A 288,358-nucleotide genomic window follows, 5' to 3' on the forward strand; every position below is an offset into this window, starting at 1 on the left:
GCTACGGCTTATGGCTACGGCTTATGGCTACGGCTTATGGCTACGGCTTATGGCTAGTGCTAATGGCTACGGCTTATGGCTACGGCTTGTGGCTACGGCTTGTGGCTAGGGCTTGTGGCTACGGCTTATGGCTACGGCTTATGGCTACGGCTTATGGCTACGGCTTATGGCTACGGCTTGTGGCTACGGCTTATGGCTACGGCTTATGGCTACGGCTAATGGCTGTGGCTTATGGCTACGGCTTATGGCTACAACTTATGACTACGGCTTATGGCTACAGCTTATGGCTACAGCTTATTGCTACTGCTTATTGCTGATTGGAGAACAATGCGAAGCGAAGTCCTTGATTAGCATGATTTTTGACCCCGTGAGGGCGTGCTCAAACATGTACCATTTCCAGACCCAAAAAGAACCTATTATCACCACATACATCATATCCATCACGGTCAATAAGACCTTTAAAGGAGCCGTTAAAATCCACCTCTAAAGCTTTTTTTCTTCTTTCATTATTACCTCGCAACTTTGACGACCAATTGAGCTCAAATTTTCACATGTTTGTCATTTTGTGCATATGTTAAGATACACAAAGTGAAAAGACTAGTCTTTGACAATTACCAATAGTGTCCAGTGTCTTTAACAAGCAAACTGCTTGTTTACATAATGATGCAACTGCTTGGTTACTGTGTGTCTGTGTAAAAAAGGAAATAGCTTTCTTAAATTTGTTTAAAACTAAAAAGGAAAGGTTTACCAATTTTGTTAAAAACAAACAATGTAGAATTTGAATACACTGGTTTGATTTCATCCAAAATGGTTTAAGTTGAACTTTCCGGTGGTCACATTTTTAAATGTGACATTTTGATTAATCAACAGTGGGCTTCCAGACAGGCGTTTTAACCAAAATACGCTGCTTTATTTGTTTGGTTATATTTATTTATGTTGTTCTTTTGTTAAAACTGGTAGGTTTAAACTTGGATTTGAAACATTGAATGGTGGGATTAACAGAGCTGAGCAGGGCCCTATTTCATAGTGTTGCTTTAAGGCCAGTTTATAGTTGGTCGCGCAGTGGACATTTTGAAGCATGACACAGTTTATAGTCATCACTGAGGCCTAAAAGCTGAGGCCTAAATGATTTCTATTGCCCGACCATCGCACCACCGACTATAAACCGGCCTTAAGCAGAAGGTACCAGTCACAAATTGTACAAGTGACATGGTAATTTGGCTGGTAACCTTGTTACAATAATTTAGTTTTGCTGCTTAAGCAGCTCTAAGCAATTGGGTCGTGAAGTCTGATATAGCTGTTAATATAACAGGGCCCAATTTCATAGAGCTGCTCAGCACAAAAATTTGCTTAGCATGAAATGTCTTTTTGATAAAAACAGGATTACCAACCAAGTTTCATATTGTTGCATATTGCTTGTTACATGTATTCAGCTGTTGTTTGCTTATCCTGAAAATCACGTGGAAATTTGGTTGGTAATCCTGTTGTTATCAAGGCAAAAAATGTCATGCTTAGCAAATTTTTTTGCTTAGCAGCTCTATAAAATTGGGCCCAGGAAATGATGCTTACGGTTTTCTCCTGCGAAGCAAAAACTTGCATGAAATTTTATCAAATCATGCCATTTTGATGGCATTTTGAGGTATATAGCAAAATCTTATTTTATGATATAAAATTGTAAAACTGGTTGGCACCAAATTCTTCATGTAAAACTTTCTGTTAAGCAAAATAATCAGGGAGCATGTAACCAACAAAAGTAATACTGTGTGTAAGGTTTATGTGGTAATCTACTTTTTGCTAATAGTTTTCTTTGTCAAAGTTGAGTGCTAAACGGACCTTTCACTTAGCTATTGGCACATATAATACTGATGGAATAATACTGACACAACTTTGTGCCAAAAGCTTTTTAAGTAACTAATGGAAGCATGGGCCAGTTATATCATTTGTCTGAAGTGTTTCTACAAATTCCTGTTAAAATATATTGTGATGGACTAATTAATTAATTAATTGACAAATGTTAACTTTTATTCAAGCAAAGTTTCTTGTTGAGTTTGGAAGAGAACAAATTATTCACAAACAAAAGATTAACTTATTCAAATCTTGCCAATTTTCTTGTTGACATAATTTAATAACTATGTTGAGATCTAGTTAAATTCATGTTGATCTATTGCACCAAACATCAATTGTTTTGTTTGTAAGTTATTTGCATGAATCAAAGAAAGGGTTACTTCTTCTAAAAATGTGTCCCTTCTTTCGAACTGACACATCCCCCAGTGCCCCCCCCCCACACCTTGACCCCCCCCCCCACCCTTTCCCCTCATTTGGGATTGATTTGTGCACAACCTCAATGGTTTGGTACACCCTCCATCTACAGCGGGCTTTTTCATAGAACAAATCATACAGGAGTTTTTCTCATAGAACGAATTCGTTTCATACAGGAGTTGAGTGAACTTTCAGCCTCCTTTTTACGGCTCACCCTCCACTGTTTGAGCTTGTACCCTCCCCGTTTTAAACAGTGGAGCAGTCCAATTTTGTCTTCGGCAACATGTTTATCGTGGACAGACAACAATAACCATGCATTTTCTTCCAATTTTGTTGCACATTGTTTTGGTGTGATACCTTGGCATCAAAGTGACAGTAAAATTACCAATGTTGTCTCGCTCAGCCCTAAGTACATAGTAAGGATTTTGAAACTTTTTTATTGTTTCTTGTATGAATATTTAACTAATTTTCATAACAAAAAATACTCTTTTTGATGGTATTTTAATAGTGTCCTCTAGGGCTAGCTTTATTCAGATGATTATTTATGTTATTGGACCAATTTCCAATGTGCCGTATGTCTCAGCTCAGCCCCTGTCCCAACCATTTCCACTTTGTGATGACAATACCATGATGGGAGGAAGGAAAACCCGTATGGTAATTCTTGCTGAAACCATCGTCCAAGCCATACAGCAAGGACAAGACTCTTTGTCCAAAATGGTCCAAACCATGGAGGTAGAAATAATTTTTATACCAAACCAAGCAATGTACTTTGAAGGATAGAAAAGAATAAGCAATTCCATGGAGGCACAAAGTGTTTACAATTCTCAAACTTTTGTTGAACCATGGTTGGGTGTTTTATTCCATGAACTGGGTGTGAAGTCTGTTGAACGCCGGTTTCAATGATGTGCGATTACAAAGTGAATACTATCGCGGCTAAAAGATAAAATAATAGCTTCAGAAATTGATGTGAACAACAACAACACACACACCAAGATCGCCGAGTAAATTAATAATCTGAACGCGCTGGATACATAGCGCCCTCTCTTGTTACTCACTTTTTACTCTCTCACACTTATTCCAACATGGCGTCGACTTTCAAGCAAGATATGCCGCCGAAAGGCGGCTATCCTCCCTTAGATTACAAGCGAGCTCTTCCCAAAAGAGGCATTTCAGGTAAGTGTTTATATAGCTTACAATATGTATAAGCTTTTTTGTTATTATTTTGACGTATTGTGGGTTTTTGGACCCGATACATACTAAACAATTTAGATCAATTCTGTGCGTTAAATAAAAAAAAAGGCAGTGGACACTCTTTTTTGGTAATTTTCAAAACTCAGAGACGTATAGGCCGTGTCCGAAACGACGACTTCGGCTACGGCTACGGCTAGATAAGCGCGTCTTCCAGTGTTGAAGAATAGGCAGACGCGGGCGATCTAGCCGTAGCTGTAGCCAAAGTCGCCGCTTCGGACACCGGCCATATAGACTAGCCTTCACAGTTGGTGTATCTCTGGGTCCTACCATGGAGGTCTAATTCTATCTCCATGGTCCTACCTACTTGCGGTCAACTCACTTGCGCAGTCAACTCGCCGTCAACTCCTCCAATACACATTTAAAATCCACAAAAGAAGCATAGAACTGTAAAGTATCAGCTCAAAGAGCATTCGCGTAAGTTTTAGGTCATATTTCGGAATAAATATTGAGTTTTTTCTCTTGAAAAAAAATTCTCGAAGCCGAAAAACTGTCGGCTGCCATCTTGCTTTTTCACAATGATTAGTCTTAATCTTAGTCTTAGCCCAAGATGTCAATGATTGGTACTTTTTTTTTATCAACATAAAGTCGTTTTTGTGAATGAATTTGTACCGAAAACCATGAGAAATATGTAGTATAGCCCAGACTTAACACTTCCGTGCCCCCTTTTTATAGATTTTTCATGTAAATTTAATGAGTTGACGGCACGAAAATGAGTTGACGGCGAGTTGACGGCAAGTCGGCGAGTTGACGGCAAGTATTAGGACCGGTATCTCTCACTCAACATATGACTTAAGAAAGAGTCCCTGCCTGTAAGAATGTACCAAGTGGTGATTCATGGGTTCTCAAATCTTCTTCTAAAAAATTAGAGTGATACATTATCATACCAAACGAATAAATCCAAAATTTTAGTTTGCTGACGCTTTCGGTTTGGGAGTTATCACTTATCAAAGTTTCAGCCTAAAATGCCTTTGTGAAACGAATAGTACATTCCCTGTAAACACAAAAATGTGCGCCAAGGTCATCCCAACACAAGTAAAACATTTTTTGGGCTTATAACAAAAGTATAAAAAAAAGTTTGGGATCTCGTTGGCGTGTCATGTTTACGCGCACCTGAACCTTTGACGAACAGTGCCCTCGTGCTATTTTCAACGCCTCATAACTCAACGCGCCTATACGATCCCATGAATTAAACAAGTTTACATGAAAGAGCTTGCATCCCTAAAACAAATTGAAGTGCAAAGTGCGTGGGATCTCATTGGCGCAGAGAACTAATAGAGGCCAAAGTTCAAATTTAACCAACAAATTGCGTTTTCGCACCTCTGCAACCTTGCGCGCCAACAGCAAAAAGTTGTTTTTATGCCAACCGGCTGTTGGAACAGTTTTCATCTAATGACAAATGAAAAAAGAATCTTGGGATCTCTGCAACTTGCATGTCAAAAGATTTTTTGAAAATTTTCTAAAGTATTGCCATTCCACACATTTTGGCCTAAATTGGCACAACATTCACTTTTTTCATCACTGTAAGTATCTGTGCCAACAAGATCCCATCAATGTTTTATTGTATTAGTTAAGTTGAGTGTTCCTAAACAGATTTCAATTGAAAAATAATTGGGATCATGTTGGCCCACCATTATAACAAAGGTCAAAGGTCATATGAAACTACACTACTGCCTGTTTCGGACGATTTTTGCGTCGTCTAGAAATCCACGCGCCAATATGATCCCATTTAATTGTCTGCGTTTTATGATTATATAGATTCTCAGCAACACATAAAAAGCAAAAACCGAATGGGATTTGAGTGGCGCTAACAAATATTACAGACCAAAGGTCACAGTACGTGCCTGCAGGTCATTGCATTGCTGTGGCAACCGAAAGTGAGAAATATCCCACAATTTCAAAATGTTGGCAAACCATGAAGGGGATCTAGGTCTCCAAAACAAATTTTGGTCCAGATATAGATTGGACTTGTTTTTATAAATGGTGTTAGTTTAATGTTGGTTGGTAACTGTTGCCAAGGTCAAAGGTTACAAAGAATATGGGTGTTTTTTATATTTTCTGTCAAGAACCAACTTCAGAGCCTTTTCAAGATTTTATTTAAAGAACAAGGGCTCTATCCTTTCAGTTTGGGACAGCCACTTATAATATCTAGGCACATATGGTTGTCCCAAATTAATTATAGAGCCCTCGTTCATTTGATAAAATGTTGACAGGGCTTCGAAGTTGGTTCTTGACAGAAAATGTATTTCAAAACACCAATATTTGTTCACACCCCCACCCCCTAATTTGGTACATTCTTACAGGCAGGGACTCTTAAATAACAAACCTGTGAAAATTTGAGCTCAAGCGGTCATCAAACTTGCGAGATAATAATAAAAGAGAAAAACACCCTTGGTCGTTGGACGAAGTTGTGTGCGTTTAGGGTTAGAGCCTAAAAAAAAAAGTCAGAGGAGTACTTCTGTGAAAAACCCTGGAAGTTATTTGTAAATCTGTGAACTTAAAAAAAGAATTATGTTCCGAAAGTGTCCAATGGCTTTAACTTTGTCTTTTTCCATGTGTTGGTGTGTGTGTTTTTAAAACTAGTCGCGCCTCCTATCGGTACGGATGGGTCTCGTCGTAGGATCCTGGTACGCAGAAAGTTAGTTTGTTTTGTTTTCAATACGTACGTTATCCTCTATGGTTTATAGACGGCTTTCATACGGTGGTTTGATAGCCAAGAATCATTTGCCGATCAGATTCAGAGCCCAATTTTATAAAACTGTATTAATTAAAAAATTAAGCTGAGTGAAAACGTGGAAAATTCCTTTGCTAAAAACAAGAACACCTGTCACAACATGGAGGTAGTACATGTAGACGTCACAACAATGTAAATTTAATGATAATGTAATTTTTGCTGGTTACCCATTTCTATTAATGTAAAGCAATATTTTGTGTGTGCTGTGCAAGTTTTTGTGCTTACAAAAATACAGGCTTTATGAAACTGAAAAAGATAAGGAACAAAGATAACATCTGAAATGTGTAGGAATTTTAATAATTTTAATTGTTTAAAAAACTCCACTCATGTTAATAATTTATACTTTTATTGTTAGTATTTTTCCGACTGGACAAATTTTCGCTGACCATTTATGTGTCAAAAGTATCATAATATTTTATAAAATTTTTACTTTTTTTTTTAACCATAGAGAAAGGACAACTTTCTCTATGCTTTAACAAAGTGTTGTTCTGTGCAACGGAACCAAGCGTTAGTCATGCCAGTAGTCGGTACCAATGTTTTAAGTTGGGTTTGGAAACTAAGTTTTGTCTTTGTATGGTTCCCTCACCAATTAACTTTACATTCATTGATACAATCATTAGCACACCACACTCTTGCTCAAAATACCTGGCTGTCAGACAAACATTCCACTACTTACACATGTACTGTAGCAATCACGCCATTATCAACATGCTAAAAATGACATTCTTGTAGTAGTACGCGATATAAACATAAAACTTGGACAAGTACGCGCACATATTATTCATAAAAATACCTAAGACAGTTTATCCATTCTGATTGGTCGAGCGGGCATCACGAGGTGTTGTTTGAACGGATGATATAACACCAGTACAAAGTGTTATAACATGGGCGTGACAGGCGCGCTTGCACCTGTGCATAATAAGACAGTTTCTTCATTCCTATTGGTCGAGAGCAATGGCTGAAACAGTTGTGCCACATCACGCGATACGCGCGATGTGCACAGCATCTCCTTATAAGGAGTTGTTTAGTAAAATTATCAAGTCCAGGCCTCGGCGCGGGTTTAAACCACTAGTTGAAAACCTCTTCACCACACATTGATTCCCTTGTTTATTAGTGAGATTTTGTACGTTTGTCTGAGATCTGGGTACTCAGCTTCTGTCTTAGTATTATTTTGTGTTGAATGCTATTGCTATCGGTTGGTATCACGGGTCTCATGGTATTATGCACAGTCTACATCATGTAACTTTTGTTATCGTATATACCATGTAGGTTATCTGATGTTTGCTGCATGTGGAGCCAGCATGTTAATTGGAACAGCAATCTTTAGCAGAGGCAACCAAAGAAGAAGGTAAGAAGGATAGTCTGCCCAAGTCAAACGGTTTACGGTTGTCAATCTTTTACACCTTGCTTGTTTGTTCTTGAACAACGTTCAACAAACCTCACAGAGTGACATAAATATACTTACAAAATCCTATTAGACATCGTTTTGGCCTTCACCTTAACCAACACATTATGCTTTTTTAAATTTTATTATCCGATCTTGCCAAAATTAGACTGTATTTGTTCTTTGTACTTTCCCATCGTACTCACGTTGAGCGAGTCCAGAAAATCCACTCCCAAATCAATTTGCAAGTATCAATAAATCTTCACTGTTTTCCCAGAATTCTCGACTTTCATTTACAATTATGGCTGCTTCGATTGGTAATCAATGCCAACATTTCCTGTCTGTTTACATGTGTTGACGAACTTTATGGGTGGTTTCAGGTACCTTTAAAGAATACTACCTTTGTAAAAAAAAAAAAGATGACTAGTGTGATGCATGCAAATTGGTCCCCTTTAAAATATATTTTATTACATATTTCTTCTTTATACTGATTAAGTTGTTTAAAATACTTAAATCTTATGATTTTCTTTCTGTGTAAACTTTGAAGGAGGCAGGCCAGGGAACAGCAAGAGTGCTTTTATGGAATTACTCCTCTCTTGAAAGCAGAGGATGACAGAAGGTAAGATTTTGCTGATTAAAAAAAAACAAAAAACAGACAAACAAATGACCACTTACCATTACCACAAATTTGACGTTCGTGGCGCATAAAGCATTATTGCCCTGGTCACTGGGCCATGTATCATTCCTAAAACCATCTGGGCTCCCTGGGGATTACGCAGCCTGTCCTTTTAGTTTTACGCTTTCTGATGCAAGCATTGTCTTTTATAATTGCTTATATAGCACTACAATGACGTATCAATACTTTGGTGCCCTGGTCTTGGGCCAATAACATTCCTTTAATCCTTTAATCTTTCTCAGCTATCTGGCCGCTGTGTTGATTCGAAGGCTTTTAGATACACAATATTTTAAAACTTCCACCTCACAGGTATCATATAAGGCATAAAAAACACACCTGTAGAATGGTGCAATGTACAGCCTTGAGGCATATTCAAACATGTATAACTTTCGCCGATTCATGAGGGCGTGTGCGTTTTGGGGCAAAGTTCATTGATAAATAATTGTTCTATGCGTTGTTACCGATCGTTGAATCCCGATGATTTTATTGCAAACAAAGATCTTAAACGCCTGAACCGCATCACTAATTCATGAAAATGGTTTTATTGGAAAAAGTATTATTTAGGGCCAACATTTGGGGATAAGATTGTCCAAAAATGTGTAGATTTTTTTGTTCTCCTCTGACATAGGCCCTATTGACAGGGATTCAAACCCACTCTCTGATGTCTTAATTACCAGAACTTGATCTTGACTACTCGGCCATGTCTAGGCCTGGGCGACTAGTGAAACTTACTACTCTTCTAGTCGCACCTCAATTAGTCGCAACTACGACACCATTCGTAACTTATTTTTAATATAGTAAATTCAAGCTGAAAAGATTGAAGGATTGTGTCACTGATGTTTGATTGTGTTTTGTAAGAAAATCTTGTGGTCGCGAATAGTTGTGATTTTTGTGAGCGACACAATTGTAGTTGTGGTGGCACTATAATTGGGTAGCTGAAAAAGCAATAGTTGCCGCTACGACACTAGACGCACTTGTCGCCCAGGCCTAGACATGACACTCCTTTATCTTTTCCCGAATCCTCTAGAGTGTTAAAACTTCTCAAGACCAACCATGAGCAAGAGGCAATCATCATGAAGGACGTGCCCGACTGGAAGGCCGGAGAGAGCATCTACGACACCAAACGATGGATCGACCCCATGGTCCTTGACCTTTACTACCTCCATCCCAGGAAGGTCAGGGACAAAGAAATGTTTGGCTTCAGCACCTACGTATGAGGTTGTTGTTGCTATAGTTACATGGGTCATTTTAATAATGTCTTGCAGTGGAATGCGTCAGGTTTATCAAAAAGAGAATTTAGAGATTTTAAAAGCTGGAATGATTTTGATTTACTTGAGGTGGGGTGGTACTACACTGGTTTTTGGACAAAACGTGAACTATTATCTCAATGGAATCTACTTTGTAACATACAGGATAGAATGAACAGCACTGTTCTGGCTGCATTTCCAAGCCTGTGAACAAGACTTAGACAAAACGATAAACCATTAACAATTCAAGTTTGGGAAATGACTGGTCAACTTACTTTCTTGGCCACAGGTCAAAGAGTGTATCCAGTTTGTAATCACTGTGTAATACGAGTGTTGTACCCTCCCCGTAAAGTTAGGATTTTGAAATGTTTTATGCAGGTAAAGCATTTTATTTATCTACCACCTTCCATGCCCAATTTTTCTCATGGAAAGGGTACAAAGGATTTTGTTGTTCTTTTATTTGTTTAAAACCTTACAAAGGAGTTTCTATAAAAAAATATATATAATCGGGAGAATGTTCAGGGTGCCCAATTTCATAAAGCTGTTAAGCAGAAAATTTCTAAGCAAAAATTAAGTAGGGCACCAGTCGCTGTAGTGCAAATTTAACCTTAATAATTTTGGTTGGTCACCTGTTTCTGCTATTAAGCAATAATGTTTTGTGCTTAGCAAGTTTTTGTGCTTACAGGCTTTATGAAACCGGGCCCATGTAGGTCATTGTCTGCCGTGCATGCTTTCTGTATGGTTGGCTGTGGGTGAAGAGACAACGAAAGATACAGGTATGGCGTATTTTTATGGATCGACCATGGCCTGTGATTTCATGGAGCTGCTTAAGCAGGCAAAGTGCTTAGATATATTCTGCTGTGTTTGCTTAGCCTGCTTGGGCAGGCAAAGTGCTTAGATATTTTCTGCTGTGTTTGCTTAGCCTAAGCAAAAATAAGCATAAGCAGGGAACAAGTCTTAAGCACTCCATTCTAACATATTTTGGCTTGTAACTTTTGTTCTGGTAAGCATAGTTGTTTTGTGTTGTACTAATGTTTTGCGCTTAATCAACTCTATGGTTTACACTCAGGCTTTTGTGAACTTGCTAAGCTGACAATTTGCTGAACAATTTGATATGCAATAATCCTAGTAGTTCTTTAGAATTGTTCAATTTCATATCAACAGTTTAGTTGGTGGGTAAAAAAAAATGCTAGATTTCATTTTGTTTGATTGGTTCATTCATTAAAATTTTGTTGCTGTTTTTTTTAGTAATTGACAAGAAAATTTCCCAGACAGTATTGTAAATAAACATATCAGTTGAAAACAATTTAACTTCAAGGCTGCTTGAATGTGTTTTATTGAAAAGTCTATGGTTATCATGTAAAGCATATTTTTGATATTAGAATGGTAACTGTTTTGTTCAGGCAGTGCTCCAAGTGTCGCATCTTTGGTACATTTACAACAGTCTGAACTTTACACAAAGCAATATGTGAAGGCTGCAGGGACCAATTTTTCATGAGCCTGCTTGCCCTGGAATTATTCGCTTTAAGCCCTGTTCATACTTCCTGCGAATGTGATACGAATGCTGACGTCACAAATTCGCAACGAATAATTCGTAGCAGTTCAACTTTGCTCAACTCACTTGCGAATATCGGTGCGAAAGGAGGGTTGTGACGTCAAATTCACGTCAAAGTCGCTTTGTATTCACATGAAGTATGATCTGGGTTTAAGTCTCCGTTTAAAAAGCAAGAAGCTTTACTTACCTGGTCTGCATTTATGGTCCTTTTTAAAACTATAGTCATTGCCATATCGGATTCAGACTTTTCCTATGCACACTTTACTAGTTCCTTTTCAGGGAGTGGCTATTACAGAGATTATGCAGGCAGCCTGTTGGAAAAATCCCCCAACCTTCACACACACACATCGTGCTACTTGCAAGATGTCCTACAATCAGACTGCTACACAGGCTGACAAGTCCTGCATTCAGCGTCCAGATCAACATCGTACTGGTATGTCTGAACAGCTCCTGTTTTCACTGTTTTGCTTCTGTTACTTGAAGGCTTGTTGACAGTATTGTTTGTTGTAAGAATTTGTGATCATGTAAGTGGTGTAAAACGGTCAACAGGAACTTCATTCTCTAAAACAAAAGGGGAGCCAACTTCTTGATTAAAATATCATAGGAATGGTGTATGGATCCTACATGACAGTTTACCTAGCTGGGCTTTCATACCAGTGCCCGCCCTTTCCCCATTCTCCCTCACCTTGCCGACCTCGACCCCAGCCAAACGAAGAGGGGCCAATATTTGGCTTAGACATGAATCTTGGTGATTGTTAATGAGCAAGGTGTTGATAAGCTTTCATAGTGAAAGTATAGAGACAGTTTTATTCCTGTTTTCTCAACAAGTAGACACTATTCAGCTGAAACTTTCACATGTTACTTTAATTTTTTACTTTTATAGTAACTTTCCATATAACTTTGCCAATGAATCAGCATTACATTGATAGAAACCAACCTATGACCCTATCTTTAAGTAATGCCATTGAACTTTTCCCAGGTTGAAAATAGTGGTTGGTGTTAAATGCACCTCAACTATTTGTGTAGGGTCTATGCTTGTGTTTCAGTTTAAAACCACAGCACTATACAACGAGACCTATGGCATTTGGGTAATAAATTATGAGTCATGGGAGCAAAAACATTTCTGTGAAAAGCTATTTACAGTGTACAATGCCACAAATTAAAAGTGAGAAAATAATCATATACAAAATGAATTCAGTACTATTTTGAACAGTACATGTAAGATTATTGGAAGCGTGTAGTCATAATTTAATAAAAGAAATATTTCATTTTTAATATAATACAGATAAATTTGGTCTCCTCATATCGTCATGGTACCAAGCGGGACGGAGCTTCGTTGCAGTTTACCGCTGTCGTACTGGTACCTGTTCACCTTCTTGGCAGTGTAGGAAGATAGGTGAGTGGTGGTGAATTCACGGTTACCATGGAGGGGAGGAGTGATGTTGGAGCTCCGAAGCTGTGGGGGATTAATTTACGAAATTAACATCTGGAAAATGATTTTTGAATATTGGAAAAGGATAGCAATATTTTGTTTTTTTAGCACAATACCTGACCTTCATGATCATGGTGTAAGGTTTGATAGACAAATAAAAGTTTTCTGAGTTTTTTTCCCATGGGCATAACAATACAAAATCAGACTTAAGAAGGAAAAACATCATGCTTGAAGTAGGGCTTAAGATCATTGTGACTTAAGTCGTTAAATGTTCAGAGGTTTCGCTTTATTGCTACACTGCCTTGAAGGCTATGAGGCCTTGAAGGCTACGGGGCCTTGAAGGACTTGACAAAAGACTAATTCCTGGATGGATAATGTGTGTCTTACCTTGGCTAGGGCCTCCTTGCTCACTGTGTGTCTTGGGAATTCCTCCCAAGATGGAAAGTTATCCTTTGTCGTTGAGGTGTTCACCTCTTGTCCTATGGAGGAAATCGAAATGACCAATAAGGAAATACTTTTTATTCTATAGCAAGAACTATTGCAACTTTTGAAAGTCAGGTCGATTGATATAAAAAAATATGAAAAACTGCAATTGCTGACAGTTGATCCTGTTTATAATCACTTTATTATTCAAAATAATTATGAAGTTGCATATTGTTTGGTATGCAGAGCTTTTTCGAATCAATCAATCAATCATCATCCAAGAGATTCAAGTATGGGCCTAAAGCCTGGTTCATACTTCCTGTGAATGAGAATGCTTTACAAATTTGTATGTCACAATTGCACAACGAATAATTTGGAAGAGTAGAAATTTGCTCAACTACTGCGAAACATGCCCAGCGAAAACAGCCCTGGGATGTCAAAATTCGCTTGGCATTTTGCATTTGCAGGAAGTACGAACCAGGCTTTATCCTCGAGATGAAACAAAACCTAGGAAAACTACCACACACAATCAATAAAGTCTTTTGAAGAGTGTTTCCGAGGGGGTTCAAGGTCAAATTATTGTTTGTGATGCCTGAATCTAAACACTTGTGTTGCCTGATTGTACTTGTTGATCAAATTGTGCTACAACTATTATAGTTCCAAAGAGAGGTGTGCGGTAACATTTGGTGAATATCCCTTTTGAGTAGTCTTATTTCTGAAAAGAAGTGGAGGTTAAAGAACCAAAGATTCGATCATTATATTGAAGTCGTCTTGCTCTGATTGTCGTCATCTCTCCTAAAGACGATCATAGCATTATGATTGAAACTTTGGGTCGTTTACCATTGGTTCTTTTCAGAAGTATTAGAACCAACACCACTCATAAGGGACATTCACATTGTGTTACAGCAAACATCTCAGAGTTATACTTCCACCATGCAAAGTTTGAAATTTTACTTATTTTTGGGTCTTACCTGTCCCATAGAAGTCCAGAGGTACTTTGCTTTTCTGATGACCAGCGACTCGCTCTACAGGTACGCTGAATGCTGGGTAGGTATCGGTTACTGTCGTGGAGTAATACGCAGAGTTCTGGCTCGGTACGCCAAAAGTTACCCGACTGGAGGTGAGTTTGTTGGCTCCTGATATGATGTCGTTGTGGAAACTGCCAGGGGGCTGTTTTTTGTGGTTGAGAAAATACACAATTTTTATGTTAAATTAAAAAGACAAAGTATGGAAACTAAAAATCAAATCAAGGCACTTTGCATCATTATTATACCTGTTCGTCGGGCATACCCATCCTCAAACATTCTCAACTCCCAGGGGAGCATAACAGCCCTAATCTGCTTTATTAGCTGAAGTGTAAGGGGTTAATCCAACACAATACTGCACAAGCCCTCCTAGGTTCCCATTTGTAACCCTGGGTTAAGAGGAGCAATTATGGCTAAAAGTGACTTTCTCAAGGAGCCAAGTGTCATGACTGAGAAACGAACCCACACTCTGATGACTCGACCTTCCGAACTTGATTCCAGTCCACTACTGGACCACTTGGTCATAAACGACATGACACAAATATCAACTCGCCCCTATCTACATCCGGGACATGCTACAACTTTGTAATGTCAGACCTGGTCTACGGTCATCGGCTCTAACACTCCATGTACCCATATCCCGCCTCGCTAGCTATGGAGACAGAGCTTTCTACAGCATTGCACCACGTCTTTGGAACTCACTGCCGCTTGCCCTCAGAACACAAAGTAATCCCCAATCTTCAAACGGCAGCTCAAAACACACCTCTTCAAACAATTATCTTAATCATGGACTCTTGACTTTCGGAAACGGCGCCCATGAATGGCATTTTCTTTGTCAGATTCTGTGCGCTTTATAAGTGCTGTACATTATTATTATTATTATTATTATTATTATTATTATTATTATTATTATTATTATTATTATTATTATTATTATCGTTATTATTATTATTATTATTATTATTATTATTTTATTATTATTATTATTATTATTATTATTATTATTATTATTATTATTATTATTATTATTATTATTATTATTATTATTATTATTATTATTATGTTTGATTATAACTAAGCTCACCTTTTTGTGGTAGAACGTGTAGTTTGTGGTAGACACTCTGTTCTTCACTCTCTCTGGGTTACGATCCCCCTCAGGAAAACTACTGGCATTGCTGTCATATGAGACAATCTGTGTTGGCTCTGTGAAAGGAAAAATAGAAAATACAATTCTGTTGAAGACACTGGACACTATTGGTAATTGTCAAAGACCAGTCTTCTCACTTGGTGTATCTCAACATATGCATAAAATAACAAACCTGTGAAAATTTGAGCTTACTTGGTCGTCGAAGTTGCAAGATAATAATTAAAGAAAAAACACCCTTGTCACACGGAAGTTGTGTGCTTTCAGATGTTTGATTTCGAGACCTCAAAATCTAATTGTGAGGTCTCAAAATCAAATTTGTGGAAAATTACTTCTTTTTCGAAAACTAAGTTTCTCACAATGTTTTGTACTATCAACCTCTCCCCATTACTCATTACCATGTAAATTTTTATGGTAATAATTATTTGAGTAATTACCAATAGTGTCCAGTGCCTTTAAACAAATTTAAATCAGCAGTTAACTGTAGGCCTACAGTCCATACTTAAGTTTTGTGGTCTGGAATAGTGTGGAAGAGAATGAGGGAGGCGATATTTTTCATTTCAAAAGGAGGTTTTGCAATGATAGGGGGCTTGTTATGTTCAAGTAACAAGTAAATAAGAGGATTGTCTTTTTCATACCTGGCATTTGATCCAACTGGAAGGACTGTGCGGCTGTCGTTTCAAACTTGTCATACTTCTTAGCGTGTCCCACTTTGTAGTTGGTGTCCCCAAGCCTTGTCAGGGCGTTGTCTCTTCTGTAAACACGGTAGTTGGCGCTGCCTGGTTTGGGGTATGACACGACCTGGGTGGTCTCTTTGTGAACCAACTTCTCCTGGTCGCCTTTTGGAATGTTAGAACCAAGGAGCTGTTTCGGAGAAGGGTAGAAATTTAAAACATTTAACATTGTGTAATCTGAATGATAAGATTTAATAATTATTTGCATTTTTGCACAGAACTTAATTTGGCATAAAGATGGTCATGGTTCATTACTTATATCTTGTATTTTTCACAGGTATTTTAAGAAGGCACTTCATCTTCATTATTAAATGTCATTTCAGAAAGCATGGTTATGATAAACTGGTTTACAAAATTGTTTTTTTTTAATTTTGAAAAACCTGTACTCAATTTCATGATTGTTTTTAACTGCCAACCTATCTTTTTTGAAAGCAAAGTGTATTGTCACTTACGGTGATACTGACAACTCATTTTGAATATTGTGTGATTTGTAGAGCTGTGGTTTCTTACTGAAAAGCATACAACAATGTAGGATACAACTGTTTAGTTCTGTGTTGATCATTAATTCCCTCTACTTACGTCTGGTTTGACTGCAACGTAGGGTAAATATCTGCCTGGAAACTGCTCCTCCGTTGATGTGGCAAACTGGGTGTGGGTCCTGTCCTCGCCTCGGATTGTACTCTGGCCTCCTGTAAGAATATACCCCAATTTAATTGATTAATTGATTGACCTTTGAGGTATACGACCATGGGAGAGTTGTGGTATAATACAGCAATGTGAGAAACGGGTTTCTCTGAAGTAACTTTGGTTTTTGTAATTTCTCACTCGAATATTGAGAGATTTCAGGCCTGAAGCCTTTTTTAGGAATCTGAATGTACACTGATTTTGGCAACAAGCCTTTTTTTATTAGTTGTTTAAACCATTCTCTTGCAACTTCGATGACCAATTGAGTCAAATTTAAGTGTGATTTGAAACTTTGCGGTAACACCATGTAATGACTACAGTATCTCTAAATGAGTTGGGTTGGTTCTGAGTCAAATTTGTTACAGACTTGTTATTTGATGCATACTGTTGGGAAACACCAAGCGAGAATACTTGACTTTGACAATTACCAAACGTGTCAATAGTACTTCGGTCACCGATCATCGGTAACCGAAGTCCAGAAGGAATCTTGTCAGTACTTACCGTCATGCATGCATGGCGCCTTTTTCACCTTGAAGACATTGGTATCATGGCCGAGAAAGTTATCTCTGTAGTTAGACATCGGCATCTTCTCCTTCTCTATATCTCCTTGAGGAACATAGCTCTTCATGGCGTTATCCAACGGGAAACTCCTACTCAACGGCTTCGGATAGTAGTGGCTGGCATGTGTGGTGTGGAAGGAGTCCACTCTCTCATCCGCGTCCATCTTGAAGTTGGTCTTGTTCAGTTTGAGACACATGGACACCTTTGGGAGGGTGGTGCCAGTGAAGGAAACATTGGATTCGGTTGCGTTCTGGCTGACCTGGTTGGGATCGCGGTGCATCACCTCGGCAGGAGCTGGTGGATCGGAAGCTGCTGCTCGCCCGTAGTGGTCGTGCACCACGTAGTCCTTGGTGAAGGTGCTGCGCTTTAGGGCACTGCGGGATAGGCGACGGTCATTCCCGATGCGGAAAGTTGAGGAGCAGAGAAAGTCTTTGCCTTGGAGCTGGACGGGAATACGAGGGATGGCAGGCAGGACGATAGATTCGGAAGACATCTTGGCAGAGTGTTAAATGTAGGCTCCAAAGGAGAAAGAGTCTTCAGAGTTCAGATTGTGTGCTTTTTACTTGAGTGAAAACATCCAGCCTGGCGTTAAGCTTATACTCGGTGATGAGACAGATGCTGCTGAGAAAACAAGTTGTATGTCAATTTCCCGGGTAATCAAATGAAGAACCGTACCGGTAAAGACGTTTGGATCCAATAACTGACTTTGTGAAGATTTGTTTCTTGATAAGCTCTGCTCATGGCAGAGGTTAAAATTTTGTCCTTCTTTCTTTCATCTGGTTTTTTTTTTTGTTCTTGTCCCTTTTCTTTTCATGATTTTTTTTATTTTATAAAGGTTGCATTTTTGGGGCACTTTTATTAAACTGTAGTTTTGAATGTCGTCGTTCGTATGCATTAGTCGTCCGTAAAAATATGGGTCTATCTTTTGTTCTCTTTAAAAAATACCCTCCCCATACCATACCATTTGACAATTTGATTTAACCGTCCGCGTGAAACTTGGCGCACGTGCTGATAGTCCCGTTTGCCTTCAACATAAACAACCGCACTATTTGAAAAAAATATGGTCACGTGTAAACAATAAAATCCCAAACAAACTAAGCGTCGGTTTATGTGTTGTTGTCGTTGGTTTTGTTGTTGTTTTTGTTTTGTTATTTTACACGTGAGACATCTAGCTTTTCAAATATTATGTGTTGTCATCCCAAGACTGAACTTTGACAGCAATAAAAAAGCGAGCTCGGTGTTGTCGCCATCAACGCATGTCACGATCTGTCAATACAGTCGTTGCATTTCACTTTTCCATTTGCGTATAGCATCTACAGTAAAAAGGTGAATTTACTGACCCACATGAAACTGGATTTCATGTGTTTTTTTGTGGCAATTAGCATAGGCGGAAAGCGGTTACAATTGTATCATAGTTGGAATCTCAAATAACTTTTATTGTTTGGTATATTTGGTGTTGCTTTTATTTGATTGTCGCCACGATACTAAATGTAGAACGGGGGTAGACGAGTACATGTATCAACTGTATATATATTAAAGGCAGTGGACACTATTGGTAATTACTCAAAATAATTATTAGCACAAAACCTTACTTGGAAACTAGTAATGGGGAGAGATTGGTAGTATAAAACATTGTGAGAAACAGCTTTCCTCTGAAGTGGAGTAGTTTTCAAAAAAAGAAGTACTTTTCCACGAATTTGATTTCGAGACCTCAGGTTTAGAATTTGAAGCCTCGAAATCAAGCATCTGAAAGCACACCTTCGTGTGACAAGGGTGTTTTTTTTTCTTTCATTATTATCTCGCAATTTTGATGACCGATTGAGATCAAATTTTCACAGGTTTGTTATTTTATGCATAAGTTAAGATACAGCAAGCGAGTAGACTGGTCTTTGACAATTACCAATAGTGTCCAGTGTCTTTAAACAATAAGTAATATGAATGTAAAGCTATCCATTGGTAACAATAGGCCATGTGTAAACCTACGTGCACAACTATCGCTTGACATCAACGATCTTTCATTGCTGGAAACACCAGAATAACATCAACAGTTGTAAAGTCAACAAAATGAGTCTTGTATTTCCAGGAGAGGAATAACTGTTTGCAAACCACGCAGATCGTTTTGTTGATTCTTCGGACTATAGTGCCTACTTGTGACGCGGAATACATATAGCTCGGGACGCCAATTGGGTCCTTGGCGCAACAATTGCACCAAACAAGTTCAAGTTCATCGTATACAAATTACAAACCAATGGAAAGGGAGAGTATGATGTTTGTCGTCCACAGTCTTTAACATGACAGTTAAAGTCTCATTATACGGTGACGCATGATTCGTATGTCGGGAAGGGTAGTCTGAGGATTATTTTCAAGAAGTTGTTATCGGAACATTGTCAAGAGAAATATGTTTGTCTAAAAACTGTCTGCAAGGAAATTTTCCCTCAAATCTAAGAAAATGTCTATAATGGACAAAATTTAACTTAAGATCCTCGACAGTGACCTGTTTTTGAAAAATAAAATCACTGAAAGGTGAATTCGAAGGAAAAAATATTAGTTGAATGGTTGCGATTGCCGAAAGTATGTTATCAGCGAATACTCGTAATGAGGCCTATAAAAATTCTGCTATTTGCCCTTGTGTAGACATAGGGGTACCAAATAACTTCTGATTCTCCGGTAAACAAAAAAAAATTATATATTTGTTCACAGCGTGTTGGGCGAAGTCTTCGTTAAGAAGGGACCATAATATTGGTCAACACGCTAAAGTGCACAGGCAACAATAATGGGTCCGAAGGCCTATACATTGTTGTCCCTTGCTGAAGGTGCTTTTCGGCGTCCAGCTTTATCTCCGAAATATTTGCCCTGAACTTTTAGATACTTGAACCATGCTTGAACCGCGGGGACAACATCGACAAAGTCTAGATCGTTGTGTGCCTTAATTAGATAGGCCGAGTCCACAATAAGAATCGACAATTCTGCGTGTGTAATAATAATTTACAGGTAAAATCGAAACGTTCACCCGGTGAAGTAAACACAGGTGTGATAGAGGACTATGTCCCATGTGTGTCCCTTATACGGTAATTAAATTTCAACAAAAAATTGATGGCCTTAAGTTCGACCCTTATATAGCAGAGTATTACCGAATGCTGAATGACACGTTGATACAATTGACCGTATTGGGGGGGGGGGGGGGGGGTACCACAGGATCTGCTGACACACCGGCCAAGCTCAGGTAAATGCTCCACCGGGGATACAGACGCAAATAGCCCAGGGTAGGCCATGGTGAAAGTGCGTCCGTCTCTTGGAGCTATACATGTACATCCAATTGCTAACCATGCTTACTGCCAGTTACACACTGTTTCTACCTCCATGGTTACACTGGCACCGACCCCCCCTTATAACTATGAACATTTCGTCCAGTCTTTTCTAGTTGTCTCGAACGGAACCAATTGCTGTCATTTATTCATCATCCAGTAGGCCTTACCCGTTGATTCGATTTTGCGGTCGCTTTTTGCACCGTTATAAACCATCCAACTTGGACCAAACTTCTGAAGACCGATTTCCAACTTTAATAAACAGCACTGGTGGCCACATAACGGCGTCATTTTTGAAGTATAAACAAGTTGTCAAGAATCCAATATCCTCTGCGCAGTTCATCCGTTTGTTTAGCGGGCCAGTTAGTTTACATACCTCTCGAGTGAGGTGCAACGGTTACACGAGGTTTATCGCTTGCGCACACAGACTGCTCTTGGGAAAGTAAACATCGACTCGTGTGCGCGATTACATTCAGATCGTCATGAATAACATTTACATGGACATGTTGCTATGCCGCGCAAATAATGTTGCTGATAAAAATGACAAGATAAAAGTTGAAGAACTAAAGATGCCCTACAAAGTGTTGTACTTCAACTAAAACCCAAAATGTCGCTCTACCACACCCTATTTAAAACTACATTATTTTTCACAGTGTCTCAGGATGGTTAATTGGTGTTTTGTTTTTTTAAGTAAACTATAGAGTTCAGCTGTCGAACTGTTGCTCATTGTTTGTCGAAGCCATTATTTGGTTGAAAGTCAATGTTTAAAAATAACTACTTTCTCAAGATGTTTCCCCTGATGTACATTTTTTCTTTCCCAATTGGGAATCCATTTATTCAACAACAGGGTGGTAAATTAATGAACTTCCCATCTCACTTCCCGCAGAACGGTAAGCTTTTACAAAAGTGCCACAGTCATTTGTCGTCAGCAGGTGAATTTTGTCCACATAATATAGATGAAAATCATAAATAATTTGTAAAAAAAGACGAACGTTTATGTTTAAGTTCGGCAAACTGAATGATGATGTGTTCTTTTTCATCACCTAAAGTAAAAACCACCTGTATTGACCATGGAATGATTGACTGTATATTTTATTATACAGACGTTCAATCTCGTCGACACTGGCAGGTGTTTAGAGATTCTCCTTTCTTTACTTGGAATTTCTCTCGTAAATTTTTATTTTATTTGAATTATTTTGTTTGTGTTGGCTCATAACGGACGTCTCAATTCCTTGTGGTTTGAAAAGAAATGAGCTGGCTATTTTAGTGTGTTGCCTGTGTAATGAGAAGAAACTTAATAATTTGATATACGTACAAATTGGTGAATTTTTAGCCTGGGGTACTAAATATTCATTAATAAAGAACACCCTGACACTTTCCTTGACTAAATCGTCGTTCCAATCACTACTAGCTATGGGGGGAAATGGGGAAAGAAGGCCTATATAGGATTACTAGTTTGACTAATTTTTACTTCGGTGCTTGAAGAAAAGTAATGTTATTATATAGGCCTATTATTAGCGGACCGAGTGCTCAGTTTATTTTGGGACAGAATTCTGTTGGTACATGTGCTGTTTTAAAAAATGCGGATATCTATGGGAAACGCGAAGTATACCGTGTGGAACTTGACAACTAATTATATATAGAAAATTTACAAAGTATTTGGGGCTATACGGTTTTTTAAAAGGAAGTAACAGGCCTCAGTTGACCCTTGTTGAAGACACGTTAATGTTTAGGGGGCGAATTCTACGTTATCTTGGAAAATTGTCTGCTGTATATACAATAGAGATTCGGATTTTATCTGTCACGTTGGAAGTGTGGAGGAAAATACGAAATATTCCGTTGAAAAATTGACCAATTCTCAATAACAGGTGCGTGTGGGAGAAACTAGGCCTACTACTCGATCTTAAAACTTTGGCCCGTACGACATGTCGATTTATATTTGGGTGGGTTATAAATTCAATTTGACGGCCTTGTGCCGGCATTTTAAGACTCATCTCAGATCACTCGGATATAAAAAATGCAGTAGGGAGGCGATACAGGATCGGATCCCACAATTAATCATATTCACAAGGATAGAAAAGGCGTAGGCCCGATATTCAACAACGAAACAAAATTCACAGTCACACATAACACTTACCTCCTTGACGAACAGTCTTGGTGGTTTTTTTTCCTGAATAATATAATGTTTTAAAGACGTCCCAAAACCCACCTACCCATATTTTGGGTGAATGTTTTGTCCGATGCAAGACAAGTTGAGTCTCGTGTGTTATTACATGCAAGGTGTAGTAGCTTCATGCTCGATACAAGGTCCCGTGTGTTACTGCGTGTACCCCCAAATTGGCGTTACTATAGTGACGCCCCGCTCCCCCGGGCGGGTGTGTGTGACGGGACAATGAAATGCGGGGTAGGCGCGCATTCATAAACCAGTTTACAGTGTGACATACAACGTGTGTTGTGGTTGTGTTGTGTTGTTGTGTTGTTCAACTGGCAGTGCTGTGACCCCATTATTTATGAGGGCCCAATTTCATAAAACTTGTTAGCGGCCGATTTTGTGCTTACTGTGCAATTTACATTTCATATCGCCTCTATGCACGAAAAGGCGTGCTATCCTCCCTTGTTTATTGCACGAATTTCGAAAATAGTGCCGTTCTAGGCTACTACAAGATGACGTGAAGAGTGCTGCCGCATCTATTTTGGTGAATTTGTCATCGAATCGGCCCCTTCGAGAGGCTTAGGCCTAGGCCTATACTTCAACTCAAATTGAAAAAAACAAAGCGAGCTGTCTTTCGTAAAAATGTTTGCGCTCTGAATTATTGCGCCACGAAACATCGAGATTGCTTCGCGTAAAGCCTGGTGATAGTATACGCGCCCTTTGATTTCATAGGAACCGAAATGTGCTCTTGAGTTGGTGAGAAGAAGTAATAAAAGTGGATAATGAAATTTACCTGCAAGGAAGGAGGGGCCATACGGCTGATTCAGAAAGACACTGTGCGCGGCCGGCTCCACAGTCAGTACACCACGTTGTAAACGTAAGAGGCACCACCCGAGCCAGCAAGATGGAGCACTGTTATACCAGAAGAGCCGTTCCATTACATCTGTTCTCTCTTTTTTATCACCTCGGATTTTGTTCAATTCCTTCATCAAAATACAAAACGCTTGTCTTGTACATTGAAGTATATCCTATAAAAGCCTAACGTTAAAATTTTAGAACAAGCATCCATCCCCGTAATACACATTTGAGTTTTTTTTTTTTAAGGATCCAAAAAAGGATTCTCTGTTGACTGATCCTATTATTCAATCAGGCTTTCTCTGAGACTGTCGAGATCAGTAAAAATGTAGTTAATCGAAACACCCACAAGTAGGTCTCCGTTCGCCAAAGTCACTGCGGCCGATTTCACGAAACGCTAGGATTAATCCTAACTCGAGTTAGGACGGGTAACCCGTCCTAACTTAGGATGGGTTCAATGCGTCCTACGTATTTGGATACGGAACTGAACCCGTCCTAAGTCCTAAGATTAATCCTAAGTTAGGAAGAGTTTGGTGAAATCGACGGCTGGACACTTGTCAAAGGGCCAGTCTTCTCTTGGTGTATCTCTTCTGCATAAAATAAAAAAACCTGTACACTTCGACTCAAAGTTGACATGTGACAGAGAATAATGGAAGAAAAACAATTGAACACTTGTTGCTGAACTTGTGTGCTTCATCAGTGAATTCGAGACCTCAGCTGAGGTCTCTTTAAAAATTAAATTCAAATTTTAGTGGGAAACTACTCTTTCTCAAAAACTACGTAAGGCCTACTTTAAAGGGAGCCGGCGTTTCTCAAAATGTTTTGTATTACAGCGGCTCTTGCTCCCAATAAACGAAGAGTGAGCTGAGATAACGGATCAAGATAGTAAGCCGAGAAAAACCCCGGTGCGTGTGCATGCTGACTAAACTAGGTTTCACGGGTTCTTTCGGTATTTCCCTCCGTCCTTCATGGTTCAATGAGGAATAATATTTTCCTATAATTTATGTATAATCTGTTTCCTTTCTTTCGCCTAACTTGATTGCTTCAAAACTATCGGACCCCATCACACACCTGGTCATTTTTGGAAGCTCCTAGCTGGATGAGGCAAAACTTACGGTATGCTGTTCATTTCGATATAGCGCCCTCAATAAACGAAAGCAAATTCCCGCGATTCTCAAAAAAAGAATGGCCGCTGCTCCAAACGAAACATCAATGGACAAGTCGTCCGCCGGGCCCGGCTCGGCATCAAATGAAAGTTCACTTGCATATTCACGTTTAGAAGAAACAAGACAATGTGACGAAGGTTCTCATATGATAAGGTTGCGGGACGCTCTACAAAAAACAGTGAAAAAATGCCTAGAAGCCGGAAGGTAAGACTCGAGCAAAGTTTCACAGTTCAGTTCATTACATGATGATTAAAGGTTCAAGTTTTGTTCATAAAACGGAGTCGTTGTTCCTGTATTTCCGACACTATTCAATTCAATTTATTTCCAAATCCAAACAAATAAACAACAATTTTTTTTAGGAGTGAATAAAGAATTATGTTATACAAGCAAATGGAAGTAATGCTATAATAATACAACATTTACAAGCAAAGGCAAAATATAAATTACGGAAAATAAAACCAAAACCAAAACAGAGCTTAGCCGTAAAAACAGTATAAGAAGGTGATGGAGTTGGATGAAGGGGGCCATTGAAAAGGAAAGCTTGTCGAGTGTGGACCCCCCCCCCCCTTCCCTTATGAAAGCAATGAAGCAAAACTAATGCTAATAGGTGGAGAGAGCGAGTAAAATGTAGTGGCATAACAAATCAGTTTACAAAAAGAAACAAACACAATACACTTTCTTGTGCCGACGATCAGTCAGACAGTCAGGACAGTGGGCATGCACTGACATGACTGCAGTGCTGTCTAGTGTCATAATACCTGAGGTTATTGATGTTTTTCCACTCACTCAAAATGGTCTCTTCCCTACATTGTACAGGTACAGCACCTTCGCACGTAGCTACTCATTTGCCCATGAGAAAAGACCAGCAGCTTTAAGAAGCATCAGGGAACAGTTCTTGGAAAATCTTGAATCATCTGTTCAGGTGTGGATTGATTTTGGAATCACTTTCCGTATTTTGCCACCACGATTATTTTAACTTATTTGGATAACTTTATGTCACTCGTTTTTACAACAAGGGATATCTCATTGAGTTTTTTGAGGTATAAATTAGATTATTTCATATCGAATGAAAAAGTGGTGGCACCTTACAAAAACTTTTCCACTTATTTTTCCAAAAAAGAATATCGGTATCTATGGGGATCCAATTTATTTATTAGTAGGTTAGTTAGGTAATTAAAATCCTATTTTATTTTATAAATAATTAAATGTAGCTACATGTACCTAGTCCCAATTGCTCCAATAATGCAACTGGCAAAGTGAAAGATTCAGAAGGACTGATGGGCTCTGATGCCTGAGTTTCTTACATCACTGCACTCGTTCAGGCAATCAAATAATTATCTAATTGTTAGTCCAATCAATTTGATGAGGTGTAGTGTAAAGCAAGAGGAAACTCTGATGCGATGCGGGTATCCGTTTTTATCGGAGTATAATATATCCAGATCCAGAAATGGAGGATTTGGTCCACACCCCATCCATCCACACAAGTCCACAGTGCCCGGTGTAGTAACTTTAAGGGTTATTAATTATGTTAATCAATAACAATGATTGCCTGAACAGTTTCCATCCGATTGCCACTTTTTTTTCAGGGGATATTAACAATTTGGTTTCTGGATATTGGACTTAATTTCTATCAGCTTCGCATTAAATAATTTAAATGTATGGTTCAGTACATCAGTTAAAATATTATAGCCTACCCAATTATTCATTTCCCCCCAAGTTCACCTCTAAATAAATAAGAAAATGCCCAATTTTGTCACCGCTTACTCTGTTCTACGATGTTTCTCATTTCTATTTGTATTTAAGTTAACTATATTTCCTAACCTTTGCTTTACAGAAAGAACTTGAGCTGATGATCGAAGAAGAAGGTCTCGTCAGGTTATTCAATGAGTTAGATCAACACATACATGAGGCCCCCACACAGCTCTCGCAGCCAGCCTGGTAAGACAGGAATAACTAATTTGGAGATCTATGCAGCATTTGTTTACTTATTAAAACCATTACCCAATTAAGCTCTGATCAAAGACCCACCACTCTAAAATGAGGTATTTAATTTCCATGGTGTCCTCACAAAGCTTACTAGAATTGAAATTTAGCATGTTTAACTTGTGCCCATTCCTTTTATTTATTTTTGAATAAATATGGGTTTAAAAGGAACAGGCATACTTTTTCAAATTAGTTCTTTTATTCTTATATAAATTTGCATTGTCTGCATCCTTGTTGTGGCCCGGTGTATCAGGCCTGTATGCTTTATTTTTGAAAGGGCAAGGGCACTCAAAAGGCACTTTTTTCTTTATAAAAGGGCACCCTATGAGGAAACTGTAAATTACTACAGGAGCATCTCAAGGGCACCAAGGCAATGACCAGGGGGCATGGAGGCGCTACATATATACTGTTCATTATCATATTATCATATTATCATTATTATTGTTGTTATTCACAGGAGACCCTCAGGTGACCCCGTTGAGGATGTCCGAAGCCACCTCATCCAGCCCAAACTACGAGAGAAGGAGAGATTAGAGCACCTGCTCGAACAGGTGCAGCAGGAGAATAAGAGGTTATACCAAGCACTGGTCCCCCGTAAGCAACACCTGCTGGACACTAAGCAAAAGATCAACGAGGGACTGAAACCATTTGATAAGGTTTGTGGGTTTTAGGGGCGGTGGTCCAGTTGGTAAGGCACTGCTCTAGAATTGCAAGGATCGTAGGTTCGAATCCAACCAGAGTAATATACCTGTTTTTTTTTTTTTTTAATACACATCGGTGTATTGTATGGGTAAAACCAGAAGCAATAAAATTTCTTTATCCCCAATGCCAATTTCAATCTATTAAATATACAAATAGTTCCATGCTTCTTCTCATTGAACCCAAGTCTCAACACTCATGGGGTGACAGGGCTTTTTCTTCAGCTGCGCCACACAATCTGGAACTCTCCGCCACTTAATCTTAGATCTTGTCTTTGTACCACAACTTTCAAATCTCTTCTAAAAACTCTATTTTATGCATATGTTGAGATACACAAACTGTGAAGGCTAGACAATTACCAATAGTGTCCACTGGCTTTAAATAATGAGCGATTTGATTCACCTGCAGGGGTGTGATAAAGCACTGTACGACCCTCTATCCTGAATCAATCATTTCAGATAAACAGGGCGTTTTAATTCAAGACGAAAGCTCAGTTAGTAAAAAATAAATAAATAAATATTCAAATGTTTTTTCCATGATATTGAACTGTGAGTGAATAATTTGCATCTTGTATTTGGTTTCTCCACCCAGGCTGCAGCAGCATGCAAAAAAGTTCCAACAGCAGATATGGAAAAAATGAGTGAGACCCTGTCTGGCGCCCCCTAGATGGGAAACTCGGTCAATGACACGAGTTAATGTTTTTGGCATTCCATAGAGGGCCAACTTTGCATTATTGACCAAGCCCTTCAGTGCTCCTCCCCTACCCACTGAGAGTGGAAGTGATGAAACTGTTTTCCTTCAATCTCGCGAGACGGAAAGATCCATGAGAGGGTCGTCGACCAATGGCAAGGATCCAGAAATCCCAGGAGGTATGACTTATTTTTTAACAGATTTATGTCGATGTCTGTACTGTGCTACATTTGTGCCAGTTTAGCTACTAAGGGCAGTGAGGATGTTTTTGCTAAAGAAACTGAAATTAGTGCAGAAAGGATACTGGCTGGAAAAAAAATGGAATACCGAGATGATCGATGCAACACCCTGGAATAAATGTCTAATGGCTTTCGTAAAAACTTCCTATGGAATTATAAGAATTTAGCGCTGCATCTAGCTCAAAGATGCATTGCCCTTTGTTTAGATGTAGGGATAAAATATTAAAAATATTTCCCAAGCAAACAAGTTTAGAAAGGCTAATATTTGTGAGCAACACAAAATATAAACTGTTTATTAAAAACGAAAAATAATATTAACAAAAATAAAAATGATATTTCCAAAGCAAACTAGCTTAGAAAGGCTAAATATTTTTGTGCGACAAAAAAATAAATTGTTGATACGAGCGCTTTTGTTTTAAATTGGGGCTCGATCTGATTTCCTGACCAGTGGCCAATTAGTAGAGGAATAGCAAGTAAACGAGTACAGTATTATCTTTCTGGTGTTAACAGGTCACATCGGCCAGCGCCGCCGTGACAGGTACATGCAGGATGCAGTACACATTCCCCACACGCTTTGTTTGTTTGCCGTTCACGATCTTGTACATTGCTTAGATGTGGGCATTTGAAATTTACCAAGTCAGGTTTCCCGTTCAGTTTATTAATTGAAACAGATATAGGCATACACATGCTTTAGAAAGTGTTAACAGGATTAGGCATACACTTGAAAAGTAATATTTGCAAACACTCTTTTACAAAGAATTTGTATTTTATTACAAATAATCCAGACATTTACATGAGTTATTAACAAAAATCTAGTTTTGAAAAGTATTAATTTTGTTATACAAACTGTAGGAATTACAATCAAGAAGTGTTTAGAGATTAATAATCTTGTACCGGGGCATCAGCGAGCATTCAACTAACTCGTGCACGATTGTGTTTAACTTAGTGGTGTAATGTAGCATTTCCTTGTGACGTAGCATTTACTGACGACATACCAGCTGTCATCTGCAAAGCACCCTGAGTAGGGCTGATGGGCCTTACCTGAATTGTTGGCCTATAGATGTTTTGATTCTTAACTTTGTTTTTAAAGGCGTCAGTTATTTAGGATTTACTGTACCTAGATTCAAATATCTCGGTCTCTAATACATAGGCCTACAAGTTACTTTAAACAGAAAATAATAATATTTGATAGTACTTGTCTGAAACAGGCATGATCCAAAGATCCAAAGACGGCGGTGTGATGTTGGATTGAATAATTGATTTATTAGCAAGTGTCTGTACATAGTTTTGTCTAAAAGGCCTTATAATACTTTTCTTTATTTTAAAATATTTTAGTTTTATATTATTGGTTTTGTATTGACAATTTGGTTTCTGCCGTTATTGTTTGTCAGATTAAATCCTCTTTTGAATTAAGTTGATTTGCTGTGTCCCAATTGTCAGTCTAACATGATGACTCGTGATAGTCACATGCATTGATCCCTTGAGGTCACTTGCGATTGTCTGCTTTTGATCTGCCATTCTTGGGGTCAAATTGCAAACATACATGCGTTGTGATTTGTCAAGGGCTGCCAACTCTCCCTGATTCTGCAGAAAGTTTTCTAAATATATAACCCATCTTCCCATGCTCCTATGAAGTGTATAATGAGTAATTGAAAATATCCCCGGTCACGGAATTTGTTCCCCTATATTATTTTAAATGTAATATCTTCCTGATTGTTGTACAAAGTCTCACTTATCGCAAGATGATAATAAAGAAGGCAGCTCTGATGAGGGCCTTTGTTGCCTCCATAATGTACCAGGCGGTTTGTGGATTATATTGTAATTAGGACTTCAAAACGTGGAACTCTGCCCTTTGCTTATCAAGCCAGTGCGCCATCATAAATGCATGTTTTACACGGTGGAGTTAGTCTCTTGTTTGACTTCTTGTTGTGTATTTGCAGTTGATATGGATAACAACTTTTTTCCAATCACAAAATATGGCAGTATCTTCATCAATGCGCCTTATTTTTGACCGCGCGAGGGCGCTATAAATAGTACTTTTATCACTTCCGGGGGTATACGCGATTCGCCCTGCACAGATTAATGGGCGTTCTGTCACTAGTGTTGCGCCGTAGTTTCAATTTGTTTTAGAGGTGGATTATAACGGCTCCTTTAAAAGTCTTATTGTCCGTGATGGATTAGATGTCTGTGGTGGTAATGTGTTCCAATCTTTAATAACTGTTTTGGGTATGAATGAATATACCCCCGGAAGTGATTGAGAGCGCCCTCACGCGGTCAAAAATATGGCCAATTGCTGCATTGTGTAGAACAACTCTCTGGGACCTTTCTAGGAATTCTTCTCTGGAACTTTGATGACAACCTAGGGAGGAAAAAATGTAATAGTAAGATCAACACGTCAGAGGCTGCGAAGGTACAATTCCACCACTGGCTGTTAGCAGTGCATTGGTAATTATAGTAAATACAACATTGGCGATGATGATGAGTTGTTGTGGATGGTTGCTGTGTTTTGCAACATCAAGACACTCTCTTACAAGGAAACTTGGTCAACACTGATTAAAGTCCCTTTTGTCTAAGCAGCCGTCGTGGGTTTTATCCCAAGGAAGCCCACAACTTCTCCTTGGACACAGACACAGGCATGACGTTTCAGTGTTTGTTGGAACACCCTAAGGTTTTAGATAAACTCGGTTGATCATTGATTCTCGAAAAACACAGGACTCTCCAGATGTCTGTTCACTATGGTAATACTGACAACTCATCTTCAAACGAATCTTAGTGCTTTGTGAAATGGGCCCAAGGGCACATCAGTGCAATGCTGGCCACGGTCACGACAGTCGTATCTTGAATCTGAACATGTGTGTCCTCGTGTGTCTCAGACTTTCTGTCCACCCCAAGCTACCAAGGTGCACCTCCACCACTGGCTGTTAGCAGTGCATTGTTAATATTATAGTAATCATTGGCATTGATTAATTGTTGTGGATGCGTTGCTGTGTTTTGCAACACCAAGACACTCTCTAACAAGACAACTTGGGCAACGCTAGACCCTTTCGTCTATGCAGCCAACGTGGGTCTACATCCCAGGCAAGCCCACAACTTCAGATTTAGAATTTGAGGTCCCAAAATCAAGCATCTGAAAGCACACAACTTTGTGTGACAAGGGTATTTTGTTCTGTCGTTATTATCTCGCAACATCAACGACAGATTGAGCTCAAATTTTCACAGTTTTGTTATTTTATGTTGAGATACAGCAAGTGAGAAGACTGGTCTTTGACAATTACCAATAGTGTCCATTGTCAGATAGTCTTTACTTAAAAAGGTACATTCATCCATGTCAGGTGATCCCTCTGCTGGCACTGCTTCCAAGGTTGTATCGTAAACATGGGTGTGATCCCTGGCTGTGCGTTCGATTAGCTTCCCTGGGTCCACCCCAGTCTGCCCCGGTACGTTCGAATAGCTTTGACAACATTCCAGGGGCTCACCCGGGTCAGCCTTAAGTGCCCTGCTTGTGGAACGAGTCACTTTGGGCTGGCCCAAGGTGCATGACGTCACCATGAGAGATTATTTGATTAGCTCTTGTCCGGGGCTCACCCGAATGAGCACGGTGGGGTCTACCCGGGGAAGCTAATCAAGTGCACCCATTGTCACTGTACCCACTATTGTGCAAAAGTAAACCACTTTTTAAGCATAGTGCTTGTTGCGGTTGAGCGAAATGGAACGGAATGAAAACAATCTAGAATGTGTACGCAAAGGTTACAACATTGATTCCCCTCCGTCCGAAGGTTTCAAACTCAGGTACAATACAAAATGAGTGTGGAATAAAAATGTGGAAACTTTAAGCCTGACGGCTTGAAATGATAAAACAAAATGCCCCCCCTCTCCCCCGGCCTGTCACTGAAGAATTTGGGGCAAACCCAGCAAATGCTGCCCTGAAATTGAATGGCAGAAGAAAGCTTACCTGGGTGTACTTAATTTCTGGTATGGCCATATGAACAAGCTGTCGACTGCAAGGGTTGTAGCTGGTTCTCTTTACTTACTGATGGCCTTTTGTCTGCAAATCAACAGTAAGTGCTTAAAGAGGCAACAATTTTGTGAGGATTTTATCTTACCACACCCCCTTGTTTCCCCCTTTTATCTATTGCCCCTTAAAATAAGATCAAGATGTACAAATGATTGGGCTAAAACATTACGAGTCAAAACCCTACCCGGGTTTGCTCATCTGGAGGTTGCTTTGCAAAAAGGTTGACCCGAACCATTAACTGACATAGCAACTGTTTCTATAGTCTGAGAAATTCGAAGTGGTACATTGTGACTGAGCAAGTCATTGTACCAGATGATATTCAAATCTAACTCGCAACTGGCTTATAAAGCTTACCTTTCTAACTCTAGCTGCCCGTGTAGAGCTCAGGTGGTGGTGTAGGACTTCAGTGTCAGTGTATACAGCCCAAATTGATGCAACTAGTAACGCCTTAATAATGGCTACCAAAATAGTAATTTTGTGATACGTGTAAGCACAATCGTGCCCTCGTTTCAATTCATGAATCCAACGTGACCTTGTTTCAGCCTTCAAGCAGAATACTAGGAAGAGGTGTGTTATAAGATTGGATAATCCTTTAATACCACAAGGTCATGTGACAATGAGATCAGGTGTTTGTGAGATTATTGGCATTCCTTAATGCACATTGTAAGCTTAATTTCTGTTTTTATTGTTCCCCACACTTCCACCCTCCCAGCCACACAAACCCTTTTCAATGCCCCACCCTATCTAATGGCTTTATTTTGAAATCCAAAACAATCATGTGATGGTCCTTTACTAAAATGTTAAGCCAACTCGTTCCTTCCGTTCATAACAATATAACCAAACCAAGGCTGACAGGGCAGAAATGCGGAACCCCTTTTTGTTCCATTTAGCACCGATTTAAGATCTAACCAGGGCTGAAAGGACAAAACAACCTCTTTTGGTAAATTTCGCATCAATACTCTTTCCTAACTGATCCAAAGGTGTTCCGGCCATTCAGTCCTTTCAGCCTTGCTTTGGTTGTATTGTTAAAAACGGAAGTTAGACGATATGGCTTCATTATTTTGGGTAAAGGAAATGTCCGAAAAAACAACCAACTAAAGTAAACAGCTATCAGACACTCTTAAACAGTTTGCATATTTATTTCAAAAAATCCAAAAATTTACATGAATAAACCAAAATATAATTTGAAAAGTATTAATTTATTATACCTTGATATCGTACAAACTATTGAAGTTACAATAGAGAATCGATGTAGAATTTCATAATCTTTTTCGTGTGACAAACATATTATGCCCCCCCCAATTAACTTGTGGTTTGCATTGCCATAAAAATTGCCCTCCAGAATGACACACATTAATTCTGACTCCCAAGTGGCAACCAAGATTTATCAGCTGATGACATTAGGTGTTGGATCGAATTTGTACACAATGTGACCAGATATAAATGATCACAATATAGCTACATGTATGCGGTCCAATATTCAATCCATTGAGTGTACCGAGGCAGTGCCGAAATTGTGTGCAGGCCTGATATTTTGTTCAGAAGCATGGCAAGAGAATTAAGGGCAAGGCAGGTTTTGCGTAGTAAAGGGCACCTCAATGAGGGAAATGTACCTTGTACTGGAACATTCCAGGGGGCATTAAGGCAGCAGAGCTGCAAACTCTCCCTGATTCTGCAGAAAGTTTCCTCAAAATAAACTAATCTGTCCTCGAATAGTTTTGAAAATCTCTGTAATCATGGAAACATGTTCCCTTGTATTATGTTTGAGTGTATTCTAAATATCTTCCTGATTGCAAGATGTAAATGTTGGCAGCTTTGATGAATAGGATTTTAAACTTTGCATGGTGGAAATACAATATAGAAAGGTTTGCGGTAACACCATGTAATGACTATCTCTAATGAGTTGGGGTGGTTCTGAAAAGAACCGTTGATTTCAACGACGTTTCGATCAGTATGCTCTGATGAAGCTTTGATGAAGGCCTTTGTTGCCTCCATTAATGTATCAGACTGATTGTGGATTATATTGTAACTTGGACATGCGAGTCTCTGCCCTTTGTCCATCAAGTCACTGTTACCATCACAAACACGTAAATGTTGGTTAGCCCTATATAGGACTCTTCCTCTGTGCTGTACACAGCAGTCCTAATTAATAGGGCGCATTTCTGGGGCGGAAGTTTTTTAAAGCTTCATGACTCAAATCTTACCTGCAAGAAGCCAACTAATTGAAAGAGATTCACATTCCGACCATGGCAGCATACATTTTTCTGCGCTGGGTTTTGGTCGTCAAATATTCCTCACAAATCTGTAACTTGTAATCTGTAACCCACCACAGAAAAATGTATGCTGCCATAGGATGTGAATCTGTGGAAATTTGTGGCTTCTTGCAGGGGAGATTTGATTTATGAAGCTTTTCAAATTTTCCGCCCCAAAAATGGACCCTGTCATCAAGTACGTCACTGTAGTATAATATAAAAGTGTAAGGCAGCCAGGGCTAAAATGTGGGTATACATACATGTACATATTATGTGGTGTAACATTGGTAGTCTCTTGTTTGACTCCTTGTAAGGTATTTGAAGTTGTGGATGATCTGGGGCTCTGCTTAATGGATAAAAAACTATCCGTTCAAGAAATATGAATTTCATAATTGAAAAGAAAAGAATATAGTACTACATAAAATTTAATTATTGCCGTCATTTATTGGTAAATTTGGGACATGACTGATTGCCCATGTACTCTGACATAAAGACAGGATCTTCATCAATTGCTGCATTGTGTAGAACAACTCTCTAGGATCTTTCTAGGAATTCTTCTCGGGAACTTTGATGACAACCTAGAAAGAAAAACATGTAAAAGTAAGATAAAAACAGATTATTTACAACCAAACTTGGTTAAAATATTCCCACTTGATAATAGAAAGTTAGCCATCTTTATGGGCAAATGATGCATGCAAGTCATTGCTTGAATGCACAACCATGCTTTTTGCATTAAAAAAAAAACACATGCGGCATGCTGTAGTTCTATCCTTGCATGGTTGGTCAGTGAATTTGGCTGCGTTGAAAAGCTAGTAAAACTTGATGTCCATCTCAAAGGAAGGCCAGACATGGGTCACTTTTCATTGAAGTTCATGGTAGGAGCTTTCAAGGCAAAATGCTGTTGGACTATAAGTTGAGGATTTTAATATATTGTTAATCATCGTCTGCTACTCACCGTTTTTATCTCACAGAATTCACTGAGTGATTCTTCACCCCTGTAAGAGAAAGAAAGAAAAACTCATTGTCAACCACTCATTCACAAATCGCCGGCAATCCAGAGGGATTATGTGTTTGCAGGAAGAAATATTCGTAAATGGAATACACATTATGAGAAATGTTTCTGACAGTAACATTTCTTAAATTCAAATTTGCATCTTTTTTCGTAACCACATTACTTTGAATTGAATAGGAGACTTTCCAACGCTAGGTGGCAGCAGACATACCGGGTAAATTTCCATTGTTTACGTAGTTCTGAACATGCGCATAATTCTGAGAACAATGGATTTACCCGGTAAGTCTGCTGCCCTCTATCGTCCCAGAAAGTCTCCCATTGGTTCTCAAACTGCTATTGAAAGCTGCTGTATGCCTTCTTCTAACCACGGAAGTTTGTATTGCCATTAAGGAGTGTACTCTGTAACACCCTTTTGATCATTACAGAGTCCTGTATGCTTCGTTTTTGAAAGGGCAAGAGCACCAATGCCTTTTCTCCTTGTTAACGAGCACCCTATGAGGAAAATGTATTTGTACTGGAGCCTTTAAGGGCACCAAGGCAATGACCAGGGCACAGAGGCAATTGCCTTCGTAGCCTCCAACAAGTATCAGGGCTGGGATGAAGTTGCAACTATGGACCCTTAAAGATATCACTGAGCCGATGATTCCAAACTTACCCTTCCCGTCCAACACCAGACATGTTGTAGCCTCCAAACGGAGCATGATGGTCGACCACTCCATACGTGTTGACCCTGTCGGACAATGACAGAAAATATGACCCAAACCCTGTCTACATAATCCAAACAGTTCACCCAGACTATATGTTTTGATGAATTTTTGACTAATTTTTTTTTTTTTTTTTTAATACTGCGAAATAATTTGATTTTGGGTTGAGCAGAAACAAATTGACTTGTAATTGAACTTGCGGCTTCAAGATTAACGTGCTGGCGGTGTCTCTGCTTTATTATTTGGGGGTGCCATTCAGAAGCCATTCAACCAGTAGCTACCCAGCAGCTTGTGCCCAGGGATCACACCCAAGTTTATGACACAACCTGGGAAGCGGCAGCAGAGGGATCACCTAAGTGGATGCAAGTTTTTGTTTCAAATATCAAGTAATATTGACTGGGTTAATTTTGAATGATTTTGAGTTTGGGATTTAAACCCGTGACTAACCATCTTTAAGGAGTGTGAGTGCAATTGGGTGTTTTAATTCATATTTGTTGATTCATGTGTGTAGTTTGATTCTCAATTGTTTGAAAATAATACAACCAAGAATTGACAACTTACCAAACGACTCCGGCCCGAACGCTGTTGGCGATTGCAAGAGCTTTATCAATGTCTTTGGTGATGACGGCAGCGGCGAGACCGAACTCTGTATCGTTAGCTCGATCAATAACCTCCTCTAGAGTTTTAAACTTGATGATCTGCTGAACGGGACCAAAGATCTGGAGGAAATATAAACATGAATGTAGATTGGAAGTCTAACTTGCAGTTTCCATAATGAATAGAAAAATTCTAAAAATATCAGCGAAAGAACATTCAGAAATTCTGATGTGATTGGTCTGGTTGGCATGGTGGTATCTTTCCAGCTGGACGACCCTGGTCTAATCCTGTCGGGGTACTTTGTGGATTGGGTTTTCAGTCCCTAATTGACTGCAAGGGTTTTCCCTGGAATTCTCTGGGGTTTTCCTGCCACATCTAAAACTTAAACTTCCATACTTGCCTTCCCTCTATTGGGTGCTTGGCTAAAGGTGATTAAGTTTGCTTTTCTGAGAGTTAATGGCATCACTACCAGAATAAATAAAAAGAAATGTTTTACCATTTTGTTTTGTTTGTAAGTATTAAGGGTATTTATTGACAGCTATAACAGTGTGAGGACCTTGTCTTTACTGGATGTTAATGACCTTGGCTGGTGGCTACCCACTAAATTAAAGGACCTCGGCCACTAACCAGATTACTACCATCAACTGAAACCTGGCTCCTTCCGCTTTAATTGCCTAATTAAAAACTGACCTCTTCTCTGGCAATTTTCATATCATCAGTCACTTCTGAGAAGACGGTCGACTCGATGAAGTTACCCTTCCCTTCGATGCGCTTTCCTCCACACTGCAGCTTAGCTCCCTCGTTCTTGCCACTTTCAATTAGCTCCATTATTTTGCTAACCTGGTCTGTGTCAATCTGTATAAAAGGCAAATCAAGCTTGTATTCAAAACAGAATCAGATTTTGAGATCAATTATAATTTATAATGTATTAAAAAAAATATTTAAAAAGATTAACCAGATGTTTACTTTCTCTTTATGACTTGAAATATTAAAGTTGCATCCCCTTAAGGTGATCTGCTGCCGCTTTCCAGGTTGTCCACGAACTTGGGTGTGATGATGGGTTATTTGAAATTCTACTGACAAGGGCACCAATGCAATGGTCAGGGGGGACATGCCAGTTGCCCCTTTGCCTCTGTCCAACACTTACAATAGGTCCAGACTCTGTCTTCTCATCATAAGGGTTTCCAGTGATTCTCTTCTGTGCACGCTCAGCACTCTTCTTAACAAACTCATCATAGATGCCCTCCTGGACGTAGGTCCTAGTTCCTGCACAGCAGACTTGCCCCGAGTGGCAGAACAGTGCACCGTGGCTCACCTCTACAGCATAGTCCACTGAGAAAGTAGAAGACATTGTTCATACATTGAAACAGAAAAAGCGTTTGAACAAATTGGTTGTTCTTATTAATATGATTATGTCCATTCTAAAAATGGCCAGGATTAACAAAAGTGGTTTGGCAAGAATTTCTTACAAATTCTGCTCTACCCAGGTTCCTAGTAGATGATACCAATGCCTACAGCCTTATGGACTTTGAAGGGGGTAACCCTGTTTCACCCCAGGAGTGGGTGCTAATGTACCCCTGTGTGTGGCAGTCGATTTGAGTCAATAGCCCAAATCAGTTAAGTCTGGCCCTCACCTTGAAATGGCCTTTCGGTCTTGTAATAGTGGGCGACCTCGCTTTAAACAAATTTAAAAATATGTAAAAATAATATGTGACCTCGCAGATAAAAACTAAAAACCCCCCACCAACAAGAACTAATTTTGTACCCTGCCTGTAAAAATGTACAATAACTGATCTGAAACACTTACAATCTGCATCAGCAAAGACCACGTTAGGGCTCTTCCCTCCGAGCTCAAGGGCTACATGTTTCAGATTACTCCGACCTGATGCTTGCTGAATCAACTTGCCAACCTGAACAAATAACCAAAAACATTCAAATAAATTACCCTAACTTTAAAGATTTTTTTTAAACGGATTGGTTTGTGTTTTACACATGGACAGTGTTGAGTACTGTATACTCGATACTTTTCCTGAGTGCTGTGAACAAGTCTTTGGGCTTAATACTTGGATGGGATTTGATGGGAATCTATTGAGCAGACATTTTACCACTAGACCACTAAGCTTACCCAGTAGCTAGTAGGCAATTCTTTATTTTAGCAGGGGAACTGCAATAACTTGGACAGATGTTAAAAACAAGTTTGCATCATGGATAAATAATGCTGTTTGTACATACAGGATTTGAGGCACGATTGTGAGGTATCGCCGTTGGTTTGTGGTGACATCATGTTTGTATCTACTTACTTGCTACATTGGTACATGTAGATAGATTATGTTCTTTCTACAACTTGTATCGCTTTGCATTCTACTATGGTGGAGTAGATTTTTACAGAATTCAGGAGACTTCTCATTTTGCTTTTGTATTTACTTCACATCTCTATTAACTTTTACTTCTCTTTTGTTCTCATCTCAAAGCGCATAGGGACTTCTCTGTGATTGTGATATGCGCTCTACAAAAATGGTTCATTATTATTATTATTCTCAGTTCTGAAAAGAACTGTCCTGCTTTTGTGTTTGCTAAATGTATTTGGTGATTTGTGTCAAACAAAGCTCTGTGTCAAATAATGATTACTATGATAAGCCTATCGAGCGCAGATTTATAAAGTGCACTATTAAGAACTGTGTAGTAATAATTTTTATTTGATAGCAAGCTTACCTGTACGGAGCCAGTGAATGTAACCATATCAACATTCATGTGTTCTGAGAGGGAGGCACCAGCCGTTGGTCCATACCCAGGGACAACGTTGAAAACACCAGCTGGGAAACCTGCCTAAAATAAATAATCAAACGGGAGGTACTCTTTATTGTATGACTCCGTCGGGTAGATGGCCTTAATTAGCTTTTGATCCAAACCGGACCTTTTCGGAAGGCATAATGCAATTTATTGTTATTGTTATAATATTCTTGTAATAAAACCATAGGGCTCTCAAAAGCAAACTAGCTGTGACCTAGGCCCAAACTTCATGGAGCTTCTGAAGCTTTAAGCAAAACAACACAATAGTTGGTCGTCACCTCCCTCATCCTTTTTTTAAGGCCGCATCTTTTTGTTTATTATTTTTTATTTTACTCTATTGATTTTCTTCAAAAAGACATTTTCTGTGTTATTTCTCATTGAATTTACCGTACTAATCTTTTAAGAACTTGTAACTACATAAAGTAGGTGGTGACTTTAAACTGAAGAATTGATGGCCAGTTTGCAATGAAATGCTTGGCGGCCACCTTTGAAAGAAAAAAAAGGACCCTCACCCTCCTCTTTTTGGAAAAACCCGGATGATCAACTGGTATATTTTTTTTTACTTGGCCTTGCTTTTCACTGGTATCTCAATACAGCTTGAGAATTCAATTTTCAATTAATTATTATTTCAATGCATCAACAGACTTTGATGAACAAAAATTTAAGTCCCAAAACGATTGTATCTATGAAAAGAAAGAAAAAAAAAATCTACGTAACAAAATTCCTCCTTCCTTTTTTTGAAAGAAGGCAAGACATCAAACATGTTTTTATATTATTTTGCCTTATCAACAGAACAATGTCTTGACAATATTCTGCCATTGCCATTCCTGTCATGATATAATCATTATGAGCATTGTTGATAAAAGAGACTAACCTGAAGATAAGAGTGTGTGATTAGATCACTTGAGCAGAATACACAAACCTTGTACAGACCATGCTAAATAGACCATGCTAAATACATGTATACCTTATCATACTTTGTTGCTCTGTGCTGCATTAAGCAGGGTTTATTTAAATCCCATACCATCTCATAAGATTTTTCAAATAAGTTCATATCTTTAACAAACTATCAAAGGTAAAGGCAGTGGACACTATTGGTAATTACTCAAAATACTTATTATCATAAAACCTTACGCTGTGACGAGTAATGGGGAGAGCTGGTAGTATAAAACATTGTGAGAAACGGCTCCTTCTGAGGTGACATAGTTTTCGAGAAAGAAGTAATTTTCCACGAATTTGATTTCGAGACCTCAGATTAAGAATTTGAGGTCTCGAAATCAACCATCTAAAAGCACACAACCAGACAACTACGTGTGACAAGGGTGTTTTTTTCTTTCCTTTTTCTCTTGCAACTTCGACGACCAATTCAGCTCAAATTATCACAGGTTTGTTATGTTATGCATATGTTGAGATAGGACTACACCAAGTGAGAAGACTGGTCTTTGACAATTACCAATAGTGTTCAGTGTGTTTAAGTCCAAGTGTTTTAAATAAACTAAACAAATACAAGTACATGTAGGGCCTTACCTCTTTGACCAGAGAAGCGATGTATAAAGCTGTGAGTGGTGTCTGTTCTGCAGGCTTGACCACGATGGTGTTACCGCAGGCAAGGGCTGTCGCCACCTTGCGCATCATAACTGCTATTGGAAAATTCCAGGGCGTGATGGCACCAATTACGCCCTTGGGCTCATAGCGTGTGTAGCAGAAGAGTTTACCATCTAAATAGATGAATAAATGATAACACCTTTGGTAATTGTTAAAGACCAATCTTCTCACTTGGTGTAGCTCAACATATTATATGCACAAAATAACAAACCTGTGATTTTTTTTACTCAATTGATCCTTGAAGTCGCGAGATAATAATGGAAGAAAAAACACCTTGTCACACGATATTGTGTGTTTTCAGATGCTTGATTTTGGGACCTAAAAATCTAATTCTGAGGTCTCGATATCACATTCTTTCTCGAAAACTCTGTTACTTCAGAGGGAGCCGTTTCTCACAATGTTTTATACTATCATATCAACAGCTCTCCAAATTGCTTGTTTAAAGCCATTGGACCCTTTTGGTAAACAGTATTGTCCAAGGCCCACACTTCGTGTATCACAACTGCTATATAAAATAACAAACCTGTGGGAATTTAGGCTCAATCGGTCATCGGAGTCGGGAGAAAATAACGGGAAAACCCACCCTTGTATCCGCACGTTTCGCCGTGTCATGACATGTGTTTAAAATAAATCAGTAATTCTCAATATTGAGAATTGATATTGTTTTACTGTTTTCTCAAAAAAGTAAAGCATTTCACGGAATAATAGTTCAAGAGAAGTCTTTCACCACTACCTTATGTAAACCCTGTTAGTTATTAGTAAATCTGTGAACTTTTTTAATGGTTTGGTACAGAAAGGGTCCAATGGCTTTAATACCAAGTAAGTTTTTATGCTGACAATTATTTTGAGTTATTACCAAAAGTGTCCTCTGCCTTTAAAGGGGTACTTTAAATTATGAACTCTAACTCAGTTTACTGCACAGTGCACACGCCTGCTGGCCATATCAGATCTATGGCCAGAGCAAGCAAGTGGCAGTAACTTTATTAATCTGTGAACTTTTTTTATGTTTTGGTACCGAAAGGGTCCAATGGCTTTAATACCAAGTAAGTTTTTATGCTGACAATTATTTTGAGTTATTACCAAAAGTGTCCTCTGCCTTTAAAGGGGTACTTTAAATTATGAACTCTAACTCAGTTTACTGCACACGCCTGCTGGCCATATCAGATCTATGGCCAGTGCAAGCAAGTGGCAGTAACCTGGTTTAATTAAACATGTTTTCTCATTCCGATACGCGCAACAATTCCCTCCAGTCTATAATCCACACACAATAGCTTTAGACTATTAAGGGTTATGGATTTTATTAGGAAAACACATTAGTGGTGACAGGGCATAGTTGTGTACATGTATGTATTCATTTTTAATGTGGCGATTAAGCCGCAGCTGATAGTGATAATTTGGGCACTGCCTTGTGGTGAATCTTATTATCATTGTGGCGACTTGTGGCCAAGCAGTTAAGAGCACCGGACTCAAGCTCTGGCGTTTCTGTTCAGCAGAGTGTGGGTTCAAACAAATCCTGGTCATGACACTTGTGTCCTTGAGCAAGATACTTTACCAATTACAGTTATTTCGCTTTGTCCTTCGGATTGGACATTAAGCTGTAGGTCCCATGTTCTAGGATGTGCAAATATAAAATAATCCAGAATAATTATCGTGGAAGAGTAGGGGTTAACCCTGGTGTGTTTTAGTTCACATAGCAAGCACCTTCGTTGCAAGCTGCAGTGATTAAATGAGGCATCCTTGGATTCATTACCAGAGATTGTGAAAGTGTCCTGGCCGAGCGGTTAAGACCACCGAATTCAAACTCTGGTGTTTCCGATCAGCAGAGTGTGGGTTCAAATCCCCAGCCGTGACACTTCGTGCCCTTAAGCAAGACACTTTTAACCATTGCTTCGTCCTTCGAATGGGACGTAAAGCCGTTGGTCCCATGTGTTGTGTAACGCATATAAAAGAACCCAATGAACTTATCAAAAAGAGAAGGGGTTCGCCCCAGCGCTCCTGGCTGTGGCTGCTGTATGCGCCGTAGCACCTTGTGAACCCTTATAAGGTGCTATATAATGGGGTCTCAGAATTCATCACTGCAATAACCTATCTTTCTAAAAGTTTGTATATTACTCAGCGCCTTGAGTACCTTGTTTGAGAGATACATGTATGTGCGCTTTATAAGACTTTGATATTATATAATTACTTACCAAGGGGAATGGTCTTCCCGTGTATCTTGTCAGCCCATCCAGCATAGTAGCGAATCATCCCAACAGCTCGATTCACACTGCCTCTACTCATTGTAATGATCATACCATTGTCCACTGTCTCCAAAGACTACAAAGACATGTTGAAAGTTGTGTATTAATGTTTTGTTTTTGAAATCAAATGAAAGATATTGTCATAGAATTTACACACAGGGGTTGTTCATAAAGATCAACAAGTGAAGTGAATTTTTTACAAATAATATATCCTCCCCCAAAAACTTATTTTCAAACTTACAGGTTTTTTTTTATAGTAAAATACAATTCCTAAAATATAAGTGTTTTACTTACTGCCAGATATTCCACGTCTCTCTGAAGTAAGTCGGCCAACTTCAAGAGATATTCTGCTCTCTTTGAGGCATCCATAGTTCTCCATGGTGACCCACGTTTGAAAGCCTCCTTTGCAGCTTTGACCGCCAAATCAATGTCTGCCTGTTAAAATGATACAACAAAATAATTCAGTATATGTTTGGTTTGCTGTAACCCATGGGCCATGTATGTATATCTAATTGCTGGGTAGCCTTTAGTCAAGGCGCATGTGGCACACCGGATGGCACGCACAGCCCCAAAAATGTAACGCACGAAAAAAGACTATCACCGCGAGCGGCGAAGCCGTGAAGCACCTTTACCAACTCGTTTTGGGGGCCTTATGTTTTTCTTTTTGCCAATGATTTTGGTGGGAGAAAATGTAACGAATTTGCATCGAACGTTCTGGTGACGTCATGCAAGTAATTGTGGCTTTTTATTGGCCAGCAACTCACCACGCTAATGCATTATGCATTACGCTTTCTCCCACCCAAATTGTTGCCAAATGTACAGAAAAACATAAGGCCCCAAAACGAGTTGGTAAAGGCGCTTCGCCGCTCGCGGTGATAGTCTTTTTTCGTGCGTTACATTTTTGGGGTTGTGCGTGCCATCCGGTGTGCCGCGTGCGCCTTGACTATTGCTGGGCAGATTATGTTCTTTTGGGAACTTGTCTTGCTTTAAATATATTCTACTACTGCGGAGTAGATTTTTCAGAATTAGGGAGACTGCTCAGTTCTGAAAAGAACTGTCCTGCTTTTAAACTACTACTTCGGCCGAATGTAGAAAATTGGCTGGGACAATAGCTTTAGTGGAACAAGAGGGGAATTCTCGTTATAAACTTCATTATACTGCAGAGTGAGTTCTTTTAAGAACTCATGATCTCAACGTTTTGACTACTATGTAGCTTGCTGTAGTTGATGGCTAGTTATAGGCCAATACCTTCAGTTGTCATTTCAGGTTGTGTGGCAGCAGACCAGGCCTGTAACTTGGGATAGCGCCAACATAGAGCTCAATAGCTCAGTTGGTTTTATAGGGGCGAGAGGTGTCGATATGGCACACTGCCCTTGGTTTTAGCGAGGTTGGCCCAGCCCTTGCTCCATCCCTCCCATGAAGAGTACTGTTTCTCCATTGTAAACAGGGCCCTGTTTCTTGGTAGTGCTAAATTTATACCACTGCTCATCACGGCACCCTTGAAGGTGCATGATTAAATATGCTGTAAGTCCCGAATCGCAGAAAGTAGACTCTTGAAATTAGATTCTTGAAATAGAGCCCTGGAAAATGACAAGTATGCCATAATGATGAACAGGGCAGGTGTATGTTGCAGGACATTTCTAAAGAGTTATAAAATCATACCTTATCCCCTTCTTGGATGTCGCAGATTTTCTCTCCCGTCGTTGGGTTGATGGTGGGGAATGTCTTCCCACTCACAGAGTTCACAAACTCATTGTTGATAAACAACTGCATAGAACAAGAAGAAGAGATAACAGTGTAGTGACTTGAAATTAAGATGCAGGAGACAATACTTAAAGACAGTGGACACTATTGGTAATTGTCAAAGACCAGTCTTCTCACTGTATCTCAACATACATAATATGTATAAAATAACAAAAATGTGAAAATTTGAGCTTGATTGGTCGTCGGAGTTGCGAGATAACTATGAAAGAAAAAAAACACCCCAACCACACGATGTTGTGTGCTTTCAGATGCTTGATTTCATTACCTCAAATTCTAAACTTGAGGTCTCTAAATCAAATTCGTGGAAAATTACTTCTTTCTCGAAAACTACGTCACTTCAGAGGGAGCTCTTTCTCACAATGTACTATATTATCAACCTCTCCCAATTACTCATTACCACTGCCTTTAATTCTAGTCGTTGTGAAATCAGCAGTTACATGTACAATGTACCTTGGGGGATTCGAACCCACAATCTTGTAATTGCAAGTCCTGTTTTCCCCCTTGTTTTATAGGTTTCCCAAGGTTTCAGAGCTAAAATGGTTAAGTTCACTTATAAGGCGTCCTTGGTTTGATTACCAGAGATAAAAAAAATAAGAAGAAGTAGAATAAATTAATAAGATCAATATAAATGACAGAAGAGAGCTATAATTACCTGTGAGTACTTTACTTCTGGTACGGCCATGTTACCAAGCTAATGACTGCAAGGGATGTAGGGGTGCAACTGGTTCTCTTATACTGACCTTTTGCCTGCAAAGCAACAGTAAGCACTTACACCAATTAACAAAAATACACCAGTTGATCGTCCTGATTTTTCAAAAAAGAGGAGGATGAGGGCCTTTTTATTTTTTATTTTTTTATTTTTGTCAAGATGGCCGCTGAGTAATATTTCAAATCAAACAGGCCACCAATACTTCAGGTTGAACCCATCGCACACTTAGTTTATATACCTATTTGTTGCATGAGGACCTGTGTTAACACTATGAACAGGGTCGGTTTACACTAAAAAGATTTGCTCATGGCTTTATGATGATGGTCACATGCGTTCGGGAGCGTCACATTAAATTCAGAAAAAGCTCCCAGGCCAGTCCTTTTGAAAAGATGGATTAATTTTGTTTATGTTTTTTTTACAAAAATCTCAAAATAATAAATAGTAAAAAAAAAAAAAGGATGCGGGCCTTATACAAATAGGCAGAAATAAGATCAAATAAAATGCACAAAATGAATAGTTTAATGCATGTAAAAAGCGGCCCAACCCTCTTTTTTCATCCTACCCCCTGCCAGTACAGTGACATATAGCCAGACATTCCACTTTATATAGGGGGGGGGGGGTGTCAAAACAATAAATGAACCCCCATCCCCATTAAAAATGTTTGTGCATGGAGGCATAGGTTGTATCTAGAATGGTCTTTGCAACCTGCTCCCCCCCCCCCACCCCAATGAAAATTTCTGATTTAGAAAGTTTGCCCACCTCAAAAAGGAATTGTCTTTGAGTTTACACCACCCATTGTATACGGCCTACTACCCAGCCCTGGTAGGACGTCGAAGCCCTAGGGGCCACTTTTGAATTTACACCATGCCTAACCATTGACTAAATTGTCTTTGAATTTACACCAGGGCATTTCCAAGCCAATGTGGACATGACTCAAAAAAAATCAAATTGTGCCTACATGTTTCTTCACACTTTCTTATTATTCCAAACACATGCCAGGATCAACTTCAACACTTTTTTTAGGATTTGCTGCACAGTTTGATTATTTAAAAAAATCATTTGTTCGGAAAGTGTATTTTTTCAGTGGGAAAACTTAAAAAACTTTGACTTTTTTCAAATGGGTCCAATGTTTTCAGCAATAAGCAGTTTTCAATAAAAGTCATTACATTTTATATCCATGAAATATGGTGTACAAGAAATATTCATCCAATTTTAACCATCACCCTCCACTTTTCCTTTCATCGCTTACCTTCAGATACTTTAGATATAGTGTAGCACGAGTTACCGAAACATACATTTTTTAATTTTACTACAAAACAGTGACACTTTAATTGATGCCAATTAATATCTATCTTCTACCATTGCGTGGTGCCTCATGTATTTATAAGAAATTGAACTGTCAAGCATTATCTACTACATTTTAATGATCCGTTAAAAGCTGTAGCACGAGTTACCGGTAGCACGAGTTACCGATATAGCACGAGTTACCGCAACTCACTCTCCCCTAAACCAGCAGGAGGATTCAGTTAGTTTTACCAAGTATTACTTGACAACAACTGAGAGCTCTCTTCTGCATATAATGATATATGCATAAATGCAATAGTAAAGCCTGGGGTATATGGTAGGCAGTGGCAGGCAAACTACTAAGGACCTAAACACTGAGATTTGTGACGGTCGATGGTTTGTAAATATTGTGGTTGAATATGAAGCCTTATAAAGGAGACCACTTTCCCGGTGAAATTGTGCAAATTGGGCAAAATTATTTTACAAGTTGCTGAGGAATGCTATTTAAGAAACTTTGACATTTTGTGAAATAATAGTAAGTTGTTAATGGCCGGACAAGCTGTAGCACGAGTTACCGTAGCACGAGTTACCCTGTTTTTTTGCATGTCAATGTGAAATTAAGAAGAGCACATACTTTCTAAGGTATACCATAATAAACTTTGGCATAGTAGTTACTCATCATATAATTAATTAGACTTGATTGGTTTTTGTTTTAGGACACGATCAAAATAAAAATGGGTAATTTTTTAGCATGTCCTCTGCTTGTAGCACGAGTTACCGATATTCAGAGCAGTCCCATGCATACAACAATTAATTTTTTTCTAGTCAAATTACTATGAGGATCTAGCCTTGGATGTTGGCTTTCAAAATACAAAACATTAAGATTCAAATCAAATATGTTTAATAACTGGAGCCCGGAGTATGAAAAAGGACACCATAAGCTGTAGCATGAGTTACCGTGGAATTGCTCACCAGCACCATTGGTATGATACACACTACACCGACTCTACACATACGCCCCTTTACAGACAGTGGTGGTGTCAAATCAATGGGTAGGCTTCATGACAAAATGTACCCCAATAATTTTACCTCTATTCTCTGCCTGTGTAAAGCTCCTGCCTGCAGTGTGTACAGTGTGTGTGGGCCCACAGTGGTCAGTGTATAAAACCCATGCAATCGTTATATAATGATGTTCATGCGGTCATGTGTCCACAGCATGCATTAGCATGGATCACAAAGCACAGAGAGCAAGACTACTGGTAATGATATCATAGGCTGGCTATGTTATAAAATCCAGATAACAGTTAACCAGTATCAGATACAAAGCAAGGCCATTCTGTGGGCATGGATCGTGCACAATCAAGCTTGAGAGCAAGACTACTGGTAATGATATCATAGGCTGGCTATGTTATAAAATCCAGATAACAGTTAACCAGTATCAGATACAAAGCAAGGCCATTCTGTGGGCATGGATCGTGCACAATCAAGCTTGAGAGCAAGACTACTGGTAATGATATCATAGGCTGGCTATGTTATAAAATCCAGATATCAGTTAACCAGTATCAGATACAAAGCAAGGCCATGCCCCTACTCATTCTGTGGGCATGGATCGTGCACAATCAAGCTTCAGAGCAAGACTACTGGTAATGATATCATAGGCTGCCTACAGTATTGTTATCTAGATAAAGGGTAACCAGTAACAGAAAAAAGCAAGGCCATATCCTTACTCAGTAATCTGGGCAACCTAAATGCCTTCTGTCTAGATGGCCTGTATGCACGAAGCCAGGGGTGGATTTCACAAAGGTAGTCCTAACTTAGGACTAGTCCTAGGCAGTGCTAAGAGATAGGACTGGTCCTAAGTTAGGACCAGTAACTCATCCTAACTTAGGACTGGTCCTATCTCTTAGCACTGCCTAGGACTAGTCCTAAGTTAGGACTATCTTTGTGAAATCCTCCCCAGGTATCAAAAGATCACCACATTAGGTCATGTGACAATCAGGTCATGTGACATTTAGATAAGGTGACCATCAGGGTCCAATTTCATAGAGCCGCTAAGCACAAAAAGTTGCTTAGCATGAAATTTCTTCCTGAATAAAAACTGGATTAACAACCAAAATTTCAATTTTTTTGCATATTGCTTGTTACTGGTATTCAGCTGTTGTTTGCTTATGCTGAAAATCACGTGGACATTTTGTTGGTAATCCTGTTTTTATCAATGAAGAAATTTCATGCTAGGGGCAATTCCAGCGTGACTGACATTACATTTTTTACTAATTTTGAATATCTAATCAGCTCTCGTGGTTAAACAATGTCAGCCATCTGTAGATAAAAATACCATATGAAAGCACAACAAAATTTAACACTAACTTTGTCAGATGGTGGTCAGGTTCCAAGGTATTGGCTGCATTGTTACCGATGGTGGTCAGGTTCCAAGGTATTGGCTACATTGTTACCGATGGTGGTCAGGTTCCAAGGTATTGGCTACATTGTTACCGATGGTGGTCAGGTTCCAAGGTATTGGCTACATTGTTACCGATGGTGGTCAGGTTCCAAGGTATTGGCTACATTGTTACCGATGGTGGTCAGGTTCCAAGGTATTGGCTACATTGTGACCGATGGTGGTCAGGTTCCAAGGTATTGGCTACATTGTTACCGATGGTGGTCAGGTTCCAAGGTATTGGCTGCATTGTTACCGATGGTGGTCAGGTTCCAAGGTATTGGCTACATTGTTACCAGGCCTTTAACATTGCTTTTGAAGGGGACTGCAATTTTCCTCATGTATAAGGGGCACTCTGTGACGAAATTGTAAATTTGTACTGAAACTTTGGAGAAGGGCACCAACGCAAAAGCACAGGGCATCGCGGCAATTGCTGTGGGTGGAGTGGGTATTTTGAGACCTGTGTTGTTAAATCTTGACATAATTTAAGGTTGAACTAACCATGGAGTTCCTCCATGAACCAACCAACACCACTTTGTAGAGATCAGTTCGCAAACTTTGCACACATTCAAGTACAATATTCCACAAAACAGTCTAGTCCTTCTCATCAAACCAGCACTCTGCAACCATCAAGTCGATCTAGTGTATGTAGGAGAAAGTATCCTAAGCTTTGAAGGAGATGGATCAGCTGATTGAGCTGCTCTCTGCTTCTTAAGATTATGACATATGGATACCCTCTCTCTATCTCTCTGTTCAGAATTTCTTCAAATCAGTCTTATATAGCTTGCTTGAACCATGCTTGAACTCCTCTTTTTGTCTTTTTGTTGACCAACGCTTCCTTTGTTTTCCTGCACTGGGCAGCCCATCTCTGCTGCTGTCTTTAAGTATACTCTTTACTCTCTTGTAAAACTTGTGTAGTGTGAGGCTCTTGTAATAATGTTGACCCTATTTAAAAAGAAAACAGTTGTTTTATTTTACTTCGATCAATGACAAATATTCACAATGAATAATGCGCCTTACGGATTGGAGTACAGTTCACCTTACAAATTCGTTTTTCACCTACCTGTAAAATATGGATGAATTGGACTAAAAATACAAATAAACAGATCCAATAGCATTGTTTCAGGATTATATAGCTTCATTTTAGTTGCATTGTGAGTAAAAACAAGTTATTAATCCATCCAATGTTCAAAATCTTTTTTATTAGCTTGTGTAATAACGTGACTGACATTACATTGTCGTGACTGACATTAAACGTGACTGACATTACACTTTTGTTTAACTAATAAAACAATTTAAACAACAATTATTTACCTGTTTGATAACATTGTTGCTTTACCCTGACCACCTAGTAAGAAAATAATGGAGGGCAAATTTTAGTTGCTACCATGTATACTTTTATGACAAAAATCGTCATTTTTTGTGACCGACATTACACTAAGCCTAACAAAAGCGTTCATTTGAAGACACATACCTGGTATCTAACATTAGTTTCATATTAATTAAAGTTGTTTTCCTAAAGATAGACACTTAGAGTTGTTATTTTTACCAAACAAAATAACTTGAGTGCCTTTGGATTAGAGAAAACTACAAAAATAAATAAATTTTGTGTTCTTACCTATGATTGGTGCCATTTAACGTAGAATCAACTTCAGAGTGCTGTAACTTTCAAGATATTTGGTCTGGATCATTTTTTTTTTCATTTCTAGAAACTCCAAAATATACTCTATCAATTTTGCAAAAGATGTATGAGAAAAAAACATTTTTAAATTTTGACCCTCGTGTCGCACTTAAGCAATTTTTTGTGTGCTTAGCAGCTCTATGAAATTGGGCCCAGATCATAAGCATACTTCATAATGTGCACCCACTATTTATAGCCACTGAGCAGACTAAAATGTACTGTACATTGGAGGGGTTTTGACGTTAGAAAAAAAAAAAACATAGCTGAGATAGAGGACCAGAAAGACTTCATAGATTGTGAATGTAGAGCAATGAAGGTCGAATTAGATTTTAGCTCCACGGTCATTTGACTTGGGCCAATTAGTGTGGCCCTTCGTTCGAGCTCCTGCTCTTCCTTCCTCCATGATACCATTAACCTCTCCCCATTACTCGTCACCAAGAAAGGTTTATGCTAATAATTATTTTTTAGTAATTACCAATAGTGTCCACTGCCTTTAATTCAATTTGGAAAATGTTAAAGTTTACTCAAACAAACTTGAAGGGAGCAAACAATTGCTTATATCATGGATCCTCAGGAAACCGAATAATTGTCTTTATTTCAAAAATTCCCCGCCAATCCTAATAAGTTCATAACAAGAACTGTACAAAACACAGAAATACAATTAATGTATCATTTTATTTCATTACATTTTCAAATTATATGAAAAACAATACTTTTGCATTTGCCACAAGTCAAGTAGAAAATATTATATGTATGTATTTGTAAAAGCTGATGGACGTGATTCAAAAAAGAAATTAAATATCGGACACATCATTTTTAAACAGCCCATGAAATCTACTCTTGGTCTGATAAAACTCCTTGAATTTACAGGAAACTAAATCTTCAGAGGTTTTTGCCAAAATCATTTGAGTAGAAACCTAGAAGTTTGATCAAACACAGCAGAATATGTAAGCCTCTTTCAGTAAATTTGAAGAGTCTGGAGATATATAATAAATTATTATCTTTTTGACTGTTAAATTTTTTGGTGCAACTGTGTGGCCCATTCCAAAGTAAACTAAGATTAATCTTTTTTAATATCTACTTTCGTCTTCCTTTTTTGGGAGTGTCTCTTATCACTAAATTAGAAAAAAAATAAACCTTTTTAATTTTTAAGAATTACTTTCTCATTTCAAAGTTACATAACTTTATCATTATGACACTATTTGTTTGTGCTTCGAAAGACTGTTCATACACAAATAAGGGTACTTACTGTTTACCTTCACAAAGCAAATTTTTCCATTAAAGCGTTTAAGGGAAGGTACACGTTTGGTAATTGTCAAAGACCAGTCTTCTCACGTGGTGTATCCCATCATAACCATAAAATAACAAGCCTGTGAAAATTTGGGCACAATTGGTCATCGAAGTTGTGAGAAAATGATAAAAGAAAAAACACCCTTGTTGGACAAATATGTGTGCTTTCAGATAAGATAGTGTGAAATTACCTCTTTCTCAAAAACTACGTTACTTCAGAGTGAGTGGTGTCACACAATGTTTTATATTATCAACAGCTCTTCAACGCTCGCTACCAAGTCAGCTTTTAAGTTAATTTGTTTTGAGTAATTACCAAACGTGTACCTTCCCTTTAAATGATAACAATAAAATACAAATAATAGAGTTGTCAACACACCGGTTCTTCTCTGAACCACCACTACTCAAACGAGTTTTACACATGGTGCTACCGCAAAACGACAGCTGATTCCTACTTAATAATTAATAGAGAAATGTATTACTAGTAGGTATGTAATTTTTTTCCAGTTTTTTCCCCCTGATTTCAGGTTCTTATCTAAAGAACAGGGGGGGAGAGTCATCACTAACGAAAAAGTCTGAAACTTGGAAACAAATTCAAAGGTTTGTTGAACTGATGCCATGTCCCCAGTTTGGTAACCCCTGGGGTTGTAGATTCCAAGGAGCTTTTGGAAACGGTATCACAAGCACTAGATACATGTATAGACAAATGAGCAGGATTTCTTTGATTAGGGTCGAAGTTAGTATTCTTTAACACCTAAAAAGAACTGGCCATGAAAATCTAATCTTGAAGCTGATCCTTTGTTTGGTTTAGGAATTCTTCACTGGCACTTTCACAACGACCTGCAAATAGAACAACAAACCAATCAGAAAATTTGTTTATCCTTTGATGCACAAAACAAAAACAAACAAATGAGAAGAAAAAACAAGAAGAACATAATTGATCTGTGCTGATTTAAAAAAAAAAGTAATTTGAGGAGTACAAAGAAAAGGATACAATCGCAGTTAAAACATGCGAAATGGTATTTAATCTGGTAAGCAAAATTTTGTTGCGCTTAGCTACTTGTTGTGCTTAGCTAGCAACTTGTGCTTAGCTAGCAACTTGTGCTTTTTGAAGCAGCTCCAAATGAGCAGTGCCAAAAATAAATGTGTTTACCAGGGAACTAAAGGTTACCAGCCACGATACCATTTTAAGTACCGTTTGCAACTGGTCTCCTTTTTGTTTCACTGGGCACCTTTGGTAACTGTCAAAGACCAGTATTCTCACTGGGTGTATCTCGACATATGGATAAAATAGCAAACCTGTGCAAATTTTGGGTCAATTGGTCATCGAAATTGCAAGAAAATAAATAAAGAAAACATTTGGGTGCTTTCAGATAATATTTGAGTGAGAAATTACCTCTCTCAATTTTTTTTTTACCGCAGTGAGTTTTTTTGCTATCAATTTCTTTGAGTTATTACATACCAATTCGATACATAAAATGTCATAATTTGTTTTTACAAATTGACCATTAAGGAAACTGTGCACATTGGATAGTTCTGTCCCTTCTTTTCCCTTCTCTTTTTTTTGTGGGTCTGCCAGTAATGTTTCACTGTAAATCAACATTTTCTGTTAATAACAGAAACAAATAAATTACCAAGTATGATTTTAAACTGTGCATGGTGGAAATACGATATGGAAAGGTTTGCGGTAACACCATGTAATGACTATCTCTAAATGAGTTGGGGCGGTTCTGAAAAGAACCGTTGGTTTCCACTCGAAATAAATTACGCCTCATCTGTCAAACAATGTACATAACTTATTTAAAGTTCAACTCACCGTCTTCACTTCGTAGTAACTAACCAATGCGTCTTCACCCCTGTAAAAAAAAAAGATTATCAGTCATTACTAGTTTTAAGCTTTATTTTTTCATTTATTGAAAGTAATTGTTTCCACCCCCCCCAAAAAAAAAAAAAAATCCAAATTTTCATAGCAGCTAGCATTTTAAATTCTCAGGGGTCATTTATGGTGCATGGTCAAAGAACCAACTCTGTTTTAAACAAAAACAGTGAAGAGGAATTAATTTGTGCAGAGTTAAATTTGGGCCCTGGTGTCTAAAAATAACTTACAGATCTCTGCCAATGCCTGACATCTTGTAGCCTCCAAAAGGAACATTGGCACCTCCTCCAGAGTAATTATTGACCCTTAAACGAAAAGAAAGCACCGCTATTACAAATAAATAAACATGCAAACTAACAATAAAACAAAATCGCTGGTGATTGGTGATCAAACACCCTAACATTCCGACAAACAACCCAAGTTATGGTTTGACTTGAGCAAGTCACTTTTGTTTCACTGGGCTGTTCTCAAGGGGCTTGCTCAATGGGAGACTTTCTGGGACGATAGAGGGCAGCAGACTTACCGGGTAAATCCATTGTTCTCAGAATTATGCGCATGTTCAGAACTACGTAAACAATGGAAATTTACCCGGTATGTCTGCTGCCACCTAGCGTTGGAAAGTCTCCTATTGGGCAATATTGGGTATCAACATCCTGTGTGTTCACTGTTGTAGCCATGGTGGGCGGTGCCGGCTGGGCCTGCCCAGAACTAACAAATTTTGCCCAGCACTGTGAGCAAAATACACAATGCTGCCCAGCACAGATTTCCCCTAGATTGCACATCAGCAATGATGGCACCATATATAAACATGAATAATTTTGTTGAACTGCTCGCCCTTGGTGGACTAAGTTGGGTTTAGAGACCACCACTAAAATTGGTCTAGCTACAACACTGTGTGTGTTATAACAGTGTAGTGCACATGTTCCAGCGGCCGATTTCACAAAACACTAGGATTAATCCTACACTGTATCTCAAGTTACATGTACATGTACATGTAGGATGAATAACCCGTTCTAACTTACGATGGGTTCAATGTGTCCTACGTCTTCAGACAGGGAACTTAAAGGCAGTGGACACTATTGGTAATTACTCAAAATATTTATTAGCATAAAACCTTACTTGGTAACAAGTAATGGGGAGAGGTTGGTAGTATAAAACATTGTGAGAAACGGATCCCTCTGAAGTGGAGTAGTTTTTGAGAAAGAAGTAATTTTCCACGAATTTGATTTTGAGACCTCAGATTTAGAATTTGAGGTCTTGAAATCAAGCATCTGAACGCACACATCTTTGTGTGACAAGGGTGCTTTTTCTTTCATTATTATCTCGCAACTTCGACGACCGATTGAGCTCAAATTTTCACAGGTTTGTTATATTATGCATATGTTGAGATACAGCAAGTGAGACAATTGTCTTTGACAATTACCAAAGGTGTCCAGTGTCTTTAACTCGTCATAAGTCCTAAGATTAAACCCAAGTTAGGATGAGTTTGGTGAAATTGACGGCAGGTTTCCCAAGTTTCATTATAAAGTAACCTTTGCCTGTTACACAACCACCTAGACTTACATAATACTTCCTGCGTCCAGGCTATTGGCTACAGTCAGAGCTCTGTCAAGGTCCTTGGTGAACACACCCCCTGCTAGACCATACTGGACATTGTTGGCCTTTTCCAAAACTTCCTCCTGACTCTTGAACTTAATGAGAAGCTGTACTGGACCGAAGATCTTTAAAGCACAAAATGAGAACAGGAGAACCAAAATGAGTAACTAGATAATGAAATGGCTAATTACCTTAAGCCCGGTTCATACTTCCTGCGAATGCGATACAAATTGGAGGTAATTTAACATCAAAACCCCCCTTTCACAGCGATAGTCACAAGTGAGTTGAGCAGAGTTGAACTGCTGCGAATTTGTGACGTCAACATTCGCTTCGCATTAGCAGGAAGTATGAACCAGGCTTTATAGTATAAGAAATGACCACCCATCTAGGCCTCGTGTAATGTCTCATAAGCTTGACACTGTAGTTGTATTTTTGTAGGTTGCTTGGTTTATTGTGTCTCACATGGTCTTACCAAGTCTTGGTGATATGCATAACAAAATTTTAGTTATCTTTTAAAAAGTCTGATAAGCTGTATCTGGTTCGCTGGACATTTTGGCATTATATATGTTTAACATGTGCACTGTGTTTATAATATATTTTCTTTTGTCAGCTGTGCTCATAATGAACAGGGTTTGTATGCTAATTCACATTCAAGAATCTCATAGATGTAGAATAGTGTGAAGAACAATTTTCTTTGTAAACTTTTAGGGGGGAGGGATGGCGTATTAAAAAAGTGTACGGTTTATGAACGCTTGTGAAAATGCTGACAATTGTGAACAGCCCCTAAGGGTAAACATATGACAACATTTATCCTGTCGTACCTCTTCTTGAGCAACTCTCATTTCATTGGTGACATTAGAGAAGACAGTGGACTCCATGAAATAACCGTTACAACCGAGGGCTTTTCCACCACACTCTAGTTTGGCGCCTTCCTTCTTGCCGATCTCAACATACCCCAGAATCTTATCCAGTTGGGCCTTGTCAATCTAAAATCAGTTTGTTTAAACGGGATGTTTAGTAATCACTCTTTAAATTATTGGCAATAAAACTTTATTCAGTTAGAATAATAATTATAATAATTTGGGAGGCTAATCATCCTTATTCGCAGCTAAGAGCTGAAATGCGAAGGACGCGGCGACAACGTGCTTGAGAAGCATGCATGCAAGGGCGTCTTTGGCAGCCAGCCACATTAACCAATTATGACCACTAAGCACAGCCAGAGATCGAAAGTGGCACAGCAGAGAACCAATGCACAACTCAACTCACATAATAGCCCTGGCCAGGTATCGAATCAGGGTCACCTTAGTGAGAGGCGAGCGCTTTTTTTGAACAAGCCAATAATGCATTAGAAGTACTGCAGCTTTGGATAGTAAAGCATCTTGAGAATCACAGACAAGTTCCTCAGATTGTGTAGTCCAATTACGGATTGTTCTTCCTGCGTAGGCATAACCTGATAACTGCTCCAGATTTTTGCTGATATCTAAAAAACAGAACCACCTTTACGTTTTATAGTATCTCAATTATAGGTTTAAAACAAACGAATGTTTCCAAAAGCATTTAGAACAATCATGACTGATCTAAACTGTTTAGTAATTCAGCCAATATGCTTCATTGAACAGTTTTTTTTAAAACAAAAAATCATTAAAATAATAAATTTTAAATTGTCCAACCTGTGGCCCGGACTCTGTCTTGGAATCGAACGGGTTACCAACGACGCGCCTCTTTGCTCGCTCTACGCTCCTCTTCACGAACTCATCGTAGATTTCCTCCTGTACAAAGGTACGAGACCCGGCTGAACAGCACTCCCCCATGTTAAAGAAGATTGCCTCGTGGCTCTCCTCTACAGCAGCATCCACTGCGAATAATACAACAATATATTTGTTTTAAGAGATACCACCAAACAGGCCTTGCTCTTAAAGGCAGTGGACACTATTGGTATTTACTAAAAATAATTATTGGCATAAAACCTTACTTGGTTATGAGTAACGGAGAGTTGTTCATAGTATCAACATTGTGAGAAACGGCTCCCTCTGAAGTAACGTACATGTAGTTTTCGAGAAAGAAGTAATTTTCCACGGACTTGATTTTGAGACCCCAGAATTAGATTACATGTAGTTTTCGAGAAAGAAGTAATTTTCCACGAATTTGATTTTGAGACCCCAGAATTAGATTTTGAGGTCTCGAAATCAAGCATCTGAAAGCACACAAGTGCGTGCAACAAGGGTGTTTTTTCGGTCATAGTTCAACTTCGAAGACCAAATTTTCACAGGTTTGTTATTTTGTGAAAATCACAGAGCTGCTGTACTGCTGTACTTTTGTGAAGGGATTGTTTTACTCATTTCTCATAAACTAACAGCACCTCCGCATGTAATCTTTTAAAGCCATTGGACACTTTCGGTAAACAGTATTGTCCAGGGCCCACACTTCATGTATCACAACTTCTATATCAAATAACAAACCTGCAAAAATTTAGGCTCAATCGGTCATCGGAGTCGGGAGAAAATAACGGGAAAACCCACCCTTGTATCCGCGCATTTTTCGCCGTGTCATGACATGTGCTTAAAATAAATCCGTAATTCTCGCTAACGAGAATTTATATTGTTTTACTGTTTTCTCAAAAAGTAAAGCATTTCATGGAATAATATTTAAAGAGAAGTCTTTCACCACTACCTTCTGTAAACCCTGTAAGTTATTTGTAAATCTGTGAACTTTTATTTTTTTTTTCTGTACCGAAAGGGTCCAATGGCTTTAAAGGGAGCTTTCGACCATCTTTACTTTTAAACTGTGTAAGTTTAATGTAAATATGTGGACGTATGTGTTTTGTGTCGTACAAAAAGTATTCATGAACTTCTTACAATCAGCATCAGCAAAGATGATGTTAGGACTCTTGCCACCCATCTCCAAGCTCACACGTTTCAGGTTACTTTTCCCAGATGCCTGTTGGATAAGCCTTCCAATCTGTAAATAGAGATATATAAGAAGATCATACCTGAAGCTTTCAAGAAGTATTATCCATGGTTTTTTGTCGGAAACCTACTTATGCAAAGTCAATTTTTTTGCCAATTTGACCCTGAAAATTCAAAAGTCAAAGTAAAAAGATCGACTGTTGCAGTTGTTTCAGAATGACTCTAGTCTTGGTTTCATACGCCGATCTTGACATGAGCCAAGGCAATGTAACTGTTATCTTACACTGTAAGTTCGCTTGTCTGACACCAAAATTTATATGGGTCAACCTAATGTAGAGTTGCTCCCAATCATGGAAGTGTCGTGGACAAGCGGTTTAGAGCACCGAACTGTGGTGTTTCTGATCAGCAGAGTGGTGGTGCAAATCCCCCAGTCATGACACTTGTGTCCTTGTTTAAAGCAAGACACTTAACCATTGCTTCGTCCTTTGGAAGGGACGTAAAGCCATTGGTCCCATGTGTTATGTAATGCATGTAAAAGAACCCAGTGCACTTATCGAAAAAGAGAAGGGGTTCGCCCCGGTGTTCCTGGCTGTGGTTGCCAATTGCACCGTAGCACCTTGTAAACCCTTTTAAGGTTCAGTTCATTACCAGAATTACCTAATTACGAAAGATAAAGTACCTCAGTTCATTACCAGAATTACCTAATTACGAAAGATAAAGTACCTCAGTTCATTACCAGAATTACCTAATTACGAAAGATAAAGTACCTCAGTTCATTACCAGAATTACCTAATAAAGAAAGATAAAGTACCTTCAGTTCATTACCAGGATTACCTAATAACGAAAGATAAAGTACCTCAGTTCATTACCAGAATTACCTAATAAAGAAAGATAAAGTACCTTCAGTTCATTACCAGGATTACCTAATTACGAAAGATAAAGTACCTCAGTTCATTACCAGAATTACCTAATAACAAAAGATAAAGTACCTCAGTTCATTACCAGAATTACCTAATTACAAAAGATTAAGTACCTCAGTTCATTACCAGAATTACATAATAACGAAAGATAAAGTACCTCAGTTCATTACCAGAATTACCTAATAACGAAAGATAAAGTACCTCAGTTCATTACCAGAATTACCTAATTACGAAAGATACATGTAAAGTACCTCAGTTCATTACCAGAATTACCTAATAACGAAAGATAAAGTACCTCAGTTGAGCCTGTGAAGGCGACATGGTCCACATCCATGTGCTCTGAAATGGCAGCACCCGCTGTTGGTCCAAAGCCAGGTATCAAGTTCACAACGCCAGGGGGGAAACCGGCCTACACATAAAAGGATACAAATACACAACTTCACACTTAAACTGTTAAATGCATGAGGTCAAAGTTCGATGTGTTAGCAGACAGTGTTGATGCAGAAGAGCAAAGAGGAAGGGGTGACCCCCCCCCCTCATCTGGTTGGTAAATCAAAGGGCTAAACAAATGATCAGTATTCATGTATCAGAATCAGCAGCTACCACGACTGTTGCTAAGGGCGTCATTCTACTAAGCATGAATTAGCAGGATACCAGTCACAAATCGTACATGTCAAATGTAATTTTGGCTGGTAACCATAATTTTGTTGTGCTTTGTGATTTTTTGTGCTTGAGCAGCTCTATGAAATTGGGCCCTTGGCTTATTAGCTTTCCATACGCTTGATTGGTTAATCAGATCTTTGGTTAAGCAAAGGCAGACTTGTGATTGGTTATAACATAATTGGGTGAGAACTTTATGTCATGTATGTTCCGGTGTCTGCTTGACAATTACTGCTTTTCATACTGCTAGAGTTAGGTGTGAAACGTTCCATCTGAAAGGCACTGGATTCATTCTGTAATTGTCAAAGACCAGTATACTCACTTGGTATGCCAACATTAACCAAATCTGTGAAAATTTTGACTCAATTGGTCATCGAAGTTGCAAGAGAATACTGACAGAAAACACAACCTTGTTTTGGATTGTGGATGCCTAAAAAAAGGTTTTAGGCCTGAAGTCTTTTAATATTTGAGTTAGAAATTACCTCTTTCTCAAAAAAACTTCATTACTTCAGAGGGAGCTGTTTCTAACAATGGTTTATACTTTTATCAACAGCTCTCCATTGCTCATACGGTTACCAAGTAAGTTTTTATGCCAACAATTAGCAATTACCAACGGTGCCTTTAAATGAGAAACAAATAAATGAGAAATATATAAAAGATGAGTTTTTAAATCCTCCTGACCTCTTTGATGAGTGAGCACATGTAGATAGCGCTGAGTGGCGTCTGCTCAGCCGGTTTGATCACCAGGGTGTTCCCACAGCATAGTGCGGGGCCCAGCTTCCAACCCATCATCTCATTCGGGAAGTTCCATGGGATGATTGCTCCACAAACGCCAACTGGCTCATGGCGGGTGTAGCAAAAGAAGTCACCCTCTATTACCCAAAACATTATCAAACAGAAATTAATTAATGTAACTGCTTTAAATATAAACTTTTTCATCATTGTTGATAAGATGCGTCGATTGGCATGGTCGGCCTACTGTGAGTAAAATAATGGTAAATAAAATCAATCGAGATTTGGGTAGTTTTTCAAAATGTCCACAGATCTACATTAAACTTACAGGGTTTGAAGAAAATGATAGTGGAAAGCTTCCCTTTAAATATTACTAACTAAGGTTGTGTAGTTTTTGAGAAATGAGTAAAACAGTCACAACATCATTTTAACAGATCTACATTAAACTTACAGGGTTTGAAGAAAATGATAGTGGACATTGTGTTTTTTGTTAGGAAAAAGTACATACATGTATACCCTTTAAAACAAAATTGTGACCTAATTCAACATTTTTTGTAAAGATTCATGAGCAGAAATATCTCTCATGGTTTGTGTGTAACATGATTTTGAATATTTGTTTAACATTTCTACAAATTATCTGTTTTTGATATGCATCTATGGCTTTCCATAGTTTTCCAACCTCGTTTGTCAAACATTTCTATTGCAACGCTATACTTTGCACACAGAGTGGCATAATTGTGCAATTAACAAACTTGCCCTAAAAACAGTCACAGTTATGAAGTCGTACAGATGTATCAATTGCATCAGGAGAATTGTTTGTTGTTGATGGGATTGAAGCGTTGCATGGTGTGGTACGTTAATGTTATTCCAGTTTGCCGACTTAAAGGAACAAGTTGCCTTGGATCGGTCGAGTTGGTCTTTGAAAAGCGTTCTGTAACCGTTTGTTATAAAATGCATGATTAGAAAGATATTTTAAAAGTAGAATATAATAATCCACACAAATTTTCCTTGAAATTACGTAATTTTCCTTGAAATTACGTGGTTTTCCTTTTACTTTGCGAACTAACACCTTCGACCATTTTGACTCCCATAAACAGCCGACCATGTCCCAGAGGTAAAGAGAAAACCACGCAATTTCGAGTCATACTTGTGTGGATCATTTATATTCTACTTTTTAAATATCTTTCTAATCATATGCATTTTATAACAAGCGGTTTACAAAATGCCTTTCAAAGACCAACTCGACCGATCCGAGGCAACTTGTTCCTTTAACACCAGGCATGATATTCTCCCTACTTGTACTTCAGTCTCATTTCCGATTTGTTTGCCCTTGGAAAGATCAGGTGTTTTTTAAAAATAGCCTGAAAAGCCTTTTGATCCCTACAATCTACATAATTGTATTTTTTCCAAAGACCTAACATCATGCCTGGGTAACACATGTAGGCCATCTACTTTATAATTATAGTATAGGTATAATTATAGATTTGTTCTTTGAGCACCTGTCTCTATTGATTCTATTTCCGCAGAGTAGATTTTGGAATTCAGTGGTCTGCTTATTTCTGAAAAGAACTGTCTTGCTTATTAGGTACCACTGGAGGGGGGGGGGGGGGGGGGTTAGGAAATCGACAGGGACTACTACTTTCACTTAGTGGATCAAGGGAAATTCTTGTTAATAACTTCACTGCTGCGGATTCAGTCCTTAAAGACAGTGGACACTATTGGTAGTTGTCAAAGACTAGCCTTCACAGTTGGTGTATCTTAACAATGCATAAAATAACAAACCTGTAAAAATTTGTGCTCAATCGGTCATCGAACTTGTGAGATGATGATGAAAGAAAAAAACACCCATGTCACACGAAGTTGTGTGTGTTTAGATGGTTGATTTTGAGACCTCAAGTTCTAAATCTGGGGTCTCGAAATCAATTTCGTGGAAAATTACTCCTTCTCGAAAACTATGGCACTTCAGAGGGAGCCGGCCGTTTCGCACGATGTTTTATATCATCAACCCACTCCCCATTACTTGTCACCAAGAAAGGTTTTATGCTAATAATTATTTTGAGTAATTACCAATAGTGTCTACTGCTTTTAATTGGTCCCTCCCTTTGTTGGTACCCTTTACACCGATTGTCTGATCATTGTACACTCGGTGCCTACTCAAGTAATCATGTACCTCAAAATGTTGGTTGCACTAGTGTAGTCACTGCTGCTAATCTAAAGGATTTGAATAGATGTGCTTTCACCGGCCCCACTCAGTGGTCTAGAGTGGTTAGACATCTGCTCTAGAATGGCACGCCTGATAATTCACGGTGGCAATGAAAGCGATTGCCTCCCTGAGAGGCCCCCTGGTCATTACCTCGGTGCCCTTGAAATGTCCACTAGAAAATAATAATTTCCTCATACACTAGGATGCCCTTTACAAGGAGAAAATGACTTGGTGCCCTTGCCCTTTCAATAACAAAGCATACGTTACAGGCCTAGGCGAGGGGTCGAGGGTTCGATTCTCACTCGACCGTTTTGGTTTTTTTTTTTCTTCACAGGACTCGGGGGGGGGGGGGGGTTGGGGACACAGAGCATACAGTGCTTATCACTCATTGGTTTAACAGTAACTCACACTTAAAAAAAAAACAGACAAAAGAAAGAAGTAATTTGAATTGAAGTCTGACGTCAAGGACTTACTTATTGGAATGGTCTTGCCGTGTATCTTGTCAGCCCAACCTCCAAAGTAGCGAAGAACTTCCACAACATTCAGTGCACAGCCCTTCATGGTGGAGAACAATGCCCCATTGTCCACAGTGTCAAGAGACTATAGAAGACAATGACCACCATGGCGTTTATTATTTGCAGTTCCTATCTAATTAAACTGTTTTGCAGGGAATGTTTAATAGTATTTTGGCTGGTAACCTCTTTCTGCCTGTTTTTATGCTTACAAGCTTTATGAGTGGGGCACCAGTCGCAAGAATGTAAACGTTGTCTTGGCCGGTTACCTATTTCTGCTAAGCAAGATTTGTCTGTGCATAGCCTGTTTTGTTATTGCTCAAATGGCTTATGAAATTAGGCCACCAAGTGTTAGGTTAAGTGAACAGTGGTAGAGAAATTTCACCATATTTTTGTATTGTAAATTTGTTTCTAACTGGTTCTCAGTCTGCAAATCGACATCAACCATAATATCAGCTCGCATGTCTAGTGAACAATCGACCTCTGTAACCCATCACACACGGTTATTGTCTGCGGTGCTCGCCGTGTGGGGCATGGTTTGTCATTGTTTGTCCTTGGTAATTGCAGTAGGTACGGTGGGGGGGGGGGGGGGGTGGGGGGGGGGGTGGGGTTCGATAACATTCAAACCCTCACCACCATGACACCCCTGAAAAATTGCCGAGATGGCTTATCGCTTTATCAATGGATTTCAAAGTCGACTATTCTTGGCATGAGGCCAGGCATTCAGATATCATCACAGTCTAATGTTGGGTATATTATTAATTGTTATAAATGCGTCAAGTATGTCTGAGTAGAGATGAGATAAAACTATGATTAAATGATGAATTTGGTGTCAATCATAGCCATTGTATGGCCAGGCTGTCTAGCTCCTGCAGGGACTGCTCACCAGGGTGAAACTGTAAAAACAAATGCAGTCACTGGTGACGTGGGCAGCTGTTCGGAGGGCAGCTCCACACTCACAGACTCGAGTAGCAATCAAGGCCACCGTCTAGTTCCTTTAGGGATAGGGACTTGCCAGGGCAACTGTGATAAGTTCAGTCACTGGTGATGTGGGCAGCTACATTTACTTGGGGGCAGCGCCACATTCATAGGTTGGACTTGCAATCAAGCCCATATGGAACATGTTTGCCTGGAATCGCACATGACGAGTATGGCATCTCTGTTTAATCCGGCGTTGTTGGGTAACAAAGAGATGATTGATTTAACTAAATTAGGACAGTGCTTTGTGAAGAAAAAGGTTATAATTATAACTTTTTATGTCTGGATTGTATGCAAGTTACTACTCAAAGCAATGTAATCAATGTACAGTGTTTATTAGTATTCTATGATTTGGGGGAAAAGGATATCAGAAGATAGAAAGTTGCATGGAATTAACACTGAACAACAGGCCTGAGACCTGTGATTTCAGTGTCGGACCAGTAAACTCACAATGGAACAAGCGCAGTGGTTGTGTTTTTTTTTCATTTGAATAAATTTACTGATCATTGTACATAGTATGTGTATGATCTTTGTGAGAAAATGTTGATGGTGAATGTGTTAGTTGTGGCAATTTTGACCCCTGCAGTTAATTTACTAACTCACAGCAATGTAATCTGCATCTCTCTGAATGAGATCAGCCAGTTTAAACATCAGTAATCCTCGGTCGCATGCGTCCATTCTTCGCCATGGTGAACCTCGTTTAACGGCAGCCCTGGCCGCCTTTACTGCCAAGTCAACATCGGCCTGCCAGAAAAAATATAAATAAATAAATTATGAAGTAGAGTAGTGCACCCTATAGTGAGTGACCAAAGATTACAATAAATAACAGTTGTAGTGCGGCCCTCACAATACAACATGAACAGTTTATTTTGACCATAATGCCACCCATCAACCGATCAATAAAACATATCATTCAAAACAAAAAGTTAACTTGGAAAAAGATTGCCCTTGTAATAGCAGAGCAGAATGCACAACAAAATGTATCAATTGCTACTCAAAAAGCCCAATTAGGTACTTAATATTGGCAAAAAGTGAGCACAAAATAAGTGCAGTCTAAATTTTTTTCTATGCAAGATTGCTGTCCAGACAAAATCATTTCCTGTAAAACTTATACGTGTGTATCCATTAAAAAATTAAGTATTTTACTAAAAAGAAACATCGAAAGGGCACATTTTTGTCAAGTAAACTTATGGCCTTGTCACACGAGGCAACTTTTGCAGGCAACTTGGAGGCAACCAACTACAATGCATGTTACAAGACCACTTCGGTAGCACACGAGTAATCTTTTAAACAATGCCCTACGACCCACAAGAATAATAGATGAACATTCCAATGCGAATGCCCTTTCTTCTTGGAGATTGCCTGGAACTTGTTTCCCTTAAATTGCCTCATCTGACAAAATGGTGGCCAATGTTTCTAAAACAAAAAGTATGTTCTCTGAGACGAGAATTTATCAAGCCTCTAATATATTGGTAAGCATGAATAACTGAAGGATTGGTAAAAACAGGGGAACAAAGTTATTAGTGTTAGTCTGAAACAGGCATGAGATTCTTTCTACTTAAGTCCAATTCTGATTTGTTTTACACTTTGGAAAAATCAGACAAATTCGTTGGCCTATTGTACGAGCCTGAATAGCATTGGCTGAGCGATCCAAAGTTAACTAGGTCATCAGGTTTGGGTTCAAATCTTGTGTCCTTGAGTAAAACACTTTTTATTGCTTCACAGAAACAACCAGTACTAACTTGAAAACGTGGTAGTGAACAGTGGTTGATTTAGCTTTGTGCCTACCTTATTGGTGCAACATGGCTTGAATCTAACACTTTAACGCAGGCCCCGGGCCATTGGTTTTAGCAATGGGCCAATAACATTACGACTGTACAAGTTCGGCGGTCTTATGTTTTTAACAGTAAAACTTCTGCATTTTAAATTTTTAACTTGATACAAATATCTTTACAATTCCCCTCTCTTTTTCTATAAATGGATGTATTTGTTTGTACTTGTTTTATGCCTCTGAAGAAGGTTCTGTTTGGATCGAAAGCTAAGGCCATCTACCCTACTCATTACATATAAAGACACTATGATATTAAGTGGAAGTGATTGTTCTCAAAACAGCTCAAAATTCTGCATTGTGTAGGATAGTGTTCTCCATTGTTCCATTGTGCCATAATCCATTCTGCATTTGTGTATTGTGTCTCACCGTCTCTTACATAACAATATGCAATAGACATACATGTGTAGTATCTGTTTCGATAGTATGAGGAATACTACACTGTGAGGAATTTAAGTGGTAACTTAAAGAAAGCACGTCCTTTGTGAGAATGTGAGAAAGCCCTAGCCAATTTTCGATACCTTTCGTCCCAGGTAGTAGTTAAAAAGCAGGACAGAACTAAGAAGTCTCCCGAACAATCCAATAAATCTACTCCGCTGTAGTAGAATATAATCATAGCAAGACAGTTCTCTAACATGTCTAAAGAACAAACTCTACCTGGTAACAAGTAGATACACACATGGTGTTACCGCAAACCAAATGTATTATTGATACCTCACCATGCAATGCCTCAAATCCTATAAATGTTGTTATTTACAGCTCACTGACTTTTTTATTGACTTTACGGCTCACCGGGCCATAATGCGGACCACCTGTTCCCGCTCCATTCACAAATGATTTGAAGTGCCTTTGGCAAAATAAAATTGACTCTGCCCCTTTCAAAGATGAAATCCCAGGCATTAAATACATAGTTCATACAACTACGTAGTTGGTGGTGGGGGGGGGGGGGGGGGGGGGGGGAGTAATTGAATCTACATGTAGAAGTTGTTAAAAAACATACTAACACAATCCCATATTCACTTTTTCACTTTTTCAGTGCATGTTTATTTGAGTCGTGCGTTTTGATGAACTAAAATGCATAGCTTTTTGAGTTTTCAAAATTCTGTATTATTTTAGAAAAATAGTATTATTTTTGTTTCTCCCCAAACAAAACGTTTCTTGCTGATTTGTTTTGCCTAGGTCATCCAAAAGGTCAATAGTGTTTCTCAAGTGATAATGCCCTTTGATGATAACAGTATTATGGGTTGTACGGTTTACTATTTATGACACTTTTTTAGTACCTAAAATAGATCATACTTGTTGTATGATATTTAACACATTTGGAATACATAAAGTAGATCCTTATGCATGCAGGCCTTTATGTTACGTTTTTTGAAAGGGGCGAGGGCACTGTCAAGGCATTTTCACTTTGGTAAAGGGCACCCTATGGGGGTGTAAATTATTGTAAATTTCTACTGCAAAGCATTTCAAGGGCGACAAGGCAATGACAAGGGGTATACAGCCTCGCCTTCATAGCCTCCGGGCTTCGTTGCCTCAATGTATCAGGCCTCAAAGTATAACGCCTGGCTGTGTACGTACAAGTCACTGAAAGAGTTTCAAATAAACCTTTTCTCATTGTATTCACTACACTTCACTGTTTGTATAGTAGATGGCGTGTTTATTGAAAACTTACAAGAGGATACACACGACTTACACTTCTCAAAGCCAAGGCTGCACCCTTTACGAGAGAAAAGTTGGGTGATCCATACCAAGTTGTGATTTTTTATTACCAAATACCATCGGTACAGGCTTGGAATTTCATCTATGAACATGTTGAAAGGGCAAGGATATATACGTGTATTTGGGGTGTTGTGGCCGTGTGGCCGAGTGGATAAGAGCACCGAATTCAAGCTCTGATGATTCTGTTCAGCGGAGTGTGGGTTTGAATCCCTGACCTGACACATTTCACTAAAATTGCTTCTCTCCACCCAGCCTTGATTGCGCTACATATTTGGCGGCACAGGCTGTATACCCCCTAAGGAGCTGAGATGGCTCAAGGAATGATTTAAGCTCCATGAGCGTCACTGCATGACGTACCTGAGCGCTATATCAGAAGCCACTGTTATTTGTATTATTATTTTTATTTTTGCAAAGGCAATGCAATTGTAAAAGTTCAAAGTCAATGGGAAACTTTTGAATAGCACCGAGGCCAAGACCAAGGGCAACGAAGGCCATGAGCCCATGACCTCCGTGTAATTCCAAGCCTACCGTTAGTGCTGCCAGGTGAACATGGGGCCGATTTCACTAATGCTTTTCAATCATTGCAAATGAAAAACCGATCGCCAAATCCAAAATCCATTCCTTAGTTCCTTAAATTTATTACATGCATGTGCTGGTAAGCTCAGCAAAGTTATTATGTAGGTAATGAGTGTATCATCATATAATTTATAGATTGTTTTTCATGATGACAAATCTTTAGTATTATTTAAAACGATTTATTTTCTATTTTGACAGTGTCAGATATTTACAGATGTTCAAAAAGAAAAACTCTCATTTTATAGTACGTAAATTGAACCAAAGTTTATTCTTTATCACTCCAAGTATTAAAAAATATTATATTTAAAACTAATTACATGTACAAACGAACCAAGTTGAGTTTGATTTTTTTTTAAAAGAATGCCTTTGGTCCTCTTGTAAATTGACAGATTAAAACTGCAATTTATTATACATTTATTGTATTTGAAATGTGGCAACAAAACCTTGACATGTAACAAACTAATCCACTTGGACAACTGACAATTTCGCTGGTAGGCAAATAACAAAACTATAGTATAAAAAAAAAAAGTCTATCATCGTTTTTTGTAGCATCGCAACTGAATGACTTAAGTGAAACGAAAAATCAGGGCCAATCATGGATTGGCCCTGTTTGTGGGGCTAGCAGGATACCATTCATAAATTTAAACTAGTGGCGTGTTAGTTTGGCTGGTAGCCTTATTCTAATAAGTATATTTTTGCGTGGAACATATTCGTGCGTGGTACAATGTGTTTCAAAAAAATCGTTTGCAAGTATGCAACAAATGTTACCTTCATTACAAAAATATTCGTACTGAAGAGATCATACCTTATCCCCTTCTTGGATGTCGCAGATTTTCTCTCCCGTCGTTGGGTTGATGGTGGGGAATGTCTTCCCACTCACAGAGTTTACAAACTCATTGTTGATAAACAACTGCATCGAGAGATAGAACACAAAAAAGCATAGCGGAAATAAAATAATGGCAATTTGCAGAAAATATCCAGACAAAAGTAAAGTATCCACATTAAATTACTGGTACCTAAAAACCAAACTAATAAGTATTATAACACACCTCTTGCTTGTTCTGTATTCTGGTTGGCTGAAACACGGTCACGTGGGATGAACTAATATAGCCTAGTGATCGCGCGCGCGCGTTTTACGGGGATAGTACCAGAGCGGGCACTAGTCTTTGAAAATAGTGCCCGCGGTAACAGCGCCCTATCTTGACTTGAACCGTGAACAACAACTTCAAAACTCATTTTTCTGTTCTTATTTAAAATTTAAGATCGAGTTGTGTTATAAAACACATGTTGACTGGCATAATTCGGTAACTAGCGTACGTCTATTCCCCCTCGGGCCTGTGAGTGACCAGAAGAGGGGCCTATTTCCCTCTTCGGCCTCGGGAAATAGGTCCCAAAGTCCCTCGTGGGAATAGGCGAACACTAGTTACCTCATTGCCAGTCAATATGTGTATAATAGTGTAGTAGTTAGTACATCATTATATGGAGGATTTCCTTCCTCCATGCCCATGATTACGTGTATGTAGTTTACGATCACATTTTAGATTTAGATTTTGAGGTACCGAAATCAAACACACAACACCGTGTGACCATGTGGTCTGGTCACGGTTATCGCAACTAGGTCACTCACGGTGTGACAAGGGTGTTTTTTCTTCCATTCATTATAATCTCGCAATATCGACCACCAACAATTGAGTTCAAATTTTCACAAGTGAGAAGACTGGTCTTTGAAAATTACCAAACATATCGTAGGAGGTCCTGTTTGTGAGGTGTCCCTTAAATCGTGGCAAATCTTTTACCTCTCTGTGCGCAATGTAAACAGTCCCTAGATAAAAATTGTGTGGTTTTATTTGCCAAGCAAAGAGTCTCCTCTCCCTTGACCAAAACTTAGAGACACGCAAGGCTCCACTGGTTATTTACACTTGTAAATGCAAAAAGTTTGGTATTTTAGGCAGTTCTAGAAGGAACAAAAATATGTCATAATGTTGAGGCCATATCCAAATATTTGCCCACCGAAAAAGTTTTATCAAACACTATTTCCATTCACAATTCATGATGATCAAATCATGTGACTGAATATTTTGCTGACCATTCTGGAAAAAAAAATACAGAGGCTTAAAGAAGCCATGTGCCTTATATCATTTTCTAATATATTTGGAGATTTTTATTTTTTAACCCTCATATCAATATTATTATTAATATTAAAATTTAAACATCAGTTTGTTGATTCAATTATCACTGTTTATTTATATGCTTTATTATAAATATTAAGAAAAAAAATAAATAAAAAAATAAATAAAAATCAGATTTGAAAGCCAGTAATTATTCACACTTTTTTTTTTTTATTTAATAAAAAGTATTTTGTAAAAAATGAAGCACAGAGTCTCGAAGAACACTTGTAGTCACTGCAGATGTTTCTTCCATGTATAGCTTCACCGGGAAACTATACTTTCTCGTTTGCCGTGAAAACAGGAAAAACTCAAAACAAATGGGGGCCAGTTGAAGTCATCGAAGATCGGTGTGTAGTGTGAACATTTCAATGTCCATCAAGTTTAAATGTATGTTTTGCATACTTCATATTAACCAAAAAATGAAGATAATTAGGGCATCGGTTGATATGTGGCATCATTATTTTTTTCCCAATTCAGGGAAAAGGGCATAAAATAGCGTGAAAACTCGTAAGTAAGAGGAGGATATCCGAAACGTTAAACTTTATAATTTTAATAAAAGGGATAACTTTCCGTATGGCGCCACCACTTTTTCACTCATTTTTACAAAAAGGGATATATCAATCAGGTAAATAAGTTCCTATACTATATATCGAATGAAAAAGTGGTGGCGCCATACGGAAACTTTTCCAATAAAAGTTCAAACTTATTACAAATGAGAAAGTATGTTACCTCATACCTGTGTGAACTTCACTTGAGGAGACTCCATACATAAGCTACATAAACAATAACAATGCCCACATTCGTTAGTTGGTCGTGATTGAAAATGCGACAAAACCCCGCTTGCCTCCCTGTCTGTCGCTGCTGCTCAGTATGCTGGCTGCTGGGTGTGTGTGACCTGTGCGTGTGTGGTGTGATGATGTGAAGGGTATGAAACAATATCGAGCCACCCATGCATGAAGATGCATCGCACAACAACAGCTGCAGCGCGAAGTCCAAACTTTGACCTCTGGGTCCTCTCCATGAGGCTGGGTCCCCAGATGTCAAACGCAGCCACCAAATAAATCTCGATTTGCGACGTTTGTAATTTTTTTTTTTTTAGAACGATAGTATGGGCGGCCAAAAGGGCCAAAAGCTAAATAAAATAAAAACTAACTATATTTTTTAAAACTAACATAAAAAACGAAAATTAAAGAACAATTACAATTAATTAAAGATAAACAATAATACCAATAATAAACAAACGAAATTTATGTGTAAATCGTAAATACAGAGCACAAAAAGTTTAAAATGAACAAAATAATAATAAAATAAAAAACAGCATATTGTTAATTTAGATTATAAAGGGAAAAGATGAACAACTTGAAATAATATGAAAAAATATTAATCCACTCGAAAAAAATATTACACTAAATATAAAAAAAGGTTATAATAAAAACATGTTTGTCCCTTTAAAAATAAATACACGAAATGTTTTTAAATTAACAGTAAAAGAAAACTATCAAAAAAAAATGCATTAGAAAAAAAAAGACACTAAATTAAAAAAAATCACTAATAATAAAAGAAATGTTTGTCCCTTAAAATTAATTACACGAAATGTTTTTAAATTAACAAGAAAAAAAAAACTATCCAAAAAAATCATCCTTAAGAAAAAAAATTCACTAAATAAAAAATAAAGTTAATTATAAAAATTGTTTGCCCTGAAAAATAATTATACGAAATGTTTTTAAATAAAAAATTTAAAAATTATCCTTAAAAAAAATTACACCTCATATATTTTTTTAATTCTTACCTAAAATCCACCAAGGTAAACTAAAATTGCACAAGCTACGTTAAAAAAACCGAAACAAACATTGAGGGCGTCAAACTAAAGACAAATTGTGTAAAGGACAAATTTTGTAAAGGACAAATTTTGTAAAGGACAAATTTTGTAAAGGACAAAATATTTCGGAATCAACGAACAAAAGTTTTGACGAACTGACCATAAATGAACATAGAGGGCGCGGATGATGGCGAGTCGCGAATTTTTCTCTTTTATTTTAGTGGGTTTTTTTATAGGCCAAGATTTTCCCATTCGCTGCAAAAAGCGAATTTTTCATCATACATCTGGTCTCAGATGCTGGCCATGCATTTGCAAGACGACTTAAAACTAAAAAGTTAAAAACTATTGGTGTACGTGTATAAGACCATATTGAGCATTGCCATAAGCAGCTGAAAGCTGGCCTACTGCGACTGGTGGCTTACGATCAGGGATAACATGAAAATAAAATAAAGTCAGTGATACAATTTGCTCTGAAAACCAAATGAAGAGAAATTGTGGACTTATGACTGGTGCCCGACTAAATTTGTTGATAGTGAAGAAATTTTGTTAGCAGTATTTTGCTAACAAATGAAGGTGGGCCCTGTTAGTATTCACAGTAAAAGATTTTTTAATCTTGGGGGAAGGGAATCTTGAGGGATTCAAAAGTGTCCATAGACCTTTTTTAGATCGTTTTTTGAAACGTAAGTGATGCTGCAAACCTTGAATCGTGAGCCTATCGACTCGGATTGAAAGCGTACCTGTTGATATTGTAGCGTAACTTGGAACCTAAATGTGTCTTGGAATGTAAAGCGTAGCTGCGTGCTTGGAACGTAACCATATCTTTTGGAACGTAAGCATATCTTGGAACGTAAGCGTAGCTGTCTTGGAAAGTAAACATAGCTGCATATGGAATGTAAGCGTAGCTTGACTCGGGCTATGTACACCGTTTTTATATTATAGCGTAACTTGAAGGAAAGTAAGCGTATCTTGAAACCTAAGCGTATCTGAGTAGCTGCGTAGCTTGGAACAACCATTGTTATAAGGTTGGAGACTTTTTGTTAAGTTGAAACACATGAGCAACTGTAGATCTGGGCCCACTTTCATGGCTCTGCTTACCGCCGAATTCTGCACTTACGATCTCGATTCCCCGCTTACTTGCAAGCTCCGAATTTCTGCGCTAGCCTTGTAAGCATAGAATGCCTAGTATCGTGGAGTACGCATGCGTAGAAGCAAAAATTCGCCGCTAACCTGTGAAATAGGCTTGCCGTAAGCACAGAATTCCCTGCTTCCGCAAGCGCCGATTCTGTGCTTACAGAAAGCAGAGCCATGAAATTGGGTCCTGGTTGTGTGACATACAATGGGCTTACTTAAGCATAATATTAAAAGCATGAGTGTAGACTTGTACAAGTCCTTCGTAAGTATTATCACAACACCATAGGAACGTAGTCGTAACCATATCTTTTTGAACAACTCATGGGAAATTGCGGATTTTGATTGCTTAGTCGAGTCGCGCCTTCTGCTTTTCAACCCACTTGGTTTATAGTGCGACTAAAGCTACGTACTATGAAAGTGTCGCGATGAAATTCCCCTTGGTTAACTCATGGTTATAACCACTTCTGTCGCTCATGATTACAAGACTACAAAACACAAGAGATCAGTGACACAATTTCTTTCAATCCTTTCAGCACGAGTTTTACTTAATTGCACCTTCATAGACCCTAAATGCTCAACGTGAAGTGCACATGGGCACAAACCAAAAGCCCCGCTAACCTGTGAAAATGCTTGACAAAAGCAAATAATTTCGTATTTTCCAAAGCGTTGATTCTTTGCTTACGGTGAGCAGCTGCTAACGCGTAGAGTACGAATGCGCACGTGCCGAAATTCCCCACTATCTTGTTAACATGCTTGAATGACATAAGCGCAGAAGAGACCCTTCCCATGAAATATGTAAACTGCACGTAGCGCGTGCGCACTAACGTTTTGATTGGCAAAATGAGGGGAACATCGCGCTGTTTTGTACACGGTTAATGGGTGCGTGACGGAGACGCGATTGCGCATCTGCTTATAGTGCACAACTCTATGGCGTTTGCCAACCAACAGGGTCTGTACGCATGCGTGAATGTAATTAGCATATTTCATGGGAAGGGTCCATCATAGATATAGAATTAAAATAACTAGATCGGCCGCGCGTACATACACGCCATTGCCTGTGTAGAAAAAGTTTTTGTTCGCTATGGACGCGGTAAAAATTTCACGTTCGAAAGGCGACGCGCAAAAATTAACACGGGAGATAGGCCTTGACGCGCTAAATGTCACGTGCTGACGGCAAAAAGTCACGTGCTGACGGCAACGCACAGAAAATGTACACGGGAGATGGCAATGGCGGCCCCCATGCCAGAACCCGCGTATGTACGCGCGGCCGATCTAGTTATTCTATTCTATATCTATGGGGTCCAATCCCTGCTTCCACAAGCGTCGATACGCACAGTAAACAGAGCCATGAAATTGGGGGCTCCAGTGCAGGCTGGGCTGTGTGTACTTTAAGAAAAAAAACATTCCTGGGGAATTCCCGAATTTACAAGAGCTTTTCTCACACACATGATCAGCCTTGAAAGCACAGGTTTTTATCAATGATCGTACGATCTTTGGTTTTTATTGCACCACCATACATGGACTGTACATGAATATGTACACCTACCCATGTAAAATAAAAGTTTTTATTTTATTTTAATTATGGCTCCATGAAATCACATGTTTCAACCCATAGAGCTATTCTAATAACATGATAAAAGCTTTAATAATAGGGGAACACTGGCCCGGCGAGTACGATGAATGATGCTGTCTTGCAGCCAATGGGAAAATCTTGGACAAAGTCATTGGGAAAAGAAATTCGCGACTTGCCACAATGTGCGCCCTCTATGTTCATTAATGGTCAGTTCATAAAAATTTTTGTTCGTTGATTCTGAAATTTGTCCTTTACAAAATTTGTCCTTTACAAAAAATTTGTCCTTTACACAATTTGTCTTTAGTTTGACGCCCTCAATGTTTGTTTCGTTTTTTTTACGTTGGTGGTTTTTAGGTAAGAATTAAAAAAATATATAAAGAGTAGTTTTTTTAAGGATAATTAATTTTGTATTTTTTATTTAAAAACATTTCGTGTAATTATTTTTCAGGGCAAACAATTTTTATAATTAACTTTTTTTTTATTTAGTGAATTTTTTTTCTTATTGATTATTTTTTTGGATAGGTTTTTTTCTTGTTAATTTAAAAACATTTCGTGTAATTATTTTTAAGGGACAAACATTTCTTTTATGATTAATGATTTTTTGTAATTTAGTGTCATTTTTTTCTAATGGATTATTTTTTTTGATAGTTTTCTTTTACTGTTAATTTAAAAACATTTCGTGTATTTATTTTTAAAGGGACAAACATGTTTTTATTATAACTTTTTTTTATATTTAGTGTAATATTTTTTTCTAGTGGATTAATAGTTTTTCATTTTATTTCAAGTTTTGACTAATTGCTCATCTTTTCCCTTTAATCTAAATTAACAATATAATGCTGTTTTTTATTTTATTTTTATTTTATTCATTTTAAACTTTTGGTGCTCTGTATTTACGATCAACACATAAATTTCGTTTGTTTATTATTGGTATTATTGGTATTATTGTTTATCTTTAATTAACTGTAATTGTTCTGTAATTTTCGTTTTTTATGTTAGTTTTAAAAAATATAGTAAGTTTTTATTTTATTTAGCTTTTGGCCCTTTTGGCCGCCCATACGATAGGGGGCCTTTATTGGGTGCGTTCGTTTAGCTTCTCTGGGCCGGTCATCCCCGGTCTGCCCCCCCGGTGCGTTCGAATAGCTTTTGACGTCATTCCAGGGGCTCACCCAGGTCAGTGCCCTGCTTGTGGAGTGGGTCACTTGGGGGCTGGCCCCAGGTTAGCCTTTAGTCAAGGCGCACGCGACACAACGCACAAAAAAAGACTATCACCGCGAGCGGCGAAGCCGCGAAGCGCCTTTTACCAACTCATTTTGGGGCCTTATGTTTTTCTTTACATTGGCCAACGGTTTTGGTGGGAGAAAATGTAATGCATAATGCATTAGCGTGGTGATTTGCTGGCCAATTAGAAGTCACAATTCGTTACATTTTCTCCCACCAAAATCGTAGGCAAATGTAAAAAAAAACCATAAGGCCCACCAAAACGAGTTGGTAATATTAAAGGCGCTTCGCGGCTTCCTAAGGTCGCGGTGATAGTCTTTTTTCGTGCGTTACATTTTTGGGGCTGTGCGTGCTATCCGGTGTGCCGCGTGCGCCTTGACTAAAGGCTAGCCCCAGGTAAACGACGTCACTACGAGAGTAGAGAGCGATGAGTGGTCGTTCGTTTAGCTCTTGTCAGAGGCTCACCCTAGTGAGCACCGCGGGGTAGACCCAGGGAAGGTACACGAACGCACCCACATTTCCAGGGTTTAGTATAGTGCGCCCTCTGTTTTGTATAATCATGGAGGAAGATCTATTTTCTTCCTCCATGGTATAATAGGGTCCCTTTATTTAGTGTTTTCTCTTAGAGACGCTGGACACTTATTGGTAATAAAAAAAAATCAACGACTCGTCTTCTCACTTGCTGTATCTCAACATAATATGCATAAAATAACAAACCTGTGAAAATTTCAGCTCAATCGGTCATCGAAGTTGTGAGATAATAATGAAAGGAAAAAACCTTGTCACACAAAGTTGTGTGCTTGTTGTGTGCTTTCAGATACTTGATTTCGAAACCTCAAATTCTGAATCTGCAGGTCTCGAAATCAAATTCGTGGAAAATTACTTCTTTCTCGAAGGTACTCCACTTCAGAGGGACTAGCCGTTTCTCACAACGTGTTATACTACCAACCTCTCCCCATTACTTGTTACCAAGTAAGGTTTGATGCTAATAATTGTTTTGATTAATTATCAACAGTGTTCACTGCCTTTAACGAATTTCGCTAGATGAATCTATTGAAGTTAAATAGTATTTGGACGAATTATACACAATTCTGGTGGAAATGCGTTTTCTGACCTGTAGGCCCCCTAATATGGGCAACAAAAGAACTCAAACAAAATGTCCCTTGGTGGCAAGTTGTGAACGTCATCCATCATGCTTGTGAAATAACTGTGACAAGTTTAATAACCCGGCACGTTAATCCGGAGGTCGTTGGTTCGAATCCCACTCTAGTCAATTCTTTGTTCAACCCCAAAAATCATTTACGAATTTACCCAGTCAGTTTCCCTTGTGGTTTATATTGATAAGTTTAATAACCGGTTAAATAATTGGGAAAAACTACCAGGGGTACCATTTTTATTATGTTCCCCCTGAATTTATAACCAAAAGACACATTACATTTATTACGAAATCATTGTAGCAAATTACAATTTTAAAGTTTTACTAAATTAATTCTCTCTCCCCGAAACTATAGTGTATCCTTAAGATGTTTAATTATTTCTCGTGTATTAAACCACTTCATGTTTTTACAGGCATGCTTTTTACAAGCAGAATTAACCTTTATCACAAGCTTGAATGATGATACAACAAAATACCCCCCCCCCCCCCCCCCCAAAAAAAAAAAGGGAAAAAAAGGTAACAATAAATAAATTAGTTGTATCGTTACCCGGGTGTGATCCCTGGCTACACGGCAGTTTGCGGTTTAATGGCTTCTGACAGGCACCCCCCGAACAAAGATATTGACAAAATTGGGAGACCACCAACATAGGGCTAGATAGCTCAGTTGGTAGAGCGCCGGCACGTTAAACCGGAGGTCGTTGGTTCAAATCCCGCTCTAGTCAATTTTTCTTTGTTCAATCCAAAATCATTTAAAAATGTACCCAGTCAGTTTCCCTTTTGGTTTATTATTTGATATCTGATATAAAAAGTCGCATCCCCTTAAGGTGATCCCCTGTCTGCCGCTTCCCAGGTTGTATATATCGTTACCCGGGTGTGATCCCTGGCTACACGGCAGTTTGCGGTTTAATGGCTTCTGACAGGCACCCCCCGAACAAAGATATTCCCTTGTGGTTTATTATTTGATATATATATATTATATATATATATATATATAGATCAATTAAAAAAAAAATTAAAAAAGAAATCAACAAATAAATAACATTATTAAAAACTAATAAATAAAATCAAATAATGTAAAATAATAATAATAGTAATTTGTGTGCTGAAGGGTTCAGCGTTGTAATGCCGTTAGTTAATATTGTGTAATATTTATTGCAACTGAATTGACCCCATATTTAAATTAAAAAAATCACTTAAAGGGTCTATGTAACTTTTACAGGACAAAAAACACAGATTTACACGAAACTTACACAGTTTGAAGATAATGATATATAGTAGAAAGCTTCCCTGAAAATATTACGTGCTGAGGTGTTGTAGTTTTTGGGAAATGAGTAAAACAATGTCATGAAAATAATTTTCGGCTCATGAGACGAAAATTATTTTAATCATTTAAAATGCTTATTTAATGGACAAGTTAATTTGAATAAATATTTTGTTCCTTTATCGGTGCTACTAAAAGTGTTGGAGCAAAATGTCACGAGCCAATATGGCTTATCATGCCGGTTTTTTATTATCCGGTTTCGTTGGCATTAAAGACACTAGACACCTTTGGTAATTGTCAAAGACCAGCTTCTAACCTGGTGTATCTCAACATATGCACACAATAACAAACATGTGCAAATTTGAACTCAAATGGTCGTCGAACTTGCGAGATAATAACGGAAGAAAAAAAAACCCTTGTCACACGAAGTGGTGTGCTTCCAGATGCAATTTCGCTTCCTCGAAATCAATTAAAATATTTTACAGACAATTTTCATCTTTCTCAAAAACTACGTTACTTCAGAGAGAGCCGTCTCTCACAATGTTTTATACCATCAACAGCTCTCCATTGCTCATTACCAAGTAAGTTTTTTATGCTAACAATTCTTTTGAGTAATTACCGATAGTGTCCGTACAATGCCCTATACGACAGAGACATCACTGTTACGTCCATAACTATAGGTCATAATAACTCTCTGGGCACGGTGGGAGCGGCGCTACCGTTTCGCCTATCGTAAAGGCGTCCCCGAACGTGCCCTCTGCGTTCAGTGTCGCCCAGCCAATAAACACAATGTAGAAGAGGAGAGACACAATTCCGATCTTCATGTCCAGTTTCCAGCCGTTGTGATGGATAGCGACCACTATGAGAAACATGATCACTATGAGCACGATGGTGGTGGCTGCCAGGCCGTTGATGCTGATCGTGATCGGGGTGACTGGGGTGGCGGTCACACTCTTCAAGAACCAGACGAACCCGAGACAGATGAAGATCTCGAAGACGTTACTGCCGATGATGTTTGCGACGGCCATGTCACCAAAGCCTTTAGATTGCACACAGAAAAAGATAGAGTGAACCATTAATGTTTAATGCCATTCTGTAACGTGTGACATTATTTGTTTTTTTGGAAATGAGTTAATATAGACCTTTATCGTTCTACCACCATCTTGGTCATGTTCCCTGTAACCACCGGTAGTAATGGAGGCTATACATATTGTACAACGAGAACCAGACTATTTTTCCCTTCCAGCTTCGGTTTGGTTACATGGATTTGAATGGAAAGGTGAATAGAGATGGCTACGCATGATAAAACTCCAAACCATTGTCTGTACTCTCATACAAAATTCCGGTTGTGAACTGACCCGGATGCAATTTTCCCCTTGCACTTTAGAATTGTCATCCTCAAAAATGTTCCCGATTTGTTTCTTCTCAATAATTCTTTTTTTTAAATCGATTTAGAAAAACAATTTCCAGAATGCAGACAAAAATGCGACCCTGATTTTGGGTCCGTTTGGGAACTATTTCTGGGTCAGGGATTGATTATGGCTTACCGTCCCTGGCGACCAACAGAGATGCAATAGCGTCCGGTACACTCGTTCCGATGGCCAAGACGGTGTAGCCCATCACTGTATCGGGAACCCCGAGTGTGAAACCTTCGAAGGGGAAAACATAAATTTGACTATTATTGCTAAACGTGTACCTACGTGTGGAACCACCTGCTCTAAATATCCATAATAATTGTGATTTTTGTAGCCTCTTGTTTTCGGAGTTTGGGTCATAACAGTTAGACGCAGCCAATCGATGGGCTACTTTGCGATAATATTATTATAACAGCCCTCATACAAGACACAAGACAGTCGTGTCGTTTTTGTTTGTTTGTTGTTTGTTTTTCTGTTGTTGTTGTTGTTGATTTGGTGTTTCCTTTTGCCGACAAAGGCTGGACATTCAAACTGCGAAAAATTGTTGTGGGGAGGGGCGGAGGGGGGGGGGGGGGGGGGTGGTCTTGTCATATTCACTACACTCGTTGCTGTGTGCCCGGAAGATCAGAAGGATGTAACAAAATGTTTGCCGGAAAAAGTGTAAACGTTTTATCGGTTTTCTTCCATTCATCATATGACATTAAATAAAGGTCAAAACCTGCACGAGAGTGGAAAACTTTTTTTTAAATTTTTTTAATTTATTTTTTATTGGGGGGGGGGTGTTAATCTAGCAACAAAATTGAAACAGTGAACCCTATAATCCCATATTTTATTTGTAAGAAGCCATACTGCTTACGACATTTTGTTATGTGGGACAAAATGTTCCTTTTGTGCCTGGAAGAAGGGCATAACAAGTCCGGTAACACGGGCTTTTAATTGACTTAAAAACAACTCATACTCTAACTTACCAATAATAACAATCAACCAATACAGTAAATATGAAAGTCCGGCCAGCCACACGGCAGAGAGGACGAACGTCAGTGGGTAACAGCGCCTCCACGGTTCGGCTTTGCGACAGTCGGGCACCGTCAGGAACGTGCACAGAATGACCGGGAGACCGATGAACCATCCGATGAAACGGATGGTGGATTTGGGAGGGTCGAACACGGAAGGAAGTGAGTCGTTGTCAGATTCGACGTTTTCTGTGGGGAAATTTTTTAAACAAATAAAATTTTAAATAAAATATTTTGAGTGTGTTTTTTCTCTCTGAAGACTATAATATGCAATTTGTGGTGTTTTAGGCATATTCGTCCATACAAACTTATGAAAAGCACTTGAGAGCTAGCTGTTGATAATTGTAAACCATTGTTGGAAACTTTAGCCCCTTTGGAGTAATGTAGTGTTATATAGAGAAAGAGGCATTTTTCACAAACATTTGAATCTTAGGAAGGGTTCAGGCGTGAAGCCGTAGATCTCAGGCATCGTGAAGCACACAAATCTATGCAAGAAGGGTCGTGTTTGTTTTCTTTCAAAATGCTCTTGCAACTTCGATTTAAACCAGACGAGCCAAATTGTTCACAGATTTGTTATTTTATGCATGTTGGGATACACCAAGTCATGATACTTGTCTATTGCGCTGTGTAGCCATGTTTTAATGAGTATCGCTCTACTGATTGTAGTGTATTGTATATTTGGTATAGAGGATACTGGACGTTGAGAATTACCAACTGCCTAAGAAGACTTTCAGGCACGACCATAGTGACGTCACATTATACACACCTTCAGAAGAAGCAGTCCCATCCCGTCTGCGATTTAAATCTGATCCATACAGTGTCCTAGAGGAGCCATGGTCCCCACCACCCATAAGTCCTTTCTCCTGCGAGCTTACGTCATCAATAAACGCAGTCTCTTCTGACTCGTCGTCCAATGAGAAGGTCCTCATGGGACGCCCTTCCGTTTCGAAGTATTTGGATGTCCAGTTCAGGACGAAGGCCGACGTTGGCTTGTTGAAGTACATAATCGTAATATAAACGCCAAAACATACTGTCATTATTAAGCCCTCCCACCTGTAGTAAAATGAAACAATTTTAGGGTAAAGGCACTTGACACTATTGGTAAACATTGTTAGCATCACAACTATAACTTGTTAACTACCATTGGAGAGCTGTTAAACACTGATAGTATAAAACACTGTGAGAAACGGCCCCCTCTGAAGTTACTAAAATAATATTTGGCTTTGATTTCGAAACCTCAGAATCTGATTTTGAGGACTCGAAATCAAGCATCTGAAAGCACACAACATTATAAGCCTTGTGTTAATATCCCCGAGTCTGCCGAGTTCCCTTGACGGGAATCTCGCCTGAAAAAAAAGGTGAAACAATGTCAAGTTTCTGATGGTGCAATAAGACATTGATCGTTTTAAAGGATCATGTATCTTTGGTAACGCATTTCAACTCCCACCCCTTTCTGATAATATCACATAGACGATAGTACTGTTATTGGTGTTGTACCCCCACACCGATGTATGTTATAAAAAATGTCTCGTCCCCTTAAGGTGATCCCATGGCTACCGCTTCCTATTTTAAATTGTAAACTCGTGTGTCGTCCCTAGCCTGTCGGTAATTAACAGTTCCATCTGACTGACTCCCACAAACAAAGGTATTGACAAAATAGGGAGACCGCCAACACAGGGCTACATATATCAGTTGGTAGAGCGCCGGTGTCCCAGGGAATTCTGTCCTCCTGAGATTCGGTCCCCCATATAGCAAACTGTGTACAAACTTATTTTGATAGCGCCCTCTTTTGAATCCTCCTCCAGCCAGTGGGGACCTATAACCGGCGGATATAATTCAGAATGACACCGGCACGTTTCACTCTGGTCAGGTTTCCTTTGTTATAATCTCAACTTACCATTCTACAAGCGAGTCCATAGTCACTGCGATCATTATAAGGAGCGACATTAACCAGCAAATGGAGTCTCTGATGACTGGGTACCATAACAAAGGAAGACCGTCATCCTAAAAGAGATGAGTGTACTGCAATTATTTGCATGCATTTTTTTATGCCTACTGCTACAGTATGAATAATTACACTGCTGGGTATATTTTTGAACTAAAGGGAACTTTCATTTTGCCCCAAGCTCATAATGAAATTAATCCCTATTCTGCCCGGAGTCAGAAACATTTATGTTTGGGTGTATTTTTTTGAAATGTGAGGGCTGATTTGGGCTATCGACCCAAATCAACTGACATCAGGGGCATGTTGTCACTCACTCCTGGGCTGAAGCAGGGTACCCCCTTTGCAGTTCAAGAAATGATATTGTCATGCCATCTACTTGGAGCCTGGCTGGTATAGAGCAGAATTCACTACCTTCCAAACTTTGTACGAAGCAAATATTTTTTGTGCCCTATGTGTCATGTAGCCTTGTCAAAGGCTCTTTGCGCCAGCACCCTGCTCTTAATTTGGACGACGACCTGCATAGATACATCTGCCACGGTACTTCGTACTTGATATACAGTACTCGCGTGGGGTCGAAGCATGGTTTTCAATGTTTTTGAACCTTGTACAAACGAAGCCGATGTACGAGGTTGAAAAACCTCGAAAAACCATGTTTCGACCCCACGGTATCAAGTACTGTTATGTACCGTGCAGTATAGTATATGCAGTTCGTGAATTCAGAGCGGACCGGTGCTTGCGTATAGAGCCTTTGGACAAGGCTATGTGTCATGCCAAGTGGCATGACTGGGATTCAAACCCACACTATATTGCTGTTAATATAACACCTGATGTTTGGTCTGGTGAACTAGACCCGCCCAGGTGGCCTGTCCCGAAGGTTTAACCTTTAACCTTAGGTTTTTCAGTGACTATCAGGACCAGTATTACCAGTTGTGTTACCATGTTTGTCAGCCTTTTCACTAGTTCATCAAACTGTCAACTTGGATACCGTGTACTTTAAAACTGAACCATACCCAATCTGGGACCACGTATAGAGAGAATTTTTGATTGGTCCTCCGTTCTGTTGGTCAGTTTTTTAAGGGAGAAGGCAGTATGGTTGATGCATGTGACATGTGAGGGTTGATCCCTCAAAGATAATCCTTAGGATAGGACTCTTTAGAAGCTACTGAAAAGTTCCAGGAAGCAAGGACCTGATTCAAGGTATATGCCCTTTTTTCGAAACCACGTTTTTTGGATTCGGCACAGGCTAGCTTGGGCCTCGCGGTTGTTTCGACAAGTGCGCATGCTTTGCGTACGCGCTCCAGATGAGGAGATGGAGCCGAAGCCAAAGCCGAAACTGTGGCTTCGAAAAGGGTCATCGCATAGTCTTTACTCTTTGTGAAATCCACCCCTGGCCATTATGGTTAGCTTGTTGGCTAATCAATATCTTCCACAAAGATGAAAACAGTTAATAATTGGTTGGTTGTTAGGGCTCCTGTCATTGCTTTGTCTGTCGTTCACCATTGCCCAAGTTTGAATAACAAACCACCCACACCTTTCGGTTAAAAGAAAGAAAAAAAATCACAGACAGCAATGGAAGTGTTTTCTAGATACAATGATCCACCATTGCTTACCCCACCAGCAGCAAGCGAACACAGAGCGATTATGACGAACACATTAAAAGCTGACGAACCAATGATAGCACTGACGCCTGTGTTATCATGCGTTACGAAGGCACCTGCAGAAATAATAGTTAGCGAGACAGTGGTCATATGAGTGCTTTGTGAAAGAACAATTTTGAAAACACGCTCTGCATGAACACAGGCTAAGGAAGTCATGCGAAACGCCCACACGGCCAAGGTTAATAATTAGCTATCTTTGTTTGGTAAGGCCGTGTCACATAAGGTAATTTATAGGCAACCAGTCACTCAGGCAATCTCCAAGCAGAACAGACACTTTTCACAATTCAATGTTCACCTATATTTCTTGGGGATCTTAATACAATGTTCGAAAGATTACTTCTGTGCTACCTATGAGCATCCACTTTATAGTTCCCTCGGTTGCCTGTAAAAGTGTGACAAGGCCCTAGTCATCGTGTCACACACGCTCATTGAACAGTTTTCGCTACTTAAAGTATCAAAGGCACTGCACACCTTTGGTATTGTCAAAGACACATACATCACAAAACAGCACACTATGAAACATTGAAGACAGATCATCCATGGGACGTTGGTATAATAACAAGTTATCTGGCACATTGTAAACACTTTTAGAAAAATTACGAAAGTTTAGCTCAAGCAGGAATTCTACAGTAAATACTCCCAACACTAAACCTTGAAATCTAAACCCCTAAACTAGTTTTGCTCCAAATTGTCACTGGTTGATACTAACCTACAATAGCTGTAAAAAACTCGGGTGCCGAGCTACCGATTGCCATGAACGTTGCCCCAGCTACATCCTCCTGAAGCCCTAGCACTGTTTGGGTGAGACAACATTAATTTGTGATTAAAAGTGATTTAGATTACAAAAGTGCGCTGCAATGAGTTTTGTTTGTTGATAATGAGTAATGTTGTGTTGAAAACAATGCATGGTAGAAATTTAACTATAGAGAGGATTGCGGTATCACCGTCTAAATATCGGGTACTACTGGTTCTGAAATCGCGGTTCTTACAGAACCAGGACTCTCAACAGAGATATTCACATGTGTTATCATTCTTATAGTAAATACTCACTTGGTGTATCCCAACATAAATATAATTTCTTTTTATAATCTGTGAAGATTTTTGCTCGATTTGTCACTTAAGTTGCAATAAAATATTAAAAGGAGAAACATTCATGTTGCACAAATTGTGTTTGCTTTCATATATTTTAGTGAGAAAGTACGTTTTTCTCGAAAACTATACTTCAGAGAGAGCCGTTTCTCACAATGCCAAGCTCTCTTCTTTACTTATTACCAGGTAATTTTTTAGTCTAGTATATATTTTAAGTTTTAAGTAATTACCAATAGTGTCCAGTAACCGACAACCCTGTTAACATTTCGAGGCTATATTGCTTACTTTTACTGATAATTTCCAAGGATGGGACAAAATAGGCGAAGCAGACGTAACTAATGGCGCCAAAGAGATAAAATGCAGCCAGAAAGTCAATGATAATCGCGCCCTTTTCTCGTTGCTCCTCTGTAAATAACGTCCGTGGGAAGCTGGTGATGGACGGCATTGTGCAGTTCATGTCTTCCTCGATCTCTCTGAGCTTCCTGCCGATAAAACCTTTAACAAAAATAACACATGTGTTAGTGATATATTGTCTTGCTTATGCTATAACATCTGTCAAAACTAATTTGTATTTTCAGTAAAGATATTCACTTTACCGATTTCAATTATGGATGAAAAATTTATCACAAACTCACAAACGTTTCAGTGACGTTTAACCACTGCACTTGTGGCTTCATCAGACAGGCAACTGGTCAATATTTTGTACTTTGTTAATCTAGGTTTAAGTAGAATTTGTATTGTGTCTGATTTGTTTAATTTTTGTCTTGACACGGACAATTTTAAATGTATACTTCGTACTTATGTCCGAAGATGAAAAGTAAAAATAATAACGAACAGAGAGGAAATAAAAACAGTAAGCCTGTACTGTGAGCTTTTCGTTTTCAAGGGAGAGTTTTCGTTTTCAAGGAACCTTTTTTCCATTAATATATAAAATAATAAACAAAACGCTATAGACTTGTTACTTCATGATAGCCAGGACATGGATATTAATAGCTCCACCAATAACACTGACACACTCTGCAAACGGGTTGTGTACTGGATGTAATAGGATAATACCAGCATTATTGTCAACAGTTGAAATCAGTGTATATTGGATTTAAGATCTATGGTATATATTGCTCTCATAAAACACATTTGAAGCAACGTCTAGACCACACACACACCAACATAACAATAAGACATCAGTGTGTTTTAATATAACTCATGTAAAACTGAAAACAAAACTGCCTCATAATAATTTTTGTGTGAAATGCTATGTCATCTCTTTCTGGAACTTGACTTTTGATTGGATTAAGGGAAATACCAAGGCTAGTCTCGTAGTACACATTATTACTACAAGAAATTCAAATACCACAATCTGCTTTTTCACATTTATAAAATTAACAACATATCTTTTTGTAAATGTTATTAATATGTAATATTTTTCTGGAGCTTGACTTATTGGAGTAAGGGGACAACCAAGGTTTGTATAGACAACAAGTTGACGTTTTTTTGGTATTAATAAATTCAAATGCCTCATTCATCTTCTTTTACTAGCTAATTTTTACTTACTTACAAAATGCAAAATCAACAACGGGTCTTTTTTGAAAATGTTAGTATGTAATGTCTTCAAGGAACGTCCTGTGGGCTATCTCGTAGATAGACAACGATTTGACGATGTTTGGTATTACTAGTAGTATAGTAGTTAAAACAAAAATCAAGTCCATTAAAATCTTGTTCTTTTATTGGCTCATTTTTACATCTTATAAAATGGAAATAAAATACAGATGTCCTTGCATTGTAGCTTTTTTAAAAGATCAAAAGATCAATTATAATTCCCGCAATAAATCAGGGTTTGCTGAGTGGTTACTTTCCCTGCCTTTCACCTCCGTGGACCCCGGTGCGAATCACAGCAAAGTCCCAGACTTGAGCCTTGCATGTGGAATGGGTTTTCAGTCCCTACCAGGATTGCTTGGGTTTCACACTTTGGGGTTTCCTTATATAAATCTACAACTGAGCATTTTCCCCTTTTTTCCCCCTGTTCATCCTGTTATTAGTCATTTTATTAGTGCTAATGTGCTGTTAAGGGTGCTGTTAATTGCATCCCCTTCAGGTGATCCCCTGGCTGCCGCTTCCCCAAATCCCAGGTTGTACCATAAACTTGAGTGTGAACTGTGGTGCCAAGACCGTGTCCTAATTGGCAGCTACGGCTACGGCTGTTGCCAAGGGTGTTGCTAAGAACGTCATATTATACATCAACGCACAATGACTTGGAGATCCAGCTGTAGCCTATTAGCTGTATAGCCATAAATTCGGACACGGCCTATACCATCGATCTTAACTGCAAATCAATCGTAGTTGCTCACTGTGATCTTACGATTATTTTGTAGTGCTTTGTGAAATCGAACCCTGGTCTCATGGTTATTGTGGCTTCTGTCTGCTGTACACCCGAACAAAGATATCGACTAAAAAAGGATACCACAAACAAAGGGCTGGATAGCTCAGTTGGTATAGAGCACTCCCTGGGTTTTTCATTTCAATCCAGAGGTCGTTGGTTCAAGTCACGCTCGTCAGTTTGCTTTCGTTAAAGTCGAACGAAATGAATGATTAGTATTCATTCAGACAGACCTGATGTGGTGGACATTCCGTTTAAATTGGTAAATTTTTATTAGGCCTTAGGCAAACTTGCAGGCGGAAATTTAACTCTGATCTTAAGTATATATGTAAACTGCGTCAACCATGGTATTTGTGATAGTGTATAAACAGTTTTGTTTCGTAATCAGTTTCTTGAATGTGACGACCTTGATACTCTCGGTATGCCACTCAGATCGTTCTGAAAATCCCTTTGTTTCATACTTTGTCAAGTTGGTGTGGGGGTCGTCCGAGAGTGGCATGATTATCCTGTTTCTTTTTTGCGTGTTTCTTCCTTATTTTGTATTTTTGATGTAATTTTTATAAATCTTTTTATCTTCTCCATTTTTTGAGGTTTTGAGAAAATAAATAAATGAATAAATAATTAAACAGAGCAGAGCTAACAAACGCATTAGATATACATGCCTATACTTACTAATAGCTGGTTGGCGGCCATCTTGTCTCTGTTGAGGCGCAGCCTTGACTTCCAAGTCACCATTTTCTTCTGTAAATCCTCCTGCTAGAAGACTAACACGTCCTATTTTGACAAGTAGAACGCCGCACAAAAAGCACATCTTCACCATCATGAACACTTTCCAATTGCATTTTAACGCCATTGTGGCTATATATAAAACAATGTTGCGTCTTCCTTTTTGAAAAGAAAACTTGTCCTCCGGAATCCGAAATTGAAATAGAGTTTTCAGTCACCCATACAAATCACGTAGTTTCCCATTAACAAGTATTTCATCCGCATTGTTATGGTTTTCAAGAAGTAGTCCAAACACTACGTATATTACGCCATAGCTCTTCTTGTGTGATATTTAAACTGTTGTTTTTTACCATGGGACTTCAAGCATGTGGAATTTAAACTATATAGGCCTAACGCCCGTCGCTCAGCGAAAACAAAATGATTGTGTTTAGCCTACATAAAGTACAGATAGGCTTTCATTGAATAAACATGCTACCAGCATTATTTTTTACATCCAATGGCATTTTGGATGTTGGGAGCAAACTGCTTTGGTTTGCATGTGTGAGGATTAATTAGTTATTGCAGTTCACAAATCTGCAGGTATGCAGTGCATCAATTATTGTCTGTATTAACACGATGCACGTATAAGAAGATGGTTTTAACACATGGGCCAGGTTGTATATGTGAAAGTTGAATCAGATTTTGCCTGGTCACTCACCATAACTATTTATCACTTCTATGGGTAACATCCAAAATGAATATTCTAACCACATTACCCACATCCCAATTGTATACATTTGTACTCACTGTACAACCATTTTGATGTAAACTGGTAGAGTTTAAACACCCTATGTGCTATTGCCATTTTGAGAGATCTAAAAACACGAAGTTCGAATAAATCCGCAGGGCGTGGATCTAGGTTTTTCCCAACAGGCGGGGCGTGAAACACACCAAGGCAGAAAAGGCAGGTTGTGGCACTTGCTTTTGTGTACCGTAAAGATTCTTCCTGCGAATGCGAGACGAATTTTGACGTCACAACCCCCCTTGTTTTGCTGCGAACTGATGTGAATTATTCGTTGCAAAATTTGTGACGTCAAAATTCTTAGTGTATCGCATTCGCATCAATAATTGACCGGACTTCAGGCAACTGCGGGTCCGGACCCCGCCTCATGAGGACCCCGGACAAAAATTCGTTCTAGATGCTCTGTAGTGCGGTCTCAGGCATTTATGACCACTTAAACATGTTTTGTTTTTAAAATAGATCATGCTTTTCTTCCTAGTTCGCACCTTCGACGACCAAACAATATTTTCTAGTGGGGAGTCATCATGAGTTATGGAAATCAAACTGCAGGCTACAATATTATCCGATGACAAAAACAAAGTGTTTGACAGAAAAACAGTTAAAATACATTTACCCAAAAGGATCTTGCTGTCATTAGTTTTAATATACTTAAAGGCATTTGGTAATTGTTCAAAATAATTGTAAGCATAAAAACTTACTTGTTAGCTAGCAATGGCGAGATGTTGATAGTATAAAACAATATGAGGCGGCTCCCTCTTAATAAGTAACGTCGTTTTCGAGAAAGAAGTTATTTCTCATAGATGTTAAAGGAACACGTTGCCTTGGATCGGACGAGTTGGTAATAAAAAGCGTTGAAACTGTTTGTTACGAAATGCATATGGTTAGAAAGAGGTTTTAAAAGTAGAATACAATGATCCACACAATTATGCCTCGAAATTGCGTGGTTTTCATTTTACCTCGTCGACAAACACGATCGGCCATTTATGGGAGTAAAATTTTTGACTCCCATAAAAAATGGCCGACCGTGTGTTAGTTCGCAAAGTAAAACGAAACCAAGCAATTTCGAGGCAAATTTGTGTAGATCATTGTATTCTAACCATATGCATTTTATAAAAAACGGTTACAAACGCTTTTCAAAGACCAACTCGACCGATTCAAGGCAATGTGTTCCTTTAAGTTTGCATCGGGGAACAAGAATATATATATACATATAATTTTTTTTACCCATAAACACCGATGTGTGTAAGCACTGTAACTCAGTACTCACCGGAGTTCTGTGAACAAAAATCACATGTACAGGCATAGTAACAATTTTCTTGTTCCGGAATCACTTGAGTCCGTGTACACCCACTGCCGGCCCACTGGCCCGTTTGGTAATAAAAGCGAAGTTAGAATTATTCGATTCTTTGCCTTGACATTGGATAGCGGTACATGCCTATATACAGCTGCAGCTACCTGGGGAAAGTGATGGTACCACATTTAAAGGCATGGAAACCATTGGTAATTACTAAAAATAGTTGTGAGCATGAAAACATAATTGGCTAATGAGCAATGGAGAGCTGTTGATATTATTATAAACGATTGTGGGAAACGGCTCCCTCTAAAGTAACATACTTTTTGGGGAAAGAGGTAGTTTCTCACTCAAAAAGACTTCAGCTGAAGCATTTTATTATTATTACTAGGGCCTATAGGTTTCCTTGGTCAATTTCGGCAAATGAGCAGTCAATTTCATTTTCATGCGTTCGAATTAAAACTGATTTGCTCTCCAGTTGTTACTGCGTTTCAAATTCAGAATTCGGCCGTTCAATTTCGTTCTGGGTCGAGTCAAATTCCTTTAGCACTCTGTTCAATTTAGCGTACGTCATTCTTTTTCGTGACACACACGCATCAATAAGCGTCCGTGAATTTGAACGCTGCTTGGATGAATTGTTAAATTGAATGATTATTTTGTTAAATCGAATGACGTAAAAGTACATGTGACTAGTCTTAAAACGAAATCGAATGACCCTTTTCAGTAGCATTCAATTTCGTGCCAAATAGAATACGCAGGTGGTTAAATTGGCTGCTCATTTTCCGAAATTGACCGAGAAAACCTATATTATTATTTTGAAAGCACACAAAGTAGAGCAACAATGTTTTTTTCCTTTCATTGTTCTCTTCTAACTTCGATGACCTATAAATGAGCCCAAATGTTCACAGGTTTGCTATGTTTTGCATTATGTTGGGATACACCAAGTGAGAATACTGGTCTTTGATTACTAAAGGTGTCCAGTTCCTTTAAGGGGTCAAACAAATACGTAATACCCGGACGGGCAATGGAGGTGTTCAGCTTCCGGGCAAATATTATTGTAAAGCGTTGATGGAAATGGCACGTGGGTTAACACTGACAAATCTTCATGCAACAGCTGTAAAGGGATGCCGCTGGTGGGTGGGAAGTTATGGGGTGGGAAGTTCTTGGTTGATCTTATGCATCCCCCCCCCCCCCCCCCCACACACACAAAACAACAAAAGGAGCGTATCTCTGTTTCGTGTATCCCGTATGCATTTCCCCCTGTAATATAGAATTCCATCCTCAACAATTTTCCTGATTTTCTGGGTTGGAATTTGACCCGGTTCTGGATTCCAGGGGCACCCTGACCCATTTCGGAGTCAGTGTGACCCGGAATCTCTGTGTCGAAATGAACCATGAATGCATAGTTCACACCACTGATGCAGAATCTGGGCTAAATTCAACAACATTTATTTCCAAATTACTCAAGTCAATATAAATACAACGTATAGGCTTAGGCCTACACAGTGATAAAATAATTTTCGGAATTGACATCTAGCCAAGTAAGCACATCTTGTGTAGGAAGTGCCCATACAAAAACAATCAAAATTGTGTTAATACATAATTTACAAGCACAAAGCACACGACAAAAACACACACATCGTTGGTTTGGTCTAACACTCAATGTAATGCCAAAATGAAAACAAGATTACCAATTTTTTTCTCATTTTAAGAACAAGTTTTTGAGACAGCCTGACCCAGAAATTGGTCCTGATCCTAATCGGGTCAGGCCACATGGTACCAGGGAAGTGGAAGCCTACACCCAAGTGATAATCTCTCGTGTCAAATATATCGTGCTTTTTACATCTAGGGCTTCACATGTCATGTTCTGTAAAACAAAAACTACGTTTTTGTGACAGATTTCCACTACAGAGATCGTCACTTATACACTGCGTTATATTATGGAAACTCGGAGTTCAACATTACTGGGACATTATGGAATCGCTTATAACCCCAAGGTTAACTTTAGCTCCACATGATTTCCATCAAAATAACAACCCACTGACACAAAGGTGCACATTCTCTAGGTCAGATGATAAACAATTTACTTATTAAATTAAAGGCACGGGACATTATTTACTTGATAATTATTTGCATAAAAACTTAATTTTGGTAACGAGCAATGGAGAGTTGTTGATAAAAAAAAATGTTAGAAACACCCTGGTGATCAAACGGGCCGAACAAACGCCACTCAGCGCCATCTGCTCACTCACCAAAGAGAATTAAAAGCTCATCTTTTATTTATTTCTCATTAATTGTTATGAGGCACTGGACACTATTGGTTATAAAGATGTCTCAAAATAGTTGTTAGCATACAAATTTACTCGGTAACGAGCAATGGGGAGCTGTTGATGAGTGATAGTAAAAAAAAAAACATTTTAAAAACAGCTCCCTCTGGAGTAACGTAGTCTTTGAGAAAGAGGTCTGAAGCATTTGATTAGGCACTTGAAAGCACACAAAATTAATCTGTGTCACAAGTGCCAGTCTTCTCATTTGGTGTATCTCAACATGCATAAAATAACAAACCTGTGGAAATTCTTTGGCTCAATTGGTCATCGAAGCTGCAAGAGAACAATGAAAGAAAAACCACCCTTGTCACACAAGTTATGTGCTTTTGGTGACTTGAATTCGATACCTCTCGGCTGAGGTCTCAATTCCACTATTTTAGTGAGGAATTACTTCTCTCTCAAAAACTACGTTTCTCATAATTGTTTTATACTACTTAGCAGCTCTCGATTGCTCCCTACCAAGTAAGTTGTTATGCTAGCAACTATTTATAGCAATCACCAACAGATTCCACCAGTACCTTTAAATTCAACTTTTACACTCGGTATAAATAAGCATGATATAGCAGAGCCTTGTTGCTGGATGGTACCACAGTGGGTCTTCACCCCATACCTAAGGATCAAGGTCTCTCCTAAGTTCATTTCCGCATTGGGAGTTTTAAAGAAAAGAATTAAAAACACAAAGGTATCATCATACACACAGACCGTGCGTGCGAGTGTTTATTTCGAAACATGACGTAAATGAGTGCGTACAATTACTTCCAGTGAAAGTTCAAGCAGTGGAAGTGGGGCACCCGGGTATATAAAAACCATTCAAGGCTTACGGGAAGTTAGTACTTTGTGCCTGGGAACGATCTGCAGTCGGGGTGTGACCGTTAACACATCGGGGTTGCAACCATGAAGCTACTGCTAAACTCTCTCGCCTTGCTGCTGGTCCTTCTTGCGGTGGAGGCAAAGAAGAAAAAATCAGGTAAGATTTACCCGAGTAGAAACCTCCACGAAAATCTGATGCCCCCCCCTTTCACCCGCCACAAATTCTATGGAATGCATTAGACCTTTTAATACAGCACACAGATGAAAGCAGACGGGCGTAACCAAAACTCGTCCATTATTGTGTATACATTCTATTCGGCGTGCATATGTTGTGCTTGTTATGGTTTTTACTTTAAAGGAACACGATGCCTTGGATCGGACGAGTTGGTCTGTAAAAAGCGTTTGTAACCCTTTTTTTTTTTACAAAATGCACATGGTTGGAAAGATGTTTTAAAAGTAGAATACAATGATCCACACAAGTTTGCCTCGAAATTGCGTGGTTTTCCTTTTACTGTGCGAACTAACACGGTCGGCCATTAATTTTTTTATGAGAGTCAAAAATTCCCATAATGGCCGACCGTGTTGGTCGACGAGGTAAAAGGAAAACCGTGCAATTTCGAGGCATGTTTGTGTGGATCATTGTATTCTACTTTTACAACATCTTTCTACCCATATGCATTTTATAAAAAACGGTTACAAACGCTTTCTAAAGACCAACTCGACCGATCCAAGGCAACGTGTTCCTTTAACCTTACGTTGCCTAATTTCCCCCCACACGTATTAAAAGTTTAATATTTTTGGATCAACCTGGCACCATCGCCAGCTCGCTTTAGCCCTACAGCTGTATGTTTATTGAAAACTGTTAACTTTTGATTGTGCATGTTTCTATTTATAGTTCATGTTCCAATATTTATTGTGCATACGATTTGTTTTTACTATTCGTTAAATTTCTTGTTTTACAAACGAAATGTGGAAAGCCAGGTCTTGGACCACAGTCAACACTTTGCCTTCGTTTATCCGTAGCACATCTGGACGGTATTATTTGTCTTGAGACAAAATAGTTGAATTGGCTGATTAAATAATAATAATAATCCTTTTTTTTTTTTTGCTGCACTGTGGGGACTTCTTTTGTTCTTAGACGTCGAATAAATAAATCAGCCCATTTAGCATATTCTCCTCTTCAAAGAATTAGTGTACCTATGGCTATACACTGTTGAATGATACACTAATTCGACAATAAAAAAACCACAAAAATGCAGGAATAAACATGTAGTTGTATTATATTATTTTAAATTGCTCTCAATATCATCAATTTAGTTTTTAAACGACATCATCAGTCTAATCCTGGCCATGACTATGGAGCGAGCTAGTCGAAGCGTTGCATTTAACAAGTGTTTAAGGGAGGACCTCGTTTTCTAACATGCGGTAATACCTTGTTGTACCGCGGTGTAGACGAGGCATTGAGCTGAAGGTATTACTTGGCTGTAATGAGCATATTATCTTCGGGTCAATGCACACCACTGCATTTCGTCACATGCATATTCATGACCGAACCCAGGCTGGCCAGTCAAGGTAGAGGCACAAAGGGACCAATTTATATGACCATAATCCCCACTTATCTGGGGGTAATCTAACAAAAGGGTGATAACACCTCGTTTAGCAACCCCTGAGTTTGAAAATAACACCCAGTTGCAATAGATGTTGCCCATGTCCTGCCTGTAATCCCTGTTCTGAAAAAATTTCAGTCTCATAATATTATTTTCCCCGTCCTGGGTTATTTCCCCGTCCCAGGTTTATTTCCCTTAATATTTCTCCCTCCCGGGTTATTTCCCCGTCCCAGGTTTATGTCCCTTAATATTTCTCCGTCCCGGGTTGTTTCCCCGTCCCAGGTTTTCTTTAATGCAGTAATATTTCCAATATAATCCAATAAATTCAAACAATTATCATTTCTTCTCAGTATCATTACTTCTCTATAATGCCTTACAACTTTGTTTATTCTAAGCCAAGTCAGATACCAAAATATCATCACATATTCCTTGCTTTCATTAATCCAAAAACATGTATCACTTTCTGCCTCTCCAGTTTATGACGTTTATGGCTGTAAGCCAATAATCCCTTAATCCCCCTTAATCTCATATAACAATAGCGCTCGAAGGTGGACTGGTTTAAGGATTCTCTCCCCCTCAAGTCCTTTCATCAACACGTCTATTGTGACGGCGCAGCCATTTTTAATGAGCCTCACTCTCCTCCTGTTTGACCTCTTGAATACGGACTATTCATGAACCACAAGATTTCCATTCATAAAACCTTGTGATGGCAATACCTTGTTGTACCTTGTGTACACCGCGGTACAACAAGGTATTACCGCATGTTAGAATACGAGGTCCTCCCTAAATGCTTATAGAATGCTAATAACTGAAATACAGTGACTCGATTTCCTGATTGATTGAAAACATTTCAAATGAAATTCACGCAAAGATCACGACTTGCCATTTTCGCCCAAGTAGGTCTATAACAAGGGTCATCATCATGCTGAAGTGCAATCCGAGGGAGATAATGTGCTGGGTAGCAGTGTATTTTGCACCACCCACCGTGGCTAAAACACTGGGCCTATATATTTATTTCATTTAAAGATCGAGCTTGAGTTTTTTTTTTCCCTGCACGGTCAACAGGAGCGCGTTTTTGGTGACCCCAACCAATAGTGCCCAACCGAGTCAACAAGTCGGTTACCGGTTGATCTGAACAGCATCGTCACCGCGGTTCAACCGAACACGCGAAAACCCTCAACCGATAACCAATGTTTCTGGTTGGGGTCGTCAAAACGCACTCCGTCAGCAAGGAGCATCGTAACACGCAACGTTTCATACCCGTAACAATGAGCTGCGTCACTGAGAACTCTGGAATCAAGTTTTCCCAAGTAACTGACGCTTTTTGTAATAATTTCAGAGGTCCCCGGGTAACAGCTGGCGCTGCCCAAGGTTTCGCTCTCTCCGAAGTCACTTTCGATTTCTCTTGAAACTCTGTACTCGATGTAAGAACTGTCTCGCAGCGCGTTGATCACCCAGCTCCAGGGGTCTGTCGTAGTGCTCTTTAACATTCATGTCAGCAGGCGAAGAGGTTACTGACGAAGTCGGTTATATTATACGCAAACCACTATGATAGGACATTGGGGTTGAACCGACAACGGTTATGGCGACTGACAACTATTGAGAAGTAATAATTTTAGGAACGTTTGAAGATTTTCATGGTGTGTAGAGTGTGACCACAAGGATTCTGCATTTTGATTGGTTTAGAATGCGGAGCACACGTGGTTTCTTACTTGTTTAAAGCCGCACGTTTACACGTGGCAACCAACTGTACCAAACACAGAAAGGATACCCAAAGCAATACAACCATATACCCATAATAAACGAGCAGCTTCTAGGCACATTATTTGGGGTTCGACTCCTTCGTCGATCCCCTGACCGGTTTGGTTCCACAGTCGGAGTCGCCTGGGGATAGATAAAGCATGCCGAGTTGTAGATTTATTAGCATTCGAAGCAGTCAATGAATAATGGTTACAGTACACTTGCAGACGATGGAGGTAGACCTTCGTGCTTCGACGTACATCCAAAGATCGTCACGAAGAACACAAAGAAACTAACCCAGAATATGATGGGACAGTAAATAAAGCATTCCTGGCCCCAATAAACTAGACATACTACCAACAGTAAAGAAAATTTATAAGCAGTATTTTCTGCTAAACAGATGAAACTAATCAATGGGCCCTGTTCACAGTGAAAGATTTTTTTATCTCGGGGGGGGGGGGGGGGGGTGCATCTTGAGGGATTCAAAAGTGTCCTTGTGAGAATGTATTTTGAAACGTAGGCGTAGCTGCAAATCTTGAAACGTAAGCCTAGCTTGGCTCGGGATTGATTATAGCGTAACTGGAACCTATCTTGGATTATATAAGCGTAGCTGAGTAGCTGCGTAGCTTGAAACGTAACCATTTCTTTTAGAACGTAACCATATTTTTTGGAACGTAAGCATATCTTGGTACGTAAGCGTAGCAGGGTATTTTGGAACGTAAACGTAACTGCGTATGAAACGTAAGCCTAGCTTGACTCGGGATTGAAAGCGTACCTTTTGATTATAGCGTAACTGGAACCTAATTGTATCTTGGATTAAGCGTAGCTGAGAAGCTGTGTAGCTTTGAACATAACCATATCTTTTGGAACGTAACCATATTTTTTTGAATGTAAGCATATCTTGGAACGTAAGCGTAGCTGGGTATTTTGGAACGTAAACGTAGCTGCGTATGGAATGTAAGCGTAACTTGACTTAGGATTGAAAGCGTACCTTTTGTTATTATAGCGTAACTTGAAGGAACGTAACCAAAACTTGGAATGTAAGCGTAGCTGAGTATCTGCGTAGCTTGGAACAGAACCAAATAATACCTCAACAATGTCAAAAATAACACTTCATTCACAGAATTAAAAAGTATATTTTTTTGACAAAATAATGCTTTGATGAAATTTTGTTTTATCATTATTTTTGTTTCAACCTTTTACAAAATTCTTATTCATCTGTCCTTTTTTACGATCAGCCTCCGTGTTTTGTTATCTTTTTTTCTTCTTTGTAAAACATTTTTTAAGCTACTCACACAATAACACTGTCAATATAACAAAATGCGGTATTCCTACGTTTTGACATAATCAATCTTTTTTAATTCCCTGAAAACTCCTAACAAAAAGAAACTATATGAGCCATGAAACAAAACAGACTATCATAAGAAATAACGGAATCGACACGAGGTGTACCGACTGACAAACCCACGATGACAAACATGCATGTACTTTGATGTCTGGCTCCCAACCCCTCCCAAGCTAACGGCGAGACCCGCACGCGTGGAGTTCATAGCGCCTGGGACTACACCTCCAGCCCCCACGAGACACGGGTCTAGTTTATTGCTCCATGGGTATTATTATGCCCCGCTCCACGCCGTGGGGCCATATAACAAGCTTCTGTTACACGGACTCGTTGAATGCGAATCTTACGTTAGATTTTTCACCATTATTTACATTTTGTAGCGATAATTTGAATACATGATTTTTTTCGTCAATTATTCGTTAATAATTAAAAAAAAAAAAAGATTTAAATTTGGTCAAGTAAGTTACTTTTAGACGGCTGGAAGTAAAACTAGCCCGGAAGGTCACGTGATTGTTTGTACCACTTTTTGGTTAGAACAATCACGTGACCTGCGTTTTTGTCTTAAAATGCTCAAAAACGGCTAAATTTTATGATTTTTTTTAAGGACTGTTCTTCTTCATTCCTGGATAACCGTTGAAGTCATATCTTAGTCTATTTTGTAGCCCAAATAGCCCAATTCGGCCGGTGTGTCCCTCAAATAGCTCTTTAACAAAGAGTGGTGGTTATTTCACTCTTTTAGAGGGGTTCTACTCCAGGACAGAGTGAAAAAAGATGCAAACTTCAATCTTAAGAGAGGACACTCGAAAAAGAGTTGTCCCTCATAAATATGCCTGTTTTTTCACTCTTTTGAGTACCGGAAAATGTGACTTCCCCAAACCTATTGTCACTCACTCATATAGTTACATGGTTAGGTATAATTATTATATAGTTTCATCGGTAGCCCTGGCGGCCTCACACGTTCGTATACTACAGCACAGAAGAAGAGTCCTATAATTATAGGGATACCAACACGGTTAGTGCTAACGTGGTTAACACTATCTGCGCACATTTGATGAGACGTGAACTGAAGTTATGGCTTCCTTTTTTAGATTGCATGGAACTGGTTGCCTGTACGAATAGGGAGTGACGGCAAGCTAAGTACAGCTGCAAATTGCAATTTTGAATTTGCCGCCAATCACCGTCTGTTGCCGTCAATTGTCGCTGACGTATTCGCTAGCGACCGCAGACGGCCGAAACAATCAGTCACGTTCGTCGGAAAAAGTTACACAGGATGAAAATATTGCGACGGCAAACATTCGTGGTGATTCCGTTCAGATTTCGTTGGAGAACGCAACCCTCATTTCCTTGACGCCCGGCCGCAATTATCAGTCGCTTGATGTTTCCATGCCGTGCGATTCCGTTTCTAGTTTTGAGGTCGTTACAATTTCGATGGTAGTTGTTGTCTGAGTGGATGACTAAGAAAGTTCTGAAGAGTCGGAACGGCCGTTGAGTCACTTCATCGTCGCCGCAACACACCGTCAGTCGCCGTTCCTTGCCGCAAGCCAATCCGCTGAAGTTCGTTCCCTCCCGTCAGCGAATTTTGGTTCTGCCCATTTTGCTGTCGCTTTGCCGCCAACGTTTTGGGGATTTTCACGTTCGTCATCGTTCGTTTGGCCATTGCCGCTATGTGAGCAAGCCTCTTAGCATGGTGTGATTACGGCTTGATTACAGTTTTGTGGTGCTATAAACTTACAATTTATAGAGTGATAACTCTAATGAGCCATTTGCGCGTCAGAGGAACCGAAAAAGTTCTTTTCGCCGATTGTTTTCATGTTGTTTGGACGAATTTTGACACGGTGATGTTTTTTAAAAAAATAATTTTGCTAAATTTGCTAATAATGGACGTTTTGTCGTCGAGAGCCCACGACAATGCTTAATTTTGGTTTGTAATATTTAACCATACTTCTGATTATTGATTATGCAAAAAAGCCTATACCCAAAATGACAGCCAACAACTTTCTTGAGTCTAGAATAATAGTATGGCTAACTAAATGTAATTTTTTTTTTTACAACATTGGCCCACAAAGAACCCCCAAATCAGGACCTAGCATCTCAAAGTGAGAACTTCGTGAATTAGACATCTCAAAGTGAGACTTTCGTGAATTAGACTCGGACGTGACTCGTGAGTTGGGAGTGGACTCGTCACTCAGCCGGCCCCGGCCACGCGGCCCGCCCGGCCCGGATCAGTGAGTACTCAAGACTCGGACTCCCCCGTGAGGGTTGACCATTGAGACTCCGGCCACCCGCAGGAGATGTTCTTAAAGGCACTGGACACTAACTGGTAATTACTCAAAATAATTATTAGTATAAAACCTTAAGCCTACTTGGTAACGAGTGTGCTGTTGACAGTATAAAACATCGTGAGAAACGGCCCCTTCTGAAGTAGTTCTCGAGGAAGAACCAATTTTCCACGAACTTGATTTCGATACCTTGGAACAATTCTTTTGGGCTCGAAATCAAGCATCAGTCTGAAAGCACACTTCGTGTGTCATGACAAGGGTGTTTTTTCTGTCATTATATCTCGCACTTCGAAGACCAAGATAGGGCTAAAATTTTCACGGGTTCGTTATTTTATGCAGTGAGATACACCAAGTGAGAAGACTGGTCTTCGACAATTCCCAATAGTGTAAAGTGTCTTTACCGGTCCATGTTGGTTTTTCGACAATGATTTTTGTTACCCGTTATACCTATTGCCGTGCGTGGTGGATCCGGATGGAACCAAGGCCAATAATGGAGTGATCGGAACTGAAAGCTTCGAGTCGAGGTCATTTTGCGACCATGGACGGCCACTCTTCTCCAGTCCAAATTTGTAATCAAAGTACAACTCAACTCAATATTCATAGCAGGCCTTTTGAGTGTGACCCGTCCTTGTCAGTGTGCTCTTTATCGAGGGTTGGCACATCAAGGATGGAAGCGACATATCGCATAAAACAGATTGGTTTCAATGAAAGCTCAACGCGGTTCTAGTAGGATGATCGAAACATTTAAATTACCACCTTTTATGGTTGAACAAACAATACCAACATTGGCAAACAGAAACAATAACTTCCGTCTCGACACTTAAAGATCCCACATATCACCAATGTCTTCTTTTTAAAATTGACTTGCTTGTTGCAATCTCGATACACACAAACAAAAAGCCATCCATGAACTTCACTCGATTGAGACCGCGTTGGCTCAAAAGTTCGGTGTAGATGTTAGGCCGGCGAGAGAGGGCGCTATTCAAAATGACTGTCCAAAAAATGTGGTAAACTTGTTGAGAGTGTGAAGAAAGATTGTTTTTTGTGCAGCTGTTTATTTGCATCTGCAAATTCTTCCTCCATGATTGAAGCAATACCCTAGATGACCAAGAAGGTATTTACGGTGGAGAGGTTGGAATTGCAGTATAGGTATTATCTTTTGTGCCTCTACAGTCTTTACTAACTCGGAGTGTTCCTGTTGCCATGGGTTGGACATGTGTCAGAACTCTAGTCTTAGGCCGTGTCCGAAACGGCGACTTCGGCTACAGCTACGGCTAGATCGCGCGCGTCTGCTATTCTTCAACACTGGTAGACGCGCTGATCTAGACGTAGCTGTAGCCGAAGTCGTCGTTTCGGTCACGGCCTAAGTCTTACTTATTTTAAGAAACCGGCTCTCCCAAAGAAAGTGCAGTGGTGGTGCTGGCATTGGCTGGTGGTTTTACCTTTATATTTATTAAGACCTATTGAATTTTGTTCCTCCTAAAAAAGTCCTATTCATATCCTATTTTAGTTTTGACATGATGTATAAATCGGGGCACCTTGCTTGGTCCTTTGGAACCACACACACCCCTCCATGAGTCCATCATCAGATCCAAGTCATGAACTGACTGAACTCTGAAGTGGTCAGTCTGGTGTGGGGAAAGGATCAGTTCTAAAGGCTTTGTCAAGTTTTGGCATGTTTGGCCAGGCCTTTATACATTAGCCAATTAATTGTAACCCATCCATCATGTCTATCCATGGGTATTTTTTTTACTCCGTCTTTTTTAGGGAGCGTTTTTAAATCTTCTAAGTTCTAATGCAAAAATCTTTGCTTTGTTGTGAAAAAAGAATTTCACTTTTTCTTGACTCACGACTTGAGTTTAATTTCCCAGGTTGATATTTAATTTGAACCTGATTTGTTTAACGCTTTATTTTTTGGTCCCCAAGTGCTGAACCGTAGGTAGGTACCAGTCATATTGCATTGATGAACTGCCAAGTCGCGGCCTATTTTGACTAAACCATTCTGTGAAAAGGGTGTAAAGCAGTGCTTTCTCGCTATGAACGTCGGGCATTGTAAACAGACAGGCCATTGAACTTTTAAGACAAAATACTTAAAAAATCTGTTGAACTTCTACCTTGACCCGATAATGTTTTGATACTTGGATTAAATGCAACTACTTTTGATGAGTTGAATTATGAAGTCTACTTCTGCAAACTAGATGGTTCTTTCCGCTATCGACCCCGCGAACGTGGAGACAATATCACTCCCAGAACTATGAGAATCTTTGCACTATCGTCTCCATGAATATGTAGACAAATATATACTCCTGTTCTAGAACTATGAGGTTCTTTCCACTATCATCTCCACACATGCGAAGACGGTAGCGAAACGCACCTCATACTTCTCGGACTATGAGATTCTTCCTGCTGTCGTCTCCATCGAACCGTGCAGTTCTAGGAGTAGATTGTGACATCAATAATGGTTATAACCAAGCTGCATACAGTTGTTACTTTCAGTGCAGTTTTCATTTAGAATTCTAAGCTCCTTTAACTTTAAGAATTTGATACTTTTTTTCATATTAATAACAGCATTTGGTAGAGTGCCTGCATGCTAATCCGGAGGTTGCAGTTTCAAATAAGGGCATCCCAAAGCGCTTCACACTATTACCCCTGGTCACTTGGCCTTTTAAATCTTTCCTCAAATCATCTCAGCTCCCTGGGGAGTATACAGCCTTGTGCAACAAATGCGCTACTCGGCTAAATCTCTGCCCTGACAGGTACCCATTTACCCCTGGGTGGAGAGAAGCATTATGGTTAAACGTCCTGCTCAAGGACACTAGTATCACAACCAGGATCAAACACCAGAGCTTGAATCCGGCGCTCTTAACCGCTTAGCCATACAAGCCATGATGTCATAAAAATGTCTATGATGTTGAGCCACAACAAATTTATGATTTTATACATTTTCAATCAAAAGGTACCTGCGAGCCCATATCTGTGAAGACCTGCACGTCCCCTGACGTCCTCCACACGCACACCAGTCTCCCGATCACCATAAAGGCTGGCATCAGCTATTTCGATGGCGTCACCGTGTTCAAAAGTCAGAAGAAGGCCCTCCGAAAGATACGTCCCTATGTGTCCCTCCTGCGCAAGGGAAAGGATTGTAAGAAGTTCCTCAAGCCATTCGCCTGCGCGGTTTACGTACCAGCTTGTGATGACTCCGAGGAGATGAGGACTATTCCACCCTGTAGGGAGCTGTGCCACCAGGCCAACACAAACTGCATGTTGGGATTCCAAGATCTGGGCGTTTTGTGGCCGAGTGAGTTTAACTGTGAGCTCTTCCCTATGTCAACTGAAGATCCTCAGTGCGTTTCAGGTAAGGTTTAAATCTAAGTTAAGGTTTAAAGTTACAGTCTAAAAAATATTTAAAAAAAAAACTTTAAAAAACCCCAAGCTTTTCAATATTTTTTGTTTGTGTCGTGATCAAAATTAGTCGTTTGCGGACCCTGGTAATCGTTTTTGTGTTTTTGAAAACAAGTTACTAACCATTTTTAAATTTTGTATCTTTTTTGTGTTTTTGAAAACAAGTTACTATCCATTTTTAAATTTTGTATTTTTAAAGATATATTTTATAAAAACATGAAGATAAAACCATAGGGCCTATGGGATGGAATCTTTTATCTGGAAAGACTGGAACAGTTTTTTATCGCCAACACGATCGTGACCAGGGCCCAGTTTCATGGCTCTGCTTACCACAGAATTCTGCGCTTACGTAAACCCTTGTACTAAAGTTGTAGCACAAAATCCTATGATACATAAGCACTGAATTCTGTAGTAAGCAGAGCCATGAAATTGGGCCCTGCTTGCCGCTGAATTCTGCGCTTACAATCACCATTCTCTGCTTTTGTGCAAGCGCCGAATTTGTGCGCTATCTGTATAAGCACAGAAAGCTTAGTAACGAGCCAAAATTCCCTGCTAACTTCAAAAATTGATCTATCCGTATCCCATTTTAAAAGACAACAAGAAGTTACCTAGGTGTTGTCTATGTGTGTTCCTTTTCAGCTTACAGTTTTTCAGAGAAGGATGTTAACGTAGTGGATTCACAAATTAGGGTAGAGGTGTCTTGCAACTATGACGTTAAACCACAGGAGCAACCCAAGTGGATCAAGAATGAAAGGCCTGTTGAGGGTGAGGATAACAATATTTTTAAGTTTTCAATTCACTTGGATTTATTTTGATAAGACTCAAGATTACAGGTTTTCAAGTTTCAATTCAAACTTCAATTCATTTGGGTGTATAATTTTTTTCTCAAATTTACAGTGCAGCAATGAAAAAGACAGAAGTTGACACGCTCACATTGTAAAAGAAAAAAGACAAAAGTATTTAAATTTAAGAAGAAAAAAACAATCAGACCGCAACGAAGGGACACCTTTATGACGAAAAATGCACATTTTTTCAGGAAACTTGCAATCTTTTTTTTTTTTGCTCTAACAAAAATGTAGGAAACTCCGTTATTACCCCCCTCCAGCCCTAAAAAAAAAAACCATAGAATATAAAATTCATAAAAAATGAAGATAAAGAGTAGGGCTTTTAAAACCAAAGATAACGGTAAATACTGGGCTAGAGCCTATCACAATAAATTACAGAGTATACTTATAGGCTTATATGTAGGATTTGAAACTTTGCAGGGTGTACGATACAGAAAGGTTTGCCGTAACACCATGTTCTGACTATCTCTAAATGAGTTAAGGTGGTTGAAACCAACGGTTCTTTTCAGAACCACTCAATCTCATTAGAGATAGTCATTACATGGTGTTACCGCAAACCTTTCTATATATTTATATAGGTCTCTGCGCACTATAAATGTCTGTATTAATTATTATTCATGCTTGCAAGTTTTCAAGGACGCATGTTTTCTCACTTTGTGCTTAGAGTTCAGGTTTTTTTTACTCAACAGCCTATCCCATTCCTGAAACTAATATCCAGTCTTGTGTTTTGCTGCACAGAAATCAATAGGCGGTATAGAACAGAAGTGGTAAACGGTCGAACAGCCACCCTTGTCATCGAGGGCTACACGGACTCGGCTGATGCAGGCGTCTACTCTTGTTTAGTGGAGAGTGACTATTTTGGAAAGTCCATTGAATTGAAGGACATCGAACAAAGTCTTTATGAAGTGATGCCTCCTACAATGGGTTTGTGGATTTATTTATTTATTTATTTATTTATGCGTTAAATATTAATAGCAAGCTCCAGGAAAGACACTGTACACTATTGGTAATTGTCAAAGACCAGTCTTTCCACTTGGTGTATCTCAACATATGCACAAAATAACAAACCTGTGAAAATTTAAACTCAATTGGTCGTCAAAGTTGTGAGATAATAATGGAAGAAAAAAACACCCTTGTTACACGAAGTTAAAGAAAGAAAGTTTTTATTGCCATTATTGTTTTTTGTGTTCAGAACGCTAAACCCATTTCCCTTTTCTCTCTTTGGCGAGGTGTTTCTTTAGTTGTGTGCTTTCAGATACTTGATTTCGAGACCTCAAATTCCTTCCGGTCTTTAAAGTTAGTAAGTTTCAATAAAAATCAAAATTCATTTTAAAGCATCATGATTGTATCTTTCGCTTTCAGAACCACCAAGTTGTGAGGCATACCAGGTTCCGTGCCCATCTGGTGACTGTGTACCTTTCAGTGCATTGTGTGATGGAGTACAGGATTGCCCGAGCGGACTGGATGAAATGAATTGCACAGTGATAGATGAAGGTAAGTTCAGTATAATAAGTATTGCAATTAAAATTTGATCACTTCTTAAAGGCAGTGGACACTATTGGTAATTACAGTACATGTACTTAAAATAATTATTAGCATAAAACCTTACTAGGTAACAAGTAAATGGGGAGTTGTTGATAAAGTATTGTGAGAAACTGCTCCCTCTGAAGTAACATAGTTTTCGAGAAAGAAGTAATTTGATTTAGAGGTCTCGAAATCAAGTATCTACACATGTATACGTAACCACACGACTTGTGCGACCAAGGGTGTTTTTTGGTCCATTAAAGTCTCTCACAACTTCGACCACCAATTGAGCTCAAATTTTCACAGGTTTGTTATTTTATGTAGTTGAGATACACTAAGTGAGAAGACTGGTCTGCGACAACAGTACAGTGCCGTTAATGGTTACAGTTTGTAGATTAGCTTCCTCTTGTATGCCAAGCTTCCACAAGTTTGAGAACTGTCAAAATGTCTTACTGGAAATGTTCCTTTCAAAGAAAAAAGAAAACCTGAAAGTAAGACTTGACATCCATTTCTTTCCGGACACTTTTTGTAAACATTTCAGAATTTTCCCCAACTGATTTTCATGTCATCATTAAACCAAACGAATGCTTGCCCAATATGAAGCGTGATTTCCAAATATGGGCTTTTAGACAATAAGCAATTTCAAGTTATAATTTTGTTTTCAATATTAGTTTGAACAAATTATTTGTAATTTAAAAAATGGATAAAATTGTTTTGATAACAAACTAGTATGGGTAAATTGTATTTTTTTTTTTTTTTTAAGAACTTTGTGTATAATAGAATATATATTTTTTCTAAGTAAAGTTAAGTCTTTGTTTGAGTTTATTTCATATTTATTTTTTTATTTGATGAAACTTGTATGAGATATATTCCCGGGAGTTTTTTTCAGTAGAGTGCACTTTGCTTTTCTCTCATAGGTGCCACACCTACAGGAGAGTGCCCCCTGTACACCGTCGCATGCCCAATGAATCCTGACGTATGTATCTCGCCATCAGCTTTTTGCGATGGCAAAGAGGATTGCCCAAGCGGGATGGATGAAATGATGGACTGCACTGATACTGGTGAGCTACCATTTGAGTTAGGACTTGCCCAAAAGGGTTTTGGTATTTTTTGTTCGTCAAAAAACCCTCACTTACACAGTTTAATGATAATGATGGTAGAAAGCTTCCTTTAAAATAACTTACTGAGGTGCGGTATTTTTTGAGAAATGAGTAAAACAAAATCACAAAAATAGTTTTTGTCTCAGTGAGAACAAAGATGTTTTAGAATGTAAAATGGATTTGTGCGACTCTCCTAAAAAATATTGCTCTGTAATTTAATGTTTTTTTGTTAAAAAAGTTGACAACTCATGAGGCTGAAACTTTTACAGGTAAATTATATTACATACATCTTCATTCACAGCGAGAAGAGATTCATCCCATTGCCAAGAGCTTGATCTACAAAGGTATCAAAACCCTTAAACGGGATGGTTGGCACACACTTTTTGTCAAGGCTAAATTTTAATTTAATCGACAAGAGCAAAGGGCTTGTAGCTCAAAATAATTCTTTGATCAGGATCTTGGTGCTAAAGTATTGTCCAGTTCTGCTACATAACCCAGCAACTTGTTTTCAAGGGTTATATTTACTTTGCTGATTTGATTTGAACTGGTCTCTCCTAGGCTCCATACCTACTGGGGAGTGCCCACCATACACCATCGCATGCCCAATGAATCCTGACATATGTATCTCGCCATCGGATTTTTGCAATGGCAATGAGGATTGCCCAAGCGGGATGGATGAAAAGATGAACTGCACTGATACTGGTGAGATAGTATTTTGAGTTGGGACTTGCTTTAAAGGCACTGGACACTATTGGTAATTACAACAATAATTGTTAGCAAATAAAATTGCTTAGTAACGAGCAATGGAGAGCTGTTGATAGTATAAAACATTGTGAGAAACAGCTCCCTCTGAAGTAACAAAGTTTTCAAGAAAGACATGAATTTGATTTCGAGAAAAAAGAAAACCTGAAAGTAAGACTTGACATCCATTTCTTTCCGGACACTTTTTGTAAACATTTCAGAATTTTCCCCAACTGATTTTCATGTCATCATTAAACCAAACGAATGCTTGCCCAATATGAAGCGTGATTTCCAAATATGGGCTTTTAGACAATAAGCAATTTCAAGTTATAATTTTGTTTTCAATATTAGTTTGAACAAATTATTTGTAATTTAAAAAATTGATAAAATTGTTTTGATAACAAACTACTATGGGTAAATTGTATTTTTTTTTATTTTAAGAACTTTGTATATAATAGAATATATATTTTTTCTAAGTAAAGTTAAGTCTTTGTTTGAGTTTATTTCATATTTATTTTTTTATTTGATGAAACTTGTATGAGATATATTCCGGGGAGTTTTTTTCAGTACAGTGCACTTTGCTTTTCTCTCATAGGTGCCATACCTACAGGAGAGTGTCCCCTATACACTTTGTTTTGTTTTGTTGATGTTTGTCTTTTTTATGTGTTTTAATGCCGAATACATCCATAATAATGAAAATTATTATGTATTTGGCATTAAAAACCATACAAAAGACCAACATCAACAAAATGAAAGCCAGGGACGTATGCCCGGAGTTACACAAGTTTACCGGAAAACTGTAGACCGAAGGCCTTCAGCTCTAATATCTCTGACCACTTCAATAAAAATATATTAAAAAGCTATATTTATTTTACATTAAGTCTATTAAAACATTGTTAACGTTCGCCAACATTGTAAAGACAGAAAAATGTTTTAAAGGTTGTGGAAGTGTCGTGGCCGAGCCGTTAAGAGCACAGAATCAATCTATGGTGTTTCTGATCAGCAGAGTGTGGGTTCGAATTCCCAGTCGTGACACTTTTGTCCTTAAGCAAGACACTTAACCACTGCTTTGTCCTTCAGATGGGAGTTGAAGCCCCTGGTCCCATATGCTGTGTGCAAACACATCGCCCTGGTGTTCCTGGTTTGATTGGCAGCATATTGCCCCACATCACCTTGTAAACCATTACATGGTGCTTAAGGATCAGGTCTTATATCTCAAAACTTTGTCCCACTCCTTGTGGTAATAATACCTGGCGCTTTGTAGCCTTTGGCAAAAGACGCGTTATAAATACAGTTATTATTACTATTAATAATTTAAGTGCAAAATAACCCCCCAAAAGGCAAAGATTCATATCATAACCCCTGTAACTATTTTTGTTTATTAGTTTTTCACTATGCTGTTTTGAACTGGTCTCTCATAGGTTCCATACCTACTGGCGAGTGCCCACCATACACCATCGCATGCCCAATGAATCCTGACATATGTATCTCGCCATCGGATTTTTGCAATGGCAATGAGGATTGCCCAAGCGGGATGGATGAAATGATGAACTGCACTGATACTGGTGAGATAGTATTTTGAGTTGGGACTTGCTTTAAAGGCACTGGACACTATTGGTAATTACAACAATAATTGTTGGCAAATAAAATTGCTTAGTAACGAGCAATGGAGAGCTGTTGATAGTATAAAACATTGTGAGAAACAGCTCCCTCTGAAGTAACAAAGTTTTCAAGAAAGACATGAATTTGATTTCGAGACCTCAGAATTATATTTTGAGGTCCTGAAATCAAGCATATGAAAGCACACAACTTTGTGCGACAAAGGTGTTTTTTCTTGTATTATTATCTCGCAACTTCAATGACCAATTGAGCTCAAATTTTTATATTATATTAAGATACACCAAGCGAGAAGAGTGGTCTTTGACAATAACCAAAGGTGTCCAGTGTCTTTAAGACTACCTTTGAAAAGATAGTACACATTAATTTTTAAGGCTCTCAAATTTGAGGGATTTATGAGAATATGGTCAGGGCTTTTCTGTCGGGCTTAAATTTCAAAGATTTTGTGACAGTTTTTATTGCACTTTTTTTATTTATTTTTTATTTAGCCTACAAGAAAGACTCTTTTATGGTCGAAAAGTCAGGCCATAAAAATATTCACTTTGCATTTAAACCATATGAAAATTCCTCAAAATAAAAAGTAAGTAAAGTTTTCTGTGTTTCATGAATTCGTTGCCGTAATTTCTCCTTGGAGATACCTTTCCTAGTCTTTGCCCTTCATACTTCATACTTCCTGGGAATGCGATGTGAAGCGAATGTTGACGTCACAAATTCGCAACAAATAATTCGCAGCAGGCCAACTCTGCTCAACTCACTTGCGAATATAACTGTGAAAGGAGATTTGTGACGTCAAATTTACATTAATTTTGATTATTAGTCGCAGGAAGTATGAACCTTAATGGGATTAACTGGAGTCCAACATGATACTTATTGACCGGTCCATTTTGTTTACCCTGTAAAAATAATTTTTACAGAACCGATCATGTGTGAACCGATCACCGTCCCCGAATGCTCGGTCGGGCTCGACTACACCACGGCAATACCCAACTATCCGCTCGGAATGTCAAACAGCGACAAGCAATCTATGCTCAGCTCCCTGTCCGTCATTTTCGAAAGCACCTGCGGCAGGTTCTTCCGCCCCTTCATGTGCTCCGCCTTTTTGCCCCCGTGTCGGGATAGGGTTGTACCGCCGTGTCGAGAGCTGTGTTTTCTCGCAGTTAAGAAGTGCGTTGAGACGTTTGATGGGGTCCTCTCGGCAGAAGACCTGATGGCCTCTGGAGGGTCTGGCGGTAGCTGTGACATGATGCCGAGTGAAGCTGACGGCCAGTGCTACAACGGTGAGCTTTATTTTGTGTCCTTGATTTTGATTCTTGCTGACAGGCTTTTTTTCTTTCTTTTTTTTTCTCCCCTTTTCACTTTTGGGGGAGAGGGTCTTCAAATGCCTTGTTCTTTAAGGTAGAGTATACTTTTTATTTTTGGAATCGTTTGATTGTATTAATTATACAATCAAACTAACCTGTAAAAATTATAAAAGTTGGTCATGATTTTTGAGATATTGCCAAAAAATCTAGATCGGTTATGTCGACGCAGAAAGACTAAGCTGTAATTGGAAAACACAATCTGAGACACGAATCTGACAGTGAACCTTCTCAGATTCAAATTTGGGGTATAAAAACTTGTATCTTTTTTTAAACCACATTATTTCAAAGTGAAACATGTGAAATGATTTTTAAAAATTCTTTATACTATTTTTTTCTGCTGTACTTCAAACATTGTCCTTTAATTTTAAGAGTGATCACCAAACGTTTACTTTGCCTTTAAAGGTTTCAAAGTGTAGTAGTAGGTTTACGTTAAGCAGAAATGCTTTTGTGCACCAACTTAAAGCCAGACGGTGAGGCAGGTCGGTGCAGGGCAAAAAGACAAGAGTACCCAACCATAAATAAAAATCATACAATTTGAATATTTCTAACGCCCGTTTCAGACAGGCACGCCAGAGTCGCGCCGAATCAAATAGATTAGGAGCGACTCTAGGTTGACCCAAAATTTTTGCTTTTAAACAGGCCAACTTTACATAACATTTACATTGGCTCAGCTCATGATGAGATCGACATCTGAAACTAAGGTGCTCCAGAGTCGTTCCGAACGACTGCAACATCTTTCAGTCAAACACTCGAACTGTTTCAGGCGTCAAACTTTTAAAGTACCTAATTCAGAATTTGGTTTGGCGTCGACTCTGGAGCGCCCGTCTGAAACGGGTGTTGAGCAAAATATTTGTTATCTTGTCTTCAGTGGAAGTGGTTTCGATTGGCGAAGTAATTGGGAGTGGCTCCGAGGACGGGGTAGAAATAAGTGTGGAATGCACCTACAACCTGATGCCCGGTATGCAACCAGTGTGGACAGATCCCAGTGGAAACGAAATCAAAACAGGTACGTGTACAGGTGTTATTTATTCACATTAAATAGTATTATTATTCTGTATATTATTTGGTTTGGGGTAACACCATGTGTGTGTATCTACTTGCCAGGTAATGTAGATTTTGGTCTTTAGAGCTTTAAAGAACTGTAGATTTTCGGAATCCTGGAGACTTCTCAGTTCTGAAAGGAACTGTCCTGCTTTTTAACTACTACCTGGCATGCCTGGGCAGAAGTTAGGAAATCAGCCGGGACTACTACTTTTAACTTACAGGCAGATACTGGATCAGTATTATTGTCACTACCGTGGAGTGAGTTTTTAATTGGTCTCAACATTTCGACTAGCTTACTCTAGTCATCGTCAGGAGATTGACCTGCAGCCGATTTCTTTAGGCAACTGCGTTAGTCCAATTGCGCAACGTTTATGGCGCAGGTTGCTTAAAGTTTCTTGAAATCGGCTGCTGGCAAAGTAGATACACACATGGTGTTACTGCAAACCAAATATATAATAGTGATACCTCACCATGCAGTGCCTCAAATCCTATATTATTCTGGTTGATTGAAAACATTGCACTTGTAGCTACAGGCTAAATTGAGACAATGCACACACCAATAGTTTTTTGAAAAATAAATGTACAAAATATTTACAGAGGCTTACTACACAGAGGAAAGCTAATATAAAAAAAGGTTTATGAAACCACAGAATAGGTAAAACATTACAAACAGTAAGGAAGCATCGCTGTTTGGATTTTAAATGTTGACAAAATAGCAAAAGGTTGAGACCAATTTACGAAGTCGCTCTGCAGCCCCTCAAAGAATACGACTTCATTTCAGAGGGAAATATTTCACAGAGAAAAGCTGTGAGACTAAAATGAAACAATAATGTTTTGTATTCATCTGAATCCTGTGTAACCCCTTTAATTTTGAATCAAACCTTTTCATACCCTTAGGAAGTAGAAGGCGTGTGAAGACTGCCAATATAACCGAAACGGTGACTGCCTTGATGATTGACAACTTCTCAGCCAAACGTTTTGGGGGCATGTACACCTGCAGTGCGGATGGCTTCTCCGCTACAGTGGAGCTGTAAATCGTCAGACCACAAACTATTTTTTTTATTTTATTTTTTTTATTAAGATACAGTCTTTATCATGGTCTCTGTGAATTGTTTTAAAAAGCTAAGATGCAAGTAGATGCTTGCCCCCCTGGCTCAACCACTAGAACTACTGCCACATTGTACTGCATAAAGTCAGTTATAAAAATTGTAGACAAATTGTATTTGTATCAATAAGTAGTTTCATAAACATTGTAAGAGTATTTTTAACACTGTTATCTGTATAATTAATCTCACATTACAATTGTAGTTGATATTTTATAGCTGTGCTTGGTTACTTTTTGTGTATACATGTATACCCGTATACCTGTAGCTCTGTGAAATTCTGCCCCGGTTACATACTTCACTTGGTATGCGACTTTCATTGTTCAAATCTTAATATCTTCATTTGTACGTGTTGATGGGAAACTTTGAAGGGACATCACAGCCAAGACTGCCTAAGCACAAAAAGAAGCCACCCACAATAAAATGTTGCTTACCAGAAAAAGGGTACCAGCCAAACTACCATGTTACATGTTACATGTTACATGTACTGTACAATTTGTGACTGGTATGGATCCTGCTCATTTTTCGTTAAGCAGACAAGTTGTAAAGCACTATTTTCTGCCTTAAAAGCGTCTCTATGAAATTGGGCCCAGGTCTCTATGGCTACTATACACATCAAATGTTAAGACTCAAAGACTGATTTGTCAGTTCATTGTTACAAATTTTGGGTAAAAATCACAAATGATTTCTACAAAATATTTTCACATGTACTGTGCACTTTTTATGTTTGAGGTTTTAATTCAAAAAGAACAATTCAGGTTTTAAGGTCAAGAATGGTTTGTTCAAAATGCCAGCTTAAGAACGCTGTACCGGTAAATGTAGATTTTGTATTTTTAATAATTTGATGGTACACTGTAATATTACTAAATAAAATACAGCAAAGAAATATTATCAGATACTTTGTTTTGATGGTGAAGTAGTTTGTGGCTTATTGTGTTTGCCTGCAACAGCATTTGGTAAACAAGAAAACCAAATCCTCAACCGTAATTTTTATAACCATGGACTTCAAGAGCCACATTGAGATACGGTGGACACATTATCAGGCGACTTTGTCTGTAGTTTCCAAAACCAAACAATATACCTGTACAATGTCCACCACACCTCAAAAAGGCTCATTGAATTTTCAATTTCATCAATCAGTTGGTTTCATGCATAAAATAAAGGCAAAGTATAGCAACTGCTACTGCAACCCCAGCAGTCTTGTGGAATTTCCCCCTGAATTCGAACCCTAATTCACCTATAACGGTTTCAGTGTCTTTCTCAAGGACACAAGTGTCACGACCAGGACTCGAGCCTACATATGTACACTCTGCTGATCCTGAGCTCGAGTCCGCAGATCTTATCGGCTCGGCCACAACACTACATTTTCACTTAGCATTTACCTAGAAATTGCGTACAATGAAATTCCTTAGCCAAGAGTCTAATGCTTAGGAACGTCAGCGAAGCTAACGGGTTGAACTCTAACCACCTCGACAAAATCAGCTCCAAACCAGCATGTTACGTGCAACGTGTCAACAGTGAAGAAATACAATCTGTCTTGACAGCTGTTCCTTCTGTAGGTGGACCTTGGGTCAGCCTGGAGTATCTCACAGATTGCACTGGTGGCTTCTTGCTCTGATTGGAGAAACTCAAGATGATGGGGACTATCTGCAAGGTCAAAATAGAAAGGCAATTGATCAACCGGGGATTTGGGGAAGTGATTACAATGTGCTCAACTAGCCACTCTCCTGAGCCGTTCTCGGGGTGATAGCGGTCTATGGTGAGAGTACTTCCCTCTTGTGATAGTAACTGGAGCGTCTTGAACAAAGACTAGTCTCTTAGTGGATGATACCCACATGGACTGTGCAGGGGGTAACCCTGTTTCAGCCCCAGGAGTAGGTGGATATGTGCCCCTGGTGACAGTTAATTTGGGTTGACAGACTAAATCAGTTAATTGTAGCCTTCGCCTTGAAGTGGCCAGCCTCGATTATAACAAAGTAAAAACTGAAATTAAAAAAAGATCGTTGCCCCAGCACACTGTGCCATACACCACATACATTCGTTGATACCCAAATACAGATAGTTCTAGCTTGTTTGAATCTTTTAATAGGATTTGTTCCCTGCCTGAATTTAAAGTGCAGTTGTCCAAGTAGATAATGAATTGTCTGTTCAAGAAGCTAGATTAGGCAAAACCTTGTTATTGTAAAACTTAAAAGTAATACACACCAATACTAGATGTCTTGAACCGTCTCAAATCTGCTGCAGCATGCTCAGTAAACCTCACAGTCAGTTTAGTGATAGGTGGGTGCTGGATCCAATCAGCTACTGCAACCTTTGACCCAGGCAATGAATATTCATCACTCTGGCTTGGCAAGGGTGCATCTGAGCAATCACCTGCTTCACATTTTGAAGATGTTCTGTTTTCCGAATGTGTGGTGTTTTGACTGCCATCTGAGTGATTCTGAGAAATACCGGAAGTTGGCGATGTTGTCCTTAGTTGCTCCTTGCAATCTGTGTGTGCTGAGACACTGGAGTTACACACAGCGTCCACTTGTTCAGCTGTGCGTTCAATCCCTGCACTGACAATTTCTTCATTTTCGGGAGTAACCCCAGCATCACTGCCTGTATTTTGTAAATTCACAGTTTGGACGAGTTCATCACTACCGTTGCTGTCATGATGTTGGTGCAGATTTCCCTCAGCGTTTGGCATGGTGCTTGGGGTCGAAGTAGTTGCGGCAGAGTCTGTGAGGGTCTTAGAGCTGATGTTTTCCTGATCCGACATGACAGAGGAGGTTTGTCCATGCTGAATAGAGCATGGATTGTCGTAGGATGGTACGTAGGGCTTGATGTCCAGCACTGGTGTGCCCTCGATGATATCAACACCTGATAAATGGAGCGTATCGCCTTGAAGACAAAAAGTACATAGGAAAACACAATTTAAAAGGCATCAGTTTAGTTCACATAGTACAAAAGTCGTAGAATCATATTACTCTGTCACAGCAGGCTCTTTTTACACTTCTAGATCTGGTTAAATACTTTCAACGCTCTTATTAGAGCCAAACGAGAAGAGAAGATGATGAAGAAATTTCAGTTTCAGATGTGGAATAATTCTCTGTGGAGCGGATTTTCCGTTCCACAGAGAATTATTCCAGGGAAAAACCTACACAGTCAAGTACGGATTGTAAACCCATTCCACAAACATGTAGTGCCCTAGGTGGGACTTGAACCGGGGTCCCAGAGGTGGAAGGCTAGGCAAGCCACCACTACACCAAACTGACACTTCGCTCTATACCCCTCTATTCCCCCGATAAATGGGCAAACCCCTGTGGAATAGCCACCCCAGTTCTGGAGTAGACAGAGGCAAGTGGTTTTTGAACATGAGGGAATCTTGAAGTGTGCAACTGAGACCCTGTGGAATGGGGACGTAGGCAGGGACAATGTGAAAAAGCCCTGGGGGTAACCCTGGTGTAAAAAAAGCTGTGTTCCACGGTGATAAGGATACAGTGTGAAAAGGGCTTTAAGAAACTGACACTTTACAAAGAAGAGGACAGACCAGTGCTGTAGCCACAGTGGGCGGTGCTGGGTAGAACTGAAGCTGCGTAGAACTAAAGTTTTACGCCAAGCACTCTGAGAAAAATCCACTGTGCCGCGCAGCACAGATTTTCCCCAGATTGCACTTCAGCAATGATGGCCCCATAATTTAAACATGAATAATGCTGTTCATCTGCTTGCCCTTGATGGTTTAGAGCCCATCACTAAAATTGGTCAAGCTACAACACTGAGACAGACATCTGTTAGTTTTGGGTGAATAAAATACCTTGGATTCTGTCCAGTTTTGCCAGGGTCAAGCCAATGGGATTCGGCCGATGAGGACTCCTTGTTGAGAAGACTCCAACTTTAGCCCCGTCCAGGCGAGGGGGTTTCACTTTAGCCTTGGTAAATTTACCTCCACCATTCTTGTGAAATACAAACAGTATCCTGAAAACAGAAACAAAATATCTTAAAATATTGAGATAAAAAGCAGTGGTAACCCACAGGGGGATTGTCCGTCTCAGTGAGTGTGTGGATAGGCACCTCCAGACGGTTCAACCCCATGGTCTGAACATCCTAGTCATTGATTAAAGAACAGTTTGTTAGTGTCTTTGCCTTATCCTTTCCCCCTGTTTAGCCCCCTACAGTTAGGCTATCCAAACTGTAACACTATTAGAGTTGGGACCGGAACAATCATTTCTAAATAACATTTGTTTGAAGGTTGCATGAGGAAGCCTTTAACGCTTGATATGCATGTACGGCTTACCATACTCTCCCTTACAATAGAATCGAGCCATCTCCTGACAGTATGGACAAAGTATACTGTCCGAAATTTTGACCCCTCCGTCTGTAGAGCGTTTGTAACTGCTTAAGAAATGCATCTAAGGCCAAGTAAAACAAAAAACATGTTTCGCGTCCCGCCCGCTTCCTTTTTACAGGCCGCCTCCTTTTTACAGGCCGCCTCCTTTCTTATTTTATTTTTTTATTTTTTTTAAATAGGGTTATTTTAAATGATCTCAGTGAATGCCTCGACTAAATTGTTTCATTTATGTTTTGTGTATTTCAGCAGTAGCAAAAACAATGGATATTTGACATTTTAACAAAGAATGGCGACCATCTTGAAGTAAAAAATAAAAAGCCCCTTTTCCTCCTTTTTTTGAAAAACCCGGACGTGAAACATGTTTTTTTTTGTTTTACTCGGCCTAATGGTTAGAAAGATGTTTTTAAGTAGAATATAATGATCCACACAAATGCCATCAGAATTGTGTGATTTTCCTTTTACTCTGCAAACTTACTTGGTCGACCAATTTGTGAAAATTTTGATGCCACAAATTTAAGTGCTAGGTTAGTTCACAACGTATACGGAAAACCACGCAACTTTGAGGCATATTTGTGTGGATCATCTTTCATAGACCAACTTGACTGATCTAAGGCAACGTGTCTCTTGTAGAAGTCTTACCAGACATGTGAAAACTTGTCCAGCCCCTGGATGGAATGTTGCGGATTAGGGAACGCCGCCTTTAGGATCGTTAGCTTTGCCCTTGAGAAGGTGCACACTGAAGGCTGACGAGGGGTGCCATTCTTACTCTTAAAACATGACTTTATATAGCCTATGGGAGTTATGAGGGTGTTCGTAGGATGTTCATCTTCTTCTGTCTTTACTGGCGAATGAAGGGGAGGGGGTTGAGATGCTGAATGTGTTGCTTCCATCATTTTGTCCATTATGAGAGACGGGACTGAAGTACACTGAGAACGCTTTGTGGTGATGGAGAAACGGCATCTAATCAATCTGGAATTTGGACCAAAGGAGCGGAAATAATAACTTTTATGGTGTCACTGAGTGTTACTGTTTTTTTTCCTTAACAAACTTGTAATGTTAGTGAGTGGCTATTATTGGACTTGGTAAAAATAGTTTGTAGTTACCGGCCTTGTAACTTTATGTAATTCTAAGGCTTATTCTGCGTCAACAATGTTTTTTAAATTGTTACTTGATATTTTTTATACCCAAAATAATACGGTAAAATAAATAGCAATGGGAATCTGACCACTTTTTATACTTTTAAAAAAAGTTTTGATTAGTTTCAAAATATAACAAAAAATAAGTTTAATTTTGAACTTTTTAAAGGCAGTGGACACTATTCGTAATTACTCAAAGTAATTATCAGCACAAAACCTTACTTGGTAACAAGTAATGGGGAGAGGTTGGTGGTATTAAGCATTGTGAGAATCAGCTCCCTCTAAAGTGACATAGTTTTCGAGAAAGAAGTAATTTTCCACGAATTTGATTTAGAGACCTCAGGTTTAGAACTTGAGGTCTCGAAATCAACCATCTAAACGGTGTTTTCTTCTTTCATTATTATCTCGCAACTTTGATGACCGATTGAGCTCAAATTTTCACAGGTTTGTTATTTTAATGCATACGTTGAGATACACCAACTGTGTATGCTAGCCTTTGACAATTACCAATAGTGTCCATTGCCTTTTATAAAAAAATACACCTATTATTAGTAATAGTATAGTATATGCAAATTTACAAAATAGGATTTTATATTAAATTATTAATAATTAACATGTGGTGTTTCCAAAGTAATGCGAAAGTAAAACGATTTATTGTCTTACCATCCTACACCATAATTTGCATAAATTAATTCTACACCATAAATTGCATAAATTAATAAATGTTTTATTTTATAAATATTTAAATAATAAATAAGCCTAGGCCTATATCATATCATATTCATATGAACTAGGCTAGTTTTTAAGTAGAGAAATAGAAAATAACATTTCAAGAAAGAAAACAAATATTATAAATAAATTATTATATTTATACAGTAACACCTTACTTACGAGGTTAATTGAAAGCGTTGGATCATCTGTAAAACTTTTAGGAAAAGTTTCCGTATGGCGCCACCACTTTTTCATTCGATATGAATTAATATAGTATCTAGTTTACCTCAATGAGATATCCCTTTTTGTAAAAATGAGTGAAAAAGTGGTGGCGCCATACGGAAAGTTATCCAACTTTTACTAAAAGGTTGTGTGCAGATGTGTAATATAGCTCTGAAGTCTGAGGTAAAAACAAAGCACGGAAGGAACAAATCAGATACAATTTAAAGCTGCATGTGTTCAGTGGTGCGGCTCATTGCATTCATCTGCTGATGTTTTGCATGCAATTATGCCATTACGTATCCGAAGTAATAATCAACATCCAACTAGCTGCTTCCGTCCGCCGCGCGCGCCGCAAGCATAAATACATTAAACTGGCATTACCCAGTCCTCCCACTTTCCACATTTGGGGTTAAGCATGGCTCAGAGTATAACAAACACTACCGAAAATTCTTCAAATCTGCATAAATGACGAGTCTAGCTCGTTCTTGATTCTTTTTATAGAAATTCCCGGTACAAAATCACAAACTTATAAAAAAATAAAAGTCAAACTAATCTCAAATGTTTGGGCTTATCTGGAGGGACTGTGTGCAATGGATATTTACTTCGGATACCTATATTGTTGTTTAGCAATGTGTGAGCGAAGTCCACATAACACAACCAAAACGGTTGACGAAGAATTGAGATTTGCCGGTAAGTATGTAGCCTTATTTTGTACAACTTTTCTTTAAATAATATGTTAGCAGCTTTCCCTGCGAATACAGTACACAACAATTGGGGGCTTGTGGATTGCCTCATCAGCGTGATTGTTTTTCATCAGTGATTGTTTTGTTTGTGTACTCAGCTCTGACTGAGTCCATGAGTCTGAGCATGGAGGTAGAATCATAGAGTAACTTACTCTATGGTAGAATTGAGTGAGTCTGTTATGGATGATTGGTTGGGGTTGTAATTAATTTAATCTGTCAACTCAGCTCAGGTGTGACTTCGCTTAAAGCCATTGGATAACTTTCCGTATGGCGCCACCACTTTTTAACTCATTTTTAGAAGAAGGAATATCTCATTGAGGTAATTAGATACTATATTTTATTTCATTTCGAATGAAAAAGTGGTGGCGCCATATGGAAACTTTTCCGGTAAATACACTTTCGGTACAGAAACAAAAAAAAGTTCACATATTTACAAATTATTTACAGGGTTTACAGAAGATATTGGTGAAAGACTTCTCTTGAAATATTGTTCCATGAAATGCTTTACTTTTTGAGAAAACATTAAAACAGTATGTATCAATTCTCGATAGCGAGAATTACGGATTTAATTAAACCCATGTCATGACACGGCGAAACATGCGGAAACAAGAGTGGGTTTTCCTGTTATTTTCTGCCGACTCCGATGACCGATTGAGCCTAAATGTTCACAGGTTTGTTGTTTTATATAAGTTGTGATACACTAAGTGTGGGCCTTTGGTTGGACGATACTGTTTACGAAAGTGTCCATGGCTTTAATATCCTTTTTATAGCTCCATTGATGATGACATTAGTACATTGTCGCCCCTCACATTCCCAAACTCGCCCCTCTCAAGCCTCTCACTAAATCATGGATGATAACCGTTTTTGGATTACTTTCACTGACTTTCCGAAACAAAAACTAACAAAAAGGCCCGGAAGAAAAAAGTGCTTATCAAAAAAGGCCTACGTGTTTTGTTTGGATTAGACCCAGTATACTGGGGCGCTGTATTCCTTTTTTGAAATTTTGACATAATGACCGATAATGTCAAAATTTTGACCGATAATGTCAAAATTGATACTGGGTCTATCACAGATGGAGCAGTGAGGACAATCCCACCCATGGAGGGTGTTCCACATTGAGACAGTCCGGGGGGAAGAAGGAGAATTCGTAAAGCTGGGTGCAGCTTGTAATGAGTTGGAACTTGTTTGGGTGGTTTGTGAACACAACAGCTGGGAGGCATAGGTGTGAGCATGGAGCTTTTTAAAGCTCCATGGTGTGAGGTAGACTGCAGGATCGATGGCGACTATGTTATAGTGAATTTTGTAGATAAGAGTTAGGCTTGCAGTTTGTGGTCTCCATTCTGGGTTTTCTACTGTAGAGCTTGTAATATTTTTGATATACTTTCTGTTCAATGGTACTCATAGAGGACAAACCTGGCTGCACGGCGCTGGATTTTTATTACTATACGCTAGTTCAGTCTAGCGCCCTCTTGAGGTCGCTCTTGGTTCACTTCTTGTTATGACATCTCTGTATTAGTTATTCCTGACCTGTTGGCAGTATTTAAAGCCGTAGTTTCTCATGAAAACAAGTTCTATTTTGATCGTGTATGTTTGGCCATCCAACTACTACTTCCATAGTGGCGCTGGTGATGTCTTTCTTACATGTACATATGTATATAACATGTCTCAGTGTGAGGGCTCCAGACAGTACTCTGAATGAGGTGTCACGAGGCTAGTGTATGCTCTTTCTTTGATCTTTTGTGAGCAGCTCCTCAAGTTGAAAATGTAGTGGCGCCATATGGAAATTTTTCCCGTACGGGCCTAAATTTATAGTGGCATTGGGAATAAAGTAAGTAGGTGCCTGAATAGGGGCCATGAATTTGGTAAGGGAAAATTTTGTAGTTGGGACTTGTTGAGTCGACTGGCATTCAGTAGAGCGGGTCATAAGAGCGGGGGGGGGGGGGATTTCACAAAGAGTTAGGACTAGTCTTATCTCGAGTTAGGACCAGTTACTCGTCCTAACTTAGGACTATCCATGTAATTTGTATATCTCCTATGAGTATGACTAGTCCTAAGTTAGGACTGGTCCTAACCCTTTGTGAAATCGACCCCCGGTTCATGTATAAAACCCTGTTCCATTGGTGATCCTGACCAGTGTACACACACACAGCTTACCACTGACTACCCGTATTATGGCATGCATGTCAGTACACCCTTAGTTTTAGCTTAGCTTTCTCACCTCCACCCTAGCCCTATAGTGTTATCTATAGAACTCATCCTCTGGGCTGTACACACATGGGGGAAACAGACTCCTACATTGTACATTATTATTTTAGGGCCCGTTTTTGAAACAATTTCTCCTGTTTTTTTTAACACTTAGATTGAACAATGAGGACAACAAGGTCAAATACAGCGGGGAGCGTTGAGCTGCAGAGTCTGACTGCGAATCCACGGAAAAGCAGACTGAGATCTGCCACTGATTCTGCAGTCGTACATGTGAAAATGAAAGCAAAGAAACCAATGATTTCATCTGTTAATCCTCGCTCCAAATCCTCAAAACCAGGGAAGAACTCAGTAACTTCAGAGACAAAAGATAGCCAATCAGGTACTTGCATTTATAAGATATATTTCAAGAATGTTGACAAATAGGGAGACCTCTCTATTTTATGTATTCATATCTCAGTTGGTTGAGTGCCGGTGTGGCAGGAGACTTCCACCCCCCACCCCCATGAGATTCCTTGCCCTCATACGTCAAACTGTGTACACACTGCTTCTGATAGCGCTCTCTTTAAAATCCTCCAACAGCCCACTTTAATTTCCCGTATGGGGGACAGAATCTCTGGCAAGAGATTTTCCTGGACAATGACACGTTAATTCGGAGGTTTAAATCCCGCTCTTGTCAATGTTTCTTTGTTAAACCCCAAATCAAGAATGTTTAAATCCCGCTCTTGTCAATTATTCTTTGTTAAACCCCAAATCAAGAATTTTTTTTTTTTATAGCTAAATGAACCCCATCATTGTGCCAAAGTAGGGTTATAATCCCACGCAAGTGAACCCTTGCATTTGTGATTTGAATATTCTCATTGATTGTTCCCACTGAAATTTCAAGGGGGGTGATGTAGCTGGAGCTTGTTTTTTATTGAGTTGAGCTCCATATTTGTTTTTGCCTTTGTTCCGAAATATTAAAGCTTACATGTAATAGCCAAATATTCCTTCAATGTTTTTCTTTACAGGCGAAGGCATAAGAAAAGCTAAAATTCTATCATCTGATGGTCTAGTCATGAAACTGCAACCAGAAGCAATGCACAACTTAAGAAGGTAAAGGCCACGCATATTACATAATCAAGATTCTTATTAGTTGCGAGAAATGAAAGATAGACTGTTGCAGTCTGTAGGAACGGCTCTGGAGAGTTTTGGTTTCAGGCGTCGATCTTGTCATGAGCTGTCCCAATGTAAAAGTACATTAATGTAAAGTTTGCCTCTCTGAACCCCAAATTTATTTTGGTCAACATAGAGTCGCTCTTAATCTATTTTGGTTTGCAAGACTCCGGCATGCCTCAAACCAAAATTTATTTGGGTCAACCTAGTGTTGCTCCTAATCTATTTTGTTCGGTGCGACTCTGGTGCGTCTGTATAGAGGGGTTTTAGATATTCCAACCAGGAGTCTCTCCAGGATTTGTGCAAAAATTGTGGGTCATTCATGGACCCAATTGTTTGAATGTTTGGTTGAAGCTTGCTAAATTCAGGCCCCTTTTCTGTATCATAGTAGCCTTGCTTATGCCTATTCTTGTGGAAGACATTCTTTGGCACAATTTTCCTTAGAGAGGGCACTATCCTTTCATCCACGAACTGCTCTCATGACACGAGCCGCTCCACGAAGTTCTTGTTTTGAGAGCGGTTTGTGAATAAAAATGCCCTCTGTTAGGGTAAATGGTGACATATCAACACAAGAAGGTCTTCCACCACAGCTAGTTTAACATGTTTAATAGCCGAACCTTCACTAAGAGGTGGTAATATTGGCCCCAAAAAGGGCGTGAGATGGTCATTCAAGAAAGAATGGTTGGCCGACTTAAGTTTTATACATGTATGTTTGAATGGGCAGTGGAAACAGTAGACTTGGTGAGAGACTTTCCAGTATCTCTCAAGTATCGCAATTCCCTGTTCTGCGCCGCACACATTACTATCAAACAGCTGGCGCTGCTGGGAGAACTTACAGATCACCTACCACATCAACAAAATATGGGTTTGGGGTTTCCAAAGAATACTCTCTATCGGTGGAATGGTTGCGACGTGTGTAGTGTTGAGTGTATGTATACTGTAGGCCCTATGGTTTTATTGTTTTAGGGAAACTGTGCAAGATGGATGAATTTCTGCTCTAATTATTTGTAATTTATTTTGATGTTAGGTTGAACGACAGAGAAGAGGACAGCGAGTCTTCAGGAGATGAGGAATTGCCGGCCATTTTTGACCCTTCGGCTCCAGAAAGCAGAGGTAACTTTCATACCCAACAGAATTGAAAGATATCCGACTTGAAGCCAACATTCGAACGTCTTTTGTCAATATACATGTACATGTAAATTGTTTTTTACCCTTACACCAATGTGTATTAATGAAAAGGCCTTTGCATTGCTAGAGCAGATGTGTTACCATTAGACCACCAAGCTAGCCCGCTGGCTAGAGTCGATATATATGTATTAGCATTGGGTACCGAAACCAGTGGAACACTAACATCTATTTATTTGTTGCGATAATGGACAACCAGATTTTCTCAATTATGATTTACAGGGTCAAAAAGTTCATGTATATGACGCAATCCACCATGTTTCAATATTGAAAATTAGTTTTGTGGTAACACCATGTCCTCCCCCCCCAATCCACTGAAGCGCAAGTTCAAGGACCGGTAGAAGTCCCGGTCTATTTCCTACCTTCCGCCCAGGTAGTAGTTAAAAGCAAGACGGTTGTTTGCAGAACTGAAAAGTCTCCCGAATCCCTAAAAATCTACTTTAGTAGAAAACATGTATAAAGGAAAACAAGTTCTCAAAAGAACATAATCTACGCAGCAAGTAAAAGACACACACATGGTGTTACTGCAAACCTAATATTTATTGATACCTCACCATGCATTACCTCAAATCCCATATGTTTTGACATGTTGTTTCATCATTTCAAATAGTATTTCTTCCTTGTTTGATTTAGTGAAAGAGCTTGCACCGGGTACAGTGGTGTGGGCGAAGAGTAAGGGTTGGTCGCATTGGCCTGCTGTGGTAAGAATTTTAAATTGTTCCTGTTTTATTCACTTTTTGCTACTTGTATAACAGGGATGTTAAATAGGCTGTTAAAAAACTGTGAGCACAGATAGTGAAAGCTTGCAAGTGCAAAAGCTTGAGACTGCATAGCCTGCTTACATACATTTATCTTTGATTTTAAAAGCCTACTCAATCTGGGGCATCCTATGTTTTTTATCCCCATGGAAGGGATCTTATCTTAAAAACATAAACACTAAACAGTAACAACTTGTTTGATAATAGTAGCTTTAGTTTTTCTTGATCTGTTAATATGTTTTCTCCCTCGTTTTCTCAGCTGCATAAGTGTTACTGTAATAACAAGAAGGCTTGGGTGACGTACTTCGATGGCAGCAATCAAAGGTTAGTGTTTCTGGAGTCAAGAATAGCAAATCACATTTCCATTTCCATTTTGATCATTGACCTAAAGATCCTGTTAAATACAGAATGTGCATTATTCAGTTTCTGCTTGTGCGAAAGACATTCAGCAATGGATGGTGGCCAACAAACTCAAACTTGAGTTTGTATGACACTGCGCTAGAATTGCAAAGGTTGTGGGTTTGAATCCCACCCAAGTAATATGCCTGTGATTTTTTTTCCACGGAACTCGGGTAAGTACTGAGTATACAGTGCTGATAGACCACATCGGTGTATACAGTATGGGTATAAACCAATGAATATTCTTTATCCCTGATGCAAATTTAACATCTATTAAACTCAAACTTAATGCGGATGAAACTGATTTCATCATAATTTTCTCCAAAACTGCAAGTAAAGCTCTCGGTCTGTTTTCTTACTTGGTGTATCCAACCAATAATGCATACACTAACTAATCTGAAAATTTCAACTTAATTTGACATCAAAGATACATGAGAACTATGAAAGAAAAAGTGCCCTTGTTGCACAACTTTGCGTGCTTTCAGATTCCTAAAAAAAGGGCTTCAGGCCTGATGTCTTTTATCAGATTCAAATATTTGAGTGAGAAATTACCTTTTCTCAAATACTACATTACGTCAGAGGGAGTCGTTTCTCACAATGTTTTATACTATCATCAGCTCTCCCTTGCTTGTTAACAAACTTACTGTAAGTTTTATGCTAAACATTATTTTGAGTAATTAACAATAGTTTCCAGTTCCTTTACAAATATAAGCTAATTAACCTTGGGACCCGAGGCTCCCAAAAAAGGCACTTTTAATTATACATGTAGGGCAGCAATAAGTCTGTTTGGGGTCGTCAAAGAGAAAATGATCTGTCACTCTATGTTTGTAACATTTTTGTGGTGGGGACAGATGTACCCAACTTGTTGTTTAATATTAGAACAAAAACAGTATAATAAGAAAGTACTTTATTACTTGAATATTTTTTATATTGATTTTATTCCTGCTTTTCCCAGACTTCAAGTGAGCAGCAGATCGGTGGTACCCTTCTCCGGACCAAATCGGTCAAAGTATTTAGTAAGTCAATGTTTGTTTTTGGGGTGTTGTGGCTGAGCGGATAAGAGCAATGAATTCAAGCTCTGGTGATTCTAAGTATTGTCTGAAGCTTTGAAGCATGGTGTGGAGATATTAGAAGAAACTATAAATAAATAGTAAACTTGCGGGTACAACCATGTGTAAATCTCTTAGGGTGAGTGTTGGCTCTGAAAAAAACTGGTTGGTTCTCGACGTTTCGAACAGTATACTCTGCTCGTCTTCAGGAGAATAAAGACGAGCATTCTGAAGACGAGCAGAGTATACTGTTTGAAACATCGAGGCCCAACCGGTTTTTTTCTGAGCCAACACTAACCCTAAGAGATTTACACATGGTTGTACCCGCAAGTTTATTGTTATTTCTGGTGATTCTGTTCAGCAGAGTGTGGGTTCGGGAGTCGTGACAGTTGTTTCTCTGAGCAAGACACTTAACTATAGTTGCTTCTTTTCACCCAAACGTGAATGGGTACCTGTGAGGGTAGAGATGGTTCTTGTGATTGATTTAGCCTAGTAGCGCATTTGTTGCACAAGGCTGTATACTCCCCAGGGAGCTGAGATGGTTTTAAGGCCCAGTGACCCGGGGTAATAATTTGCGCTTTGGGAAATATTTGGGGCTATATAAAAACCTTATATTATTATTATTATTATTATTATTTAGAAATATTCATTCACATGCCTTGAACTAATAGGGCACTGCAGTTTTCCTCTAATTAGGGGCACTTGAAAATTTAAATGGTACTGGAAGTTAGGAACACGGGGCATACAGGGCACCACGACAATTGGTGTGGGTGCGGTGGTTTGTTGGAGGCCTGCATTCAAATTAGAGTTGTGCATTTAAATTTATTTTCCAAGTCACGTTTGATAAAAATTGTACACATGTTTATGACAGACTTACGGCAGACATTTTTCAATGTTGTGAACTTTTTCGGAATTTCTTGATTTTTTTCCTGACATTCTGACGGAGCAAGACTGAAAATAAGGATTTTTTTTTTTTTTAATTGCTTTTCCGTAAAAGGATTTGGGACGACGGCACAAACACAACACTGGATTTGAGACGGCTATAGAGAGAGCAGATGACTACTTAATCAAGAGAGGTAAGTCAGAGGGGGTCAGGTTGGCATTGAGGTTAACTTTTCTCACTTTCTATATTTAAGACTCTGGTTCGAATCACCCCAGTCCTTAGTTAGGATGAGTTACTGGTCCTAAGTTAGGACCAGTTCTATCTCTTAGCATTGCCTAGGACTAATCCTAAGTTAGGACTACCTTTGTGAAATCCACCCCCGGGGCACTATGTGGATCCCTACCTGACTGCGTTGGTTCTCCTGGGTTTTCCCACCACATTTAAAACTGAAACTGCCTTCCACGTCTTCTTTTCATTAGGTTATTGGCTAGTATGTGATTAAGTTCGCTTTTCTAAGAGACAGAGTCAGAAAAAAATAAAATAAAAGCAGACCCTTTCAAATTTGAGAATTCAAGGATGGGAAAGTTCAGACCTTTTTTTCTGGCTTATTGAAAAAAAATGCTCTTGGCTTTTTTGGTTGGCTTTTTGTATACACATATTTTTATGTTACACTGAGGATACAGTACCCATAAGCCTAAAATCTATTTACCAATGGTAGTCAGGTCAGCCATCTTTGCACTACAGTTGTAATCTGTACCTCTTTTGTTTGTTCAATATATTTATTGGTCTAAATTCAGCTTTTGTGTAATTTTTTTCCAAGGGCTAGGAAAATCATCTGACTGTAATACTTCATTCTACTCGGGTAATACTTCATTCTACTCGGGTAAGTTGAGAACAGACGTTTAATAATCTAAACTTAGTCAAACTTTATCATTATTATTATTTTATTTGTACCCTTCTGCTGATTTGCAATAATTGCTGTATACAGGATCTCAGTGCAGGGAGTCATGGCTGAGCTGTTTAGAGCATCAGACTCAAGTCCTGGACCCAATTTCATAGAGCTGCTAAGCACAAAAATTTGCTTAGCATGAAATTTCTTCCTTGATAAAAACAGGATTACCAACCAAATTTCCAGGTGAATATCTGAATAAGCAAACAACCGCTGAATACCAGTAACAAGCAATATACAACAAATGGAAATCTGGTTGGTTATCCCATTCTTATCAAGGAAGAAATTTCATGCTAAGCAAATTTTTGCACTTAGCAGCTCTATGAAATTGGGCCCAGGTAGTTAAATCATCGAGGTGTGGGTTCAATTCCGAGTCATGACACTTGTGTCCTTGACTTCACGATAATTGCTTCTCTTCTCCCTGGGGTATAAGTGGGTACATTGAATTCTGGAAACTGGGAAGGATTTTGAAGTCTTCTTCTGTGAATCAAGAGCTAAAACTCAGCATCTTCAAGACAGCCTGCCTTCCTATACTCCTATATGGCTGTGAGACATGGATCCTGACCAAGCACCTCACTGCATATCTCAATAGCTATCACACAAACTGCCTCCGAATCATACTGGGAATAAAACGTCTCGACAGGGTTACTAACACTACGTTGTACAACCTCAGCCACCAAAGTGCATTAACTCAGACCATCCAAAAACGACAACTCAGATGGGTCGGACACATCCTGCGGAAACCCACCAACAAGCCACTCAACATCTACGCTCTGTACTCCCCATCGCACGGCCGGCGCAAACAAGGTCGTCAGCGCCTGCTGTACCCTGAGTACCTTGGAAGATTAGTCTCCCCGGATTTTCTGCTCTCCCCACTTGAGATTCTGAGAATAGCACAAGACAGGAAAGAATGGGAAAAGCTAGTGTCCGCCTGCTGTGCAGTCGACCGATGACGATGATGACGATGTATCTGCGAGGGTAGAGGTTGATACTGTGTTTGAACTAGCCTTTGGAGCGCTACGGATGCCCGGGTTGTATCCCCAGGGAGCTGAGAAAGATTACAGGACTGTTATTGGCCGACTAACCAAGACACTAATGTTAAGCGCATTGATACGTTATTGTAATAAAACCATTGTGCTAAATGACCCAAGTAGCTCAATGTATTACACACCAACTTGGTGAAAAGGATGTATACTTTCCGAGGTTTTGGCCCAACCCAAAAATTCAGCAATGGAGCTTTCCATCATTTCCATTGCTGTAAATGTGCCAAAGAAGCAGTAACACTGACACATCTACTTCTTTGCTTTTTTAATCTTGTGTATCATAAGAAACTTTGGAGTTCTCTACCTGCTACCATTCTTTCTCAGACAAACCCGGATCTCTTCAAAATACATCTCAAACCCTACCTTTTTGCTTCATTTTTTAAAATCTTTTTTTGTAAAGTTAATTTATACATTACACTTGTATTTTGTTACTTTATATTGTAAAGCGCATTGAGAGTTCCCCTAGAACTGAAATGTGCTCTATAGTATAAGAACATCTTATTGTTATTATTATAACAGAACTCGACACAATGAGTTTCCAGTCACCACCGGCTTCGCCACATTCTGAAACCCAGTGTCCTATATCACCCTTTAGGATATCAGCGTCACATGATGCCATGTCATCCGACCAAACAGCATTAGTAAGTATTTAACAACTGACTACAATCTTCACTTCTGTTAAATGCACTGGGCACCTTTGGTAATTGTCAAAGACCAGTATTCTCATTTCGTGTATCACAGCATATGCATAAAATAACAAACCTGTGAAAATTTAGACTCAATTGGTCATTGAGGTTGCAAAAGAATAAAAATAATAATGACAATTTATATAGGGTCCATCCGTGTAACATGCTCCTGGGCCCTTAACATCTTTTTAAAAAAACACATTAAAATCCATCAGTTAAAATGTAGTGAAAGACAAAAGAACACCCTTGTTGAACAAGTTTTTGTGCTTTCAGATGCCTATTACAATAAAAGGCTTCAGGCCTGAAGTTTTCTAATACTTGATTGAGAATGAACAATGTTTTATACTTTCAACAGCTCCCCAGTTTTGCGAGGTATATTGTAATTCAAAAACCCTTAAGGCAGCACCTTGAGTCAAGGCACAGTTTATTTATTTCAGTGTTTTCTTCCAAAGTGTAATGCACTAGGGAGTCAAAGTTACTTAACTTAACTTAAACTTAAACGCATTTATAAAGCGCTTTAACACTGTTTCAAAGCGCTGTACAGTCAAGAAAAACATTAAAATGCAGGATTAAAAAACATGAGCAAAAATAGCAATATGGTTTTTTAAAAATACACAACAGTTAAAAAAGTAGCAAGATTTAGTAAAAACATTGCATTACAAACAATCATATTACACAGAATAAAAAATAAAAAAATAAGCGTTGGGCGGACCCAGAGTAAATCAACCCCATTTCTGATAAAAAGGAGACAAAATTGGAAAAAAAGGTAAGAACTCCTCTGCGACCGCAAAACGCACACTATAAAAATTTACATGACAAAGTTATTGATTTCCTAGATTGGACCATTCCAAATATAAGAGGGGGATGTCCTAGAGTTGTGAATTGTTTTTTTGGGAGGCTGAAAAATATTTTCACTTGTATACCTCATGCACAAAATTGTACATAACTGCAGACTTACAGATCTACCCAGATCTAACCCTCTGACAAAGTGGAGCCATCTGTTCTTTGTAGCAGGCTTCCAGGGCTCAATTTCATAGAGTTGCGTGAATTTTTTGCTAAACACAGGATTACCAACCAAATTTCCACGTGATTTTCAGGATTTAATCAAACAACAGCTGAATACCAGTAGAAAGCAATATGCAACAAATGGAAATTTGGTTGGTAATCCTGTTTTTATCAAGGAAGAAATTTCATGCAAAGCAAGTTTTTGTGTCTAGCAGCTCTATGAAATTGGGCCCAGATGTCGTGATTGTGGCCTGTGCTATATTTTGAGATTTCCAGCACCCCTCTCCTGCCAATCAACATTTTGGGGCTTACTGTGGGGGGGGGGGGCAGTGTTTAGTGGAACCTTCCTGCTTTTGTGTAACTCCTGGGGCCCTCTGCACAAAACAACTTATGATTTTGAGTTTACTTTCTCTATGTACTAGCCTGACAGCATCAGGGAGAATCTACTGTCGTCAGATGAAGAGTTGCGGGTTGGTTTTCCAATTCAGAACAGCTGCCCAAGTAAGAATGAGGAGAAACTGCAGGAGGATCCATCTGTTATTCAAAGGTATTATATCACATAAAAGGGCTTCATGCCTGAAGCCATTCTCAGATTAAAATTTTTGGGTTGAGAATTACCTCTTTCTTCAAAACTAAGCTACATCAAAGGCAGCCGTTTCTCAAAATGTTTTATACATGTACTATCAACAGCTCTTCAGTGCTCCATTACTGTCATTAAAATGTAGAGTACTTACGAGAAGTAGACTCTTCCTTTAAGAAGAAGTTTTAATTCAATCCAATTTGTGAACTGGCAGCCAGTGAGAACTTGAGACACTGATAAAATTTTGATAACATTTTGTACTAAATCATTTCAAACAACCCTTTGAATCATTCATTTCTCTTTTATTTCAGGCAAAAGAGGTGGATACGCACTCAAAACAGACTACTGAAATATATCCTGACAAAAAAAACCAAGGTAGGTGTTTAGACAGAGGTAAATCAGAGGATTGTCCTTGAGAAAAAAATGTTCCATGAGAAAATGTTACTGCAGCTGAACTGAGACACAAAACATTTAAAGGCAGTGGACACTATTGGTAATTACTCAAAATGCGTTGTAGCATCGAGACTTACTTGGTAAACAGCAAAGGAGAGCTGTTGATAGTATAGAAAAATGTGAGAAACAGCTCCCTCTGAAGTAACATAGTTTTTGAGAAAGAGGTAATATCTAACTCGAAAACTAACAGGCTTGAAGTATTTTACTACAGGGTTCGAAATTAGCGGTCGCCCGGTCGCCACATGCGAGTGAAAATAGCGGCGGGCGAGTGAAAACCCTTTCTCACTAGCCCGCCGGGCAAGTCAAGTAATTATTCCTTTTCACATCTAAATGAGGGTTCAGTGGCAAAATCCCACAGAAAACTTTTACTGAAGCTTTTAAACTAGTAAGTTTGACAATTCTAGATACTTGCTAGATTTAATTTTGCCGTGATCGGGACCGGAATTGCTGTCGTTTGTTTCAGAAAACACGTACAATCAATTGAAAACACGTACAATCAATTGAAAACACGTACAATCAATTGAAAACATGATGCACAAACCTCATGGTGACGAGTATACTAACAGTACATGTACACGGTCGCCCACTGGTACGTCCATGCAGTATGCACAGCACATACACAACACACACACACAGTCGTCCAAAGTCCGTTCTGACCAACACTCTGCACGCTGTGAGTGGCCGTTGATGGCTTTTGATAATTCCATATTCATGATGTTCTTGACTAGACTTCAATGCAGTACACGTTCACGAACGTAGTAAATAATTGTCGCACGTTGTGCATAATGCCTCCAGACTGTGCCTTTGAGGAATTCCAATAACACGGACAACTTTTGCCAACAGAGGGCGTTGCGGGGCAAAGTTCATTGAATTATTTCTCGGTGTGGGTTGTTGGCTGATCGTTGATTCTTGAAAATTGTGTTGCAAACGGAGTTCATAACATGTTCAAATCAACCGACCCCCTAACCATGAAGTCATTAAAGTTGTTGTTGATGGAAAAGGGATAGTTTTAGGTAAACATTCAGAAATAAAATCCCCCCCACAAAAAGAAATTTTAACAAGTTTAAGGGCTTCATTTTTTTTTTTTTTTTTTTTTTTTTTCTTCTGTTTTGAAAATTTTGTGTATAAATACATGCGGGCTAGTGAAAAAACCTGCTGGCGATCGAGAATTGTGGTTGACTCGCCCAGCGGGCGATTGAAAAAAAAAGTTAAGGGAAACCCCTGTATTAGGTATCTTAAAGCACACATTTGTGTGCAACAAGAGTGGTTTTTTTCTGTCAATATTCTCTTGCAACTTTGATGACAAATTTTCACAGATTTGTTAATTTATGCATATGTTGAGATACACCAAGTGAGAATACTGGTCTTTGACAATTACCAATAGTGTCCAGTGCCTTTAAAGGCTTTGAGAACACTCACTGGGATCAAAACATGAGCGTTTTGAGAAGTTTTTAAATTTTCATTTGATTTTGTTCTTGACACAGGAACACCTGCTGGCTATCTACAAGGGGCAAACGAATTCAGAGAGGCATTCATTGTTTGGATCTAAGCGAAGCATCGATCGACAGAAACTACGAGCACTGGCTGGCCTTGGACCAATCACTGGTGAAGAACAAGTAAGAATTCTGTTCTTAAACTAAAATCTTGCGAGAGAAAAAAAAGAGATTAAGGAAAATCACCATAAACCATTACTGGAAGGTTCAAATCCTGGAAACTATACATTTAACATCTCTATTAGTCAGTGAGTGTGTGTTCATTGGTATTACTTAGGCGATTAGTCAGTCAGGAGGTCCCAGGCTCAAATCTTACTTCAGTCAATTTGTATAATGTTTAGATGATCCTTCCTATGAATGGAACTCAGCAAACTCCCACAAGCTGGGAACATCCAGTGTCTTTCATACAATTAGTTGGATTGTAGTACGCGTCATTGACCGCCAACTGTGATGTAATAACAAGGTAAAATTGCACGCTTGAACACGCTGCGCGTGCTCTTTCCCTTGTTAATACATCAAAGATGGCAGTCGATGACACGCACTGCAATCCATCTACAGTGGTTTGACATTTACATGTATAATTATTAATTGCACAAATCAATAAATTGTGATTCAGTATCTAGATGACAATCCTTGATTCTAGTCATTGTGAAATCAGCGATTGGCTTTTGGATTTGAACCAACAACCTTGTTATAGGGCAAGTCCTGCAGTCTATCTACTGGACCACATTGACAAATTTTCTCACAATTTCGTTGACAGCAAAGCGACCTGACTGACTTTCTAAGTGAGCTGTACAAAAATCACTGCATGAAAAGTCAAGAGGATTTACCTAGTCTGGCCTACATCACAGAGGTCTGGTTACCAGAGGTATGTGAATGTCCAATCAACTATCAAGAACAACGGAAATCTCAAATTCTTTTCAGTGATGTTCTCGCTTCAAATAGATAAAGTCCTAATCTGGGCCCAACTTCATAAACCCTTGAAGCACTAAAACTTGCTTACATGTAATATAGCACAAAAATAGGTTACCAGCCAGAACGCTGTAAAGTTACCATTGCTGCAACTGCTACCCCTGTAATATGTTGCTCAGCCAGGAAATTTGCTAAGTAGAATTTTAACAGCTTTATGAATTTTTTTCTGAAGATGACTAGGGCAAGATTGTTGAAGCGTTGAGACCAATTAAGAACTCGCTCTGTGGTAGTGAAGTTTATAACAAGAAGTACCCTCGATCCACTAAAGTAGTAGTTCCTGCCAATTTTTGTACCTTCTGCCCCGGTTGTTGTTAATAAGCAGGACAGTTCTTTTCAGATCTGAGAAGTCTCCGAAATTCTGAAAATCTACTCAACAGTAGTAGAATATAATGCAAGTGAGTTCTCAAAAGAACATAATCTTCTCGCTAGTAGACACACAAATGGTATTACCACAAACAAAATCCATATCGATACCTCACCATGCAATGCCTTAAATCCCATATACATGTAAATCAATGTTGTTGTTGTTGTTGTTGTTTACAGGCGGTGATCTTTGCGATTCAGAAGACCAGACGCATCAACAGAGTCAAAGCAGAAGACCTCTTCTTCAGCGAAGGAGTACAGAGTCTGGTGGACCTCGGTGAAGACATACCAACACACACACAGACATTCGCTACATTATAGCAGGCAGCCAATTATCGGTCAATTCAGAAAGTTAAGTCATGAGGGGACCTACATGTAGGTGGAATCTGGGCCCAATTTGAAAGAGCTGCTTAGCGGTCGGCTTTGTGCTTACTGTGTGATTTACATTTCATAAGCGCTGCTAACCCTAAGCACAAGAACCTTCAAGCGCTTACTGTATGAAAATGAATGACGTAACAATGCAGTCTATGGTGAATGCGCAAACTGGCTGCCTAATTTTCTTGCTAATGAAACACGCAAACGCTTCAGCATAACTTGCTGCTGTAGTTATTAGGAAAATTTACTTATCGTTAAGCAGCGCTATGAAATTGGCCCCTGATCCTCCCTTGCAATTTGTTTTTGAAAACTGGTGCAAATTTTCACCAAATGTGGCCTTTTATTTTTTACTCGTTTATATGGCTCGTGTAAATATATCGTCAGCATTTTCACAAAGTGGCAGATCCGTCCCAAATGTACAAAATTGTTTGAGGAACATTCACTGCTGTTTACCTTTTCGCCAAGTTTCTGGACCTACATGTAACTTGTCATAGATATGGCGTTACACTAATCAGCATAATGGCGAATCACTAGGTTTGCCATTTTGCTATTTTAAATAAATTGCTCTGAAATATATCCTGACAAAAAATTGTAAGATGTTGGGAATTAGGTTTAGCATTTTTCACAAACTGGGTAATTAAAAAAAGGTAATGTTTGGACACAGCACTTAGCAGTCGGCAGCAATCTATTCAGAAAATGGCGAACAACTTTTGAAATTAACAACTCATTAAAAAGCAAAGTTGCAAGTAGGAAAAAAATTGACACTTCTGTATGGTTGAAGTCAAATTTGCTGTTGTAGATAAAATTTAAAGTGAAAATAGTTTAGGAGCAACTAAAACGCAGCACTCTGAATCATGGTTCAACTTTAAATGTGATTTTCTCAAACTATAAAGTTTTGACTGTTGAATGAATTTGCCACTTTGTAGAAATTGTGATGAATACAATATATTTCTATTATTTTTATTTTCTTATTTTTTACAAATAATTTTTTGATCACAGGTTTTCCCTGTATACAAAATTCAAGGAGTCAAACGTTACATTTAACAAGTTTTATTGAAATTGGCAGGGAAAACCTATGGTAATAACTATATTGTTTTAAGGCGATTGCTGTCAGTTGAAATGATGGATGATCATATGTAATTCCATCAAAAGATGCCTACACAAAATTTGCAATGTAATTGTATATTTTTTTTCACAGCAACATTGTTGATCCTATAGAAAATGAATGCAGTAATTAAGATTTAAATATAGAAAAGTTTGCGGTAACACCATGTAATAACAATCTCTCAACTCATTGAGAGATTGTTATTACATGGTGTTACCGCAAACTTTTCTATATCTTACTTCCACCATGCAAAGTTTCAAATCCTACTTAAGATTTAAATAACAACTTAAAAGTATGCCTAAAGCAGCTTGCTTAAACCGTTCAGCAGATTTAGGTTTGTGTGTGATGGGACCAATAGTAGTAAGTGGGGCATATAAGGGAAACATTTGATGGAATTGTGTGGCTTTGATGATGCATGTACAGGTATGGAATTTGGCATACAGTCGGAACATGTTATGTAAAAGATAATTGCACCGGGCGCGCAAGTGTTGAGCACTGCGTGCTGCGGTGTCTTCAACGCCTAGATTGTGCACATAAAGACAACACAGATGGTAATTTTCAATAGAGGGTGCTTCCAATTTTGTTTCGTCGGATTGGTCTATAGGGCCATCAAAGATTTGTTCTAAAAATCTGATACTACAAACTGTAGAAGAATGTACATGTAGAGTATACAGTTCATATCACACAGTTATATTTGTTACAGCTGATGTTGATGACACAACCATATCTTTTGCCAAAGTAGTAGTTATTAGGGTAGTCCTGCCATTAATTTGGATAGGCCCAATCAGATGAGGTTTTATGATAGCACCATGAGTAGATCTCTTTTGAGTAGTGTTGGTTCTGAGAAGAACCGGACATTGACAACTCAACTTTTCGATCTTCCTTAGGAGGATAAGCCCATTTTGGTCTACTATGAGTGTAGCACATTTTGCATTTCGAAAAGCAAGCAACCAAAGTAAATATTTGTTATCATCAAGTAAGAAACCATTTTTGATATGTTTAAACTCTTATGGCAAACCTTTATAGGTAGGAATGAATAGATTCCCATTGATCAATGTTTGCTACACATCTCATTTCGAGAGACAGAACTTAATTCCACCTAAAAATGCAACGTCTTCTAAAATATTCACTCGGCTGTTTAACACACAGGGACTTCCACTCCCAAAATGACTTCTGGGTCAATGTGAGACTTTTGGAGACGCTAGGTGGCAACAGTCCTTCCAGGTAAATCCATTGTTCTTGGAAATGTGCACATTCTCAGAACGACGTAAAACAATGGAAAATTACCCGGGGAAGTCTGCTGCCAGCTAGATATCGAAAGTCGCTCATTGGGTCAATAGACCATTATCACGCTGTCACCATCTTGGTCATGTTCCCTGTTTCCACAACAGCAATGAATGCTCACATTCATTGCGCAAACATGGCACCAGACTATTATTTCGTCCAGCCTCATTTTGGTAACAATGAGTTGGAATAGAGTAAAAATCAAGATGGCCACACCTTGATAAAGGTCTATGTAGGCCCCCCTTTCGTGTGACATCATAAGCCATACAGCGTTCCCTCAGGATGTCAGCCTAGTCAGGAGCTCGGTCTGTCGGGAAAAGAATATTGAATGAAATGTGTTTCTTTTTCATCCCAACATTTTTTTTTGAAAAAGCAAACACTACCATTCGCAGTTTTACCCACTCCAACTCGTGTTTAACTAACTACTCGTAAAATTTGAATTGAATTGTTTAGATAATCTGTTTATTAGTGTTCGAATTGAATGTATGAGGAATTGAATGGACTTTATGCAATAACAAAATCGTGTTGAAATTTTTAGAGGTGAAATGACAATAAAACCACGCAAAAGCAAAGATGTGTACACGTACGTGGCTCATGAGATTAGCCACTGTTGACCCCCAGCAGAAGACGCTCTACTCAAGGCAACATAGACCTTTTTGCCAACACCATTGCGCAAGCGCAAACTGTTGAATGAGGTGCATTGTTGTATAGCTATGGATCAAATTTGATCACCAGCTAGACCACAATGCACCTAGTTCCAAGCTTTTCGCGCGCGCCCGAGTATTTGCGATATATTTTTTCTAATGTGCTGAATTTGAGCTTTTGTAATCAAGCAATGCTGTAAATTGTTTTGCCTATTAATGTGATGTTCTTCTCCCATTGCAATGTTTGTATTATATTGAACCATCACATTTAAGAAGTCACCATTTTGAAAGTTAAGACTGTAAATAAGACAAATATTGTTGCCTTAATGATAGGGTCATAGATTGGTATAAATTCTAAATTTCATGACCATAAAACTCAGTGAATTAGTGAGAGGAAGCACTGCAGCTGTTGGTAGTCAAACTTTAAGAAAGGATTCTATTCGGAGTTATGGTTTGGACAATTTTTCGCCCCAAAACATTTGAATCTGATGAACAATTCATGCATGCATTTTTTCTATGAATTATGGGGCCTGGTGTCCGTTCATGAATGCTTTGGCCAGAGATGCAGTGTGTAATTGTGCCCGTTGCCACCTCACTTAATTGGCATTTAATTTGTATTAATTTGATTTTCTTTTGAAGATAGCATGACAGTTTGTTTTCTGTTTTCGCAGCATATAGACACTGCCTTTCACAGGTGACTTTTATTGTTTCTTTCTGAAACAATTTTGCCTAAAATTAAACATGACAAAAACCAAAGAATGTCTCTACCTTTAATTGCCCCCCCCCTGATTATGATACTTTGTGATTGCTGATATTATTCAGAGAGTTATTATTATGAACAAATTTGTTACTATTTCTGTTTAACAGAGAAATTTCACAAATTTAAATTGTTTCTACTTAGTCCTTTGATGATTTGCCTTCAAATTCAAAATGTTCTGAGAATTTGTTGTTATGGTTTAATGAGGTTGTGTCCAGTTTGGTTAAATTTTCAATACACACAGGCATGCAACTGTTCCTGGAATCAGCTGATTTCTTCTTTTTTATTCTCAGTTTTACCTATACAAAATAGTGAGAATTTTGTTATTTGCTTTTTTTGTTGTTGCTGAAGTTGCAATTGCATAGGCCTACCGTCATATACAATGTGGGCCATGCAACAAAATGTCTTGTCTCAGATTGTCAAAGTCCTTATCTATTCCACACTTTACACAATTTTGATCCACATTATCTGATTATGGGGAATTAAAGGTCCATTAAAGAAAGAGGCTGAAATAAAACTCCCTTTTCATCCCCAACAAGTCACACCTATTATGATGCGCAATTAATTCGCCTGGGGACAGTCAACTGGTTTGAATGATCCAATTAAGCCCACTGTTTGGAACAGGAATTACATGGAGATAACAGGTGTGAGTTGCTTGACGAAAAGGATGTTTTAACTTAGTCTCTGGTTCAGGAATGGTTGTCCATGTTTACATGGCATTGAATCCCTGAGAATATATTTTTAAATTTCTGATTGTATTGGAGGAATTGGTATGAAATATCTACCCTGTGTGTGAAAAAAAGTAAGGTTGAAATAATTTTTGTATGAGTTTTAGTACTGACATGGTTCAAATTGCAATTAAATTTGCTTTTCATTAGCAAATCAATATCGCATGTTGTGTTTTATTGTGTCACCGAACTTTTCAAAGTTATCTTAAAATTGAGGTCTTTTTGACTAAAGTGAAAGCTGCTCCACCAAAAAAATAATAGCCTTCGAGAAAGACTCAAGAAAGACTCATTTGTTAAAAAAAAGAGAAAAAAAAGTACAATCTAAATAAACAAGTAAATTAAGTACAGGGTAATCAATGAACGATGTTTTAATTGAATTCATAACATTTTAATAATCGTTGAGGGGCAATGCATAAAATAAACCATGGAGGAAGAAATAGCCCAATGCACCCATTCAAGAACTGTGTAGTGGACTAGTACAACTCTACTATTTATCACAGACGCAGCACATCACAAAGGTTGTTGTTTTCGGATTGGGAGGGTACTCATACCACGATTGTGCATGGGGGACGATCGAGATTTGACGAAAGCGCGTACTGTGTTTATCTAGCTCTGGGAACGATCGTTATTTTGACGAGAAAAGGCCGGGTCAAAACAAAGGCTTCAAGGTCATGTCATAAATACCGAGTCGAGAGAAGAGGAGAGTGCTATTCTGTTTCAGGAAAAATATATTTTTGTGACAATGTTTCTGTGGACTTCTTGTATAAAATTTCGCCACAAAATACCCTAAGATTTCTCCGAAGATGACATTCTAGCTTGACGCGTTCGATGTTTGTGATATATGAGAGACAAAGATGGTGAAATTGAAAGATTTTCACATCATTTTGGACAGTAACAAAACTGTGTATTCGGCAGGCGAGTATGTCGCTGGACATGTTGTGGTGGAGTTGCGAGGTGATATGAAGATGAGGGGCATTCGAATTTATATGCGTGGATTAGCAAAGGTATATTTATTTTGCCAGTAAATATGTTATGGTTAATTTTTACAACTACAGGCACCCAAATATATTTAGTTCCGAAAGCATTTGGGTTTGTCCACATAAATGAATATGGTTACAAACAATTTGACATTTTACTTTGTTGTTTGTTTGATGAGGAATCAGGAAATGGTCTAAAACAAGTGGACTTATAAAGAGTGAATTATTTAATTTTGTAATGTATTTTTCTCTAATATGTGTACATTCAAAAACAAGCCTGTTTCTGTTGATTTAACACTTCAAATTTTCAACCAAGTTGAAGTTGTAGAATTGTATAAATTGTTTATTATAAACAGATACAGACTTTGTTTGGTAACTAATTGTTAAAAATTAACTGATTCACCCAATTCCAACTGTTGTTCCTTTTTGGCAATGCTTCAAATCAAATCCTCAATAACAGGGCAGGGTATGAAGGGAGGAGGGTTTACGTTATCGCAACTAGGTATGAAGTGGTCAAGCTACACAATGTAGGTACATTTCTCCACCCCCCCCCCCCCATAAATATTACTTATTAAATAAACGGTGTTTTCCCTTTGGGTAAGGCACTACCATAAAGTCTATTATTATAAGAAACTTTTGAAGGAGTGCAAACAAAAGGCCATGGCCTCCTCTTGAAACTCCCGGCCTTTGGTGACAAAATATATTATTCAATGGGGCAAATTTTGGCATTAGATTTGTGGTGTAACTGCCTGTCACTCACTTGGCAGAATTGTGTATGGGTGTTCACAGTCTCTTATTTTAAACATGTAACTATAGGCCTATATAAGAGGCAAAAGCTTGCCCCAAATCATGTGACCTACATCTTCATCAGTGGGAGCCGTTTCTCACAAAGTTGTATATTATCAACAGCTCTCCATTGCTCATTACCAAGTAAGTTTTGATGCTATAAATTATTCAGAGTAATTAAAATCTTACTGTCTTGATAGTCTGAGGAATTAACAGTTTAAGTGGTACATGTATTAACTTGTGCTCTAAAGCCCGTCATTGTACCAGACAATACGCAAATGCTTTTTTAATCAATAATAATAATAATCAAAGTCTATCAATACCTTACTTGGTTATAAAATACAATATTCAAATGTTGACTTTCAGTTCAGTCTGAAAATATCTTCAAATTTTATCACTAAATAAAAGACTTTACCCATAAATTTAAATGGGTAAAGTTTATAAATGTTTAGTTGGCACTGATATATTTTTTCTCTGCATCATAAAAACCATTGATTTGAAACATGTATTTTTTTCTTTCTTCATTTCAATTCTGCCTGAATATGTCTAATTGTGGAACAGCTTGCAAACACTGAAACAAGTAGTAGTTTAGATGTATTTTTTACTTTGATCATCCAGGATTAGGTTGCTTTACATAATTGTTTTTGTATGTGCATAATATACAAGCACTAGGCCTGGACAATTAGTGAAATTACATTACCTACTCAACTAGTTACGCCTCGACTAATTTTGTAATTCCCAATATGCATTTTGATATATTGTTTTCCGCAGGCACAAAAATACAGTAAAATTCATGCTGAATGGATAAAAGGATTGTGTCAATTTCTTGTCTGATTTTGTTCGTGAGTAAATTATGTTGTCCAGTGAATAGTTGGAACGTCACAATTGGTTCACCAAGCATTGTAGTCAGGACTTTTTTGTATGTGATAGTAGTCGTGGTGGCACGATTAGTCGAGTAGTTGAAAACCGGGTGTCGCAAACACTAAGCAATCGATAGTTGCGACTTAGATACAAGTCACACTAGTCACCCAGGCTTAGCACATTCTTGGAGTTTATTTCTGCTGAGTGTTTTGAATGAATTGCATTGTTCAATTGAACCATTGCATTGTTTGTATCAGAGGCTACAACCGTTTGTCCCAACATTGTGGTTGGATTTTATTTTGTACCTCCTGCTTTAATAGAATGAGTGATTGATCATCTTGTGTCAGTGCTTTGTCCTTGTCGCACCTTGTCAACTCAAAATTGCACTACCTGTTCGAACCTGATAGTATTATCACTAGGGTCTATGTTTTTTTAATTTTAAGTAGACCACTGGGTTAGAAAACTGCATTTTACTTGCCCACAGAAAGTCTTATAATTACATTATGTTGAACATGTTTTGTCATACATTGTAAATGTTTCTTTCTAAAATGATCACAATCAGTGCAGTTTATAGCCAATGTGCGTGTTCTTAACTTTAACATTCACACTGTACACTCAAAAATATTACTCGTCTAAAAAGTAAGCTGAAAAGGAAGAAAAACTGCGCATTATAGTACATGTAGTTTTTAGTAGCCTAAGTTGAGAAGTGGTACGCCCTTTTTAAAAATTTTTTAAGTAACCACTCTCAATTGTTACTAGACTGCTACGTGTGTAGATGACAATTTCTTTCATGTACATGTAGCTAGTGTTAAGGGTGAGCCCTGCCTCAAAGGGCCTACAAGTGTACATGTACTTGTATTCGGAGTTTCTGAATCTTTTTATAAAATACAACCCTGTACATGTACATGTACGTGTGTAGTCCCACAAATTCCAGAATAACAGAGTGAGAAAAAGTTGTTGTCATTAGACTAGCTGCACTGGTACTTTGTTTCGCTTGCAGTCAAGCGTTGCATCATTGTGTGGTAGCCAAATGTAGGCCTCGAGGTTAGTTTGTATTGTTACATGTACCCACGTTTTGCATAAATTTGACCTTTGAAAGACATTGTAAAAGTCAAGTGATGGGGCTTACACATGTACATGTACGTGCCTTGAGTGTAGACAATTATTTAGCTTCCAATTTTTTTGTCAAACTTTTTTTGACATGTTTAACCTGGCACGCACGCTTCAAATTTCATTTTTTTTTATCCTGGCTATAATCCTATCTCATACAATGAAGAACAAAGCAATGCCTCATTTAAAGCAAATTTCAGTGTGACTTCCAGAATTAAGCCCTACATGTAACTATTTGAAGCAGGAGGAAATTGCCAGAGCACATAAAACTTTGTGCGTCTTCCAGTTTTCTGTGAAATTGTTATTTCGAAAAAAATCACAAAAACTGTTGTAAAATTAAATGAAACAGGAAAGTAGCTGGAAATTTAAAAAGCTTCTAGATGTATAACACACAAAATGTGGACATGTAGAGTGCGAAAACTGCTTGTTGTTATTCTACATTTTAAATTGTAGTATAATATTTTTCAAAGCAGAAAACTTTTTAACCAGATTATCGCTCCAATTTATTGCCGTACTCTGATTGTGTGCCAAAGTCTATGTTTGTTTCATCAAAGGTAAAATCCCCCAAGTACTTTTCCTATGAAGTCGACTGGCCACTATGATTGCCACTGCAGAGGAAGAACCACAAAACTCTGCAGTATTATTCAAGAACAACTCTGTATGGCTAGGGTCAAAATGTCAGGCCACTAACTTTTAATTTTGCATTACATGTAGGTCCTTGTGGAAGCGACACAAAGTCCGGAAGGCAGCAATCCTGATGACAACAACTTTTTCTCACTTTGTTATTTTGGAATTTGTGGGACTACAGGGTTGTTGTATGAAAAAAATGTGGGAAACCCTATTTGGAAACCCTTTTTATACACATTTTTATGTAAATTTGTGCAACAGCTCATAGTGTTGGCCAGAGGGGTACAATGGGTGTCTTTTAGATTCCCTATTTTAAAAATGTGGTCACCCTGTTTCATTTGTCAGTATGTACTGATGTAAAGGTATTAACCCATTTCACCTGACGTCATCATCAGAAAAATATTGAACGCGCCATACTGGTGGGCAATTTACTGTGCGTTTTTATATATAACTCTATGGATAGAGTATGCTGTGCGTTAGGCAGTGAAGTGCGCATTTTAGGCGACGCGGCGTTCATACACAGAAACCTAACTGCCCACCAACATGGTGAGCGTGGCATCAGTCGCCGCGTGTGACGCGCGTGCAAGGGGTCAATTGTAAGTGATAGTTTTGACACCCCATTTTTTTAATTTCCAGCAAATTTGGACGCACTTCACCAAATCCTTGCTAACTTAGTCAGCTACTTTTAATTTCACACATTATTATTTTTTTCTGAGTGCAGGTGCATTGGAGTGAATCGCGGGGCGGTGGGCACCAGACTGGTTCCTACACCAAGTACTATGATGCAGAAGAAGAATATTTCTACATGAAGCAAGTGCTCTTTGGAAAAGGCAAGTCACTGTCTTAGTCTGGTGCCTCTGTAATGCCAGCCATGTAAGCAGGCTCATTGTTATTGTTTAAATCAGATCTCAGTAACACTGTGGCGTGTTGTGGCCGAGCGGTCTACATACATATGTAGGTCACTGGTCCCAAGCTCTGCAGCCAATGTCACAAAATGCTAGGATTAATCCTATGTCGTGTTAGGACGAGTAACTCGTCCTAACTTAGGATAGGTTCAATAAATTTGTACGTCTATGGATACAGAACTTGACTCCTCCTAAGTTCTAAGATTTATCCTAAGTTAGGAGGAGTTTGGTGAAATCAACGGCATGGGTTTGAATTCTGGCCATGTCACTTGTGTTGGGAAGGTAATACATTTATAAGTGCATTCTGCTCTACCAGCCAGGCTCCTACTCCTACATGTAGTAGTGGTAGATCATGTACATCCTTATGGACCGTTAAAGATTATATGCAAGAGTTGTCATGAGGGAGGGGCTTACCTTTTTGAAAGAGCTCCACTGGCTGTTCAGGTTGACATGAGAGTGACTAGTTTTTTAAAATTATATTTTGTGTGTACTCTAGATGAAAACGAGGGAGGAAGTAACCCTGTACTAAGAGCAGGTCACCATGAGCTACGATTCAGTTTTCAAATTCCTTATGGGTAAGTTACGGTTTCAACCTTTCTGTTGTTGATAAACTAACTGATCTCTGGTTGGCTCAGACAGCCGAATGTTGTTAGCAAAACCTTTAATAGCGTTTAAAAGCAGATATTAAATAAAATACTATTCAAACACTATGGGCTGTAACTACGAAAGGCGTTTATCTTTATACTAGTGTAGTATATATAGACATGGATAAATCCAAGTTACACGCGTCTTCCTAAACACCTGAATTAAACAAGTCTTACGAAATATCTTAAATAGTTGCTTAGTTATCCTTGTGTAACTAGCTAGTTACACGAGGATAGGACAGTCTAAACTTATTGACCGAGGTCCCTAATATTGTTAAATACATTGTAATGTAGATAGAGGATTGCGCAACAACATGAACATATGATAGGCATCAGTATAGAGAAATCTTCAGCAGGTCGTTACTTCGATACGCTGATTAAAAGCAACGCAGTGACAATTTCACTGTGACGACAGATGGCTCTTGTTGAGACCATGAAGGACTTCATTTACATTATTGTTGACAAACGATGTGACACAAAAGCCAACCAGAAAAAAAGGTGACGCCTGGAAAGCTATCACTTCAGACCGTAAAATCGATCTGCAAAGGACTATAAATAGTCAGTGTGAACAAAATTAGATTTTTGTTCGAAATTGTGAATTGGTGGGTCAAGGAACTAACTGAAAATCGAAAATCATTTGTTACCAAAAGGAAAAAAATAAAATAAAAATCGACATAAAAACAAACTAAAAAACAATACCCAGCTGGCCAAGATCGTCAATTTGATTCCTGATTAACTACAAAGTTGTTTGTTTGTTTGTTTGTTTGTTTGTTTGTTTGTTTGTTTGTTTAAACCATCAGGAAAAGCCATTAACAATGTGCTCTTCTTCATACTCTTCTAAGGGATTCACCTTGTCCCTAAAAACTCTTGGTGGACGCTGGGTTTGGCGACCATGACGATTTTCTTGTTCGTCATCCTCTTGTGCAATTAAGAAGATTTGGAGCCCATCCATCCTGTCCACTTTTTTACCTTTCTGTGTACATATCTGGCTTCTAAATGGCTCAGAATACTCACTAAACAACCCCCGTACCATGTTTAAGAATTGCTATTGTTTGTTATAAACACATGTTTAACTCTAATGGTCATTTAAACGCTGCTTACTAAAAACAAGCTTTGTAGTACCTGTTTGAAGTTAGACACGAGGTTTATACAGTGACTACTAATTTATACGCATCTAATGGGTTAAACGGCTTTCGTAGTTACGGCCCTATTTTTGTAACATTGGTACAAACTATGGCTTTCTGTTTTTGTTTGGCATTTATGGCTTTGCATACATTTGTAGTTTTCCAACCTTGCTTGGCAAAAACTCGGAATCTGACATTGCAATAGATACACCTTCCAGCTATGAATCTCTGATAAAGTTTTATTCACTTATTGCTCATTCAGTCGTAAACAAAGGTGGACGTCTGGACGAGTTCATTGGTGTTATTCTGAGCAACAATTTTGATATTGTAGCCATTACTGAAACCTGGAAAAAAAAAACAGACATCATTACAAATTTTCTTGTTTCGATTCTGGTCATGTAAAACATTCTGGTTGGAAAACATTTTGAGCTTCATGTACAAGCCCTGCTGTCTTTTGGATAACCCCTCCCCCCCCCAACTAAAAAAAAAAAAAAGAAATAAAGTATAGGAGCCTTGTGTTCTTCTCTTGCTATGGCAAATCCATAACATCATATGTGTGTTTGATTTTGTTTTTTCCCTCACAGGAGAGTAGCAACATCATTCGAGGGCAAATACGGGCGTATTCGGTACTGGTTGAAAGCCGAGATCGACAAACCCTGGGGTTTCAATAGCAAGACAAAACGAGCTTTCACTGTTATCGACCATATAGACATCAATACACCTGCCCTCTTGGTAAGTGTATTTCTCAGTGTCTGGTGTTTTCTGATCAGCAGAGTGTGGGTTCCAGTCCAAGTCTTGACACTTGTGTCCTTAAGCAAGACTCTTAATCATTATTGATTCGTCCTTTGGAAGGGCAAGGGACATTAGTTCTTGTGTGATGCATAATGCATGTAGAAAGAACCCAGTACACTAATCATTAAGAGAAGGGGTTCGCCCCTGTGTTTTTGTGGAATGGTTGGCCACAGATTGCACCACAGCAACTTGCGAGCCAGTTACATTTGACTATGCAAATAAATGGGTCTTTTCTTTCAAACATAACTTTTAGGATGGGAACGCCGCAAACCTTATTGCTAGAAGAATGATTGCTCAGAATGGCTCATGGTGTAAGGATTTTCTGAAGAAATAAACACTGCACATTGTGTCCAAACTTGTAGGTTTATCTTTCTTGAGATGCACCGAGCCTGTAAACCTCCTGAATATTATATTGAAAGGTTTGCGGTAACACCATGTAAAAGAGTTAGGCTGGTTCTGAAAAGAACCATTGGTTTCAATTCTCTACATGGTGTTACCGCAAGCCTTACTGTATCGAATTGTCTCCATGCAAACTCTCAAATCATCATCCTTCGTCCTTGGACGGAATAGTTGAAGCAGCTTTGATGAAGTGGTGCCAGGTTGCTTTGTCCCTCATGAGTTGTTAAGTCTCATTTGGATTGAGATGTGTGTTTCTGGTGATAGTGTGTAGGTAGCTCATTTTCCTCCTGCCGCGGTATGGATGTCCGCCAGCAGGATTCCAGACGACCAGGTGCAATATTGGTTGATGAGCTGTACGCAAACAGTGACCAGCAAACTGAAGGTGTCTCTGCTTTAAAAGTTTCAAATCCTACTCCTGAATATTTTGACATCTAGGAGGTTCTGGGTCTAAAAGGGGGAGCCGAGGCCAACTTAAAAAAAGAATCATTGTTGAATTCCCTCTAATTCAAATGCTCTCTGATGTCTGTAACTTTTATGACGTTGGCACAAGCCAGTACGCACGAGACCCAGCACTCAGCATCCAAGACCCCCCCCCCCCACCCCCATAGAGATAAGTGTGTTTTTGCAAACCTGATACCTTTTTTAAAATTCTCTCATACTACTTACAGGCGCCTCAGACGGGATTTCAAGAGAAGACAGTTTGTTGTGGGTTGTGTGTTGCTGGCAATATCAGCATGTCCATCCGAACAGACAGGAAGGGATACTGTCCAGGTACAGGAAGTTATCAATTTGCGTGCTCTGCTTATTTATTACAAACCTACAAGCATAATGAAAGAAACAGACATTTTCAGGGCCAAAGGTTTTAAACAAACAGCGAGCCTATACTTCACAGAGGCAACGGAGGCAATCACCTCTCCTTAGCCCTGATTATTGCCTTCATGTACCTTGAAATGTTCTAGTACAATTTTAAATTTCCTTAATAGAGGTGCCCTCTGGTAAGGCAGACTTGCCTTGCCTTTACAACAACAAAGTATCGGGCCTGGAACTGAGATTTTTACTGGCTACCGAATTCAGCCCCAACTTTGCAGCAAGTTATACTTGTACTTTCACAGAATTATTATAGTTCATATGAAAAGCTCAGGCGTGGACTTAATTACACAGAGGCAACAGGAGACATGGCCTATGTTGCCCAGCTTCTTGGCCTTGATGCCCTTTCAAAGTACTGAAGTGCCATTTGGAAAACGTCAATGGCCTTGCCCCCTCAAACAAGGGTTTTTTTAAGTGTCGCATTGTCTTTTTTGTTGTTTTTTGTCTAGGTGAATCCATAGCCATTTCCGCTGAGCTTCAGAACGGTTCGTCACGTCGTATTAAGCCGAGGGCAACACTCTACCAACGGACCACTTTCTTCGCCGATGGAAAATCCCGATCAGTGCGCAATCCGGTCGCCTTTCTACAGGGCACTACCATCAGGGGGAGGAGGACCGAGAACTGGAATAACAAGCTGTTGAAGATACCACCCATCACCCCCACTCTGACCAACTGTGGCATTATCAAATTAGAGTACTTTCTCACTGTAAGTTGGCAATGTTTTGATAAACTTATTGTTGTATTTATTTCTTCTTCTTCCACTGTGGTTTTGAATGATAGATAAACTATGCCAGCCTGCAATCTCGTATTGTGTCGAGAGTACATGCACACTATATATGTATGTATATAGATCAATACATGTACATGTATTACGATAACCCTCCTACTGTCCCACAATTCAATATTACTGTATGTGTGCTTTATTTGAACTTAAATCTGTTTATGTGTGGACATTTCAATGGGGACTGTCGCCGGCAAACTTCAAAGGGTCATGGTGACCTGTAAGTGAGCAATAGTAGCATGTCTCTATATCTCCAAATGTTGCGTGTAGCAGCCAAGCGGACTACATGTATAGTTCACTCCTGGACCCAAGCTCTGGTGTTGTCAGCAGCAGTGTTTGGGTTTGAAACCCTGTCATGACACTTGTGTTCTTAAGCAAGGCACTAACTCTGCTCTACCAGTCAGGCTCTTAGTGGATGATACCCATGCCTACGTGTAAATTCTTATGGACTGCAGGGACCAGGGGGTAACCCTGTTTCAGCCCTAGGAGTAGGTAGCAACGTGCCTCTGGTGACACGTTGATTGTGGGTCGATAGGCAAAATCAAATAGGTGTAGCCCTCACCTTGAACTGGATATCCGACCTTGTGATGTTAAGTGATCCATCATTAAAAAAAAAAATGGTTTCCTTGTATTTTCTTGCCTTAGATATGCCTTGACATCACCGGTGCCATGAATCTGAATCTACTACTACCCGTCATGATCGGCACGGTGCCCCTTAGAGCGCCCCCGTACACTCCGTTTGACCCTCTCGCTGTTGGCAGTCTGGACCTCGGTTTTGCTGAAATGTTTCCCAGCCCACCTATCGCTGACAGTGAGTAGAGGACATTAACTTATAGGGAAGGTTCAGATTCATTGCGCTAGATGAAAAATTATTATAGCAATGTACTTGTCCAATAGATTTATGCGACTCTCCTGAAAACATTGCTTGATTTTCATATTTGTTTTCTTCTCAAAAACTGGTGAAGCTGAAACTTCAACAGGTAAATTAAATTACAAACTTTTTCATTCACAGTGAGTGAGATACATGTCATGGCCAAAAACTTGATCTACAAAGGTATCAAAACCCTTCAACCAGACCTCTTTTTATAATGATAAATGAACTGGCCTCCTTTAACTCGTATTAATACCCAACACATGGGGCCTATGGCTCCAAAGGATGAAGCAATTACAGTTGTGTCTTATTTTTAAAGGATGTAAGTGTCGCAACAGGAACCAACACTCACAGCACTGGAACGTTGAGTTCCCTTATATTGGTAGGCGTTCCCTGGGCTCGAATCAGAGCGTATAGCTCAGAATGTTTACCCGAACCATTTATTTTGCAAGACCAGGGTTCGATTTTATAAGAATTAGGACTAGTCCTAACTTAGAACTAGTCGTAGGAGATATAAAAAACGCATGGCTAGCCCTAAGTTAGGACAAGTAACTCGTCCTAACCCGAGATAAGACTGGTCCTAAATCTTTGTGAAATCCACCACAGAAGCTTCATCAGGAAGAGGCTGTCTACAGAGTTTAACATGTAATTTTTCTTATTTTATTTGAAAAATCACGAAGAAAAGATTATCTCATTTGTATTGACCACACTCGGTGTCAACATTTGAACATCATTTCCCTTTGTTTAAGATATTTCTGAAAAACACAAGACTTCCAGACTTTTCAAAAGGTCAGAAGCCTTGAAACTGTACCTGCTCATTGGCCAGGAATCATGGCCTGGGTATGATACAACCTTTGGTCAACGTTTGTAGCAGGAATTGCACCTGTACAAAGAGCTGCCCTTGAATGCCACGGAGGCCATGATGGCTTCTGTTGCTCCAGTCGTGCCCTTTACAAAATGAAAATGGCCATGCCCTCTCAAGGATGCAATTACAGGCCTGAAAAAGTACATTTTGTTTGACTCATAGTTTAATTTAATCATGTATTCTTTTCCCAGTTGCCCCTCCCAGCTATGCAGAGTGTTTGTTTGGTGCTGTTGATATCCGAGACGACGAGACAGAAGACATTATGGGAGACAACCTCATGTTCACGCCGATGTACACCTACGTCCCTAATTATGAATTCAGACAACCGCCTCCTCCCTACTCCCCAGTAAGTAGTTTCCCAAACCAGTGGACGTCAATATTAAAGGCAGTGGACACCTTTGGTAATTGTCAAAGACCAGTCTTTTTAATTGGTGCATCTCAACCTGCGAAAGTTTGAACTCAATTGGTCTTTGTAGTTGCGAGATAATAATGAAAGAAAAAACACCCTTGTCACACGAAGTTGTGTGCTTCAGATGCTTGATTTCGAGACATCAAAATCTAATTCTGCCGTCTCGAAATCAAGTTTGTGGAAAATTTCTTTTTTTCTGAAAAATACATTTCTTCAGAGGGAGCCATTTCTCAAAATGTTTTATACAATCAACATGGGGAGAGCTGGTAGTATAAAACATTGTTAAAAACGGCTCCCTCTGAAGTAACCTAATTTTCGAGAAAGAAGTAATTTTCCACAAATTTGACTTTGAGACCTCAGAATTAGATTTTTAGGTCCCGAATACAAGCATGAAAAAGCACACAACTTCAGGTTACAAGGGTGTTTTTTTCATGCATATGTTGAGATACACCAAGAGATAAGACTGGTCTTTGACAAAATTACCAATAGTGTCCAGTGTAAGCATTAGGCCAGCGAGCCACTGTTAAGGGAGACTGCTGTAATAACATGTTTGTTTTTCTCATTTTTTTTATCCAGACCGACCCGAATGCTTCAATTTCCCATAGTTCATCAGACCATTACAGCGCCGGAGTGTCTTGACGTGACTAGCCTTAGACGACGCCAGAATCATTTCACAAACACAAAAAGAGTTAATACGTCATCGGTTTGTCGGCAACGTCTGTAAGGTAGGCAGTCATATGGATTGTGCAATAACAACAACAACAACAACAAGATCAAAAGCATCACTTGTAAGCGACCAATCTTCAATAGAGATATTTAAGGTAACATCTAATGCAATACCTTAGGTTTTTTACTCATTAAGAGACATACCAAGACCACGTTTAATTTGTTAACGATGAAGCTGCTTTGTCAGAACTGCTACCATATAGACTCCTTGCATAACGTGAAACGCTATATGAATGCACACGTTGTTACGCACAAAGAACAGCTATCGTCCAATCATTTGCCTCCTTTGACCCCAGTGGGGGCGCTTTTTGACCCCAGTGAGGGTGCTTTTTGAGCCTGTGACGTCACTTGCAGGGGGTTTATTGTTCTAAAAATGTATATTTATTGACCAAATTCGCCTGATATTATCGCCCGTGATAAATTGGTTGCGCCATTTTGGATGTCAGATTCTGTGAATGTGTTAATATGCAGTGCCTCGTGTACCGTATCTGTACTCCCAAAAATGGCTTTCCATAAGCAGACAGTACCCATGTGTGTGGCCGGTGGAACGGGAGGGCTTCACCTTTGGAAGAAAGTTGTTTGTGACAGTTTACTTTTTTTTGCAATTACTGGAAAAGTTCATCAATTTGTTGTAGAAACCTATCACACCATGTGAGTTTATAGTACTGGTTCCATTGTCCTCTGAATTTTAAATGTAAAACGCTGTTTATTTTGTGAGATAATTGCTGTTTGGTCATTACAAAAAGTAAAAAATAATACTGTGCAGTTCTTGTATAGCACTTCACACCTGGGGTTGTTTCAAAGCTCTTGTTTTTTCCTGCAAGGTATGCGGAGCTGTATGTTCGAAATATAAGACCCATTTATTGACATGGTAAAATGTAACAGGTTTGAATGTGGCACAATCTGTGGACAACCATACCAGTAAACACAGGGTCAAACTCCTTCTCTGAATGATAAGTGTACTTGGTTCCCTATGTGCATTGTGCAAAACACGGGACCTACTGCTTTACTCCCATCCAAAGGACAAATAAATAGTGATTAAGAGTCTTGCTTAAGGACACGAGTGTCAAAACTTGATCTTGAACCCCCACTCTGCTGATCAGGAACACCAGAGCTTGAGTCCGGTGTGCTTGACTGCTCGGCGACACACCACCATCATCTTCATTGATCAACTACTACTTGCGCTTGCATCGTGAGCGATGACGAATAGACCATGTGTCCCTTTCCATCATCTTTGAGTTGCGAACTTCATAAAGCAACAAAAATCAACTGTGTGGAAATCAAGACCAGCCATGACGCCGCCCACCTCGCCCAACTTCCGTCCAGTTTGCCTTAAGTGCTGAACAGACGTTTTAAACCGTCTGTTCTGCCAAGTACAGCAAGATTGGATCGTCGTTTGATAAGGAGGGTAAGAAAGTCAGTCAACAGTCTCTGCATCAGTGTAGGCCCTTTTTGAAACCACGGCATCGGCTCCAGATTCAGCTCAGGCTATCTTGGCTCCACGGTTGTTTTGACAATAATGCATGTTTCGCGTACATGCTCAGGGCTTCAGACGTGAGAACGGAGCCTGAAGCTGAATCCAAAGGCAAAGCCATGGATTCGAAAAAAGGGCTATACTTTTAGCGTGGTAAATCTGTAGGGAGAGATAGTAATGTCCTCTTGATTTTTTTGTAACAATGACCTGAACTACACATTGTATGTTGCATACTTGTTAAAAAGGTTTGGTGTGTTACAGTCACACAAACAAAAAGTTATTTTGAGAGAGTCGGCTTCAAAAAAACTATTAAACTATTAGCGCATTTTTGGTGGACTTGTATGTTTTATGGTTTTATTTAGTGTATATGGTGATCGGTATTTAACTTGACACATTTTTGGTGGTCGAATACTTCTGTGTTTAAAAGAGCTCATTTTCAGTGAGTGTTTATTCTAAAAGACTTACTCATTCTGTGTTTTAAAGACACTGGACACTATTGGTAATTGTCAAAGACTAGCCTTCACAGTTGGTGTATCTCAACATATGCATAAAATAACAAACCTATAAAAATTTGAGCTCAATCGGTCATCGAAGTTGCGAGATAATAATGAAAGAAAAATAACCTTTGTCACCTGAAGTTGTGTGCGTTTAGATGGTTGATTTTGAGACCTCAAGTTCTAAATCTGAGGTCTCGAAATCAAATTCGTGGAAAATTACTTCTTTCTCAAAAACTATGGCAGTTCAGAGGGAGCCGTTTCTCACAATGCTTTATACCATCATTCAACCTCTCCCCATTACTCGTCACGAAGAAAGTTTTTATGGCAATAATTATTTTGAGTAATTACCAATAGTGTCCACTGCCTTTAATCAAGAATTTACTCCTCAGCCTGTAAAAATGTTCTGAAAGTGTGTCAGGAGTTATTTAATCACTTGTGTTCTGGACCATTTGACCAAATGTTTTGTTGTCAAGATGAATAATATACATTGTACATGCAAGTTAATACTGTTAGTAAGTGGTACTTAATACATGTAATATAGTGCTTCATCACACCCTAGGACGTCTCAAAACACTTATTTTGTTCTGCAAGGTTTCCAGAACTACATGTTTTGTTTTGACCCATATTGGAGTGATTGAAGTTCTATCTGTAAAAGTTTCAGTTCATGATTTGGTATGAGTTGTTCTTGGCATGAAGAATTGTCTTGTTTTGGAATTAACTTTAACAGAAAATGTTAAACTCCTCAAAAAGTTTGAATAAGTCTGCAGTTGTTGGTGAACAGGGCTTAAAATCACAAAGCTGTAAAAAAAATATACCTTTGGTTTTGAGCCATTTGATTTTTTTATCCTACACAAATGTAGATATACATGTACTATACAAAAACATTAACCTGGGAAAGTTTCATGTTAAAGGGTGAATTTGAGATATCACCGAAAATCCAGAGCCTATGTGGCCTGGGTTTATTTCCAGGCCTCATTGAGTGTACAAAGCATCGAGACAGCTTACATGAAAACTGACAGCCTTTTTCCTTTTTGATTAAATTGTAAGATGTGCTGCAGCAGTAAATATATTTGCCTTACCGCCCAACAGAGTATAAACTATTGGAGAAACGAGAAAAAAAAAAAACCAGCACAACAATTTTCTGAGTTGTGGTTTTTTATAAACTCATAGTTGGTTGGCTTAGAAATTTATTACTATAATACTTATTATTGTGTAAGTGATCAACAAGTGCCCTGTGTGTGAGTTTGTACCAAGTAGTAGATTTGTCTTAACTTAACAAGTGTTGCAACTACAGGTGCTTTTAGGGGTAAAACATTCCAAGTATGTGAATGTAAAATGTCATAAGCCATTTTGAGGTATGGTGGACACAATAGACCTTTATCACAGCGCAGCCATCTTGAACTTCTCCCATTGATAACAATGTTACCAAACAGAGGCTGGAAGAACAAAATAGTCTGGTTCCTAATTGCAAATTGATAATTAGCATTCATTATTGTTAATCGATACGAGGAACATGACCAAGATGGAGGCAGCATGATAAAGGTCTATACTACGACTCTATTAGGTTTGGGTAAATCTGACATTATCCACACAAACCAAACAGTGCAACCCCATAGTGACCACCATTTTCAAAAAGGCAAATAAGAATGTACATGTCGATGTACATACATGTACTGTATCATCATCATGTTGAGCGAGCCTGCCCAGTGACTTTTGTACGATAACGAGGTCAGTCCACAGACTTTGTTAGTTTTGTTTTACACATTACTAGGCATTCTTTGCTTAAATGTATTTGCAATATCTACCCATGGTACTTCAGCAAGATTTGAGGCAATATTTTTTTCTTTGTGCAAATTAATTTATGTCTATTGGAGATAATGTACCCCTACATTGAGATATGTGCCCAAGTTGAGAGTGAAAACATCAAATGGGATTGCTCCATGATTGGGTGTATAGAAGTACTTTGGTTGTTCATGCATGACATGCAAAAAAAGTGATTGATAAAGCCCACCTTAGAATCACTACTGTGGTTCTTGCTACAAAGTTGCTGGTTCAAATCCTACCAAGCCAACCACTGATTTCACAATGATTGTCGCCTAGTTACTGAATAATAATTAATTTCTTGATTTGTGCAATTCATAATCATACTTATTAACAAGCCTGAATGTTTTTTTTTTATGAAAGGGGCAATGGCACCTAGGCATTTTCTCCTTCGTTAAGGGCACACTGTGAGGAAATTGTAAATTTCTTTTGGAGCATTTCAAGGGCATCTAAGCAATGACCAGGGGGCATTGGAGGAAATCGCCATCATTTCCGCTGTTAAGTATCAGTCTCGCATAAACCAATAGGGACTTTTCGTTTTCGGCGACGGATGGTTCTGCGAGGGTTGTTCAGCTAAACGTTGTCGTTTTCAGCACAACGAAGATTCATTCCCAAGTACTGTCGTAGAAATTGAGGGACGACCGTCCTCAAAGCCGACGCATGCGCAGATGACGCCAAATGTCATATTTACCGTCGCAGAACCATCCGTCGTTGAAAACGAAAAGTCCCTAATGTTGTGTATGAGAGAGATTGGCCGTTGCCAGCTTGGCGCTCATATCCCCTTGTGGGAGTTTGCCGAGTTCTCTTGATTGGAAGGATCATCTAAACAACCCTACTCACCCAAACTACCATCCAAAATCATGTTCCAATTATCCATTTGCATGTTCGATTCGAATACTGTCTGGTACAATGACGTGCTTGATCACAAGTTACCACTGAATTCCTTAGACTATTGAGACAGTTGCTATGCCGTATGATTAGGGGGTAAGCCTTTGTGTAGTTACCTAAGAGACATACACAATTCTGAATGGATCATGTATGAGACAATGGTACCAGGGTTTGCTCAACTAGAGGTTGCTATGCAAAGGCTTGCCTCAAACCATTTGACAAAGCAACTGTCTCTATAGTCTGAGGAATTCAAATGTAAGCGGTACATTGTGACTAAGCAAGTCATTTTACCAGACATTTAAAATCTAACTCGCAAATGGCTTACTATGTCATGCTGATTATTTTGTGACTTTTTGCCTCATGCTAACTTTTGCTAAGCTGGTAATTTGCAAGCAACATTTTCTGTGTAAAACTTCTTGCGAAATTTTGCTCTGGTCTTTAAATTTAATTAAACTAGACAGAATGTCCTGGAAAATGTCCGGTATGACATAACATAATGTGTACAGCATTGTGTACTATGTAAACAGTTAATTAGCAGTTTGCCTTTCATTTGCGTGGTGTATTTAGTCATTGGTTTGCCTCGGACCCGAGTTTAGCACACACAACAGTGGAATGTGGTAAACGGTGTATAGAGTTATAAATAAGCATTTAATTAAGAGTAGTGTAATGTTTTATGTCAACTTAATTTCCATTGTCATTTGACTGTTGCTGTAAAGTACGTTTAAGATATGCAAAGTAATTTAAGGAAGGATTGGCATGAAGGGATGATGTTATGAAGGATTGGTATGCGGCACAAACTTGAGTGTACATTTGTACATGTACCTTGACTTTATCAAATCTAAACACCTAAAAAATGTATAGTAATCTGAAACAAAGAATGCTAGTCCCGATGTCATTTTTCTGCTATGTTTGCGCCTATGGGTCTATAATCTGGGTACATTTGTAGGACACAAAACACTATGTACACAGCCACTGTTTGAATAGAATGATGGTAGAAAACTTCCCTTAACATGTTTTTGAGAAATGAGTTAAACAAGTCACAATTTCAGCATGTGAAGCATATTTTCATGAGACTGTTTTACTCATTTCTCAAAAACTACAGCACCTCAGCTAATTATATTTTAAGGTAAGCTTTCTACTATCGTTGTCTTCAAACGGTGTAAGTTTTTAATGTAAATCTGTGGACATTGTGTTTTGTGTTACAAAAAGTACCCAAATCCTTTTATATGGCACAGTAAGCGCAGAATTCCGCGGTAAGCACAGCCATGAGCATATCTGGTTTCCAAACCTAAGATTGAAGTGAATATGTTTTTTGTTTTTTTTGCCGAAAGCTCGATTAATTATCTAGTTAATGAACCATCAATCTACACCTACACGTACCATCACTTTCATATGAAGCTAAAATTTAAAAAAACGAAATAATCCTGACTTCATCATTATACCTTGTCACACTATGGTGTTATATAACCACTTTATATATAAAGAAAATTGTAATCATAAAGTTTTGATAAACATAGTACATTTTATAACTATCCAAAATGAGAACTTTTATGTAAAAACCCCTTACCTCTCGACAGATTTGTTTGTTCTGTGTCTGTATATCTATTGACAAAACTTTTCTTGCCATTTGGGTCCAATGTCAAGAAAGCTTTTAAGCAGAAATGTTAGAAACAATGTGAACTACAATATATTACAATATTTTGGGTGGTTACAATGTTTTTGCTTAAGCAAGTTGTAATCTGTGCTTAGCATTTTTGTTGTTGCTTACCATGTAACCAGCTTTATGATATTTGACCCTATTTTATCCCGTCCAGTCCTAGGCGTTTCTCGTATAATTATGCTTACTCTGGCCTTACAGAGCTGCCGACTCTCTCTGATTCTACATAAAGTTCACTGGAAATATACAAAAATATGTCCATGTTCTTAAAGACTCTTAGCCCACCTTGTTGAGCTGTAATGGAGTGATGAGACCGATGTTAAAAGCGGAGCCATTACAGCTCAACAAGGTGGGCTAAAAGACTCTGTGGACACTAATGGTAATTGTCAAAGACTAGTCTTCACAGTTGTTGTATCTCAACATGAGCATAAAATAACAAACCTGTGAAAATTTGAGCTCAATTGGTCGTCGAAGTTGCGAGATGATAATGAATGGAAAAACACGTAGTCGTGTGCTTTCAGATGCTTGATTTCATGACCTCAAGTTCTAAATCTGAAGGTCTCGAAATCAAATTCGTGGAAAATTACTTCTTTCTAGGAAACTACTTTACTTCAGAAGGAGCCGTTTCTCACAATGTTTTATACAATCAACAGCTCTCCATTACTTGTAACCTTAGTAAGTGTTTCTGAGTAATTACCAATAGTGTCCCTGTTCTGAAGAGCAATGTTGGAAATCTCTCTCTTTACAGAAGAGTTTTTCCCTATTATTATCTTTATATGTGATTATAAATATTCATGATTTTATTGTTTTGGTTTTACCCTTACACAGATGTGTGTGGGCACTATACGAATACTAACTGTATATTCAATAACACAAATCACATGCGTATAATAACTTGGGTGGGATTTGAACCCACGCCCTGCTAAAACATAGGATTCGAACTGCATCTAGCTACTGGGCAATCTCGGTGGTCTAGATTGTAAGATCTGCCCTAGAATGGACAAGGTCATGGGTTCGAATCCCGCCAGAGTACTATATACCCGTGAACTTTTTTTTCTCACAGAACATGGTAGTGTGTGCGAGTATACAGTGTATATTTGTGTAAGGTACAAACACATATTCTTTATCCCCATGCAAAATTTATTTATTCCCATGATTGCTGTACAAAATCTCACTGATTGCAAGATGCAATTGTTGGCAGATTTGGGGTTTAGTAAAGTCACCCTGGTGACCTTTCCGGAAGTTTCCCAGGGTTTTCTATTTTTCAAGTGTGAAAAGGTCAGCCAAATCAACCCGGGAATTTTCCGGAAATTTGTCCATAGTGTGAATGGAACCCTGTAATAAAATTACATGCGCACCCAGTTCATCATGGCAATTAGAATAAACTTCTGTAAACAATATTTGGCACTGATTACAATATAATATTGAAAGAAAAACATATTGAATTTGAGCCAAACAGAATAAATCACTCCTTTATTTTTCTAATATTTCGTGTTTGAGAGGTGTTTTTGATTAGGTCAATGTACACTGAACTCATATAGAGTCGCGCAGCGTTTTGATGAGGATTTGTAACTGTATAGTTAATAACTCTGTTGAATTATAGTAGTTTAGAAAACTTGTACATTTAGTTATACTTGTATGTTTCGTGCAATTATTATTATTATTATTATTATTGGTACACGGTAATGGTATCGTAAAAACTGAATGAAGTGTTTGTTTCTTGGTATGGACAATTGTATTTATTGTTGTTTATTATTGTCGTATTTATATTTATTACTGTATAGTTGTTATTAATATTAACACGTGGCACAGACAACTAGTTATTGTTGTTTTCCAAACTGTACATCATCACAACATGTATACATACAATGTTTTTTTTAAAATAAATCAGATGCAAATAATTGCAACCTATGAAGCACTGGGAAATATTTATTTTGTGTTAAGGTGTTAAGACATTTCAAGTGTTGATCAACAAACCACGCTGGTTGGCATGGACCGCCGATTGTTGCAAAACATTAAATCGTAATTTTCCATTCAATAAAAATAGCTCGCATGATAAGTTGCTTTGTTTCCAACAAATTCAACACTATTTTTGTATGTACATTGTTACAAACTATGGCCATCTGTTTTTGTTTTGCATTTATGGCTTTCCATACTTTTCCAAGCTCGGTTTGCAAGAGTTCGTTCTGATGTTGCGATAGAATCAATTGATATAATAGCATGAGAGTTATATAGGATTTGAGGCATTGCATGGTGAGGTATCAATATATATTTGGTTTTCGATACTTGCTCCTTATTCTACTACAGCGGAGTAGATTTATCGGATGTTCGGGAGACTTCTCAGTTCTGAAAAGAACTGTCCTGCTTTTTCTGGGCGGAAGGTTTAGAAAAGTGGCTACTTTAAGCTTCTGGATCGTAGTTAACTGCATGACAGTTATTTTCAGAACTGAAGCTAAGTAGGGACCAGAACAATCCACTGTTGTTAAACAATATACAATGTAACTACAAGTTCTCAAACAAGTAAGACAGGTCCTCAAACGAACAATTTACTCAGCAAAGGAGGCGAACGAAATTACTCGGTGTTGCCGCGAACCAAATATCAATGGATTTTCTAAAGATAGCTCACTTAAAGCATGGAGTTTAAAGAAACTGGACACTATTGGGGATTGTCATAGACCAGTCTTCTCACTTGGTGTATCTCAACATTATGTACAAATAAAAAACCCGTGCAAATTTGAGCTCAATCGGTCGTCCAAGTTGCGAGATAATAATGAAAGAAAAAAGCCCCTGTCACACGAAGTTGTGCGCTTTCAGATGCTTGATTTCGAGACCTCAAACTCTAAATCTGATGTCTCGAAATGAAATTCTTGGAAAATTTATTCTTTCTCAAAAACTACTTTACTTCAGAGGGAGCCGTTTTTCACAATGTTTTATACTATCAACAGCTCCCACATAAGGTTTTATGCTAATAGTTATTTTGAGTAATTACCAATAGTGTCCACTGCCTTTAAGTAATTTTGGGCTTATTGACTAGAGTGGGACTTGAATCTGCGACTTCCGGATTAACGTGCCAACAGAGAGCTACATAGGCCTATAGCCCCAATGTTGGCGGTCTTTCTATGTGGTTTATTAATATCTAAAGTATACAGTTTCTAAAAAATGATTTATTTGTGTGTAATATAACATTTCTTTTGTAACTTGTTAAGCCCACGATTTGCAATTCCACGCTCGAGATGTTTCTGTCAACTGCACTTACACGCACCGCGCGGTGTGGATACAAAAAAGTGGGCTCGCCACCGTAAGAGGTTGTATTTTTGTTGACTTTACCAGTTCACACGAGGGGGGTGCCCTTGCCATCGCTTTCAGTCCCCCCTCCATTGTTGTCCCCCAAAAGAGTCTCTTCAACTCTATTATGGAGTTTGTTATCGTTGTGTTGTTTACTCTAAGGGTTCGCTATTGACAGAACTCAATTCCTCTGTATTGGGAAACTATATCAGTGGTGCCATAGCGATGTACACTATTAGTGCATGTATATTGCACTATGTCCTGAACCCTGAAGCTACACAACATGGCGGCCAGAGTACAACTTTAGCTAAGACTTACTTTTTACTCCAATCGCTCATACTTTTACGTTCCTGCAATTTGAGATTAGGACTGTTATACGTCTGACCTGCGTGGCGTGTCACTACTACTGTACTGTTACTTGACCCTCAGTTATTTATAAGAAGTTAAGAACGGGATTAAGCTACCGAGCTGAGCTCAACGGATTAGGCTCCTACTGGGCGTCCAGCAAACGGCCTTAGCTTTCAAAGAACTGCGAAGGACTTTCTCCGGGCGTGTACAACCTCTTCATAAAATAACTCTCAAAACGAGGACTTTTCATCTGCTGCCAAGTTTTATTATCAACAGTTAGAGATCATGTGAGTGAAGAAAGATTATTTCAGCCAGATGTGACAGTCTGATTTTTAGGGTGAGTAACTTCCGATAACCTTTCACTACCTCCAACTCTGATTTCCCGCGCAGTGCTTTTTCGTCTGTTTTTGCAGTTGTGCTCAATTTATTTTTCTGCCGCAGTGCTCTGTGATTTCTTCTATGCTGCAAAATTAGTCGCTGTCTGTCTTTTTATCCCGGACGTGCGAGCGGAACGCTATACGGTGGCGCTGGGGTCATTTTAAAGGCACTGGACACTATTGGTAAATACAAAATTATTGTTAATAGCATACAAACTTAATTTGGTAACGAGCAATGGAGAGCTGAGTGATGATAGTATAAAAATTGTGAAGTAACGTAGTTTTTGAGAAAGAGGTAATTTCTTACTCAAGCATTAAAATACTTCAGGCCTGAAGCCTTTTTATTATACGCATCTGAAAGCACACACATTTTGCAACTTCGATGATCAATATTGAGCCCAAATTCTCACAGGTTTGCTATATTATGCATAGTGTTGAGATACACCAAGTGAGACTGTTCTTTGACAATAACCAAAATGTGTCAAGCGCCTTTAACGGCAGGTAAGGGTTCTTTATAAAGGTGGAGAATACACCGGAACTTTGTCAGCATTTAGGGAGAGAACCACACGGGAAGATACAGCTGAATGCTCCCGGCTCTTTTTCGTGATTCACGCTGAAAATTTCACAGTGATGGAGATCTTGTCGAAAGAAATATCACCAGAACCAAGATTTCTGAAACGTCATGTTAACTTTCCAACAGTGAATATAATAGCTTGCGGGACGAAATCCCAGTTTGAAATGATATGCTTCCTGTAAGTTATATCAATGCTCAGCCAGATTGATTTTTTTCACCAATCTATTTGGAGATGCAAATATCATACGGTTGAAATAACTCCTCTGGCATTAAATTAGGTCATTGGTTTTTAACACTTTGATTGTATCTTTTCCTGACTCAGTGATGATGCTAAGATGCATTTTACGTATATAGCTTGAAATCATTTTTAGGTTTTTGAGATTTCAGAGGCCGCCCAGCCAAAAGATGGATGAATTGCATCTTGCCAGACTGCAAAGCTAGATCTATAAAACCAGACTGACTGATACATCAAGATTGGCCATAGAAAGATCAACCTTGCACACCATCATCATACATAAGCCACCACCACGAGGTCCTGTTGCCTGCGTGGACGGCATATATTAAAGTCAAGCAAGTCAAGTCAATAAAGGTTATTTACTGAATAAACTTGTTCTTGTGCACCATGTCTAGCCTAGAAAGCCGATGCAAACTATGAGTGAGCCACCAGCCTCCCCCTTGAGTCTCAAGCCAGCCGCCGACGGGTGGAACAGCATGAGCTTATCTCGTCTGACTTTCAGCGGTAAGGACATCGGTATCTCCAAGACCCTTGCAGCCCTGGGCGTTCTCGGCCTCATATCGATGCTGCTGGGCGGCCTCTCGGTCCTGCTCTTGTTCTGCCTCAGCTACCGTCAGGACAACCCACCGTCGGAGGCAGACGCATCCACCCGGGTCGGTGGAGTGGGATGGTCAGTCCATTTTATTGACTCTAGTGTGGTGCTCGGGAGTTTGTGCATCATGCTGTGCTCTTGTAGTCTGGTGTCCAGTTCGGCACAGTGTTACTTTGCAGCGAAGATGCTGAAACTGCCTCAGGGAGAGGAAAGGTATAACACTTTTATGGCCCAATTTTGATTGATTGATTGATTAATTTTTATTTCTCTCAACGAATTTGTCGGATGATGAAAACAGAATGATGATGTCGGAATCTCGAGAATTTTTTATTTTAATTTTTTTTTAATTTACTACCACCCGTTGGTTATCGAAGTCAATGAAGTTTAAATGTTATTTCTTGTAAGAACAATTCAAGTTAAAGACACTGGACACTATTAGTAATTGTCGAAGATGAGTCTTACCACTTGGTGTATCTCAACATATGCACACAAAAACAAACCTGTGAAAGTTTGAGTTCAATGGTCGTCGAAGTTGCGAGATAATAATGAAAGAAAAAAACACCCTTGTTACACGAAGTTGTGTGCTTTTAGATGCTTGATTTCTAGACCTTAAAATCTAATTATGAGGTCTCGAAACCAAGTTCGTGGAAAAAGAATTTCTCGAAAACCACGTTACTTAAGAGGGAGCCATTTCTCACAATGTTTTATACTATCAACAGCTCCCCATTACTCGTTACCAAATAAGGTTTTATGCTAACAATTATTTTGAGTAACCAAACGTGTCCACTGCCTTTAAGCGATAATTGTAGCTCAACATTCTTATATATATTCTTGGATCTTATACGGCGTCGTTGTGACGTCTTTCTTTTGGTACCTTCCATACATTGTGACAAACTAAATAAAACACCTCCGCTTCAGACTTGACCTGGATTCGGGTATCGTGGGACCTGACCTATATTTGGTACTGTGTGACCCGGAATCAGTGTCAAAATTAGCGCGAAAAGTTTCAAACTGCCATGACGTAACGCATAATCCGAGTTAAACAATCCATTTTTTTTTATAAAAACACTAGGCCTACTTCCCGGCACGGAAATGTGAAGACCCCCCCCCCCATCTCGGACCCAGAATCCCGGGTCAATTCTGACCCGGCAGTTTTTGGAGTGTAGTCCCACGGGTAATCGTTTTTTTTTTCTCGCCAGAAACCACACTTTTAAAATATCATACTTTATTTATTTATTTGTTTATTTATTTATTTATTTATTTGTTCGTCTCTTTGACAGAGCACATCGTTTTCTTACCGACACGTCAGGAGCAAGATTTCTAGCAATTAGTTCATTCTTTGCTGCAGTGCCAGTATTCGTTACAGGTAATAATAATGAAGTATATTTTCTTTGAAAATGACGTACTGATCGTGAAATTCGAATACATGAAAAAATTAATCGTATGGGGTTTGTCAAAAGGCCTTGTAAGCAGAAAATCTCCCTGAAGCACTTTCACAAATGGGAGACTTTGGAACGCTAGGTGGCAGCAGACTTACCAGGTTAATTTCAATTGTTAACGTAGTTTACCGAGAACAAAAATTACACATGAGAACAATTGATTTTACCTGGTAAGTCTGCTGCCAGCAAGCCTCCCAAAAGTCCCCCATTGCTCGATCTATAAAAATGGGTGACTTTAGAAAGCTTTTAAAACATATATTGTGCTCGCAGTTGTACTTGAAGGTGTGCGTTAAAGAGTGTGGGAATGTTTGAGTATAGTATAAAATTGTGACATTGTGACATTGCCGCCAAAGGAAATGACATCATAATGTGCCTAGTTAATATTTGTCAACCCCAACTGCAGGTAAGCGGGAGGTTTGAAATTAATTGTTCTGCGAAGTTGGACAAGTTTGTTGTCTGCACCCTTACGTTACGCAATTTCACTGAAAATTCATTCTACAAACACTGACTTTGACTTGAATCAAATTGTGTTTACAATAAATTGCCTTTCTTTTATACAGTTTTGCTTATTTTCTGATCAATAACTGCATTGTTTTTCTCCGTTGTCCCAACATGTGGGTTCTTTTCATCAGCTTTGGGCTTGTTCATCATTCACGAGTTTCGTCTGGTGCCTGCCGTCTTATCAACGTCCTTCCTGGGTCTCGGTCTGATATTGATGCTCGCTACATTCAGTCACAGCGTGGTGTTATGGAGGAGGGAACAAGACCTGATTATTCGCGGAGTCGGCGTGTTTGAGTACAACGGTACATCGGCCATCAGCAGCAGCGTGGATGGGAGGGCGCCCTTTGCTTACACCAATAACGTGAACACAAACTCTGAGACGGCGCCTGCTGCAGCAGATAACAACTTATCAACTCTTGTATAAAAACTTGGGCTGAGTTCGGGCGGTGTGTTTTGGGGCCAAGATTACTGTTTGCACACCCGAACGATGAGAACAATACACTCAGCACAAGATCTGGGCTAACCAGCTTGCACAGTTTCTTGTTCAGGAAGTACGTCATGCATGCAGTGAGAGTGTGATGCATGATGGGACTTGCATTAACCAAGGAGCGTGTTTGACACGTTTGCCCATCCCACCCAGCGCCTTTGGTTAAGGGAAGGCGCTGGGGTCGAGCGAGATCACACACCACCTTCTGCGGGGATAAGTCCAACATCTTCCACAGGGTATGTCGAGCAGTACGAGGTTGACCGCTCTCTCAGTGTAAACATGGTTGGGAATTTATTAGGTAAACATGGGACGAGGTTGAGATCATTCTTCGGGTGGAAGATACATGGACAGCAATCCTACGTGTTTTTGAGGATCAGGAACACACCGCCCGAACTAGGCCTATAAGAGTCTTCATGATCGTTCCCATGCGTATCGCACCCGCAACGGAATCGATAGTTAAGGCCGAGTCACACTGCAACAATAACGAAAACGATAACGACAACGACGCAAAGAGAACGCATTATATTGGTTGAAGTGCTCCACGCAGAATACGCCCATAGTTATTCAACCAATCGAGGGCGAATGTTTTTAACGTTCTCGTTAACGTTCTCGTTTTCGTTCTCGTTATCAAAGCCTGTGTGACCGGGCCCATGAACGAGGTTATTTCGATGACTTTTTAATCACGAAGAACACGTGTTCTACGGGTGTGACGTGAATCCAATGTAGGCCACACCCACTTCACGTTAACAGGATCCACTGTGTAATACCAGAAGCCCTAGCTGAGTTGCATTGACATAGCCTAGCTTGGAATTGATTTAGGAAATGTTTGAGGATTTGGTTTCTTCACGTTGTTCAAAGACTAAGATATTTTGAGTGTGAAAAAATGCATGCACAATGACATCGTTGTGATTTAAATACGGTAAACTACATTTAAACGGTCCTTAGGCCGTGTCCGAAACGACGACTTCGGCTACAGCTACGTCTAGATCAGCGCGTCTACCAGTGTTGAAGAATAGCAGACACGCGCGATCTAGCCGTAGCTGTAGCCGAAGTCGCCGTTTCGGACACGGCCTAAGTTTAGTTGAGCCGGTGTGGCATCATGAGATATACATGTACATGTATATACATCCATCGGAGATTCTGCACCATCGCGGTGAGTTCGTGCACCGTCTGAGAGCGCCCTCTTTTGACTCAACCTCTTCCAGCCAATCCCAAATTGGGGGGGGGGGCACACAATAGAAGACAAAATCCCCTATGACATTGGAATTTGCTAAGATGTGGGATGTGCATCAGATACGCACTCGTAAGACGCAAAACATGACTTAAGAACAAGATTGTAGACTTAACGCCAGTAGGCCTATAGCTCAATACACTGTGCAATGAAATCAACAGTGAATAATTATGTGCAGGTATGATTAAAACGGGCATAGTGCTCAACATGTAGCCACACTACCACCAGAGCTCTTTTCCGATTTCCTTTTTTAGATCGTTCCGTCATCCTTCTTTCCTCCAATCCTCATCAGTCTCCATCACCACGCGGTCCAACCCTGTCGCATAGGCCCGTCCTTTTCGAATCCACGGCTTCGATTTTGGCTTCGGCTTCATCAGGCTCCGTTCTCTCGTCTGAAGCCCTCATGCACGCATGCAAATCACGCGCAAGGGTCAAAACCACCGCGGGCCAAGCTAGCCTTGGCCGCCGAATCTGGAGCCGAAACCGTGGTTATGCAAAGGGCATGTATTTTCGACGATAAGGCGGGAAAACCCTACCGTGATATCAAATTGATTGGTCACTGGAACAATGGGCGTGTCATTGTCATGTTTTACTGGCAGAATGCAGATGACTCTAACAGCGCATCAAACAATTGCCTTTGATTATATCCCAATCAATTGCGCACATTCCTGAAACCTTATGCCTATTGTGATTCGAAGCGCTTTATATAACAAACCAAAATAATGGAAGTATTCACTAAACTGCCTTCACTATAGAATCGATTTTGGAACCGCCGGTATTCGTCATGGTTAACAATAAACGGTAACTGCTAGCCGTATCCTGCCACCAGCTTTTCGCTCATCTTTACCAAAAGGAGTATCTCATTCTAAGTGAATAAAGAATTGTCAAAGATGTATGTAGATGAAAAAAGTGGTGTAAGGATACGGAAATGTTTCCCTTGAATGATCCCATTGAATTAAAGGCCTTATTACTCTTTGAGATTCTGATTGAAGGAGGTCAAGCGAGGTCACAGCTACTGGTTACCATTTAGTGGGTACCATGTTCATTTTGTGAAGAATGGTCTATGGTGGATGGTGGGAGCAGTGTCTTTCTCGTCGGACTTGAACCGGTTAAATCGGACGTCGTATGAACTCCGCGGGTCTCAATAACAGGTAAAAACAGCACAATTATTGTGATATTCATAAAACAGAAGCCGATTAGTCCTGCTTGGATTAGTCCTATCTCGAGCTAGGACGAATTTAATCGTCCTAACCTAGGATGGGTTCAATGCGCCCTATATGTCTATGGATACGGAACTGAACTCGTCTTAAGTCCTAAAAGGTTAATCATAAGTTAGGAAATGTTTGGTGACAGTGAGCTGCTGATAGTATAAAACATTGTGAGAAACGGCTCCCTCTGAAGTAACGTAGTTTTTGAGAAAGAGGTAATTTCAAACTCAAATTAATATTACAACTTTGACTTCAGGTTTTAAAAAGACTTCATGTTTTAAGCCCCTTTTCATATGAAAGCACACAAATTTGTGCAACAAGGGTGTTTTTTACTTTCATTATTCTCTTGCAACTCCGATGATCAATATTGAGTCAACATTTTTACAGGTTTGTTATTTTATGCATGTTGTTGGGATACACCAAGTGAGGATACCGGTCTTCAACAATTACCTGACGAACTCGCGGTCCACCACCACCTTTTCGATTCTGTCCGATGTAGACAATACTGGTATAGTACCCAAAAGACATCAGAACAAGTGATTTCATTGGATACAAAGAATTCAGTGATTATGGACATGGGTTGGTCTAGACTCGAGGCCACTCTCTGGCATCATGAGCTTCGAAGTGAGACGTCAGATGTTCAGACTATAAAATGTATGCCTGCATAAAATTACCTTTTAATATTTGTGTGGCCTTGTAGCACTATGTATCATTTAAATGTTTTCCCAATAGTGTTAGCGAGTGACCCCCCCCCCCAATCCCGTCCCAAGTACAACCTGGTACAATAAATTGATGGCATGGCTCTCCAATCATTAGAACCGCAATTAGTTACGCCGTCTCCGGTAAATTAATATAATAGGTGTTTACGGAGGAATTATCGTGTAGAATTAGACGAGAGTGCATAAATTACGTCTAATGGGTAGGGCGGGACAGACTGTTTAGCCAAGAGCGATATCAGAAAAATGCTGGGAAAAATGCTGGAGTAACCTCTGCTATAAAAAGTATACTTTAAAGCCATTTGAAACTCTCGGTATAAAACAGTATTGTCCAAAGGCCCACACTTCGTGTATCACAACTAATAACAAACCTGTGAAAATTTAGGCTCATTCGGTTATCGGAGTCGGGAGAAAATAACGGGAAAACCCACCCTTGTTTCCGCACGTTTCGCCGACGTTTCTTGTGTTTAAAATAAATCCGTAATTCTTGATGCCGAGAATTGATAATTGTTTTAATGTTTTCTCAAAAAGTAAAGCATTTCGTGGAATAATATTTCAAGAGAAGTCTTTCACCATTACCTTTAGTTATTTCTAAATCTGCGAACTTTTACCTTTTTTTTTCTGTTCCGAAAGTGTATATAATGGCTTTAAGCAAAGTTATTATAATAGTTGTGGATCAGGTTGGCTGATGAGTGGTTCCTTTTCCATGCCCTTCACCGCTTGGGATAACATATAATCCCACCTCAGACCGGAGCCTCTGTTAGGGGGGGGGGTGGAGGTCACCCATTCACGCTAAGAACCAATACCCTGCCTCCAAATGAGACCGGTAAAATGCACAAACCAGTGTCCTATACATTTTGCCCCTCTCAAATTATGTCTTCGCCCCCACTTGTGTGTGTGTGACCAGCAACAGCAGCAACTTGATTATGTAAATAATTACAAGACGTCACTGCAACTCGTACCTCCTGGTACATCGGCTTTGTACTGACATGCTTTCCGGTTGCGAGTATATCACTTCTTTTTTGTTTGTGTGCTTTGTTGAAATGGTTGTTTCAAGGATCACATCATTTCTCCATCACATAAAGTTCCGGCTTGCTTTGGCTTATTTGTATATGCAAATTATATTCTTACGTCACGGCCGACTGAGGTGCATCTCGGCAAATTGAGTGTATTCTGAAGTTGTACAATCGCGTCGCGACAGGCGAGCTGCTAAGGAACAAATTCCGTTAATAGAGGTTTTTGTTGTTGCTGGAGGATCTTAAACCATGTCCGGGAAAGATGGTGACAAAGGGAGAAGAGGTCTGCGGGTTCTACTTGCGGAGTACATGGCCAACACCAGCGCCCATGGCCTCCCCAATATCGACCGGGGAAGAAACAGCTGCAGGAAAGCAGTTTGGTCGCTGTTGTTCATGTGGGCCTTGGGTATGTTCATTTGGCAGTGCTACGAGCTGGTACATGCATATTTCCAATGGGGAGTTGATGTCAACATTGACATTCAATATGAGTAAGTTACCATTTTAATACTATCAATATTTACTACAATAACTCAATTTGAATATGATATATAGGTCATATTATTTTATGCTGGCATAGTGGTTGGTTTATGGTTTATTTATTTAAAAATATCATCGCATCATACTGCTGAAATGCGACACAATTCACAATTGCTAGAAACATAACAGTAACTATTAAAAGCTTTACAGTAGAAACATTTTCTACTGTAAAGCTTTTAATAATAAGCAAATCAGAATATGATAGAAAATCCCCCAAAACAAAGGGCTAGCAGAAATGTACAAACAGTTTGATTTATATACAATTAAGACCAGAACATTTTAGGTGTTAAACTAGACTTAGGACGAGTTACTCGGCCCAACTTAGGACTAGCCGTACATTTAGTTTATCCTAGGACTAGTCCTAACACTTTGTGAAATCGACCCCACAGGAGCTTGGTGAGGTAGGATAAGGGGTTATTTTGTATTAGCAGGGGTGGTAGAAATGGACCATACCAGTCGGTCTTGAAATGGTACATCCCTTTCGTCAGGTAACTCCATATACAAACAGACAGAAGACGAGTTGTAAAAAAACAACAACTCATCACTCTTTTGATGTATCCATCTTTAATCAGTGATGCATGGCGAAATCTCCAGGCATAACCAGTGAATAACATAATCCATTTAATGACAAGTTCTAGTCGTTACTGTTGTTATCGAGTTTAAAAAAAGATTCATTGCGATTTTATATATTTTTATTATACGTTGTGCATGGGTTTGCAAAATGTCTGTAAATCACAGGTGTTCTTTTCTTTTTCGTTTTATTTTGATATAATTACACTTCTTGGACAGTAAAAGTACTAAAATATTAAATTTCACGTGTGAATTTTCACTCGATGACAGTAGCATAAGAAAATATGGTGGGGGGGCGGGAGATCTCAGAAGGTGAACACTTATCATTATTTGTATCTCAAAAACTGTACTAATTTACTTTATCACAAGGAGCCGTTTCTCACAATGTTTTAAACTACCAACCTCTCCCCATTACTCGTTACCAAATAAGGTTTTATGCTAATAATTTATTTTAAGTAATTACCAATAGTGCACACTGTCTTCAATGGGTCTGTATACATTTCCTAACAAAAAACACAATGTCCGCAGATTTACATTAAACTTACACAGTTTGAAGATTATGATAGTAGAAAGCTTCCCTTGAAATTTTACTTACTGAGGTGCTGTAGTTTTTGAGAAATTAGTAAAAGTAATAATGTTCGTCTCAGTTTTAGCATGTAAAAACGTATTAACCAGTTATGCTATGGTTTTGGTGTAATATCATAACTGGTTAAGGGAATTTTACATGTTAAAATAATTTTGGTCTCGTGAGACCAACATTATTGTGTGACTTGTTTTACTCATTTCTCAAAAACTACACAACCTTAGTTAGTAATATTTGCAGGGAAGCTTTCCACTATCATTATCTTCAAACCCTGTAAGTTTAATGTAAATCTGTGGACATTATTTTTGAAAAAGTACCCGAATCCTGTATAACTAATGGCAATACAAATTGGTATTGCATGAAGTACAGCAGTTTGGATAGTATAATGCATTATCGAGAATTGAGAGACATGTTCACCTCAAAGTACTGCGGTTATGGAAACAAGATGACATTTTTTATTGCCAACAATGTGAATATAATGAGCGTTACCGTGGTAACGCTTCTCATATTGTGTATTTCTTTTTCCTGTTTGAACATATTTGTTCCAGGTTTTCGGCGATATCTCAAAACCGTGACCACCTTTTGAACACAATTTGCATGGGTTATTCAATACATCTGCATTTTGTTTTGATAGGACTGGAACATTCAAACGGTTCTAAACACTAACCTTAAAGCCAGGGGACACTATTGGTAATTGTCAAAGACTAGTCTTCCCACTTGATGTATCTCAACATATGCACAAAATAACAAACCTGTGAACATTTGAGCTCAATCGGTCATCAAAGTTGCGAGATATTAATGAAAGAAGAAAACACCCTTGTCACACGAAGTTGTGTGCTTTCATAATTATGCTTGATTTCGAGACCTCAAGTTCTCAACTTGTGGTCTCGAAATCAAATTCGTGGAAAATTGCTCCTTCCTCCAAAACTACGTCACTTCAGAGGGAGCCGTTTCTCACAATGTTTTATACTATCAACCTCTCCCCATTACTCTTTACCAAGTAAGGTTTTATGCCTCCAATAATTATTTGAGTAATGACCAATAGTGTCCACTGCCTTTAAGGTTATACTTTGCATTTAGGTAACCACGCGTTATAATTGTTTAAGATATTAATACAAATTTTATTTATGATCCAAAATCGTTTATTTTATTTTATTATAGTCTGGTTTTTCTTGTGTTTTAATGTTTTCTTGTGTGTGATTTTTAAATGTTTCAGTGCAATCACCTTTTTATGTTGTACAACTATATTTTTATCGTTGGCAGGGTTCTGGTTTTACACTCTTTTGATGACAGTTTTTATACTTTTGTTTTAATCTTGACAGCCCCTGTACAACTTGTAGCTATTGTGCATGTCTAAAGATTTAAAATAAATAAATAAATAAATAAATAAATAAATAAATAATAATAAATAAATTAGTTCTTATTTATATATTTGATTGTTTTCTTCTTTCAGAACTCAGCTTAACTTTCCCGCTGTTACGATATGCAACCTTAATCCAATCAAGTCTTCAACCATTAGATACAGCGATAAGCTGAACAGTCTGTTCAACCCGGACGACGTCAGCACCGCCACTATGGAGACCACCACAGGAACAAATTTCGCCCAGACCATCAACTACATCCCAGATACGTCCGGAGTGCAAGTTGCGGCTGCGAGTGGTTCGTCTGACCCTACCACACCAAGCATGGACGCGGCCAGTACGAAAGTAAGACGCAGACGTGATGAGAGTTAAATATTTTCATTGGTTTTGGATGTATTTGTAAACTATAATTTCTTTGTTTCATTTTATAACTGTGAAGTAGGTTTTTTGTTGACTTAATGATTACAATAGAGACCAAACTAGACAGATAAAGTCACATGTGAAAAGTTGTAAAGGCACCGTACACCTTTGATAATTTTTAATGACCAGTATTTTCACTTGGCGTTTTCCAACATACTATATGCATAAACAAATCATCACAAAAATTCAAGCCTGAATCCTTTTAATATTTGAATGAGAAACTACCCTTTTTTCAAATTAAACTTCTATACTTCAGAGGAGCCGTTTCTCACAATTCATTGCGCGTTACCAATTGACTCACTCAAGTGGTCATTGAAGTTGCAAACAAATGATGGAAAAAAAGTAATAAAAGGCTTTTGGCCATTTTAGTGAGAAAATTACCTCTTTCTCGAAAACTACGTTATTTCAGAGGGAATCGTTTCTCACATTGTTTTACACTATCAACAGCTCTGCGTTGCTCGTTACCAAGTAAGGTTTTTACCTATTTGGATAATTACCAAACGTGTACAGTGCCTTTAAGTATTTTCACAAAAAGGTCGGATCCATTAAGGCTTTAAAGTGAGGTGACGGCTGATACCCGAATCACTCTACGCAAACAGACAGACACAGACCTTCAGAAATCATCATGAGTGAATTTGTTCTCAGATTTAAACAAACATAATAATAATCATAGCGCTTTGAACACCCGAAGGGCGTCTCAAAGCACTTCCAAGATTATTACCCCTGGTCACTGGACCATCTAATTAATTCCTTAAAAACCATCACGGCTTCCGTGATGCCCTGTGCAAGGAATATTATGCGCTCCTAAGCTAAATCAGAAGAACCATCTCAGTCCTCACAGATACCCACTTATCCCTGGGTGAGAAAAAAGCAATTAAATGCACTGGACACTATTGGTAATTACTCAAAATAATGGTTAGCTTAAAAACTTACTTGGTAACGAGCAATGGGGAGCTGTTGATATAACAGATTGTGAGAAACGGCTCCTACCGAAGTACCGTAGTTTTTGAGAAAGAAGTAATTTCTCACTAAAATATTTGAATTGAACTCGGCCTTTATTCTCTCGTTCAAATTTTTACAGGTTTGTTATTTGTGCAAATGTTGAGATACACCAAAGTGAGAAGACTGGTCTTTGAAATTATCAAAGTCATAAGTGTCACGACCGAGACTCGAACCCACATTCTGCTGAACAGAAACACCAGAGCTTGAGTTCGGTTCTCTTAATCCGCTTGGCCACAAAACAGCAAAACTAAACACTAGCTAGAAGGGAATTCTTTCTCAAAATAGATCATACTTTCAACAGCTGCAGTACTTCTAACCAAGTAAAAGAACCAACGTTTTTTAAAAAGATTTATGCAACTCGCCAGACACACAAGGCCTGAATGCCACTTCAAGGTGTGGGCTGCAACTTTTTTGTTCTGAGGCCGTTGTCACCTTCTCCCTGGGCTGAAGCAGGGTTACCCCTTAGACAGTCCATACAGATTTAGGCTGGGGTGTCATCAGTCCGAAGCCTGGCTGGTAGAGCAGAAAGCACTACCTGCCAAAAAGAACCACCCCAACTCATTTACAGATTATTATTACATGGTGTTACCGCAAACATTTCTATATAAGAGTGTGGTCATAGGTTTTATGAGTATTTACCAGTCTACGACCTTATTGCTTCGTCCTTCGGACGGGACGTAAAGCCGTTGGTCCCATGTGTTGTGTAACGCATGTTAAAGATCCCAGTGCACTTATTGAAAAGAGAAGGGGTTCGCCCCGGTGTTCCTGGTTGTGGCTGCTTATTGCGCCGTTAGCACCTTGTAAACCCTTATAAGGTGCTACATAATTGGGTCTCAAAACTCATCACTGCATGCAATAACCTATCTTTCTGAAAGTTTGTACATACTCAGCGCCTTGAGTACCTTGTTCGGTAGAAACGTGAGCTATATAAGACTTCGATATTAATATATTATTATTTTTACTATTTTTAAATAAAGCATCGGTGGTATATTCTTACTCCGTCCTTGAAAGCCGGGTTAACTGTGATGATAACATGATCTATAATCAAGCAACGAGATGTTCAGAACCATACTGTGAGAAAAACTTAACTTTCTTTCAATGCTACGATGTTTGCTCTTTACTCTAATACGATCGACTCAAGAACAAGAAGAATACTGACAAAGAAGAAAAGAGGGGAGGGATGGGGGGGGGGGTTGGAGAAAAAACACCTACTTGTTTGATCAAGTTAATACTATTTGCTCCAAGGCTTTCCCATGGGCACAATTAAAAACCTTTGGTTTGCTCTTCAAATAAAGATTACCCCCATTCAAGAAGTGTTTGCTAAGCTCAATCGTTACTTTAAAAATAGTTACAGCATAGAAGAAGAAACACGACCGTTTGGATGTCAGTAGAGTTTTATTGCACAAAAGGACCACAGCGGCTGGACTTTCTACCATGCACCCACTTCAATTCAGTAACATTTATTTCAATGCTGTCATTCGATACAATAATGCACATTTATGTCGACATTATAAAAGCAATATAGTATTAAGTATGATATATTATGTACGCAATGAGTCCGTAATAAGCAGCATGAATGACAACATTTAGGTATAAGGTTAATGCTTTTGTTCCCTATGGACATACAAACCTTAAAACCATAGTACAAACAAGGTACGGCAATAACATGAACGTAGGACACATAATAGCAGACATTAGTGTGAGGCAAGGCCAATAACTCACGATACACCTATAGTTTATGAATACGAATCAAGGAACTGAGCTTATGCATCAAGAGCGTGATAACCGGCACTTATGTCCATTATCAATTAGATTGCGAACTCTAAAGGCCTCGCCACAATTTTAACAGTGAACACTATTGGTAATTACTCAAAAAAATTACAAGCATAGACCTTACTTGGTAACGATAATGGGGAGAGGTTGATAGTATAAACCGGTGTGAGAAACGGCTCCCTCTGGAGTGACGTAGTTTCGACAAAGAGGTAATTTCCAGACCTAAAAATTAGATTTTGAGAATTAGAAATTGCCTCGTGTGACATGGCCATAGTGCCTAATTCTAACGAGTCCGTCTACCGTTCAATCCACAGGCTTCACGGTATCAGGATTGGTCGAACGTTGACTTCATGGCCAAGGACGAAGAACTCGATCTATTCGATCGGTTCACAGATGTTGTATCCCAGGCTAACTACGAGGACAGGGTCAACTTTGGTCATCAGATTGACGATATGGTACTGTCATGTACATTCAAAGGCTATCCCTGTACACCATCGTAAGTTGATTTTCTTATCAAAGCCCTCAAAACCCCACTCTTCGTCATAATTTGATGCTCCAGTAATTTTGGCCCTTTTCGAAACGACGAATTTGGTCTTGGATTCGGCTCGGGCTAGCTTGGTCCTGGCAGTTGATTTGCGCGTGCTTTGCGCATAGGGCTTCAGACGAGAGAATGGAGCCTCAAGCCGACTCCAAAGCCGAAGGCGTGGTTTGGAAAAGAGCCTCAGTCTTGTGATGCACTCATTTTCCAATAGGAAGTCCGATTAGCAAAGTCAAGTAGTCGAAGTGGTATATATTTTGTTTGCCTTTCCCCTCTGAGACCCCGTGAGCACTACGTGGGTTGGGTTTCCAGTCCCCATCCTGACTGTGTGGGTTTTCCCTGGAATAATTATCTTGGGTTTTTCCCCCCGACATTTAAAACTTAAAGTTTCTGCGTTGTGTCTCTCTCCGTTGGGTTCTTGGATAGCGGAGTGAAATCATTAAGTTCCCTTTTCACATGGTCTTTTCCTTCACAACCAGAATAAACGAAATGAAATAACTAGGGTCCTTACACAAGTGGAAAATTAAAAGTGTGTATGCTTTTAAGTTGAAATGCTGTAAAATTACATTGCATGACAATAACTATTATTGTAAAAATTGGTCCCTTGTGAAAATGTTGTCAAATATTTTAAGAATGATGTCACCAAGTTTCAAACATAATATTTATGGTTATATTATAAAAAAAATCTTCCGAAAACGTTCATCCATGAATTTTTAATAATATTGAATAAAACTAAAAACATTAGATTTGCCTGAAGCAAATACGCTGATTTATTTGCATAGCATGAAAAGTCTTTAAAAAGCCCATACCTTTCAGGTCATATATTTCAGGTATGTATTTAAAGGCAAATTATTATGTCTGGTTGTTGTCATTTTATCAAATTTCAAATTATTCTTCAACATTAGCAAACAATGGAGACCACAAAGCCTAATGCCGACGCCAGAAGCTGATTGATACACCTTCCCCCATTGTATTCAATTTAAACATTTTTTTAAACATTTTTTATTTTCAAGGAACTTCACGTATTTCCACAACTACCTGTACGGAAACTGCTACACCTTCAACTCTGGGATCGAAAATAACATTTCCAAATCGAGCAAATCCGGTCCGCTATACGGTCAGTATGTTAACTTATTAATCAATTAACGTCACAATTGTTTGAAATTACTTATCTAGCCTGAACATCTGACGTCACACTTCGAGGCTCGTGAAATACACCAGAGAGTGGCCTCAAGCCTGCGGGTCAATCCCTATGTCCATAATCACATTGCACCCACAATTATATACAGACGACTTGAAGTTCACCCAAACGTCACCTCGGACCAATCAAAACAAAGATGGACTGCACGTTTATCCAATGAAATCACTGGTTCTTATGAGCAAGTAGGCCTTCGTATCTTTGGGTACCAGTCTTTTTGACTCACATTTGGCCGACCGTGTCAGTTCGCAAAGTTAAATAACTTCGGATTTTCGAGGCAAATTTGTGTGGATAATTGTTTCCTACTTTTAAAACATATTTCTAACCATATGCATTTTATATAACAAACGATTACAAACGCTTTTCAAAGACCAACTCGACCGATCCAAGGCAACGTGTTCCTTTAATACCAAGTATTTTGCAGACTTCACTTGATTGAAGTTCTTGACGCGACAATTGAAGTGGGTCACTTGGAACGGAGTTCTTAGCAAATTAGCTGGTGGGTTTATCAGCATATTGTTTTGCTGACGCCCATAAACCAAGTTGATCAATAGTTTCTTGCATGGTGCTGGTACTGCTAGTTTTACTTGAGGGTGAGGTTACAACTCTCTCAGTTGGTATTGCTGCATCATTTATCATGCTGAGAAAGGTGGCATTTGTTTTTAGTTTACCACAAGAGATTTAAAGGCCGTGGACACTATTGGTAATTTCTCAAAATAATTGTTAGCATAAAACCTTAAATGGTAACAGGTTATGGGGAGCTGTTGAAACTATAACATTGTGGGAAGCGTCTCCCTCTGAAGTAACGCAGTTTCGAGAAAGAAGGAATTTTCCACGAATTTGATTTCGAAACCGATCAGAATTAATATAATTTGAGGTCTCGAAATCAAGCATCTGAAAGCACACAACTTCGTGTGACAAGGGTATTTTTTTCTTTCATTATTATCTCGCAACTTCGATTAACGATTGGGCTCAAATTTTCACAGGTAAATGTTTATGCATAGCCTATGTTGAGATAAACCAAGTAAGAAGACTAGTCTTTGACAATTACCAATAGTGTCCAGTGTTCAAGTTTCCCTTATGGTTTAGTTATTTATGAGTACAAAGAATTAAATGCCACCATTCCTTTTGATCCTCAGGTTTAACGTTAGAGCTGAACATTGAGGAAACAGAGTACCAACCATCCGTGCAGGAAGCATCGGGAATACGTGTGTTAATCAGCGAACAATACAAGATGCCGTTCCCAGAGGATGCTGGGATTAATGTAGCTCCTGGATTACTCACCTCGGTCGGCCTTAGGAAGGTAGGAAGGTAACTATGGGTGCGTTCGTTTAGCTCCCCTGGGTCGACCTCGGTGCGTGGCGGTTTTTTTACCAGGACGAACGTGGGTAACTATCTGCACACACTCGTCCTGGGAATAAAACCCGCCACACACCGGGGTCGACCCAGTGAAGCTAAACGAACGCACCCTATGACGCCACACGTTGATGACGCCACGCGTGACAAACAATAGCATTTTTGTATAATAAATATTTCATACAAATATTGATCAGAATGTCATTCAACGAGAAAGTATGTAAACATAAAAAGAAATAATAAAAAAAATCAACAAATAAATCATTTAATAGCAGGATTTAAGTGGCTACATTTAGGTCCGGGCTACATTAGGTCCGGGCTACATTTTCGTAATATGTGGTCTCGTCATATCGGGACGACAGACTAATGATGAGGGCTACATTTACAATCGGGGTAAAGGTCACATGTAGGAACATAATGTGGCCTACATTAAGGTCCCTGTATCATAACTGATTTTCCTCCCGAAAGAAAATTTATTGACAAAGAGGGCGCTATCACAGGCGAAATTCCAAAATTTGCCTTATTGGGGGCGGGTGGCGGGAAGCGGGAACACAAGCTTGATGTATTCATGTATGTGTTGGGCTACTCTTCGGTGCTTTGTTAAAACAAAAACCCAAATTGAAAATTATTCGTCAGGCAGGCTCCTGGAGAATATATTTTTTTCATGTGCTCAATTTCAACGAGGGTGTTTTTTCTTCCAGTATTCTCTTGCAACTTCGATGACTAATTGAGTTCACATTTTCACAGGTTGGTTATTTTAGGCATAGGCCCAAGTTGAGATACACGTTAAAAGACAGGTCTTTGACATTATTACCAAAAGTGTCCAGTGCCTTTGAGGAGAGTGTCGAATGAAGTGAGTGAGATGGCGTTTGTGATCTGTATAAACTTTTAGGGTGCTATTTCTGATGAAGACTTTTTGAAGGTAGCATTTTCGCAAAATCGTAAAAAGAGAGCATAGATCACATAATAGCTTCTTCTTGTTTTCACCAGAAGTCTGATAACGATTTTATGATTACATTGCAGCTAGAACAAGTGCGTAAAGAGGATCCTTACAGCACATGTCAGCAATCACCAAGGGCTAATGATACCATCTTCTCTTCTTTCTTCAATGTCGGCTACAGTCTCGAGGTAATGACCCCAAAACCCCACCCACCGATACCTGAAAAATAACCTTTGCTCTTTCCTGCACCACTCGGGTTCGACCAACCACTTGAGTCCGACCTGGGCCCTATTTCATAGCGCTGCTTAGCGCCCAACTGTGTGATTGCCGTTTCATAGCGCTGCTAACCCTAAGCACATGAAAAGGCATGCTAACCTCCCGGTGCTCACCGCGTGAAAATAAATGACCTCACAATGCAAATCCAGGGTAAACGCGCAATACGGCCGCCCAATTTGTTTGCTAACCATGCAGAGAAATACGCTTGCACCTTTTAGCATATTGTTCTGCTACGGTAAGCACGAAAGTGTGCTTACCATTAAGCAGCATTATAAAATTGGGCCATGTACCTGACGGTGTACACACTGTGCAAAAGACCTGGGTGTTAAAATTTGCACCATGGCTGTTGTTACCTACACCAACGAGATATACAAACCTGTCACTACTAGAGTGCTAAAATAAAAGAGTGTATTTTCAGAAGTTAGTGTTATTTTTCTCATTGGTGTAACTGTTGACCGTTTGTAGCGACACCCGTCTGAAATAACGCCCGTTTTTTTTTAGCACCCAGGTTTTTGCAGTGTGTGTTCCTACATATGACACCCATGTAACATATTATGTTTAGACGCCCCGATCTTCCTACACAGCTGTATTCCCACACCCCTAATGTACTTTCCCAACTTGTAGAGATCTTTTAATAACTATATTGCCGGCTGATGACACCATGAACGTAAGATTACCTCAGGGTGTCCACATCTTGCTCTAATCATACTTCAGGATGTCGTCAACCTGAGCTAATGTTCTCATAAATCGACATCTGACGTTTATAATGTCGACATCATACGTTTGTGGTTTCATCATCCGGCAAGAAAAATAATCCCAGGATTTCATTATTTCGGATGACACTTCCAGAGCTCCGTAAAACTAAAAAGGCCTTGCCACACACGGGCAACTTTTTGTAGGCAACTTGGATGAAACTTACTGCAGTACATCCTGCAGGACCTCTTTGGTTGCAAAGGATGTCCTAACACCCACAATGATTTTATGTGAACATTCAAATGTGTGTGGGTTTTCCATGTTGGAGATTGCCCGCACTCGTTGTCTGTAAATTGAGTGCGTTTTGGCGAGCCTAACCAGAAGCATGGTTGAGATTTGGTCTTTGGTTGAGCGTTTTCGCGTGTTCGGTTGAACCGCGATGACAAGGCTGTTCAGACCAAACGGTAACCGACTTACAGTAGATATTAAATTGGCATCGGGGATAAAGAATATGATTTTTTGTTACCCATACACCGATGTTTGTTAGCACTGTACACTCGGTACTTTCCCGAGTACCTGTGAAAAATATTACAGGCATATTACTCGGGTGGGATTCGAACCCACGTCCTATGCATTTCTATAGTAGATCAGTGTCTTTCCAACTAGCCTACCGAGATTGCCCGGGTCGTGGGTTCGAATTCCACCCGAGTAATATTCCTGTGATATTTTTCACAGGACTCGGGAAAGTACTGAGTATACACTGCTAACACAAATCGGTGTACGGGTGATTTTTGTTATATAGGTAACCGACTTGTTGGTTCGGTTAGGCTTGATTTTAAGAAAGCTAACTCTTAAAACTTTCAAAAATTGAACTCTTTTAAAAAGTTTAAGTTCCATTAGCTTGAAATTAAAATGAAGACACGACCCCTATGGCTCTAACAGTATGATATGTTTTTCCTGCAGGCGTGTCAGAAGGACTGTCTGTACCGAATGATCCAGGACCGTTGCGACTGTGACGACACACGTTTTAGATTCTTCCCAGATCTTGACCCCTGCTTGTCTACAAACGCCTCCCAAGGTAATCGCTATCACATAGACCCTTAGTCTTGGTGCAAGACGTTTATCTGTTTTCTTTCACGCACAGCGGGGCAAACTCACCAACAGCGCCCGCATCGACCTAAGTTCGCCCACAAACCGCCCCGTTGGCCGCGCTGTGCGTGAAAGGAAAACGAGAAATTTTTTCAAAAATGAAACGGGTAACAATTCTGAAACTACAGAAAATTATTACAAATTACTTAAACAAATATATTTTAAAATACATATCTATTTTATTTGACAATTAATTTATGTTTTTGACAGTATCGTGCAAAGAGACTGTTGAGCTAGAGTATGCAAATGAGGATTTCGATTGTTCCTGCACGTCTCCATGTCAGTAAGTTGGTAAACACAATTTCTGGACACTATTGGTACTGTCAAAGACCAGTCTTCTCACTAATGTTGAGGTCTCGAAATCGAATTCATGAAAAATTACTTCTTTCTCCAAAACTACGTTACTTCACAGGGAGCCGTTTCTCACAATGTTTTATCCCATCAACAGCTCCGCCATTATTCGAATACCGAGTAAGGTTTTTTGTGCAATTAATTATATTGAGTAATTACCAATAGTGTCCACTGCTTTTAACTGTTAGTTTACTGATAACTGAAAAGGGTCACTTGCAAGCATACACGATAATTCATATGTAGCCGTGGTTAGGCATGAGGCGTTACAACTTATCAAACTTGTCAAACTAATGCTTAACAATAGTTTATTCAAAACCTTTTGTATGTGGATTAACTTGTTTGATTTGAAATGTTTCATGGTAGAAGGCATAGACCTTTATCATAGTGCAGCCATCTTAAAATTCTCCCACTAATATCATGTTACCAAACCAAGGCTGGAAGAACAAAAATTAATAGTCTGGCTCCTATTTGCCAAATGATTATTATCATTCATTATTGTTATTCGATACGAGGAACAATACCAACATGGAGACAACACAATGTTGATAATCTGCTAAGATTGGCAATTATAAATCTATGTTTAGACTGATTCTTGATAGAATCAGAGCGGACACTTTTTCCCTATTATAACAACAATGCAATAACTATTATACTACTTTATAATAGTGTTTCATAGTTATATAATAATATTATAATGGTTACCATAACTATTAACTATGATACAGGAAACCTAACGAAAATAATGATAACATAGTCAATAGTGGTAAGACGTCTGTTTTAGCATTGCAAAGGTCGGTCGTGGGTTCAAATCCAAAACTCGAGTGATTTTAACAATGCATTAAAGGGAAGGTACACGTTTGGTAATTATTGTCAAATACCAGTGTTCTCTCTCGGTGTATCCCATCATAAACATAACATAACAAACCTGTGAAAATTTGAGCTAAATTGGTCATCGAAGTTGCGAGAAAATGATGAGTGAAAAAACACCATTGTTGGACGAATTTGTGTGCTTTCAGATAGGAATAAATAGGAATTATTATTTTAGTGAGAAATTACCTCTTTCTAAAAATCTATGCTACTTCAGAGGGAGCCGTTTCTCACAATGTTTTATACTATCAACAACTCTCCAATGCTTATTACCAAGTAAATTTTTAAGTTAATAATAGTTTTGAGTAATTACCAAACGTGTACCTTCCCTTTAAGACAATCAGAATTAATAAAAATTTGTTCTTGTTCCACTTTGCAGGGAAGCGTCATTTGAGATGACAGTGTCCTCAGCTGCTTGGCCAAACAGTCTGTTTGTTGTAAGTTATGCCATCATATTTGTCATTAGCGAGGTTTAGCTGCACGTAACGCGAGTAAATACGTGAACGTGAACGTCAAAAAATTGCGTTGTTTCTCGGCACTTTGGGCTTATTGCATGCTCATGTATGGCATCTGCACGTATGCTAAACACGTGAGATTTCACCGACACAATTTTCTGACTTTCACGTTCACATTCACGCGGAAAGTGCAGCTAAACCCCCTACTATTATTTGTATACGTTCATATTACTCGAGGAAAATCACTCGAGTTTTGGATTTGAACCCACGACCGACCTTTGCAATGCTAAAACAGACGTCTTACCACTATTGACTATGTTATCATTATTTTCGTTAGGTTTCCTGAATATATACCAGTTGCATACAGCCCGTGTGGCTGATGTAAAGAAACCTGTCTTTTACTCCCAATCAGTCTCACTTTCGGCACATGTTAAAACTGCAATATCAGAAATGGTTGAAATAAAAGGTTGTTGGATAATATTGGCATTATCTAATACCGTTATTGTAACTATACCTGAATTATGGAAATAATCGTGAAGCCGCTTGACAATTTGACTTGGGCCCTGTATCTAATGACTAGTGTTTTTGTAGACTTGAAGAGCTGAGTTATAGGGGGGGGATATGAGTTATAAGAAGAATATTTTTCTCTGTATAATATAAACTTTCCCGTTCTGCAAAATTTACAAAACTTGTAAACTTGTAAGCAGCTTGTAGAACTGATAAAAAAAAGAGAAGAAAAAAACTGTTAAAAAGTTATTTTTTGCTAAGTATTTGATATCAGCATATATAAGGCTGAAAAGGCCAAGCCGTTGAGTTAAACCGACTCGTCCCAACCTGGATGGTTTCACAGACGTACAGATACAACACGGCATAAGCTTTCGTAGCAACAACTACGTCATCACATGCAAGTAGTTGAAGGAGTTGATTCTATACAAAAGCATATTCAGTTTGTTTGTAATTTTTAGTCTTAAAGGCAGTGGACACTATTGGTAATTGTCAAAGAATAGTCTGCATAGTTGGTATATCTCCACGTATGCATAAAATAACAAACCTGTGAAAATTTGAGCTCAATCGGTCATCCAACTTGCGAGATATGAATGGGAGAAAAAACACCCTTGTCACACGAAGGTGTGTGCGTTTAGATGGTTGATTTCGAGACCTCAAGTTTTAAATCTGAGGTCTCGAAATCAAATTCGTGGAAATTTACTTCTTTCTCGAAAACTATGGCACTTCAGAGGGTGCCGGTTATCACAATGTTTTATACCATCGACCTCTCCCTATCACTCGTCACCATGAAAGGCTTTATGCTAATAATTATTTTGAGTAATTACCAATAGTGTCCACTGCCTTTAAGCCGACTCGTCCCAACCTGGATGGTATACAGACGTACAGATACAACACGGCATTAGCTTTTGTAGCAAACTACTTCATCACATGCAAGTAGTTGAAGGAGTTGTTTCTATACAAAAGCATATTCAGTTTGTTTGTAATTTGTAGTCTTAAAGCCAGTGGACACTATTGGTAATTGTCAAAGACCAGTCTTCTTACCTGCTGTATCTCAACATATGCATAAAATAACAAACCTGTGAAAATTTGAGCTCGATTGGTCGTCGGAGTTGCGAGATAACTATGAAAGAAAAAAACACCCTTGAAGTTGTGTGCTTTCCGAAGTTGTGTGCTTGATTTCGAGACCTCAAATTCTAAACTTGAGGTCGGGAAATCAACTTCTTTCTCGAAAACTACTCCACTTCAGATGGAGCTGTTTCTCACAATTTGTTGTACCACCAACCTCCCCCCATTACTCGTTACAAAGTAAGGTTTTATGCTAAATAATTATTTTGAGTAATTACTAATAGTGTCCACTGCCTTGAAAGTGCTACCACTACCTTCCTTGTTTGAACTATCAGACTGACACAAATTATATTTTGTTTCCTGGTTGCATGCTTTGCAAGCAATCCTACGTTTTTCGTCATGTGCATCGCGCGTTTTACGTTTATATTTCGCTTTGTCTCACCATTGTTGTACAATAGATGGCGACGTGATGACGTCAATGCATGTGGTCCAGACAACGCTTGGACAAATCAAACAGCGGCCTTTTTAGGAAACTCATTTTAATGCTAATATGATTTTTTTTACAGGCTTTATTCCTCATGCTTTTTTCTCTGTCTTTCCAATGTTTGTCTTTAAGGACCAGGTAAGACAAGAACTTATGGACATTTCAGACGTTTTCAAAACCAAAGTGAGGAATGATCAAAATTTCGTTCAGTAAGTATTCCAACCGCGGCGACTTTCAAAGTTGTGTTAAGAGCCAGCGTTTGCCTTAACCCCACTGTGGCCCTGACTTGACTTGAATCCCCGTTAAGGCCCGTTGTGAGAGTCGTACGTTTTTTAATTTGAAATCTTCAGACATCTGACACAATAGAACAAGTTGCACAGGGGCTGTCATAAACTGTCACATTGAGATGTGTAAACCCTGACCTCAAGTTGGTTCGCATGCCACGAGGGTTTTTCTCCTATATACACCTCTGTTTGTATCAAACATTTCTTTCTCTGATCATAACAATGTGGCTGGCTGCCAAAGCCAAACGTACCTGTGTCTCGACTACGTCGTAGCGCAGCCTAGCATTAAGTCAAGGCGCACACGGCTGCCCCAGATATCAAGCACGACCGCAGATATCACGCACTCAAAAAGACGAGCGCGAGCAGCGGAGCAGCGAAGCTGCGAAGCACTTTTAGCAACATGTTTTTGGGCCTTATTTTTTTCTTTACTTTTGATGGGGGAAATGTAATGCATATTGCATGACGTAATGAGTTGTTGGCAAATATGTAGACACACTACGCCTCTCTCAATATTCTTGCATAACGTCATAAGTCTGACCCAAAATGAGGCTATAGGCGCACGTCCGCCACCAGAGTGACTGCGCCTATAGCCTCATTTTGGGGTAGAATTGTAACGTTACTCATGCATAAAGTAATATTAAGAGAGGTGTTTACCATAGATCTTATGCCGCGTGCACGCCCCATTACCCACAAACACTGGTGCTCTGAAAAGTCATTAGCTGAAGATAAATGAGTTGCTAAAGGCGCCTCGCGGCTTTGCCGCCTGCGCTGTTCTTTTTTCGTGCCTGACATGACTGTGGGGGTGCCATCGCCGCTTGCGCCTTGATTAAAGGCTAGTCGTAGCCGCGTCCTGTGCCCATTTTAGTTCCTCAGCCATGGGTAAAGATTATTGCATGATTAGCCTCCCAACTTTATAGGTTATAAATATGAATTCTTGTTTAATTTGCAAGTCAGTATTTGAGTTGAGAGTGTCATTTACAGTGTGTAATTTGCTTGCTTATTCCACGTTTTACGTGTTTTCTTCTTCTTCAGGAATAACGTTTTGAAATTGCAAGTTTATTATGAACAATTGAACTACGAAATGATTGTACACACTCCAAAATATAACGTAAGTATTAAAAAATACACGATCTATGTACATTGATCATAGTGTTCACGCGAAATATAACACATTGTCATGAAAATTATACACCATTCACAAAAGTCAATTACTGGTGAAGTAGAGGGAGCAAAAGCGTATCTTGAGGGAACGATAACATATCTTCGGTAGATTGAAAGTGTGTCTTGATGGAACAAAAGCGTATCTTGGGAGAATGAAAGCGTTTCTTAGAATAGCATTTGTTTTTATTGTGTGAAACGAACAGAGCAGAAAGCTTTCAAAATAGTATTATTTTAATCTCCTGATGAGTTAAAGGCCGTGTACACTATCGGTAATAACTCAAAAATAACTATTGGCATAAAACTTTACTTGGTATTACACGAGTATGGGGAGCTGTTTATAATATAAAACATTATTAGAAACGGCTCCCTCTGAAGTAACGTCGTTTTCGAGAAAGAAGTAATTTTCAAAGAATTTGTTTTCGAGACCTCGGATTTAGAATTTGAGGTATCGATATCAAACATCTGAAAGCACACAACTTCGTGTGACAGGGTGTTTTTTCTTTCATTATTATCTCGCAACCTCGACGGCCGATTGAGCTCAAATTTTCACAGGTTTGTTCTTTTGTTGAGATACACCAGAGAAGACTGGTCGTTGACAATTACCAATAGTGTCCAGTGTCTTTAAGACAAACATTTGTTTGTATTATGTGAAACAAACAGAGCAGAAAGCTTTCAAAATGGTATTCTGTTTATCTCCCGATGAGTGACCTTTCCCGCTCATTTTACCTTGACTCATTCCCGTCACCTATCTCTTCGTAGTTTTTCGGTCTCATCAGTAACCTCGGCGGCCAGGTTGGTCTGTGGATCGGCATCTCAATGTGCACAGTGTTTGAAGTAGTCGAGCTCCTGTTCGACATCGTGAAACTGCTCCTCTTGAAATTGATGTGTCACGCTAAGAGTGCAACATCGCCCTCTCTCGTTGATATCAAGTTAGAGAAGAAGAGAAAACGGCAATTACATGAGCAGGATTATGTTGACGCGGTGTATGGTGGGAATGAGGAGGCCAGATCCAATTCAACGGCATGGATCAACAATTAATTTACTGATTTTAAAATTTATTAAAACAAAGATATTATACGAAAAAGTAAAAATAAAAGGTTTGGTAATTTTTTTATATTTGCTTTTTATTTAGTCGACTAATTTTTTGTATTGTTATTTAGTTGGATGGTTGGGCGGGGGGGGGGGGGGAGGTGGAGGGGGTTACAGTTTATTATAGGCAAGGGGAAAATTGTCCGCCCGGAACATTTTTCGGTTTAAATGGGTATGTCATTATTTCTGAGAATAGCTGGTACCGGAAAACAATTGTACTCGATATAGGCCCCCCCCTACTTGTTTTTATACCACGACGTGATCTGCTTCTCATTGTTTTATAATAATGTGGAAATGGCAAAGACGAATTGTGCAAATGAGGCAAGTGCGGATCTAGACAAACATTCATGGGGGGGGGGGGCGATGGGGGAAATCTGTCAAAGATGGAGCTTGCGAGCTTTACGCGGTGCATTAAGGGACCAGACAAGTGTGCATTCTAGATGCTTTGTGGTGCGATCTAAAGTTCAATTAATTAGAGGTATATTATTGATGGAGGAAAAAGAAGAGCAAAACAATCTTTAAAATTTGAGCTGTAGAATGGATTTTGGTATTACTTAAATTTTGTATACCTAAAAGGCCCAACTTTTCGAGATATATTATCTTCGAAATTCTAAAATAGAAAAAAATACATTCTGCTTTGTTTTGCGATGGTACATCCGAAAGTCGATAGTATTTCTTGAGTGATAGTGCCCTCTTCTGCTTACGTGTATATAATGGATGTCATATATTTTACTTACTCTAAAATGTTAAAAAAAATTATATAAGATATGTTTGCAATCTCGTTCTTTTCTTCTTACATTCAGATTTGTATACTTGTTCAATCTACGAATAAAACATAATCTCAATAGACTCTGGTTTCATATTGTTGCTGGTGTTCGTGCGTATTTGCAGTGGCGAAGTTTTGCATCAACTAAATCATCGAAGAATCACATTAAAGGCACTAGATACTAACTGTTAATAATTCAAAGTAATTGTTAGCATAAAGAAACTTACTTGGTTGAGCAATTGATAGCTATTGATAATATAAAGCATTGTCAAATACGGCTACCTCTCAAGTAACGTAGTTTTTGAGAAAGGTAATTTCTCTATAAAATAGTTTAAGACTTCAGGCTAGAACCCCTCTTTAGGCATCTGAAAGCACACAAATGGGTGCAACAGAGGTCGTTTTCTTTTCTTTCATTATTCTTTTGCAATTTCGATGACCAATTGAGTAACACTTTTTACAGATTTGTTATATACATATGTTTATGTTGGGATACACCAAGTGAGAGTACTGGTCTTTGACAACTACCAAAGGTGACCTTGCCTTTAAAGGGTCTATGTACTTTTGTTTCAAACACAAAACACAGTGTCCACAGATTTTCATTTATCTTACACAGTTTGAAGATAATGATTGTAGAAAGCTTACCTTAGTTTTTGAGAAATGAATTAAACAATGTCACGGAAATAATGTTTGTCTAAGTTTTGGCATGTAAAAACGTATTAACCATTTATGGTATGGTATAATATCGCAACTGGTTAATACGTTTTTACATGCTAAAATAATTTTCGCGTCACCCAATGAGACGAAAATTATTTTGTGACTTGTTTTACTTATTTCAGTCAAAAACTACAGAATCTCAGTATGTAATATTCGGAGGGAAGCTTTCTACTCTCATTATCTCCATCCTTTTTAAGTTTAATGTAAATCTGTGCACGTTTTGTAAAAGTACCCGAATCCTTTGTTCGTCTTGGTTGAATCGTTGTGTTGCATTTAATTTCAAAAAATGTAATGTCTCAATAAAAGGCTGTAGGCCTATATACACGCCGTACTATCTCAAAGTTTGATCTCAAAGTTTTACTTTGATGTCACTGCCATTTCATAATTCCATGAATTACTACCCGCATATTGAACCTATAGGTCGTTGAATTCAAGTGTCACCCATTAAATAACAGCTACCCGGCGATGCGTTGATAATAATACGTGACTGGTATGGTCTCATCAAATAATCATTCGTGGCAAAAAAAAAAAAAAAAAAAAAAAATGAATAATCAAATAGGCAAACACCTTTATGAAATCCACCCCTGATTCCACAGAGCTGCTTATAGGCAGTGGACACTATTAGTAGGCTAATTTACTCAAAATAATGATTAGCATAAAACCTTAATTGGTAACGAGTAATGGGGAGCTGTTGATAGTATAAAACATTGTGAGAACAGCTCCCTCTGAAGTAACATAGTTTTTGAGAAAGAAGTAAGTTTCCACGACTTTGATTTCGAGACCTTAGAATTAGATTTTAAGGTCTCGAATCAAGCATCTGAAAGCACACAACTTCGTGTGACAAGGGTGCTTTTCCCATTATTTTTTTTCGCATTTTCGACGACCAATGGAACTCATAATTTCTCAGGTTTGTTATTTTATGCATATGTTGAGATACTGGTGAGAGAAGACTGGTCTATGACAATTACTAACAGTGTACAGAGTCTTTAACGGCCGATTTTGTGCTTACCGTAAGGCATGCTAACATTCCGGTGCTTATTTCACGAAAATGAGTGATTTCACAATGCAAATCCATTGTGAACGCACAAGGGCCCAATTTCATGGCTCTGCTTACCGTAAGCACAGAATCGGCGCTTACGGAAGCAGGGAACTTTCTGCTTACGGCAAGCGTATTTCACGGGTTAGCGGCGAATTTTGGCTTCAGCGCGTGCGTACTCCGCGTTACTAGGCATTTTACGCTTACAAGGCTAGCGCAGAAATTCGGCGCTTGCACGTAAGCGGGGAATCGTGATCGTAAGCGCATAATTCAGCGGTGAGCAGAACCATAAAATTGGGCCAAGATGACCCCTAATTGTCTTGCTAACCTGTGAAATACGTTTACACCTTAGCAAATTTGTCTGCTACAGTAAGCACGAAAATGAAATTGGGTCCAGGGTAGGCTCCCTTGCATTGACGTCATACGCATCCATCCGTTGTTGTGAGAGGTATCGTACAATGAACGATGATGTCGTCAGTATAGTCGGGTTAATTGGGTCAGTCCGCGTGGAATCAATGTTCCCCAGGCGCCAGTGTCTGGATACCACTCATACAGTGCTAACACACACTCCCATTCCGTGTATGTATCTCGTTACCATGACATTGTTGTTTATGTGCTGCTTCTAGCTGGTCCTAGTGTTGTCATCATTTATTGGGCATTGCCTGTATAGCTAGCTCATTAATGGTACATCTTCTCATTCTCTCCCTCTGTTTTGTTCTTTGTTCTTTGATGATTGTTTTTGCCATTTTTGTCTAGCCTATAAGGCATTATCTGTATATTTAGCTGATTACTGATACATCTGTGCATTCGATCGCCCGTCCGTTTTTCGTTTTCTTTTGTTTGTCTTTGCTTATTGATTTTGTACTTTTTCTAGGGCTGTTCACCACCTGAATTGCCTTCTTGTTTTTGTCATTACTTCCATGACATTGTTTGTATTATTAACTCATTATAAAGGTACATCTTTTCATTATCTCCCGCTGTTTTTTGTGTTGTTCTGTTGTCTTTGCTTTGGTTTTTCTCATTTCTGTCCAGCCTAGTGGGCATTATCTGTATAATGAGCTCATTACTGGTACATCTGCGCACTTTTGCCCGCCCGCTTTTTGTTTTGTTGTGTTGTTCTTTGGTTATTGTTGTGTACTTTTTCTAGGTCCGTTCTCCATCAGTCTCGGCTTATTTGAACAGCCTCCCTAGCCAAGACTTATAACATAACGTGCCCCCCCCCCCAGTATCATAGAAGTGGTCATGCTTATAATACTCTTTGCTTGTACTGCACACCTTTATTTTTGTCCAAATGATCATGTATTTTCTCATTTTGAGTAAGGGAAACAAAATTCACATCGAATTGAATCGGATTGAATTTAAAGATTATTTACTTGCGTATCCCAAGTCGACCTTTGTAATTAAACAGTAAGAAATAAGCCGCCTTCGGGGGGATGGGGGTGTCTAAACACTCTAGTTTTTAATAAAAAGTAATAAAATTAACAATAGGTTAATCTTATTATATTTAAAACCTGTACATGTCTACGCCTAACTACAAGGGGGGGGGGGGCAGCTATGTCCCCCTGAACATAGTCTGCTTGCGTCTGGCTGGAGATGGAAAAATGATTTCTCAACCAGTTGCTACACACGAGTGCGTTGACTGTTCACGTCACAAATAAAACCTTTAAAGGGTGTTGTAATTATTTTCACAGTGTGAGACTTTTCAATGTCTATCGAATGACTCACAGTGGCCAGATGACCGAACCCCTTCAAGGCGGGAGGGCTTGTTAAAATTTAAAATGCTAAACGCGCCAAGTGTACATGCTGCTTTTTCGACGTGTCTCGGAAATTCATTTGATTAATTCACTCCGATAATTAGCCATTCGGCTAAATAGTAACTACAGGTTTATAGCATAAACAACCTAGTGAGCAGTTTTTGAGAAAGAGGTTGTTTTTCGCCCAATTAATAATAAAAAGGTTTCAGCTGAAGCCTTTTATTTTGCATCTGAAACCACACTAAATTATGCAACGAGGGTGTTTGTTAATTCATTATTTTGCTGGCAACTTCGTTGACCAATTGAGCCAAAATGTTTACAGATTTTTAGTTTTTTGCATAGGCTATGTTGGGATACACCAAGTGAGAAGACTGGTCTTTTACATTTACCAAAGGGGTCCACGGGGTCGATTTCACAAAGGGTTAGGACTAGTCCTAGGAGATATTAAAAATTCAAGACTAGTCCCAAGTTAGGACGAGTAACTCGTCCTAACTCGACATAAGACTAATACTCTTTGTGAAATCCACCCTTTGCCTTTAAGCCTCATATATAGTGGGGCGATTGAAGAAACAACTCCCCAGGGCAGCTTGTTTTATAAAACTACGAGGTAACGAATTAAAAGCACAAACACTGACACTTCGCATAAAAAGCAGCTTGAACCAGAAGTTGGCCACTCGAATATTGGTTTATCTCATCTGGAATTGAGTCAATCCAATTATTGTAGGACTGAGAAAATCCGCCCTGCTCTCTATAAAAATAGCATTTAAGACTCTGAACACTATTTGAGCTCAGTTGGTGGTCGAAGTTGCGAGATAATAATGAAAGAAAAAAACCTACCTTGTCACCACAGTTGTGTACTTTCAGATGCTTGATTTTGTAACCTCAAATTCTAAATCTGAGGTCTCGAAATCAAATTCGCGGAAAATTACTTCTTTCTCGAAAACTACGTCACTTATGAGGCAACCGTTTCTCACAATGTTTTATACTATCAACCTCTCCCCATTACTCGTTACCAAGTAAGATTTTATGCTAATAGTTATTTGGAGTAATTGCCAATAGTGTCCACTGCCCTTAAATGTTGACGTATTTGTGAATGCACTCAAATTCAAGACAAAGACAACAAAGAGCAAATAAAACAATAAGTTTTTAATTACTACTACTAAAAAAAATAAAAATCAGAATTTATTGAAACTAGATATGAACTGCTATTGACATTAGATTGTCTGATGCTAAACTAGATGCGAGATTATGTGTGCATTTAATTGCGTTCATAGAGTTATCAATGATAATGATAAACATAATTTATGTTGGTCAGAAAAACTATGTGTCTTTCTTATAAATTTTTAACTTTGGTTAAAACAAACTTGAAAAAAACATAACCACGTAAGTAATTGATTCTCGGATTAGTTTAATAAATGCATAATAACTTCAACAAAAAAACAACATTTGTACAAACAACACCGCGTTAGTAATTCTTTCTCTGAGTAGTTAAATAAACAAATAAATAAACAAATAAATAAATAAATAAATAAATAAATAAATAAATAAATAAATAAATAAATAAATAAATAAATAAATAAATAAATAAATAAATAAATAAATAAATAAATAAATAAATAAATAAATAAATAAATAAATAAATAAATAAATAAATAAATAAATAAATAAATAAATAAATAAATAAATAAATAAATAAATAAATAAATAAATAAATAAATAAATAAATAAATAAATAAATAAATAAATAAATAAATAAATAAATAAATAAATAAATAAATAAATAAATAAATAAATAAAAAAGCAATCAATTCAAGATCTGAAGATAACCGCCTTTAAAGGTGATACGTTTAATCTCATCGTTATAATTGTATTAATTTATTTATTTGAATTATTATTTTTGTACATTTGAATTGCGGTAACATGGGGGTGTTATCGCAAACCAAATACATTTATACCTCATCATGCAGTTTTTGTTTTGTCTTTGGTAAATAAAAATTGCCCCTAATGTGTATCGTCTAATCTAGACTCACTGTATGTATTTGTAATGCTAGTTATTGTTGTATCATATGCATGAGAAAATTATCAACGCGCCTGGTCACGCATAACAGTCAAACTTAGCATTATACTCTGTTCATAAACCAATCACCCATGCACTCTAACTAACTACCCAAACCAACATCTTCTTGTAAATGACAAGTATGTCGACATTTGACCTCCAATAATACTAATTAGCATTGAGTCGTGTGTAGAGGGAGAGCGAGTGTGTACATCGTGCATAGAAGGTCGGGTATCTACGGGCAGTACGCATAATAAGGGTCCAACAAATTGGCTGCTAGCAACTTGCTGCGCGTGGGACGGACAGCATTTCTACAGCATTCAGGATTTTAAATGTTGTTATTGTTTTCGAACCAACAACATGATGCCAACATACATCACTTTGTGAGGGGATTTTTATAGTCTAGGCAAGATGAATGAAGCAACGACGGCGTTTTCAACGAATATCACTCCCAGTGAACCTAACACCGACGGCTGCCCTATTTACGTCGTTAACCAATATGTCTTACCGAACCCGTGGGATGATCCGATATGGATTTTGACTAGTGCCTTCGTAATATTTACCATGCAGTCCGGTAGGTGAAACATTTAATTTATATCATTTAGCTCTCTTAAAACAGTGTGTTTAACGCAAATGTTGTTTACCCATTTTTAAATGACGCGATAAATATGTGTAGCATTTTTGACACCTGCTCAAATCGTAGTAGCATTCAATCACACACAATAATGCTAAACATGTTTAGGTTAAACATGTGAAAACAAGTGGGTATACAGAACTCATGCCTAGATATGCATTGAAATTAAAGGCTGTATAATTGCATTTCTGATACACGTTGTAAACGTACAATTATCAGCTTTTAGTTTTACTGTGGTATGTTTGTTGTTGTTGCAGTCCGGTAGGTGAATATTACATTTTCCCCCTTTTTGGTTAAAAGGTCATACCTCGTCACCCCAACGTTTTAGTTTGAATCGCTTTATTTTTTATATACTATGCCGGATTCATAATCTCAGTTGCACATTGTAAACTAAACGTTATAAATTATCAGCTTTTCTTTTAGTATAACTGTGGTATGTTGTTGTTTTTGTTGCAGTCCGGTTAGTGAACATTACATAATCCACCCTAGTTTAAATCGCGTTATTTTTATGGACTGCCGGATTCATATATTCGTATCTCAGTTGCACGTTGTAAACTAATGCTAATTTTTCAGCTTTCAGTCTAACTGCGGATTGTTTGTTGTTGATGAAGAGTTGTCGTCAGGGATATCGCTTATGCAGAGCATCAAACAACAAGCCATCAATAATTACGTCAATAATGACCCATATTCTCGACATATCCGATCCCAACTCGGAGACCATAGTAATCATATTATTCCCAGTCAAAAAGCTCTAGCTACTTTTTTTTGTAAACACCTGTCTTTCTGTAATAAATTCTGTAATAAATAACACTGTTCACTGAAGTAAGGTTGACGCACGCTCGTATTAAATTATCACATGTTTATTACTGATTAATAATTGTATCACATCCTCCCATGGGAGATATTATAAATTATTCGTGAATTATCTTATGTTTGTATAGTGAATTTACATGTATCTTATGCAAGAAGGCATGGACACTATTGGTAATTACTCAAAATGATTGTTAGCATAAAAACGTACTAGGTAACGGGCAATGGATAGATGTTGGCAGTAACAAACATTGTGCACTGGTGTTTTTCTTGTTCTCTTGCAACTTCGATGACCAATAGAGTCAAAGTTTTCACAGATTTGTTTTGTATGCATATGATGGAATGAACCAAGGGAGAACACTGGAATAGAAGTCACACAATGTACAAGATATTATTGGACATTTATCTTAAAACAGATCATGATGTGTCTGGAAGTAACATTGGCCCTTTGTTCCCCCACCGGGATAAAGTCGGGGTGAATACACGCCCCTAAAATATTACCTAAACTGGAAAATAAATCAACTACAGGTAACCAATGAACTAAAATAATTCTAGACATTCACCGGGCATTATAAAGAAGTAAAATATTAAAAATGCACAGCACATTCATAAATATAGATGGTGTTGTATGATCAAATATTAATTTTGCGGATCTTGTGTAAAGATTAGGCTTTCAACGCAAAGGATTAATGCAAGGTTAACTTTTTATGATGTAATATTAATAGGCAGAAGGAGTTTATAATTTATTTCAATTTTCGTTTTACAAAGTAGAAGTATAGGGCCTATACTGATTGCAGAGGCGTATATTTGATCGTTCGTCATAGATAGGGTTAAGACCTAGTTTTTAATCACATTGGAATGAATTACATCTTAGCTGTGCTGATTTACGTTGTCCATGGCAACCCACGCTCAGAAACGGCTTTTGTTATTATTCAAAGATAGATAGGCACAGATAGATAAACAAATGGTTTATTTATTACTTCAAAAAAAAAAAAAAAAAAAACACACACACACAACAAGTCATCTCAATCAGCAGATTGAGTTGAGTCTAAACTTACATTAATTCAATCAACAATTCACTAGAAAAAAAAAAAAAATTATGCCATGTATTCTGTTTGTTGTAACAACCTTGGGTGGGTGTATAATGCCGCGGATTAGATGGCGTTAAAGCAATACAAACATAAAACACAGTTATACCTTTTTCTTTGCGTTTAAATTCATAGGTATTTGGACACTATTGGTAATTACTCAAAATAATTGTTATCATAAAAGCTTACATGGTATGGAGTAATGGGGAGAGGTTGATTGTATAAAGCGTTGTATATAACTGAAATATCGTCAATTGGACAGAGTGATTAACAATTTCCTTTCAATAAATCAATTCAATGTTCGTTGTTTCATTAATTTAAAAAACAAGTACATATACAAGAATACCAATAGTAAAACTTAAAGCAGGAAAAATCTTGAAATTAAAAATTATAGTAACCCATACCTTTGTATTCTTTATAATGATAGATTATGCAGGTATATTTTGTAGGTTATTTTAACAGAAAATATTTTGGCCCTTTTATAAAACAAAAGATTTTCAACTGAACACAACTTTTTAACAGATTACGCAGGAAGTGCTGATACAAAAAATGGCGTCCAGACGTGAAGTCTCTTATGGCATTGTATTCGTTGATGCTAACACTTTGAACATTCTAGTGATCGGAAACCGAGGGTGGAATGGCGTACTATAGGTTTTGTTGTGTTTGGTATCCTGCACAAAGGGTAATTAACATAAATGATGACGTCATGATAAAGGCGCCAAAGCCTCCTCTAGTCAATACCGATGAGGATTGAAGAGGGTGTATGTTCACTACCAATGTTATAGTCTGCATCATTCAAATGTATTTTTCATACGAGAGAATTGTATTTTTCCATGCACATTTTCCCCCGACTAGCTTGCGTTAGTCTTTGATAAAAGGCACTGGACACGATTGGTAATTGTTTCGTGAAAGACCAGTATTCTCACTTGGTATATATCCCAACATATTTTATGCAAACCAAAACAAATTTATGAACATCTTGGCTCAATAGTTGGTCATCGAAGTTGCAAAAATTTAAATAATGAAAGAAAAAACACAATTGTTGCACAAAATTGTAATCTTTCAGATCTCATTTCTTCATGCCTGAAGTATTTCTCAGATTAACCTATTTTAGTGGGAAATAACCTCTTTCTCAAAAGCTAACGTTAATTTTGAGTAATATTATCAAACGTTTCCAGTTCCTTTATATGGAAACAACTAAGTCTCATTGTTTGGCTGTCACTTTGTAGGTCAATGAATCAACCCACCGTCCAGGGGCTTTTTTGGTTATGTTTCAATATGAAACTAATATATTTTGAGAACAAAATTAGGAAAAACATCGCGGAGTAAACTACATTTTTCGTTTACAAAAGCAGTATTTGAAAGTAAAAGCTCATGCCACACCGCAGGGCTAAGCAAACCAAAATAGCAACAACACCCAAGTAAGCCCAGCCTTACATAACCGCAACTCTGTCTGGACGTAGGGCTACATTTTGGTATAGAGTTCAAACTACACTTGGGACAGGCCTATATTCGAGTAACATGTACTACATTAAATAGATGTCAACCTACGTTTTAGAAACTGCCCACACTTTCCCTGTAAGACCTCTTGTGGCAATTCACCAATCAAAATATGGCTGGTTTATTAAGGGCTACCTTTTGGTACAGAGTTGGGTCAATTTAGGAGAGGCATAGCCTAGGTACATAGCTATACATTAAGACCCCCGGGGCTACGTTTAGATGTCAACCTACATTTTAGAAGCTGCCCACAGATTCTGTGTCAGACCTCTGGTGGCAATTCACCAACCAAAAACAAAGCTTGTTTATAGGGTTACATTCTGGCACAGAGTTGGGGCAACATTTAGGAGAGGCCTAGCCTAGGTACAGAGCTTCATTAAGACCCCCGGGCTACGTTTAGATGTCAACCTACATTTAAAGAACCACCTGGTTCCAACTCACGAACAAAAGCGTGGCTTGAATAAACAAAGACCAATCATGTGATTGGTATTCGTGTCCGAGCCTTGGATCAATAAATCGCACTGCTCTTGAATTACACAGATCTTTGGGGCTACATTTAGGACTGGCGAGCGCGAGGTACATATGACCCCGGGCTACGTTAAGATGTCAACCTACATTTTAGAAGCTGCACACAGTTTCTCTGTCAGACCTCTGGTGGCAATTCATCAACCAAAAGATAGCTTGTTTAAAGGGCTACCTTTTGGTACATAGTTGGGGCTATGCCACATTTAGGACAGGCCTGCCCGAGGTTTATGGATTACATTAAGCCCAGGGACTAAGTTTAGATCGCGACCTACATTTTACAGAAGCCGGCCACCGTTCCTCCGTCAGTTCTCTCTCTAGTTGCGAGTCACCAACCAAAGCGTGGCTTGATTAAACAAAGATCCAATAAAACATGCTTGGTATTCGTATCAGAGCACGGGATCAATAAATCGCACTCTGCTAAGAAACATTACCCGTGTACTGCAAACTGTAGCCGTATCGATTCTGCAAAAAAAAAACCAAAACCCTGAAATCTCCACCGACTGATGGATAATTATTATTATTATTATTTTTTTAATACGGAATGAGCGATAGGACCGTATTCTATTTAGAGCAATATACTTGTTTTCGCTTTTGTTGTTGCTGTTCTCCCAAGCAGGAGATAGCGTACTCAGCGGAAACCTTCACATATAATGACTTTTATTGTATCTTTTCCTTACTTACAAATGCCAATAAATCAGCTTTGTGTTGACGAAACCTATCTATCATGATCATGCAGCGTCATTGAGTGCATGCATTTATTAAGTGATTAGCAATTACGTTATAACATTGTACTGTTGAGATTAATGTGGTTTTTAGAATCACAACCATTTGTGCTTCATTTAAAAAACATTCCTTGCTGGGTGTTTAAGGTTGTACTATAATATACCACATTTTTTTCAAAGATCTAGCAATGAAGTTAATTTTTACTGATTATTTTCCAACTTTGTTGTTGTTGCCAATAGATTTCGATGTTTTTGCCATGCAAATTTCATCACGAATTCGCCTTTTCGGTCTCAATGTGATGATTTATCATTATACCAACTCATTATGGTAAATGTCGGATCCAAATGTTTATCTTCTTTGTTAAGGATTTTTGTCTTACAAGTGGCACAGCTATATCTAAAAACGAATGGATTTTTGTTTAAAAAATTTTTCTGTACAGATTTTTGGCAGACAAATTAATCAACAGTTACGGGCAATGTACATTGTTCCCTTTTTCTTCTAATTACTGTTTTATTGTTGTCTACTTAGATTTTAATGTATTTATCTAGTGTAAATTCATTATGATAATTGTCAGTTTTGACTTCTTTATTAAGGATTTGGTCTTCTGGAAAGTGGCACAGCTACATCCAAAAACGAAGTGAACATCATGGTGAAGAATGCTGTCGACGTTATTTTCGGCGGGATCACCTATTGGATGGTCGGGTACGCCTTCAGTTTCGGCGAGGACAATTCGCCAACAAACGGAACTTCAACTGACAACAATTCCTTCGCCGGTTTCGGAAACTTTTTCTTGGATGTGGACTCGGGCTCCAATAAGACCGGGGATCTGTACTCGCATTTTATATTCCAGTTAGCCTTTGCCACGACGGCAACAACTATAGTCTCAGGAGCCATGGTGGAAAGAACTCGCTTGGAAGCATACATTATTTTCTCGATGTTGAATACGTTTGTGTGTAGTTTCCCCTCCCATTGGGTTTGGGCTAAAGCGGGATTCTTACGGAACCTCGGCGTACTGGATGTGGCAGGCGGTGGCCCGGTGCATATTGCCGGCGGGGTGACTGGCCTTGTGGCTACCTTAATGCTAAGACCTCGACATAGGAGATATAAAACTAACGACCCTCCGCCCATGGGATCACCTACTAATGCCATACTGGGAATGTTTATGCTATGGTAAGTGCTAAATTTAAACCTCTCTCGTTGTTTAACCTTTCCACATCACACACAAACACGACAACACACATCAGCTATAAAGATCATTAACACACGTGAACGCTTAAAAACAGTCTACAGAAGTTCAATTGGTCTGTGTAGACTCCATTGGCCACCATCTTTGATTAACATTGAACGCGTGAAAGGCCTATTGGCTAAGAGTCGTGCGCATCGTGTACACGCGTGCACCTTTCCGTTGTTTTAAATCAGCGGGCAATGACGTCACGTGCAATCAATCAATGGGTGCGTTCGTTTAGCTTCCCCGGGTCGACCCCGGTGTGTGGCGTTTTTTTTTCCAGGACGAACGTGTGCAGATAATTACCCACGTTTGTCCTGAAAAAAAAAAAAAAAACCGCCACACACCGGGGTCGACCCAGGGAAGCTAAATGGTACGTCGAAGGATTGCACAAGTAAGTGACCCGGAATATCCTCAAATTTGCAGACAAAAATTACCCCTCCGACTGTATGACCACAGCCAACATGATCTCAAACTATTTTTGTGAAAAGATTACCTATTTCTCTACATAAAACTAAGCCCTACATAACTTCAAACAGGCCTAGGTGGTTTCTAACAATGTTTCGTAATATCAACAGCTCGCGTATTTTTTTTTACCGTTAATTTGTGGCGTAATTAGCAAAAGTACGCACCCGCATAAAAACAAGTGTCACAAAAATGCAGAGTTTTACGACTTGGCAGCCCGGTCAATACAAAACGTCTTATATAAGATTTTCCTACACAGGAATGAGCTTTGAATAAGAGCAGGTTGGTTTTGCCTGCACACATATTTAGACTTGTCAAACTGTCATCAAAATAACAATTATGAAATCGCTGGCTCGTAAACGAAACTGATGTCTGTTCTGACACGAGGGTGTCCAATTCTGTAAAACGCCCACGAAATAGCATTTGAGCATAATAATGGATTTTGTTTTTGTAATGGGTCAGTTTTTCTCCAACAAAAAATTGTGTAAATAATTATAGAACAACACAAAATTAGCTAACTACAGTACGGGTCGCGATAGAGAAATTTAAGATCTGAAATTAGTGTGAAATGTGGACAATTTATATTCTAAAAAACGAGTCTTGTGATTAATAATTCCATGTGAAATTATGTCATAATTTGAGAAAAATAGTGGGCTATTATTCCTCGCTTCGATTAGATCACTGCGAATCCGGGTTTCATAAATAACACTGGACCACACGCCCGGGGCCAGTGAGTTTAGCATCTGGACAAGTCTAACGCTTTTAATTTGTAAACTTCATTTGTTGTCATTGTTGAATAATATTATTCACCACTGTGAAATAATAAATAAATAAAACTTTAATAACAATGTCCACATGTAACATGTGATAATAACCGCTGAAAGCAATTGGGTACTTTTTGTAACACAAATTATTAAACTTACACAGTTTGAAGATAATGATAGTAGAAAGATTCCTTAAAATATTACTTATGACTGAGGTGCTGTAGTTTTTATGAAATGAGTGAACAAATCGTTTTCGTCTCAGACGAACATTATTTTTCATGAGAAAGCGTATTAACCAGTTATTGTATGTTATTGTAAAATACCATAACTGGTTAATACGTTTTTACATGCTATGCTAAAACTGAGACGAAAATAATTTGTGTGACATTGTTTTACTATTTCCCCCAAACTACAGCACCTTAGCAAGTAAAAGGAAACTTTCTTACTATCATTATCTTCAAACTATCATTATCTTCAAATCTGTGGACATTGTGTAACACAAATTAAATAGATTTATGTGGTGTTTTCCTTTTTCTCGTGACGATTTTGGTTCAGTGAAAATGTTGAACATCAGAAGCCCTGTGGTCTTGTGGATTTAGTCCAACGAAATTCGAGACATGGAAACCTGGCAACCTAAATCGCTGTTTCTCAAAAATACAAGCGCTTATTTTTCTCAGTCACAATGTTAATATCCCGACAAAGCGACATAGTACATAATGCAAAGCAACCAGTCAGGGTTTGTTATTAATAATGAACCATACAAAACTGATTCTGACATTTAATTTAAATGTCTTTATATCCGCACTAATTTATAACTGAATAACCGAAGCGATCCTAGTAGAAATGTTCATAGAGTCAACGAAAAAATCTTTCATTTGAGATGACAACTACAAAAGAACATGCCTTATTACTTAGGTCTTGTTTTACACTTGCAGGAAAATTACACACATTCCTAAAGTTGCCTTCTTTTGGAGCATTATTTCGTTCTTTACTTAGGTCTTGTTTTACACTTGCAGGAAAATTACACACATTCCTTCTTTTGGAGCACTAATTCGTTCTTTCCTTTTATTTGTCCATGCACTTTAAAAGTGTCCCCATATACATTGCACACAATTTTCCCTGTGGAGCCCCAGTCTTTTGGATTCCCCTATAAACTCCTTTTATTTTTCCCGTTTTGTTTTGTCCATGTGGAACTTCATAAGGTAGCGAAAATGGGCACATATTGTTCGAACACTGCAAAAACTGTGGGTGCATTCGTTTAGCTTCCCTGGGTCGACCCCGGTGTGTGGTGTTTTTTTTTTCCCAGGACGAACGTGTGCAGATAATTACCCACGTTCGTCCTGGTAAAAACAAACGCCACACACCGGGGTCGACCAAGGGAAGCTAAACGAACGCACCCACTGTGTGCGCACATGTCAGTCCACATAAGTGTCCCCACATTTTGTGGCCCTCTTTTAGTCTCAGGTGAACACTTTGTAAGTAAAGTTTATCCATCAATTATCTGTCGTTAAGACCGGGTTAAAAAAATTCAGAATATTATAAATGAATAATACATGATATCGGTGGTACACTGTAAAAACAGTGCTTAGCGTCTAAACACACGTGCGGTACCAACTTAGACATGATTAAATAATAAACAAGTGTATACTTTTGACACCTGCTAACATGTTTTGTAGGATTCAAAGAAACACAAATCTAAACATGTTTCAGCACTTAAACGTATGAAAAAGTGGGTACAAAACTTATGCTTAGAAATGTGTTGACAATCTAAGCACGCAGTTTTTAGAGTGTATGTTTTGTTTTCGAACTTCTATCATTACGCCAGTACTGCTATACACGTACAAAAACAGTTGTGTAGTATAAGACAGGCATACTTAACTTTGCTTCCAAAATACCATCAAAACGAGCACACCAAACCCAAAACATTGCTATTGTACCGATATGTTTATAATTATGTTTCTTGATAAATGGAACAAGGGGTTCTTCCACAAGAGAAGATGCATTGAAAAAATAATAGTGCCTAATGGTCTGACCTATTTCAACCTATACCTACTTAAATTTTGGCTCTGAAAGACCATCAAACTGATACCAAGTATAGTCTTTTTTGGTTTGGGTTAGGGTAAGGGTTAGGGTTAGGGTTCAATAGTTTTATTATGTTCTTGAGCAGTGAAATTCGATTTTCTCCACAAAAATATGACGCATCATGGCCCTATTTATGAAAAAAATTGTCGATAGCATGTGGTTTCGACCATAGCAGAATCTTTTTAGCAAAAGGCTATACGCTAATGACAACAAAGACAGAAGGAAACCGGTGTAATGAAAGCAGTCGAGTGGAAGGGAAACACAAAGCAACAACAAGGGATGAATAATGAAGGACAAAATTAGAAGTTGGGGGGGGGGGGGGGGTGATAGAGGGAAGGGGCTGGTAATATTGTATTCTGTTCAAGTAAGCGTACTTCTGTTTTTTCCTTTAACTATAACCGATAAAGAAAATATAGAAAATGAAATTTTACATTGCAGTTCGGGCACCATAGATTTTAACCATAAAGAAAATAAGGAAAGTTGTTTTTTTGTAGTATGAATCATGATCTAAGCACAATGTGCTCGTAAATATCTTAATAAAATAAAAATACAAATAGGCTAAAACAAAACGTAAAAAAAGGAAACACTTGCAATAACAGCAACAACGGGACAAAACAAGCAAGCAGACAATCACCCACTGTAAACACCCACAGCAAACAGACAAACAGAAAAACACAAAACCACGACGACAAAACAAAGAGGTTTTAACCTCTTTGTACCCTAAATTAAAAGGTCTAAAAGGTCAATAATTATTTTAAAAAACGTAGTTTAGCTGGTATTAAGTATTCCATTAATGACGTCATATTGTGTAACTGCGATAGACCAGCATGGCTATTAAAAAAAGAACCGGTAGAACAATCCATACAGTTCGACACTTGCCCTTTCCTCTTGCCCAGGGACTGCGGGTCGGACTTGCCATACTAAACGAAGGTTAATTGCTAATCGGTGAGGTTGGGGAACGACCAGGTAATACTTCTGCGTACAGAAATGTCATGGACGATTCGCGGAACGCTTAAAGGCACTGGATACTTTTGGTAATTGCTCAAAATAACTGTTAGCATAAAAACTTACTTGTTAGCGATCAATGGAGAGATGTTGATGGTATAAAACATTGTGACGTAAAACAAGTCTAGTCACTCAGCCGAACTTGCATCCGGGTTTGTAGACGACCTTTAGGTAACCACGGTGCGCATTCGAACTTGCTTACTGCAGCAACTGTAATTCAACCTTTGCCATTAATTACAAAATGTATTTAGTAAAAGGCCTGCTTCATTTCACAAACTTGCTGTAGAGTGCAGATTCGTACTTAAAACGTACGTAACCTAGTATATAGGCTTTTCCGGTCAATTCGGCAAATGGGCAGCCAAGCTTTTATTATATTCCGCGCGAAATCGAATGCTTCTGAAAAGGGTTATTCGATTAAGTTTTGATTAGTCAAATTAATGCATGCAATGTTACGTCATTAGATTTAACACAATAATCATTCAATGTAACATTGCATCATTCAAATTCGCAGACACTTCTTGAGGCGTGTTTCACGAAAAAGCATGACGATACACTAAATTGAACAGAGTGCTAAAGGAGTTTGACTCGACCGAAAACGAAATCGAATGGCCGAACTCTGAATTTAAAATGCAGTAACAACTGAAGGGCCCACAATTCGAACGCATGAAATTGGCTGCTCATTTGCCGAAGAAAATGGAGAAAACCTATACAACGACAGTTTCCCTAAATGCACTTTCTCCTTCTTCTCCAATTTTATAAATGAGATCGTGAAAGGGTCCACAGATGTACACTAAACTTACACAGTTGGAAGATAGTGATAGTAGAAAGCTTCCCGGAGAGTATTACGTGCTGAGTGCTATAGTTTTTGGGAAATGAGTAAAACAATGTGATGAAAATAATGTTCGTCTCATGAGACGAAAATTATTTTAATCATTTACAAACAGGTTTTCATGACATTGTTTTACTCATTTCTCAAAAACTACAGCACCCCAGTAAGTAAGATTTGAAGGGAAGCTTTCCACTATCATTATCTTCAAACTGTGTAAGTTTAATGTAAATCTATGGACATCTGTTACTCGGAATGGCTAATATTATAGCAGCTGCCATCCAATTCCAATGAACATTGCCCGTTTGTCCTCATCCCAAAAAATCTCAAAAACAAAGCGCTCCCTCCACCCCCCTAAAAACAAAAAATTAAAAAAACCCGAAAAAGACCAAACCAAACCAAAAACGTTGTATTTTACATGGTGAATATTCTACAAAACATCAAACTCGGGTTATGTTTTTATCTGAATAGTTACATCGCATTTAACTTGTTAATAAGACGACTATGCTTTTACTAATTGTGAGACGTACTTTACCTACATTACCAACCGAAAGCGCCCGTCATCACAGTTATGTGAAAGAGGACCATCGCACAGCACGCAGCAGCATGTAAACCAATGAACTTGCCACTAATAATAATTCCCCTTATAAAATAAATGTATTAGTTATTCAGTTATAAACCATCATTTCATTTTGGACCTCCATCACCTAAACCATTAATTGCCAAGTGAAGAGGGAAAACCTTTCATGTTTCATTACCGAAATATTAAGTACACTATCATTATTGGGGAAGTAATTGATGTGTAAAATTGGGAAGTCGTGTTGACAATGTAGGCCTACTGCTGCGGCCATGTCCATATGCCTTTCACACTGCCCGGCACTCGTTAAGCTTTAGGGACAAGTTGTCTTGGATCGGGCGAGTTGGTCTATGAAAAGCGTTTGAAACCGTTTGTTATTAAATGCACATAGAATAGTAGAATATATAATGATCCACACGAATATGCCTCGAAACTGCACGGTTATACCTTATACGTCGTAAACTAACACGGCACGGCATTTGTGGAGTCAAATGTTTGACTCCACGAAATTGCGCACCTTGTTAGTTCGCAAAGTACAACACGAAAACCACTCAATTTAGAGGCAACCTTTTGTGGATCATAGAATTCTACTGTTAAGATATTATGTCTGTAACCATACTTTTAAAATGTGTATAACAAGCGGTTTTAAATCCTTTGTACAAACCAATGCGTCCGATCAAAGGCAACGTGTCCCTTTAATCATGACTCTAAATGTAATTATCGGAGATGTAAAGGCATTGTCCTTTGCTTTAATGGCATCGTTTTAATATTGTTTTCAATTTACATTCAGTAATTGCATCCAATACACATTGATAATTAACATGGATCATTTTAGTTCCTGTAACTTGTGGATTCATTTTTATTTTTTTATATATCAAGCTGAAATTTACTAAGTCTCAAAGAATATTTGTTGGACATATTTTTCTTTTCTGGCAGAATTCATTTGAATCATAATAAAGTCAAAGAAAAAATAATTAATGTGACTGTATTCCCTTTTTAGATAATTTTTTATTTTTTCTGTTTTGGCAAAACCTCTGTTGTTTACTCTTCCGTCGTTGCGGAGGAACTGGCTACTGAGGAACTGGCTTGTCTTCCATACGTAGAGATGCTTATTGATCTCAAAATTATCTAGTTTCAAACAGAATACCGACTAAGTTGGGAATACATAAATGTAATAAATGTTTCTGTCATCATTATAGGCTTCATAAAGATTTAAATTTGATAAGTTAAGCAATAAAGTCCCGAATTTAAAATATAAAATATATATTTATTTATTTATTTATTAATTTCTATACTTTTGTCTTCCTTCCTTTTCCCATAATGCCCGCGTATTATATTGTTTTTGTGGGGGATGGGAGGGATGGTTGGGGATGTGAAATATTTCGGGCTGAAATGCTGTCCTCTTCGGGCGCCGGGTAAATTACGCTTCACTCTGGTTATTGCACTCTATTCTTGAATGTCAAGTTACTTTAATTTTCTACCCATCGCAATTTGTAGCTTCAATTGACAATTCATCTAGCTACGAACGTCATTCCTACCCTCTATGGCTTCCGCTTTCTTTATGGCCAAGCTGAATGCTGAGGATTGCTCCCTTTGCAGCCAGCTTTTTGTTAGTAACGAGATCGTCTCATAATTACATACCATAAATACATCGTTAGTAAATTAATGGAATATGAAGCTATTATTAATCTTTATCTGTTTAGTTCGCTGGTTAGAAAATTCATTCCAATAACAATCCTCCCAATAGGTCTTCCCTCGGGATTTTCCTTAGAAATAAGAAAATTACCTTTTGGAGGTTACAAAACTGCTTGATATATGTCGAGTTTGCGTTGATCTAATAAGGCTCTGTACAAAATCCCCATCAAAATGCGAACCTGTATTATTTTAACTCACTCCGATCCGACGCAGTGAAGTTAATTAACGAAAAGTCCCCTCGATAAACTAAAGTGAACGTGTAGTCCTGGTCTGTTTCATACCATCCGTCCAGGTAGTAAGCAGGAGACCAGTGTTAATAAGCAGGCGAGTTCTTTTTAGAACTGAGAAGTCTTCCGAATTCCGAAGATCTATTCCGCGGTAGTAGAATATAACGCAAGACAAGTACTCAAAAAGAGCACAATCTACACAGCATAGTTAGAAACACACATGGTGCTGCAGCAAACCAGTTCAATTCGATATTTCACCATGCAATGCCTAAAATCCCACATAATTACAACCGCTGTCTTCACTTACGTGATCGAGACCACATTAATTTAACGATATTTCTACAGTTTTGTGTGTAGGCTACAAATTTTTGTGTGTAAAACCAATTTAAACCAACGCCTGACCATATAATAGCCAGCGGCAGCTAATTAAAGGACATCGATTCTTGAGAGGCATATATGCCACTTTTAACACTTTTGGGTATCTGTTTTTTTTTCCCACAGACACACATGGTTACGAAATTCAACTGGTGACAAGTTAATTTCATAAAATTTAGGTCAGATTCTTAAACAGTTGCAAAAGTTCGGATGTTTTGCTTCATCAGATTTCCATGCTATAGTTTTGTGTATGGTAACCAGACTCATCAAACCGGAAACACGTGTCTATTTGGGGGTCTGAATGGGAACAAGTAAATAGGCATCTTCATGAAGCGGCGGTGCACGACTTGTTCATATGGGTCCGAATGGTATGTAAAGGGGAAGGGGCGGCAAGCTTACATTTAAGGGGGAGGGGGCAAAGTCTGGTCTTAATATTTGAGCTTGTGACGTCATATTAAAGGTGTCTAAATGCCAATGATATCATTGGCATTGATGGACAAGTTTTGCATCTTTCTATATAATTTTTTTTCAGCAACATGGAAATTGATGTAACTTTTATAGTTGTCTGTACTTGTGTCTCTATGATAACCTGTCTTACGTAAAAAAAAAAACGTTTTTCGGTTGTTTCATAATTTCAACTTGCTGCAAAACTTTTGTTACAGATTGTGCCCCCATGATAACCACAGAGAAGGTGTAGAAAATCCAAGTGAAAAAATAAATATCAATGCAGTGCAATCTCGAATTACGTCCGATTACATTTCAACAGCAGAGTGACCTTTTGACTTGATTTTTTTTACCTTAAAAGGAATCGAACGAATAGATAACTCCCCTCAATTCTCATATTATTATAGGTCTATAAAAAGATAACGTGTACCGAAGCTCACAAAGTAAATTACGTTTTGAGTTACATTATCGAATGGGGCTACGCGCCGCATATAGTGTATATAGTGTCCCCCTAGGCAGAACACGGCGGTCTATCGAATTATTTTACTGCGTGCCCAAATTTGACATGAAGACACTTTCACCTTTGTGGTTAGTATATACATATAAGATGAACTGGGAACTAAGACCCAAATATAGGTCGGCCTCTGTTTTGTACATGCATGACAATAAATTGGCGAGAAGATACAAAGTCCGGCCCCGTGATCTGTTTTGCATGCACACAGCGCACCATCTGCTTTGCAAAAGCGAATCTTCTGGTCACGTTCCAGGCTCGGCAGTCAATAATTATTGACAGAATGGACACTAAATGTGATATATCAAAAGAAGGAAGATACGGAAGCCTTGAAGGGACACTGAGAGAGAGAGAGAGAGAGAGAGAGAGAGAGAGAGAGAGAGAGAGAGAGAGAGAGAGAGAGAGAGAGAGAATCAAGTCATAATTATGAGATATAATTTTTGACTAAAATGATATAATATAGACCAGTATAAATTATGAAATCACAAGAGAGCATTTTCGGAAATTATAAACATAGTATTGACTATTTTTCACAAATGTTTAGTGTTTTTGTCTTTACTGTTTGAATCAGGGCCAGTTGTAATTTCACAAGAGTGAGGTAATAATTAAAGTTGTTATATTATCTTATCTGATGACCCCTGCATAAATTAATGACATATCGTTTCATGAAGTCGAGTGTAACCAAAAACAAATCATTGTTATTCTTAGGTAGTTTCTTCATCCAATGTTTAATTTGGAGCAAACTTTGTAGCTTGGGAAGCTAAAGCCAAACAGTACATTTGAATAAAATAATAATGTAGTCTACTGCTTGAAGGCACTTGACACTGTTGGTAATTACTCAAATAAATTGTTAGCATAACAAAATCACTTGGTACCGAGAAACGGAGACCCGTTGATGGTATATTAATTTTTGTCTTACCTGTTGATAGTAGAAATCATTGTGAGAAGTAACATAGTTTTTGAGAAAAAGGTTATTTCTCACTCAAAATGACTTAAGGTATGAAACCTTTTATGAGGTGTTTCAAAAGCAAACACATTTGTGCAAAAGGATGATTTCGTTCTTACTCTCTTGCAACTTTGATGACCAAAACTGAGTTAAAAGTTTCACAGACGGCAGATTTGTTATTTTATGCATAATATGTTGGGATACACAAAGTGTGAATAATGTTCTTTTTGACAATTATTGCAAAAAGTGTCCAATGCCTTTAAGTGAGCATCATTCTGTATCAGCTGAAAAACAGAAAATTCGACTGAAAAGGAGCATAGGATTATATTATATTATTTATATATTGTTTATTGCACTGAGTGGGTGATTACCGCAAAAACTATTGATATATGGTTTTATGAGGTCAATTGTTACCAAAGCAAATCCATGTTATTTTAGATAATTTCTTCATTCGATGCTTAATTTGGAACAACATTTGCATCCCCGAACTTTAAGCCTTGACAGGGCATTCGAATGAATTAACACCACTGCTTATTAAGCATCACACATCGGACATTTTGATGTAAAGATGCAATTATATCTTATATTTTTTATTGATTTTTACACTTATTCTGCAATTTCGTAGAAAAAAAATTGCGGTTTTTCATTACACGATCGAACCAGATTGAATTTCGCTCGTATATAGATTTGCAATATAAACAGTAACAAATGTACACAACATATATTATTTTGTTCTGGACATGTATTTGATGTTAGGGCGTGGTCTGTTTTCCCGTCTCTGATGACGCTCAATTAGTATATTAAAGGGTTTGATACCTTTTGTAGATCAAGTTTATTGCCATGACATGAACCTCTGTACTCAATGTGGATGAAGATGTTTGTAATATAATTTACCTGTAGAGGTTTTAGCTTTGTAAGTATTATGTTTTTTGAAAATCACAGAGCAATGTTTTCAGGAAAGTTGTGTATAATACGTTGTACATGCTATTATATAATAAATTCGTCACCTGAAAAGAAAATTATGTTCGTGACGTTGTTTTACGCATTTCTAAAAAATAACAGCACCTTAGCAAAGTAATGTTTTAAGGGAAGCTTTCTATCATCATTATCTTTAAGCCCCGGACGTTTAAATGCACTGGACATTACTGGTAATTTGTCAAAGACCAGTCTTCTCACTTGGTGTATCTACATAAATTAACAAACCTGTGAACATTTGAGCTCGATTGGTGGTCGGAGTTGCGAAATAACTATGCCAGAAAACAAAACACCCTAGTCACCAGAGTTGTGTGTTTTCAGATGCTTGATTTCTTGAAAACTCCTTTCTCAAAAAAACTACGTCACCTCAGAGGGAGCCGTTTCTCACAATGTTTTATACTATCAACCTCTCCCCATTATTCGTTACCAAGTTATGTTTTATGCTTATAATTATTTTGAGTAACTACCAATAGTGTCCACTGCCTTAAATGTAAATCTGGTATGTTTTTTATGTATTACATAAAGTACTTTGAAAAACCCTTTGGCGAGGTATCTCGCTGTGTGATAATGGTACACTTCACCCGAGTACCAATTTTTACAAGATATAGTTGCTGACCGGGTATTAGGCCTACCTGTGTGCTGAATAAAACAAATTGAAACAACACAAATCAATTAATTTAAACCACTATATACTGGATCTTGCGAACCGACTTGGTCTTAAAACCACTCGGTGCCCGAAAAAACCCTGTATTGATTTGATATTCGATGCATTATAGTCAGTCTTGTTTGCAAAAGCTTAAAAGGGTCACCATGCCAACCCATCATGTCAAACAAAGTGATTCTGCGCGGAGAGGCGGACATGTATACAAAATACTAAATTCAGCCCCTCTTTTTGGAAATAAAATGCTTGATTAAAAAAAAAAGAGAGTAAATTTTGACCCTTGGACTGCATGCATTTACACCGAGTACATCGTGGTGAACATGCCGACCGTTTTTTTATATAAATTATGGCGGGGGAAATGTGTCTATTCACAGACTCTATCGTGGGCAGTTTGTTACATATAATAAAGGTGGTTTCCACCAGAGGCCATGAGTATTAAGTTTGATGTTGTTTAAAGGGGGTGTACACTTTGGCAAAAGTGCTATTTTACTCTAAAAAATAATAGCCGTTAAAACTTGGTTAAGCGCATGGATAGTTGTTGATGTTATAAAACATTGTTAGAAACGATCCTTCAAGAAATACTTTCTATTAAATTGCAGGCATGCAACTCTTCCGCGTTTTTTTTATTATTATTATTTTTTTAGCCTTGTATATGCCTGGCAACAACAATGTACAACTACAATAATATAAAATAAGCCTAGTACATGCTAATAATGCACCTTAGACAAAATAAACCTCAACATTTTCTAGGGTACCATTTTGGGTATCATGTCCCGTGGCGTTTCGGCTGCCTCGCTCCGCACTTGCGTTGTGCCTTCGAAAATGTACCTCTTTTTTTCAACGGGCAGTTATGTACCTGAATATGAACAATGTTATTATTATACAAATTAATTGATTAATTTTTGTTTTTTTTTTCCAGGTGGGGATGGCTAGGATTCAACTGTGGTAGTACTCAAGGAATAACTCTGGATAAATGGTCCCTGGCGGCAAGGTGAGTTTATATTAAACACTCAGGGATTCAGAATCAACTTTTCCATTGTCTGTTTTTAGTGGTTTTCGAGAGGTTTCATCCATGTCGCACCCAGGAAATGTACACATCTATTTGTTCTGGACGTGTATTTTTAGGTTAGGGCGTGGTCCTTTTCCCGTCCCTGACGACGCCCATCCAGTGTATCTTAAAAGGGTTTGATAACTTTTGTAGATCATGACATGAATCCCTACTCAGTGTGAATGAAGATGAATAGTTAAGTGTCATGCTCAAAGACACAAGTGTCACAACTGGGTTTTGAACTCACCCGACGACTTGGCCACCAGAGGCCCAATTTCATACTGTAAGCAACAGCATTGCTTAAAAATTTTCTGTTCAGCAAAAACCAGATACCAGTCAAGTCACAGGTGGTATATATATGACATTTTAGTTTGACTGGTAACCTTACTCCGGTATTAAGCACAATGTTAATGTATGGTTATGCATCATTGTGCTTTTGTAACTTTCTCTATGAAGCTAGAACGAGAGGTCAGTGAGCTGTCGTTCAGCCATTGTACTGTTAGATCCATAATTAATTGCACTAACAACTTGTGTCTGATCAACCATGAATGTCAAGGTTAATACGAATTAAGTTGTATTTACGAGAATTTATAATGTCAGTATAGTTTGTAATGCATTAGTTTAGTACTGGTACACGTCAAATATGTATGGAGTATATGCAGGAACCATTCTATATTCATAAATACCCCAGACAGTTTCTCTACTCCTATTGGTGGAGAGCGCGTCACGTGGGGGTGTTTAAACGGTTGCTAATGACCAGTGTTTATAACCGGCTGGCTTCCGCGTGTCAGGCGCGCAAGATTAAAGTGATGACACATCCATTGCAACTTTCCCTTTTAACCATAAAATATTCAACACTAAATTTTCTTATTTTTTATACATTTTAATCCTCTTTGAGTCAGTCCAGAACAATTAAAAAAGGGCAGGAACAAACTTTCTTTGAGCACTGTAACGTTGCGGGATTTATTATTAAAGGCGTAGTATAGACGATGTGACCTATGTTTACATTCAAATCGCCCTCTGTTGACAAAAAAACTGTATACGTCATGTTTCGCCGGGCAAAAAGACGCGTAGTCATGGTAAGATTGCATACACTTTCTAGCTGGCTGCCAAAACACAAAGGTTTTGCCCGGCGGTATGCGTGTGAATCCTGTTATTTATTTATTTATTTCCTCAAAACCCTCCAAAAATGGAGAAGATAAAAATATAAAAAAGTGACATAAACACGCAAATAAAGAAACATGACAACCATGACACTCTCGGACGACCCCCATACCATCCTGACAAAGTAAGACTCAAAGGGATTGTCAGAATGATTTGAGTAGCACACCGAGAGTTTTCGAGTTACGTCAGAGGTCACATCGTCTATAGTCGAGTGGTATAATAAACGCACTGGTTCAAGTGGGTACGCCGATAGAATTGGTGACCGTCATCCAAACGGTGTTCGTACACTGTCAGTTTCTGTGCCGTACAGAATGGCTGAAAATTAATAATCGGCAATTATATGATAATTGAAGGCTGGAATGAACCAATTCGCATATCTTACAAGAGCCATACAGTCGACCATTCTTCTTCTGTATAAGTGCAGACTCAATTACATGAGCGAAAGCGTGACATTTTGATATTTTTCACCATGCACGGTAAAAGTAAAATCAATCGATTCCTGATTCACAACGGTTAAATTGTCACATGTCATCCTTGTCACTGCTCGTTCAAGAACATGTTATCCGCAACGATGGCTTTGTATAGCGGTGTGTTGTTATTTACATTAAGGGGTTTACCTTTTAAACTAAAGCGGACAGCTTTGAAAGACGTCGGATGCTATTTTCCTCGAACGTGCAAATGGAAGCCTTAAAGGCACTGATGGAAACTATTGGTTATCAATAAATGTTAGCATAACAATTTACTTGGCAACGAGCAATGGAGAGCTGGTTGCAGTTTAAAACATTGTGAGAAACGGTTCTTGAGAAAGAGGTTATTTATCATTCAAATCATAAAAGTGCTGAAGCCTTCTTAGGTATCTGGAAACGTGTTTTTTCTTTCATTATTCTCTTTGCAACTTTGATGACAATTTGAGTCCGAATGGTTACAGATTTGTAATTTGATGCATATGTTGGGATGATACTAAGTGAGACTACTGGTCTTTCACGATTATTACTACCAAAGTAAATTGAAGGACTCGAAATAAAAATGTATAGTTTGAAGATTCATTAATAAAAGCAGCTGCTTATCAAAACTTCACTCAAACATTTCACTCAAAATGCGTTTATAGACCCATACAGCAGCGGCACTTGATTGCTGTTATCTTTTTATAGGGTCGTCATCATACGGTGCGTCAACCGGCACCAGGGTTGTCGACCGCGCTTGGTGAAGCTGCTCGTTAATTTGCCCACGACGGCTGAAATTTTCTTCTGGCTGTTGTTTCTATTTTTGTTGATGAGGGATTATTAACTTAAAGGCAGTGGACACTATTGGTTATTACTCAAATTAATTATTAGCACAGAACTTTACTGGGTAACGAGTAATAGGGAGAGGTTGATAGTATAAAACATTGTGAGAAACGGCTCTCTCTGAAGTGACGTAGTTTTCGAGAAGTGAAGTAATTTTCCGCGAGTTTGATTTTGAGACCTCAGATTTAGAATTATTTTTATAATAAATAGATCTCAAATTTTCACTGGTACTTTTATTCACTTGTTGAGATACACCAAGTGAAAAGACTGGTCTTCGACACACCAATAGTGTTCAGGGTCTTTAAAGGTGTAATTCTGTTGCCAACAAGTGTCTAGCCAAAAATATTGCACGTCTTACATTAGTTTCAGTAAAACTTACCTGGATTAAAGGGTTTGATACCCTTCGTATATCAAGTTTTGGCCATGACATGATTTCCTAATCACTGTAAGTGAAGATGTATGTAATATATGATTTACATGTGCAGGTTACAGCTTCAATAGTCGTCGAGCTTTTTAGGGGAGTAAATGAAAACCACAGAGCAATGTTTTCAGTAGAGTCACATTAATCCCATATAGACTTCGAACTAAATAATTTTCGTCTCGGGCTGAGACGGAATTTATTTGCAAGTATTATTTTTAAGGAACTAGACACCTTCGGTAATATATTGTCAGAGTGTTCCCGCTTGGTGTATCCCAACATATAATAACAAACCTGTGAAAATTTGGGCTCAAGTTTTTATGCTTAAAATTATTTTGAGTAATTACCAAAAGTGTCCAGTGCCTTTAAGGGAAGCTTTCCATCACCATTATTAAGCATAGAGTTTGTTCCCCAATAAATCAAAATGCCATTTCAGATACTCCGTACCCGCTAAATTATTTCGAGGTTAACGAACTGTTCGATTGTTGTAACATTATGATTTCGAGGGAACAAAATCGTTTGGAGGGGAACAAATAAAAAGTGTTCATGAAAAAGTAGTCCTCTGGATGTCGCTACCTATTTCTCTTCCTTTGAAATAACAATGCTTTCTATCACGAAACAGTTTCCTATAACCGCGAGGCGATAAAGGTCAAATATTTGCTAAGGCAAGCGGTCCACTTGTATTAAATGAATAAATTAGTTCAAGCCAAGGGGCCATCGAAGCGATGGAGGTAGAGTCCACTTCAGTCCCTTTTATGGTTATCAAATTATAACCGACCTCGCAGCAAGGTTGATATTTATTCTTCATCTGAGAAATCTCCATGTTAGTGAACGGTTTAGCTCTGAAATTTTAGGACAAATCGAATGTAAAAACCGGACAAATGTTATTAATATCTACGAAATAAAATATTTCTTTCACGAAATAGTAAAATTGTCTTTAAACTTAAAGGTGAGGTCATGCTTTTTTTATTCAACAGAGAAATCTCAACATATGCACAAAATAACAAACCCAGACGTGTTTTCTATTATCATAAGACATACAGACCCCGTACATCTTCGAGCCATGTTCTTACGTCATAAAGGGCGAAAATTTGAGCAGCTGTATTCTTTGTTAAGACACGAGAAGGGACTAGATCTCCTTTAGTGTATTAGTATCCATGCGTGCGTTTATAGTCTTCTCTCAAGCGAGACCGATCGACTATGAAGAATGTTGTGAACTCATGCAAACCACCGAAAGGTCAGAAATGTTTCTCCGGCTGTTGTGGTTGTTAGGTTCGCATCGACAGTGTTCAGTTGTAATAACCATAATTGCTTCTCTGCACCAAGGTGTGGGTAATCAAGTGTGTATTGTGGGGTGCTATACCATTGTTTGATTAACACTTATCGTGAAACCTATACTGCCGTGACCGTACCCCAAGGCGATAATAGCAATTTGGGAGAGAGATGTCGGTATGGATCGAGTGACAGCGCATCCTAAAATAATAGTGATTAAGTTTTTGATTTGCATTGAATAACTAAACGTGTGTCGGTACAAAGTGCGTGCTTCGCTCGGCGATCCGTACACAGGGTTTTTGAAAAAGAGGTAAATTCTCACTAAAATGTTTGAATTGCATAAGAGACCTCAGCTGAGGTCTCGAATTCAAGGCATCTGAAAGCACACAACTTGTGCGACGAGGGTGGTTTTTTCTTTCATTATTCTGTTGCAACTTCGACGACCAGTTCAGTCCAACAGATTGGTTATTTTATGCACATGTTGGGATACACCAAGTGAGAAAACTTGTCTTTGACAATTGCCAAACGTGTCCATTGCCTTTAATGCCTCTGACAAGCGTAAAATGCGGACAACAAAACCCGCCGACAGAAAGGTGGATGAACAGGTTAACGATTATATGGGAAAAGAAGAGAACGGGTGAAAACCATGACATTTTTATCTGTTGCGAGGTCAACAGAAATACTAACGTGTGAGAAGGCCAATTAACGGGCAAGGAGCCAACCAGAATTTATTATTCAGCACTTAGGCAAAGATCTCACGGTCAAGAACCCGGCACGTTTTCAAGGGGTTGATTTGAAGATTGTTAAAAATTAGTTTGCACTTGTTATTTTGATTTGTAAAACAAGGTGGAAATCTAACAGATGGACAATTTGAATCGGGATAGAAAATAACAGTTTTTGTTTTACCCATATACACCGATGTGTGTTAGTAGTGATGACCATAACTTTCCCGAGCTCTGTGAACAAAAATCACATAATTATAACTCGTGTGGGATTCGAACCTGAGACCTCAGCAAATCAAGAGCAGGTTTTACCAGTAAGACGAACGAGGTTGCCGGGTAGCCTAAGGCATTGACAATCGTTTTTGCTTTATTCAAGTGTCATACGCATAAAGCCAGACACTTTTAAGAGGCAGTCTGAGGTTGTTTTGTTTTACTGAATTCATGGCAGAAACTTTTGATTTTGATTTATGCCTGGAACCTCTCTAGCTTAGTCAATATTGATTCTAGAAACAGGTTGCTTTTAAGAAAAATGTCCGCCTGATATAAATGCCACTTTCAAGAATGTTGTTTGGTGCGATTTGTCAAACCTTAATCAACTCAAAGATATTGTAGCTGTGGATAGGGCGCATTCAGACCATACAAACCCAAGGTCTGAACATCCAAGAAGGAATGAGTAATAATAAACCCTTGGTCTTTGCCTTCTTCTTTCCCCCACAGAAACCCCCTTTTTAGCCTGTCTCCTTCAATAACTATTTACTTATTCACCTTTATCCCACCCTTGATAATATCCTTTGTGTGTCCAAAAAAAAATTCCGTGAAATTTACGGCACTTTACCTTGCATCCTAGCTGCCAGGTAAAATGTAAATTTCCCGGTGGAAGTTTTGCAAACTACCCCTTCATGGCACAATTTACAAAACCTACACTGTGAAATTAATGGCTCTTTACCTGGCACCCTAGCTGCCAGGTACAGCACCGTTAATTGTACGGATATTTTTTTAAAGTGCATCCTCTTGTTGTCAACCACACCCCCTTCCCCACCCCTTTGTTTCCCTCTTCATTGTTAATGGGCCATGTTTACGTAAAAGGGTTGATCGCGTGGTTTATCGTATTTCCAAACGAACGAGCTCAGTTGCACGGGGACAAGAAAAATTATCAAGAGTCTCATAAAATTAACACACCGATTGTGCATTAGTTCACAAATCTTTTTCATCTTCAACCGTTTATTGGTTTTTCTACTTGGATTGAAGCCTACAATTTATAGTTCAAGAAAAAAGAAAAGAATAAAGCGTTACACTCATAAAAACTCATTTGTTGGCATCTTTCTTTTTTTGTAACTGCTTGATAGTGTATTATTATTTTGTATAGATAAATTTTCATTTTCATTATTTTATGTTTTGTCTTGGGCATAGAGGCTTCTTCATTAAGCGCAGGAAGTGTCTTGTATTATTGTTATTAATACTATTATTAATCGCATCTTTTTTTTTGTGAGCGAGCTCATTTGAAATTTGACCAGAAAAACAAGTCTCATAAAATTACGCATAAAACGCATGTATTATGCGAGAAACCATAATTACTTCTCCCCAGCTAGGAGTGGATCGAATACAGCGATGGTGCAATTAGATGAATTGGATTACCAGTTAGCGATGCCCCTACGGATGTTTAATGAGTTACTCAATCACCCCACAAGGCTCATTATTAAGGGAATTATTTTAAAAGATTAATGAACATAGCGAGGCGTTGGTAGGCCTTATGAGTGAACAGACCGTCCCTAGACATTACGCTATTAGTTCATGTTCCTACAATGCAACATCAAGTAATCAGCCCAGGAAGTCCAGTTGTTCGTAATTAAAGCCACCGGATACGTTTGTTTTGGACTAGTATTCCCAATTGATATATCCCATTGCATAAAGTATCAGATCCGTAACAATGTTGGTTCAATTGGTCACCGAAGTTGCAGGAAAATAATGAAGGAAACTTTAAATATCATCTTGCACGAAAGTTGTACACTTTTAGATGCCAGAGAAAGGCTTCAGGCATGAAGTCTTTCTCAGATAGTTAAGTGACAACGTTACCCTAGAGGGGGTCATTTCTCACAAAGTTGTATACTATCAACAGCTCTCATTTTTTTTTAATTACCTAACCTGTCCAGTGCCTTTAAAGAGGTGGAACAGTTCTGGGTTTACATATTATAGATGAGGCCAAACTCGAAACTAGGTTTTATTTGCTCGTCAAAATAAATGATTATTAGAGCTTTCAATGGATTCCCCAATTAGGGCCTGTATGGGAGACATTACTTAAAATGTTTAGTGACGAACATCATCATTTGACTGACAGTACCTTAAATTGAGATTGTAATGAAGGGCACAGAGGTTTTATTTTATTGTTTAATTGTTATATTTTGGTTACGTTTGTATCTATAACATTCCCTGTGTATCTCTTCTGGTTGGCTCATTTAAAAAAAGTTCTTCTTAGTTTCAATACTGTAATGTATGGAAATTATCAACATTGCCTCGCTGCCTATTAGTTTTTTGATTTGTGAATATTATCACAAAGTCGCTTTTATCGAAACTCAAACCATAATCATGTACACGTATTCACAACACGTATTTTTTTTTAATGTAAATGCATGTCTCGACAAACCTTACTAGATTGTATCTCCACCATACAAAGTTTTAAATTCTATGTACATGGTTTTATTGCAAGTTAAGATTGTATTACCACCATGTAAAATTTAAAAACCTACTGGCAATGTGTCAAAACAAAGCTTATGTGTAGACCTAAATATTACAATACTCCAAGGCACTGACAATTGTGATAATTCCCTTTAATTTCTAGGTCTGCTGTGGCTACAATATGCTCGTCGATGGCTGGAGGCATTGCTGGTATAGCCCTGAGGTATGGCCTTTTTGTTTGTATAATAAGGTTGCTAATACAATGCAACAAGCATTTATTTTTTATTTATTTCTTCGTTACCCTGGGGAAACTTCTCAGTAAAACACTGTTTTCCAGAGGTGCCCAGCAACTACACACACATTAAAATTTTAACATTTTATTTATATAAAAATATATTTATAATAAGTTAAACATTAATTAAAAAAAAAAAAAAAAAAAAAAAAAAAAAAAAAAAAAAAAAAAGCCATCATTAAATAAAGACTACGGATATACCGCAACAGCACAACAAATTTACAAAAAGCAAAATATACAATAATTAAGGTTGAAAATCTGGCCCAGCCAGGAAAAAACCCACATATAACGACCATATACAAAAGCTGTAACACATCAAAATAACAGATTAACAAAAGTTAGAGGACAATTTGCTTAACCACTTTATGGGTTAGCCTGACCTAGATAGGCCCCCTGGGACCGTGAATCTGGGTGTTAATTCTTACCCTGTACCTTTTAAAGTGTAACCTTCTCTCTTATTGTAAAAGAGGAACAAATCCACTCTCTTGTCCGAGTGGTGTTAGTTTCACTCGATCTTTCTGTGTGAAATTGGAACGAACTTCACTCTAAATTGAGTTGAAAGTACCCGGCTTTCACTCTAAATCGAGTTGAAAGTACCCGGCTTTCACTCTAAATCGAGTTGTCTGCCACATGGCTGTTTTCGAAAGAGTGGTATGGCGGACAAAACAAGTTAATTTTTCACTCTTTTACATTAAGAGAGTTGTGTTATGAACCGAAAATATAATTAAGTGACAAAACAGTTGTTAAAATATTGGAAGGATAAAAAAAAAAATATATATTCAATGGCTTGATTTCCCCAACATTAATGCAAATAAATTAACGAATGTCTGCATGCAGGAATTCCCAAACATAATTAATAATTAATTATATAACATATCAGATTACATGAATTTCAGAACATAAGTGCGAATACATTATCGAATATCAAATTTCACGAATCACAAAACACAAACGTGAATTAATTATAGAACATTCAGTGACATAAATGCCAAAACTTTAGTGTAAAGTGATGGTTAAATGGAGAGTGGCGTGAACCTCAACCGTTGGAGGAAGTGTTGGTTATCGAATATTCTGTGCATGAATTTCAAAACATTAGAGAAAAACTGCCACTATTCCTGAATGCAACATTAGTACGAATTTATTATCAAATAAGGCGTTTCAAATTTTTTCATTTTTTTAAAATCGCATTCTCTTTGTATTGAACACTTTTACTGTTTGTACGAAAGCGTATTGCAGCTACCTTTTTAAAAACCACTACCCTATCGTGTACGTAAACGATAACTTATTGTGTACGTACACGATAAATCCAATTTATCACGACGTACACGATTAATCCAAAATTATCGCGTACATAGAGTTATGGTAAGTTATCATGTATGTTTGCGATACATTGAAACCTATCGTGCATGTATACAATTAGTCCTAAACTCATCGTGCACGTACAATTATGTTTGGAGTCACCGTGCACGTACACGATAAGTTTTGTAGTTGTGCACGATTTGGAGTGCGATAATTTATAATATACGTACACAATAAGAAGGAGTTTTTTGTAATCATGTGGCGACAATACGCTTCCTTGGTTTTGTTCCTTACTCCTTTATACGGTTTCCTCCTCCTTTCAGTTACTTGACAAAGAGAAGAAAGTTCGATATAGGTTATCTAATCGACGGTGTGCTGGGTTCGTTAGTCTCAATAACAGGTAAGGCAAAATATATTGCTAAACAGTGTGCTACATCTATGTTGTGTTGTTGTTGTTGTTACTGTTGCTGTTGTTGTTGTCGTTGTCGGAGCCGTCGCCGTCGTCGTCGTCGTCGTCGTCGTGGCCGTCGTCGTCGTCGCCGTCGCCGTCGCCGTCGTTGTTGTTATTGCTGCTGTTGTTATTGTTGTTGTAGTTGTTGTTGTTGTTGTTGTTGTTGTTGTTGTTGTTGTTGTTGTTGTTGTTGTTGTTGTTGTTGATGTTATTGCTGCTGTTGTTATTGTTGTTGTAGTTGTTGTTGTGGTTGTTGTTGTTGTTGTTGTTGTTGTCGATGTTGATGTTGATGTTGATGTTGATGTTGAGGGAGGGAAGGGTTTCTGTTGCTGTTCCTGCAGCCGCTGTTGGCATTTTGTTATTATATTTATAACAAAATTAAGAGAGATTAATGTGAGATTTGGGACGCTAGGTGGCAGCAGACGTCCAAGTAAGACCATTGTTCTCGGAACGATGCGCATGCTCGGAACTATGTTAACAATGTAAAAGTACTTTGCATGTCTGTTGTGCTACCAAACTATAGATATTATATAAACTAACCGGGAATGTTATGAAATTATTGACCGTATTTCCACAAAACAACAAGAGTGTCCTGGACTTTGTAATTGTTCGCAACCTCATACGGAGTCGTATTAATTGTAACAGTTGCATCAGTTGGCCATTACAACAAATTAATTATAATAATAACAAAGTAATGTTGCAAAAGCTTTAATTTCATAGAAATAGATCTTAACCAACGTATTGGTATGCCTCTTTTTGTTTAGGATCAGAAACAAACAGCAAGGGCATAATCATTACATAAAAGAAAAACACCAGACATTTACAAAATACTCGAAACAAAAGTAAAATAATTTCGGAACGAGACGCTGCTTCAACCTCGACCCCGGCTAGATCACCTGTATGATACCAAACATTCGGTCGGCCCCAGCAGTCAGGTCTATTCAGGACCGCTGGGGTTGGCTAATCAGCTTGCATTATTGTTCAGGAAGTACGTCTTGCGTGCAGTGTGAGTGTGATGCATGATGGGACTGAGCCTTTTCTTTTTAACCGATGAGCGTGCTTGATACGTTTGCCCATCCAAGCAACCTTTGTTTAAGGCAAGTGGGGCCGAGCGAAACCAAAACGTTCCGGTGGTTGAAGACAATAGTTACCACCAGCCAATGCGAACACTTAATGCGAACACTTATACAGAAAAAGAAAAACAAAAACACACTAATGTCTTCGCTTCCGAATAAAACACCCCCAAAACCAACCAACCAAATTAAATGTAAATGCCACAAACGTCATTAAAAACAACCTTGGATTAGATAGGCTTATGGGAATATTGAACTGAGCACTTTTGGCTATAAGGGCAGTGTTCAATTATTGATGACGAGTCCCTTCAGCTCAGTTGGTGTCGACTCTTTAATGTCAATTGACGTAAAATGGAGCTTAACGAACAGCAACAATTATTTTGCCATGGCAATATCGGGGATGCGTTGCGTACATCAGCAGGGATCGGAGCCTCGTGTATAAACAGACGATGAGGAAAATAAACAAAACTTTTATTTGAGCCCCACCCGAGCCCCCTCCCAACCACATACACTTTGTTTTCCAGTCACTCTGTGGACGTTCTTTAGTTTGATCCGTAATACACCAGTGGAATACACTACAGAAAGTCCCATTCTTCAATACTGTAAAATATGCGATGTCGTATTCACTACCTTATTGAGACCGGGAACGAAACATAAAATGGAAAACAATGGTATCCATTATAGGGGAATTCTATAAAGACGGTGTTGCTCTACAAGAATGTTTGTGTACAAAGTATATGGGAGGTTCTTAACTGCTGCGACAAGGGAAATAGCAACGACAGGGCTGCAAACAATTCTAGCATCTTGTAAAACATTACATGGTGCTATCAGAATTAGGTCTCATAATTCAAACGTAGACCCACACCTTGCAGGAAATACTGCATGTTACAGCGCCAGGAGCGTCGTTTAGTGACGGACATGTGCACTATTTAAAGTAGCCACAGTTATTATTATTAATATTTATTAATTTCTTATCAACATTTGAAATTGCTTTGCTTATTTTTTTAATATCATTATACTCATTAGGCCTACACTATTGTTTTATTATGAAGTTCCTACAATTAATGTCGAGGCAAATTAACAACGCCAAGTGGTTATGTATCTTGTAAACGTAGTCAACTGATAGAAATCGACTTTTATAAATTGGCGTTCGTCGTTAACAGCCAAGATCAATAACTATTGTCCATGGTCATAGCTGAAATCATTGGAGCGTAAAAGCTCTTGCCCATCCAACCGTATCAACATGTCAAATCTATCGCAGAGGTCTGAACGTCCAGTGGAATGAGATGATGTTTTGTACTTGCATGGATGAGTTGACCTTGACTTTGAGCAAGAAACCTGCATTCACGAGGAAATATAATTGTGTTCAGGTTAGAGGCAACAGGCACTTTTTTTCTCCAAATACCAGTATTCTCACTTGGTGTATCCCAGCATACATTAACAAATCTGTGAAACTTTGTACTCAATTGGTCATCGAAGTTGCAAGAGGGTATAATATATAAGACAACACGTTTAATTTCGAGGAAGGTCTCCCACCGTGACCATTTTTTACCATTTTAGGTCATATCCAACTTGACACTTATATTATCAATTTTTTTTTTTTTACCCATACACCGTTGTGTGTAAGCACTGTTTACTCATTGCTTTCCTAAGTCATGTGAACAAATATCACATGCATATATACTCGGGTTGAATTCGAACCCACGACCCTTGTAATTCAAGAGCAGCGTCGGTATATGCATGGGTCGTGGTTGCGATTCCTACAGAGTAATATGCCTGTTATATATATTTTTTCAAGGCTTCGGGAAAGTACCAGTGCTAACACACATCGGTGTATGGGTAAAAACCTAAATTACCATACTTTATCCCGATGAAAATTTGACACCCATTATATACTACCTGTAAAGGCAGTGGACACTATCGGTAAATGCTCAAAATAATTATTGGCATAAAACCTTTCTTGGTGACCAGTAATGGGGAGAGGTTGATGGTATACAACATTGTGAGAAACTGCTCCCTCTGAAGTGACGTAGTTTTTGAGAAAGAAGTAATTTTCAACGAATTTCATTTCGAGACCTCAGGTTTAGAACTTGAGGTCTCGAAATCAACCATCTAAACGCACACAACTTCGTTTGACACAGGTATTTTTTCTTTCATTATTATCTCGCAACTTCGACGACCAATTGAGCTCAAATTTTCACAGGTTTGTTATTTTATGCAATGTTGAGATACACCAAGTGGGAAGACTTTTTGGGAACATACCAATAGTGTCCAGTGTCTTTAAACATACGAATCGTCAATCTAATTTAACACAGTTTCTATTGTTCAGTGCTTCCGTGCACAAGAAAGTATTGTATCACTGTTTGATAATTTTCTCTTTGAATTATATTGAATTATACATTGGCCATCTTCGGAACATCCTCTTGTCCTCACTACTTTACTCCGATTGATTCTGAGCCACACTTTTGTTCGTAAATTACATGGATGCCTTTCAATAATTCTTTGCTCCCCCTTTTGCTATAAATGGATTTGTTTTTGTCTGTGCTTTTTTTTATATATATTTATGATTATTTTCCGTCAACCAGGTAATAAAAAAAAAAAAAAAAAAAAAAAAAAATATATATATATATATATAACAAAGATATTGACAAAATTGGGAGACCACCAACATAGGGCTAGATAGCTCAGTTGGTAGAGCGCCGGCACGTTAAACCGGAGGTCGTTGGTTCAAATCCCGCTCTAGTCAATTTTCTTTGTTCAATCCAAAATCATTTAAAACAAATGTTCCCAGTCAGTTTCCCTTGTGGTTTATTATTTGATATATATATATATATATATATATATTTTTTTTTTTTTTATATATATATATAATGAATAGATGGCCTTAGCTTTCGATCCAATCCGGACCTTCTTCAGAGGCATAAAACAAGTACAAACAAATACATATCCATTTATAGAAAAAGAGAGGGGGAAAGGGATTAAGGAAAGGATCCAGAAAGAAGCGGGAAAATAACAGCCAATCAAAGTTCCTATTTCAGAAACAATGTTGGTGGCTATGAACCAATAGGAGTGGAGTGGCGAGGACAAAGGATGTTTAGAATGAAAGGAAGGGTTACTGGACCATAAAAGTGGTAAAAATATTGTTCGACAACAATGCAGGGAGACATGAAAGGGTAGGATTAGAGAGCAAGTTGCATCATGATGCAACTAACAATGGTCAATTAATAAGAATAGCAAGATCAAAGGTATGATGATTTTAAAAATAGGTATGGGGGACCTGTGGAAAAAAAATATATATATAGACAACTGTGTTTTTATGGTTATGCCTCGAAGGTCCGGCGCGGAAAGAAAGCTTCCGAGGTCATCTTCCCTACCAGTTTTATTATCATTGTTTATACACATTTTTAAATTGTAGCGTTTTATTTGTAATAACAAAAAATGGTCTTTTACCGTTTCCCCCAGAGCTTGCGCTACATGGTGTATTTTAGACACTTCAATCATTTTTTACAATCATTTTTTACATCCCTGTCGATACATTTTTTCTTCTTTCCTTTGTCCGTGTAGTTAAGAACCCCCTATAGATTTTGTAAACACAAAATTATCTTCGAAGCGTCCAGTCTTTATAATTCCCCTGATGAATACATTTCGTTTCCATTTTCTGTTTTGGCCTCGGTCTCCATAAAGTAGTGAATATGAAATTATTTCATTTTTGGAACACTGTCGAGACATCTTTTGTTATTTCTTTTTTTCCCTTTAAATAAGAATCTTCCATAGACTTTGCACACACAAATCTTTTTGGAGCACCCCAGTCTTTTCCCCTCAAGGAGTCATTTTGTTTTAAATTTTCTGTTTTGATTTCGGTCTCCATCAAAGGGCAGCGAATATGAAATCACACAAACATAAAATGTTTATACATCAGTATTCTCAAAGAAAGTCTTTTAAAAAGTGAAGACGTAAATTTCTTGACAAAACCTCAAATGGTTTGTCCCATTCATGAATCTTAAGAAAATGAGATTCCGCTGTTTTGGATGGTGGTAAACCGGGGCATCAATCTAGTTAAACTGCTCGTACTATGTTATTTTTTTGTTTTGTTATTGTGTATTTTTGGTTTATTTAAATCATTCAAACATCACATCCACAGGCTGAATTGAGTTTAAAATACTGAGAAAAAAAAAGTAGTGCCAGTGACTAAAATATAACAAAAATTACTCACGACAAGGCACATACAAGGAACAAGATGAAGGGATTGGGACAAAAGGGCATACCAACTGAGTGAACAAAAATCAAGAGCTATTGTTGAGTGCTTGGACAAGGGATGGGGTGCATTTTTTTTTGTAACGACCAGTCCTACATTTACGCAGGTGTTGTTTTTGTTTGGTGTGAGCCAGTGCCTGTAATTTTCAGATTCAAACAAGGTCTTACCAAAATTGACAAAATATAAATGACTCAGTCTATCAGTGATTGTAGGTAAACTGAACAATTGGCATATGTTCACATGATGTTGGTGTATTTGGCTGACCAGCCAGAATGATACGAAAGGGCCTTTTTTGTTATCTTTCAAGGGTTATAAGTTGTGGTTTGGTAAGTCCAGAGTACCAGACAGGACTGGCGTTTTCGATTGAGGGTCGGACATACATAACAGATCATTGACAGAAATAAAACAATGTTTATTGAAGCTGTCGTCAAGAGAAGAGTATAAGGTTACAATTATTACACATGCTGATCACTTGGGAATCCCACTTCAAATTAATTTCAAACAATCAGTTTGATTAATTTTAGAATCTAAAATATCGAAGGTGAGTAGATCAGGTTTGTTTTGTTGGAAACTAATATTCTGGCATTTGGCGGGATAAAAGTTTCATTTTATTCAGATCAGTCCATTGTTATAAGTCATTTTGCATGCTGGAACTCTCGTTAGGGTTAGAAAGGGTCTGACTTTAAAATCAGGTCACATCGACACATTTGTGATGTGGTTCACCGCATGGAAAATCAAACTGAAGGGGGAAAAGAGTAAACATCTTAATGTGATAACCGACCTTCGCATTTTACCTTTTTATCTTCCCCGTCTGATTTTTGAAGAGCGGCAGTTTTATTTGCAGCCGACCTTGAGAATGTAAGCAGGAAACGTGTCTGAAGCGAAGAAAAAAGATCTTATCGAATTTAAGAAGATAATCAGGGGTCGATAAGACACAAAAAGGGGGAAGAGGGAGAAATTGGGGCAAAAATTTTCCACATGAACTTCTACTATATCCTGCTCAACCGAACATTATTATTAATATGCACACACGGCACGCACCCACGCATCCCTACGGATCAGGTATGTGCCTGCAATATTGTTGATCTTCTGTGGGGTACTGTTATAACACAGAAAGCATCATTAAGAGAACCATTGTTCAATTGTTAAAAGTACCCCGTAAGTAGCAAGTAACTCTCCATTCACTCTGTGGACATTCTTTGTTCTATGCACTTAAGAAATGTCAGTCTTAAAGGCAGTGGACACTATTAAAATAATTATCAGCATAAAACCTTACTTGGTAACGAGTAATGGGGAGAAGTTGATAGTATAAAACATTGTGAGAAACGGCTCCCTCCGAAGTGACGTAGTTTTCGAGAAAGAACTAATTTTCTGGAAAATGGGTCAGGCTGACCCGGAAAATGGTTTTAATCAGTCTACCGAAGTGCCTCAGAGAATATTTTACGCACTTGAGTGTGTTTCTGTATAAAAACGACCAATAATATTGCGGCCGATACGATATGTAGTTGAGGTGGGGTGGGGTTGAGGTCCGTAATAATCAAGTTAACACTGTTCTTTAGTTCAATATATTTTTACTTTGAGGCGTGCAATTATATAGTAATATTTTTAATGGGGGACTTTGAATTTCTTGGTAGCAGTTCTGGTAATTTGAAATCGTTTACGTAGTTTTGAGCATGCTCATATAAACTTGAGTCTGCTGCCACCTAATAGCGTTCCAAAAGTCGAATCCGAAGCGATTTGTTGACGTCAAAAATTCGCAACGAAGAATTCGAGTTCAGTTCTTACGAAACAATCGCTGCGAGAACAACCATGTGGCGTCAGATTTCGTATCGCATTCGCAGGAAGTGTGCTTACGGGCTTAATGCGTTCTTTGTATAAGCCATGCAAATCGACATTAATTTTATAGCAGAATGAAAGCGCAATTATTATTTCCATGAAAGGGATGCAGCTGTTAATTCGTATGTTCGACAGCAAAGCCTCGTCAGATTGGCACGACTATCTTGTGTCAGGAAATTGTGACATTTGATTGCTTTGTTATTTAATTTATTGTAATTGCATTTTTGCTTGCATTGCGCCTTGCCATTGGGAACATAAAGTCACAACAAGTAGGCGTTAGATGTTGTTTTCTCAAAATTGTTTATGCCTGTTTTTCCTAGAAAACAAAACAAAAGAAGAGATAACTTACAGGTTGTAGTTAGGCCTTAGAGATGTTGTTTTCTCTCTTTGGGTCGGGTAGGGTGGAGTGTAAGTTATGGCCCTGAATTACTGTGTGACCTGTTAATGTACGTGGTCCTAGCAACGTGGGAGGAAATTAACCCAAGAAAAGGCAATTCAGCCAGCATTTACGCTTCATTACTAGTGGTGGGGGGGGGGGGGGGGGGGTCGAACATAATTGAAACATAGCGTTGTTTGGAAATCGTTTCGGAAATATCTTTTATTTTCGGCTTTACGATTTTTCATGTACCAAAACTGCTTCGTGATTTTAAAGGATGACATTTATAATACTTGTAAAATGGTTTATGTGTGAAATGGAAATATTAAGTGTTTTTGAATTGAAATTGAATTAAAATTGAGTTGAATTGAAAATTGAAGGTGCAGTTTTGTTGTTGTTAATGTACGTATGTTGATGGGGAAACAACCCTGTGAAGTTGTTTTCATATATTTGTTTTCATATTTCACAATTAGTGCCAATAATGGGATGAATATGAAATGAGAAGAAAATGCTCATTTTAAGATGTGGGAGGAAAAAAAGAAAAAAAAGGGGAAAACCCCATGGAATCAGGTCGGAGCTGAAAACCCAATCCACATGCTGAGTGTTCCGGTCTGATATGGTTTGTGGTTTTCTAAGTTAATGTCCTCACATGGTGCTCATGGGTATGATGTCTACAAATCCAGACCAGCAACTGTAACACAACAGTTTGATCCCCAGTTGGGTAAATATCCCCAATTGGGAAAGTGTGTACAAAAACAATGGGAGCTCCTGCTGTCAAAAAATTAGTAAAAGGGACATTGAGGTTTCCGCTGGCATGTGTTTAACACTAAGCTAGCATGGTGATTATCTTTTTCTTTTAACAGCAATTTAAATTTTGAATAGGTTTTCTCGGTCAAATTCGGCAAATGAGCAGTCAATTTCATTTTCATGCGTTCGAATTAAATGCTGTTTTGCCTCTCCAGTTGTTACTGCGTTTCAAATTCAGAATTCGGCCATTCAATTTCGTTTTGGGTCGAGTCAAATTCCTTTAGCACTCTGTTCAATTTAGCGTAGCGTTATTCTTTTTCGTGACACACACGCCTCAAGAAGCGTCTGCGAATTTGAATGCTGCTTTGATGAATTGTTAAGTTGAATGATTATTTTGTTCATTCGAATGACGCAACATTACATTTGATTAATCCCAAAACGAAATCGAATGACCCTTTTGAGTAGTATTCGATTTTGCGCGAAATAGAATAGCTTGGTGGTTAAAGGAACACGTTGCCTTGGATCGGACGAGTTGGTCTATGAAAAGCGTTTGAAACAGTTTGTTATGAAATGCATATGGTTAGAAAGATATTTTAAAAGTACAATATAATGATCCACACAAGTATCACTCAAAATTGCACGGTTTTCAGTTTACGTCGCGAACTAACACGGTCGGCCATTTATGGGAGTCAACTTTTTTACTCCCATAAATGGCCGACCGTGTTTGTCGACGAGGTAAAACGAAAACCACGCAATTTTGAGGCATATTTGTGTAGATCATTGTATTCTACTTTTACAACATCTTTCTAACCATATCGATGTTATAACAAACGGTTACAGGACGCTTTTTAAAGACCAACTCGACCGATCCAAGGCAACGTGTTCCTTTAAATTGGCTGTTCATTTTCCGAAATTGACCGAGAAAACCTATATTTGGGTATTGTTTGTACAATACTTCCAGTGCTTTCTCATTGTGCTGTAACGATCCTGTGTTTTTTTTAAGTTATTACATTTTTTGGTTGGTATTAAATGCCGATTTTAATGACATGATATCTCTAACTAATTGCTTTTCTTTGATTTCTACACACTATGTGTGTTTACATTTGTTGCCCATGGTGATGGCTATTATTGTTGTTCTTTTTACAGCAAAGTCAAAGTGTAACTTTGTGTTAGGTGTGTACAATACTTGGAGAGCTTTCCCATAATTCTCCAACGATCTTGTGTGTTTCCAGTTATGACATTGTTTGATTCTAAATGCGGATTTGATGTTATGACATGCTATCATCAATGATTTGCCTTTCTTGATTTCTACACAGCTATGTTTGTTTGCATGTGTTACCATTGGTGATTGTATTTTGTTTGTATTTTTTTTTAATTAAATAATTTCCTTCTTTTACACAGCTATGTGTACCATATGTCCTCCAAAGTTTGCCTTAGTGATCGGTCTCATCGGGGGCTGCATCGCCTGCGGTGGAGTTGAGCTCCTCAACATGCTCAAGATCGACGACCCTGTGGGTGTGGTCCCAGTCCACTTCTTCTGTGGGGTGTGGAGCCTTATCGCGGCTGGCTTGTTCGCAAAGAAGGATGAGACCAACAGGACGACAGACGAGACGAGTGTGACGAGTCTTAACGGCTTGTTTATGGTAAGATGGTACCCTTACTATGGGATTTGCGGCATGAGGTGTGAATATAATATTTGGTTTGCGGTAACACCATTTGTGTATCTACTTCAGTAGAGGAATAAGAGAAGTTCTCAAAAGAACGCAATCTACCCATCAAGTTGATAATAAACAGATGGTTTTACCGCAAACAGATTATTTAAAGAGCGTGGACACTATTGGTAGTTGTCAAAGACCAGTCTTCTAACTTGGTGTATCTCAACATATACATAAATAACCAACCTGTGAAAATTTGAGCTCAATCGGTCGTCGAAGTTGCGAGATAATAATGAAAGGAAAACACCCTTGTCACACAAAGTTGTGTGCTTTCAGATGCTTGATTTCGAGACCTCAAATTCTAAACTTGAGGTCTCGAAATCAAATTCGTGGAAAATTACTTCTTTCTCGAAAACTACGTCACTTCAGAGGGAGCCGTTTTAATAATTACCAATAGTGTCCACTGCCTTTAAAGATGCTATGTCAGATTTTGGCCCCAAACATTAAAAAATATATTTTTTTTAGTGAATGGTATTTCAAAGAGTATCACCCGCTCTAACGAAATTGTTTTTTAACTTTTACTTTTAATGGTCAGGAACCATGAAAATTTGTTTAAACGTTTCTTATAAAACACATCAGAATCGGTCACAGGATATATTGTCGGGATCCCGACAAAAACTAATTTTGAGCACTTTATTTCACTGCTAATAATAATTGGCGGACTTTTTCGAGCAATGGCTCAAATGAAAGCTTGTAGCTTTCTCGACCCCCATCAAAATACCGATTTGGGGTCAAATCGGCCAAAAATCTGACATGGCATCTTTAACGGTAGCAATCGTTGTTGTAAATACTGGGTGGATAATACGAAACAATTATTTCTTTGTCTTTGCACAGGGAGGTGGGTTTGAACTACTTGGTATTCAGCTCTTAGCGATTGTCTGCATATCAGCCTGGTGTGGAATCATTGCGTGTATCACGCTTAAGGTTATATCATTGACCATAGGGTTACGCTTCCCGTTCCACGAAGAACTACTCGGTGCCGATATGGTTGAACACTCCATTGGGCCACGCAAATACGACAAGATCAAAAAACGACTGGTTGATACGTCTAGGTACAGACGGTTCGAGCAGCCCCGACGGCGGTTGCATTCTTCGATGAGGCAGGCTGAGGATTTCCTCGGCATGAGGGATGAAATAGCGAACGTCAGCTACGACGACATCCGAAGACGCTTTCAAGACAGCGAGAGCGACGATAGGAATCGATCCGGCGCCAGGAAAATACGCTTCGGCCCCAACCGCCATGACATGGTTTTCAGCATCAGCAATGGGAACGGACATGCAACAGTCTTCGAGGAGGAAGACGGAAACCACTCGAACGGGGAGGACGTCCCGCATCTTGAGGAGTCGAATGGGAACGGGGAAGGATCGAATGGAAACGGGGAACAGCTTAATGATAACGGGTTACCCGTGAGCAAGAAGCGAAAATTCAGCGCGCAGTTAATCCGCGGTGCCTTTAGACGCAGGAAGATTGTGCTGCCTAAATGGCAGCGAAAACTGGGCATTGAGAACGTGGCCTACATCGATAACGAACAAAACATGAAAATCAAACTGCGCAAGGCTCGGGACGTTCAGGTGTCAACTGGTGTGGGTCTCGCCGTCGTTCAGGAATCTGTTTTAGGCGATGGACCGGGGACCTCGGATGAACCGAGGCCTCGGAGCAAAATGGTTGATAGTAGCACACAGACTAACCCCACCTCTGAGGTTTGCTCGACTTGTGTGCAGACCAGTGTTGAGGATATATACCTCAGGAGTATCGGAGTTGAGGCAGACTGTAGCTCTATCGAGATGGAGGTCAACTTTGAAGCAGACGACGAGACGAGGAGGAACAGTTATTCTGAGAAAAAACGTCGAAAGAAATTTGCAACTGATGATGATGATAATGGTGTGGATGAGGAACGTGTAGTTCATGTCATAACAAGAGCTGAATATCTAGTGTGAGATAAACGCAAATGTGGGTGGTCGGGAAAAGAAGGAAAAAATAGATGCAATTTTTTTAATAACTTTGGTACATTTTACTTCATACAATTTTACAGTGCCGGAGAAAAGTGTTTATAATTCAAAAAATTGGAAAGCGCACATCCCCTGAATTTAAGGCCCAAGTACGTATACCGGTGTTAGAATAAACATTTGCATTCTCCATAAAGTTACACTGGGAAGAGTATAGACGATCATTTTGTCATTAGACCCCCCCCCCCCTTAATAGCACAATCTTAGCAGTAAACTAGTGGTCCTAACATTTAGCCCAAACATTGTACTTTACGATAGCCAAGTAGTTTCGGGCTACATATATGAATAGGGGTGGAATCACCTTTTCGGGCTACATTTAGAAAACTACATTTAGGCTACTAATTGGGCTACAGTCAATTAAATACTATGTTCGGGATACATTTTGGTGCAAATTTTTGGCTGCATTTAGGTTTGGGCTATATACACTTTAAGATGAAGGTTTTGACCTACAATTAGGGACATATTATTTGGGCTACGTCTGAGTCCAGAATACGTTTCGGCTATATTTGCGTACAATGTTTGGGCTACATTTAGGTGCAAAGTTTTGGCTCTATTTAACACGGTTTGAGCTATACACACTTAGGTGAAAGTTTTGTGCTGCATTTAGATACATTTTGGGGCTACGTCTGAGTCCGGGCTATGTTTGCGCTACACTTGCGTACAGTGTTTGTGCTACGTTTAGATGCAGGATTATTGTAGTTAGTCCTACATTATCGAACAGGGATTTGACTACATTTTGGTTTTGAGCGACATGTAGATCTCGGGTAAAAGTTAAAAGAATCGCACATACGTCAGTGTGCATAATAGAATGAAGCTCCACACGTTAACGATTTGACCTATACCTTGCATGTTGTTGGCGGCAGTGTAAAAAATATGTTCGTCCAAAAACCTAAAAGGCACACTTGACGCACTAAGCCGAACTCTCAAACATTACTGCAAACAATGTCCTACATTTTATTTCCTAGTCCTATCCTACACACAATACCTCATTATGTGCATTCCACATCTGTATTTCCAAAGCACATTCAGTATTAATTTGTTGACTCTATATTGTTTCTAGTGCAATGCAAAGTTGAAAAACGCGTCTTGTACATTTTGTTCGGAAAAAAACCCCGAAACGACATCAGCTGTAACTTTGTGAATTGTCGATGGTGCACAAACTGCAGAAGTAATTTGTTTAGGTCTTTGTTTTGTTTATTTTTGTTTGCTTCATTTATTTAAGCATTATTCATTACATAGTGATTATTTTTTGGTTAGAAAAGGTTGAGGGCTGGCTAAATCTTTAACTATTAGTTTTTGAACTGGGGAAAGGTCTTAAAGGGATAAATTTATATTAACAAAATAAACAGTTTTAACTGCTTTGGATCAATTATCAACATAGACAATGACCACAATTGTATTCCTTATTTCGAAACCTTATTCTTTAAACTCAACTTTGTGTAAAGGATAACGTAACTGACTGTGTGTGGAAAATCAATATTAATTAATTTTATTGAGACAATTTTATTTTCATGGTTACGCTATCATCTTGAAAATATTAAAGTTTAATATTTATTCATATATGCATATAAATATTTACTTATATTGTATAAATCTAGCTTCAATTATGATAATCAGGAAAAGAAAGGTATTTCTCTTATTAATAAAGCATTAAACCAATGCGCATGTGTATATGAAACATTGCATCGTTGTACATTTCTATGACTTTTGGCTCTGCAATAAAAGCTAGGTTGTATTAAAATATTGTGGACGATCATTTTATTTTATGAAAAACATTGCCACGATAGCCATTTTCTTCGCATAATACCTTTGCTATTACATTGCATGAATTAATATGTTATAGTCGCTCTAAAACTGGGTGGTGATATTAAGGTAGGGTCATATTTGGTTTTGACCCATGAAAATAAGGGTTGAATCTGTTTTATCCTAAAGCTCAAAATCAATATGGTAACGGCAGTAAGCATCAGTGTAGCTTATTGAACAAAAACTTGTTTAAACTGCTTTCGGCCCAGCCGTTTTACACCAAGTCCAAAACCAGGACCGATAGTTCGAGACTGGTCTCGATAAGGATACCAGTTTCAATTGTTTCAACACTGGTAAACATCCTGCAATCGTCTGGAATATGCCCGGGTTGAGTAGAAATCAATAAAAGTATGTCCACGATTAAGCCATTTGCGAGTTAGATTTGAGTAATGTCTGGTACCATGACTTGCTTAGTCACAAGTTACCGCTTACATTTGAATTCCTCAGACTACAGCAACAGTTGCTATGTCACATGATTCGGAGCAAGCTTTTGTACATCAACCTCCAGATGAGCAGACCCTGGTACCATTGTGTCATACATCCATTCGTCTCTAACGCAACTACGCAAAAGCTTACCCCGATAGCAACTGTCTCTATTATAGTCTGAGAAATTCAAGCTGAAGTGGTGAGTTGAAATCAAGCACGTCATTGTTCCAGACAACATTCATATACAGACACGCAAATGGCTTATTTGAATCCCAACAGATCGCCTAACGGCGACTTTTGGTGGTACACACACCGGCTGGGGGGCGTGGGTTCGAACCCCACTCCTGCAACAAATTTTGTGGCGGCATAGCAATCAAACATAATAAACTTAAAAGAGACACCGACAGTCAAAAGTTAAATTGAAAACAACATATGGCTTCTCAAATTACGTATTCCTTTTTTCTTTAGCTTCTCTAAAAAGTTGCATGGAAATTCATTACATATTTTTTTCTTTTTCTTTTTCGATTGAACAAAGATCATTTGATTCTCGATTCATTGAGAGAGTTTTGTCTGATTTATAAATGAAGACTGATTGAAAGTTAATTGATTCATCAATATACCGCATGGCCATTATGCCCTTGTACCATTGATGAATTTATAATAGATCATAATTGCCCCAAGTTGATAATGGCATGACGTTACAACCTTGGCAGAGCCTTTCTCTAAGACCAAAGGACAACAAAACATATAAACAGGTGAATTGGTGTAATAGAAGCAGTCACTAGAAGAAATAAATTAAGAAGGAGAGATGGAGATAGAGAGGGAGAGGTGGGACTGAAATAATTATTTCCAAGGATAAAATAACATGAAGTTGAAGTTATTTCAGAAATATCTTCTTGAAGTTTGAGTTTTTTCTTGAGATGAATTTGAAGAAAATGAAAATTGTATTTTCCTTTGAGAACTATTTTATGTTTTTCAAGCCAACCCTTATCTGGGCCCATTGTTATAGAGCTGCTTATGACCAACATATTGCTCTTGTTTTCGCTAAGCAGAAATAAGCAGGTTTCACAAATCGTGCGCCCAATTCAAAGTCCAAGTGCCTATTTTATGCGCTTGTTTCTATGAGTCGTAGCATACGGATAAATTTCCACATTGGTGTTCGGAAATAACTGTCACTCTAAAGAAAAGAAGAAAAAAATATATAATTATTAGGGAGAAACAGCCACTTGATTCAGTGAATTCTGATGACGAACATTTCAGTTTAAGACGAGCTACAATAGTTCTTTAAAAAAAATTACCTTACGGATATTTTGATATATTTCACATGGAAGTTGAATTGACAATTATGAAACTGAGCCACCTGCTTCGGAAACAAGTGACAAATCATCGGGCTAGACAAGTTTTCCTTTTCCCAAAAATTGCTTTATCCTCCGCTTTTGTTTTTTTTTATTATAAAAAGCGAATGTTGCATGCAATGGAATGGCCGAAGCAGATGGTAAAAATATTGCCCTTTTGTTGTATCTCAAAATAACAACAAAGGAATATTCATTACTTTGGTTTTAATTAGTCGAAACCCATTAATGAGCTGAACATCGTTTTATTAGTGAGACTGTATACAGTCTCATTAATAAAACGATGTTCAGCTCATTAATGGGTTTCGACAGTCTCACTAATAAAACGATGTTCAGCTTATTAATGGGTTTCGACTAATTAAAACCAAAGTAATGAATATTCCTTTGTTGTTATTTTCAAACATAATAACCTTATGCTTCTATCACGCTAGAAGACATATACCGTGTCATGTGTTGTCAATAATTAGCCTTCGAGAAATCTCTGCTGGGGTCGAAACGCCAGGCCAAGGAATAAATTGAATGTATTCGATCTTATTTCTCAGTAAAACTACTTCCCCAAACACAACTTTCACCCTATCCCCACGGCACACCATGCCAAACAAGAGACAGTTTTGTTCTTGCTCACTGAAAATCCTGGAATTGGTACCCTTTGTTCACAATAACATGTTATGACACCGCAAGCTTAAACAGCTGAGGTTTCGAACCCTAATAAATCTGCCACTTGAAGCTCGAAATGGGGCATTGTGTCTTAATTGTGTGCTTGGAACCTCAGGAATTCTTTAGATGATGTTTCGGGGTTAAATGTCCGATGTGCACGCTATGCTAAGTTGTTTCAGCGGTCCATTATTTCACACGAATGGCATGATATTGTTTAAAGGTAGCCATTTTACCATTCTGGGAACTAATGGAGCGATAGGGCATTAGCGTGACATCGCAGGTGGAGGGTAATTACTGTTTCGGTCATCAACGGCCAGTGATCAACCAATGGCAAGTTTAACCGAAAAAGTTTTGGTTTAACGACCGCGACAATTTTGCCAAAATATCACGCAAATCACTGTCCTCGCCAGGATTCTAACTGCATTGTTTGGACTGACGTCATCATCTCAACAATCATGGTAACGCCATTGTTGGGAGTCAATGTCCCAAAGAGGTGGACAGTTTGTGTCGCGTTTTACATGCTCACCATAACTTAAAGTAATTGTGACTTCAGTCTTCAGTCTTTTCTCCTACTTCCAGCCTCATTGAAGGCTAGACAAGGAGGCAAGGAGGCATGATGTCGACGACCTTTCAGCCGGTGTAGTGCAAACCCAAGGTGACATTACGAATTACATTAAAAGCTCAAATGATGAAGTAGAAATAGTGTAGGCCCTATACAAAGATGCAAGATGTGCTGGTCCTGATGTAGGGTCAATAACTCGACTTGGCCTACTCGTCTCATGGGACTATTGTGATCACGCCATGTCATTCACCCTGTTGCTGTCTGCAAATTGCTATAGAGCCTATTCTCTGAATTGTAATGGACAACAAGAAAAGCGTCTACGGGGGTGAGCTTGTCAATCCTTCTGATCCGCAATATATATCTTTAATTGCTTTTGTCTGTCATGCCACACCGTTGGGAAATCCACCTGTGAAGTGGCGTGGCCGTTGGAATATCTGTAGTTCGAAATTTCGTCAATTTGTAATTAATTGTATGGTGTACTTCACAGTGAATATCTTTTATTATGTAAGGTCAAGTAAAACAAACAACCTGTTGATGATAGCCCCCTTTTTTTTAACAGAGGAGGATGGGGGCTTGTATAATTTTTATTTATTTTGTATTTTCAAGTAGGACAGTTATGTGATATTAAAAGTCTTTAATCATGGAGAAATTAATAATCGTGTAAATAATGGTGACAGGCAAGATGAAGCGAAAACACATGAACGGCTAGTCCTATATGGAGGGGATGGGTAGAGGATATCGCAGCTTAAAAAGGTCGGTTCTTTTATTAATTTGTCTCGCACACGGCATTAAAACGACATTGCAAAATGCATATCGTACAAAATAGCCGACCATATTCTACGTTAAAATGTCTTTCCAACATAATAAAAAATAGGGGCCAAAAAAGCACATGTTGTAGCCCCCCATACCGCACATTTTATAGCCAAAAGTGCCCAATACAATGTCCACCCCTTTACACGCTGGTTTTTTATAGTACGACTTAAGCACATATTGCCATTTGTCGTTCAGAAATTACGGATAGGCCAACTCTGACAGAGCAAACAACTTTAGGGAATTTTTTTTTATTTTTCTCAAGTGAGGTTTGTAATATTATTTTTTTTTAAGCTGACGACGAAAGGATTGCCTATTTATTTTCATAAATTACGGATTATATGATTTACAGCCATGAAACTACTTATGCCACCTGCTTCAGAAACAAGTGACAAATCAATTGGAACTAGACATGTCAAGTTCTTCTAATGCTACTCTCTATACCTTTACAAGACAAATAATCATTCTAAAATTGGTTTGAAAATTGGTTTTCTTGAAAATTGGTTTTCTTGATTCCAAGAAATGTCATAAAGGATTGCCTGGATGCTGTATTGTAGTCATTCAACCATCAAACTGTCTAAAAGTAGAATTTGAAACTTGGTCGAATTACGATTCTCTGAAAATTGCCGTAGGTTTCTAGTTTAAACATAGGCCTACGTTCTTTTCACAACAGCCCAAACTCACAATGGTTTTGGTGAATGTCTATAATTACCTCTACTTTAATTGTGTATTATTTAATTTGTACACCTTTACAGGAATATTTGTTGAAGTCGGCATTTCTGTTTAGTTATTTGAATGTACATTTTGTAATAATGGGCATCACTTTCGAGATGAATTGGATTGAAGTTCGTCGCTTTATACGACGAACTGACCTCTGCGAATCATTTTGTTCTTTTTTAAATCGTCAAAAATTAATATACTCATCACTATCAACCTTCTAAGCAAGTTTCAGTACAAGTTTTAGTATACAATACGCAAATTTACCAATGACTTTTTTTTATGACGGCTTATAGTAGACAGTTACTACATAAATACTTTATGTAGGTTTCGAAACTTTGCAAGGTGGACACTAAATACTTTCTGATTAAAAGCAGCCTATGAAGTTGTGCCCTGTAATGCAGAATACTAAATTTGGTAGCCCGTGACTTTATACTCATTAACACCAATCCTAGCATGTATAATCACTTCATCTTATAATAACATCAACCAGTCTACGGCCGTAATAGCTGCTCTTGAGTTATTATTTAAATTCCCAGTTGACATTGAACTTTCAAGGGTGAAGTTTATTAACCATTAAAGTTTATTGCCGAGTTCAAGTCCAGTACGTTCTCTTACTTAAGTAGCTACTTCATTAAAACATAAGTAGGCGGCTGGAAATAATGAGGGAGGAATTAAGGAAGGCACTTTATGTTCAAGGTTTATTGTTCATTTATTTCCCACAGTTTCAAAACAGTAAATGACATTAACGCACCGTTTACACATGTGGTTAAACTGCGAAACATTGCCTCCTCGAACCCTTAAAGCATGGGAAATTTTGGTAATTTTCAAGGACTAGTTTTCTCAGTTGGTGTACCTCAACATCTGCACAAAATACCAATCCTGTGAAAATTGGAACCCAATTGGTCGTCGACGTTGCGAGATAATAATGGAAGAAGAAAAAACACCATTGTTACACGAAGTTGTGTGCTTTCAGATGCCTAATTTCGGGACCTCACAATCTAAAATAGTGAGGTATCGAAATCATATTCAAATATTTTAGTGGAACATTATACAACTTTTTGGAAATTTGTGCGTTACTTCAGAGGGATTCGTTTCTCACAATGTTTTATACTATCAACAGCTCATTTTATTCCAGGTAAGTTTATAGGCTGTCCACATCCCTTAAGCAGGAACATTAGAGTTAATACATTTATTGAAGTTACATGCTTTCATGAACAATTATAATTAAGCTAATGGTCCACATGTTCTCCAGACTATCAACGCCACACCGTGCGATTTTCAAATGAATTTCCCGCCACAGTGTTTTTCTCTTTTTTGAAACCCGCCAAATAAACAGTGCGCCCCCAACTCCAAATGCCCATATATTTTAAATTGATCTTTGACATAAGCTTTAAGAAGTGTTACTGTATACGATGGAAATGGATTGGACTCGAAAAAAGAAAAGCGTTTGAGGGCGTCCGAATGTAAAGTTGTATGGGAAATCAATCAGGACAATTCTTAAAATTCATGGCATTTTTTGAGTATATATTGAAACATGTATACCTTGCGCTAGTTCGAAAAAAACCACCGTATCAGTCAACTTTAAAATTATAAATATATTTCATTTTGTACGCGGCACAAAAAAAAGTATGAACGAACGACGCACAATATTCATTTCTAATTAAGAGATAGTTCAATCGACCATTTGGCTCCTAATTGATTCAAAGTGTCGGGTAAACATAATACATGAACGGTAAAAGCCAAAGATAACACACCGTGAATAACAATATGAGTACAGGCTCTAACGCGGTTAAAGGGTCTATGTAACTTTTGTAGGACAAAAAATACAATGTCCACAGATGTACACTAAACTTACACAGTTTGAAGATAATGATAGTAGAAAGCTTCCCTGAAAATATTACGTGCTGAGGTGCTGTAGTTTTTGGGTAATGAGTAAAACAATGTCATGAAAATAATATTCGTCTCATGAGACGAAAGTTATTTTAATCATTTACAAACGTATTTTCATGACATTGTTTTACTCATTTCTCAAAAACTACAGAACCTCAGTAAGTAAGATTTGAAAGGAAGCTTTCCACTATCATTAACTTCAAACCCTGTAAGTTTAATGTAAATCTATGGTCATTTTGAAAAAGTACCCAAATCCTTTAAACCTCGATTATTTATTTATTTATATCCACCCAAATTATTGAACCAAAAGATAATCCGAAGGATATTTTCATGATTTAATGTATTCATGGTTTTTATATTCACTCATTTTTCTATAGGACAGGAACCTTAAGGGTCACCGTTGATGAAGTGTTATTGCTTGCTCGTTGTTATATGCAATGAATACTAAAATATTGTACCAAAAGAGACCGCGAAACATCGCTTTGATCAGGGATCAAACTGAAGTCGGGGATACATTATAGGCATGTTGGCTTCGTTTTTGAAAGGGCAAGGGCACCAGTGCGTTTTGTTCTTGGTATGAGGAAGTTGTAGAGTTTTGCTGGAGCATTACGAGGGAGCATTAAAAAACTGTTGGGATGGCGTCATGTTTTAGAAAAGAACTTTTCTCTTCATGTAGAAATGTGTAGTGTATTCCGGATTCTCGAAGTGTTTGCTGGACAACGCTGGGAACGACTTGCAAACTGACCCAATCTTTAGTTGTTTTGCTGCATCCAGCAGCAATACATTGGCGGAAAAATGCAAGAAAACAATTTTTTCGAAACGTACAAACCCACAACTACGATTTGAATGTACTTGCACGTACGTATGTTCGATGTTTGATCGAGGCAAAGTCTGCCTCGATTGACGTCACAAAAGGGTAGGCGGAGTCACCCCCACACAACTTTTATTTTTATTTTTTCCAGGTGACTTTAATGTAGCCTTTGAAACACCATTATCATAAGGCCATGACAGCCCAACGTTGGGCGAAGGCCGCTCCCAAATGTTCACTCAAGTAAACAGCAAGTCACAAAACTTTGGCTTCGAAGAAATCAATATATTGAGCGGAGGGCCAAAGAGAAACCCATTAGGGCTTGTGTCGATGACCCTATATGTAGTTGCCAGTGAGAAAGTGGGTGTATTCATGCAAAAAAGAATGGAATTTATTTATTTATTTTCTAAACTGTGCCAAGTATTTATGTTCTGTGTATATCTTTGCCAGGCTGTTGATCCCACGTGGTTGACTATCTCGTCTCCCATCTTGCTCGAAGTCTGCCACGTTTTCCTTCACCGGACTGAGAGTTTGTCATTCTGATTTTTTCTTTCTACTCGTTACCAAGTAAGGTTTTATGCCAATAATTAATTTGAGTAATTACCAATAGTGTCCACAGCCTTTAAACAAAAAGCCAGCTATGGCGAAATAATTTGAAATAATTCCATAAAGGCAGAACAATAACTAGCACTAACTCTGAGATAACATCCAAAATAATGTAGAGCAATACGCCTGTTATCCTCGAGATACTATTGTGTAGTTCCATGTTACATTCGGCGCCAAAGCTCTTAGTTGTAATCGCCTAAATCCTTGGTCATACGTGTTTTTCTGATAATACGTGATTTTGTTTCTGAGCGTTCTCTTGTTTTTCTCCCGTAGTCGCTCTCAAAGGACAACTGAAGCATTGGCTTTATAATGTCAAGGGTCTCTCATTTAGTTGCTTCAGAAACACCTTTGGGATGAAGGATGGAAAGGAACGATGTTATTTTGCTCTCTGTATACATCTTTGTATTATTTATCTTGAATTATGAACTTTTCTTTGGTTATTTTTGTTACAACTTCTCCTGGGCCCGAATCACCCCCTCTACAGTCCGTATTGGATGCAGGAATGGGTATCACCCACTTGGAGCCTGTCTGGTAGAGTAGAATGTACTACCCTCCCAACTCGTCTACGGAGCAATTATGAATAAGTGCCATTCTCAGTGGCACAAGCTTAGTGTCATGACCGGGGTTAAAGCCCACAATCTAACTGCCAACAATACCAGAAATTAAGTGAAGACCGCTCAGCCACGAAACACCGCACCAGCGAGAGTTCACTGTTTTTTTTCCAAATTGTTCAAGCCCAATAAATAAAAAAAGTCCCGCTCAAAATGTAGCCAATATCATAATGTATCCCGAGTCTAAATGCATTCCTCATTGGGAGACTTTTGGGATGCTAGGTGGCAGCAGACTTACCGGACAAAATCCATCGTTCTCGAAAATGTGCGCATGGTCATAACTAAATAACGATGAAAATTTACCATGTAAATCTGCTGCCACTCAGTGTTCCAAAGTCTCCCCTTAGACCGGACTAAATTAAAGGCAGACCAGTATCATCTCTTGATGTATCCCAACATAGGCATAATAACCACACTGGGAAAAGTTTTGGCTTATTCGGTCATCTTGAGGTTGCGGGAGTTTAACAAAATATATTAAACAAATCACCCGTCTTGCATAGAATGGCGTGTTTTCAGATGCGTGAGAAAGGCTTCATGCCTTTAAAAAATATTCGAGTGATTTTGTTAAAAGTATATACCCTCCTTGGTACAATAAAGAGGCCACATTTTACCAATGTTAGGTATATGGTTGGAGCATACATTAAGTTAAATATGCTAAATAAAGGTAAAGGTTTTGCATACTTTAAGCATTAGACTTAACATAGATATAGATATAGGGGCAAAATAATAACAACACTGAAAGCCCATAGTGACTGCACAATGGTCGGGATTTCTTGTGTAAAGATGAGCCTCCGCAATATTCCTTGTATTGCTTTAATCCATATCATAGAACAACAAACACAATTCTACCGAGTTGTATTGTATGATCAGACAATGGTATTACCTCACACGGTAGGCCTACTTATTAAATCCATCTAACAGCCCCAGCTTTCCCCCTTTTTTCTTTTCAAAACTCCAACACTGAATTCTGGCATGATACTATGTTTCGGAATAACGTACTAACGAACGCTACGTGCGCGATAGCAGCGCTCTATGTGTCGCCATTGTTAATTTAAACACGCATGTAATTTGTCTGCACTCTTCGTGTGTACATTGGATACCAACCTTAAGAGATCTTTCGTTTGATAGGGTGCAATCCACGGTCAAACTTCATAATTTGAACCAGCTGAGCAGCCCCGGAAAATGTTTTACATGATGTACCCACTGAGCGGGATCGAAAGGCAAAGTGTATTTACGGGTAAAGAACTGTGATTGGGGGCACAATTCTTGTTCTAATGGTCTGTACAGATGAATAGATGTTCCCCTGACCAACACACTGTTACTAAAATATTGCTCCGAGTGCTATGGCTAAAACTTCGACTCCAGAGATGATCCCCGGAGCGCTATATTTTCCCGAGGGGCAGCCGAGGGAAAATGGAACGGTCCGGGGATCACCGAGGGAGTCGGAGTTTAACCATAGCACGAGTAGAATTAGTTAATATTTGTTTTATAACACCCCATCAAACTACATGTATTTATCATCCTCGTACATGTAACGTTCGTACGTGCGGTACACAGATGTGGGTTCGAGGTGGGTAAAAAGACGTCAATGTACTGCACGCCGTGTGATGTGATAGTCGTCGGACTATCACACGGCAAACCATGCACTATCACACGGCCGCAGTCTCTAGTATACAAATATTGACTGCTTCGAGTGCTATGGTTAAAACTATGACTCCCGAGGTGATCCCCGGAGCGTTCTATTTTCCCTCGGCTTCGCCTAGGGAAAATAGAACGCTCCGGGGATCACCAAGGGAGTCATAGTTTTTAACCATTGCACGAGTAAAAGCAGTCAATATTTGTTTTATAACACCCCAAACATTTCTAAATACTGTACTATTATTATTAAGTTACAGACCTGAATGCTACAATCCACGGACGACGCGAGTACAGATTGCAAACACTTTTACTTACTGTGTTGCATGTAGTGTCGTGCAATCCGAAATGGTTACAGACTATTAATTTATCATCCTCGTACACGCAACGGACGTCTGGGTACTGCACGCCGTGTGCTAGTCTGTCGGACTAGCGCACGGCGCCGTGTGCTAGTCTGCGGACTAGCGCATGGCAAACCGACGAACTATCACACGGCCGTCGTCTAGCGAAACTAAGACATGTCATGTGACGCGCTCTAAACCAATGAGCAGGCAGAATACTTGCAAGGGGTGTTATAATAACAACTAAGACATACATGTGACGCGCTCTAAACCAATGAAAACACGGGATATTTGTAAGGGTGTTATAAAATCATTGGAGCATTTGGTGTTTTTTTTGTGCGGCACATTATAGACCTTTATGTGTAATTTTTTGTTAAAAACAAATTAAAAGTAACGTGATGTTTTAAACTCTCATTTCGCGCCAAAGGATACAAATAAGACTAAGAATGAACTTTTTTGGCTAAATGCATTGCTCTATTGTCTAAATATAAGTGTTCTGAAGGTTAACCATGCAAATATAGATCTTTTTGTTGTTGTCTAAATTAATTTTTTTTACATTAAACTTTCCATTACATTATAATGCATTTGGCGACATCTGACTCATGTTCACAGACTGGGTCACTGCGGTAACACCACCATGTGTGTGTATATTATCTACTTGCAAGTGCCAACCGTTATTTTTAGGTATAGTGTACACGCCTTTAACTTGTGATTCGCCTGCGGTAGTACAGCAGTGTTTGTTTTTAATATAAAATTATTGGTACTGCGTGAGCAGAAATCGTCTGCTTGCATATCTTTATTAAATTTACCGATTGTATATTTTTCCAACGACAACAAGAAATGGTTTAATTTCGTTTCAGAATAATGTAAAATAAAGTGGTCGTTTTTTTTTTATTGTGCCAAGTATTGCTCAGATAAAGACACTTTGTAGAAAAGATTGTATCGATATCATAAAATTGGTTTGGGACATTTTTGGAGCTCCCGGTAAATGGGTTTCATTGATCAAGAGTGCCCTTCAAAGCAATTTGTTTTGCAGAAAGAGAGAACATTTTTGTCTAAGTAAACCATTTATTTGTTGATTTTGATTAATTGCGCCGCCTTCAAATTAATTGGCAATTTGCATTGATTACCTTTTGATCTTTACGAATATTGAAAATGCAATTAGTGACCGTTGATCATTCCAAATTAACTAAAGACATTATAGTACTGAGCCGACGTTTATGTAATTCACTCTGTCGAGTAAATTGTAGCTTTGCATGTATTTTCACAAGACATACCATTAGGCACAGCATTGCTAATTGATCTGTGGCTCATCTGTTTGTAAATTATAAATGTATAAATTTTTATTTTACTTTTTTTTTTTTTTCTCGACAAAATTGTTTCTTTAAAAGTTACTGGAAAAATAGTGCATTTCAAACTTTCGTGTGTCCCCCCCCCCAGAAATTAATTAAGAAACTACAAGGTGTGCTTAATACGTGGGAAACTTCTGCAATTTTTTGGTTTAGTGAATGTGAAGCCCTATGTGGTCGCTATGGATGTATTGTTTAAGCCACTTGAGGCCGCTATTTGAAGCTCTTTGTAGTCTGCCGTAAAGCAAGCCGACAGCACTATCAAGCACTATTCCACTCTCACTAACAGAGTGCCCTTCAAAACAATTTGTTTTGCAGAAAGACAGACAATTTTTGTCTAAGTAAACCATTTATTTGTTTATTTTGATTAATTGCGCCGCCTTCAAATTTATTGGCAATTTGCATTGATTACCTTTTGATCTTTACGAATATTGAAAATGCAATTAGTGACCGTTGATCATTCCAAATTAAATTGCAACTAAAAACATTATAGTACTGAGCCGGCGTTCATGTAATTAACTCTGTCGAGTAAATTGTAACTTTGCATGTATTTTCACAAACATACCACTAGGCACAGCATTGCTAATTGATCTGTGGCTCATTTTTTTTTTATTATATATATATATATATATATGTATTTTTTGTTACTTTTTTTTTCTTTTTTTTTCTACAAAATTGTTTCATTAAAAGTAACTGGAAAAATAGTGCATTTCAAACTTTCGTGTCCCCCCAAGAAATTAATTAAGAAACTACAAGGTGTGCTTAATACGTGGGAAACTTCTGCAATTTTTTGGTTTAGTGAATGTGAAGCCCTATGTGGTCGCTATGGATGTATTGTTTAAGCCACTTGAGGCCGCTATTTGAAGCTCTTTGTAGTCTGCCGTAAAGCAAGCCGACAGCACTATCAAGCACTATTCCACTCTCACTAACAGTGTTAACCCCACGGTCTCCACAGCTACATCCAATTCCCTAATTGAACAATGGCGAAGATACAGTCAATGGCCCTAAAAGGTTTGACAAGCTGAACATATTGAAAACCTATGGAAGTTCAGCTTTTCTTTCTCCCGAGTTCCCATAGTTGTCTGGGACAAAGGAATGTATTTTGTGAGGTAGACACAATTGTCACACGTACACGGACGTGAAGAAGTTGTAGAAGATGTAATTAATGCACAAGGCCTACTAATTCGATTCCTGCTACTGCTCTATATTTTGATGCGGGCAGGCGCAGATAATTGCTTCCAAGGTTGAGAGGAAATTCTAAACCATCTCAGGAAGTTAGATCCAATTTTAACTTCTTAAAAATTTCCTGCAGTTAAAATACCATAGGACAAAAGCATGCGACCAACCCTATATGACCCAGACCCGTGCCCAATTTCATGGCGCTAACCGATTCTGTGCTTACATATGATTTCCATTTCATAGTGCTATACCTTCAGCACATGAAAGGGCATGCTAACCTTGCTTACTGTACGAAAATGAATGACGTCACAACGCAAATCATCAATGAATGTGCAAAATGGCCGCCTTTTCTCACCTAAGAGGATGTTTCCTGGGGTGGATTTCACAAAGGTAGTGCTAACTTAGGACTAGTCCTAGGCAATGCTAAGTCTGGTCCTAACTAAGGAGATACTGGTCCTTACTTAGGAGATAGGACCAGTCCTAAGTTAGGATCAGGGCCCAATTTCATAGAGCTGCTTAAGCACAAAATTTTGCTTAAGCAAAAAAATCATTGCTTCTCAAAATCAGATTACCGGCCAAGACTCCACTCAATTGTTATGCTAAGTAAACAACAGCTACCTTCCACTCATAAGCAATGTATATGGCATGAAATTTTGGCCAGTAACATGTGTAAAAAAATAAGCGAGCTATTTTCGTGCTTAAGCAAATCTTTTGCTTAAGCAGCTCTATGAAATTGGCCCCATAGTAACTCATCCTAACTTAGGACTGGTCCTATCTCCTAGCATTGCCTAGGACTAGTCCTAAGTTAGGACTACCTTTGTGAAATCCACCCCTGTGCAGTAAGCACGAAATCTCCCTATACGCAGCGCTTTGAAACTGGCCCCTGAGCGTTGAAAGAGTTGCCACATCGATGGACCATTTTTCTTTGGGCACGACCCGTGGTTGCTGGACGCCATTTTTGTTAAAACGCAGCACAACCCAGTTATGCGTTTTATGTTGTTGCAAAATGGCTTCTAGTCGCACGTTGTCGGACCTTTTCAATAGGGACTTTTCGTTTTCGACGACGGATGGTTCTGCGACGGTAAAGATGACATTTGGCGTCATCTGCGCATGCGTCGGCTTTGAGGACGGTCGTCCCTCAATTTCTACGACAGTACTTGGGATAAAAATATTCGTTGTGCTGAAAACGACAACGTTTAGCTGAACAACCGTCCAGAACGATCCGTCGTCGAAAACGAAAAGTCCCTAATAACATACTCTGCTAGACCTACTGACCACCCTTTTTTTGTAGGGGGGGGGGGGGCGAAGGAGGGGGTCGGTGAGGTGTTAAATACGAAGTACCGCACAATACATCTTAAAGGCAGTGGACACTATTGGTAAATACTCAAAATATTTATTTGCATAAAACCTCACTTGGTAACCAATAATGGGGAGAGGTTGATAGTATAAAGCATTGTGAAAAACGGCTCCCTCTGAAGTGAAGTAGTTTTCGAGAAAAAAGTAATTTTCCACAAAAAATTGATTTCGAGACCTCAAGCTTAGAATTTGAGGTCTCGAAATCAAGCATCTGAAAGCTCACAACTTCACGTGACAAGGGTGTTTTTTTCTTTCATAGTTATCTCGCAACACTGTCGACCAATCGAGTTCAAATTTTCACAGGTTTATTATTTAATGCATATGATGAGAAGAAGACTGGATTTTGAAAAATAATTACAAATAGTGTCCACTGTCTTTAAGCAATTCTAAAACCAAAGTAATTTATAAAACACCTTTAACACAAAACTGGTTTTCGTTTGCGAGTAAACTTACGTTATTATATGATGTAGGCCTACTTGAAACAAAATTGATTCTTTTAAAAAAATAATTGTACTGCGGTAATTCCCTGAGCAAATAGTACTGCAAATGTTACTTTTGGTTTTCCGCATCTGTAGACCCACCGGTTAAACATTGAATTGAGGTTGTTCAAACTTTGCTGTGTAAACGTGTTTACATTGTGCACTCTAAAGCAAACGGTGCTAAAGAAACATGCAAAAAGAGAGGATACATTATTTTGTTTTATTCATAAATTCATTAGTTGTTTAATTTAATACATCTCATTATTTGTTGACATAAAGATCTTTGAATGAGTTGACGAAGAATACCTGACAGGATTCAACATTATTCCACAAACGTTTTATTTTTTTGGAAAGCCGGTTCAGAGTTGTAAGGTTGTCTATTAAAGACAGTGGACACTATTGGTAATTGTCAAAGACCAGTCTTCTCACTCGGTGTATCTCAACATATACATAAAATAACAAACCTCGAGCTCAATCGGTCGTCGACGTTGCGAGATATTAATGACAGAAAAACCACCCTTCTGTCACACGAAGTTGTGTGCTTTCAGATGCTTGATTTCGAGACCTCAAATTCTAACTCTGAGGTCTCGAAATCAAATTCAGGGAAATTTACTTCCTTCTCGAAAACTACTCCACTTCAGAGGGAGCCGTTTCTCACAATGTTTTATACCACCAACCTCTCCCAATTACTTGTTACCAAGTAAGGTTTTAAGCTAATAAATATTTTGAGTAATTACCAATAGTGTCCAGTGCCTTTAAAACTGTGTCAACATTTCTGAAATTATAAAGAGAGCCCCTTTTTCCCCTGCCCCAGGCCCGACATCCCACGCGCTGTGAGCTCCATCCGGCAAACACACGTTCTGCAAAGATCGTATTTCGGTGAATAACTGAAGATGGCACATGGATCGTGATTAAAAGTTGGTGATTTTTTCTTCTTCATGGAAGTAATGCTGATTCATCCGCACAATATTAGAGAAAGATACAATAAAAGTCACCAAGGTAGGTAGCGCGAAGATGGGCAGATGTGGTTTCAGATATAGGCGATGCGGTTTTCAGCTGTTGTTTGCTTGTCCTGAAAATCACGTGAAAAATTGGTTGGCAATCCTGTTTTTATCAAGGAAGACATCTTTTTGTGCTAAGAACTCTATGAAACTGGGCTCTGATATCTTCCGTTTTTTTTTGTAGACTGGTCCCCTGTCTTACAGGCCAATAATTTCATTTGACACAATGACTTATTGGAGGGTGGTCTGACGTAAGCTTTCCATATAATTTATGGTTGTTAATAGATTTTTTGCAAAAGTTTTTCTTCTTCAGAATTCTTTGTATGCGTTTTGTCTTTAGAGACATTGGTAAATGTCAATTCAGGTCATGACCCTTACTTTGACCTTTTTGGTTGAGTGGAAGTAGGTCAAATCTTGCAGCTGTTTGCGGCCATTAATGGCCATTTTTGTACAAGTCGTTTGCGGCGTCGTACATCGCAATACGGATTAACGAGAAAATATAATTAGATGCTGCAAGTGCTTACCAATAAAAAAAGAACGACTTGTGTAAATGCAATGGCATCAGTTAATGACATGGCTTTTCTTCCAGTGGAAAAAATATATTTGAGGGTTGAAACGTCAGGCCATTATATTTTTTGTGCAGTAGAAGATTAAATGAACAATTATCATTTGAAAGCACCGAATTTTAAATTTTTAATTTGTTTTATTACACACTATTTATAATAATAATGGCAAGCTGGAGTAAATGATTTCTCCCTGCTTTATCGTCCTGTGTAAAAAGTACAGCTAATATATTTGATTGTGTCAACTTAAAGGCATTGACACTTTTTTAATATTACCGAAGACCATAGTCTTCTCACCTGGTCTATCTCAACATATGCATAAAATAACAAACCTGCAAACAATTTGAGCTCAATTATCCATCGAAGTTGCGAGGTATTAATGACAGACAAAAATAAATACCCTTGTCACACTTGTGTGCTTTCGGAAGCTCGACTTCGAGACCTCAAATTCTAATGTTGAGGTCGCGAAACCAAATTCGTTGGGAATTTAGTTCTTTACTCGAAAACTACGTCACTTCACTTCAGAGGGCGCCGTTTCTTACAATGTTTTATACAATCAACCTCTCTCCATTACTCGTTTATACCAAGTAAGGTTTTATGCTACAAATTATTTTGAGTAATTATCAACAGTGTCCACTGCCTTTAAAGCCATTGTACACTTTCGGTAAACAGTATTGTCCAAGTCCCACACTTCGTGTATCACAACTTATATATAAAATAACAATCCTGTGGAAATTTAGGCTCAATCGGACATCGGAGTCGGGAGAAAATAACGGGAAAACCCACTCCTGTTTTCGCGCGTTTCGCCGTGTCATGACATGTGTTTATAACAAATCCGTAATTCTCGCTAACGAGAATTTATATTGTTTTACCGTTTTCTCAAAAAGTAAAGAATTTCATGGACTAATATTTCAAGAGAAGTCTCTCACCATTACCTTCTGTAAACCCTGTAAATTATTTGTAAATCTGTGAACTTTTTGTTTCTGTACCGAAAGGGTCCAATGGCTTTAATGCTGATTTATAAGCAAAGTAAAATAAAGATATAGTCAAAGTCATGTAAATGTCTCAGCTGTATGCAGTATATATCCTTGCTGAGAAAACAAGACGTTCAACCATCATAAACCTTATAAACGATTCATGCATAAAGTCACTTCCCAGATTCAAATATTTTGCGGTCAAAAATGATTCAAACCAGTGTTACAATACTCCTAAAATATTTGTTGTCACAGATTACTTAGCTATAAAGCACAGGACAGTTTGAATAATAGTTCTTCAAACAGTTCAGAGGAGAAATTAATCCCTTTAGAGGAGAAGCTAAGTTTTGTAAACTATAAAAACCCACCAAAACCCATTACTTTATATCAATGTTAAAATTTAAGATGAATTTGTTGATTTATTGTCATTGGTTGGGGCTAGTGAAGTATCTAGAGTTTTTGCTAATGTCCAATTTGTTGATTGGTCTTCGTTGGTTGTGGCTAGTGGTGTATCTGGAGTTTTGGCTATCGTCCAACTAAACCTTCGTTTACCAGATGAGGTTGGTGTTGTATGCTTGTGCTTAGCGACTAGTTTTCTGTGTCGTGGTTGTCTCGAGTTGAAATCTCTGTCTTGTGACGTACCCGCTTCCGCCGTTGCCAGATTGTCGCCCCCATCGTCGTAATTTGGGCCAGACGGCTCGTCGGATCTCACGAATCCGAACGCAGATTTGTTCAGAAGTTCCGTTTGGCTGCTCCGCCGGATCGAGATCCTGCGGAGTTCCCGTTTATCCTGGCGATCCAGATCCTTCATAAGGTTGCCACTCTTGAAGCTTTGGACTACCATGACGAGCTTGCCGTCCCTGTCGAACCACTCCCGGCTGGATTTGTTGTAGGTCCCGTTCAGAGAGTGCTCGACTAAGTCGGCACCTAGCGCCTCCTCGTGGAGTGGAACCCGGAGACCTATGGTGAGGTCGACTAGCTTGAGAAGGGTGAATGACGTCACGGCAGTCCAGGATGCGATGGTTACAACGGCGAGAGCTTGAACTCCTAGAAGTTTGAATCCGCCTCCAGCGATTAAACCTGCCCGGGAGATGTAGATTTTAAATTATTAAAAAGTATGTTCAAAATGAATACGATAGGTTTGCGGAAACCATTTGTAAATACCTATTTTTAAGTAGTGCTGGTTCTGAAGAGAACTGGTGGTTTACAGCCCAACGTTCCGACCCGTATGCTTTGATCGTCTTCAGGAGAATGCTCGACTCTTTCACCAGGCAAGATTTCAAATACTACTAAAAAAAAAATCCATCTCAAATCTAATCCATTTCCACCAACCCTGCTTTCATCTTTCCACATAGTCACTAATTTTCACGGGAAATAATAAAAGCAAGATAATTCCCAACACGATTACGGGGGGCATTCTTGGCAAAAAGTCACGTACTAAACGTACGTCGTTATTGTGGGATTAAATTTATTAGAAACCTTCTCAACAAGCCTTGTTTTAAATCTCTGACAGGTATACGGGATGTTTAGTAAACACGTCATACCATGCCGTTCTCTTTTCTACACTTTAATTGTAAGTCATCTCCTTGGTAATGTTAAGAGACGAGCCCTAATAATTGGAAGTGAACTCACCTTGTTGAGTCTAATCGTTAAAAATGAACATTCAGCACAAAAGTGACACCATGTTTTGTATGCAAAAATAAAATCAGATAAACTGAGTATACATTTTACACAAATTGTTTGTAAATAAAGAAAATCCATGAGTGAAAACTAATGTCTTGTAATGCCTTCTGTCTGAAGATGTACTTTAAAAACCATCACATTTAGCATAGACACTTAAATGCTTTTAACAAACCGAGGTACCTGGGACGTGCTAGGCATGGGTGATACTTCGAGTGTCTCATTAAAATAGAGATGAATCCTTAATTGGTAACGAGTAATGGGGAGAGTTTGATAGTAATTTTTTTTTTGTGAGATTGGTAACGAGTAATGGGGAGAGTTTGATAGTAAAACATTTTTGTGAGAAACGGCTCCCTCTGATGTAACATAGTTTTCAAGAAAGAAAATTTCTCACTAAAATAATTGAATTTGATTTCGGGACCTGAGAATTAGAGTTTTTAAAGGTCTTGAAAATCAAGCAGCTGAAGTCACACAACTTCGTGTGACAAGTTGTTTTTCTGTCATTATTATCTCTCGCATGTCGCAACGTCGACGACATTTTGAGCCACATCCAGTGAGAAGACTGGTCTTTGTTAATAACTGATAGTGTCCAGTGTCGTTAAATGCTTTTATAATATCGGGATAGCTAAGTCTGGGCGATACTGTGAGTGTCTCATAAGAATAGAGATGAAGAAGTTAAAGAAAACATTTCATTTGGATTGGGCGCTTTTGGGCTATAAAAAAAAGCTTTTCTTATGAAGTGAAAATGGTTGGCAAAATATTTGTAAATTCCCTTAAATATCCCTTAAAGGAGGGCGTATACGTTTGCCGCCAACGACCAGAATCCCCTTGGCTAATTCCGCTTTTTTTTGTTAATGAACCATTTGTTCCGACTTCAATGCCACTTTTTCAAAATTTATTGGACATACCCGTAGGTTTGCATATCAGTGAAAGTCTAACCTGTATAACGATATTGGATATTGAAAATTCAGGTACGCTTGTACAATATGTACAACGGTGTTCCCATATGTTTGTACATCATTGAATGTCTATACATTGTACATCATTGAATGTCTACATTGTACATCGATGTTGGATATTGGACATTCTCATAGCTTTGTACTATGAATGTCTACCATGTACATCGATATTGGATATTGGACATTCCCATAGGATTTGTACAGTGAATGTCTACCTTGCGCATCAATGGGTGCAATCGTTTAGCTTCCCTGGGTGGACCCCGGAGTGTGGCGATTTTTTTTTTATCCAGGACGAACGTGGGTAATTGTCTGCACACGTTCGTCCTAAAAAAAAAACGCCACACACCGGGGTCGACCCAGGGAAGCTAAACGAACGCACCCTATATTGGATATTGGACTTTCCCGTAGGTTTGTACTATGAATGTCTACCTTGTACATCGATATTGGATATTGGACATTCCCATAGGATTTGTACAGTGAATGTCTACCTTGCGCATCAATGGGTGCAATCGTTTAGCTTCCCTGGGTGGACCCCGGAGTGTGGCGATTTTTTTTTTATCCAGGACGAACGTGGGTAATTGTCTGCACACGTTCGTCCTAAAAAAAAACGCCACACACCGGGGTCGACCCAGGGAAGCTAAACGTACGCACCCTATATTGGATATTGGACATTCCCGTAGGTTTGCACAGTGATTGTCTCCATTGTCCATCGATATTGGATGTTGGACATTCCCTTGCACACCCATACTGTATATTGGACACTCCCATTCTAGGTTTGCACAGCGAATTTCTACCTTGTATTGATATTATATTGGTCATTATTGATATTATGATGATGTCTTTTAGAAAAATAATAATAATACAATCTCACCGTCGGTTGACGAGAATCCTTCATCGAGACTATCATGTCGACCGAATATTCCAACAGACAGCAGGGCCCACGTAGCTGACATTGCGTGGACGGGAACAACCCCCACTGGGTCGTCAATCTTCAGCTTTTCAGTCAGCATACATCCACTGCAGGCGATGAGGGAACCCGTTATACCAATCACTAGACCCTCCCACGGTTGTGCTAAGGCGCATAGAGCTATATCAAAAGTGATTGAAAACAAACCTCACATTAATATTTGATAGTTCTCATTTGACGGGTCACCGTGGTCCATTGGTAAGACTGCAAGACTTTATTCGCTAGGTTGCGGTTTCGAATCCTCCATACGTAAGGAGGGAACCCGTTATACCAATAACCAGACCCTCCCATGAATGTGCTAAGGCGCATAGAGCTATGTAAACAAGCCAATCAAACCCACATTATAATGTTATAGTTCTCATTTGACGGGTCACCGTGGTCCATTGGTAGACTGCAAGACTATATTCGTTAGGTTGTGGGTTCGAATCTACTGCACGCAAAGAGAGAACCCGTTATACCAATAACCAGACCCTCCCATGAATGTGCTAAGGCGCATAGGGCTACGTAAACAAGCGAATCAATAGTTCTCATTTGACGGGTCACCGTGGTCCATTGGTAGACTGCAAGACTGCATTCGTTAGGTTGTGGGTTCGAATCCACTGCACGCAAAGAGAGAACCCGTTATACCAATAACCAGACCATCCCATGAATGTGCTAAGGCGCACAGAGCTATGTAAACAAGCGAATCAAACCCACATTATAATGTTATAGTTCCCTTTTGACGGATCACCGTGGTCCAGTGTTGTATGACTGCAAGTCTACAATCGCTAGGTTGTGGGTTCGAATCCTCCACACGAACGGAGGGATCCCCCTTATACAATCACCAGACCTTCCCATGGGTGTGCTAAGGCGCATAGAGCTATTTTTGTATCAAAGGTGATTGGAAAAAAACAAAACATTATTTTATAGTACGCATTTGACGGGTGTCTAGTGGTGGTTGGACTGCAAGACATGTAATTGCAAGGTTGTGAAGCCTGTCAAACTATTCTGCTGATTGTAATGACTAAAATAAGTTTCGTTGTCTAAATCACAATTTTTCTGTTTTTGTAGTGAGTGTTTCCCATGAGTGCAGCACGGAGTGCAGTCCGAGTTATCCGTTGCAAATTTGTGACGTCAGGAAGTATGAACCACAGTCTTTAAATCCCGAACTTTGGGCTTTATATAATAGCTCTTACTTGTGGATTAGCTTCAGCGATGTGAGCTCGGGTATGACAGGATCTTTTGCATAGAAAATGCATGAAAGATCTAGCTAGCTGAGTTAATCCAAAAACTAAGCTTGATACTAGCTTGATACTAGCTCTTATTTACTAGGCTTTAGCGATGTGAACTCGGTTTAAATCTCTAACTGGATTGCCAACGATTGCCAAATCAGTGTAATGTGAACTCGGGTATGAATCTTATCCTTGGATTAAGATATTATACGTGGGTTGTGTTTCTCGATGTGAACTCGGCTATGAATCTCTAATTGGGCCAGGGTCTATAATGGTAAATTCGGTAGCGATACGAACTCGGGTATAAATCTCTTACTGAATTGTCTACCAGGTTGAGAGTGTGTACTCGTGTGCATTTCTATATAAACCCCCAAGTGAAATCAGTGTAATGTGAACTCGGGTATGAATCTTATCCTTGGATTGAGATATTATACGTGAGTTGTGTTCTTCGATGTGAACTCAGGTGTTAGTCTCTAATTGGGCCAGGGTCTATATGGTAAATTCGGTAGCGATGTGAGCTCGGGTATGAATCTCTAATCTGGCCAAGGTAATGGTAAAATCGGTAGCGATACGAATTTGGGCATGAATCTTTAATAGGGCCAATATATAATGGTAAATTCGGTAGTGATGTGAAATCGGGCATGAATCCTTACTCGGACTAAGGGCAGAGTGTAGGGGTTGAGTTAAACCATTTGAATCCAGTCATGAATCCCTAATTGGACTACGGTCTGAAATTTAAATTGGTTTCCGAGAAGGGAACTCACAAAATAATCAAATTTCTTAAAGGGTGTCTGATTTTTCAGCTTCTGACTGCCTCGGCCAGTATTAATGGCAGAAGATAATACATACTAATGCGGCTAAAGCTCGGTTCACATATTTCCTGCGAATGTGAATGTCTATACGAATTTTGACGTCACAAATTCACAATTATAATTCGCAGCTGTACTCAACGCCTGCGCAACATTAATAGCGAAAACAGCAACATGACGTCAAAATTCGCATCGAATTTGCATTCACATGAAGTATGAACCATAGCTTAAAAATCTCAGTGTTATTCAGTGGAATGTCTTGGTATGTCAACACTAACGGGAATTTTAATTCTGCTTAAACCATTTCTGTCACGTCACTCTTTTGAAAAATGTATCTCGCCTTCGGTTCATACATTGTACCCACAAGTCTACACTTTCTCGTCCGTTCTCCTTAACAAAATTGGAAGCACGAGAGTATACGTACCAACCATGTCCCTTTTGTTCTATTGTGTGAATATGGGTCCTTTATACCAACCACTACACAATCAATTTCCAATGCAATTTCATCACCAATTATCAATCTCGAAATAGTAATAATTATTGCGTACATTCGGTAACCCATGTGCGATACTTTTGTATGACAGGAAATGTCTCGCCGAGTAGGAGCGACAGACATAATCTAATATAAATCCATCCAGCCTTGTCCCCAATAAAGGTTACTTCATACGCAAACAAGGATTCTGAGTAAAAGAAACTGGAACACTAGGCCCCTTTGTACGTCAATAAGGCTCGAAAACACCCTTCACGCAAATCCACCCTTTTAAACTCCTTTTAGTGAGGATGCCCAATGTGATACTTCGTGGTCAATATCCACATGTGAGCCGTGCATGTTATATATTTAACTTGGGAGTTAAAGTGCAGCAAGTTTAAATGAATCAATGAAGCGTCTTTACGAAATGGGTCAGTCGGTTAATTAGATCGAAGTAAAGGCTCAGATGGAAGACATGGATAGCGTTCTTAACGGGCACTAGACACTATTGGCATTTACTTAAAATGTCTATTAGCATAACACTTCCTTTGTCACAAGTAATGGGGAGCCGTTGATAGTATAAAACATTGTGAGAAATGGCTCCCTCTGAAGTAACGTAGTTTTGAGAAAGAGGTAATTTCTCACTCAAATATTTGTTTTTGATAAAATACTCCAGGCTTGAAACCCCGTTTAGGCTTCTAAAAACACACAAAACTAATGTGCAACAAATGTGTTTTCTCTTTTGATATTCTCTTGCAACTTCGATGACCAACTGAGTTATTTAATGCAAAGTGAGAATACAGGTCTTTGACAATTTTAAAAAGAATGTCCATTGCCTTTTTACACACACTGTTTGTTCTAGAAGCAAGCAATATGTTAGTATCGAGCAGGGGAAAATAAAGCTGTTGTCAATTTGAACTGATTAACAAGTGACTGCTACTACACTAATTCTCAGGGGAAATGTTACATGTAGATGGATGTTGAAAAAGTACAATTGCATTTCACACGGTTTTATTGTGGGATTTGAGACTTATCGTTTAAATTCTTCTCTTGATATACGCACAAAATTACCAACCTGCTAACACTATCAGCTCAATAAAACACAGAGCGTTGTCTTTGTCTAGAATAGTAAACATATATTTATATTTTATATTTTATATTTTATATTTTACCACGTGTACCCCTCTCGAGGAACAAGTGTTTTCTCTTCAGTCACTTTCTCTTGTAACTTCGATGACGAATGGAGTCCAAATGTTCAGAGATTAATTGTTGATGTATGTTGGGATACACCAAGTGATAACACTGGTCTTTGAAAAATCAAAACTTTAGCCCGTTGCCTAAATCCAAAGCAACATATCGTGTCAATCGTATAAAATAGCCACATTTTTATGTTCTGTAATCATAATGCGAAATTTGACACTACCACACCGTAGAAGTGTTCATTATACAAAAATATATAGGTAATGAAGTGGCAATACTTCTCGTTTCATTCTCTAGTGTCTGAGAAATCAAATATTTACCTGTAATCGACACCAGAGATCCGAGTATACCATTAATCAAGAAGCTAATGTCGAATTTACGTCGTTTGGCCACGTAGCTGCAACACACATAAAGATGTATTCGTTATTCGATTAGAAAGGTATAATTTTTCAAAGTGGTACAACTATATAGGGATGGGGGGGGTGTGGTATCTGGACTTTGGTATTATTGGAAACTTAAAGAGTCTTACCTACTTTTTAGCTTTTGCACACAGATAATGTACTATTGTTTTAACACTAAAGCCAACTATAATGTAATTACTTTCAAAATGAGTTGAAAACAATATTTTAACAAGAAGATAAACTTAAATTTAGCAAGAAGTGCCCCCAAAGAGAAAAAAAAAACACGGAAAAAACCGGCTCACCCCCTTTACCCACTGAAACACAGATGAGGCATTTGTGTACGAACTAACGCTGGACTTCTCTCTTGTAATGAAACTAAACATGCGTTGAAAAAGTCCCCCTTATAGAAAAATACTTGTGCACCATGGGTTGCCTTCTACACTACTATGTACGGAGCAGATGTTTCCTCGTCAAAGATACCTTTTTAGAACCAATTGAAGGACCTAGTTGTAGGACTAATTGTGGTTACTATTAGTCGCAATATCCTTCTTCTCCAAGCAATTAATAAGATTTACACTGCACCAAATTATTACTGTACCGTACTTTTATCCTCCCTTTCAGTGAAGGTCTTCTTATATACCTGTCCAAAGTACTACGTTTACCCCCAGGAGAACATTTTACTAAGTGACCCGTACTTGAGATTCGTTCAATTGAAGGACCTAGTTGTAGAGCAATTAATAAGATTTACACTGCCCCAAATTATTACTGTACCGTACTTTTATCCTCCCTTTCAGTGAAGATTAATTGAAGGTCTTCTTGTATACCTGTCCAAAGTACTAAGTTTACCCCCAGGAGAATATTTTTCTAAGTGACCCGTACTTGAGATTCGTTCATCAAAGAACGTTTAACTTATTATTACGGGCGTAGATGCGAGTTAATTTTTTCTCTCTACAAGAACGAATGTACTTTCAATTGAAGAACTTCACCTGAGTTTATGTCAAAGAAGCTTTCATTTTAGCCACACATAAGGGATCAGTGAGCCTTTGATCACATCAAGGACAAAACAGGGTCAACAGCTAACCCTTAAAGGCACTATGAACACCTTTGGTAATTGTCGATTTGCAGTATAGGGTTCACTTGGTGTATCCCGATCATGCTAAAATTAGCAAATCTGTGATAATTTAAATTCAATTGGTCATTGAAGTTGAAGTAGAGAATAACCAAAGATAAAACACCCTTCTTTCAGATGCCAAACAAAATACTTCAGACCTCAAGTTAATGGGTGAGAAATAACATCGTTCTCACAAAACTACGTTGTTTCAGAGGGAGCCGTTTCTCGCAATGTTTTTGTTTACTATCAACCTCTCTCCATTACTCATCAAGTAAGTTTTTATGCTAACAATTATTTTGAGTAATTACCAATAGTGTCCAGTACCTTTAAACTACAGTAACCACAATGCCTACCTTCACCTGCCAGAGCTTCGCACTTAAATCCTTCTTCCATCCACTTTGTGAATTTGGCGGATAAAGATGAAAAATGACATCTTATAAGGGGGCATTGTTTGACTGCACTTACGGATTTAAACGCTCAACGATCATCAATTACAAGACGTACGGGCTTTTGCATTATGAACCCATTGCATTCCCTGCGGGTATATCCAAAAGGGCAGCAGATTTTCGTTTAAAAACTGTTTGATGAGCCTGATGTATGCTTAAGCTGACACCGAGAGGGCTTATAATGTAACGCTTACTGATATAATTGTAGCCAATAGTAACAATAAAAATGCACTGTTTTTATGAATCAAAGTTATTTTTGTCTCTCCTGATGTTCTGCAGTATGGAAGCTTGAGTTGCCTTCCTGTTACTGAGTTACCGAGAGATACTTTATCTCAGAAACACGGATTATTTTCATGGAAACACGGAGTTTAATTACAAGGTTTTCCAGAAATATGTTGAGGTCGATGTTGTTGTTGTTGTTGTTACTGTTGTTGTTGTTGTTTTTGCTGTTGTTGTGGTTGTGTGGTTGTTGTTGTTGTTGTTGTTGTTGTTGTAGTTGTTGTCGTCGTTGCTGGTGGTGCTGGCGGTGCATTTGTAGTTATTGTTGGCACAATAGCGAACAGTTCTGCATTGTCATTTGACGGATAACGCATACATGTCATCTATCATTTAGCATTGTATTTTACTGCCGCAACGATCACAAATTTATAGTCCCTCCAATAAAAATATGAACAAAACATGGAGTCAGCCAAGCATAACTATGTGTGTTTTTCCTCTTTGTTATAGATGGACTTGAGTAATGATGTTCATGTGATTATCAAAACGTACAAATTCGTAATGTTCCTTATGTAGGCCTATATGATGTTGACAAATTAATGTGCACAGCTGCTGAATTTGTGAAAGCGAGCATTTTTTGTTTTGTGCCCATCAATGTTAACAAGGTCAATATTCATATAAGATAGATGGCCCTAAAGGATTGTTTGCCGATAATGATGCTTTCCGGGTCTCGCGGTGCTTCAAATTTTCATTAGACATCATTCATTTCTCTGAAAGGGTCAATTTACTTCTCGTAGACTCGATTAGGCCATTGGATTCCTAAGTACCTTTTTACTGTAATATGCTTCCCCTCTCTTTTCCCCAGACGTGAATTGTTTGTGTTATGAATTTCAGAAAAAAAACCTTCCCTTTCATTTAATTTCTAACAGCGCTTGTCCAACTGGCAGGGTATTACATTCTTAAAACCTATACAGTATTTTGTTACTAATTAATGCTTTATTCAGGAAAACAAAGTTGCCATGCACTGGCAAATTTGTTAAGCAAATTGTTAAGCTGGCTTCAAAAAAAGAAACTGTTAATTTTAATAAAAACATCAATTTCTAAATTTCCCATGTGGCTTGGCCAATTTCTGGGTCAGTGTTACATGGAATCTGTGTCAAAAGTACCCCACAGTGGGTCAAACTGACGTAGAATCCGATTTAGAACCAACATTTTCAAACCTCTTTCTAGATCAGGAAGAGGTCAAGGGTCGTTCAATTTTGACCCCGGAGTTTTTGAAAGTGAAGGTTTAAATTTGACCCAGTTAATACTAAAAGGCACTGGACACTATTGGTAATATTACCCAACATAGTCGTTAGCATAAAAACTTACTTGGTAATGAGCAATGAAGAGCTGTTGATAGTATAATTATTGTGAGAAACGGCTCCCTCTGAAGTAACGTAGTTTTCGAGAAAGAAGTAATTTCACACTCAAAATATTAAAATACATCATGAAGCCTGAAGCCCTGAAGTAATAAGAAAGCACATGAACTTGTGTGAAAAGGGAGTCTTTCTCTTTTGTTCTTGCAACTTCGATGACCAATTGAGTGCAAATATTCAACAATTTGTTGTCTTATGGATTTGTTGGGATTCACCAAGTTAGAATACATGGTCTCTGACAACCAAAGGTGACCACAGTGCCTTTAATGACTATGCTAAACACAAATACATGCACATTACTAATTGATCAAATAGGATGACCGTGAAGAACATTATGGTCCCATTGTTACATGGACAAAGACAAATATTAATAATCTAATAATAAACTCGTTAAAAGGACTTTATAGGCTAAGGACTTAAATCACCGTGTGCATCAATTTAGAATAGCTGATTAAAGTTATAGATAAAATGTACAGTCGGCAAACAAGAACAATAACAGAACCGAATGCAGGTTCAGAAACGTCATTAATTGACCCAGATTTCGGATCCAAAGAGGGCCTGACCCCTTTCCAGGTCTTCTTGACACGGATAATGGTTATTAAAAAAACCTCATGTGCTACCAAAGTGGTTCTGTAGGATACACTGCATTTAAATATGGACACTATTGGTAATTATCTAAGACCAGTCTTCACACTTGGTGTATCGAAACATATGCATAAAATACCAAACCTGTGAAAATTTGAGTTCAATCGGTCGTCGAAGTTGCGAGATAATAATGAAAGAAAAAACACCCCAGTCAGACGAAGTTGTGTGCTTCCAGATGCTTGACTTTCGAAACCTCAAATTCAAAATCGGAGGTCTCGAAAGAAAATTCTTGGAAAATTACTTCTTTCTCGAAAACTTCAGAGGGCGCCGTTTCTTACAATGCTTTATACTATCAACAGCTCCTCATTACTTGTTACCAATTAATGCTAATATTTATTACCAATAATAATTGTCAACGTCCTTTAATTGCCTTCAATTTGACTGTAAAGGTTGTCTCATAAACTCTATGTTGACTCTACTCACACCACGCGGATGCTGCGTGTGCTTGACCGACTTCTGGGTCATTTTGAAACTGTGTTCCGGGTCTTATGCTCCAGAAATAGGCGTCCGGCCCCGTGGAACCCGGAACCTGTGTTTATTCTCACACGGATAATACATGGGTAGGTTTGTGTAGAATACAAGGTAAATGGTAAATACATGTATATGAAATATTGATTCATACGATGGTTTAATGTGTACTTGAATCAAGTAGTATAAAGAACTGATTGTTTGGCAAAAATATAGGCCTGCGTATTTAATAATATAAACTACTTATTTAAAGGGAGGGTAAGCTATACTTTGGTCTATAGATGACCTAGCTATACGATGCTGTGCAGCTGTTTATAATGCACACCATTTTGAGAAATGATTCCTTAAAAAAAAAAAAGTTATACGGTTTTAGAGAGAGATAAATTCACAAACATTTCAATCTGATAAAAGGTTTCTGATCGCGTCTTCCAATTTTACGGATTCTTATTCATGTATGGCAAACCCGCTTTGGATTTTCTACCACCCCAAAACGCAACTAACTTTTTGAAAAAAAAAAAAACATTCTCAGTCTTGTTTTATTATATAGGCCCCCTATACCTACATTTAAAGAGTTAAAACAAGTCATACAGACCCCAAAACCAACGGTATATTTGTTTGTGCCTTTAAAAATGTAGGCGATTTTGCTCGTGGAACCCCCTACCACGGAAGTACAAGAGAATTATAATGATGCAATATTGATGCAATTACCTTAATGCAATAGCAGCTATGCCTCCACCAATAGAAGCAGTTATTGTAGCAGTTGCGGATCTGTTGGTCAGACGTAAATAAAACAAAAACAAAAGACAAACACAGGCAGTTAGATTGGCACCATTATCATCATAATAATCAATTAAGCACAATATAAACAAAAACCTCTTCTGGACGTATAGAAAAGAAGAAAAAAATATGCAAAATTTTCTTGTTGATGGATTTGGTTATCCTAAAGAGGTTACCAAACGTTTGCGTTGCATGTTTTTATATAAATTGTACACAATTTTACATTAGGTCATAATGTTTGTGCCACTTCGTTTAAGCTGAAAACACCTTTAACATATTTTTATTCAACACATGACAACAGTTTGACCCTTCTGTCTGGTCCAAACAGGAAGTTCAAAGTATAAAAAAGAGAATACATTGAAGGGTATTTTCTTTCATAAAGTACGTTACTTCAGAGGGAGCCGTTTCTCACAATGTTTTCTACATCAACATCTCTCGATTGATTGTTCCAAAGTAAATTTGTATGCTAATAATTTGTTTTAATAGTAACAAATAGTGTCCAATGCCAAAGCATTACTACACGGAACAGCTTGTGTTGTGTATTGGACAAACTTTAGGGTTCAAGTTGTGACAGCTACGATGTCTCAATGTGCTGATGGTACCATAAACTGTAGTTATAAAGACACTGGACACTATCGGTAATTGTCAAAGACCAGTCTTCTCAAAATAACAAACCTGTGAACATTTGAACTCAATTGGTCGTCGAAAGTTTAAGATAATAATGGAAGAAAAAACACCACTGTTACCAGAAGTTGTGTGATCTAACAGATGCAAAATCTTACTGTGGTCTCGAAATCAAATTCGTGGAAAATTACTTCTTTCTCGAAAACTACTTCACTTCAGAGGGAGCCGTTTCTCACAATGTTTCATACCATCAACCTCTCCCCATTACTCGTTACGAGTAAAGTTTTATGCTAATAATTATGTTAAGTAGTTACCAATAGTGTCCACTGCCTTTTGTAGGTCAAACAGCTGTCATTTAGACCTACATAAAATAGTTCACAACGTGTAGCATAATTTGATAGCTCTCAAATTAAATATCTGTATTGGTTTTCATAAATAAAACAACTTCTCGAGGAGCGTTGAAGCAGATGGGCATTTAATGATCAATCTGAAAAGTAGGCCCAACTAATCAACAATTTAGTGGGTTTATTGTGTCAAACACCTGCGCACGATGAGGGAGGAGATTTAACATAAACGCACCTTCTGAATTACAGCCTATAAAGTCATTTGGTGACCCCAATTTGACCTTTCTTCATATCAAAACAGAAAGTTCAATTAGAAAATGGTCAGTTTATAAACAAAATATGGAAAGGGTATACGACACAAGGGTTCATACACCCTATGGTTAAATTAGAATGAAAGGTACATTGATTGGGCAGATTAGATTGACAATCAGTTTTATAGAAAGACGCTTAAAGTCAAAAAAGGACAAAAATAAGGTCAAAATGTAATGTTTGAGTGATCAAGTTTTCACCGCGTTGTATTTTGGTGTTGTATAGTCACTGTATTATTCAAGTTATGATAGCCATATACGTTGTCACAACGTTTTAACGTGTGTTTGGCGAGTAAAATTCAAAAATGAGAGTAAAATGTTGTGACTACTTGTAAAATTGAGAGTTTTCGTTTTCGACGACGGATTGTTCTGCAACGGTTATCAAGACTTTACGGCGTCATCTGCGTTTTGATGAAAACGTCAATGTTTGGCTGAAAACTACTAACACCGTCGCAGAACCATCCGTCGTCGAAAACGAAAACTCAAAAAAGTTGGGAAAATGTATTTTTTTCACCATTCCATATAATTATAGTTAACTCTGTCTATATTGTATCGGTGAATTAATCATCTTGAACGGCTCAAACAATTGGTTTTGGATGGTTTGTATTGTCATTTATAATAGCTAACAATTTTTTTTTAGCTCACAATTTTATTGTCTTTATCGGGAGGCATATATCTAAAATCTATTGAGGGACGCTGCCACCAGATGGGCAATCTGGGTAATGATAAATCTGAAAAGTACAAATCAATAATTGCATTAAAATTGACTTATTGTGTCCAATAGCAGCGCACGATAAGCAAGTAGATTTCAATGTGTTTAAAAATCTAGGCTATACAAAAACAAATCTGAACCAAATGTCAAAGGTTCATCTTTGTCAAATGTTGTATAGCTTATGGCACATTTTCAGTTTACAAGAAAACGTGAATGTTTATACTAATCTATGACCCTGTTAAAAGCTCATTGAAAATTACATGTCTGTAAACATAGGTTTAAACAGGTGCGACCCGGCGCTTGGATACAAGGAAAACAAATTTGGTAAATTAAAAGAAAACACGTACCTCATCAGAAAATGTTTACTTAAGCAAAGTTGGCTTGCCTATAGGTCGTATGTGCGGCACCTAAATGTAGCCCGAGCCCTAGATGTAGCCCGGACCTAAATGTAGGCCCAAACATGTACCTAAATGTAAGGTCCGGGCTACATCTAGGTACATGTTTGGGGCTACATTTAGGTCAGGCTACATTTAGGATTCGGGCTACATTTAGGTGCCGCACATGTGTGCAACAGAAATACTCTTTACATAGAAATGGCCGCCATTATCAGGAGAAGCCCGTTATTCGAAATGACGATGGAAGTAAACAAAAATACGTTGCTGTACATGAAAAAAAGCCCAGCCTAATGTAGCCCATAATCGTATACCTAAATGTAACCCTCTGTAGTCAATATATCGTATACCTAAATGTGGCCCAGACCTGTGAAAATTACATGGAAACAAGGACTAAACCTCACACACAAAGGAGACAGTTTTGTGGGTGCATTTGATGGCTTGTCTATGTACTCGGGACCGACAAATAATTATGCGGTCAACTTCGGGAACAAGATAAACACGAAGCGAAATTAAATTGTTAAACACATGCACTCAGATCTTGATGCAGAACTGAAATGCCAAAGAGCATGCACGATATACACTTGCTTTTGAGCACATTATAAGGAGACAAAAAAGCAGGGGATCTAAGAACATATGACCTATTGATTAGAAGATCCATCAAAAACAGGTTTCACGTTTCACTTATACATCCGAGATTTACTGCAGGGCTATGTTTGGCGTTAATGAAACCTCATAGGGTGAGTGAACGTGGGAACGTGTTGAAGTAGGTTGAATTGACCTAACGGCAGGTTGTCTACTTCACCGATGTCATTCCTTTTCAAACAATGAAACATAATTTTTGTCTCTTTCACGTGCAACTGGTTGAGGTTATTTTCTTGCAATTTATGACAATAATAAAATAGTCATCTTTAGGAGAAATTAACAAGTATACATTTGCAAACATTAAGCACATACACTAAAGATTAACAAAATTATAATCATTTTTGGGGTTGAACAAAGAATTGACTAGAGTGGGATTCGAACCAACGACCTCCGGATTAACGTGCCGGCGCTCTACCAACTGAGCTATCTAGCCCTATATTGGCGGTGTCCCTATTTTGTCAATATCTTTGTTCGGGGGTGCCAGTCAGAAGCCATACAACCGTTAACTGCCGTGTAGCCAGGGATCACACCCAAATTACGATACAACCTGGGAAGCGGCAGCTAGGGGATCACCTTAAGGGGATGCGACTTTTTGTTTCAGATATCAATATAAACCACAAGGGAAACTGACTGGGTAAATTTGTAAATGATTTTTGGGGTTGAACAAAGAAAAATTATAATCATTTACAAGTATTACAAAACAGAAACAGAGCAACACCAAGTTTGAAAAACCAAGTCAAACCCTACTCATCAACAGTGAGTCCTAAGCCCACATAAAAATGCTGATAAGGTGAAACATCTTAAACATCAGTAGGCCAATATTTTCCGGCTACCAGCAACACGGCAGGGGATGGAACATTAAACAACCCGAAACGGATTGAAGCACGCTAAAAAATAGTACAATTGAGTCGTTATAGCTCTTTGCTCATCTGCGTTTGGGCTGTTTTAGTTTTTTAAGTAATTTGCATGTTCGATTTGAATATTGTCTCAATCAATGACGTGCTTGATCACAAGTTAGCACATACATTTGAACTCCTCACACTATCAAGAAAGTTAATATGTCACATGAGTCGGTTTTGCTTAGTTACGTAAGAGACGGTGAACCTCCATGGTACCGTGGATTGCTCATCTGGAGGTTGCTATGCAAAGTCTTGCATATCACCCAAGATAGTCTTGCATCATCCAAGATATTATCTTAAGATATAAACAATTCGGATAACATTTCCAGTGCTTTGTAATGATGCCACCCATCTGTAGTAAATAACATCAAAATCTCAACAAGTCCGATAGCACTTCCAGTGCACCGTAGGTAAAAAAGAAAAGACAAAACACGAAAAAAAACACGATATTGGACAGCCACACATTTTTTGGATAATTATTAATTGAACAGGGAACAATCCTCTTAATCAGTTGTCTTACACTTTTGGTTCAGGTGCTTAATTCCATGAACTGCACTTGATAGTTTTATATTAACTGCCCATAACTGTGTTGTCATCAGTCACATCCATTATTTCGTGTGTTTTCCCCGTGTAAGTTGACCCCGATACTTTAAAGGCATTGGACACTATTGGTAAACATATTTGTTTGCATAAAAAACTTAATTGGTAACGAGCAATGGAAAGCTGTTGATATCAAAACACTTTGTGAGAAGCGGCACCCCTGAAGTTACATTGTTTTTGAGATATAGGTAATTTTCTCACTAAATTAAAAGACTTATAAGGCATCTGAGGCAGCAAGGGTGTCTTTTCTTGCATTATTCTCTTGCAACTTTGATGACAAATTAAGCCCAAATTTACACAGGTTATATTATGCATATGTTGGGATACATCAACTGACTGAGAATACTGGTCTTTGACAATTATTAACAAACGTGTATAATGCCTTTAAGGCTAAGGTTGTCTATTAAAGCGTACTTCCCACTCCAGGCTGTGAGTGATATTTCATTTTGCCACCCGGTCATCTTGATAGCTCAGTGTCGCCGTCTTCGTCTCGAGGACTCAATCTATTTTGAACCGTGCGCATTTTTTTTCTGTATGGAATGTAAAGGGGGTAGCCTGTCAGCCCAGGAGTAGGTGGTAAAGGCCCCTGGAAAAAAAATAGATTGTAGCCCACACCTTGAAGTGGCCTTCAGGCCTTTTGTGTTTTGCGACTTGCATTAAAGGAACACGTTGCCTTGGATCGGTCGAGTTGGTCTTTGAAAAGCGTGTGTAACCGTTTGTTATATAATTGGTATGGTTAGAAAGATGTTGTAAAAGTAGAATACAATGATCTACACAAATATGCCTCAAAATTGCGTGGTTTTCGTTTTACCTCGTCGAATAAACACGGTCGGCCATTTATTTATGGGAGTAAAAAAGTTGACTCCCATAAATGGCCGACCGTGTTAGTTCGCGACGTAAACTGAAAACCGTGCAATTTTGAGTGATACTTGTGTGGATCATTATATTCTACCTTTAAAACATCTTTCCAACCATATACATTTCATAACAAACGGTTTCAAACGCTTTTTTGTAGACCAACTCGTCCGATCCAAGGCAACGTGTTCCTTTAATACAAAAAAGGGAAACAAATTATATTTATATATATATATATACAATTGCCATTCTCAAAGTTGTCCTGATTATTTGTTAAGCCTTCCCTTTTTAAAATCGGTTTTGAGAGAGAGAGAAAAAAGGAAACATTGGATAGAGCACTACGACTGTACTGAAAATTTTGATGTTATAAACAAAATGCAAACCGGGTGGCAATCTCAGTGTGTACACAATCGCTAACCAGGGATCTGCGAGAAAAAAAATCTAATCCCAAAACCATCATTCCAATTTTCTCATGTCACGGTTTGTTTTTTCTTCTTTTTCTTTGGTAAATTCAACCCTATCCGATGAGACGGAAATTGGTCTGCTTATTGCTATTGCCGCTCTCCGATGCCGCACGATTATTGCTATGGGATTAGATGCGTGTTGACTTGTTATTTAGTGCGACGTTGACGTTTTAGGTGTAAGGCAAACAAAATCCGCAAATTAAAAGAAAACACTCCATCAGAAAATGGTTTTCTAGCAGAGTTCGGGTCGTGCACCTGATATTAAGGATCCATTTCTTTTACCGACTGAGCCTGTGAGAGTGTCATGGTTGCCTTTGTGAGGAGGAGCTCGCCATACAAAATGACGATGAAAATGACTTGTGTTTTACCTGAATGTAGCCCGATCTATAGATTGTACCCCATATTGTGTGCAGGCAGTACAGCACATAATCGTACATCTAATTGTAGCCCAGGTCAATATTTAGCCAAAATCGTATACCGAAATATGACTGGATCTAATTATCCCATACTGTGTACCTTGATGCATCCCATTATCGTATACCTAAATTAAGCCCACTTCCAAATAATTGTAAGCATGAAAGTAGCCCAGGAATAAATGTTGCCCATATAGTATACCAGGCCTTAATGTAGCCTAATTATTTATAATGTATACCTTAATGTATCCTTAACCGTACATCTTAACGTATTCCGGGACTAATATCAACCATGATATCGTAAACCTTACATAGCTTATATACGTATACCTAAGTGTAGCCCGGGCCTAAATGTAGCCCATGTCGTATAGCTAAATGCAACCCCGTAGTATATACATAGCCCCTGCCTACAAGTAGCTTATGCGTGTGCCTTTATTATGGAGTCCATGCCTAAAATGTAGCCTACGTATTGCACACCTTAATGCAGTCAGACTTAAAATAAATGTGGACCAACCCCGAACCTTAGAGTATTTCGTAGCTACCTGGTGTGGATTTCACAAAGAGTTAAGACTAATCTTATCTCGAGTTAGGACGAGTTACCCGTCCTAACTTAGGACTAGCTGTACATTTTTGATATCTCCTAGGACTAGTCCTAAGAGGACTAAGAGGACTAGTCCTAACTCTTTGTGAAATCAACCCCCTGGTCTCGGGTACACTGGTACATTGGTACGGTAGGATCTCCGTCCAATAAACCAAACTCTTGCCTCGTGTCCATCCTCACGTTGACATATTATTATTAAAGTTGATTGGAATTCATAGAGGATGGGCGCACAATGATAACGGTATCTGGACCATGTAATCGTTATCCATGGTGCAATATGGCCGAGAAGCACGAGGTCGGCTTTTTATTGAAAACCTCTCTCGTTAGGGACTTAATTGTCACAGGAGGCTATTTCTAGAGACAACTAGGGGGCAACAACCTTTCATTACAGGGAATACTACGTCAGTTGACGTAGTGCTTTTTTCTGTCATCGTCTTCCTAAGAGATTCTCTGGGTTTGATTTCTCCCACATCTGAACTTGAAACTTCCTTCCCTGTCTTCTCTCAATCCGTGGGATTCTTGGCTAATAGTGAAAATTCTGAGAATTCTTTGCGTAGTGCTCTTTCTTTTTCTCGTCTTACTCAGATAATTCTCTGTGGTTTTCCTCCAACTTTTGAAACCGAAACTTCCTAAAGCTCCCTGCTTTCTGCCCATTCAGCTGATTATTGGCTAAGTTCACTTACCGGAGAATCCTAAGCCTCACAACCAGCATAAATAAATAATAAACAATAAACAATGTTTTGCTATCAGCGTTTTGTTTTCTAAGTTAAACGGCAATTGATATGTTGATTTTTGTTTAGAACAGAGATCGTATTCCGTAAATAAATGCTGGAGATGGACAACATTACCTCTATCTAATGTAAGAAAGTAAACGTACAACACGTGCGCCTTTTTGGCGAGCAGCAGTTTTGCTATAGCATGGCAGCAATGGTTATTGTCTGCACCGTATGCTGCATTTAAAGAGTTGATAAATGAAATGGCATCCATTATAGTGTAGTGGTGAAACGTCACTGATAAATTTGTGAGTTTGTTTTCAATTTTTCATCCATATCGGAATTGGAAAAATTTACCTGTTTGCTATAAGGCGTCAATTTCACACTTCACATAACAGCAAGAGTAGTCTACTTGCACCTTTTGGCGCCATAGGATCTTTGGCTTAGACTGCTCTAATCTGCGTGTAAATTAGTTCGTGCGGCATGGCCAATATTGCATTGTTTCCAGTTCAATTCCATTATATATTTATCCCCTGTCAGCCGATTTAAGCTGCCATGATTCTGCACTGCGAATATTATAATGATTCAGTGTTGAAGGTGTCGTAAAAAGTGACAATCTAGTCTTATTTTAATCATTTTTTTTAAGGACAACTTTGACTAGATAAATGACTACTGCTTGTCGCAAAGGTGCGATACTTGGAATGGTTGACCCACATCCAGTAACGTATAAACACTCGTAGCCCTACCCATTGAACCGTGTGTGATTACGTTCACGCCAGTTAGTACCACATCATCAATACCAAGGTGGAGGGGAACTACATGGGCAATTAAAATGTACAAAATGTGCAAAATAACATCAACTTGCATACCTTGAAGCTAATATCCACTTGTTCTGGGAGATGCCGTACGTACTGCCGCAGTTGAAGCCAAGCCAACCCCACCTGTTAAAATAATAAGAGTCACAGAGAGAGAGAGAGGAATAGAAAAACAAGTTCCAAATGTTAACGTACATGAAGTCCAGGAGAAAAACTTAAAGAGCGTACAGCTAGTATAGTCACGTACAATATCTGCCCCTGTTTATTGAATGCTGATAGTCTGTGAATATCAATCATTTTAAATTGAAGCCAGCTTCGTGGTTTTGCATGCAGTGGTTTAATTTACAATGCTGAAGGTAAACCGTACCGGCATTGTGGTTCTACACTGCAAATACTGGGTTGTTAAAATTGACACCATGGGTCTGTCACAAAGATACCGAAATAGAGTCAAAACCATAACACAAACTTCTGCCAACACAATATGTTGACATCAAATGATGGTGAAAACTTTACTATCTGGAACCCTTTTCAGATTGTGTATTCCAATAATAATGGATCATTCTTCCTGATCGACATAACCGCTTGGATTATCTCAAAAACGTTACTGAGTCTTTTGAAATAAAATTCACAGATCGTTTTGATATAGTTTACACCTATATTTAATGAGCAGGGTAGATGGTCTAAGCTTTCGATCCAAACCTGTCCTTCTTGTCAGAGGTACACGTCTATATTTATATAGGGTTAAAACAATCGGGCGGTTTACAAAAACCACATTGCATACCTTCCCTTTAAAGACCTTGGCACTATTGGTAATTGTCAAAGACCAGTCTTCTCACTTGAGTGTATCTCAACATCATGCGTACAATAATAACCTGTGAAAATTTGAGCTCAAGTTTATCGTCGAAGTAGCGAGATAATAATGAATGATAAAAACACCCTTGTCACACGAAGTTGTGTGCTGTCAGATGCTTGATTTCGAGACCTCAAAATCAAATTCTGAGGTCTGAACCATCTCTAGTAGATTCATGTATTATTCAATTGACTATTATGATGGGACTTGTTTGTGTTAACTTTGCCCATCTCCAAAATCAAATGGCCTTAGGTATATGCGTTCATGTGAATAATTATTTCAAGCCAGGCTTTGAAATAATCACCAAGAAATGTGATCTCATGTGTCAGTAAAAACAACGAAGACTAATATCAAGAACTATAGCCAGGTATTCTGAGCACGTTTGGGTCGGGGCATGTTATTACCCGGCCACAGGTAACTGATGTGATTGTGTCTTTGATGATAGATGCATGGAATGCTGCCACACAGTCGGAGTATGTCTTAAAGACACTGGACACCTTTTTGTAATAAAGACCAGCATTCAAACTTGGTGTATCTCAACATATGCATAAAATAAAATAAACCCGTGAAAAATAATACTCAATTGGTTATCGAACTTGCAAAAGAAAAAAAAAACACCATTGTTACACGCGTGCTTTCAGATGCCTTAAAAACGCCCGAAGTCTTTAAATAACTGAGTGAGAAATACCTCTTTCTCAAAATCTACGTTACTTCAGAGGGAGCCGTTTACTCACAATGTTTTATTTTATACACAGCTCGCCACTGCTGATTATCATATAAGTTGTTGTGCTTAAATTTGTTTTCTGTAATTACATATTATTGTCCAGTGCATTTGGATGTTATTAGGGCAATCGCCTTTGGAAAACCAAAAACGGGGACAAGTTCGGGCAGCGACCATTTTTGTCAATCACTAGTCAATGTTCTATGGCATACCTATGCATGGATAATACTACCTGGGTACCAGGCAAAATCACCAAATGGTCAACTCGAGTCCCTCACTCATACTTGAGACAGGTAGAATAACAGCCAATGGCAGCCATTTTGAAAATTTTCGTTTTATTTGAATATCTTTATGTTTTGAAAAGGACAAATATGTGAGGGTTTTAAGCCAGGGTTTTATACATTTTTCGTGATATGCCACTCTATATAAAATTCCATGCTTGTATCATTAAATGAAAACACGTTGGCTCGGATTGGGCTAGTTGGTCTTGAAAAACGGTTGAAACCGTTTGTTGTGAAATGCAAACGATTAAAAAGAGAAAATTTAGAAGTAGAACATAATGATCCAACGGCATGGCTGCCAACAAGTAAACACATTTTAAGTATGGCGTTATAACACGCTATTAGGGCGATATAACACCTTTTTTACGGCGTTATCCCTGTAGTCCCTGCACCGCCCGAGTTTGCTGAAAACTAATATATCAAGATTCTTGCAGTTAATTACTGGAATCGTAGTCCAAATTTTAAAAGATAGCCACAGCTTAACTTTTATGCACAATTTGAACCTTGATATTTGTATAACCCTGTAGTCCCTGCACCGCCCGAGTTTGCTGAAAACTAATATATCAAGATTCTTGCAGTTAATTACTGGAATCGTAGTCCAAATTTTAAAAGATAGCCACAGCTTAACTTTTATGCACAATTTGAAGCTCGTTATTTGTATAAAAGTACAAGTTCGCATGAGAACAATGAATGTCTCTCGTTAAACGGCTACGGTAATTTTTATGGCGAATAATATTTGTTTGTAAGGATAAAATGGACAAAATAGCTTTTCCAGGCTTTTATCTGACTCAATTATTATACTGATTAAATGCGAAGGCGTGAGTTTTCGACAATATTATCGTGAATGATGAATAAATACAGTTTCCTTTGTGTTTACTAATGAGCGTTTTGTTGGGGTAAGAGCTAAATTATTTCATCATCATTAGCTTCATTAGCTAAATAATGACTATCGAGGATTCTTTTGACGTTCCTTTTTTTCTACAAACACAAGCTAGCAAGGTTTCTTCCTACCACATGCAGTGTATCGCTAGGCGGCTGGGCGGTCCAGTGGCTAAATGGTTAATCATATGCATTTTATAACAGATACGGTTACAAACACTTTTCAAAGACCAACTCGTCCGATCCAAGGAACGTGTTCCTTTAAACTCCCAATGTTCCCCGTAACCATCTAACTCTAACAATCTCGTAATTTGAAACAAATAAATAACAATGACGGTTAGTTATAGTTCAAACAAACTAATAGACAAGGAAATAATTTTCATAATGATCAATGAATATTGGTGGACAGGGTGAACGACATGGGTTAATTAATAAACATCACATCAGAAAGTGGAATAATAAGCGGACCCTTTTTTCAAACTCGCAAGTAGAATGCCAATGAGGGCGCTAGCTATAAAGCTGGGTGGTACTGCATTTTTAAATTGTACGTACGGTAATGACTCCGAAAATTAAAATGGCGCTACAACCTTACGTGTTAAGGATTGTAACAGCCGTTTGGGATACTATTTTGCATTTGGAGAAACAGTTCACTTCAAAGTACTACGGTTGTGGAAAAGGATATTACTTTTTATCCAAGAAGTTTGAATATAAAACGCTTCTCAGATCGTGTAATCTATACTGGCCCTAAAAGGACAATGAACATAATGTATTAACGTGAATATTGAAGTCAATATTCATGGGACATCATTCACCCTGGAGTTTCAGCGATATCTCCTAAACACGACCACCATTTGAAATGCAAAGTTCATTGGTAAACCGATGTATCCAAATCCATTATTGTATAGGATTAAAACAAGCGAACGGTTCTAGAAGCCGAAGAAACAATGCATTTAATGTCTTCGCGGGAGGATGGTTGGAAAAACCTGCACGTTGTCATGGATACAACGTATCAGCATACCTTTTGTCCGAAATTGTTCTGAAATATCATCCGCGACGGTCTCAAGATCAGAGGTAAAGCAAACACTTATTCGTTTTTAATAAGGCAGTGCAATTGATCCTGACCATCTCTAGCTATAAGATAAGCCACTACGCATGTGCTGTACCCTGTGTCCTTTGCATAACGCACGAGTAAGAGGCGAAGTGCCCCTGTCTATCCCCAGTATGAGTTTTCAATGACATGCCTCGGAATGTTCAAGACATAAAATCATCTTGAAAAGATACAAATTGAATTTAACTGAATTGTTTATACGTCAAGTATACAAAATAACATAACAAAATTCTTCATATATAGCTTTACTTACCAAAGCATGAACATTCCAAATATAGTATTGGTAGGTGAGCCCATAGCTGGTGTCTGTGCACCAGGTTCGAATCGACCAGTCCTCGGCTTCAACATTATCGTCGCTATTAAACCCGTGACTCCTCCCACAAGATGCACTGCCCCCGCCCCAGCTATATCAACCACGCCCATGTTCTTCAACCACCCGGCGCAGTCCCACATCCAATGGGCGGGGAAGCAATAGACCAGCGTGTTAAGGAATGAAAAGAGAATATACGCCTCGAGTTTGGTTCTCTCTGCCATGGCACCACTGACGATCGTGGTGGCTGTCGTCGCAAACGACGCATGGAAGAAGAAATGCGAGAAGAGCTCCCCGAATTTATCCGGGTCGCTCTCGTCCACGAAGAACTCCCCAACGGCCACGAAGGGGTTGTTCGAGGCGTGGTCACTGCCGCGTTTATCGAAGCTCAGCCCGTACCCGAACATCCAGTAGGAGATACCACCGAACAGAACATCCACGGCGTTCTTCACCATGATGTTGACTTCATTCTTCTGCGAGACGCTGCCGGACTCGAGGAGCCCGAACCCGGACTGCATCGTGAAGATGATGAAGGCACTGGTGAGGACCCACGTTGCGTCGTCCCAGCGTGTCTGCATGTAGACTGGGTCCCCATATGGTACGTGGGTCGAGTTCTCCAGCGAGGCAGGTAGCTCGGGAAACGTCCTCAACTCCAATGGGTTGGGAGTGGTGACCGCGTGAGAGAGATTGGGGCATGCTACGGACATAATATCCGGTTAGATTGAAATCCGTGATTCGAAATCTATGGGGAGAGAAACACAAAAACAGGTCACACAATAACCACTGTGCTATCGTTGAGTTGAATGATTTACGTACGAGTTGTCTTAGGAACGTTTTTCTCCGCTACAGTATTAATCAAAGACATACGACAAGTTTGAAGAGGATGCATTGCTAAACATTAACTCAGCCGGTGACATTGACAAGCAGAAAAAAACGGGAAATAACATTTCCCGCGCGAATCACTCAAGCATTCCTGCGTTACTACCGACAAGAAAACATTTGTAACTGTTTACACTGGATGGTTTCTGCCCAATTTTGCCTGTAATTCCACGACTCTTGAAAAAAATGCACTAAAACCAAGATAATTCTCTACTCTCTTAATATAAAACTTACCAAATTGAATTAGGTTTGTTTGGCTGCACAGGAAACGCTGTCAGTGTGTGGCAGCAACTGCATTTGATAGTCCATGACTGTTGCATTTCGTCCACAGAGCACGTCTACCTGAATTGTATGTTTTAATGTTTGACGCACCCAACGGCTGTTGTGTGTTCAACATGCCGAAAAACAGAATTTTTTTTTATTCAGGGGGTTCGGAAAGCTGGAAACAGTAGTTGAATTTAAAGGCATGGAGTAAGGGGCGTGCGCGATTCATGTGCAACCGAAAGGTGAAAATGGATTTGTATTAATATTGTTGTGTTTTTAATTCAATTTCTTTTCATTATTCTTCTTCTTCTTAAAGGCAGGGGACACTATTGGTAATTACTCAAAATAATTATCAGCATAAAACCTCACTTGGTAACGAGTAATGGGGAGAGGTTGATAGTATAAAACATTGTGAGAAACGGCTCCCTCTGAAGTGACGTAGTTTTCGAGAAAGAAGTAATTTTCCACGAATTTGATTTCGAGACCTCAAGTTTAGAATTTGAGGTCTCGAAATCAACCATCTAAACGCACACAACTTCGTGCGACATGGGTGTTTTTTCTTTCATTATTATCTCGCAACTTCGACGACTAATTGAGCTCAAATTTTCACAGGTTTGTTATTTTATGCATATGTTGAGATACACCAAGTGAGAAGACTGGTCTTTGACAATTACCAACAGTGTCCACTGCCTTTAAGCAATTTGATTAATGAAAACAGGTAGGCGTTCTATTCTAGGTAGACCCGCATTAAAGGCGCTGGACACTTGTGTTAAATTGCCAAACACAAGAATTCTCACATGGTGTATCCCAACATTTGCATAAAAGAACAATCTTGTGCACTGACTTTGTCATCGAAGTTTCATCGAAGTTACATGAGAATAAAGAAGAAGAATAAACACCATTGTTGCACAAATGTTTGTGTTCTCTCATGTGCCTAAACAAGGCCCGAAGTCTTTCAATAATTATTTGAGTGAGAAATTACCACTTTCTCAAATACTAATGTTACTTTAGAGGGGGATGTTTCCCGCAACGTTAAATACTATCCACAGCTTTCCATTGTTCGTTACCAAGTATGTTGAGTTACCAATAAAGGGTGCTTTCGATTAGCTTCCCTAGGTCGACCCCGATGTGGCGTATTTTATTTTTTTTCAGGACGAACGTGGCTACACAAATTACCCCACGTTCGTCCTCGAACCTGGAAAAAAACCCAGACACATCACCACGTGAGCCTTCCCGTGGTGACGTCAGTGCACCTGGGGCAAGCCCCTATAGAGCCCCAATTGTGGATAGGGTCACTTGGGGCTGACCCGAGGTGCACTGACGCCAGGTGGAGCGTGGGTAAACATTTGCACACGTTCGTACTGGAAAACAAAATAGGCGACTTTTCCTGGACGAACGGGGGTAATTGTGTGCCCATGTTCGTCCTGGAAAAAAAAATACGCCACATCGGGGTCGACCCAGGGAAGCTAAACGAATGCACCCAAAGAGTGCCCTATAAAGAGAACGAGGGGTGGCGCAGAATGGAACGTCATTGCTGCCGCAGCGGCCGTTTTGCTATTTCGTCACGGTAATTTCGTCACGCCGTTTTGGTTTTGACATTTCTATTTTGGTTATCTCTTCTGATAGTCTACAACACTTTCTCTAGCAGTATAGCTACTTATTATTCAAGATGCTTTTTTACCATTAAATGCGTGTATTTTATGACTTGCTTTATATATCTCACCATTTAGCGACGCTGTTGTTATTATTGTTTCTGCGGGTCTGGCAAATTCATTCAAATTGTCTAACATTTTATCAATGCCATATATTTGAATCTGACGTAATTGCTTTGCAATTGGAAACCTGTTAAATTTTGATGTTTGGATTCGTAAGCCTATGTCTTCAAATCGCATGGCTCGCTCTTTCCCAAAACGATTAATTCATTTAATTATATATTTTTGTATTTTTTTGTATGTGACAAATTTATGATGTATACATGTACTTGGTTTGCGGTAAAAGCATGTGTGTATCTACTTGCCAGGTAAAGTTTGTTCTTTCTTTCTACTACCGCGGAGTAGATTGTTCGGGTGTTCGGGAGACTTCTCAGTTCTTTGATACCTCACGATGCAATGCCTTAAATCCTATAAATTTATGATGATGTTTCGAAAGAGCGAAAAACATACCCAGACTTTCACATTTGAAACGGGACAACGCAAAAGATGCATAAGTTGTTTGTACTTTGTTGATGAGACAATATCGCCGACAATTTTTCCAATTAAGTTAATTTTTCCAATTGTAATTAAATTAGCTTTGGCGAATTTTTTTGTAAATAGTCGTAAATGAAAGTTTAGTCATAAACTTTAAGTCATAAATTGATAGGATTCTTTTCAATCTATTATATCAACATTAGCAATTTCAACATCACCAATTTGACCTTTGTGACCGAGCAGAAGAACCGAAACTTGAAGAAAAAGAAACTAACAAAAACTAGAAATAGTATTTTCAACGGTTCCGTCTACATCAGATTAAAACCCCAGGTCATGTATTATTGTACCCTCTATCAAGGTACATGCCTATCATGGCATTACATCTCCCTAGGTCATGTATTATTGTACCCTCTATCAAGGTACATGCCTATCATGGCATTACATCTCCCTAGGTCATGTATTATTGTACCCTCTATCAAGGTACATGCCTATCATGGCATTACATCTCCCTAGGTCATGTATTATTGTACCCTCTATCAAGGTACATGCCTATCATGGCATTACATCTCCCTAGGTCATGTATTATTGTACCCTCTATCAAGGTACATGCCTATCATGGCATTACATCTCCCTAGGTCATGTATTATTGTACCCTCTATCAAGGTACATGCCTATCATGGCATTACATCTCCCTAGGTCATGTATTATTGTACCCTCTATCAAGGTACATGCCTATCATGGCATTACATCTCCCTAGGTCATGTATTATTGTACCCTCTATCAAGGTACATGCCTATCATGGCATTACATCTCCCTAGGTCATGTATTATTGTACCCTCTATCAAGGTACATGCCTATCATGGCATTACATCTCCCTAGGTCATGTATTATTGTACCCTCTATCGAGGTACATGCCTATCATGGCATTACATCTCCCTAGGTCATGTATTATTGTACCCTCTATCGAGGTACATGCCTATCATGGCATTACATCTCCCTAGGTCATGTATTATTGTACCCTCTATCAAGGTACATGCCTATCATGGCATTACATCTCCCCAGGTCATGTATTATTGTACCCTCTATCAAGGTACATGCCTATCATGGCATTACATCTCCCCAGGTCATGTATTATTGTACCCTCTATCAAGGTACATGCCTATCATGGCATTACATCTCCCCAGGTCATGTATTATTGTACCCTCTATCAAGGTACATGCCTATCATGGCATTACATCTCCCTAGCTATATTAGATTATTAGAGGTCAAGTTACTTTCTGGATTGTGCTTTTCTTTGTTTCTTTGTGTTTTTAACCATTCGGCTGTTTTAATAGCTTATAAGTTTTTATGCCCATTATTTTTTTGAGTAATTACCAAAGGTAGAGACGATGTGACCTGTGACATTACATGTTCTCAAAAGAGCCACAAAGCCTGGACTTTCTGCAGGCAAAATGTGTACACATCCTAATGGAAGAAATCACAAAATATTGTATTTTTTTATGGAGATTGCACTGTCTAATTCTTATCAACTTTTGATATTATGAAAGGGGCACATCTCAAAACTTGTCCAGCTTTTACTTTCATAACTCTTAGATTAAAGTATGACACAAAATGTCAACTTTCCCGTGCAGTAATGTGCTTGCCAGAATACTCAAAGAATGTACAAGGTCACATTTATTGTAAACAAAGTTCACATGGTCTACACAATACCTTTAATTCACCTTTCCCATTCTCGTTCTGAAAATTATCCCCTTCATTGTTCTTGGGGCATCCAATGAAGCAATTTCAATTTCAGACGTCTTATGGACTCGTGCATCAAATACCCTTTCAATGTTGATTCGCAAAGAACGCAGCAGCAGTGGCGTAGAAAAATAATCACCCTTTACAGAATCCGCGGTATTTGATATAACCGATGAACCACTCGAACAGCGGGAAATGAATGTCAAACTAATGGAGGGGTTATACCCCGGGCCAGCAGAAGTTCAAATTGGTAAACATCCTTGTCAATTATTGAACACAATAATGGAAGACGTCCAATCTTCTTCTTTTTTAATCAGCCGCAGCAAAATTTTAGCCTAAGTCAT

At 38.6% G+C, this 288,358-nt stretch overlaps 14 protein-coding genes and 1 long non-coding RNA gene across 21 annotated transcripts; 9 read left to right on the forward strand and 6 right to left on the reverse strand.

Annotated features, from left to right (window-relative positions):
• Positions 1–3,307: 3,307 nt before the first annotated feature.
• LOC117296167 (NADH dehydrogenase [ubiquinone] 1 alpha subcomplex subunit 13-like) lies at positions 3,308–10,859 on the forward strand. Its single transcript, XM_033779054.1, has 4 exons — positions 3,308–3,432; positions 7,511–7,589; positions 8,173–8,244; positions 9,329–10,859. Exons 1-4 carry the CDS (start codon positions 3,342–3,344, stop codon positions 9,516–9,518), a joined length of 432 nt encoding a protein of 143 aa, XP_033634945.1. The 5' UTR covers positions 3,308–3,341; the 3' UTR covers positions 9,519–10,859.
• A 296-nt stretch (positions 10,860–11,155) lies between these two features.
• LOC117296079 lies at positions 11,156–22,712 on the reverse strand. 2 transcript variants are annotated; one of them, XM_033778949.1, is made up of 8 exons: positions 22,549–22,712; positions 17,047–17,724; positions 16,441–16,550; positions 15,766–15,991; positions 15,068–15,186; positions 13,930–14,128; positions 12,923–13,014; positions 11,156–12,559 (listed from the first exon to the last, which is right to left on the reverse strand). In XM_033778949.1, exons 2-8 carry the CDS (start codon positions 17,597–17,599, stop codon positions 12,404–12,406), a joined length of 1,455 nt encoding a protein of 484 aa, XP_033634840.1. In that variant the 5' UTR covers positions 17,600–17,724; positions 22,549–22,712; the 3' UTR covers positions 11,156–12,403. The 2 variants fall into 2 exon arrangements, with proteins under 2 accessions (XP_033634840.1, XP_033634842.1); XM_033778951.1 differs by having other exon boundaries at positions 17,047–17,727.
• Positions 22,713–24,534: 1,822 nt separating this feature from the next.
• On the forward strand, positions 24,535–29,961 carry LOC117295276 (polyamine-modulated factor 1-like). Its single transcript, XM_033777832.1, has 5 exons — positions 24,535–24,788; positions 25,401–25,506; positions 26,419–26,522; positions 27,025–27,223; positions 27,858–29,961. The coding sequence occupies exons 1-5, from the start codon at positions 24,604–24,606 to the stop codon at positions 27,930–27,932; spliced, it is 669 nt and encodes a 222-aa protein (XP_033633723.1). The 5' UTR covers positions 24,535–24,603; the 3' UTR covers positions 27,933–29,961.
• A 4,166-nt stretch (positions 29,962–34,127) lies between these two features.
• On the reverse strand, positions 34,128–48,529 carry LOC117295489 (aldehyde dehydrogenase-like). The gene is made up of 14 exons (XM_033778170.1): positions 48,257–48,529; positions 45,827–45,921; positions 45,073–45,177; positions 43,705–43,845; positions 43,360–43,486; positions 41,093–41,283; positions 39,488–39,601; positions 38,583–38,685; positions 37,923–38,107; positions 37,466–37,630; positions 36,740–36,897; positions 36,130–36,204; positions 35,418–35,457; positions 34,128–35,040 (listed from the first exon to the last, which is right to left on the reverse strand). Exons 2-14 carry the CDS (start codon positions 45,854–45,856, stop codon positions 35,008–35,010), a joined length of 1,467 nt encoding a protein of 488 aa, XP_033634061.1. The 5' UTR covers positions 45,857–45,921; positions 48,257–48,529; the 3' UTR covers positions 34,128–35,007.
• Positions 48,530–52,859: 4,330 nt separating this feature from the next.
• Positions 52,860–72,258, reverse strand: LOC117295497 (retinal dehydrogenase 2-like). Its single transcript, XM_033778179.1, has 13 exons — positions 71,983–72,258; positions 69,884–69,988; positions 65,559–65,699; positions 63,939–64,065; positions 61,212–61,402; positions 60,166–60,279; positions 58,900–59,002; positions 57,715–57,899; positions 56,866–57,030; positions 56,012–56,169; positions 54,679–54,753; positions 54,389–54,428; positions 52,860–53,412 (listed from the first exon to the last, which is right to left on the reverse strand). The coding sequence occupies exons 1-13, from the start codon at positions 72,010–72,012 to the stop codon at positions 53,380–53,382; spliced, it is 1,467 nt and encodes a 488-aa protein (XP_033634070.1). The 5' UTR covers positions 72,013–72,258; the 3' UTR covers positions 52,860–53,379.
• Positions 72,259–79,973: 7,715 nt separating this feature from the next.
• LOC117295678 (sodium/potassium/calcium exchanger 5-like) lies at positions 79,974–89,751 on the reverse strand. The gene is made up of 9 exons (XM_033778389.1): positions 89,571–89,751; positions 86,810–87,061; positions 86,145–86,228; positions 85,388–85,491; positions 83,730–83,836; positions 82,599–82,885; positions 81,788–82,021; positions 80,952–81,053; positions 79,974–80,443 (listed from the first exon to the last, which is right to left on the reverse strand). Exons 1-9 carry the CDS (start codon positions 89,749–89,751, stop codon positions 80,079–80,081), a joined length of 1,716 nt encoding a protein of 571 aa, XP_033634280.1. The 3' UTR covers positions 79,974–80,078.
• A 4,971-nt stretch (positions 89,752–94,722) lies between these two features.
• LOC117295480 (atrial natriuretic peptide-converting enzyme-like) lies at positions 94,723–115,434 on the forward strand. 2 transcript variants are annotated; one of them, XM_033778154.1, is made up of 11 exons: positions 94,724–94,990; positions 104,758–105,156; positions 105,843–105,968; positions 106,787–106,972; positions 107,411–107,542; positions 108,490–108,633; positions 109,231–109,374; positions 110,835–110,978; positions 111,945–112,307; positions 113,260–113,397; positions 114,333–115,434. In XM_033778154.1, exons 1-11 carry the CDS (start codon positions 94,918–94,920, stop codon positions 114,467–114,469), a joined length of 1,986 nt encoding a protein of 661 aa, XP_033634045.1. In that variant the 5' UTR covers positions 94,724–94,917; the 3' UTR covers positions 114,470–115,434. The 2 variants fall into 2 exon arrangements, with proteins under 2 accessions (XP_033634047.1, XP_033634045.1); XM_033778156.1 differs by lacking the exon at positions 110,835–110,978 and having other exon boundaries at positions 94,723–94,990.
• LOC117295481 (tRNA (adenine(37)-N6)-methyltransferase-like) lies at positions 115,045–121,262 on the reverse strand. 2 transcript variants are annotated; one of them, XM_033778157.1, is made up of 6 exons: positions 121,070–121,262; positions 120,896–120,929; positions 119,508–119,837; positions 118,335–118,495; positions 116,744–117,421; positions 115,045–116,185 (listed from the first exon to the last, which is right to left on the reverse strand). In XM_033778157.1, exons 2-6 carry the CDS (start codon positions 120,919–120,921, stop codon positions 115,959–115,961), a joined length of 1,422 nt encoding a protein of 473 aa, XP_033634048.1. In that variant the 5' UTR covers positions 120,922–120,929; positions 121,070–121,262; the 3' UTR covers positions 115,045–115,958. The 2 variants fall into 2 exon arrangements, with proteins under 2 accessions (XP_033634048.1, XP_033634049.1); XM_033778158.1 differs by lacking the exon at positions 120,896–120,929 and having other exon boundaries at positions 119,508–119,828; positions 121,156–121,262.
• Positions 121,263–121,449: 187 nt separating this feature from the next.
• On the forward strand, positions 121,450–124,973 carry LOC117295715. Its single transcript, XR_004519691.1, has 3 exons — positions 121,450–121,627; positions 124,040–124,264; positions 124,893–124,973. It is a non-coding gene; the product is annotated as an uncharacterized LOC117295715 (long non-coding RNA).
• Positions 124,974–125,637: 664 nt separating this feature from the next.
• On the forward strand, positions 125,638–137,832 carry LOC117295679 (DNA mismatch repair protein Msh6-like). The gene is made up of 13 exons (XM_033778390.1): positions 125,638–125,669; positions 126,065–126,150; positions 126,856–126,923; positions 127,240–127,304; positions 128,335–128,395; positions 129,426–129,504; positions 130,132–130,194; positions 131,823–131,944; positions 133,417–133,541; positions 133,886–133,949; positions 135,512–135,643; positions 136,281–136,388; positions 137,036–137,832. The coding sequence occupies exons 1-13, from the start codon at positions 125,638–125,640 to the stop codon at positions 137,174–137,176; spliced, it is 1,146 nt and encodes a 381-aa protein (XP_033634281.1). The 3' UTR covers positions 137,177–137,832.
• Positions 137,833–142,453: 4,621 nt separating this feature from the next.
• Positions 142,454–156,514, forward strand: LOC117296012 (arrestin domain-containing protein 3-like). The gene is made up of 9 exons (XM_033778848.1): positions 142,454–142,752; positions 146,831–146,939; positions 147,511–147,589; positions 149,367–149,514; positions 150,642–150,744; positions 151,290–151,546; positions 152,267–152,432; positions 153,549–153,703; positions 154,343–156,514. Exons 1-9 carry the CDS (start codon positions 142,603–142,605, stop codon positions 154,403–154,405), a joined length of 1,230 nt encoding a protein of 409 aa, XP_033634739.1. The 5' UTR covers positions 142,454–142,602; the 3' UTR covers positions 154,406–156,514.
• Positions 156,515–164,371: 7,857 nt separating this feature from the next.
• On the forward strand, positions 164,372–169,194 carry LOC117295288. Of its 3 annotated transcripts, none has more exons than XM_033777844.1 (4): positions 164,372–164,799; positions 166,044–166,453; positions 167,521–167,606; positions 168,312–169,194. In XM_033777844.1, the coding sequence occupies exons 2-4, from the start codon at positions 166,056–166,058 to the stop codon at positions 168,602–168,604; spliced, it is 777 nt and encodes a 258-aa protein (XP_033633735.1). In that variant the 5' UTR covers positions 164,372–164,799; positions 166,044–166,055; the 3' UTR covers positions 168,605–169,194. The 3 variants fall into 3 exon arrangements, with proteins under 3 accessions (XP_033633735.1, XP_033633737.1, XP_033633736.1); XM_033777846.1 differs by having other exon boundaries at positions 166,049–166,453; XM_033777845.1 differs by lacking the exon at positions 164,372–164,799 and adding an exon at positions 164,958–165,022.
• A 1,772-nt stretch (positions 169,195–170,966) lies between these two features.
• LOC117295964 (amiloride-sensitive sodium channel subunit gamma-like) lies at positions 170,967–191,494 on the forward strand. Of its 2 annotated transcripts, none has more exons than XM_033778782.1 (12): positions 170,967–171,049; positions 175,982–176,234; positions 179,399–179,580; positions 180,636–180,739; positions 181,960–182,123; positions 183,200–183,304; positions 185,049–185,163; positions 185,445–185,517; positions 186,832–186,889; positions 189,096–189,172; positions 190,280–190,355; positions 191,168–191,494. In XM_033778782.1, exons 1-12 carry the CDS (start codon positions 171,024–171,026, stop codon positions 191,444–191,446), a joined length of 1,512 nt encoding a protein of 503 aa, XP_033634673.1. In that variant the 5' UTR covers positions 170,967–171,023; the 3' UTR covers positions 191,447–191,494. The 2 variants fall into 2 exon arrangements, with proteins under 2 accessions (XP_033634673.1, XP_033634671.1); XM_033778780.1 differs by lacking the exon at positions 170,967–171,049 and adding an exon at positions 173,021–173,326.
• A 6,614-nt stretch (positions 191,495–198,108) lies between these two features.
• Positions 198,109–240,232, forward strand: LOC117296080 (putative ammonium transporter 2). Its single transcript, XM_033778952.1, has 7 exons — positions 198,109–198,397; positions 203,694–204,270; positions 216,798–216,869; positions 224,625–224,684; positions 226,376–226,452; positions 236,192–236,433; positions 237,340–240,232. The coding sequence occupies exons 1-7, from the start codon at positions 198,235–198,237 to the stop codon at positions 238,441–238,443; spliced, it is 2,295 nt and encodes a 764-aa protein (XP_033634843.1). The 5' UTR covers positions 198,109–198,234; the 3' UTR covers positions 238,444–240,232.
• A 17,369-nt stretch (positions 240,233–257,601) lies between these two features.
• LOC117295295 (putative ammonium transporter 3) lies at positions 257,602–284,241 on the reverse strand. Its single transcript, XM_033777853.1, has 7 exons — positions 284,059–284,241; positions 282,889–283,687; positions 278,851–278,922; positions 270,343–270,402; positions 265,250–265,326; positions 261,145–261,360; positions 257,602–258,714 (listed from the first exon to the last, which is right to left on the reverse strand). The coding sequence occupies exons 2-7, from the start codon at positions 283,650–283,652 to the stop codon at positions 258,035–258,037; spliced, it is 1,869 nt and encodes a 622-aa protein (XP_033633744.1). The 5' UTR covers positions 283,653–283,687; positions 284,059–284,241; the 3' UTR covers positions 257,602–258,034.
• Between the last annotated feature and the right edge of the window lie 4,117 nt (positions 284,242–288,358).

Source organism: Asterias rubens, chromosome 10 (genome assembly GCF_902459465.1).
Source record: "Asterias rubens chromosome 10, eAstRub1.3, whole genome shotgun sequence".
NCBI lineage: Eukaryota > Metazoa > Echinodermata > Asteroidea > Forcipulatida > Asteriidae > Asterias > Asterias rubens.

Excerpts from the sequence above, each read along its gene's own strand:
- LOC117296079 (XM_033778949.1), bottom strand. The coding sequence starts at position 17,599 with ATGTCTTCCGAATCTATCGTCCTGCCTGCCATCCCTCGTATTCCCGTC. Across the intron at positions 15,187-15,765 it reads CCAGTTGGATCAAATGCCAG|AGCCAACACAGATTGTCTCA; the intron begins GTATGAAAAAGA and ends TTCCTTTCACAG. Across the intron at positions 13,015-13,929 it reads TCTGGACTTCTATGGGACAG|GACAAGAGGTGAACACCTCA; the intron begins GTAAGACCCAAA and ends TTTCCTCCATAG.
- LOC117295481 (XM_033778157.1), bottom strand. The coding sequence starts at position 120,921 with ATGATCCAACGCTTTCAATTAACCTC. Across the intron at positions 117,422-118,334 it reads AAAACTGGACAGAATCCAAG|GCGATACGCTCCATTTATCA; the intron begins GTATTTTATTCA and ends TTTGTCTTCAAG. Across the intron at positions 116,186-116,743 it reads GTTCAAGACATCTAGTATTG|ATAGTCCCCATCATCTTGAG; the intron begins GTGTGTATTACT and ends TTGACCTTGCAG.
- LOC117295497 (XM_033778179.1), bottom strand. The coding sequence starts at position 72,012 with ATGGAGTCTCCTCAAGTGAAGTTCACACAG. Across the intron at positions 57,900-58,899 it reads CATCTTTGCTGATGCTGATT|TGGATGCTGCTGTAGAGGAG; the intron begins GTAAGAAGTTCA and ends TATTATTCGCAG. Across the intron at positions 53,413-54,388 it reads GTTACTACGAAGTGAAGACG|GTCGTTGTGAAAGTGCCAGT; the intron begins GTGAGTTGAACT and ends TTCTATTTGCAG.
- LOC117295295 (XM_033777853.1), bottom strand. The coding sequence starts at position 283,652 with ATGTCCGTAGCATGCCCCAATCTCTCTCACGCGGTCACCACTCCCAAC. Across the intron at positions 270,403-278,850 it reads AAGTGGATATTAGCTTCAAG|ATCCGCAACTGCTACAATAA; the intron begins GTATGCAAGTTG and ends TCTGACCAACAG. Across the intron at positions 261,361-265,249 it reads ATCTCTGGTGTCGATTACAG|CTCTATGCGCCTTAGCACAA; the intron begins GTAAATATTTGA and ends CTTTTGATATAG.
- LOC117296080 (XM_033778952.1), top strand. The coding sequence starts at position 198,235 with ATGAATGAAGCAACGACGGCGTTTTCAACGAATATCACTCCCAGTGAA. Across the intron at positions 226,453-236,191 it reads TTCGTTAGTCTCAATAACAG|CTATGTGTACCATATGTCCT; the intron begins GTAAGGCAAAAT and ends TCTTTTACACAG. Across the intron at positions 236,434-237,339 it reads GTCTTAACGGCTTGTTTATG|GGAGGTGGGTTTGAACTACT; the intron begins GTAAGATGGTAC and ends GTCTTTGCACAG.
- LOC117295964 (XM_033778780.1), top strand. The coding sequence starts at position 173,088 with ATGTCCGGGAAAGATGGTGACAAAGGGAGAAGAGGTCTGCGGGTTCTA. Across the intron at positions 176,235-179,398 it reads TGGACGCGGCCAGTACGAAA|GCTTCACGGTATCAGGATTG; the intron begins GTAAGACGCAGA and ends TTCAATCCACAG. Across the intron at positions 182,124-183,199 it reads CCTCGGTCGGCCTTAGGAAG|CTAGAACAAGTGCGTAAAGA; the intron begins GTAGGAAGGTAA and ends ATTACATTGCAG.
- LOC117295678 (XM_033778389.1), bottom strand. The coding sequence starts at position 89,751 with ATGGCGTTAAAATGCAATTGGAAAGTGTTCATGATGGTGAAGATGTGC. Across the intron at positions 85,492-86,144 it reads GTTTTTTACAGCTATTGTAG|GTGCCTTCGTAACGCATGAT; the intron begins GTTAGTATCAAC and ends TTATTTCTGCAG. Across the intron at positions 81,054-81,787 it reads TTGGTTGATTGTTATTATTG|GTTTCACACTCGGGGTTCCC; the intron begins GTAAGTTAGAGT and ends TCCCCTTCGAAG.
- LOC117295679 (XM_033778390.1), top strand. The coding sequence starts at position 125,638 with ATGTTTAATAGCCGAACCTTCACTAAGAGGTG. Across the intron at positions 133,542-133,885 it reads GATCCATCTGTTATTCAAAG|GCAAAAGAGGTGGATACGCA; the intron begins GTATTATATCAC and ends CTTTTATTTCAG. Across the intron at positions 136,389-137,035 it reads CAGAGGTCTGGTTACCAGAG|GCGGTGATCTTTGCGATTCA; the intron begins GTATGTGAATGT and ends TGTTGTTTACAG.
- LOC117295276 (XM_033777832.1), top strand. The coding sequence starts at position 24,604 with ATGGCCGCTGCTCCAAACGAAACATCAATGGACAAGTCGTCCGCCGGG. Across the intron at positions 24,789-25,400 it reads AAATGCCTAGAAGCCGGAAG|GTACAGCACCTTCGCACGTA; the intron begins GTAAGACTCGAG and ends TACATTGTACAG. Across the intron at positions 27,224-27,857 it reads GACTGAAACCATTTGATAAG|GCTGCAGCAGCATGCAAAAA; the intron begins GTTTGTGGGTTT and ends TTCTCCACCCAG.
- LOC117296012 (XM_033778848.1), top strand. The coding sequence starts at position 142,603 with ATGGTGAAATTGAAAGATTTTCACATCATTTTGGACAGTAACAAAACT. Across the intron at positions 142,753-146,830 it reads ATATGCGTGGATTAGCAAAG|GTGCATTGGAGTGAATCGCG; the intron begins GTATATTTATTT and ends TTCTGAGTGCAG. Across the intron at positions 152,433-153,548 it reads CAGCCCACCTATCGCTGACA|TTGCCCCTCCCAGCTATGCA; the intron begins GTGAGTAGAGGA and ends TTCTTTTCCCAG.
- LOC117296167 (XM_033779054.1), top strand. The coding sequence starts at position 3,342 with ATGGCGTCGACTTTCAAGCAAGATATGCCGCCGAAAGGCGGCTATCCT. Across the intron at positions 7,590-8,172 it reads AGAGGCAACCAAAGAAGAAG|GAGGCAGGCCAGGGAACAGC; the intron begins GTAAGAAGGATA and ends TAAACTTTGAAG. Across the intron at positions 8,245-9,328 it reads AAAGCAGAGGATGACAGAAG|AGTGTTAAAACTTCTCAAGA; the intron begins GTAAGATTTTGC and ends CGAATCCTCTAG.
- LOC117295489 (XM_033778170.1), bottom strand. The coding sequence starts at position 45,856 with ATGGCCGTACCAGAAGTAAAGTACTCACAG. Across the intron at positions 45,178-45,826 it reads CAGAAGTAAAGTACTCACAG|TTGTTTATCAACAATGAGTT; the intron begins GTAATTATAGCT and ends TGTTCTATGCAG. Across the intron at positions 43,846-45,072 it reads ACATCCAAGAAGGGGATAAG|GCAGACATTGATTTGGCGGT; the intron begins GTATGATTTTAT and ends TCATTTTAACAG.
- LOC117295288 (XM_033777844.1), top strand. The coding sequence starts at position 166,056 with ATGCAAACTATGAGTGAGCCACCAGCCTCCCCCTTGAGTCTCAAGCCA. Across the intron at positions 166,454-167,520 it reads CTGCCTCAGGGAGAGGAAAG|AGCACATCGTTTTCTTACCG; the intron begins GTATAACACTTT and ends TCTCTTTGACAG. Across the intron at positions 167,607-168,311 it reads AGTGCCAGTATTCGTTACAG|CTTTGGGCTTGTTCATCATT; the intron begins GTAATAATAATG and ends TCTTTTCATCAG.
- LOC117295480 (XM_033778154.1), top strand. The coding sequence starts at position 94,918 with ATGAAGCTACTGCTAAACTCTCTCGCCTTGCTGCTGGTCCTTCTTGCG. Across the intron at positions 112,308-113,259 it reads TGACGGCCAGTGCTACAACG|TGGAAGTGGTTTCGATTGGC; the intron begins GTGAGCTTTATT and ends TCTTGTCTTCAG. Across the intron at positions 113,398-114,332 it reads TGGAAACGAAATCAAAACAG|GAAGTAGAAGGCGTGTGAAG; the intron begins GTACGTGTACAG and ends TCATACCCTTAG.